The sequence below is a fragment of the Epinephelus lanceolatus genome, chromosome 17, assembly GCF_041903045.1.
Source record: "Epinephelus lanceolatus isolate andai-2023 chromosome 17, ASM4190304v1, whole genome shotgun sequence".
Taxonomy (NCBI): domain Eukaryota; kingdom Metazoa; phylum Chordata; class Actinopteri; order Perciformes; family Serranidae; genus Epinephelus; species Epinephelus lanceolatus.
In genome coordinates this window covers 32,554,051-32,812,875 of record NC_135750.1, presented here as the reverse complement: position 1 = coordinate 32,812,875, position 258,825 = coordinate 32,554,051, and the positions used below count along the sequence as shown (strand labels likewise).

Sequence of the window (258,825 nt, the reverse complement as noted above, 5' to 3'; positions counted from 1 at the left end):
TTACAGAACTCTGACAAAAAGAGCGTGTGGTATTAAACATAATGCAGTAATAGACCAGTTTGGTTGTGAAAGGTCAGTGCTACTACTATGAACGAAGAGTTCAGGTTGGTAATCTTGCATTCTGTTGCCACAACTCACTACAACGTGGTCAAATAGGGCAGTTACTCAGCTCTGAAAAGTGATTAAATCTCCTTTTAAAAAATGGAAACTTCACACAGTTGCCAGACATGTCTCATGCTTCTACACCCTGTCACAAACATGCATTTTTTAGGTTCTGTTGACTTTGTATCTCTTAGTTTCATCCTCACAGAAGCAGAGTAGGAATATAGATACCACTCTCCTATCTGTGCCTTAAATGTGATGCTACTGCCAGGAAATGGTTAGCTAAGCTCAGCATAAAGACTGGGAGCAGGGGGAGACAGCTGGCCTGGCTCTGTCCGAAGGTCACAAAATCTGCCAGCACCTTAAAAGAAGATATATCTTTAGTTACACACAGCTAAGTTAACCATGTCCCGGCTGGCAGTTCATAACTAACATAAAAGGTTTAGATGGTATAGATAAAGTGGAATAGATCTTTTCATTAACGACTCTGAAAAATGTCAAACTATTCCTTTAATTTAGTCAAAATCAGTTTGATAGATTGTTTTGTGGCACTTTTCCTCAGACTGTAAAAATACATGTCTGACTATACTAAATGACATGGTTTTTAAAGGCCTAACTGCTGCACTGGATGTGTCGCTAAAACTCACTGTGAGCAAATTTGAAGCTATCAGTGAAGTTATACTGTGGACAGTGACACAAAACGACATGCAGTCTGCTTTGAAAAATAGTGAATCTATGGTTTGAGTGAAGCTGATTCACAAAATAATTATAATACTGTATATCTGCAAAGGGTTGATGGGATTGTTGATGTTACCAAAGACTCCTGTTGTGAGTTTGTCCTGCTTTTCAGGCTGACAGTCAGTGAGACTACTTTCAAACATGTACAACAACCCTGAATTTATCTAGACATTACCCAGATGAGCTGTATGTGAGAATGCAAATATCCAAATCAGTTGGAGCCGACACTAAACTGACTTTACCTGCCAGCTCCCTAGTACAAAGTTCGTCTAATGTCTGATTGAGCCCATGTATAAATACAACAGGTAATCAAGGGAATTCACCGGGAGCGAGTGGGCATATTGATGACATGTCTATCTATAATTGGTGTGAAAATGAAAGAATACAAACATAGGGTTAGAAGGAAGGGTCATTCACACAAAGACGCCTGGAGAGATGATGAGATACAGGAACTTATATCGGTAAAGGCTGAAGCCGAAATCATCAGACAAACTCAAGAAACAGCAAGAGACTGGTGTTTCAGATCAAATTTCAACTGGCTTCGTAAACAAAATACTACACATACTTTATACATCATGTCCCGCCTCCTGCACGCTACACACCCAGGTGCCAACCCTTGCCTGAACCAAATGTAGTATTTCCAGTAGATGAGATTACGTCTGACACAGACGATCATCTGTTGTGTGCTATATGTGTGAAAGGGACAAAGTCTGGACCTGATTCTCTGGACATTGTCCAGAGTTCATACGAAAAACCGGCTTGAGAAACCCTTCAAAGGAGTTCTATAGTGCCCATTGCCCACTGAACGTCTGACTTCCAGTTAGAAGCTGTTGCACTGCTGGTCTGTTGTGCTTCCTGGATGTCAAAAGCACTCATTGTTTTACAAAAATTGATTAATTTAGCTACATAAAGGAAGGGGAGGGCTGTAATATTGAATTAGATGAGACCGGAAGAGTAGTTAAGTCCCAACTTGTTTGTGGCTTTAGAAAGCATTTAGATTATCAAATGCAACACTCACTGGCTGTGAAAGAACCTCCCTCATATCAGAGGTGACTGACTGTTACTCACATTTACACATTCACATGTGAACGTTCAGTGTCAGCCCGGTGGAAATGAAACCCTGATTTACAGTTTAGATAAACCCATCTGGTTCTGCCTGTGTGTTTATTACAGCTGTGTTGGTTTTTCTACTTTGTGTTAAGTCTGTTCTTCCCGCAGGCAAGCCCTTGCCATCTGAGTCCGTGTTTGGCTCAGTGGCTGTTGCTTAGTGTCAATCCACCACAATGTGCAGGTGAGGGTGGGGGGAGGAAGGCAGGCAGGCATGCTGTGTTCCTGAACCTTGCTGTGCCACACACAGATAAACACATACACTTATGCACAATATGTGTGAAACAAAGAAGCTGTGTTTGCTGGGAGACCTGCAGACAGGACAGCAGTGACCACTGTGGAGAGATCCATCATGCTGAGGGCAGTTTTTACTGAAGTGGAGCCAACATTGCCTTTCACTGTGGATCCTCTGGCTATGAAAGGGAAAATGTCTGCTTCCAATTTATTCGCAGTGGCATTTCTGCGTGCATGTTCCAGTATTAACTGTGATTCTGAGCTCAGATTACTTTTTTATTTATTAGTATTTGGATAATCTGATGAACAGCACGCATACACACACACACACTCCATTTTAACTTCAGTATGTGCTAGTGGCGTCAGTCCTGAGAGCTCAGATAGAAAACCTAATGCAAATAGACATAACAGAATCAAATGAAGAAAACATGAAGCAAACACAGACAACACAGCCAAATACAGAAACACTGGAAGTTGCACGGAAAATGTTTCCAGGGTACATTTAAAACTGATTTTGCCCAGGCATTAAGAAGAATGAATGAAGTATGATACAGGCTGTATTAGCCTGCACATTATGTACGCTTTCTGTTCGCTAGATGAAAAGTAGCTTTTCACAATAATATCTGACAAAATCAGAATGTTAAAACTGAAAACTTGTATATGACATTTGGGTCATTAATATAGCAGCTTACCACCATTTGCTATGTAAAGATCTAGTGGAGTAATGGCGTCTTGAGCAGAGAATGAAGTCATGCAACCTGTGTGTGTGTTGTAATCTGACCTTCTGGGTTCTTAGTTGTGGTAGACAGTACAGCTGTGTATGCATCTTAGTGCATGTAAGTCTCTTTAAGTGTTACCGCTGATAACGTCATTGGCGGCATCAAAGAAGTGTAGCACCCACTATCTGGTTCCCCCCAGGTTAACACTGTTACGACCGAAATACAAGGGGCATGAATGCAATGCATCATGTACCTGTAGCCTAACGTTAGCTCCTAGCTGCGTTGTTCATCATGTCGCCTTGTTTGCTGGGAGTTCATTAGCCTATTTTGTTCTAGTTTTGTACTTTGGTGATCGTACATCATTGTTAGCTGGGCTCTAGTTAAACTAACGTTAACTTCTGGAGCTTAGCTTCATTAACTTCTCTGTAATCGCAAAGATAACAAAGGTTGGCAAACGTTATGCTGAATGATTCAGTGTAAATACTGTAGCAGCAAACTAACGGAGAGACACTCTTGGTGAAGATGGTAAAAAGGCCATTATCCTTTTCTCATATTCTGAGCCAAAAACCTTAACTTCAGTGGTACTTTAACTTGTTGTCTTTGATGGTGACAGATATGCTATCTCACCTTTGCGTGCAGTGTCTGACTTTCACAGACATGAAATGTCGCGTCAGTCAGCATCCTGCCAGCACCTCCACGTTGCGTGCAAGGGCCCGTCCATCGCTGCTTGCAGCTTTTAATTTTTGTTTGTAACTGTTGTATAATCGTATGCTTCGCTTGAGGGGGAACTTTACCGTGACTATTGGCACAACAGGGTGCCAGGGCCTAGGTGCTTGCACACACTCTAAGGTAATGTTTAAGGTTAGGGTAATGTTTTTGTTTAAAGTAATGGGAAGTAAAGTGGTTGTAATGGTTTAACGTCTGCTTGTGACACTAGCAGCACAAATGCAAACTAGATCAAAGAAACTAACCTGCTGGTTATATAGATATAAATGGCCCATTCTGTAGGATTTAGGGTCATCTATTGGCAGAAATGGTATGAAATATTGATAACTACGTTTATATTATTGTATAATGACCTGAAAATAAGAAACACTGTGGTTTCGTAACTTTCGGATTAGTTTGCATGTGCAATGTGAACTGTGGTCTCCTTTGTATACTGAAATTGCTACATTGTGCTACAGTTCCTAAATGCAGCACTCAATCATATTCAGCAACCTTGAAGGCAGAAATCTGATGAGAAATGTACGACCATATCCACCACCTAGTGTAGCTCTACATTTCAACCGAACGTAGTTTTTCTACTTCAAAAAAAGTGATTTAACTGCAGTATTAATGCTGGCCTCTACTTGAAAATGATACGGTGCGTTAATGTCTCCATCATTCAAGTAACCCAAAAGTTCAGAAGAGATTCTGTCCACTTTTCAGCATTGCGGCAGATTGACGAGCCCACCTCATATTTAAACATGGCAATATGTGTGTGATTTAATACGGCCTAGTTCATGCAATGCCAAATAAAATTCTTAAAACATACATTACATAGTTTTGATTGTTTTTATTTTATTTTTTCCAAATTAACCGAATCTTATATTATGATCTGTGGGAGAAACCGGAGCACCTGGAGAAAACCACACATGGGAAAACATGAAGTCCTCACAGAACCAGAACCTCCCAGAGACATCAGTGCTCACCACTGAAAATTCTCTGGTTTTTGGTTTTGAGAGAGTAGCTCATGTTCACAAATACTGATAGGATTTTACAAGGCCATGGAAATAACAAATCAGAATTTGCTTGTTCCCCTTTAAGTCCAACTGAGCTGCAGTGGGTTGTGTTCTATGTAATGTCTGAGGGCCCTGGCCTTGGCATTGCCATATTTAGGCAACAATACATCTGTCTCCACAGGGAAACAACGTATTCCTGCAGGTTCCCTCTCTGTGGAAATCGGGGGGAGATGGATTAGCTGAGGATCAGCCTCACTGTCGTCTTTGTCACCTAGCTGCAGTGGGTTGCATTCTATGTGCCGTTTTAGGGCCCTAGCTTGAGCATTGCCATATTTAGGCAATGACACATCCGTCTCAACAGGGAAACAACATCGCCCTGCAGGTTGCCTCGTTGTGGAAATTGGGGGGACACTGATTAGCTGAGGATCAACCTCACTGTCGTCTTTGTCACCTAGCTGCAGTGGGTTGCATTCTATGTGTTGTTTAAGGGCCCTAGCTTGAGCATTGCCATATTTAGGCAATGATACATCCGTCTCAACAGGGAAACTACGTCGTCCTGCAGGTTGCCTCTTTGTGGAAATCGGGCGGACACAGATTAGCTGAGGATCAACCTCACTGTCGTCTTCGTCACTTACCTGCAGTGGGTGGCATTCAGTTCCCTCTTTGAGGGCCCCCGCTCGCACATTGCTACATTTGGGTAATGATCCCTCTGTATCTGTGGTCCCCACAGCCCCAGTGGGGAGTCGGAGTCGCCTTGCACGCGTCTGTCCTCTTGAAGTCCTCTTGAAGTCAAATGCGATGTCACAAAGACATTACATTCCGTGTCACATTCCACTTTGCTTTGATGTTTAGAATTCCAGGATTCCATTCATATTTCTTAAATTTCAGTGTTCTTTATTGACATGAACATTACCCTTCACTATTGACATGATAAACAAACAAATAAATAAATTCATTATTTATTATAAATGAACACATAAATAATTAAATATATGATGCTTTACCATTCAGGGCATGCACTGTTTTTTTTCCCTGCTACACTGTGATGATGTGATTGTGCTACTGACTCAAATTGTATTGACTCATGGAGGTGATGACCTGGGGTCCGTTTCACAAAGCAGGTTTCGTGAAAACTCAGAGTCTATTAGCCCTGAAATGAGGGAAACTCTTGAGTTTTCTGTTTCAAAAAGGGAGGTAACTCAAACCAGAGAAAGAGGGGTAAATCTAGCCTGTTTCAGAGACAAAGTTAACTTAAGCTCTCGGTCAGTTACCATAGTAACAGACTCTATGAACCTAACCTGGTCAGGACCAGGCTTTTCTCAATGAAAAGTCCATGAATATCACAAGCATAATTGGTGACAAGGGACAACCCTGGTGGAGGCCAACGCCCACCAAGAACATGTTTGACTTTATGCAGCTCTCACTTTGGTCATACAGGGATCGGATGGCTCCTAGCAGCAAACCCAGTACCCTGTGGTCCTGCAGTACCCCCCACAAGACCCTCCGAGGGACGCGGTCGTAAGCCCTCTCGAACTCCACAAAACACATGTCGAGTTTTTGTCAAAAGGTGTCACCGTGGCGGCGCAGCAAATTTCAATGTTTTGACATGACACCAAAAGTTGTTGTAACTCGATTCCACATGGTCATATCTTTTCAAAATTTCCCCACATATGACAGTCACAGCCTAAACATATCTACAGAGGAATTTTGAATCACTATCATAGCGCCACCTACTGGCAAAAGGAAATGACAATTTTTATATTTCACTGTCCTCCTTCTAGCAGGTTTATCAGAGCCACCTCAAATTTGTTCAGAGAAGTCCTAAGACCTTCATGATACTCAGAAATTAGGCTTTAGAGTTTTCATCAAATACCATTGATGTGGCATAGCATTATTCGCCATGAAACAGGAAGTTGTTTGAAAGGGGCAAGGGATGCTTGAAAACTAACAAAACTTGGCACACATATCACAATTCCTAAAACGTGTTATCTTATATATGTTTTCCCTTTGACGCGCCAAGGAGGCTCGGTAGAGCTCCCTAGAAAATTTCAATGAAGCAGCCCCTGCAGTACGTTTTGCCTAGAAGTATGATAATTGGTAGGCATATGTAACATCCCAAGATATACAAAAGAAAAGCCTCTTGGAGCCATGTCCCAAACTCAACAGGAAGTCAGCCATTTTTAATTTAATGTTTTAATGCATTTTTTTTGGCCATTTCCAGGGGTGGTATTTTAACAAACTCCTCCTACAAACTTGATCCGATTGACTTCAAATTTTGTCTGTACCATCTTAAGACATTTGACATCAAAAGTTGCTTGAGTTGTTGAGTTTTCGTCAAACCGTGTGACCGTGGCGTGATGTTAAAATTCCATGTTTTGCCACCAAACAGGACGGGGTTTGTAACTCTAGCATACATGGTCCAATCTGCCCCAAACTTCACATCTTTTATGAGGCTCCAGGCCCGAAGCCATCTACATGCACATTAGGTGTCATGGTGATTGCGCCATCTACTGGCAACAGGAAGTACGTTTTGTCAGACAATTATTTGATGATTTACATGACATTTATATGGTGGGGTCTACAATTGACCTATGGCTAAGTCCCGCCCTCAAACGCGATGAGCCAATCACAGTGCGTATAGCCATTCCCATACACTCGGACATTCTCTGTCTGGACGTTCATTGAAATGCATTACAGAAAGTCAGTTTTGTTCGATTTTATGAGCTTTTTCTGAGATTTGAAGTTTAAAAATGGTCAAACGGTGTGCATGGGGTACATCATGCAACTCCGACACAAGGTATCCTGAGAGGCTGGGCGACGGGGTGTATTTTTTACCCTTTCCTAAACCACATCTCAACCGAGAAAAGTGTCTCCTTTGGATAAAGTTGTGTGGTAACATTAGACCACAACATCAACTCAACCTGAATAAGATTAACAAGGATGTCTACATCTGTTCTAAGGTAAGTCAACATTGTGTTTGAGGCAACATATTCCCACTTTGCTGGAAAGAAATATAAAGTTATCTTTAACATCTCTAGCTAACGTTAGCTAAAGTTACAGTAGGCAGGGTAGATTTTTTTTTTTTACTTGCTACTCTATCTCTGTAGCGTGTGGTTGATGCCAGCTTTACTGTGTGCTCATTGAGTTTTCCAAAGTGTTAATGCAGTTGATTATGGAGAGTCTGGAAGAGTATTGGCTATATTTACTTGAATTGAATTAATTAACTGCATAGTTCAAACTACAGGATGCATTGATTTAATTGATTTAGGCTATTTTATGTGAAATATAAAAACACCCACAAGGCTGTTCTTCTGTGGCCCATTGCCACTGGCACAATAAGGTATTCATTTTAATCATAGTTAAACAGGTTGTAGATACTTTTTTCACAGTTCTATGTAGTTTTTAACTGTTGGAGTGTCACAGATCTGCACATAGAGGAAAAAAAAAATAGACCAGCCGCTTTAAAATAGTGTTCAGCAACGTGGTGCTTGTAGGGGCGAGCGCAGCTTCCGTGGTCAGTGTAGCAGCTGCAGTTTTGTTGTGCTCTGCTGTTGCCATGCTGCAGCAGATGTGCCGCTTCCTTGTCCCATGTATGTCAGCTATGTTGTTGTTGTTAGCTCTGTTAGCACTGTTAGCTGCTAGCCGTCAGCTCAGCCACCTCCATGTTGTGAGCTGTGTGCAGGCAATCATAGTTCAGACTGTGAACCAGATATTCCCTAAATGTTATTATGCTGCATATGAATGTAAACGTATTTCTCAATTCGCTTGTATTATTTCTTTGCATTGTATTTTTCAAAATGCTGCGCAAATGTTTCCTTCATGTTCTTCTGTTTTGTCTCTTTGCGTGTGATTTCTTAAATTAGTAGGGCCACCATAGAGTACCCTGTATAATACTGTAATACTAGACCCAGTAGATGTTATGTAAGAGCTCTGTCTCCATACAGGTGGAGTGTGGTGGCGTACTGCAGCAGCCTACTTTACAAGTGGATCCCTCCAAGTGGGCTTCAGCCATCTGCCATCTGCCCAGACTGTATAACAAACGAAAAAGTGCAGTTCATGGTTCAACGTGTACCAGACAGTTCCACAACTAAGCAGCAGGAGACAACTGCCTCACTGTTGATATGAAAACACATACACCTATAAACATGCATATGCTTACACAACAAACAGGTACTGCCTCTCTGTAATCCCTGTATTTCCTGAAGTTAATGTGGAGCAGCACCATTTATCCATATGTGCTGTTTTACCCAGCCCTCTTTAAAAACCCAGTCTCACATTGATAGATGTGAGCACATGCTCGCACACGGAGGACCTGGAGTTGCATCACTCCTTCCCCTCAATCCACCGCATTCCCCTTCGCAGCATGTGGGGGGGGGTGCACTGCTCCTTCATGGATCAGTGCAGCGTAAATCTGGGACAAAAAAAGGGAGGCACATGGCAGTGGGATGCTGTGTGCAATTACTGCTAATGATATGCCTTCATGCAAGCTGTGGCCGTAATTAACTTTGGAGGAAGCCTGGCCTGTCTGTGTGAGGGGATGCTCACAGGAACAGGCGCAGCACTGAGAGCCAAGGCTAAGAAAGCAAACCTGTCTTGACATTGTTCAGACGACATGTCTGCTATCCCAGATTAGACACTTTGGGTGGTCCCGTGTTAGGAGTAACATGATGCGGATGTTAATGGAATAGTCTTCCGGAACTTAGCTAAAACTTGGGTTGACTCAAGAAGGTGTGGTGAGGGAGACCGGTTGAGTTGGAGGTCAGCAAGTTACTGTATAACTGGATTTTGGCAAGTATGGAAGCCCAATTCTGCCAAAAAAATGACTGATGTCTATAAAACTTAGTCATAATAAAAATGTATTAAATACTCATGGTTGGACAACATCTCTACATACTTGGTCAAATTTCTAAGATAATAATGCTGCATTCATGTGCTCCTAAATGATCCCATTTCCCATTTTTCTGACTTTGTTGAGCTTTAGGTTGTAACGTGGAAGCAATATGGACGCTGCAAAGACAATGTGTTGTATTTTATAACTCAGAGCATTTAAACAACACCCTAATAACAGTTTTGAGCGTTATATTACAAAGAGATTTTTGTCTCAGACTTGCTGCTGCACCAATACACCCCCTAAAACTACTTAAATATTGCTTTACCTGACTCATGCTAATGTTTTATCATGTCTGACTAAAGAATTAGTGAGTCAAATTATTTAGTTAGCGTGACAATATCTTTATTAGCTTGACTAACTTCCACTAACATATTTGGGGTTTTTTTTTGGTGGAAATGGGCTTCCGTAGACAAGAGACCACAAACAATGATTATGCACAATATATTCTTCACATGGACTCATTAAACATGGAAAAACTCGTATTACACACAAACACGTCCTTATGAGGATGTGGTTTCCACTTCATTTACCACAGAGGATGCCTTTGCTCTTAGTGTGTGAAAATGTGCACCTCGAAGCTTTACAGTCACGAGGAAAATGAAAACCATCCAGCTTGACATGTTTTTGTTGATGTGGCGTGCTCCACCTGTCTCCGGAGTTGCTAGGCAAACGGCACGGTGGCTTCGAAAACAGGCCTTGGCGTGTGTCCAAAGCTGAGCATGGGAGAGCTGTCTCCCCCTTTGTCCTTGATGCCACAGAGTCATTTCTCACTCCTGTCATCTGTATTGACAGCCTAAGTTTGTTGGCCGGGCTTTTTTTTAAATTGGGTCGTTTTATTGATCCGAGTTAATCATTTGGGGTTTGATCACTTCAGCTTCTCATTTACATCTAGTGGCAGCTAGCATCCCCCTCTATCTTTGCCTTTACAATGTAATAAGGATGATAAACTGTTTATGAATGGGTCATTTTCTTGTATTCATTTATTTATTTTAACTTGAAGGTGAAGAGAAGTATTGGACCTTGTGCTGTCTGTGCCGGCCAACAAAGCGATCCTTCTTCTGATTACAAACATTTCAGCATTAAGATGCTCCTTGACAATAGCCACATTATGCAATTTTTGAATTTCTTTTCTCTTATGGTTGCCAAATATGCAGCCTTTCCCAAACTTGCCCCACGCAATTGCGGGAAGAGACTAGATACATTTCTCAAGGATCTGGGTGCAGTTCCTCTTGACAATTTACACGACAGCCTGTAGGTCAAGCCATGTGACCTGGGTAATCACAGTTTGGGCTGCAACAGGAAGCAGCCGTCACTTATGATGGACTTTAAACCTTTAAACAGTGTGTTTGTGTGTCATGCCTCTCTCCTGGCCTGTGCAGCCACACAGCGATTCCTCAAATATTAACACAAGTGGACAGATTGAGTAAACATTCTTTGTCAAGGCCATCTTTATTTCAGGTTGCTCCAGTTCGTGGTCGGTCGTGGCCGTGAGCATGCATGAGTTCCGCACTGAACCCTCCAGGATGTGGCTGTGGTTCTGCCCGGCAGTGAGCAGCAGCCCCAGGCCTCCCTGAGCAGCTGTCAGCAGGCTCTAGAGACTGAAAGAAAGCGAGTCGCCCTGCCCCCAACTTTACCAGCCTGCCTGCTCTCACTGCAGGGACTAAAGGGGGATGGGCACTCATGCAGAGACACATAACGTGGAGAAATCATGTGCAATTCCTCAGCATCTCCCCATGAAATTAGTTTTAAAGATGTGGACTTGTGTGAATCATCATCTTGACTTATTGTCTTTTACCAAATGGTTTTAACAGTAGATGGTCTATGAAAGTCTTTGTCTCAGTCCTATGTTTCTTCCCATCTGGCCTTCTCTTTCTCAACCTCCTGTTTACCATCTCCTCCATTGTCCTCTGGCTGTACTGGTGTTCTGTACCAAAGCCACTGCCAGGCGCAACATCCTCAAGGGTTTGAAGTCACCACGTGTGCCAGTGTCACCATAGGAAATACGACAGTCTGTGCGTGAAAAACAAAACGACAGGATAATGTAGACTCGGCTGACTAATGATTGCATAACAGCCCATTGTGACAGCTGCATCTATCAAGAAGGCTTATTTATTTTGTAGAGGAAATGCAGCATGAAAATGGAGAAGTTAAAAGGTCATGTTGGATTTAAAGATAGAGATAGCCACATCTTAAATGTTAAAATGTTGAGTGATGTTCCACCTCAGATGGAAACAAGCAGAAATAAGAATGTAAATGACTGTTGAATCTTTCGCTAAAATCTTATTGTTATGTAAAGTCTTTCTGTTTGCCACTCTAAATTTGTCCTTGGTAAATCTGTCTGGGTATGATTTGTTTCTTTAAGGCCACTTTACATAATTCCTGCTTTGTTAGATACGTAGAAACCATTCTGACAAGTTGAAGAGGTGGGAAAAGATGAGAGGTGAGATGCAGTGGTGATAATGATTCATATTCAAAGTGAAGACACAGTGACACCTACATCTTACAGTGCATATATTTAGTGCATATGAGGTATGGATAATATACTTACTGGGGACCAGGACAAATACTGTATGTAAGTACAGTTAAAGAAGCCAAGAGGTTTTTGAATATGGAGGTAATAATTGTGTTTTCAAGAGGGACTAAAAAAATACACTGTCAGTTATATAATCAGTAGGCATATTACTGAATATTTACAGCATACAGTAATATTGTTACTGTAACACAGACTAAATAAAAGGGTAAATGATGATAAAATCATAGGATGCAGTATTGCCGTTTTGAGGTCCAGTATAAGGTTTATCTTTCAGAGAAGAACCTGGCGCTATTCAGTTACTCCACATGAGTAAGAGTAGGCGCTTAATACCACGCTGTAAGACTACTCCATTATAAGTTAAGTTTACTTAGGTAAAAGTATGTACATAAAATCTGGAAAATGTACTTAAAGGGACAGTTCACCCCAAAACAAACATACATATTTTTCCTCTTACCTGTAGTGCAAAAGAAAAACAATTGAAAATCTCAACAGCAATGTCTCTTTCCAGAAATCATGACATAGTTACTTAAGATAATCCACAGACCTTGTTGTGTGCAGTTTAATGTAGGAACTATTTTTTTCCTACCACACTACACCCACCAACTGTATCACTGCTCAGAAGGAAGCGTGCATCTACTCATCTATGAGAGGCTCGTGCTTGTGATGGCACGAGAAGTAAACATTATTGGTGTCCTCTTTGGCTGAGCTGTAACATCAGCTAGCTCAGTGGTGCAAAGTGAGCTAGCAGTAGATTCACGCTTCCTTCTGCACAGTCAGTAAGTTAACATGCACAGTTACGTTGAGCAACAGCTGCAGTGGCGTAAGAAAGTTACTACGGGCCCCAGTGCATATTGTTAGGACGGGCCCTAGTGCAAGCTATCGTGCATGTATTGTCTTGACACAAATAGGGACTTGACATTGGACAGTATCAACATACATATTACCCAGCAATCATCATTGCTTGTCTGATGAAAATATCAAAGACAATTAATCATTAAATTGAATAGTTCTCATAGTTTAATTATAGATTTTATAGCTTAGGTAGAAAAAGCATATCATTTTGTTTTAGATAACTACTGACTATATAAAAAGATAAAAAAAGTAAACCATGATGTAGATGGGTTTGCCTTTTGGAGGATATATTAAGCAAATTATAAACATTCTTCTATCATTCCTCTTTGAACACAGGAACATAATCGAGGGTGGCAATATGAATCACCACTCCCTGTACGGGCCCCTCCACCCAACAGGCCCCAGTGCAACAGCACTGCCTGCACTGTCTATATTTACGCCCCTGAACAGCTGTAGCTCGACTAGGCCATTTAATTGGACTACTGTTCTTGTCCCAGTATATAAGCACAGGAGGGGAATGGATTTATTGACCGAAGTATGTCTGACTCTGCTACAATAGATGGCGATATGCCCCCTTTCATCTTGTCAGCACTGGACCTTTTTCTGGTTGACCTATTACGTCACAGACCAAACAATCAACAAAAAAGTTGAGAGGGGGGGGGGACTCCCAATCACATTTTCTGGGTGTGTTAGTCTGACTTTAAGAAATTCAATTTAGTACGATTTCAGCAGTGATGTCATGTAAATATACTGAGGACACCATTATTGTTTACATCTCACAGTGTCACGAGCACAAGCCTCTTGTCCATGAGTAGATGCACGCTTCCTTCTGCGCAGTGATATGGTTGATGGCTCCTAAATGAAACTGCTCACAACAAGGTCTGTTGATTATCTGAGTAACTGAGAGTAACTAAGAGACATTACTGTTGAGTTTTTCTTTTTTCTTTTTTTTTTGGCACTTCATAGTTCTGTTGTGTTCAAGAGAAGGCAGACATCTCTACGATATTTCCTCACACTTGGCACCTCACACCATGACAAACTAGATTCATAGATAGCACTACAGGTAAGAGGAAAAGTACCTCAAATATGTACATGAAGTAGAGTACTTGATGTACATTCATTCCACCACTGCATACAGTGTAACTCCTTTTTATGACATAGAAAAAACACTTATAGGCATAGCCTGTCTGTACCCTGTAATTATTGAATATGTACAGGGTAATTAAAACATGCTCACAGTCTAATTTATTGCTGAGGCCTCTCCTAGGATTCACACTGTAAAAACTGTGGGCCTTACCAAAGATACTGCATATACATAAAATACAGAGCCACCAGACTGCCTGTTTCATTATCCTAACTATGTATTAAATATTGCTAGTGTTCTGCCAGTGTGACCATTTCTTGCCATTTGCCCTCTCACAAATCAACATGCAAGCATGGTTATGCTATCAAATAGAACACACATTTGAACATTACATAAGTGTGTTCTTAAAACAGGAAATTCAAGGAAACGTTGCATTTACCACACCTCTGTGTTTGCTCAGCTCCCACATCACCAAGAGCCAGAACCGTCACACAGAGAGAGAGTAATAAAGAGAGTCATATCACTGGTGAATAACTTTTTTACTCAACACTGTTTCACATTTCACGCAGTAACAGTTGGGTGGGTCAGTTTGTGGCTTATTGCGAAAACAGTGCTATATGAGCCTGAACAAACGAGCTGTTAAGTTCCTCATAAAACATGAACAGTTTAGTATTTTAGCCACACTAGAAGCATAGCATAACGCGAGTTGGTCAGCCAGTCGGTCCACCACTTTGGTCCAGAATTATATAACCAACAACAATATGAACTGCTATGAAATGTTGTACAGACATTAATGGTCCTGTCATGGACTGTCATAAAGTTTAGCTCATTAATGTCTCCAGTGCATAAACAGTATTACCTTAGTCCCTGACTTTATCTCTGACACTATCAGCTCATAGTTTTGCCCAGTAGCTTCGGTTTATAATCAAATACCTGCCAAACTAATTCCCATAAGTCTCAGATGTAGTTTTTATGCTATTAAGCATGCTAAAATGCTAAACTAGAATAGTAGCTAAATATGGTAAACATTATACCTGCTAAACATCAGTATGTTAGCGCTGTCATTGCAAGTGTGTTAGCCTGCTGACATTAGCATTAGCTCAAAGTAGCACTGTGCCTAAAGGCCCTGACACAACAAGCTGACGGTCTGCCACCCTAGATTTTGTGGTGTGTCCCGTGCCATTGGTGCTAGTCAGCCCTTGCCAGCTGTTTTTTGGCTGATTCAGTATGTTGAATCAGACCCAGCAGAGTCCGGTGGTGAAAGATATCACAGCAGTTCAGAGCAATGCACAAGAAGAGAAACAGAAGTGAGGAAAGTAAACAAATGATTTAAGTCAAGAGGATGAGATAGAAACAAACTTGTTATATAAGGTAGGAATATTTTTATAGCCATTGAGCTCTGCAATAGAAACAGTAATTGTCTGTGTTATTAGGCCCGTTTCCACTTTAGAAGTTCCTGGTACTATTTGGGGGGCAGGAACTTTACAAGAGCATCTTCTCGCTCGTCCCTCTCAACCGCCGTGTCTCCACTGTGCGGCGGAGTAGGAGCAAGGTTCCTGTAAAGTTACCGGGCTCTGGATGTGACGTAATCATTGCGCGACCATTTTAACTGGGGCGACACGGCAAAGAAACAAAGAAGAACAACAACAAAGAAGAAGAAGCAGAAGTACGAAGCAGAAGTACGAAGAAGAAAGCAGACATAAGAAAGACAATAATCAACATGGAAGGAGCTGAGGTGGTTGCTGGGTTTCTGGCGTGTCTCTTTCTTTACATGGCGGTGGAAGGTATGAACGAGCTAACCCTCGTCTGCTGACTTTTAAAAATGCCGGCTATTTTGTCGCTTTCTGTTGACATCACATCCCGCCTTGAGTATATCCAATCAACACCAAGTAAACCCCAAGCCCCAGCCAGGAGTTTTTTGGGGCCGTTCTGAGTACCTACTCCGAGGCAGGGACTTGTTTAGCCCCCGTAAAAGTTCCAGAACTCTGTCCTTCGGGGTGGTTCCTGTGGTGGAGACACGCACCAACGGCCCCGGCCCCATAAAATTACCCCGAAGTTCCTGCGGTGGAAACGGGCCTATTGTTCTCTTGCACATAGTGAATACCCTTTGTTTTTTTAACATTGAGTTGTGTTGTTAATATGCTAACTGGCTAACGAGCATATTGAATCTGTTTTGACAGTTTTCCCGTTTCCCTTTTTGAACAACGAATGTGGACTATCACAGCCTGCTAGCATGAAAAATAATTTCTTCTCACACAGACACAGAACATAAATGCAGGTTGGCCTGTGGCTTAGTCTTTGCGCTGTGTTCAGGTGCAAATTTAGCTCTGTTTCCACCAAGCAGTCCAGTTAAGTTAAATTCTGTTTGCTACACATAAGAATGGTTCATTTTCTGTTCCTGTTTTGAAAAATTGTGGATGGTACTAATACAACTTTCACCATTTTTCATCACCCCTCTGTTGGGGTAGCTAGCCCCACTAATCCGGTACTAAAAGGTGGAGCTAGAAACACTGCAGATCGATGATTTGTCAATGTAGAATTGTTTCTCCCTCTCAGAGCTGAGTTGTGGCTGATTTTGAAGCTTATGTAACCACTGTTCATACTGTGGCAAGTTTTTCATACATTAGTAAACTACAACTAATAAATTAAAGGATGTTTTGCTGCCTCTAGCAACAGCTGTAGACCAAGAAGTTCTTGAAGTGAATCAGTCAACACACCCTAAATGTCAATATGACAACTCTGACCTTCCCATTTGTTTTTATTGTCTCTCCTGGATGACATACGCTTTAGTGATGATTGGATCTTTAAGCTTTTAAAAAATCATTTAAGAGTGAGAGACATGTTAGAGTACAATCTACTGTCTAGGTACAGGCTCTAAAGGTATTATATCAAAAGTTTTTGGTAAAAATGGGGCTCTTTTGACCGAGACACAGGTGACATGAGGCACCGCAGCAGTCGGCCTTCATCGCCACTACTTTGATGTCAGTTTGGTGTGTCTGGGCCTCAAGAGCCACTAGTATGGCTGTAGACTCTTATTGGGAATCCACTTTAAAAGAGAGACATAAGGGCTATTGAGGCATTCAGTAAATTGAATGCACACTGACTCATTCGGCCTCCACTGTCCTCAGAACCAGTGGCCAGACCAACTGTCTTCACCAGGCTGACTGACAACAGAAATCTACTGAACAAAATAGCTTTCATGTAGGCTCCATGGGAAGAAATCAGCATATTCATTTATTGATTTATTTTTATTTACCTGCTTACCTGGGTTGGGAGAATCGACCTATACTGAAGTGAACGGGCATGCTGGAAACCTTGATCAGTCATTACAGACACGTATAACCAGCTGAAGATTTGTGTGATTTAAACACCTGTCTGTTGAGGTTATGCTTCACTAAGCGCACCAGAAGAACAAAAAAAAATAACTTGGAACATAATGCGGGGGGCCTGGTGTGACTCATGTGGACTGATACATTTGCTAAAACTGAGGTGTCTGTTCCATGAGACATTCACTTTCACTTTTGATGTGGACTGGCCTTTAGTATTCTTCGTCAGTACTTTCAGTACTTTCTTTTAAATATCATGAGCTGTCAATCACAGAATTATGAGCAAAATTCCTCTTTTAAACTCTTCCATTTGTGGTGTTTTGGACTGAGCTAACTCCTAACCCACCCACTGTGGGCAGCACTTGTAAATACATTTTAACCCAGGTCTACATTTGATTTTTTAGTCACATTTTTACAGAGTGACATTTAATTTTCCCCCAAACCTTCTCGGAAGCGTGTGTCTGCCAATCAAATGATCCTCTGGGGAGTTATATCAGCCTTGTTACAGGTTGACACATATTAACCAGTAATGCGTGGGAAGGTGCTGTGTACATTAGGGGGGGATGACTCTTGGCACACACTCTGATCAAGGTGTGTTAATAACTTAATATGTAACCTTTCACGCCATCTGTCATCTCCCATCCCTCATCTTGCTGGTGTTCTATCTCTCCAATCACACACACACACACACACACACACACACACACATTCCTTACATGTGATGGTATTTACTGCATTGCTTATCTGCTGCGATCTCTTTCTGTTTGGCTCTTCAAAGTTATCCTCCAGTCCGTGTGTGCCCTCAGGCTGTTCTTGTCCTTCTTTATCTATCTATTATTTCAAACTACAGCATGTTGCCAACATCAAAAGCACTGGACACAATGGAAAAGGACATTCCAAGATCATCGACTCACTCACAGTGAGTCAAACACACGCACACACACGCACACACACACACACACACACACACACACACACACACACACACACACAAACACAGGTTGTGTTCTCCTCTGTGCACTGTACACTCAGATTAGAGATTGGAATCTGCTTTACGGATCTTAAATCGGTGCTGCCTCTGTCTGCGACTGTGCAACGTGATAATGTGATACGTGACAATGGAGATGATGTCTATAAAAAATGGATTAGGTCATTTACGTGAGTGTGTGTTCAGACTGGAGGCTGGAATGTGTTCATCTGTGACTCTGCGATGTGATAATGTGATCTGTAACGAGTACATGCGGCAAGCAGCAGTGTGTGTATGTCATGTGCACACGCGTGCTTTTGTAGATTTTCACACACTTGCGTTGACTCCCTTGCCCCATGTGTGTGTCTGTGCGGCCCGGCCCTGCAGCTATGCTGATCCCATCTGTGAACCCTGGCTCCTCACAGCTTGATCCCAGCACCTCCTCCATTGTCTCACTAATCCAGGACTATTAACATTGCAGCACCACAACAGGCGCTTACTGGAGCCTCAGATGGCTCCCAAAACTCTCTCCTCTGAGCAGACTGCAATCTAATTAACTCGGAAAAGAGTGGGGGGGTAAAGGGGTCTAATGCGTGCATGTGTGTGTGTGGTTAACAGGATCCAGTGGATTAGTGCCTTTTGATAATGGTGTGAGTCTACAGGTGCCGAAATGAAAATAGCCTCAACCAAGAGCACCATATTACATTAACACTCTAGATCAGAATGTCTGTGTACTGTTTTTGTTCACATTCAACATCAAATACAGTCACACACAAGAGATATATGTAAATGACCTGATGTTGACGCCAACAAGAAATGTATTTTGTGTGTCACAAAATAAGGAGACAACTTGTTGGTTTAAAACTTGGAAATGGGATTTATTTCTAGCCTGTTTCACAAATTCCACCGCCAGCCTGTGGTGATCCTGTTTGTTTTGTTTAACGCTAATGTATGAAAAATGCCTCTCTGCCTTGAGTTCACTCCACGACCTTTGCGGTGCAGAACTCAAACACAAAATATAAGATGTACACATCCAACAAAAATGAGAGTGACTGATAAAATAATCCAAGTCTCTTGAATCAAATGTTGCTTATGTTGATTTTGACCCTACTTCAGCTAAAATACCCCAGTTAATGTGTCTAGTCAGAGCGGATTTTTTAGGATACATGAAAGCACACACTGTATAAACAGAAAAAAACTTTTTTGTGGTGTTTCAATATGTCAAAGCTGCAGTAAAATGTAAATTTGGAGTTTTTCTCAAGAGACCACTGTCACATTTTAGGTTCCCAGAACAGGTTGGTTAACCCAGTTGTAGTGAAACAATGGGAAGAACGCTAAATACATTTCTTCCCAGGATTTGAAGGCTCAAGACAAAACCAAAGTGTGACTAAAACAGAAAGGAAACTGACAATGGTCTCTTTTTATTGTTAGTTCAGTCATACCAGAAAGCCAAATTTATTTGTGTATCTTTGGGAAATACTGACTACTTAAGCTGTTAACTTGACAGTAAAGGATAGGTTCCCATCTTTAAACAAAACCCACATGCCCACTGACACAGCTTTTGCCAGCTGCAATTGTTATTCTCTATACTGGCCATGCAGAGGTCTCTTCCTAGCAAAATATAAGTGATGGGGACACAATTCACAGTTCTGTGCAAAAATACGTGGCAAAGTCAGCGGTAGAATCTAACTAAGTGCTTTTATCCATGTTCTGTACCTAAGTACAATTTCGAGATATGTGTACTATTTGAGTATTTACATACATCTAATTTACTACCTTTCTGAGATAAATATTGTACTTCTACACTCAGCCACATTTATTTGACAGCTCTAATTCATTAGCCAGTAAGATTTCTAAAAAACATACAATCATCTTGTGAAAAAAAAAAAAAAAATACCACAGCATGTTTTATTATCTTATTATCTTAAAGCCTCAGTGTGTAAAAATGGTGAGTAACAGTGACATCGGCGGTCAAATTCTAGATTGCAGCGCTCACTCGCGCTCACTCACTCACCCCTTAGACTTAAGTGACGTTGGCCTCATAGGACAAAAAGCCTTGCGCAGACAGCAGAGTTTTGCGAGTTTTTCAGGAGTATCTAGCAACAAGGTGAATATTTATTTAGGAATCTAAACCATGTTACGATATGTTATAGCTTACCAGTGAGATATAGGTTATCTGTGAGATATATGTTAGGAGTGTTTTATATCTAATTGTTTTGGTAACATGAGCATTAGCACAGTAATGCTAAAATAACACTTTTTATGTGATAGTCACCTCCAAAAATGTGTCCAGACAGTCTGAGTTTCACATAGAGGTCCTTTAAGTAAAAGATCTTAATACTTCTTCCAACATTGTCAATAGATGAGGCACAGCTAGCATGAAGCTTTCGCTGTCTAATTTAGCCAAATCCAGCTGGTATTCCTCACTACAGTATTTCTGGTATAAAATTCCTCCTTTGTGGTACTATCCCTCCCAACAGCTCAGCAAATAAACAGTGCCTGGAAAAACACTGAGAGATAATTATACACTAAATCTATGGATGATAACCACCTAACTTGGTGAAGTGGGGCCTCTTGATGGCCAATGAGGACAGTAGGAATTATTACAACAACCAAAAAAGGCTTCAATATACATCTGGGCATGTGAGGGATTTATAACATGAACTTGAAAAAATGGGAACCTAACCTTTAATTCAAGGGAACATAGTTGTACAACAGTTTTCTCACAGTCACAACCCATGACGCATCACTTTATAGAGCAGATTATACTGCAGAGCAGAGCAGGGTCATCTAAAAATGGATGTATAGCTTCCCTCATTTTTGACTCTGAAGGGTCATGGTTTCCTCAAAGGTCAGCGCTGCCAAAGCAGTTTCCAGCTGGTCACACAATGGGCATGTCAAAGTGCAAACAAGCAAATGTATTTCCACTCTGTAAGTGATCCACGGATCAGTTCCTTTAAAATGAGCTGATTTCTGTCTCAAAGTTTGCTGTTATAAATGCTGGTGTGACCAAGCATCCAGTGTTCTCGTAAGCATCTCAGTCAGTTTATATTGGTATTGATATTGATATGAACGCCTTTCCCTGGAGGCCTGTGGTATGACTGCAGCCTCAGTGCAGACACAAATAGTTCATGTAGATAAAAATCACATCATAAGACATTGTACAAGCACCAGAGAATTTACCTCCAGTGCTTAGGGGACTGTGCAAACCGTCTTAGCTCAGCTCTGTGGAAGAAAAGAAAACAGATCTGTACTCAGGTTGTGGTTAAGCCAAGGAGCTTACTTGCTTACTGTAAGTCAGAGCAGCTGAGTTTGCATAGCTTCCACCTCCTGAGGCCTGGGAACTGTTGATTCTTCAATATTTCTGTCTGTATGTGCACATGTGGATGTCTGCATTTGCCCCTACGCGAGCTTACAACCGTGCATGTAAAGTAAATATGTGCGTCCTGAGATGTGAAAGCGAGCAAGCTTGCTTCATACACTCCCTGCCCTCCCTCATATTTGACATTCTTTGGCCTTGTAAGGCAGATCAGCATCAGCTGGTGCTCCAGAAGAGAATAATAACCACAGCTCGCTAAGTCCTCTGCACGCCGCCGCCCTCTCCACAGTGGGTAAAAGAAGCCGCTCAACTCATAACTCAACTCTCACTTTGTATTCAGTCCCACAGCTGGAAATGCACGCTGACATCTGCACCAAGGACCACGTTAAATCCTTTAAAATGTTCCACACACTCTCATTAAGGTAACATCTGACACAGGTGAAATGATAAATATGCTGAACAAATTACAAGTTCTGGCGCTCTGGTTCTCGTCTTTCTCTCTACATCATGTGTCCTGATGAGTCATTGTTTCAGGCCTTGATTGTGTGCTGTGTTTCCGGAGAGAGGAAATGCCAATGTGTGCGTTCATAGCCATAGCTGCACAGTCATTATCTCTGTCTCTCCATGTGAAACACGCAGGCATTTTAAAGAGAGTTCAGTATCCCTGCCTCATCAAGGGCTCTCTCACTTGTGTGAAACATCAACATGAATCCAGGCAAAGGAAAGGCCATGTGTACTTTTGTGATAACAAGCAATCATTTTTGTCTTTAATTGCTGCTTTGTGCCTCAGGGCGCCAGATCAAGTTCATTTGGGGTTTCACTTCCCTCCGGTGCATTCTAGGAATGTTTACAGTCACTTTGGATGAAGGTCAGATATGATATTACAGCGATGAATAAAAAACTATGTGAGGGGATTTTGTAAAGTGAAATACACTGGTGATGAATACTTTTGAGCATTTAATCACTTTTACAGTTCTTTTATCCACAGGTATTTATTCTTTTTAGGTATTACGGCCTCCAAACACATGTGAGAGCTCAGATAGATCCTAAGGTGAGTGATATGTGCTTGTTAATGCTAATTTCATGACTGAAACTGAAACAGCCAAAACCTGCACAGTGTCTTTAAATATGGCCCTTTTCTTTCTAAAACTGGAATGATTGCCTGCTCCTTTATGTGCTGAAATTTCCATTGCAAAACTGACACTGCAACATGTACAGCAGGTTTACATTTTCCTAAAACCATTTTAATAAATATTACACATAGGGCCAACGGTATGTTGTCTTTAATCCTGTGAAATGTCACATTAGCATCAAGTCACATTAATGGCTTTAAGTCAGTGTAACTATCAATGGGCAGTATACCTTCCTCATAAATATGCAGGCCTTTGAGATTATGTCTTGGCATTAAAATACAACAGCTCCAATTATGTATGTTGTGTGTATAAACCTACATAATGCCAATTAACATCAAAAGCCAACCTTAACTCTGAATCTTCATTAAATCCCAGTATACACTAAATTCTGTGACCTGATTAAAAGATTAAGTGTCTCTGTTTTACTATCACAGCTAGCAAAATTCACGACCCAATTAAATGCTATGGGGACACATCTTTGACAGCACCAATCAAAATAATGCATGTGACAGTATGACATAAACATTTGCAGTGTTAGTATAGTGACAGTTTCTGTTGAGACAAAATTTTACAGGCCTCAGTATTTGGTGTAACATTAGCTTATAGAGAGCTAACACACTTTTAAAGCTAGCACCTCTGTTCTGCTAGCTTTGGGCTGACGTTTCTGTGATGCAAAATTAATTTAACCTTGCAACTCTGTGTGTGTTATCATGGCGAAATGTGGTCTTGGTGACACCTACAGTATAGAATGCTCTGGGAGTGAGTCCAAAAAGTTTGCATTTTAGCACTCCAGGTTCACTCAGCTTGAAGTCAGTGGGCTCTTTGGAATGTTTTTTTGTTGTTGTGTTCCTGAAATAAGGTCAGTAGTTAACACAAGCTTAAGAGACTTTCAGGTTTTGTTCTTAGACAAAAAAATATGTCAGTAAATACCCCACTCATGAATACTGAAGCTTTAATGTGTCTTTAAAAAAGGTGGTTGCAAACAAGTGGTTAAATGAGACCACAGAATGTCATCAAGCTGAACATGGCTTTACAGCCTCGCTGTGGTAAGGATGTTTAGTCACGCAACCGTTGTGTATTTTGTTTATAGCCTAATGTTAGCTTTTTACCTCTGGCGATGGCAATGATGCTTCAAAAATCATGAAAGTGGTGTTCATTTATGAAGACTGTTTTGCTGAACAAAATGTGGAAGTATCATAAATGTATGTTCACCACAGAGCTTACTGTATTGCAATTATCCAAAACCCAAATGGAAAAATCCTTTAGGGCTTTTTGACAAGGGAAACAGGGTGATTCTAACTTCCTGATCGGCCTATAGAAAAACATCGTCCTTGGAGCACTCTATTATAACGGGAGCTACCACAGAAGCCAGTACTCTGGCAGGTGTCTGTCTGTCTGTAGATAGATTTTTGTCAATGCAATAACTTTGCAACTATGCAGTCATGAAACTTAAGAGATGTGTAGATAAGATGAAAATGAAGACTGAGTTCGAAAATGGGTGTGGTCCAAGCAAAGAGGCCAACAGAGATAACAATAAAGGTAGAGTTCAAAGATGGGTGTGGTCTGAGCAAGTAAGTGCTTGAAGTAGGGAGGTAGGAAGTAGGGAAGAGGCCATTGTCCCTCCACTTTGTGCCACTTGCCCACATTCACTTTAAGTTGCGGATTGCTGCAGGCTGGAGTGATCATCAGAGAATGGTCTCTAGTTTTGTAGCATTCAACAGCACCAGTGGGGGTTTTGATAGTGCCTAGAAGGCTGTAGTTGAATGCTAATAAAGTTAATGTAGGTTGATCTTGGTTGGCTAATATCCAGTAAAGAAGTAGATGCACATTCAACTTTAAATACTGACAGAAATAAACGCTATCATGTTTCAGCTTTCAGGAAAAAAAAACAACTCAATGATACATTAATGGAGGTAAGTGGATGAGAAGCTAGCCTGAATGTACTGTACATAAAGAGGGTCCTTTTACACCGTCTCCTTTTATCATGGTTAAAGGAGGATGGTGAAAACCAGCAGAGAGGCAACACATTTCTCACCCACAATTCCCCAGGGCCATGGTGGTATCTAACTGCCACCTCGCTCTCTGACAGGTTTTCCACTCATCTCATCGACAGCTCCCAGCTCCAGCTCGGAGATGAGTGACTCACAAACACACACACATACACCGCAGAGTTATCGGCAGGGAAGAAATCAATGGCTCTCTGACAGAAAAGAGCGCTGCACTGCATCTCTGCTGAAGCCATCCACTAAGACCTTTCAACTGTTATGCTTCACGTGTTTAAATGAATCAGCCCAGATGAATGTGGCTGTGTTTCACCCTTAATCAGAGCAGCAGTTAATTACCCCCTCATTAAATCTGGCACAATCTGTGTTTAATTTGATATCAGATCCAAAATAATTATCGTCCATGTTTTCCCTCCACAGCTGAGGTGAAATAGAATATCTTAATGTAATGCCCCCTGGTGCACGGGCTGCTGCTCCCACAGTACACAAAGAATGTGTAACTGAACACACATACATAAACACACACACACCATATGCATCAGAGATTATGAGCTTGGTTCAGGGTCTGAATCACAATGGTGTAACCTTTTGGACAGAATGAGTGCCAGACTACCTTGATGCCAGCTCGGTGAGTCATGCAGAGTGGAATTGTATGAGACAAAGCCAGGGTGAACCAAGGTGGGCAAAAAGAGAGAAACAACATTCAGTGAACCTGCACTTACAAACTCAAATGTATGATCTCTACCTAGCCTTTTGTCTGTTAATGTTTTCACTTGGATCTGCTTATAAACTAACTGACATAAAGTCTCTTCATCTAGCAGTGTGTGTCTTTGTATATATGTGTTCTCTTAAGTTTCCTCCTAACACCTTGTTTCCACATTGCTCTGTGTGCATGTGCCAGTCAACCAAAAGTCCATGCATTCCTACTAGAACCTGTGTGATCTCCGATGTGTTTGTGAAACTTCTTCTACCTTTTTTTTTTTCTTTTCACAAAATATTTCACAAAACTGGCTTTTATTGATTCCTCATCTGCTTTTAATTGTATTCAGCCACATGTTTCAGCTTAGAGACTTTTAGCTAATTTTAATTTGGACTTTAACATTGTGTGTTGGCTCGTTTACTTTTTAACAAACAAGTCTCAGGTGGACACAGTCCAGTACCCATTTTTCTTCTACTGGATCCCCTCAGGGAGGTGTTCTTTCTCCTCTTTTATTTTGTGTATACACAAATGAATGTCAGAGTAATCACGCATCAGGATTTGTCCTTAAGTACGAGGATGACTCTATTATTGCGTGCTTTCTTCATGTGCCAGAATGTGATCATGGCCCAGTACTTGATGATTTTGTTCAATGTTGTGACCAGTCTTTCCTCCACATTAATGTGTCTAAGACCATTAAGATGTTCAGTGATTTTCAGAGGAGGCTCTGCCTTCCTGCTCCTTGTGTAATCAAGGGGGAGCAGGTGGCAGCAGTGCAGCACTATAAGTATTTGGGCGCTGTTTTAGATGACAATTTGAATTTTAATGTGAACACTGACAGCATCTGGAAGAAGCTGAGGAGTTTCGATGTAAATAGGACAGTCATGAAACTGTTCTAGCCTGCTTTTATTGAGTCCGTTCTTTCTTTTAACATTGTCTGTTGGTTTGGTAATCCTCGCCTTAAAAACAAAAACAAGTTGGAAAAAGTGGTCAAGTTGTGCTGTAAGATCACTGGTGTTACTTTAAATAACCTACAGTATCTGTATGAAGAGAGGGTCACCTCTAAAGCTCGGTCTACTGTCTCAGACTCTCAGCATCCCCTCCATTTTGAGTTTCAGATGCTTCCATCAGGGTGGAGGTTTTGCCTCCCCATATGTAGCACTACGTGTTGTCAGATCATCCTTTGTTTCGTCTGCTATCGCTTATCTTAACCAGCAGGGACCACTAATCGTCCATGATTCACCCCCAACAGTGTGTGATACTGGATTCCGTGTGTTATGTATGTACTGTTTGGTTTTACTAATGACTACTGTCTGTATCCCAAATTGCCCCTTGGGGACATGAAAGTTTTGCCTTATTTTACCTTACACCAACATGTTCTCATCCCAAGAGTCGTCAAATATCACCACTTGATCATTAGACTTTCAGGTCTACATATGACACGTCTGTTGGTGGCGCTCCAGGACGCTGTGTCACTTCATGCTTGTTACATGCATTGTGTTTTTTTCTAAAATACGCTTCTGCATTTCTGCTCTTTAGATGCATGCAGCCTGTTTTTGAAATAAAGTTACTTCAGTAAAAAAAAAAACTCGTATTCACATTTATTTCCTTGTGAAACAAAAGCACATGGTTAGGTTTAAAATAAACAAAACATCATGGCTTGGAAAAAACATTCACACTGAAAGCGAACAGCAGCCTCCCAGTTAAACATTCAGGGTTTGTTTGACCCATCCACCTCCCTTCCTGCCCGTCCTATAGGGATTTTGTAGATCCTTATATTTTGTGTTATTGGCAGCGTTCCAAACTGATGCCATACAACGGCGTTATGAGCTAACACACCTTTCTCTGAGGTATGATATGCCACTCTGTAACACTGCCAGTGTTGGCGTCTGATGCCGAAACCACTGACAGAGCAGCAGTATTTGACAAGTTGGGAAAGAGAACGGGCTGGGACATACCTGACAGGCACACCTTGTCTCTACACTCCTCTATGCACATTTTCCACAAGATTGGACAGAAACAATAAAAACACTTATAATTGACCTTTCTGTCAATTCTGTATCTGCATTTTTATCCATCCATAAAGAGATGAATTTCCTTGTATTGAGCACTAGAGGTGCACAGATATATGGACACAAAACAAAGCAGTGTGGAAACGAGGCGTAAGATAATGCCCCTCACAAAAGACAAAAGATTAAGAAAGTGCTCCATAGTGACATTTTGCCATGTAATGTAAGATAATAGTGTGTACGCTATTAGCTTATTGGTGAGAAAGACAAACACAAAGTCCTTATGCAGTGTTTTTATTTTGCTGGGGAGAAATAAAATTGCTAGAGCCCTCTGAAGTGTAAGTTAAGCAGATCTCATATCCAGTTCCTCTAAAATCAAAATCTTAAATGTCATTGTAATTAGCTTTTCAGCTAGGTTAGCTTTACCTTGACTAAAATGCAATCTGGCAAAGGAGCTTGATAATTGGTCTTTTGGTTCATGTAACTAAGCCACATTTGTGTCTGATTCAATAGTACTGAAGTGTCGGTGCCAGGGACTTTGTGGAAAGCAGGCCATGAATCAACAGGATGGCGGTATGTACAGGAAGGACTGTGTCATTACCATCATTGGATTAACCTCTTCCCTAAATTAGCTGCTCAACCTGTGACTCATCCGGCAGACAGGCTGGTTTCTTCTGTACGATTCAGGATGGTGGATTCCTCAACAGCTATCAAAATCTTTAAATGCTCATTAGAGTTCTAATGCTCTTTACTAAATTCACTTTATATGAAGCAGTGGGATAAAGACAGGTTCTCCTGAAGCACATAGAACTGAAGTTAAAGTTGAGAGAGTTTGGTTACTGGAAGAAAGGCAGAACAATTCACAGATTTAATATCTGATTATATGGCCTTCTATGCTGAATCAGGAACTCCTGTTGTGATTCACAGTCTTTTCTGTCTTATATTAGGTTGTTCTGCTTTTTACAGGACATTAGAGTAGTAAAGAACAGTACAGTCTGTGAGGGCAATCAGAAAGTCATTGTACATTTACAGCAACCAAACCCACACAGCATTTACAACCCTGGGTGGTGGCGTTTATTCTCTTATAAAACCACCTCACTGCTGACTTCTTTAAAATCAAACATTAAACCATTCTCACAACAAAGTAGTAGATTACTGAAAGCCAATGACAATACTTATACTTTCAGAGTGACTCTACTGAAACAGGTATTTTGTGCTCCTCTTCAGCATGTCTCCTTTAGAATAATCTGGACATTAGAACCAGTATATTCAGATTAAGTGAACTAGTTCCGGTGTTCTAAAATCCAGCTGTGTCATAGTCATCACACTGGTGATGCATGACAGTAAAAGGAAGATATTCAATTTGTGATCAAAGCCAAGGCAAATATTGCCCAACCCTGAATAGCTATTTAATGAAATATAACCACACTATATGTATTCAGAAGAACTGACTCATCCAGTAATACAAAGCCACATCTGCTTTCTTTGAGATTGCCAGCTCAGCCCTTCCACAACATGGCCTCAGTGATCTTTGCAAATGTCTTTATTTCACATAACTCTACGTAGATGCAATTTAATACATGTACATCTTAAAGAGAAGGCTTCTGGGATGAACAAGCCTTCTTGTAGGTTTAGTATTTAGCTGTCTAAAGAGGACGTGACAAGACAGATAAAACCTACTGCAGTGGTTTCTACACTTTCTGGCTTGTGACCCCTAAAAATGAATCAATGTATACTCATGACATTGAGTATTTCACAAGAAAAAAAGATATAGATTTATGTAGGGAGCTATTTCCTCTTTTTTTATCTTCTTATCAGTCATGCTAGCTGCACTGGGCTCTAAGCATTGTCACTTGGCTAATTTATGAAAACAGATATCTGCATATGAATGCAGAATCTGTAGGTGACGGGACAAAGCTTTGGTATCGGAAGTGTTCTGGTTTCTGCTTACAGTCTGTTTTTAGTCTGAGCAGCATTGACCAATCACGTATGAGTGCCTTGTTAACAGTCTGACGCCCACTTAGCTTTATATTAGCTTTTTTTTCCTTTTTTTTTTTAATCTGCATTCATATGTTGACATTTGCTGAGAGACAATAGACGAAATTACCTGTGCACGGAAAAGGAAGTATTGGCTTGGATATCCGCTGGCTACACCAGATCAGCCTGAAATACTGGCCCTCTCCCCAGAGGCTCTATTATTGTCAGACCAAAAGCCAGTGGGTTGTGTGATGGTTGGTTGGCTGGTTGCCACCACTTTCATCCAGACTGAAATATCTAAAAACTATTTGATGGATTGCCACGAAAGTCTGTAGAGATATTCATGGTACCCAGAGGATGAATCCATATGACTTAGGTGATACCTGGACTTTCCATGTAATGACACAGGTCAAATAACATTACACCGTAGTATTGTCAGTATAATGCCTTGTCTACGTATATACAAATATTTATGAAAGCTGATACTTTCTCCCTCCATTTTAGAAAATAATCCTGTCCACACTAAAACGCACAACGTCACAAAGGCAGTAATGTGCACAGGATAATGTTACCTTTTTCAGAACACTGGGAGATCTCATTGGAGATCTCAACACAGTTGATTCCAATTCAAAGGATAAAGGAGCTCACTTAAAAATACGAGTAATGTTCCAGACATCAGAAAGTTTCCTTCCACTCCTCACTGAAAACAATCACACTCTGGAAAATGTCTCAACATCTGCTAGTGTGAGTAGGTCTGATCCAAAACTGTTATTTCTGACTGCCTTAAAACTGCAGACGCTGAGGTGAAGCAAAAGTACTGAATGTAGCAGACGGCTCTGTTCATCCGTGAAGTGGTGCAGCAATACTAAGTTAAAATGTAAAGTAGTGAATAGACCAAGCAGTGTGAACAAAATGTCAGCAAACTGGTATTCTGCCATTGTTGTTGTTTTCAGTGCATGCTTGTTACACAAAGCAACAATGGGCATGTGCAAATTGAGGAGATGACATCATCATTTTCCGAATGCTCCATTTTACACATCCACACAGACTAACAGTAATCACAGCTTTGCACTTTAGAAGGCATTTAAATATCGGTATTTGTATAGACAGGGCCTTATACTGTACACGCAGCTGATCTGCATCAAATCTGACTATTTAGGAAAAGAAGGTATCAAGGTTTAGTCTTTATAAGGGGTTGACTTTTCCATAGGGTCTAAAATGAAATACCTTTATTGAGTGAAACTCTGAAGGAAAGTTAACTTTCTTGCAAAGAAGAACATGACCACGTCATTTAATTGTTTTTGTGTTTTTTTCTTGTCACGTTTGCTGCAAAGTGCTCATTGCTGGGGCTGCTTTTTGCACTCCACTCCCCAAATGTCATCCGTCCATCAAACTAAAGTGTGTGCAGAGTGACATTTTGGGTTTTTGGATTTCCTGTTGAAAAAGGTTTGAACTTCTGTAGGTGTTGTTTTTATTCTTTGTCTCTCCGCCGCACACTGTGGTTCGTGCTGACCCCTTTTTTTTGTTTATCCCCAACAAAGCGCTTTAATTTGAAAGCTCCAATTTATTGCTCAGACTCATAAATTGTCTGACTTTAATCACTGCATCAAAATTCTTTTTTTTCACATGCAGAGATTTGTCCTCTTATTGACAGGTTTGAAGGGACAGCAGGTTATGGTGAGAGGTAATGATGTGGAAAGCTGTGCTGGAGGAAGGGATGAGGGCGAGAGGGGGCCATGACAGCTGTCACACAGTAACAAACGCCTCCCTCTGTGAATGGACACTCAGAGAAGAGGGGTGGGGTGTGGGGGACCTCCCTTCACCACACAGCTGCCACAGACCTGTCACTCAGGATGTTATCGTGCCCCCTCATCTGGATGGATAATGGGCTTCTGGTCAGTGTGGGCATTAGCCAGACATCTCCACAGTGACTCCTGGATACCACCCACAACTCTGAAGGGATGGCCTTCAAAAGCTGTTAAAGTTGGAACCAAAATTCACCAAAGACTTCATGTACCTTGGGAGTCATTTGTCTTTGATGGACAAGTGAATGATTTTTAATACTCAACCACATGATGGTGCATCTGTTTTAATCGTAGGATGACAGGGTCCGTTAATGCCAGACTGACTAATTTATCTAAACTATAAACTGGCACAGCAGCATTTGATTAAATGAGTGTCTTCACAATTACAACCTAAGCTCTTATATCATCCAATGAACAAAGGCAAAATAAATCCAACACTGCCACCAAGTGGTACTTTGGGGGTAACTGTCACAGAGACACACATCACTTTATTAAATTCTCATTAACATGATCAATCAACTTCATATGTGAAAGATACTCAAACAAAAGGCTAAGGAGGGCACAAGAGTGCTACTGTGAACAAGACTTAACATGCTTTTTAAATATGGTTTTTAAAGGGACAGTTCACCCCAAAATCAAAAACACAGTTTTCCTCTTACCTGCAGTGCAGTGTCATGTAGGAACTATTTTCTTTCTACTCATCTACAACCACCAACTGTTCTATTTGTTTTTTGGAGGGTTTTTTGGTAGCATTTTTAGCACCACAAGCTGAGTGCCATCTAGTTCAAATGGCACTCAGCTGATGTGGCAGAGATTGTAAGTCGTTACTGAGACTACAGTGGCATCTGTGAGTGAATGAATGACTTTATTTCGAACCAAAAAAATAAAAAATAAATAAAAATTTAAAACCAAACAAGACAAAGATAACAGTGCTGGAAAAGGGGTAGGTACAGTAAAAGTAAAACTTATGTCTCTACCCGTTTCTTACATTTCTTCTTTTAACACATATATTATTTCAATAAATTCCCAAATTTATTTACAACTAATATAGAACTATCTCCAGTCTTTTTACCACCCAATTAAATAAATAAGTAATAAACCCAGTTTATTTACAGTCCAAGTACCATCCAGTGTAACAGAATAGATATGCACTCCCCAAACACAACTTTTCCCTAAACTGCATATCTGCCAAAAATATCTTTTTTGTATAGTTTTTTAAATGGATTTATATTTGTGCTTTGTTTCAACTCATCACACAGTCCATTCCACAATCACCCCAGACTCTTCTTGGTTGTACGAACATTAATTAAATAAATTAAATTCTCCTCTTAAATTATAACCTCCCTCCCTCCCTGTCACAAACCACTTTTTGAATGTTGCCTGGAAGCTAATCATTTCTTGCTTTAAACATGATTATTGCAGTTTTAAATTTTACCAGATCTAAAAATTTCAGTGTGGGTGAATTTAAAAACAGTGTGTTCATGTGTTTCCTGTACCCCACATTGTTTACTGTCCTGATTGCTCTCTTTTAAAGGATGTATAATGGTTGTAAGTTGCTTTTGTAAGTGTTGGCCCAGTCTTCCACACAGTAAGTCAAATATGGTAGTACATGTACAGTGATTTATAGCCCAGTATGTTTTTTGTTTTCAGAACTGCAATGCTCTTTGCCAGCTTTGTTCTTACATAATTGATCTGAGGTTTCCAGCAGATTTTGTCATCTAAAAGCACACCCAGAGACTTAGTTTCATAGACTCTTTCCACATTAACATTATCAATCGTCATCTGTACCTCTGTGTCTGTACTGCGGTTTTCAAACAACATAAATTTAGGGTTGTTTTTTTTTTCAAATTTAAAAAGAGTTTATTTATGCTAAACCTTTGTTTTAATTTACTCATTTCTGCTGCAGATTTTCCCCAGAACAAAAAGTATTGGTGTCATCTGCGAATAAAACAAAGTTTAATTTTCTGGACACCATACATATATCATTTATGTACAAAATGAACAGTCTGGGACTTAATACTGATCCCTGTGGGACCCCAACAGTTATGTCTGAACATAATAATCTGTACCTGACCCATTTGCACAAACTGCTGCCTGTAGCTTTCTACCTTTGGCCTTTATAAACGCATTTTTGTATTTTTATCAGTTACATTCTTGCTGTATTTCCCTCTGTTGGCTCAATACAGTTCAGCTAGTATTACGACTATACTACCATAACACTACAATATCAGATATGACTTGGTAAAATACCTCTTACATATGAAACCTGAAGTCTGACATCTCTCAATATAAGTAAGGACATTGGGAATAAACCTTTTTTTCTGAGATTATTTTTTTGACTTTTGTCTTTATTTGATAGGACAGTTCAAGCATGAAAGGACAAGAGAGTGAGGGGATGACATGCAGCAAAGGACTATACAAGTAAAGTCAGTGAATTGTGTAGAGCAAATATTTTGACGCTTAAAGACAATTCTTCTTTAACAAACCAGGCTATAGTAAGTAAAAGAACAAATTATTATCCTATCTTAATTTGAGTTGGAGTGCACACTCAGCCTCTGTATTTTATAAGAATTTTAACAAATACTCTGCATTGTAAAAGATCAGGGAAAGATATGTTAATTAACTGGTGAAGAAGTGGCAAATGCTGGGTGGTCAGCTACAAATGCTGTGTGCTAATTTACACACTATAAAATTATACACAGATGTTATTATATAACACATTATGCCTAAAAAAATAACTAATTGGTGATAATTGGTATTGAAAGTACAGATAAAGCTGGTACTTTCTGTCATTGGGAATCTTCTTTTGGCAAAGGAGTGAATAGGTCTCTCCTTCCACTGGCTATATATCGAAACAAGGACTTGCAATGGTAACATTTATTGGCACAAGGATTGCTAACTCCATTGGAAGAGTCACTCAAAGCTGGATTTTGTTGAATGGTTAAACTTAATGAGGGACATTTTCCCCCCCTGACTGTAATAATAAGGGAGTGTCTATAAAGTTTGGCCTCATTTTTTTATGTATTTAAAGGACAAAGAAAGTAAATATTCCAACTAATATACTATGAAAATATGTAGCATCTTTTTGTGGTTTGTAGGTTGCATTTGATTCATATTTTCAATGTCTGTTGGTTTGCTTTTTGTTTCATTTGTATTAGCTACTTTTATGTGCCCAGCTTTGTTCTATTTGTTGTGTTATCTGTTAGTCAGTGATTTAGTGGAAGATGTACTGTGTTGCAGGTCTTTATGTATACAAAAAAAGGGACCTGACACTTTTGACACTTCAGGGAAATGGAGGTTTCATCGAGACTAATTATATTTTTACATATTAAACATAAAAGGGTTTTTAAATTAGTTGCTGTCATGGGTGGATAATGAGACAATGGGCCCCTGGACACATATATGTGAAAGGCCCCGGAATCTCTGCTACAAGTACATAGGAGCAAGAAACACAGACTTTGTGTAGGTAGAAGTAAAACTTATATGTCCCTACTGCCTATTGGTTTTGCATCTCTTTGTAGTTGTTTTGGGTCTATTAGATGTAATTTTATGTCTTTTTTGGTCATTTTGTGTCTCTTTGTGGTTGTTTTGCCCCTTTCTGTAGTTATTTTGTGTCTCTTTGCAGTTTATTCGCATCTCTTTGTGGTCTTTTTGTGTCTCTTTCTGGTCAGTACATGTTAATTTTGATGATATTTTGTAGATGAAGTCAGACACTTTGGGCCCCTGGGCCTGTACCCAGCAGGACGGTCCAGTAATCCCTCCATTATCGTTGTTTTAACAATGTGAAGTTGTCCATCCTGTAACAGAATGTCCTTTAACATCAGACTGCATCAAGAAATAAAGTAATAGCTCTCTGTCACAAGTAATGTGTAATGTGTCTAATGTACAGTTGCCGGCTATTGAAAGACTGACACATTTATTGTCCCACGTTCTTTTTCACAGTGCATTTATACATTTAGTCAAGACAACATTTAGATTTTGGAAAAAGGCTACAACATGATTGAAAAGAATCGATCTGTACTGCCATCTCCTGGAAGAAAACAAGAATGCAGATGTTACATTTTTATAGTATTTCTTGTACATCTTTCTTCTATTATCATCATGTTTGCATAATTCTGTATTTAGAATGAGGATTTAATCATTTTAGCTTGAAGTCTGGATGCTTGTGTAAGCATACAGTATTATGTCGTTGGGTTGTTTTACCAGTTTATGTGTCTGCATGTCTACTCAAAAAAAAAAAAAAAAATCATTTCTGGTAAATAGTTTACACTGTAATGTAACTCTACTGCCAAATCCTAACAGGTCAGACAAGGAAGCTCAGTTATGATCTTAAAAGCAAACATCTATTGGTCACAAGGTGGAACAATTTCATCATTTTCAGTCTGGCCGGGGCCACCAGTTGATGTCAATTAAGCCCTGCTCTGCCGGGACATTTACATAAGGCTCTGGAGAGCAGCACAGAGCGCGGTTTGTTTCCCATTTTGGCAGCGGCCGTTTCCTAGATACACACAGGCCTGTTTTCAGCACCTTCATGAGCTTTGTGTTTGACAAGCAGCAAAAAAAGGGCCCTAATCCCCTCGGGTTATATTTAGTACACTCCTCTCATTACAAGGAGTCTGAATCTCGGGGTCGTTGGCTTGACATATTGCCAGTTATGGTTTGAATGGATGGAGGAATTAGTGGGAGAGGTGATCTTGGCCCTGAGCAGGGCAGCCTCCTCTGTGTTTTGGATGGACTGCTGTTGCTGAAATAGCTGTTGTTTTTGGTTGGGTGAATGGCTTCAGGCCTGTGACACACGACTGTTTCTGAGAAGATGCTTTTTACTGAATAAAAAGCCTGCCTTTGATACAAAGCTGCTTTGTGATTGAAAATATCATCTCTAGTTTTACTAATGAGTAGTAAGACCAATGAAACTGATGAAACTTTATGTATGCTTAGTAACACCCCTCTAGGTGGCAGTAATACAGACACAATCGTAAAGTAATGGCAAATAATGGTTCCTAGATTTCCAGATTTAGTTCTAACATGTCAGATATCATTCGGGCAGATATTAGATTAGATTAGTTTATTTGACCTATTAGGAAAATTTTCTTCACACTTCCATACATTTTGAGTGCCAACCTGAAATATACACATACCCCACAGATACAACATACATTTACCACACACGGATTCTCAAACACATAACATACAGTATAACACAGACACATTTACACATTTACATGTCACTGCCGTTTTGCCGATATGGTGTCAATGGCAAATAGAGAAGAGAAGAGAAGAGAAGAGAAGAGAACATCAGATTCTTAGAAGGATCATGCAAAACTGAAAAATGTGAGAAAACCTATCAGGAAACAACAAAGGTTTTATTCACAGGTTGGTCATTCAGAGAACACCATCACTAAAAGATGCAATATATATGTGTGTGTGTGTGTGTGTGTGTGTGTGTGTGTTTCGTAATGTTTTTCATCTATTTAAGTTTTTTGCCCCTCAAAATTGCAGTGTTAAAGTTTTTTGCAAACCTTTTAGCTCTGTTTTGGTCTCCACCAACTTCTACAGAAAATCTTTGGCTCTTAAGGTCCTGGATGCTTCATTATGTTCACAAGCTAGTTGCTAACTTTGTTAAGTCCTTTCCCCACTGCACAAAAACCCACTATCACCTGCTAACATCTGGCTTTTTAATATAATCGCAAAGGTTACAATCAGTATTCACACCCAGGTCAAGTCACTCTGCAGTAGTCATGGGTATTATCAGCTTCAGCTCTGATAGGCATTGACGGAAACACAACACCCAAGCACACACGCTAATTTAGCTCCTTTACTGGCGAGATTCAATGACATGCTGTCACAAAATAAAGTTCATCTCCACCCAAGCAGCACTGACACATCTAAATTAGTCTGCACCGAGTTTGAGAGAGACTGAATAAGTAAGAGATAGATAAAAAGAATGAACCACAGTTAAGTTTTCACAGGCCTCTATGGTGTAACTCTTTACTGACCACACACACACACACACACACACACACACACACACTGTGGGACTGAATCAGAACACTAGTTGTGGGGAACTGTAGGGTCCAGTTGAAATATTCCTTATTCGTCCCTGTGATCAGCCTCTTTTACACTGCACATAATGATTGTATCTTTATTAATGGGAAAATATTGACTAGTGCAGCTTTAAAGCTTCTATCAGTGGCAGAGCAGGTGGTGCAAGTGGGGCTCCAGCCCCAAATGTATTCTTTAAATTACCTCAAACTTCGTGTCGTTTATCCTCAGTCTCTGTGACTGGACTGGCATATAAATGGGGCTAAAGTACAGTTGTATCTCTATGCCACATTCCCTACCTGTGTTATGTAACTTAGAAGTGAACGACACCCATTTTCAAAAATCATACATGTTATTCCTATGGTCTAAGAGAGTCAAAAAATATTAGTAACCATGAAGCAGTCTCTATCAAATCCATAATCTAAAGAGCTGAAACTCAAACATGTGATGTCATCAAGTATAAAGTCTGGAGCTGCTCCATAGACAATGAATGCTGCAAGAAGCTGCAGATGACACTGAGAGCACCCAGGGGAATGTACTGAGTACATTTTCTGTCTCAGTGCTGAGAACATTATGATGGAATAATGCTCATTTGAGCATAAAAAATAAAACAAATATTCTGTGGAGCCACAAAATCAGGCTCCCATTCATTACCTATGGAGCAGCTACAGCTTTATACTCCAGTGACATCACAAGTTTGAGACTTACTCCTCTGGGTTCTGGCTTTGAGAGAGAGCAGTGCGTCTTTTTAGGTGGAAGGAGTAAAAATGAGTCATCCTCAACATTTATTGTGTCAGGGTACACATGAGTCACACATGAGCGAGATAAACACAAATATACGCCTCCAGTTCACTTCTAATCAGTGCGAGCAGAAGGGCTAATAAAACAATCACTTTGGGTGAAGCAAATTTGCATTTCGCATCTCTTGAATTTCAACTTCAGTGAACTTTGACCAGCGATGCTGCAGCTTCAACCAAAAGCAAAGAAGCACCGTAAAACTTCAGTTAAAAGCCTAGTCCCAATTAAACGCCCAGTCTCAGTTACTAGCCTGGTGTGGCCACACATTTTGACAAATAAACGCCTTTCTCAATTAGACGCCTGGTCTGGGTGCCAAGCTGTTAATTTTTTTATGGAAAATTTGGCTACCTGAAATTATGTGTCCATTTCTCAGTTACCCTGTGAGTCACTCATATTCCTTTAGTCTGTAAGCGTCCTCAGATCAAAAGAATCAAAGGGTTATTCATAAAAATTAATCCAAGTTGTGAGTATTGTTTTAACAGGATAAAGTGGTGTTGTGTCTGTATGCTGGGTGATGTAACCCTCCGGTGCTGTGAAATGCATGTAATAACTCTCTCTCTCTCTCTCTCTCTCTCTCTCTCTCTCTCTCTCTCTCTCTAATATGCTGTCTCGCAGAGCTAGATCAAATGGATGATTCATAATTGATATGTTATCTAAATCTTAATTTTTATACAAGTAATATTCATACTAGTTTGAAAAGACAATTTTATTGTATTTCCATTCTTTGCTGAGCAACAGTTTTGCGTCAAAGGAATTAAAGGCCTGTGCCACATAGACTCCTGTCTCAAATATAGGCCCATTGATTTCAGTAATTTAAGCAAATTATAGCCCGGGCCACTTACTGAAGTTTTATGGGGTGTGTGTGGGAGAGACAGTGATTGTTGCCATGTTTAACCAGCAGATATTGTATATTGGCCATGAAATATATAAATTGTCCTACATAAAGGATGCTGCCTGGCTGGCCAACACATTCTCACTTGTCACATATTGATGTTTTGTTATGGGTTTTCCACGTCCACATACAACGTGCAAGGTACCCTGGGTGTGTTGATTGTTGACATTCCGGGACGCCGTGTCAAGTTCGGTCTGTTACATGCATTGTCTTCTTTTAAAAACACACTTCCGTTTTCACAGGAAATTTACCGTTTACATACAGTCTCTTTCAAAAATAAACGTTGGTACAGCACTGCGAGAGAAAGAAGAGGGTTTGGCTTTAGAATCTTACAGGACGCTCTCTCGGGTGAAAGTCGGTGTTTGTTTGACCCATCCACCATCCCTCCCACCTGGCCCAGTCGGACTTTCCATGCCTTGACTTTCATCCTTGTCCCGTTGTGTTTCCCCCTGACGCCGCCAGGCACTGTCAAACTATAACAACAAGCGGCCTGCAAGTCACTGCCCGAGCTCCAGATTTCGATGACTTCAGAGTGAGACTGGGCTCGGCTGGCAGTGAGGTGGGAGACAGGCATGAAATGGAAGGAAATGGAGAATGTACCAAAAACATATTTAGTGGTATTCATTAGCTAGAGAGCTCTGTGTCCGTCACATCAGGTACTGCCCACATTCAGCACTAATAGCACCTCAGCAGGTGATAGTCACTCACTTTGTATTTGCTCATGTGTCTTATGATTTCATAATGATGAGGACGGTTGAAAAGCAAGTACATACAAAATAGGCTGTAGGCTCTACAGAATGATATTTTTTTCTTGGCAACTCTCAAGTTTTTCCTGAATGATGTGCAGATTTTTAGGGATTCCATTATCTCAAAGTAGTGCATATAGCTGCCATAAATGGGAAAGAAAAATCTCCCCAAGTGAGCATGCACCTGGACTCCTCTAGGTTTGGGCTCAGCCCTGAATGTTTACAACATCTGGCTCCGCCCTTGGCTGCTATAATAAAATACTGTAGCTCTGATAAACCTACTGTTCACTACCTGTTACACATGTGAGATGTTTTCTTTTTAGGCTTTCTCCAATAAAGTTTTAACCCAAACCACAACTTTCTTCCAACCTTAACCAAGAGATCTGTTTCTGATAGAAAGCCCTCAAGGAGATTTCTCCCAGTTGCCTACCTGTTTAGCACCAAAAACCAGACAAAGGTAATGACTAGCTGGTGAACAATGCGGAGCATTTAGCATAGCATAGCAATGTTAGACCTGCATTCCTCAGGTGGACACAAACACTACTCAAGATGAATGCTGATATTTCTATTTGCTGAAAAGTTTGTCATATCAATCTAAAAGCTAATACGTCAGTTATTTTGCTTCCAGTCAAAAAATCCTTTTACAGAGGTTTAACTTTTTCAAGTTTTCTCTATTTTCTTAGTTTGAATGCTTCCACAGAGATTCAAAGTGACATGATTAGAAATGTTCTGAAAATAATATGAGCTTGAGTTGAAGCGGGGACAGTCTTACCAGTCAGTCCCCCTTGAACTAAAAATGATTTAGGCCATCAGCAGCCTCCTTCAGAAAATAGCTGAACTTTGTCCCAGTAGAATAACGTGCTCCAAATTAATTGGTAAGGGAGGATAAATTAGTATGGGGCGATATAATAAAGCACCCAGTGGGAGCTCCAAAATACGCTTCATCGCAGTGGGATCCACTCTGGCCAACAGAGAGAGGTGGAGAAATATGCCAGAGATTTAAGGCTACAGACCAGGCAGAAAAGATTAACTATGTGAGCTGACCCAACTGAAATACTGTGACAGGGTTAACTGAAGCCCCCCATCTTATTATGGCCCTGCATACCCACTTTTTGTGCTTAGGTTTTCTAGTTTCTAGTTTACAATACCTAAATGAACTGCATTTCCCTTTACTGCAGTGTATTTAGTTATACTATGATTTAATGAGTCAAGCACCATTAAACAGGCATTACTTATAAATTTGGGTATTTTTTTAAGGAATCACTTCAGTAAATAAATAAAATTAATGAACTTCTAGATATTCCTTCATCTATTATTGACTATTGTTTATCTTTAATTGTGATAATAGAAAGTGTTGTCCTGTAATTTTTGGATATACAGTACTGCAACAAACTTTCCCATACAGTATAACAATGGATACTGAATCCATTTGGCAAGAAATTGTCTTATGATATAGCTAGATTGAAGCAACAGAGTAGAGAACAAAATGGATGGAGGGAACATGTGTAACTTAAAGGTATACTATGCCGGAATAGTTGGAACTGTTTGTAGACCCAACATTCAAACTTGGCCCCTCCTCCTTAAACTGCTTGTGTGTAAACTTCGAGCTACTACTGTAGGAATGTCACATTTGTTGTAATTGAAAAGCTGACACTTTGGCAAGCTCACCACAAGCACCTACCTGCCCAACAGGAAAAAGGCCAACACCACATTGCCCCATTATCCTCTCCTTGCCAGTAAAAGTGAAAGCCAACCCTAGATTCACTGTCGTTTTGGGCAGAGCTTTGCCTGCTTGGCATTTCGCCTCACTATATTTGCATTTCTCTATGCTGTGTCCATGATTTTTGGACCCCTCCTCTTGGATGCGTGCTGCTACTACCTGGTTGTGACCTTTTTATAAAGTCCAGACCTCACCTACATGCTGTTATCAGCTGGGGGCTCCTCACCACTGCCCAAAGGTTGCTGCCCAGCAACATCCTGACAAAATGTGATGTAAAAATACTGGTGCAGTTTTAGAGGGGAACTACGGCCATTTTCTAAATTCATACATGTTGTTCCTATGGTCTAAGACAGTCTAAAAATATTAGTGTGTGCTGGAGTGCTAAAACTCAAATTTATGAATTTCATCCAGTATAATATGTGATACTGCTCCATAGACATGGTGAAATATGTTGCAGATGACTCTGAATGTTTAAGGGAGTGTTCAGAGTTTACGGTACATTTTCTGTTTCAGAAGAAAATGCTCATTTTGTTATGAAAAAGAAAACAAACATTCTGTGTGTCCACAAAAACCGCCTCCCATATGGTGCAGCTCCAGACTGTAAACCCTACAACACCACAAGTCTGTGACTTACTTCTCTGGTTTCTGGTTTTGAGAGAGCAGCTCATGTTCACAAATATTGACTGAACTTTCCTAAACCATGGGAATAACATATTGGAATTCTTAATTTAGGTGGCGTTCCCCTTCACAGCTATTGTATTCAATAACTTTACTGTTATACTTCGTTTTCATCACTTCTATGAATTTTGTTTTCACCTGCAGCTGACCGGTTATTTTCACTGAAAAACACTTACACCAGCTAAATACCACTAACTGCTCAGCGCTAAAGGGCACACAGACTTTGTAATATGTATTTCATTTCTTTTAGTCAATATTCATATTGAAACAATGGGACAATGTGAATGGTGTGGCTTATAGGGATAACCTACAGACAATTCTCACCTGAATCTGCAGCCCCTCTCAGCTCTACGGAGCTTTACACTATATGGCAAGTCTCAGTTAATTGTTTTGCTGTCAGGCCCACAACTTTACTGTTTTGATTTAATCTCTCCACACTCATGGGATTGTTTTCGGCCATAACGTGCAGCTGTTTTCAACAGAAACGCCCTAAAAACCCACTGTACACTGCCTGCTCAACACCAAACAGGGAGACTAAGTTAGTGACTAGCTGATGAGCATAGTTAGCAACTAAAGAGACAGATATTTCCCTCAGGAGTTGGTAGAGACCAAAAACGGAGCTAAAAGAGTGAATATTGGACTTACATTCATCAGGTGGGCAGAAAACATGATTCCAATTAATTCCTAATGATTGGGACTGGATGTGTAAATGAGCAACTGTTTGCTAACAGGTTCCCATATCAACTGAAAAGGTTATTATATGTCAAAGTTTTGTTTAGAGCTTGTTTCCACTGCCTCCATAGAGCCAAAACAACAGTTATTGCAGGTTTAAAGCTTCTTAGGGGGAACAAAAGGTGGTGAGTGTATGTTAGGTGTATTAAACATTTTGAAATATAAGTTAATTCAGTTTCCCTCGTAAAAATTATGTTGGTGGTTGTGGGTCAGACATCACAGAATCATTATAATAAATAAGGTCTCAGTATACATATATGCACTGGAGGTTTCAAGTCTCCACACATTTAGTTGAGTCTGCTCAGGTTGAATAAACATACATGACCTAAATCGTAAGGTAACACAAATTATGGTTCACTATAGAGCACATTATAATTTACAACAATCTGAATGTACTGCAGGCAAACATTTTATTAAAATGATATGGAAATATGCAGGAGGGACATAAATTGTCCCACCGACACAGAGATAACCCCACACACACATACACACACACGCACGCACACACACACACACAAGAGCACTCAGACCTCCCTTCCACTAACGAAACAGTTTTCTCATACTAAATTCCCATGCTAACAAAGCCGGCTCTCTTGGGATACATCAGGTCTATATGACTGATTCCTGAGTGAGGCTGGAGATAAAATGTGATGTCGAGCGAGTCTTAATACATCATTACATGGCTGAATCCCTGCTCCTTTGGAGACATGAGAAGGCCTGATTATTTCCAGGTTTGCCTATTTTTAGATTTTAAGCAGTTGAGAGATCGGGGTCAAAGTGCACATACTTGCTTGCAGTCTGGAATTCCAACATAATTTTTTCCATTACCCAGAGTGCAGGAGGAGGGGCTTGTGGCCAGCGTGTAGAACTTCTTTATCAGCAGCAGACACACACACAAATTTCATTACCCCCTCCTTACGTTCCCCCTGTGGGATATCCTGCCTAGAGCTAACGGTGTAGTATTTACTGACCCTCATGGAACACATTACCTGAGTCGTTATCTGTGTGCACACAGAGCTCCACACATATTTGTCTGGTTATTTTTAGGGCCATTTCCACTTGCTCTCCCTTCAAGCTGTTTGATTAGCAGGAGGAAAAGTGCCCGCATGCAAGCCTCAGCAGAAACAATCTCACAGTCCAAGATGACAGCTGGGATACAGTTGCCTGGGAGTTGAAGGTTTATCAGAAGTACAGATTTGAGGGAATAGCTTGACGTTTTGGGAAATCTGTTTATTTGCTTTCTTGCCGAGGGTTAGATTAGGAGATCAAATCTGCTCTTGTGTATAATATCTCTGAAGCTAGAGCCAGAGACACTGTTAGCTTAGCATAACATAAAGACAGGAAGCAGATATAAAAAAAAAAAACAGGAAAAAAGATCACTCCTAAATCACCAGCACCTCCACAGCTCAACAATTTACATGTCACAGCTTGTTTGCTTAATCCATACACAAACAGAAATGTATAAATGACAATTTTGGTTTAACAAGGGGTTACATGGTGTAACTATTTCCTGGCTGAGAGCAGTGACTTTCCTGGAGTCTCTGGCAGCCAGTAGCCTCACGTAGCCCCCTGTAACACTGGAACATATCAGTTTAACAATGTGACTGTTGTACAAATTAAACAAACAACATATAACATGGCAATTCATGAACTTAAGATAAACTCATTTTATTATCTTTGGACAGAGCAAGCCTGCCTGTTTCCCCCTGATTCCGATCTCTTTGCTAAGCTAAGCTAATCGGTGGCTGGCACCTGCTACAGCTTTAACATATCCTCATTAGACTTAAGCTTTTGTTTGGTATGCATTTTTAAGTTCTCCTAGCTTTTTGGGATCAGTAGGATCTAGTACAGTGTGAAAAACTAAACAATAGCCATGTTTCCATCAGCCTGTTTAGATGCGCATCTAGAAGTATCGCATCGGAAAATTATGATGGAAACGCCAGAATTCGAATTAAAATCCCCTGATTCGCACAAACTAAAGTTCGCTCACTTTAGCCGGGTTTTGGTTGATTTGAAAAAATGTTGATTTGCAAAACGGGGGATGGAAACAGTTATGTTCGAAATAAGTCTGATGTAGCGCACCTCTCTCCATGGTGATATCCACACTCCGGGTTGGGAAGGCGGTAATGCATTTACAAGCTGGTTGCCAACTGCCAGAAAACGTAGAAGAAGAAGAATGTGTGACTTGTTTTGTTTCTGGTTCTGTGGAAAACTTGTGTGCGTTCGTAGTTTTCACCAAAGTCCGTACATTTAATGGAAACACACAGGATTCTTATTTCTTTTAATGCGCATTGATTCGAATCACTTTTGGATGGAAACATAGCTACTGTCAATGATAATGATGTCCCAATGCCCTCAAATAAGTACTTTCTAATTAACAGCACCGTAGCTTGTTATTGTTGCTAAAACTGATCAAAGTTGTTGTCATATCAAACTACAAACATTATTAATCATATGTACACCAGTTTCTACCACAAAATGTGATCAGGTTTTGTACCTTGTCCACTTTTGTGTTGGGGTTGGCTGCAGACCGATTTAGCAGAGATGGCTGCCATCTTGTTTGTTCATGGATTAGTGTATTGTGGTCTTACTACCACTAGATGGCACCAAAAAGTGTCCACAAATGAGGACAACAGGTCTACAGGCCCTGACACACCAAGCCGATGGTTGGCCGTCGACCAAAGTCGGGCCATCGCCCTAGTTTTTGCAGTGTGTCCTGCACCGTCGGCATTTCAGCGTTGGTGGCTTTTCAGCCGATTGAGCATGTTGAATCGGCGGCGGAGCTTGTTGGTGAGAGAGAGATCACTCTGATTGGCTGTTCAGGTTTTATTTCCTCGCCCCTGTAGCAAGTGAATCTGCCTGTAGTGAAACTGGGGCTAACCGGTGCTTCCTCCTCAGGCTCCACTTCACTCAGCTGCCCAACAGACCTGTCGACCTGTCCCAGCTAGCCCTGGCTCTCTGTTAGAGTCCAAACAGAGATCCAGGGCTAGCTGTGAGGCAAGCGGAGCGTTACGGCCTATTTTCTCCAGATGCTGTTGGTTGCGTCTCTGCTCTGGCACGGCAGCGGAGCCGATAGGATTCAATTCTAGTCAATGTGTGTGTTTCCACCGGCTGCGGCTGTGCTGCGTTCCGTCTCCGTCACAGCTCCGGCACTCCGGAGCCCTCCGCAACAGATATGCAGGACTTCTATTTTTGCCGGATGCCGGAGCACAACGCAGCAATTCAGCACAGAGCAGGTCGTGCGGGGCAGGAAGTCGTGCACGAGAAACAAAATAAAACATCCGGTTAATTTTCAAAATAAAATACACAGTGTTCATGGCAGATCATATTTCCCTGCACTACACCTTGAAACTACATAATGGGCAGAGGCAGGCCTTAAGTCAACAGGTCAGAGGTTTTCAGACGTCATTTCACCCCGTTGACACCATGGACGAAGAGATTTTAATCATGGAGGTGCACCGAGATGTCTTCCGGCGGAGCTGCACCACACCGCACAGCAAACGCAGCTGGTGGGTATTGACGGACGGTGGAGCACACAGCGGATAACCAGCGTTGCCGTTCCGCAACGGACACGCATCCAGTGGAAATCCGGCATTAGCCGCAGCGTGACCGGAGGGAACCACAGCCAGTTAGCCTCCGCTAGTCTCTGAGCTAGCTCTGGCTCTCCGTTTGGATCCAACCTGAGCACCGAGCCCTGGTTTGTTATTCAGGTTAAAGTGGGAAGAAGCAGCAGGTTTATTGGGCAGCTGAGTGAAGCTGAGTGAAGTGGAGCCTGCTGAGGAAACACCGGGACCGTGCTGCGGTGCTCAGCTGCACAGATAGGAAACCCCTCGGCTGACAGGATGTACCACTCTCTCACTCCACTCTCTCTCACACAGGCGCAGAACGTATGTCCTGCTTGGCCGTCGGATGTAGTCCGTGTAGTGTGTTCAAGTTCTGACACAGGGCGACGTGAGGCGACGTAGACGACGCAACAGATGGTTTTGGTCGCCGCTAGTTCTTTGATGTCGGTTTGGTGTGTCCGCACCTTAAGTTAAGCAGAATAGAAGTATAAGGTGTAGGAAACCAAAAATGTAATGTCCTCATATGGGAACACAGGAGGATATAGATGTGAGAGTGGCAGGGCTGGCCAAATGGGGCCACTGAAAATCTTGGGGTGGCACACAAAAAATAAAAGCCATAACTGAATTTCAGGAATTCTATTATCTTGTAGTGGTACATAGACTAGTTAAAAACCATGTCAATATGAGAGTTAAGAATACACTACACTTTGGTTTCTTATTTTACAGTTAATGTTTCTAATTATGTGACATGTGATAGATAAATACTGGTACGGTTAATGGAGTTCCACAACAATCTTTTTCGAGGCCTACACAGTAAAACTTGAATTACAAACCAAGCACCAATTTAAGACTATTCACTAGCTGGGCATGGCTATACATTTTGACAAATAAAAGTGGATCTCAGTAAAACGCCAGGTCCCAAAGCCGTTCAATTTTATATAAGTTCTTTGGATATAAAACCTCTTCAAGCCAAAGCCATCTCTCCTCCAAACGTGGCGTGTCCTATTGTTGCCAAAAAGCTTGATTTTTGTCTCGTCTGGCCACACTACATTCTCCCAGTAACCTACAGGCTTCTCCAGATGTTGTGTAGCAAACTTCAGATAAGTCTTTTTGGCAACACTACAACAGGTCATGTTTTAAAGGCTCTGTACATGACCCTAAAAAAATACCATACCTACAGGGAAGTTTGGGGGTGAAAGCATCATGGTATGGGGCTGTTTTTCTTCTCTTGGCACCACTAGAATCATAATTATCAAAGGGAGGATGAATGGAGCTATGTACCAGGAAATTCTCGAGTAAAAACTCATCCATCATTCACCAGGACGATGAGGATAAGACGGGGTGAGGGACCTTCCAGCAGGACAACGATTCAAAATAAACACTGCAAAAGAGACTATCTATTGGTTCGAGAGGAAGAAAATAAAGAGGTTTGAGTGGCCCAGTCAATCACCACACTTAAACCTACTAGGACATTTGTGGAAGGAGCTAAAGATCAAGACTCACCAGTGGCCCCTCGCAAATTCAAGATTTAAAGACTGTCAGTGTCTGCGAGAGATTGATTTCTTTATACAGGAAGTGTAATGATGCTGGCATTGCAAACAAAGGCTTCCCCGCCAAGTATTAAAAAAACATTTCAATGAGCGTGTTCAATACTTTTTTTTCTGTGTCATTCCACTTAATTCAAGATAACTGTTTTATGGGATGAAATATTACAGTGTCTTTATTTGTGTAGTTTTTAGGGATGTAACGATTACCGATATTACGGTAAATTTCGGTTAATTTTTACGCGGTAAGAATTACCGTTTATGTTTAAATTAATTGCATTATCGTGGTGGATTATCAGGACATGTAATAACAGCCTCATTCAAGTCTCGCGATGCAGGCGCTGCGTGAATGCGTACCATGTGTAAACACAAAGAATGAAAACATGGCGGAACGTGGTGATAGCGGCATGCAGGACATTTCCCCCACAACTAAACGCACAAAGTCTGAGGTCTGGGCATACTTTGGGTTTCTGAAGAATGCCGAGGGACAGCTGGTGGAGGACAACTATCCTGTGTGCAGAACATGCAGAAAGAAAGTTGCTACGAAGGGTAGCAACACTACAAATCTGCTGGCTCATCTCCGTGACCATCATCCACAGCTTTACAGCCAATGCAAGTTATGCCATGCAAACATCAGTTATTGTGTGAGGGACTTCAGTTTTACTGAGATTGTCATAATGTGTAACTCGACGCATACGGGACATTTGAGCCGTATCTGTAGTCCTAAATGGAAACAAGGTTTTCCGTTTTCATTTAAGACACTTAGGAGCTAATACTAGCTGATTAGCTAATAGCCGTATTAGCAGCTATATTGCTAACGTTAAGTGTTTCGAAACGAAATGGAGCTGAAAACACTGAGCGGAGCTGACAGAATATAAACCGACGTAACGTAACGCTAATTGAGATCAACTATGATTGAATCACTATGATTATGGTTATTGTATGGCGAGCTAGAATCGATATAGACGGCCAGTTATGCTTTCTCGACATAAGCTCAAGGAAACAACATAAAACGCTGTCGTGTTAACCTTTGACCGAGAGCATGCACTCCTTTTCTCATACAGGTAATCCTCTGACTCACATGCACACTTCTAATGTGTGAATTATTCTGTGTAATGATGACCATTGCCTTTAGGGTTTTTTTGGTTTCTCCTGCACATTTGTGATATCTATTCTATATACTGTATGTCTTTTGTTCTACTCTTGCATTGTTTTGTTTTATATATATTTTTCCTCTCATGCTAATAAATAAATAATATATAAATTGCACCAGACAAATAAGCTTTGCTCCTGTAATGTGTTTACATATTTTGTTAATTTAAAATAAAATTTTCTGTTGCTGTGCCAATCCCTTGCCTCTTTAATGTGAAAGTTCCATTTTAATATAAGATTTTGGCTGTTAACATTTTGGTATGATAAGAAAGTTACAAGATTTAGTGAAGTTATTTCAATGTATCTATTTTTTGGGCATTTTACAGCACTTAAAACAATATTGCAATATTATCGTTTACCGTGATAATTTGGTCACTATAATCGAGATATAAAATTTTCCATATCATTACATCCCTAGTAGTTTTGTTGAGTTAATACCAATGTCTGTTCTAAATTTCATGTGACTAGCTACATTGGAAATATGTTAAATGAAAAAAATGTTCATGTGCTGGATGAACAGCACCACTGTGCATATATAAATGTTTATACTTTTGCCAATATGGACATGTTCCACATCATTAGCTCGCTTAGAGTCCCCACAATTCATCAGTTCAGTTCCTTTTGCTGAAACTACAAGCACCAAAGAATAATACATTCAGATTCAAACAAGTGAGATGAAAGACATGGTAAGTCTCTGAAGCAGTCATGAAGTCTGAATGTGTTCATTCCTCAATTATTTATATTCCTTTGGTCCATAACGATTCACCGATCAAAAGAATCAAAACAGTTTTAAATAAAAATGAATCCAAGTTGTGAATATTGTTTTAAAAGGATAGTGAGAGGTGTTGACAGGGGCGTAGCATACTGGGCCCTATGCATAAGCAGTTTCTGTTGTAACTCTCTGTCTCTTTATCAGGGTGGCCATTGCCCCCCTGGCCCCCACTTGGTGGCACCACTGGAAAGTGGTATCAATTTTTTCATCTAACTCTTGTCAAGAAAGCAAATAGGTATATTTATCAAAACGTCAAACTGTTCTTTTACAATCATTTGTTGGAACTGCTCTGCAAAAGACAAATGGTTCGCAGTTAGTGATTTAGTGATAAGACAGCAATGAGTGGTACAGAAACAGACAGTTAGTGAGTTTATTAGCTCAGAGAGATTTTTCCCTTCACAATAGAACTCTTTATTCAATACTATTAAGTACAATCCCTGGAACAAAATACCTGGGGCGAAAAGACAGCCCAGTGCTGAGAAAATAGAAGGATGTGCTGGGTATTATTGTGGCTGACTAATGCTGGCATGTCCCAGCTTGCTGGCATGTCTGCACCAGCTGGAGAAGTTTACTAGTCCTGTGAGTAGTCAGGATGTCAACGAGTTTCCAGAGGCAAATGTTTTGCAAGAGGCCAACGCATAAATTTAAGCATGCCACTTCCCAAAATGTTGCACTGTCCTGTACAGTGTAGGTTAATTTGTTATGACATGCTGGGCTTGTTAAGGCACCAGCTTCATCTTCCTGCCCTCACTCCTCTGTTTTCCTCATCCTCCATCTCTTTATGCTCCTTCTGCCTATTAAGGGCACCACTAATGGTTTTTCTTTTTTAGCTTTGTCTTCTTTTGGCCTCCTCCTGAGCAAAAGTATTAACTCTCAGTCATCCAAACGCAGCATGACTTACTGTCATCATATATGGTAACAAAATATTAACCTTATGATAAACATTAGTCAGTCAGAGCAAAGAATGTTCCAGTACGGTCCACACAGTTTACACAGCTCTAATGGTCCTGGGTTGACTGTGATAGTGGTGAGTATAACATTCTGTAAAAGAGATATTATCTTGGTTGAATTGTTTTCAAGAGCATTCTGATCCCTTTTTTTATTAAAGCTCTGTACACCAACACACACCAAAAAACACATACAAAGGCACTGATTTCTTCCCCTTGAATGTTATCATTATCCTCCTCTTGTGTCAGAATGACTGATTATAGATATTCTGTAGCATATCATGTTCACACACACAGAACGTGTAAATAAACATCATGCAAACACAATCACAACATGGTAATCGCATCGACACACTCTCTCTCTCCCAACACACACACACATACACACTCTGCCCATGCCAGACACAGCTGTGAGCACTCTCGTTTTGGCGGTAATCTCTCGGCTTTCTTGAAAGACTCTTAGTGAGCCATGACCACGGCCCCCCTCCCAAAACACACACACTCATAGACACTCACACTAGTCTGATGCTGTTAACATAAACGCGACATGAGCTATCCTTTTGCTATGTAAGGATTGCTGCCGAACCCTCCTGTCATCTCTGCACAGCTGGATGCTCACTGAATGTGGTGACATACAGCACAAGTCACACAAAATACAACATGAGAAGCCTAAACATTTATTTAACATACTCAATACAGTGAGGCTGCACTCTGACTGTGTTACTTCATCTGTCCGCTTAAGAGCACGAGCTAATTGTGGTGTTATCCAGCGTGTCATATGCCTGCCCTATGCTGCTGAACTCAAACTACCTTTGACTTAAGTGGGCTATTTATGGTCCTGGGCTCCGTCAAAACCATCAGGGGAGATCACATCATGCCGCAAGAAAAGCATGACTGTAATTAATACATGATGGTGTGTGAACAATGCAGAAGAGTCATGCTGTGTTTCTGCCAGATGTTGGCTTTCAAAAGCTAAAAGTTGACAGGAAGTAAAATCACTGATCATTATTCTTCAGACAGTTTTGCTAATGACCACAAGTGGGGAGCTTTCCGCATTCACACAAGTGCACATCACTTTTATATTGTACACATGATCAGGTGTATTCTTCAGCCTAAGCAGTTAGTTTTTACATGAAGTTACCTGTGTTTTCCCAGCTCAGTCCTGAGTCTTCTGCCAGTGAACAGGTAAGCTAATGCTGCATGAGAAATGTTTTGTCAACAAACAGGTTCTGTGAAGCCAGGAGAGAGCATATAATGATCCATTCTCATTCACAATAATCCATTACTCATGGCTTTGGCTGTGTCTCTGAGCACCCTTGGCAAAATCCAGTCATGCACACTGATTTGGTTTCCAGTCTTTTAATATGAATTTTTTCCCAAATCTTCCTGCCAAAAAACTAAGTAGGAAATCTTTAGATCAAAGAGTGCGTGTCCACATTTGGCAAATGGAGTCTAGGTCTGTGCAAGGATTGCATGTGCTTTGGAAAGGGCAATTCTAGTCTAAATGCTGGGGCACAACATGTTACGACATGTGTGTCAGGTCAGGGCCATTTTAACTGTCTGCTGATTGAGCACAGTTACACAGATTAGTGTGCTAGCTATGTGACCACGGGAGAGGACCCTAACTGACTTTACATTGGCATTGTTTTCGTGGTGGCAGCACGTAATTTCAACCCATTACGTGCTGCCACCACGGAATGCGGTGTTAATAGGTCGTGGTCATTTCACGTATTTCTGTGAGATCAGGTTGCTATGTGCTATAAAGCATCCACTAGTTTACAGAAGTTCTTGTCAAGATTTATCAGAGTTGTCACATAATGTTGACATATCCATGTTGTTTTAAACCCTTATTATGACTGCAGATTTTAATGCATTGAAGCAGAGTACATTAACACTCCATGTTATTCACTCTAGTGAGCTAATGGTTTTGTTTTCAGCTTGTGGACAAGCTGTTTTAAAGCCCAACCATTTACCAAGCAGATCCTTAAAGAGCATAATGACTGCTCCAAGGTCTGAGGCATGTATTACAGTGCATTTTTTATGTTAGCAATGAATCAAATTACTCTCTGTAAAGCCCCTTTCCCACTAGATATAAAACCGACTAACACCCACTAATATATGGCTTTTATTTTTAGTGTAAAAGGTTACAATAGGCATTCATTCTCAGGACCAATGACTCTGCAGAAGTCATGGGTATTTATTGGCTCCAGCTCCAATCGCCAGGGATGGAATTATGACATTCATGCACACGTGCCTGAGTAGACCCTTTTCCAGTGTGATGTGGTGAGACGCCACCACAAAATACTGTCAGTCTCCATCAAAACAGTGCTCAAACATTGTTCAACATTAGTTGATATTGAGTTTGAAAGAGACACTGATTAAGTAAGATATAAAAAAGTAAGTACTTTAATAACACAGAATGTGAAACACCAGCAAAAAAAAGAAAAAAGGATACCTGTCTACTACAGAGTCATGTACAGGGCTCTGTTCTACTGGCAATGGAAAAGGAGTCCATCAGCTATTCTTAGCTGGGTTTTCGATGTTTACAAAACCTGCACAAACACCCAAATTTGGAGAGAAAGGGGTTTAATTTATTATGTATTATATATAGTTTCTAGTACACACTAGTGAGCAACACTTCAGGCTAAAGCCTTGTGCAATTTGAAGCCGTTTTCACCTCATAGTGTTGGTATCTAGGTTCCACAAACAAAAGCAGTTATGGTTTATTTAAGTACGTGCAGCCATCCTCTCAGCCCTCAAGCTCATTCACATTACATTACCTGCCCAGTGTGAAATGGCAGATGGAGAAAGTGTAACATCTAGCAAGCTAATGAGATGCCAGTGAACATTTGACAAGGCACTGCAAAGACTGCAAAGACATATCCACATTTCTCTGTTTCTGTTGAATGTGCAGGTATTAAATAGTTTGTTTTGGAGTCCCCCAGTGGTCAAAAATCCCTTAGTGCAACTTTTCAGGGAAAATTTTGTAATTTTCTGTATGTTGTAGTTCACCATATGGAATGAAGTATCTAAAATGTTTTTTTGTGTTAGATGGTGAAGTTGTGGGTGTTTGCATGCCACTGTGCTGTTTATTTGGATCAGCCTGTGCAAAGTGTAATACTTTTGAGCTTACTGACCTTTTTCACAGCAGACATCTTGACTTGGTGTGGTTGGAAAAGTACAAGTCTTCCTAATAACAATAAAAGTGGTACCATTGAATTCAATTGTCTGGGTAAGCCACAACAGTGTGACAGTGAGTCAGCATGCACAATATTACAACTCTAACACTGAGGCAACTACATGGAATGCAGCCATCATTATTTTTATTATTTACACCTATGCTTTTCCTACAGTGACATGTCAAAATATTTAAAAAGAAGAACAACAAAAAAAGGTGGTGTGACTTGTTCATCCAATGCTAGGTTACAGATGTTCGAACAGACTTTATTAACACTGTTAACCAGGACAGGTGCAACTTGACAAGTTGATCTCAGCGTTATGAATGGGGTATGAAATATGTCTCCAATTACAGTAAATCTACCATTTTTCTTTACATTATTTTTGCCTTTAATTGATACAACAGTTAAGCGTGAAAGGCGGAGAGAGAGGAAACAGGCTGCAGGCTGGAATCGAACCTGGGCCACTGCAGCAAGGACAAAACCTTTGTACATCTGCTCTAGCCACTAATCCAATGACGCCCCAAATGTACCAGTTTTTAAAAATAATACTCCATGCCAGAGATGATGTTTCAGTTGAAAATAAAAGAAATAGAATGAGACATCTTTAAAGGACAGTTCCATCAGCTCCCAATCTCTCCCACAAACATACTCTTATTATCTCCACATTGAACTATCCAGTACAGGAAATAAAAAAAAATGCAAACACACACACACACACACACACACACACACACACACACACACACACACACAAATAAAAAATCCTGAACAATATATGTTGGCCTGTAAACTTCTCTTACCTCCATAGTCCCCCTGGTTTACAGTTTGTGACTAGACTGACATGCCTAAACTCATACAAATACCTCAGGACTATAGTTAAGGAAACCTCACCTCTAAAAAAGGAATCCATGAGTGGTAACTTCAGGTGGTTTATGTCAGCTAAATTTAGCCATTGGACTGCATATGTTCTGCTTGAAACATGAACAAGCAAACAGTATGTTTCAGGGCTCAACAAGTAGGATTGCTCCATAGCTGGGGCAAGAAAAATACTACTTTAGGCAAGTAAATCTAGTCATTTACTTGCCCAGTATGGCAAGAGGTAAAAAAGTAAGTATCATACTGTGTCCTTGTTCGGATTAATTTACCTAAATAAAAATGAATCATGACAATTAACTTAAGTCTTCATTGCTGTTTAATAGCTGCTATTATGTAAAACAATTTGTACAGTGACAAGTAAAAATCGACTAAAGGCAAGTAGATTTCTGACCCATTTGCCCGACTCAGCAAGTAAGACATAAAACATTCACCCTCAACAATGTGTATGGGTGCTTGATATGCCCATGGCATTCTCAAAGACATGGTATCAGTAGTGCTCATGGACATGAATGTGCTGACAAGGAAGTTGCAATGTTGTAGATGATATCTCAGAACCTTGAGGCTGTTCATTGAAAGTTTAAAAAAAAAGTTAAAGCTTGCAATAATTTCATGCAAAGCACTCCACTAACTCAAGATTCAAGGGTGTGGGTTTTGTTTCAACGGTGAATATATATATGAAACGGGGGTTGGGGGTCCTCTGCCTACAAATTTTGAGCATCAAATGCTTACTCTCCTGCATTCTGGTGAATTTTTATGAACCAGTTCATGCATTTTCTGCATTAATTTATGGTATAAACATCTTTTAAGGTGTCAAAATAAAAGTCCTCTGTTTGTATTTGGTGAGCAAATGCACATTGTCTAAATATTGAGGGGGACGTGCCCCCTGTGTCCCCCTCAAAATCTACACCTATGTGTTGATTTCACTTTCATAAATGTAATGACATGAGATGTGGAAATAGGTTACATAAACAAAAGCCAGTTGCTTAATCTCAAGACAAAATTGAAGTTATGGTTACAGACAACAAAGGTGGACAACATGTAAAAGTCAAACACTATGGGGCAGCCCAGTTGTGTCCGATAATGGACGCCTTGATGTCAGGGACAGAAGTGTTGTGTTTATGGTGCGCTGGCCCTTTAAGACAGCCCCGTGTTTCCATTGGCACAGTGACGTCAGAGCAGTGAAGGACTCCAGCCTATCCTCTCTAAACAGTGAAGGCAATGGTCCTGGCAGAGAGTCCTGCTTTCGGAGGGAGACTTTTACACTGCACAAAAGCTAGGGGAAACACTCGTCGCTGAAATGAACCAGAGCCCTCGGGCACTCGCCGTGGATTAAAACGGAAACTTTTACGATGGCTCTGAACGTGAAAAAGTAGCACGAGAAGCCCGCTCGCTAACCGCCGCCACCAACGGACCTTCTACTGCAAAGCAACTCCTAGTAGATGCACGGCCACTGCTGAAAAATATGCTCCAGCCGAGCCGCCTCAACCCCGGCTTCAGTAGCAAATTCCCAGTGTTATAACCAGTTTCGTGAGACATTCGCCGGCTCCTGTTTGTTTGTTTCCTCCTCTCCATACCTACAAAGTCCTCCGTACAAGTCCCACCTGCGAGAGAGAATTATGGCAGGGAAGCTGACAGCAGCGCAAGGCACAGGAATACTGCTGGTGACAGCCAACGTTGGATCCCTGTTCGAGGATGTGAGTTTCTCCATTGATAAACGTTGTCTGTCAGTGCTGTCTATTCACGCCAATGTTGTGTCTCTACTTGTTTTTCTCATATACTGTCAACTCCGTCTTCATATTACGCTCAATAACGTCTCAGCTGGTCACGACTCGTTTGTGTGTCAAGCCGCGTGCGGTAGCCCGAACACCTATACTCACGCATTAACACATGGGCCTCACATAACCATAAAGACACATGCTAGCTCTATGTGTTATGGGTTATGTATTCTACACATGCAGTGACCCACTTTTTCTCTCACGTCCTGTGCCTGCTCTGTATGAATGGCAGTGTAAAATGTGAGTACTGATCACAGTGTGTAGCCTGTTACTGCTGCGGTACTGCCATGATCATGATGCTCATTTTCAATTATCCAGTATATAACATGAGGTAATCAGGGGTACAGTAGCAGTTTACCTTTGCAGAGAACACCCACATTTCAGTCTGACATAAATCTGCCTGCATCACAAGAAGCAAAACCAAACTTATGCAAGTTAAATTAGTTTGCTGGGAGGCAGAAACCATGAATGAAAGTGCAATAGCAGTTAAGTGATATAAGTGGTGGCTTGCCTTGTAGGAGTACTTTTGTTGCCCACTGCATCACTTGAGATGCTGCTTGCTTACCAAGCGTAACATACAGTGCTGATGTTTTACACCTCCTACTTATTTTTCATTCATGTCAAGGCTGTCCTGCAGTAACCCCCTGAACAAGAGGTAGGGTATTTCCTAGAGCAGACACTATAATGTGTAACACCGATGCCACTTGAGATTCTATACTCACCAACATCCCATTTGCATCTTTATGAGAACAGGCAGCATTCAAATATCCACTCCAGATAAAGCCACTTTGCTTGGCTGGAGAAAGCAAAAGCATGCTCTATGTGAAAATATAGGTGTGTCAGGCCTCCTAAGGAGTGTCCGTGCAGGTTGTTGAATGATACATAATGGCTGTTATCACGTATTTGGGCTCCTAGCTGTTTCTGCGTCAGGCTGTACCGGATAGCTCAAAATGAAGGCAGTAAGTGTGACTGTTAGAATTAAACGCTTCAAGTTGAAACACTTTTGTGTCACTTTCAGTGTTGTGTCAATAGAGTCCCCCTCTTCCTCCCTCCTTTCACCCGTGTGAGGAGCTGATCCCAAACATGAGGGAAGAGCCGTCTCTGTCGCTGGAGTAAGCCTATTAATAGCCTGCCTCTCAAAAGTAGCATGCTTTTGGTGTCTTGTGGATATTTTTTTCCCTCCACCAGACTTCTAACAGACGGAGCCAAAATGCACATTAGAGCATGTTTCCTTCTATGAGTGGGTGTGCCGGTCATATATGAGGCTATCTGTAGTCTGCAGTGTGACGGCATCCCTTATGATGCATATGAGTTCAATGAAGTCTTTGTGGACTCCTTTTAATGCTTTTTGACCATATTCTGTGTCATGGTGGCATAGCCTGACCCTAAGCTTACAAGATGAAATGCATCAGGCCTCTAAAGTTGGAGGTATATTCCCGTATGATCACATAGAGTTTGATCTCTAGATGGAAAATACGCCATTTGAAACCTTCCTTTTTGCAGCTCATATTACATGTCTGCAGGCTCCTGTGTTTACATCCATTACAAAAGTAAGCACACTCTTAACAGCCTCAACATGCAGTTATGGTGTGTTTGAACAAGGAGTGCCACTCTGCACTATTGATTAAAGTATTCAATGTGAAATATACACAGATTTTGTTTCCTTGTTGATTGAAGGTGTAGGAGAAAGAGGCAATTTAAGATGATGAGAACATGATGGCTATGGACAAATGTCAAGGATCGATGAAGACGTGTAAGATCGGCTGATGCTGACTGTGCTATCATATGCTGGAAAGCCTTGAGGAGTCTGGATCATCAGGGTTGCAGGTTTCGGCAATAATGACGCAGATAGAAATTGTGAGCGTCACACATTTAGAGCGTGCAGAAAGCACACTGAACACAAGTCTTTCTGAAAGGCAGACTCTGTAAATTTTGAAATCAGAAATAGCATAAAAATATATTTCTGTGTACTTTAAAAACACATCAGTTTTATCAAAATATAACTTGAGTATGTGTTATTTAAAGATTCATTGCTATTAAAAGTTAGAATTTGTTTGTCAAGTGATTGACGAACTCCCACAGAGTAGAGCTCAGTGGCCAAAGTTGCCATAGAGCAGTTAAAACATGTTACCATAAAATACAGTGTCTTAGATGGTGGATTTTCTAAAGTGCATCACAGCTCCGTAGCTGTGTCCGCAAGTGGTAACAGGACCCCCAGCTCTGCCCGTCACTGGCTGCTTAAACTATTAAGTCACACAGTACTGTCCAAGTTTTTAATGCTTGTAAAACTATTCGTCTGAGTCTTTCCCTACAGCTGTTACTTACTTATATGAAAACAGTCTCTGATCCATTGTGCTGATTTCGAAATTCACTCATGTGGTCCGTGCATGGTGATCAAAACTCATGCTTTGATGTTAAAGGGACAGTTCAACCCAAAATCAAAAACATATTTTTCCTCATATATGTAGTGCCATTAATTGATCTAGATTGCTTTGGTGTGAGTTGCAGAGTGTTGGCGATATTGGCTGTAGAGATGTCTGCCTTCTCTTTAATCTAATGGAACTAGACGGCACTTGGCTTGTGTCGCTCAAAGCGCCAAACAAGTACATTTGAAAAACTCAGAAGCAATGTCTCTTTCCAGAAATCATGACCTGGTTACTCAAGATAATCCACAGACCTTGTTGTGAGCAGTTTCATGTAGGAACTATTTTTTTTCTACTTAACTGCAGCCATATCAGAGCACAGGAGGAAGTGTGCATCTACTCATGGATGAGAGTCTTGTGCAAAATGTAAACATTAATGGCGCCCTCCTCAGCTGAGCTGTGACATTAACTAGCTCAGTAGGGGATGCACATTTCCCTCTGTGCTGTGAGTGTGTAGTCGAGTGCTATCTAGTTCCATTATTTTGGAGAGAAGGCAGACATATCTACAGCTGATATCTCCAACACTCGACAGCTCACACCAAAACTATCTAGACTAAGGAATAGCACTACAAGTAAGAGGAAAAATATGTTTTTAATTTTGGAGTAAACTGTCCTTTTAAAGCCTCATTGTGTCATTTAGTCAATTAGAATTTTGTCTGACTGCAGTTATGAGTTATTGTTTGAACAACACCTAAACCAAAAGACAAACAATCATCCTCCAACTCAAGTCATCTTCCTTTGTTGGCCCTCTGAGCCATCCTCAGTGAATCTCATTATGACAGCAAACACTGGTTTCTCACCTAGGGCTGCCACGATTAGTTGACTAATCGATGACTAATCGAAAATTAAAATAATCGGTGACTATTTTAGTAGTCGACTAATTGGTTTGAGTCATTTTTCATAGAAAAGTACTATAAAAGTACCCCAAAATACTCTTACTGCAGCTTCTTACGTTCAGATATTGGCAGCTTTACACACTCTCCTGTGACAGTGAAACTAAAACCCTTCAGCGCGAGTATGAAACAAGACATTAGATGACGTAATTTTGGGGTTTGGGCGAGACAGACCGACATTGTTCAACATTTTGACACATTTTTCGATGAAATGATTAGTCGACTAATCAAAGAAATAATCGACAGATTAGTCGACAGTGAAAATAATCGTTAGTGGCAGCCCTATTCTCACCATTTTTAAAACGGCCACCAAGAGTAAACCATTATTTGCTTTTTCTGTCTCACATGCTCACTTTGTGTTTCTAAGTTAAAATACAGTTACGGTAGAACTAAACAACTGCATGTGACAATAAAGCTTAAACATATATTATCCTACGCTATACATTAAGTCCTCCCAAGCCTCAGGATATTTACTCCCCAGGCTTGGTCTTATTATGTGCTCTCATCTTGAAGACACAGTGGGAAGGTACTGTGGGATTCCCATGTCTCACCCTGCCGTACACAGTCCATCTAAAATGAAGCCAGTTCATGTTTTTGCTGAACCGTCAGCTATTGTCAGTTGTCATACCTGCTAATGGCCATCACAGGAAAATAGGCTAAAAGAGAGTGAACGTGTGCAAAAATTAGTGAATAAATGAGTAAGTAGCTTTTTTGATTCAGGACATCCAAAATGCCACTGTGGTGTCTTAAAAACAAGCTGCACTATAGCAGGCCTGTTGCACCAATCTGAAGAACGGATGTAGTTGATGATGGAGTAGAGCCACTACATTTCATAACTTCACAGCTGAGTTTAACGTAGGTTGGAGACTCATGCCATGCACGCGCTCATGTGGGCATATTCACGTCAAACTTACTTGGAATGCTCTGGAGTGTTTTCCTTTTGGCGTTGGCTTGTTTAAACAGGTGGACATTGTGCTGGCTGGACTTAAGTGTCACCAAATAACAGCACCATGACGCCTGAGGCACAGGTTTTGTTTTGAAAGAGATCTGAGGTGTAGTTCTTGACGTGTTCGGTAATCTACTGTATCAACAAACCAGCTACAGGAAACTAGTCTAAAATGGAAAGTTTGGATGTTGGAATTCATGCTCAGGGAAACCTTTAACAAAATGCTCTGGTGCTGAATGCCAGCTACCTCCTATAACTCATATACCTGACATGAACATGTGAGAAAAAACATTTCAGACAAGCCTCTACAGGTATGTCTGTCATGCTTTACTTAATTCCTATCATACACCAGAAGACCCAAGTCTGACGCCGTCTCATGTCAGACTGCAATATTTTGCAAAGACTGGGGATTTTGCAGGGTCACTATTTGCAAGACCCCAACTAGATTACTTTTGTGACAATTTCCCATCCTTTTCCTTGTGGAAAATACTACGCTAACTTCCCCTTCAGAAATATGAATTATGCTCATATAAATTAATTTTTTATGAAAAAACCACATCACTCCAGAAACACAAGATAAAAAGTGTCATATGTTGACTGTATTCTTGTCAATTTGGCATCAATATAATCTATAAAGATAAAATGTATTTGCGTACCATGTAACATTTTTGGATTTTGTTGCCTCAACTCGCCACAAGCCTCCATTTATTAGCTGTGCTATTTTATTGGTTATTATATCAATTCTCTGGACAACGATATGATATTTGCTGATATTACAAAGTCCACTACAATAAGATAAAGATTTAAATTGATTCAGGGGCCTACTATTGATATGAGACAATATTATATGCCCATTTACCACAGTCTGTTACAGAAGCTGCCACCTCTTTCTTTTCTACAACACGTGCAGTATAGTTTACTTACTTTAAATCCCTAAAACAGCACATGAGGTAAGTTAACCTTCAGGGCTTTCTTCCGGAGAGCTTTTTCTGAAAGAAATCTTTTCATTTTAACCCAAACCACGATCCTTTCCTAACTGGTTTAAAGCCCTGAAGGTAAACTTCTCCTAACAGCCATAAAACATGGAACAAACCAACAACAAGACAATTTAACAAAAGTACAAATTCAGCTCAGTAATAACTGTCAAGGTTCATAAACAAAACAGTTGTTTTTTTGCTAGCCATTCATCATTAGCTTAAGCATGTTTACAATGCATAAATAAGCCTTGCAGCTAGCAGACTGTTTTTCCTCTACTCAAAGCTTAACCAATTACCTCACTGAATCTCTTGACAAAACAGCACATTTGAATTTGAGCCTGCATGCACATTTTTTTCAGCCGAACGTTGTTGAAACAAACCAACTGATGTTGCTGTAGTAAGTTAACGTAATGAGATGCCCGACCAGGCAGGTATATCTGGTTTTATTTCGTAAAGATTCTATTTACATGCGGCATGTGGACTCTGTGTTGATCCATGTTTTCTCCGTAATCAAAAATATTTCCGCACTGCTGATTTATTCCCCAATAAATATCGTTATTCTCATTTTCGTTCTCATGAGTCCCTTTTCAGTAATATTAAATACATACACAGGGTATCCGCGGGGTCTTAAAAAGTCTAAAAAGTCTTAAATCCAATAATTTGAATTTAAGGCCTTAAAATGTCTAAAATTCTCATAAAATCTCATAAAAGGTCTTAAATACGATTTTGAAAGGTCTTAAAAATCTTTTATTTAAAACATGCATAAACTTCAGTCTCGCTTTTAAATGTTTCGATTTTTGAGGACGCTATAACGTAACTACAAAGCGGAACTGAAGTAGGCTACCTGTGCTGCCCGGTCAGAATTTATCGAACACCACCAGCTAATGTGCTGTGCGCGCGCAGCGGTGTGTTGTGACAGACAGCTTAGCATAGCAGCGGAGAAAACTTACTAACAAAAGCCCACAGCAAAGCCGAATTACTTGCATAGATGGGTAAGTGCAATTTCAACGATTTGTGGCTTCAGAACGAACAATTTAATACATGGTTGAAGCTGGTGGATGGAAAAATATATGAAGCACACTGCACTTTCTGCAAGAAAACTTTAAAACTTGGAACATTGGGCATCAAGGCATTGGCATCCCATTGCAAATCAGAAAAAAAAAAAGCGGTCATAAAATGCCAGCAGCAAACGCTGTCAATCAGCCAGTATTGTTCCACATCAGGAGCTGGAGCATCGAGGTCCAGCGCGACCCAGTCTGCTGCAACTCCAGTCGACCTCCGGACATTTTTTTTATTCTGAGTTCCAAACAAATATTAGTTCACAACAGAGAGGTTTCTGGTGTTTTTAGTTAGGTTAAGCATTTTGTATTCCAATGTGAAAGAGCTGTGAATAAATTCATATACTTTGCAAGTAATTCCGGGCCTCCAATTTTCCTTCAAGTCTTTTGTACTTTTTTGCCATTATCGATGTGAAATGGGTCTTAAATTGTATTCATTATGGTCTTAAAAAAGTCTTAAAAAGTCTTAAATTTGACTTGTTGAAACCTGCAGAGACCCTGATACAGACTTAAGACAGCTTGGACTGAGTTCTGTGGTCACCTTAAACTAGATCATCAAGATCACAGAGAGTTTATTACAGTTTTGGAAATTTGTCCAAGGCAGAGAAATTGCATGAAAAGTAGTTTGTTGTAAAGCCGGCATAAGTTGCAGGGACTAGAATCCAGTTGTTTAAACGTGCTCTACCACCCAAAATCTCTACCACTTAGAAGTTCTTGTTAGTTATGTTTACTGACCTTGGTTTGCTTGCATTTGTGCAGTCTGAACCTAAATAAACCCAACCCAAAAGTAACAAAGTAAACTTTTCCACCGTGGCTCGGTCCAGAGAAAACAAACTATAGGTGTGATTTGAGTGTCCTTGTCTACTGTGTGATCCGTGGTTGTAACTGAATCTGGCTTGTTGACAGAGATCATATCATGACTTTAGGAGACTTTCCAGTGGGAAGCTCAGTCGGATGAATTTACATGATTAAAATCTGACAGATGCCAACTCTCCAGACAGCTTTAATTGCTGAGGATGTGACTTGAGTTGTTGCTCTGCTCTCCGATTCTTTGTGTGTAGACTCCTCTCCGTTCATATTATCCTGATGATGGCTGTCTACATTCTCCTGTCCTCACATTGCAGTAAACAGTGGGCACTGGCTCTGGTTTGCATTTGATTACAACCACTCTGTTTTTGATTACATACACCCATTGTTAGCCAAGCCAAGATGACCATATGGTGATGCAATAGATAAGTATGAATAGCCCCCCTTGCGAGTTTGGTCTTCCAACTTATTTTTCATCATCTCTCCATGCGTCTCCCTCTCCTGCCCATTGACAGCTCATTAGCTCAGGCTATCACAGCCTGGAGCCCACTGAGCTGCCATATTTACACCACTAAAGATAGTACAGAGCAGAAAAAAATACCTGCCTGACTCAGTGTGTCCTCAAACCTGGAAGCTGTGCACACACTTCTTCCAGTGTTTTGTCTTCAATGAGTGTTATACAGTCTGTGTGTGGTTGGGAAGTATTTGAGCCAGCATAGAAACTATATTTAGCCTTTAGTCACATGGCCGATGGTAGTGAATTCCCTAAGCGAATAATGTAATTGAGCATTCAGGATATGTATTTATAGTGTTGGCAATAGTAGTGCAAATATGTGACACCAGACATGATGCTGCAGTGTTGAGGCTCAAACGGAGGAAGCAAATGGCTTTATTCTCAATATCAAGTCTTCACTTTGCGTCCAGCTTGCCATGTTTTCTCCCATTTTCTTGGCTCAAGTTTTATGAAGAGAAGCTCTGCAGCAGAGGCTGTGACTAAATACTTCATCTGACAGCTTGATTTTGCGTTTCTTCCTCTGCCAAAGTCTGTTCCAGTGTGTTGCTGCAGGAGTGGAAAAGTTTATGAAAGAAAGATCAGATGATGCTATTTTGGTTTTCTCCCTGCTCTGCCCTCCTCCGTCCTGTCATAACACGGAATTAGAGTTTCAAGGAAAAGATGTTGGAAAGAGCTGAAAATTGCCACCAGCAGGCAACAAAAGGTCGGAATAGTACAATAATAGTAATCGTACTAATAGTAATTATACAGCATATTCTTCACCAGTATGTAGCATCCGAAAATGGCAATTATGTATCTAATAAATTATGATGAATATTTGTTTAACAGTGTCTAATGGTATTTGACAGTTGAGTTTCTATATTCAAATGTCTATTTTTATTTGGATATCCTCACACATTTTTTATTAATTCTCAATGTAGAATTTTAGGAATACTGAATAAACAGCATTATCACTTAAGATGGTAAGAGAACGGTAGATGGTAGAAAAATAAATGGTACTACAAAATATTGGAGTTGACCGATTCCTTTGGCATTGTGACGTGAAACAACAGTTCCTTGGTTAAAATAAAAAATGACTATATGCGCCATGGGGGCACTTGATTAGCCAATCACCACCACTGGTGGGACTAATGCAGTTGTCAAGAATTGTCAGGAGGTGCAAGGGAACCAATAAGGAGTAACAAGAACAATGGTGAGCACTACAGACAAGATAGACGATGCTGCTGAGGCCTTTCTAAATCAACACGTCTTTTTAATATTGCCCAACATCGTAGTTTGTTTTACTTTGCTCTTCTCCACTTTTAAAACCCCTGCAAACAGGTATGTTAGTCTGGCTACATGTCACTGTTAAAATGACGTTAGACTCAGGTGGACACTTTGGTCTCTAGTGATGACTTAGGGAAAATAGAGTCCTCCTCACCCATGGATGGGTGGAGATGGAGTATAACGTGTTGATATTTCTCACTCATATCATGCAATGTCAGATTGACAAGCTGTAGCAAATGCTTTCATTTTAAAACAACTCCACTGTGGCAATAACAATGTAAGAGTGGTTTAATAAATGTGATGTGAATGTTGCAATCTGTTGTCGTCAAACGATACCACACCATGAACAGTGTATTGTAGATTTTGCATGTTGTGTGTGACTGTTGTGTATTATGTAGGGGATAATGTCCAGTGAGCGGGTCATTACCACAAAATAAACCCCATCACAATGAGGCAGGTGTTAAATCATATATATAGTATCCCACTTGTTACAAGGCTACTTACTAAAGAAATCAATCATTTGACAGAAAATATTGGTTTAAAAATTATTTCATTGATTTAAATATGACTTTTTGCTAAGTGCCTATGAGCAGAACTGCATCCAATGCTGCAGTGTGCTATTCAGAAATAAGACTGTAGAATGCTGTAATTAACCAATCAGAATTGAGCATTTAAAAAGCTATGTAATAAATATGTTTAATGTATATTGTATAATCACTTGCATTATAACCTAGTTTTAAAAGTGGAAAGGTGTTGCCACAGGAGGGTATGATGGTGTTCAAGTCTTCAAGGAAAGCCCTGCAGCTACTCTGTGGTTGTGGGAGTCAAGCCTCCCACAACCACTCCAGGCTGTCACTGGGGGTAAAAGTTGAGGGCCCTCTTATGAGAGGTAAGCCCCGCTTTCTGCGTCACTCAGTGCTCTGGGTTTTCTTCACACAGCCAGCCCCTCTCATGATGGAATGAATGCCAGACTCATTGACTTGTTACAGCTGGACATCATTCAACTAGATAGCTTCTGCAAAATGTCATACGAAATGATTAGGTAACATGAAGTGGTTATCGCTCACTGTCCTTTGATGTCAACACTTCCATTACCAGCTAATTTGCATTGGATGTTGTGGTTTTTTGAATAAAGGAGGGGTTCAAATGTTTCAGATTGAATTCAACTCTGGCAAATTTCTGCCACTGACAAATAGCTGTCTTGATAAGGTTGATTGTTGAGGGAACAGTCCTAAATGGAGGGTGCTATGTTGCACACTTTAGTTTTATTTAGCATTTTCTGTCAGGCTATAAACAGCTCCTCAAACGAAAAATGGTTTGCAGACTAGCTTGCATAGGTTTTCTCTCCTCTACAGTTACCCTTAATTGAATCAAATAATGTATAGTCCAGAGAACATAATGTCAAGTGGGTGTAAACGGCATAGAGAAAATAGAAGCTCAGAGAGCTGTTGTGATTGACTAGTGTGAACATGTTCCTGGCTGGCTAGTGTGTTAGTGGTTTGCTCGGTCTGAGTTCAGAGTCTTGTTTGGATATGTGACAGTGCTTCAAACACAAATCACAATACTGAGGTTTCTTAGTTTGCCATCAGTAGGTGGCTAGGCATGACTGTTATTTGCATTATCAAGTTTACGTGTGCTTTAGTCTCTGCCTTTTCTTTAGTCTGATTTTATACAGTTTGCTTCAGGGCTCTTTTGGATGTCAGAGGCTGTCTCACATCAGACACCTTGCTGTTTTTTGAGCTGTCGATTTGGTTTCTCACTTCTCCAAAATGGGACAGAAGTGAGGTCATACTGTAGATGATCCATGTGATTCATCTCAGATCCTTAGCCAAATTAGAAAGTTGCAGAGTGCTCCCAGTAAGAACAACCTTATGTTGTGTGTTTTATCAGTGCAGATGTTCACATTTCTCAAGTTTGTCTCCTAAAGCATCTGACACATGGCAGTATCATGCTCATCAAGTATCAAGCTGTTTTCCTGAGTTTTACCTCCCAGGTGCTGAGTCAGGTCACCATGCCCCAGATCAGAGCAGAGGAATCTGCTCAGGCCCAAACTAGCAGAGGTGTGGATATGATCATGTTGCTGATGTGGAGAACCATCTGTCCCCCCCGACTGGCCTGAGCTGTTGATCTTACCAGGCAAAATAAGCATTCACTCACTGAACCAGACAGCAGAGTTTACAGTGGGGGTCTCTGAGGGAAAGTTAGGCACTTACAGACATACATATGAAACTTGAGACAGTCTCTCAGTAATATATAGCATGAGACAGGGACTTTACAGTGGGTCGACTTTTTCCAACTTTTCCAGAGTTCATTGACCCCGCTCAGGAGGATTTGATAATGTGTGTGTGAGCAGAGTGGGACAATGAATAGCCAGGCCCCACTGGGCCCAGATAAGGAACTGGGATAAGGGTGGGAGTGTCGAGGCAGAGCAGGCAAAGCTTGGGTTCATTCCAAGAGCCATAATTATCCAGGATGGGAAAGCCAGAGAGGGATACCCCCCCCACCCATCCCTCTGATGAGGCCAAGGACTCATTCATAAGATTCCCTGAAGAGACAACAGTGGGGGTTCAGTCCACATGAAAATTCACACACAGTAGTACAATGGAATCGATGTAATGGAAGCATCAAGTCATTGTGTCCGCTTGTGTTCAGTCATGTTCTACTAGTCGTACTCCTGTCTGCTACAGAGGACAGATGTATTTGGTCAGTGTTTTTTGAGACAATTATTGTAGTCACCTTGGATCTTTCTGTTCAGTCACCTTCAGCCATTGTTTCATTTGCCGTAGTAATTAACAAGGTCTATTAAAGTCAGACACAAAAAACAGGAAACGTTTAAGAGCTTTAAAGTAATTATTAAGTGTGTTATTTGATTCTAACTGCTTGCTGCCACTTTATGTTACCATCAAATGTAGTGTGGTGCAAACCTGATTTTCATAGACACTGACAACTACACAGTGTCAGAGGTTTCCATGTGTTTTATTTGGAAGTAAATGTGTAAGCTATAACCGGGTTATTCTAACCTATTTACTGTATGACATTTACATGCATCAATACAAAACCAGGTTACTCGAGTAAAGCTCAGTGCTTGTAAATATATAGGGCTTATTAGGTGGTAAAATGTCAGACCCACAGTGCACTGATGTTACTATGGTGTTGCGACAGTGCATTAATTAGAGCCCTGCAGCCTGGTGTCCGTTAGGCTTCAGCAGCAGCCGTTTGCCATCTGTACTTGCTAAATATTAGTTGACACGCAGAGAGGAGTTACCTGAAGGATGTCTCCATGTCTCAGTTTGCAGCCAGAAAGCACACTGTGGATTTCCCAAGCTTTACCTCCATGTCCAGACATGCCTGTCTCCTTCATTGCCTTTGAGGGTGGGAGTCATGTGTTTTCTGCTATTTTCAGATCAAATGTTTGTTGCATTGTTGCTTGCATTAGACAAAGAACTTCAGTTTTTTCTAATAGCACAGCTCCTTGCCTCTTGTCACATTCAGAGCCTTCTTCTAAAAGCTGGGTCCTCTTATGCATCTCTTTTATGCTGCTGAGTGAGGGCCAGGACACATGCTGCGTCACTGCCTGGAAAACGTGAGGTCGGGTGCTTCTCCTGTGCCTACTCAGTGCCAGCTTTCAAGGGCACTGAGGTTGCGCCTGATATTGTGAAGCGACCACAACCAGCACCATATCGTCACTCACCAGAAATGCCGAGTTCGGAGCATCCTCTTCCATGTGTTGTTTTTTAAGAGTGTATTAGGACTTAAACATGGTCCTTGGGACAGATGTAAAGCTCATGGTAGTCCTGCACTAAAATGTTCAATTTCTTCTCTATATTTATCACAGATTGATGTTTGCAGAAGTGAGGGAACATATCTGAAGGCTGTGAGTGGTTGTTCCTTGTCACATGACATGCGGTGCACGTACTGCATTCCAAAAGCTGAATTTGTTTATCTCATGTCGCAGACAGGTGCTTGGGAACACATGCGTGCGGCAATGGCATCATCCACCCTTTTGAGAGCTCATTTTGCTCGTCTACATTGAAAATAATTGATTTGAGTGTGCGAAAAATGCGGCATGTGTACAGGCCCTGAGAATATTTTGATGTCTCTCTGCTGTTAATGTCACAGTTTCTGGTTTGAGCACTAAAGTTTAGAGACTGTTATCTTGCTGTAAAACATTCTGTCTTTAGCATGCATTAAATTTAAACTGAAACTGAACAAAAAATCTCACTTGACTGTAGTGGTATCTAGCCATATGGACAGCTTTGTTTTGATCTGCCAAGGTTTTGAGATAGCTGTCTAATATCTGCTGCTGCCCCAAAACATTGAAGATTAATTGGTTTTAATTCATTTCATTCATTCATCATTCATTGAGTTTTGATACCAGCACAATGAGCACATAGAGATAAGAGTGTTTTTTTTAATTTCTTTGTAAACTGTTTGATATAGTTGTGGTACGGGGAGGGTTCTTTCCATGCATGATGAGAATCATGACCTTTTTTTTTGTGTTCACATATTGATGGGGTCGGAAAGTTCACAGCTTCTTACGTACTTCTCACTTTGTTTTAATCAAATGCTCTGGTTGAGGTTGACCAATGTGGATTTTGTTACGGCTCAGGTGCTCTTTTCGTGGTAACAAAACCAGAGCTGATGATTTTCTCTAAGAACACATTTCATGGTTTCAATAATGTTCTGTAGGGTAGAGAATGTTGGATAATTTGCAAAGAGAGATTTATGTTTTATCTATTGTTTTTTTTAACCGTGTGTCATGAAAGTGTTGGTATTTATACCTGGAATTCTGTGTTCAGTTTATGTGCAGCACTTGAGCTTGCGTCAGCAGTGTTTATCAGAGGAATTTGGCTCACTTTCATCTTGTAAACCCAAAGTGTGTGTTTTAAAGGGTCCGCTTAGCAACAGCAGGCCTTCTGTCCACTTATGTTTTTATCTATGCTCCACATCCACTTCACTTACATACGATCTGTTGTGGTGATGTCGGATTTACACCTCTCGATGTGTTTGTTATAGTCACACATGCACATGCTTTTCTCTCTGTCCTTCTGTGTTTCCTCCCAGCAGCTCATGGGGAGAGACACAAACCGAATGATTGCAGAATTGCTCTTTTATCTCCCTAGAAGCCAAACTTCTTCAATAAAAGAGCTGTGGCTTGTAGCCTGCCTATTCTGTCGCAGAGACAGGACCTCAAAATTTGTGTCCCTCCTGCTTTGCTGCACGTTATACCAAAGAGCTATTATCATCAGCAGCTGCAGGGTTTATTCAGAAAAAGGGGATGCATAAAATTGTCAGTCACAGACATCACGTGTCTTTACAGATGGGATAAATGGAACGGATAGCTTTACAGACTGGATTTTCACAGATTTTTTTTTGGACATTATTCCAGGCTCAGCAATACTTAACTCTCAATTCAGTAATGTCAGGATTAACATTATTGTGTTGAACAGGCATTGTTTGAGGAATCTCAACCGTTTTTACTCTTTACAACTTAAACTGTGCTGTGTTAATAGCAGAGCAAACCCTAGCCATTGCTGAGATGATGAAGACCAGGTTCAGAATTAAGATCAACCAAATGATTTCAGGGGGCACACTTTTGGAGATAATATCATTTTGATGTGTTAGGTATTCATAGCTTGTGTTGTGTTTGCTCCCAGAGCTTCAGTCAATGTGCAAAAAACTCTCTGACTGCAATGAAATCAAGTCAAACAGGGCCTGTTATTCTAACACCAGTGATAACTAAACTGTGAAGTTGTGTTGTAGTTGCAGTTGGGGTGAAAGAAGATGCTATTGTTATTGTTTCAGTGTATTCAGGAGAAACTGTAGCCATTTTTAGACAATACTGTAGCACCAAAGGTTAAAATATGTTGTTTTTATAACACATTTTTAAAAAGAATTAAATACATAGATGTAACATGTTATTTAGTGAGCTTTAGAGATGCTTTGGATAGAGCCATGCTAGCTGTTTCCCCCTGTTTACAGTCTTTATGCTAAGCTAAGCTATCCAGCTGTTGGCTGTAGCTTCATATTTAGTGCAGTGGTTATTAGACTTGTATCGATCCTCTCATCTAACTATAGGCAAGAAGCAAAAAAGCATATTAATCCAAATGTCACACTATTTTGTTTGCTCCTACTGCACCACATCTACATTACCAGTTACACATGCACCAGCGTGTGTGTATGATGTTGACAGTAGGTGGACTAGAGCCACAATGTAGTCAGTGTGTAAACAAAAGAGAAAGCTTCTTGGTTTATGTTAAAAACCACAAGCATTAACTTTGTTGTTGAAGAAGCTACAGATGGACCACATCATATTAACTTATATTTAGATATGTCAGAGGCAAAATTTCTTCTGAAGGCTGCACTCACACCAAATCAGGTGTTGCAGTAATTAGCCACAGGGTTGTGCAGAAGTATTGCAGTGTCACGATAATGGCTTGTTTGTGGCAGAGTGGAAGGTGGAGACTGTCAAAAGCCAATCTCCCTATCTCAGCAACTGAATATTTGTCTTTGGTAAGTTTTGTTATGTTGGCTTAAAAGATCTATAGAACTCCTTTTGATTATCTAGGGATGTCCCGATCAAGTTTTTCCCCCCCTGATCTGAGTCATTGAGTAATATTAAGTATCTGCTTATACCAAGTCCCGATCGGATTTGTCTGTTTTCCTAAATCGCTGTCTCACGGGAATTTCTCTGTCCCTTGAGGAGAGTATTCTCCAGTGTTGCTTTGACTCAGCCTTACCTGAGATAGTCTACCTGAATGAACTGTATTCAGTTGAGAGTTTAGTCCTCTGTACATGCACATAAGGCTACATCAATAAATTACTCTTATTTGCATTTTGCTTGCGAGACTTTTGGTGTGCTTGCAACGGCTTGGTGAGTGTGGTTGTCGTAAGCTCAGCACCTCTGAGCATCTCCCCTCTGAGGGGGGTGAAACACCAGCACCAGTGCTCATAACGTGACAACAGCCATACATAACAGAAATAAACAGTCTCATACTGTATTTTTTCTGTCATTTATGGTGTGTGGTGTTTTGTGGTAGGCGGGGCCCAGCCCCTGCTTATACACACGTGAGCTTCATGGAGTAGAGGAGAGACTGACAGCTGAGAGTTGGAGAGCTGAGGACGGTTGCACTCATTGTGCTGCCGTGCATGAAAGCTTATAAACACCAGCTGAGGTCAAATAAAGGATCGGTATTGGGCTCTGTAAATGGTTTAATACAGCCGATCCTGATTAGTTAAAAATTGCCTTGATTGGCCCCTGTATTAATCTTTGAGATCAGATCGGGACATCCCTGTGATAATCATTACTGTGGTATTTTTACTGCTGCAAAAGACACATGTGCGCGCCCACACAAACAAACAAAGCGAGTGCTCTCCTTTGTAGTAGAGTACACACAAGCTGTTAATACACACTGTTATTTTTTTTACTCACTATAATATTTACTTCTTAACTTTACAGCATTTTCGCCGCAACGCCTGATTTGGTATGAATGCAGCCTCAATCCAACAGGTGCTTTGAACTGACTGACATTACCCTAGAGCCCTGCTCTCTTGCTGCCAGTGCTCAAAATGCTGCCTTCTTTCTGAATTACTATGAGCTGATTTTGACACTCTGATACTTTCTTTGCCTTTGTGATTTAAAATCCTCACTTAAATTGCTTGGCTGACCCTGTGTAGCCACATCTTACACAGAAGTGTTTACTCACATATCTGAAGGGTGTATGATGAGTGTCGCACGTCACATCAAACATGCTGTGATGAACTTGTTTTGCGGGTTAGACAAAAACACAAAATTGGACACTTGGAAGATCTTTATCAGCAGGCTTTTACAAGCTGTATCTACTGTGTTGTGGTTTTTTAGTCCAGTGAAAAGGCTTCTCCAGCTGAGTTGCACTTCTTTTCTCTGCTCACTCCCTTTATCCCCTACTGAGACCTCCACACTCACCAATTCCCTTTATCTTTTCCCCATACACACTCAGCCACACATTCCCCCCAGGACGGGTGTTTATTTAACCCTAAGCCTTTGATGGAGAGTGCTTATTGTCTCTGATCCATGTACAGTCGGTGGGCGAATATTTCCCAGTTAAGGCCATTGTTTTCTTTCCACCGTGGCCCCAGCCTGAAAAAGTACTAGCTGGTCTGGCCAAGTCATCAAGCGGAGCCTGGTACTGACTATGCTTGTGACCATACTTTTCCTCTGGCCTCTTGCTCTTCCGGGTTTCCTGCTCTGGAGTCATGCAGTTTGTCAGAGCACCTGGATCGTATTACCGTATGCTGTGCGTCTATAAATATCAGCTGTAATTTGGTCATAAATTTTTGGAGAATTTAAAAGCATGTTCATGCATCAGTCAGAGCGTCACGTTGCTCAAAAGGATATCTTCCATCACTCAGAACTACGTCTGGTTTCTCTCATCAACCTGCTAAGCCAAAATGGAAAACTCCCCCCCAATGAACATCAGTATTTGACTGTTTGACAAACTCTGGTTCCCATTTAAGGCAAGCCAAGATGTACGCTGTAAGAGCAATACATAATACACACACACGCACTAATACACACTCGCTACTGGTACTCCATCACTACTGAAATAGCTTGATAGCTCCTGTTATATGTCACATGGCACTCCAAAGAGTTTCAGCTTTGCATTAATAATACTTGAGAAAGCCTAGTGTGTAATACTGACTGTAGATGCGTACTGTATATACAGTACATGAATATGTTGTTTGTGGCTATTGCTGGTCAATTGTCATGCTGCATCCAAAAGGCACATGTTGCTTGCTTCTCTGAGATGCAAATAGAGGGCCAGCTGCACAGGGGGGTGGTATCAAGTGTTACTCCTCAGCAAGCTGCTGTGATTTTGGAGCTTGGCGCCTGCTTTAATTACTGCATCATTAGTCCTCCCACTCTCAGCCTCACTTCTAGAGAAAATGAAGGCCCGGGAACAGTTGGGGACCTCGAATGTTTTATCTTTTCAAAATACTGAATATCAGATTAGGCTGTATTCTGAAACAATAAAATCCACCTTTCGCCAAAAACTCTCAGACAACAATGAAACAGCTTAGCATTGAACTGTGACAGTCTGTCTCCCTCTGTCTTTGCACCATGTATGAAATTTGCTGCATGCTCCGTGCAAGGCACCAAACTGGTCTCACTAACAATTCATCAAATTCTGACGCTTGGTCAGTGGCCCTTGGCATCAGTTTCCAATGCACTGAGGCACCCTTTAGCGTCTGTATTCTGATGCTCTGAGCAACTTCCATAGAACAAGGAGCGAGAAACTTCGAGTAGGGTGGGCAGGACATTTTTAACCAGGAGACTGCTGTTTATTTAGTTAATTTATTCAATGGGACCATGTACAGTTTGAGACATAATTGTCACCATTTAATGCACCACACCAGATTGTAGCTTTAATCTAATTCACATCTGCAGTCTCTTGGAAGGTCAGAACAGAGACACAGCACACAACAGCAAACAGTACAGAGTGCAGACACAATACAAAGTTATACAATTAAAGGAAGACACAAGACACGCAACACAAAGCTTCACACAATAGCACATCACAAATGTATGCTTATCAAAAATAAAAGCAAACCATGAAGACCATAAGATAGATTTCAAGGTCAGTGAGTGCAGAGAAAAGCAGTTTAACAGACTTTTTAAGGTGGATTTTGCTGATAGAGCTGCAGCTCCTCACATCGTCAAGCAGGGTGTTCCATTGATTTGTGGCTTTTACAGAAAAAGCTGATTGCTCAAATGCAGTGCGGTGAAATGGTATGGAGCAGCCTCTTATAGAAGATATTTATTTGGATCAAATAATAATGTTCTTGTTCCTTAAGAATCCACAAATCAACAGCAAGTTATTTTAACAATGTTGTGTAGTATGTCATGTGGAGTCTGTCACAGATGTCACGTGACATAGTTAAGTTACATTATGTTAGTAAGATGTAAGCCTATTTTAACCCCAACCATGATCTCTTTTATGAACCTAATCATGCACTTTTGTTGCCTAAACCTGAAGAAGTAAAAACAGTGTAAACCTATGTTGGAAATTTATTTTGAAATGACACTGTCTGCATTTAATAAGCTGAAACTGATACACCAGAATCTAGGCCATCATAGTTTGATGTGTAGGGCTATTGACCAAACATTGGTATTTGATGAATTGCTGAGCTAACTCCTTTTGCTGATGTAGGCCATGAGATGTGTCAGAGAAATTTAAGAAATGGACCTTGTGTTAAATATTTTTGGCAAACTGCACTGCTCCAGTAAATTAAGGGAACACCTTATCATCACAGTAGAACACTACGTCAGTTAAACTTCAGGGATTTGAATCTGTCCATTTTAGAAGCACAAGTGATCATGAATCAGTTTCACCTGCTTTGGTGCAAATGAAAGTGACAATAGGTGCAATGGAGAGGCCAAAAAAAAGCAAGACAACCTCCCGAAAAGGAATGGTTTTACATGTGGTGGTCACAGACAGTCGCTCTCTCCTTATCCTTCCTGCCTGATTCTCCTCTAGTTTTGTGTTCTGCATGTGTCCTTGTCACTACTGGTAGCATGAGGAGGCACCTGCAGCCCAATCAGGTTGCACAGGTAGTCCAGCTCCTCCAGGATGGCACATCCATATATGCGATCGCAAGAAGGTTTGCTGAATCTCCCAGCACAGTCTCAAGAGCATGGAGGAGATACCAAGGGACTGGCCGTTACCCAAGGAGAGCTGGACAGGGCTGTAGAGGGGTATCAGCCCAGCAGCAGGATCACTATCTGCTCCTTTGTACAGGAGGAGCACTGCCAGAGCCTGACAAAATGACCTCCAGCATTTTGTGTCTGGTGTGCATTAGTGTTGCACGGTATACTGGTACCAGCGGTAGACCGTGGTACTAAAACACGACGTTACATATGATACCATAATGTTGGAGTACTGTAGTGCTACGGTATCTCACGGTACCACTACTGTGGGATAAGTTCAAAGTCCAATCGCAAGAGGGTGAATGTCCATGCGCCGTCCAATAACGGCACTCAATATACTGCTGCAGTGGTTTGTTTTCCAGTGACATTTCAGGTATTAGCTGAGCAGTTGAGGATCTTTAAGCAATGAAAGTTATAATTTATTTCTTTTTACTTGGAGGCTAGATTTGTTTATATATGCTACAGTGATTTGTGTTCCACAGAGCTCTATGGTGCGAGCATTTTACTCGCATTTGCGACTAAAAATAGTTTTGTGCCAGCAAAAGAAATCATTCAGGAGCACGCTGTGTGAGTACAGATTTCAACCAGCAGCAGAAACGAATGGCAAATCCTGCCGGTTGTGGGTTGAACGGGGGTCACAGACAGGAATGCAAATACGGCGACCATAGTGCTCCACGGCGCAAGATAATGGCTTACTGGCGACTGAGAAGCCCGGCTTCAGGTCTAGTAATTTCCTCTTCGTTGGTGTCATGACTGCCCAGAAATACCTGAACAGCCGAGCCGTGGCGGCACACAGGTATGTGATGTGTCAGAGGAGAAACGAGCCGTTCACATTTCTCTCTTTGTGGCAGGTAACGGTCCACAAACCTCACCACATTCAAGGGACTGTTCTTAACTTATCAGAGGAGGAGGGTGGCTGGTTGATTTTTATTTTATTTATTTATTTTATTTTGATCCCCCTGTTAATCACTTATTGATGCTGTTTTTGAAGTATGAATAAGTCAATGTCAAGGTAAGTCAAAGTAATTTATTCCATTGAAATATCATTGATGTATTATAGAAAAGTGATTCATCTTTTTATAAATGACAAAAGGCACATCTGCCTAATTTTTGCTGTGGTATCGTGATACTACTCAGAACCGTGGTACTGTCACTGGTATCGTACCGTGGGTCTCAATTTTGGTACCGTGATAACACTAGTGTGCATGTTTCTGACCAAACTGTCAGAAACAGACTCCATGAGGGTGGCATGAGGGCCTGACATCCTCTAGTGGGACCTGTGCTCTCAGCTCACCACCATGCAGCTTGACTGGCATTTGCCAGAGAACACCAGAATTGACAGGTCCGCCATTTGCTCCCTGTTCTCTTCAGAGATGAGAGCAAGTTCACACTGGCCACATGTGACAGGTGTGAAAGAGTCTGGAGATGCCATGGTGAACGTTATGCTATCTGTAACATCATCCAGCATGACTGGTTTGGTGGTGGGTCAGTGATGGTCTAGGGAGGCATATCCTTGGATGGTCGTAGCCAACGGTACCCTGACTGCTGCCTCCTGGTGCAATTATTCAGTCATCAAGATCTGATGTGTGATTTAAGAGTTCCCTTAATTTTTTTGAGCAGCACTACTGTGTCAGTGTCAAAACCTCCTCAAAAATAAGGACATCAGACAACAACAATTAAATTTTAAATTTTTTGAATTAAATTTTAAATATACAGTCACCCATGATTGAAACAGAACATAGTGTTTATTACAGTAATAGTGCTCACTTGTAATAGTGATGGCTACAAAGCAGGGTTAGTTGCAGCTCTATTGTTCACTGAGCTTTGCTGATGTGCCTGAGTGGTGAACAGCCGGGTGGGAGTGTGACCACTCCCCACTGATTTCCCCCTGTGTTTCTGAAATTGTCACTGGGGCTTTGCCAGTTTTCCAGCACATGTGTGTGTATTTGTACAGAATGCGTGTCGCATGTGTGGTCCCGCTCGCTCAGCAGCCTTATCATTCCTGGCCTTTGCAGGGGGTTATCACTTGGTCTTCCACTAGCAACAGTAAAGTTTCCACTGCGGACAGCTCGAACAATGCAGACCCTCCCTCGTCTCTCCACCACTTCTGCCTCTCCTCTGGCTGCTATATTTAAACCTCAACCACAAGTATATCTTTGTCTTAGACATCCTATTATTTCTTTATGCTGTTGCCGGAAAAAGGTCCCATGTTCCCGAGCCAGGGAAACTGTGTGACAGTTGAGTATTTAGCCTCACCCGAATTTCCTTTTCCAGCGACAAGAACAGTGAGAAAGTTTGCAATGGAGACAATAAATCAGGTAGATTGGGTATTTTTAGGATTAGGCTAACTTGTCTAAATAATACTCTTCCTGGTGCTTTTTGGGACACACTCTAAATTGCACTGTTTTGTTGCGATTTCTTTCAGTAGCAACACTTTCATCCACACCTCTGCTAAATCAGCGGTGTGTCAGTCAGTGTGGCTGTGCTTCAGCGGGTTTCATTGATGAAAGAGCTAAAGATATGTCACTGGAGCAGTAAACAGTTGTTTGTAATGTGGATTTAAACAGAAAGAAAGAAAGACTGTTAAGCAGTGATTTAAGTGGTCATTGAATTGACAGGCCGTAGATAAAAGGAGGACGACTTCACACTTGGCAGTCACACACACACTTGTCTGAAGGGCTGCTCTGGCCTTTTGCCTGCAGCCTGTCAGCACTCCTTCAGTCCGGTCGTCCCTCGGGCTCCACGGGACAGGCCAGCCGTGAGATGCCCGTCCACATACCAGCTGAACAGATGGTACCGTCTCCACCTTGCCTGCTTCACAGGTTTTTATTACCCAGTTTGGCCAACGAGAGGCTAGTTAGAAAGGGAGGACAAATGCCCTGTGAAAAAGGAGTACATTCATACACTTGTTAATGCTCATCATTTGGCTTTACAGGTATTTACTTTGTGTGAATAACAGATGGAAACCTTGTTAAATTGTGTAAGTAAAAATTGTAAATGTATGTTCCAGGACAAGCCCTGCTTAGCGTGTCAGGTGAGTTGTAGACACATTCCAGCTTTACTGTACAACTGAAGTAGTATGGCAGGAGTAATATTATGTACTTAGGCTGTTACAAGCTGTCCAATAGACATAAAACTGTCAGACACAAAATAGCACAAGGGTTTACAAGGTTTGGCATCTGGTTTGTGCTCCTGTCGTATACAGTGAGGTAAAAACTATAACCTGGCTGCTTCCTCATGTGGCACATCTTTATTATCTTTATATCCAGAGATACAGACATGGATTCTAGGAATATTCATCTGGCCTAGATATGTCTTCATCTGTTACACTCATCTTCACCTAGATATCTACCTGTAGAAATCACTAGACACTAAACTATAATATTTCAGTTTATATCAAGTCTTTTAAGAGGAATATCTGCAGTCACATGGTCAAGTTGTGTCCCAGCAATGCACCTATCTGTATAATGTAGCCCAGGCTGAATGTATGACTCAATAATAAAAGGCTTCCAAAACACAACTTGGGGCCCTCAGTGTTCAGGCTATAATGAGCAGGCCTGTCCGCCTTGCTGCTCTGAATAGCAGCATCTCTAGTTAGAGCTGCAGCTCAGCAGCAGACCTTTGTTTCTACACCTGGGCTTTTATTTCCTGAAAATAAGCAAAGGGTTGTTTTTCCATCACGCCACAAGTCTATCAGTCAGTTTTTGCCATCATTCATTTTGCTTAACTTCTGAGCCTTCACTCAGATGCAGAATTCATTTTAACATTTAAAAGTTTGAGTAGGGCATTAATGCCCAGAACATAGTCAATTTGGATCACCTAATTTTTAAAATCTACTTCCAAGTTGCCCTTGAGCACAGTCTTGATCCCTGGACTCCTCCAGTGAAGTGCTCAGCGTCTATATGCTTTACTTTCAGATTAAATGTGCGTACAAAGTGTGTGCTTATTTTACTGTCACTGGATAAAGTGATGGTTAAGTGGAGTGTAAGTGGAGTTAAAGCGACTGCATGTATGCATTGTCAGCAGTAAGTCTAGCACAGTAGGTGTCGTCTTGACTGATGCACTTCCTTTGTCTTCACATATACATGTTTGCACACATGGATCTAAAGGCAGTGACAGTGAGATGCGAGAGGCAGAGTGAGTATCTTATCTGATTGGCTGCTGGAAGAGGTAAAGTGGTGAGTGAAGAGGCACTTAACAAGATAGGTGGCCGGGGAATCTGGTCTGGGTCTAGCCTTTCCCGTTTGTTATATTTTTTACTTCCCACTTCTCAGCTAGAAATAGGAGTACAAGACTCTGTACATTTCATGATACTGTGACACTGTGCCCACATTTGACATGGTATGTTGACACTGTCTTTTTTCCTGGTGCTTGACATAGCTGCACTGATTCTTATCTTTTTTTTTTTTTTTTCATTTTTAAAATTCTTACTAGAGAAGCACTGATTGCAATTTTGTTGGCCGATTCTGATTTCCTACTTTTTAAAAATCTTACCTGCCAATTCCGATTTCATGTTGTACTTCATTCCTGCTAAAGTAAGTACATGTTCATTTAATTGGGGGAAGCCAAACTTGTGATCGTGATTAAAATTTAAATAATTGTGCAGCCCTAGACCCTGCTTGGTAAGAAAGCTAACTAGAGTAACTAGCAAGCTAGGTTGGACCATTCAGATCTAAGTTTTTAATTCAACAATACCTCCTAGAATATGGCACTATTTGTTTTAGCATTTTACATTCACTTACATTAAATGGTTAGCTTTAGCTTTTGTATTTGAGCCTATTATCAACTACCCCAGTAGCCTGCTAGTTATCGTCACTAATCAGCTAACTTGCAGACAAGGTTAGACCAACCATATTTGTGTATTTATTGAGTTATTCTTCCCTGACTAAGAAACTAAGTGTTTTAGCATCGCCCATCCACTTACATGAAACAGGTAACATCAGCTTTGCTATGCCAAACTTTTTAGCTACTCATCGACTCTGTAATTAATACAAGTTTGGGATGTATACCCTGATCTGCTTGTTAGCTTAACACTGTATCTCACAAACCGTGTGCAGCATGCATTGCAATCAATTACAACTTTTGAAAACAGTTTGTAGCAGCACTGACAATAGTCAGTTACTGTCTGTGCTGCTTTTAGTGAGATGAACCACCGTGCAGCCTATTTGAGTTAATTTAAACGGCACAAGAACGGCTTTATCTGAGACAGATCGGCTGGTCACCGGCCACAGCCAATCAAGCTAAAAATGGGCCACTTCCGCTCATTAGCGGATTGATTGGTGAATGTCTAATTCTTATTGATTTGATTGCAGATACCTGTGGAATACCACAAAAAAAACATGGAAATGGGGAGTATGTTGACTCCTAGATGACCTTTGGCTACTGCTCTTAGGTTCACTGGTCCTTCTCTTTTTCCTTAAGACTAACTGTCCCCCTACAAGATGAATCATGCTGTCCAAACATAATGTGATGTATGAGAGCTGAAATTAAATGAAGTAACCCAGATAACATAATCTTATTGGTGTCCTTGAATTAACTTTGATTACTATAATAAGTTTGATACACTATTTCACTGTGTGTGTAGGCACAGCGCAGTGTTAAGATGCATTGGGCACTCTAAAGTCAGCACAGTCCACACACTATAGCTCCGTTCCCACTGGACAAAAACCCACTAACACCCACAAACAATGGCTTTTTTATTTAACAGGAAAGCTTACAATTGACATTCATTAAATTTGGCGGAAAAAAAGGTGGAAGCATGAATTAAATGTCCAGAGTTCACCAAAGTTGACCTTGACGTTAAAGATTCTTGCATATAACCTCTGCCCCCATGAGCAGGTTAACTGGTTGCATGGTTTTTATTGAAATGAATGAATTTAGCAGGTGTGACAGGGCCATCAGGGGAAAGTAAATGGATTAAATCAAAATCACACTAAGCAAGAGATGCAGATGCAGCCATTTCTCTCCTTTTTTTCCTCCTGTAGCAGTGGTTATGTTTACCATGAACTCTGTCAGTCATTGTTGTTCATCACACTGAGGTGGGAGAGATGACAGTTTGCTGCAGAGAGTCAATGTGTGAAACAGCCTAAAAACTAAGAATAAAGGCCACATGGTCAACCCCCATATCAGCAGGCCCTGTGTGTGTTTGTGTGTACCTTAAACTCACGTCCTTTTCACCTTGGGGGAAAGTGAAGGTGAGTTGAGGCACACAATGTTTTGCATTTGTTTGTGTGACTCAGTGGAATTTCTCATCTCATCAGGGAGCCAGAGTTAGACAAAATGGTTGAGTTTTTGTTAGAGACAACAGTGTGTGTGTCTGGCCAAAAGTGTTTATGAGTGTGTATGAATTTTACATCTGGAACAGAGAGATTACATAGGACTTTGTCTCTCAATTCCTGTTTATGCGTCTCTCATGATGACTAGATTACACTCCTTATCCTGTGTGTGTGTGTGTGTGTGTGTGTGTGTGTGTGTGAGAGAGAGAGAGAGAGAGAGAGAGAGAGAGAGAGAGAGAGAGAGAGAGAGTCTGACTGTGTGCGGCTTCCCCATTTTGTCCCGTCTTATTGTGTGCCTTTATTCTGCTGGAAGGTCACCCGAGGGTGACAGGACTGCCCGGGAGACGTGATTAGATGTATCAGATGATGAATGGGATCAGACCGAAGTAAATAGGAGCTCGGGTGGTAGCATCTGTAAAACTGATGATTTGTTTTGTGAGAGCCGCTGCACTCTAAAGGGAGATGTAGCTCGACAGACAGTGGGGACTTTGTTGCAGAGAATGAATGCCTGAAAACAGTGAATCATTTTGAAGATGAGAATAAAACAGAGGCAGGTCAGGATTCAGCTTTCGCAGTTTGCCATTTTTCAGGTGATCATTGTTGTTTTTCAGTGTCTGCCCACATTACAGCTCCCACTCATCTATATGATCTAGCAGTATGTGAGAGGGTCTTTCCATTTCTGGTCTACACTCATTTCTGTATCTGGCTAGATGTCTGAATACTTAAATCACACTTTGGATGAGAATAAATTAGACTGATTGTTTTGCTGCTGCTGGTTTCAAACATAAGACATATGTTAAGTGGCCTACAAAACATACTACAGATTTTTTGTTCCTAGAGACTCACCAAATAGTAGAAAGGATATTGGATCATACACTGTTCTTCAAAATGTGAATGGCTTAAGATTTTTTTAGCCACATTAGCAGCATGGTGCCATGAATGGCTTAGTGGGTTTGTTGGTCTACCACTTGTGTATAGACAGAACTATCTCAATAACTATCAAAGGATTGCCATTAAAATGTGTGCCTACGGGATGAATTCAAATGACTGTAAATTTAGTGTCACCAGCAGGTCAATACATTTACCTATCTAGTAAAATATTTTGACATTTATAAGATGTATACAACATCCCATTCAGGCACAGGTATTTATGGTTCTCAGAAGATGAATTCTTCTGACTGTGGTGATCCCCTGACCTGCCATGACATTTATGTTCCCCACAGGATAACTTGTAACATATTTAATGATTACCCACACTTATTTTCTTTGTATCTAGACCAGGGGTAGGCAACCTGTGGCTCCAGAGCCGAATGCACCTCTTTAACCCCTCATTGGCTGTGAATGTTACATTCTCCAACTGCAAAAAAAAAAAAAAAAAAATTTACGCACTGAATTAAAAAAACCCAAACCATTTTCATATTTTGTGAACTAAAAGGAGCATCTTATGTCTGCGACCTGGTGCCTTTTTCTCTTTATTTTGCCAAACCTCAATAGCAATGGCCAGTCTTGAGTCTCCCTAGTTAGGCCAGCTATGGATTTCATATCCAAAAAAGGAAGTCTTGGAGTAAAATAGAGAATTCAGTTGTCTGTGGACAGATGTGTTTGCTGTTAATGCTAACACTACAGTGTTAAAGTACAAAAGAGTTGCCTCCTTATGGTAAAACATATTAATAAGAGCTTATTTAGACCTGTTAGTAATGTTGACTGGGTAATGTAGACTTAATAGGCTGTGTTACCTTCATTATGAGGCTCAAATATGTTTTGCAGCTCCAGACATTTTTTTGAAGTTTCACTTGAAGTTATCAGCTTACAAAAATAACTTTTTGGCCACCAGCTAAATGGCTAGTGAATGTCTACCAGCCACTTGCATTTTTTACCAGCATCTGTCAAGTAGATGGAGCTAATTTTGTACCCTGAAAGTAAGCATTTAGCTCATAGCACTACTGTGCTCAGTACAGCCTGAAACTGTTACTGGTTTCACCATGAATTATGGAATGTAATGAAATGTGAATTTCTTGATGGTTGCTACTACCTTCTCAAAATTTTATTATCTTTAAAGCCATGTTTGATAACTGTGCTTTGGAAAACTTACGGTAAATACTGTCCGCTATCAACCAAAGTTAGCAACAGTTTCCCAGACGCAGGCGCAGCATGCAGCATGGGTTTGTTTTGCTGTTCCCTTGTTTACAGAGTGGGTGTGCAGCAGGCAAACCCACTGATGCTATTGGTTCTTTGTCCTCATCTACAGTGACACAGACTCTTGAGCAAGCATTTCAAGGAGAGGTGATCTTTAATGTTAGTGCACACTTGATATGGTTTTTATATGTTTACATGTTTATGCAAACAAAAATAGCATGCTCATTTTATTTGTGGTTTTCAGTATAAAGCTTGGTGAATGAGTTCAGTGTAAAAGTACTTTTTCAGCACATTTGAACAGTACTATGATAACAGTAATAATAGTGATAATTTTGCTCACTATAATCATGATAGAAAATTTTCATACCATTTCATCTGTAGTGCAGCCTCAGAGCTGCTAGCATGGCTGTGGGCTCTTAGTCTTGTTTTTTTTTACAAAGACAAAGTTTGTTGTCACAGCACCAAAGATCAAACAACCAATGTGCACTTGTGACTTTAGTCTGCAGAGAAAAATATATGTCAGTATCTGAACTGAGTGACATGTTATAATCCTCTGCACAATGCCATCTCTTACAGGACACCTCTTACATACAGTTCCATGATCAGGCAAACATGCATCATATCTCACACTTTTCCCCTTCCTTTTATCTTTCAAATGGCCTACATGACCACTAGTTACTTACTCTAAAATAAGTTTTTAAGTCATCATGCTGCCAAATTTGTGACATACTTGAAATGTCCTCTGAAATGTAGGCTAGCCTCATCACTTTCCCAGCTGCTGCTCTCTGATGTCAGTTCACAAGAAAGTTGCAAAACTGGATTGTGAAATGATTCAAGTGTGTCATGAAGTTTGTGAACTCTAATTGCCAAATAAGGACAATAATAAAGATAATACTGTGTGCCTGCTTGCAGGGACCTTCCCAGGCCTGTGTGCTGATGTTTGTCAGAGAAAATGGAAATGTCTTAAAATATCCAGGGAGGAGCCACAGACGATATTTTACGCAGGGAGAGAGAAGAGGTGTAACTGAAAGAAGAGGAGGATTCAGAGAGTTCAGCAACAGGGCAAGGTCATGTTGTTCATCAGCAGTCTGTGACCCAAACCCCCTACATGCAGGTTCTAGATACAAGTGGGGCCTTCACTTGTACATTTCAGCTACTTCAGCAGATGGTCAGCCATCTTTAACAAGCTTGTCGTGTGTCCAGCGTCTTCTCCTGGCCCAGGTTTTAACCACTGAGAGCTGTTGTGGTGTTTCTGAGGCGTGACTCACCCACTCTGGGTCTGGTTGAGGTCGGGGCCTGGGCACTGTGTTGTGGAAACCCAGCGCTCTCTCCACTGTTTATTTTGGAAGTCTGGTTTTCTGGCACTCTGTGAAGGTCAATGCTGAGGGGAGCCATTAAATGAAAGGACTACTTGGGAGATATGTTCTTGATTTGGACATATTTTGGACATGCTTTCTGATGGAAGAGCGGGGGAGAGTCTGGTTTGTCCCATTTTTGGGCCTGCCTGATGTCCTATGATGGATTTAACCTATTTTTGTCCGATGCGGATCCCCATGTTGATCTTTCTGCTCTACATAGTACATGGTGACAGAAAGAATTGTTGTAGGGCTTCTCTGAGACATTTTAATGGGGTCCTGGTGGAAGGGCAAACTGACCCCTCTGTGCCCCCCTCGCTGTTCACTCGTTTTTTTTTCTCCCCCCTCTTTTTTTTCCATTCTCACTCTCTCAAGCACTCCCACAGCAGGAAGAACCCAATTATAGAGATATCGGGCCCATGCTGAAAACGTGATAGCCTGTGAAATGTCTTCGGCGTCACACAGAGACAATGTTTGTCCTGCCCCAGTGCAAACAGGATGCTGTGTGCAGGAGAGCGGCGCGAGATAAGAACAGACAACGGCAAGAGGGAAAGACTAGAAAAAATGGCAACCAAGGGGGCAGAGGACAACATGGACAGAGAGAGGAAAAAAACAGCTGGGAGACTGATGAGGCGATCCGATGACCCCGAGAGAGACAGAAGCAGAGCAGTAGCACAGTTACAGTATCACTTGAATAGTGCAAGTCTTGTACAGGAAGTAGAAGGGTATGCGCCGCCACCTGAAGGAAACACAACTTGTACTACAGACATTGTGTTGTCTCTCCTCCTCCTCCTACTCTTAACCATTTCCTGTTGCTTCCTTGCTACATAGTAGCCCACAATGACTTCATTTACCAAGGAAATTAAAGGTTGATTTGTATGACACTTCATCATTTGTAGCAGAATTTAATAAAGGCTCCGGTACACTGTGTTGGAAAATCACACACTCTGGCAACAGAGTTCTGTATGAAAGCTGTAATCACATGTTATTCTCACAAAGAAACAGATTACGGGGTGATTATATCTTCTTTTTTTTCCACTTAGCCAAAGACTATTCTTGTTCTCCAGATGTATCTACTGAGCTCTTTTCCGTAATGCTGTCGTAAAGATACTAATTCAAGATTAAAAAGTAGGTCATGTCAACTTTCGAGCTTAAGTTAAAAAATTAGACTTATTCATGCTCAACAGGAAGTCCCTTCCAGCAACATGACAAATAAACTGTAATTATCTTGTTTAATCAAGATCATAATTACAGTAAGTTGTTTAAACTTTTTCTGTATTGCATAACCACACTACGCCTGTCAGGGTAACACTGATTTATGGATGTCTAAATATTTGTAGCCACAACCTTGTTTACATGCAGTCACATCTCTAGGTTCACCTTAGATAACATACTGAAGATAAATAAACTAGTATGAGAGCCACATTCAGACATTGGCGCTTATTTAAAGAGAGGTAAAATTGATCTTGCTTACAAGGGACAACATGACTTATGACATATTCAGCCAATAGCAAGAGTAAATAGCAGGGCTTGTTGATAACTTAACCGTCAGTTATTCATATCACCACAGTAAAGGCTTTTATTAGGTTGTGTTTTGCTGTTGCTGTGACATTTATCTTTTTTGGTAGCTCTCAAGATTAACACCAAAAGTCTGTCTTTTGTTGGTTTTGTTGAATCAATACAAGTAAACAAACTCCAGGATCGATGTCAGAATCGATTTCAGACTTTTAGACCTTTCACACAAACACACAGACATGGAAACAGGACTCAAAACCCTGCTCTGTCCTCATCAGACATTTCCGTGCAGATGGCTCTAGAGATTGGAGGCATCTGAGTGACTTTTCAAAGCTTGAGAAAGTAGAGCAGGCGCTTAATGCAGAATCTGTGACAGCCTAATTCTCTATTCGTCTCTTTCTTCCGTTGCTAAATTATGCAAATGTTTCTAAGTATGTCCTTTTTACAGATTGATTCCTCTTTTTGGAAGTGTGAGCAGAGCTGGTTTGACCATGTCCTGGATGTCCATCCGAGGGACATGGGTTCGTCTGCGTTTTCATTTGACCAAATTATTAATGAGCAGCTCTGCAGTAATACTGTATTGTAATGTTTCATTAACTATCAGATGCATCATGGAATGTCTTGGCCTTGCATATTCATAGAGAAATTCTATGATTCTATGATTAATATGGCAATATACATTGTTTTTAAGGGTAAATTTTAAATTACATCTTCAAAAAATATTGCATTGCACCATCAGAGCACCCCCGTCAATTTGAGCATCATGCAGAAAAAAAATAATCTAGAGCTTCGACTTGAAAGGATCAAAACTTCAGTACCACTTGTAACAACTTTAGAAAAACTTCATGATAAGGCCAGTGACCTTCATCTGAGTCAGCTGTGCTGGTGACCCTGATAAGGAAGGGCTGAAATGTGTTTGTCTCATAGTAAAGTAATTGCTGGAGTTTTGATCTTTCAAGATTTAAAGTGATAGTTAAGATCTTTTGAAGTTGGGTCGTTTGAGGTACTTTCCCATAGTCAGTGCATTACATGCAGGAGATGTCAGCAGCAAAATGTATTTTAGTCATCTAAAAACATCAATATCAAGGCTACACCTTTTATTTAGAATATTGTCACTACTTTACCTTTGTCAGATGGCAGTTTATGACAGGTAACTTAAGTTGTTTTATTGCTCTTTTCAAAGCCAGACTCCATTGAGAAAAAACATAATCTAACATTGCTGAACACAGGAGCTGCTGGTCTACCGCTGCCTTTATCAGTTACTTTGTGTTATTGTGTGACTTTGCTATTTAAAAGTGTTCGTTCGAATTCACCCAAGTCACACAATAACACAAAATAAGTAGCTGAACGAGGCTGCGGTAACCCAGCAGCTCCCGTATTAAGCGAGCCAAAATTACTGTTTTTGTCAATGGAGTCTGGTGGCTTTGATGAGAGCATACATGGGCAGCTGAAGTCGTTAATGGCTTCCCCATTGGAACAGGCATTCTGACAGAAAGGTTAAGTGGTGAAAATACTCTTAATATAGTGTACACTTAAACTGATTCTTATTTTTATTTTTTTCTTAGGTGGCTAAAATACATTTGATTCCGACCCCTCCACAGCAGTACTTTGCTCAGCTCCCATGTGCCGCTTCTCTAAACTTTTATATATACACTGACTATGGATAGGCACCTCATACAACCTCACTAATAAAAATCTGAACTGTCCCTTTAAAGTCCTTCCAAATATGTGAAGTTGCACCACAACCCCAAAATTGAAGCTTTCACCACCAGCTGCTGAAATAACTCTGCGTTCTTCACTTATAAAAATATGGAGTAATGTCAGTGTTGTAGAACAATAAATGAGGCAAGCAGCCAAAGAAATAAATAAATATTTCTCATGTAACTTTTTAGGGAAGTCCCAAAGGTCCTTGGGAAAAGAACTGATAATGGGGACGTGGTTATTTTTGGAAAACCACTGGCAGGATTCTGTGCATCGTAAATATTGTGCAGATAGACTCTTTGTTGGGTTCCCTGACAATGTGACTTAGTCTGCAGCATAGCTACCGTCTCTGCTCCCTCTGTTGAATTACCCCAGCGGGAGCAAAGTAAACACGAGGATTAACCTTCAGCACTGCATCTGACACACATTTTAAATCTCAGATAGAATACATTTCAAAATGTTAAGAAATCCTCTCAGTTTTCTCAGTGGCTGTCCCACTGATCTGTGTAGAAAACTTCAGCTTAGTACATTTTTTCATTTTCCAATCATGCATAAAGCTCCTGTGCTTGAGCGAATAAGATATTCTACTTACAGTGACAGTAACCAGGCCTGTACAGCGTTTTATTAGATCTTTCAATCACTGATGCCATGTGGAACATTGTTTGATTCTTCAGGAAAGTGTCTGGAGCTTGTAAAAAGTCAAGGGTTTTTATGTCCGCTCTGTAGAAATTGCACTCGTTCACACATGGATGTTTTTTTTTTTTTTGTAAAACCTCAACTTGTCACTGCTAATGAGCTGTTTCACTGTAAGTGTGAAAGAGCTTTGCTATACTGTACTTCATGTGTTTAAGGAGAAGATGACACTTTTAGCTGCCCAGATGCAGCCAAAGTGGGTATTTGACCTCTTGTCTATGCAATTAGAATCACGTTTGTCCAAAGGCAAATGTATTTACTATTTTTTTTTTTTTATTGAAAATATAAAACTGATGTGATCAAGAGTATTTTATCCTTTTTGTGTGAATGATTTACTTAAAGGCTGTAAAATATTGGGAAAAAATTAAAGGTCTCATATTGTAAAAAGTCAGATTTTCATGTCTTTTGAAATTAAAAACCAGGTATTGGTGCTATATAAATACTATGAAAGTATCAAAAAGCTTAATCCACAGAGAAATGCACACAGTCTGTAATCAGAGTCTGTGACTTTAAATGAGCTGTCAGGACTTCTGTGAAGTTGTGATGTCACAACCATACCTTATAAAGATAGCAACTGCTGCTATAGTGCGGTTACAGTCATTTTCTGGCTGCAATGATGGTGCGAAGATGTGGAGAGCAGATGTGGAAGACCTGGAAAGGCTGGCCAATCAGAGCAGACTAGGCTTTTTTTGGGAGTGGGGCTTAAAGAGACAGGCATGAAAACGGAGCATTTTAGACTGACGGATAATACAGGTATTTTCAGGCAGACAGTATTAGAAAAATATAATGTTTTTTGAACACTAAAGCATGTAAACATGTTCCAGTAGAAACCAAAATACATGTATGAACCTGAAAAAGAGCATCATGCACGACCTTTAAATTTCCATGTCTTACAAATTCCAGCAGTGTCATCCTCTTCACTGTCACTTCCATTGCGTCTCATATTGTGAAAAACAGTTTTGTGGTAGCTAAAAAATGATGTAATCTACTTGAAGCTGCCACCAAAACCTTTGTTACCCAGCAGTTTAATCACAGCAATAAATGTACTCAACAGAATAGATTTCGGCCTTGTTTTATAGCATACTATTCCTTGTTTCTCAGGGTAAAACATCATTGCTTACCTTGCTCTTGAACAGGACCAGCTGAGTGGGTCCTCCTTGCACTGATTGAGAAAATTACAGATATGAAAAGCTTCTTATCTCCATGTGGAACAGCATTTTTTTTTTTACAAGGTCCATAAAAAAAAGCCACAGGACACCTCCCAAGATAAAGTCACTCTAGTAATGAACATTCAGAAAATGTATTGAGTTAGGAAGTTACTGTTCTTGATCATTCTCTGTGACAACCACAACAGATATTGTTATGTACCGTATTAGGACAAAGATCTGCCCTTTGTGTTTTTATTGTGTTCACTAAGCAGTATGTCCTGTAGCTCTATTGAACAGTAGAGATACAGTAAGCAGCACTTAGCTTTCGGATCACAGGCTGTTGATTGTGAACAAGCTTTAGTGTGGATCAAAAGGAGACACAGCAGGCCTTCACAGTATGGATAGCCTTTATCTTTGCTTGATTTGTGACTCTTAATTACAGTGTGGCAGGTCTGGGTGGCATCTGAAACACCAGACACGCCCTTCCTTTCTTCGTGGGGGTGTACAGTGTTTCTCTGTTATTCTGTGGCACATCTTTTATACACAAACACAGAGATGCAGGGCTTTTGCAGGACAGATTTAGTGATTCATAGATTCCCTTGTGTTATTAAAATAATTATGGAAAGAACTCCTACATTTAGCTGTGACTAGTCAGTATCCAGAGGGCTTATGTGTATCCAATAACAGTGTAATGATACATTGTACTAAGACATGGTTTTGAATTTTGTGAATTGCTGTGCCTCCTTCTCTGCCCAACAGGGTCTGAAACCTTCTAACCAAAACTAACTTTTTTTTTTCTTCCAGTGGCCAAATGGTTAGGTAATGCTCAAATTTAATCAGCTACTCGATAGATAGCAAATCGGTGTGATCTCAAAGAAATATCTAAAATAACCACGCCGACTTGACGCGGCATTATGTGGTGGTGGCACGTGATGTGTTAAATTACCTAATGGTGGCATGGTTGGGTTTAGGCACCAAAACTACTTAAGTTAGGTTAGGTTTAGAAAAAGATCGTGTTTAAAGAAAAAACAAACAATGTTTGTTACGTCTGGGATGTAAGTACATCATCAAGTGATGTAAATATGTCATGTAATGTGACATAATTACGTAAAAGATGTAAATCCATCTCCCCAACTTTCTCTGCTTGAGGACTGTCTTGCTCTTTATATGGGGTTGTAACACTAAGCTCCGCCCACGGCCTGACATCATTGAACTGGGACTTTGTGGTGTCCACAGTGAGAAATGATCCTAATGGACTTTCTGCTGGCATTGTTTCCATGATGCTGGCATATATTTAAACACATTACGTGCCACCACCTTGTAATGAGGTGTTAAAGGTTTAGTGTGTAGGATTTAGTGCCATCTAGCATTGAGGGCGCAATATAGCAACCAACTGAAACTTATCCATTGTACTGTAGAAACAACATGGCGATCTCTGTGGAAAACTACCTGCTTTGTATGTAGATATAAATGGCTCATACTAAGATAACACGGTAATTCTTAGTTTTAGATAATCATACACTAATAAAAAGATAGTTATGATTATTAAATTCCATTTCTTCCAATACATTCCCCTACACTGTGGACATTTAAGAGGTTGTGGTAATTTCACGTATTTCTGTGAGACCAGGTTGAGCAGCCACCTGCGTACTTAACCAGCGTTTGGCAAATGGCTGGAGCTAATTTTATACCCTGCTACTGAGCATATTTATTTAGGCATTGTAATGCTTTTATGTGTAATTTCCATTTATTCTATTGAAATTAACCATAACCACTATAAATCCAATCAGACCACAGCCTCTGTTCCCCATTCACATACAAACTTTACACAGCCACTATGGGTAACAAAGTGTTTGATATTTTAAAGACAGACTTTGGCGCTGTGGCTTCTTGACAATCCCCAGAGGCTTGACAAACCCTCAGCAGATTATTTTTAGGTGTCTTGTGGAGACACGTCCTGGTTTTTGTGGAGTGCTGCACGTGCCTGACCTTTAAACACATACACAGGCTAACGTGCACTTTGCTGTGAAAAAAATCAAATGTCATGTTTTGTTATTGCAAAATCAGCTCTGAGTATTTCTTTCAGTAGTTAAGGACATATTTACTATTTCTGTCAGACCAGAAGTATGCAGGTTTTTCTCTAGGTTGTGTCCCAGCAGCTGTCAGTGTAACATACTGCATGCAGGCTGTAGCGTTTGAGCTATAATGAAGCAGGTGCCCTGAAGCCAGCACCTTTAACCTTGAAGGCCATATGGTTTGGCATATGTTTGATTCTCTAGCCTAAAAGGATGAAAAGAAATTTGGTATATCACTATGCCATTGTCTGTAAGTTGTGCAGTTCCGTGTTGTATTGCCATCTTAACAGTAGTTGCTTTATTTCATTCAGCACCTAGGCGTATGTATTGTAACACAATACTGGTGAAATTGATGCAGCAGGAGGAAACATTACTGTGCAAGATGCATGTACTTCATTGCAATTTTAGTGCACTGCTTTATTAATGTGCAACAGAGTGTGCAACAGAATTTGCCTGATTTTGCCATGTCATTTTAAAGGTGCACAGTACAGTTTGTGTAATTACGTTTGTGCAGATTTGATACAGAATATCAGCGACAATAATGAAATTAAACTTAAATGTAAGTCCAGTAAATCCAAATCACATAGAATTAGGATGCTGCTTTATATTTGGGGTTCCTATTTATCACTAAAGAGGTATTTGACTGCAGTACAGTAGCTCTGAGCGTCATATTGTTGTAGGGAAAATGCTGTCCGTGTTGAGTAACACATGGCAGAGGTGTGAGTGGGAGAGCTCACACTATTCAGAGAGTAGCAAAGCTCTGTCAGTTGCCGGGGCTCGCTTTAGGCCTAGTGTGTATTGCACAACGCGGACACCTTTCAGTGCTGACTTTGAAGTTGAAAAGCAATTTCTAAGATGATTATAAATGTCCTTGATTTTTATCTGCTTTAGACTACAAACTGAAAAATGATGAAAGAATTTATCAGAGGGCATTTGTGACGGCTTGACTGACCAAGGCTTAAGTCTGCACTGCACTGCTGATGCACTGCAGAGTTACCTTTCTGTACAGCGTCACCCTCCACAGGTGCTCTCTCTAGATGGTGTGTGAGCTTTTGAATGGTACTGCAAGTGTGTGCTGCAGTCTCATGCACTGAGGAAAAGGCTGTGGTTGCTCTGAGTGCTGTAATTTCCTGTTTTCTGATGACACTTAATCAACACAAATCCCAGCTGATTGCAGTGTTGATTCACACTAAAAGGGGTGGGTGTACGATCATTTGCATGAATACTATTTGTCTGTTTATCCTTTGTTCATTATTCTACTACTGTATTTACCCTGTGGCTACCATTCTGTTTATGCTGAGTATATACTCTTAGTGTCTGCTCTCTATGTAAAGCATTTTGAGCTACATTTTTAGTGTGTCATGACTATATTAAAATAATGGTTGTTCACATGAATATTTATCTATAACAATTCCTGTAGCTGTGGTCACAAGTAAAACAACAGTACCCTCTCACAGAATTATACTCCGAACTCATCCTCTGATGCCTCTTCATATGATTTCGATTATGCTTTTATGGTTTCGCACCAAAGACAACCGTGGCAAACTTGGCACAAATGTTCACTTGGACTCAAGGATGAACTGATGTCATTGGTCAAAGGTCACTGTGACCTCACAAAACATTTTTTTGCATGACTTAAGAATTCATATTGTAACTATGACAAAATTTGACACAGATGTCTAATAGGATAAAACGTTGAAGTGATGTCATTTTATATCCAAAAGGTCAAAGGTCAACTTCGCTGTGACAGCATCATCTGCAAAAACAATTTTCTGTCCATTATTCAACACCAAAACTCAGAAACAGAAGGGGAGACATTCGGTTAGATGCGGAATTTTTGAATCTTGGATGTCCATCTTGAAACTTTGGTCATTGTGCTACCGGGTTGAAGTTGTGCAAAGCATTCCATGAGTCTGGACAGACATGGATGTTAACTGCAACTTGACTGGTTGACAGAGTCTTACAACGGTGAGGTGGTAATTCTAGTGAGAGACCATCATCCAGTCTCTATACCTGCTTTTTTCTGTTCAGGGTCAAAGTGGGAAGGAACCTGTCCCATATATTTATATGATAAAACTTGCAACAACACAGAGACAGTGGTCAGCCTCAAATTGATTTGCTGCTAAATGCTGAAAAGCAGCTGTAAAAGCTGCAGTTGGTAACTTGTTGATAACACAAAGTTATGTTCATAAAAGTTACAAACTGTAGCTTTAAGGCTGAAAAGTAAGATAAGTTGCTCATTAAGGGTTTCCTCTAGACAGGCAGCGTATTAGTCAAATGTATAAAATATCCAATATTTAAATAGGGGCAGAGAAAAACATCACATCTTTCAGGACCGATGAAGAGACTGTAATACATGAAACAAAAATAAGTGCCATATTTCTGTTTCGTTTTCCCACCCTTTTGTTTCCTTTGATGTTGAAGTGGCACCAGAGAGGGGCAAGACACTATAGCTGTTGAAATGGGCCACCGGGGACTTCAGGCTCTATTAGACAATCTGACAGGCATTTTGTGTGAAGCATACTAACGTCTTAACCCTCCTCCATACTGTACCTACATACTTTATTCTCTAGCAGGATGAAGACATCTCTCAGGAGCCAGCCTAGGTCTAATTTGGTGTTTCTCAGAGTGGGTCTGCTCTAATTAATCCCATAATGAGCCTCTTTGATGTGGAGTTACATAAAACACTGAGGGGACACACCTCCGCTTCCTCCTGCCTCCACTGAGAAACTGTGAAGGCGAGTTGTTAGGGAAAGTGACATTGGTGGCAACCTGTTGAAGGACACGGGGCCAGCCAATCAAGCGATCCCCCTGCTGATTCTCCAGCTGATTTTCCAGCTGCTCTCCTTCCTCAGATCCCCTCCCTTTATCAATGGCCTCCATCTAGGCAGGATATTTTTAGTCAGCTGCCCGCTCCCCTGAAAGCCAGTAACCTCCTTTCTAACACACACACACACACTCACACACACACACACACGCTGCCCATCCATTAGGAGCTGTGCCACTAAGGTAAAAAAAAATGAGGCCCGGGCGTAAAAGTAGGTATGCACCAAAATGAAAATTTGTGGCCGAAGCCGAATAATATTAAACGCTTGGCCGAATACCGAGTACCGAATACAGAATATCGTTGTTTAGTTTTTCATTAGTTTTTGCAGATGACCCCTCTCCAGATTAGTGTTGTCACGGTACCAAACTTAGATCCTACTGTACGATACCAATGAAAATATCACGGTTCTGAGTAGTATCACGATACCACAGCAAAAATGAGGCAGATGTGCCTTTTGTCATTTATAAAAAGATAAATCACTTTTCTATTATAGGCTACATCAATGATATTTCAATGGAATAAATTACTTATTGACATATTCATACTTCAAAAACAGCATCAATGAGTAGCATCAATGAGTGTTTAACATAGGGGGGGATCAAAATAAAATAAATAAATGAAGTAAAAATCAACCAGACACCCTCCTCCCCCTCATAAGTAAAGAACAGTCCCTAAAGTGCGGTGAGGTTTGTGGACCGTTAACGGCTCGTTTCTCCTCTGACATGTCACATACAGTCAGGTCCATAATTATTTGGACAATGATACAGTTGTCGTCATTTTGGCTCTGTACACCACCACAATGGGTTTTAAATGAAACAATGAATACCTGCTTAAAGTGCAGACTCTCAGCTTTCATTTAAGGCTTTTTTCAAAAATGTAGTATGAACCGTGTAGGAATTACAACCATTTCTTCACACAGTCCCCCGACTTTAAGGGCTCATAAGTATTTGGACAAACTAACATAATCATCAATTAAACAGTCAGTTTTAATACTTGGTTGCAAATCCTTTACAGTCAATGACTGCCTGAAGTGTTGGACACATAGACATCATCAGATGCTGGGTTTCTTCCCTGGTGATGCTCTGCCAGCCCTTTACTGTAGCCGTCTGCACTTCCTGCTTGTGTTTTGGGTGTTTTGCCCTCAGTTTTGGCTTCAGCAAGAGAAACGCATGCTCAATTGGATTCAGGTCAGATGATATGACTTGGCCATTGCAGAACATTCCACTTCTTTGCCTTAAAAATGTCTTTGGTTGCTTTTGCAGTATGCTTCAGGTCAATGTCCATCTGTACTGTGAAGCATCGTCCAATGAGTTTTGAAGCATTTGGTTGAATCTGAGCAGATAATGTAGCCCCAAACACTTTAGCTTTCATCCTGCTGCTCTTTTCAGCAGTCACATCATCAATAAATACAAGAGAACCAGTTCCACTGGCAGCCATACATGGCCATGACATAACAGTACCTCCACCATGCTTCACTGATGAGGTGGTGTGCTTTGGATCATGAGCAGTTCCTTCCCTTCTTCCTTCTCTTGTCTTCCCATCATTCTGGTAGTTGATCTTTGTTTTATCTGTCCATAGTATGCTGTTCCACAACTGTACAGGCTTTTTAGATGGTTTTTTGACAAACTTTAATCTGGCCTTCCATTTTTAAGGCTAACCAATGGTTTGCATCTTGTGATAAACCCTCTGTATTTATTCTAGTGAAGTCTTGTCTTGCTTACAAGAGCAGCAGGATGAAAGCTGAAGTGTTTGGGGCACCATTATCTGCTCAGATTCAACCAAATGCTTCAAAACTCATTGGACGATGCTTCACAGTACAGATGGACATTGACCTGAAGCATACTGCAAAAGCAACCAAAGACATTTTTAAGGCAAAGAAGTGGAATGTTCTGCAATGGCCAAGTCATATCATCTGACCTGAATCCAATTGAGCATGCGTTTCTCTTGCTGAAGCCAAAACTGAGGGCAAAACACCCAAAACACAAGCAGGAAGTGCAGACGGCTACAGTAAAGGGCTGGCAGAGCATCACCAGGGAAGAAACCCAGCATCTGATGATGTCTATGGGTCCAACACTTCAGGCAGTCATTGACTGTAAAGGATTTGCAACCAAGTATTAAAACTGACTGTTTAATTGATGATTATGTTAGTTTGTCCAAATACTTATGAGCCCTTAAAGTTGGGGGACTGTGTGAAGAAATAGTTGTAATTCCTACACGGTTCATACTACATTTTTGAAAAAAGCCTTAAATGAAAGCTGAGAGTCTGCACTTTAAGCAGGTATTCATTGTTTCATTTAAAACCCATTGTGGTGGTGTACAGAGCCAAAATGACGACAACTGTATCATTGTCCAAATAATTATGGACCTGACTGTACCTGTGTTCGGCTGGCTCGGCTGTTCAGGTACTTCTGGGCAGTCCACACGCCAAGAAGAGGATATTATTGGAGCCGTCTTCTCCTTGCCGGTAAGCCGATGGCCGCCGTATTTGACAGGAATACATTACTGTCTGTGTCTGTGACCCCCGTTCAATCCACAATCGGTGGGATTCACCTTTCGTTTCTGCTGCTGGTTGAAATCTGTAGGCTGCTCGCCCAGCGTGCTGAATGATTTAAGCCTATTTTGCTCGCTCAAAACTATTTTTAGTCGCAAATGCGAGTGCAGTGAGGGACGGATCGCCACACTGCCGACATTTTAATCTGCCTGTCATGGCACGCTGTTTGATTGCGTTATCAAAACATGCTGCTATTATTCGGTCTTGCTTTTAACTTAATCCACCGAATACCGAATGTGTGTTTTTTTGCAATATTTGGCCGAATATATTCGGTTACCGAATATTCGGTGCATCCTTACGTAAAAGGCTTCTATTGCATGCCTACTGCCACTACTGTACATTTTAACATCTTTATCTAGATTTTTTTCCTGGATCTAGAAGATTTTTGTTATCATTGATTATGTTGTTTGCAGTGGATACGAGGAAATAAAATCATATCAAGAATAATGAGCATATTCGTTGAGCTTGGAACAATATCAAAGCAATGAAAGGATTGTCTTTGAAAAGATGTTTTTGTGAGCTGTGGTTGTTTGGAAATCCGTTCCTAGCCTTCCTACCAGCAAAAGCCATCACTGATTTGTTATCTCATTTTGCATGGCAAATGAGGTGGTCATGATTTGGAAAAAGGATCTATTTCTTCCTATTGAGCTCACAGCTTGTTTACTCAAATTGGACATGACTCGTTGAATATGTGCTTGAAAGGGCAAATTTTATTTGGTTCCCTGAAAGGCCATTCTGATAAAGTCACAAGCCCTTTCGGATGATTTACACAAAGGGGGCAAGACAGACTGCTTCAAAACAAACAAGAGTAAGCCGAATGGGTAGAGCGTAATGGCATTGCCATAGGCCTGTCACAATAACTACTTTTGTTTGACAATATATTGTTCCAGAAATAATTGCAATTACCATTACTGTCATTTTATGCCACTGATTTAATGATAATACGATACTATACTAATGCAAATACACCCTTTTCATATAACAATGACATTGCAACACCTGTTAATATATACAAGAAAGTATATATCAAAATGTAGTACCTTTACAGGAGTCATCCAAAATTACAGACAGTACAAATTTGGCCAACAAAAGCAAAACCAAGTGATCATGCGTCTGACAGACAACCTTAGCGTAGCTCCAGTAATGCTGCAGTTACCTCTTTAATGCAGGTGTATTGCAGTCGGCTCCCGGGGATGAACGGCGTGGGAGCTGGGGCGGTTTTCTGGTGGTTTATGGAGTGGAGGATGAAATTGTTGGACGGCAAAACTACAAATGCTGACTTTTTGGCTTGTTGCCAGAGGTTGTCAAGCTTTAATTATGAGGACTGTGCATATTCTCACTCCAAAAGTGCAGCTGTAGGCTACCGGCAAGCTATGCTGTGTCGTCTGTGAAGTGTTTAGGCGAGGTAGAGAGAAAAAAAATGTTGGTGACATTCTTATGTAAGTATAACAAGCATATAAACTTGACAGGCAATATTGAGGTCAGCAAAATGATAGAGGTCATTTCCATATAGCATACAATAAAGTGATAAAGTAATATCACGACGGGCCTACTATCAATGTGTGTTTGGTGACTTCTGAGCGACCCATACTAAAACTTTAAAACTGATATTATCAGTGTTTTTTATATTAATATAAGATCACCCGTTTAATCTGATCTGAGATGTGCAATTTCCATTAGACTGAACTGAACACAAACATACTTTTTTTTTTTCCCTCGTTGCTGTGTTTTGTAGAGTATTGGCACAGAATTAGAAACCTTCAGCTGCTTCCATTCAGAAATGCTCTTCATCAGCCCACGTCATTCAAACTAGTGTGTCAGGCACTCCAGATAAACACATCCACCTCATGCCATTCCTGTATGTTACTGTACATGTTGAGAAACTTGGAACACATGCAGAAGGTTGTTCTATTTTTAGTCGTGTGTCTGATTTGCTTTAGATCGAGGTCTGCTTTTTTTTATGCCTGAGACAGAGATGAAAATAGACGGCCGCATTAAAATGGTACTGTACCTTGGTTTATAAGTTGTACCTCAAATGCGGCTATTTTTCTCGGTGGTAGACCTGTGTGTGTCTGGTATTAGTGCCAGGTGTAACCAAGCAACCGTTGCTTTTTTAAGACTCTTCATCTCCACTCACTTCTTTTCAATTATGGAGGTTGAATGCAGCAGAGCAAAGTTTTTTTTACTGTATTTCTCTTACCCCATGCCGGTCTTCTCTGAGAAAGTGAGAGTGGGCACGCTTTCTGGGAATGGAAGAATAGCACAGTTGTTGAGAAGGATGAAAATAACAGCAAGCAGAGAGGGGAGGATGGACAAACCTAGAGATCAGCACAACCTAATGAAAATAATAATATTGCAGTTGAAACTGAGGCCAAGAGGAAACAGCGTGGGGATTACTTGGAGTAGGTGGAGAAGGAGGAAACCCATGTGGTGGCCATGTGTTCCCAGCAGATCGCCACAGGGGTCTTTAACGGGATGGGCTTTGACGTAATTTCCCTACCAGCCTCAGTTTAACCGGCCTGCTGTAATACCAAGATGGGTTGAGGAATGCTACTGCGCTATTAGCCAAAGAATGCCTCACAGAGAAACAGCATGGGGAAGAACAGTGTGTGCACTTTAGGTCATGACCTCTGAGGCTCTGTGACGGCCTGAAGGTTGCAGCAGCAACAGATCTCCAAACAAACCACCATTTGAGCAAAATGATCCCTAACCCCAAGTAACTGATGTCAGTGTCATGTCCCCATGGTTCTGTCACACTTGATAGCATGCAGTCTATCTTTTTAAAAGAATAACCTCAAAATATAAATGACAGTTATCAGAGTATGAAACCTTTGAACCTATAAAACTATTCAATATTCTAACAATTCCATGAACTCCAGTGCTCAAAAATAAAGTTTTAAATAGAAAATGTGATCAAATCATGACCTTAAAATTGAACGTTTAAAAGACTCATGGACTTGGAGATTCATGACACCTCTGTAATGGTTATCTTGTGAGAACAATCAATAGGAGGTAACTTCACAAATAGGTTGCACACAAGTTTTAACTCATCACTTCCTGTTGATAGACAGGTCACCACACATTAGGGGCAACGTACAGAGTTCTTATTAGAGAAGATGGTATGTTTTTTTTTTTTTTTCCATACAGCCTCAGTTTGTGGTTTAGGTTTGAGTCAGCTCACTCAGATCACACAGAATTTCCCACATACGTTTAGTGGTGTTGCAGTGATATAGATACTTTTGCTTTTTTGTTGCCTCTGAAACTTCTGTCCTCCACCCCAGTAGAATGGAGCTGTTTACGATATCTAAATTATTTAGAATAATCCACACATGTCACTGCCAGTAGATTTCAAGGGGATAATTTACTGTAGAAAGTAGTTCCATTAAAATATTTTCACAGCAAGGTCAGTCACCTCCATTTCACTGGAGATAAAGCTTCATTTGTTGATATCACATAACTTCTCAGCACATAAAAGTGAAAGTACCTGCTCTGGTTGACACTGTTGGGGTAAGTGAGAAAATATTTTTTGTGATTTGGGTGTACACACCCACAAGACACACATGGGTGTATCTACTCAAAAATGTTTCCCTGTATAACCTTGATATTCTGAAATATCTGCAAAGATCATTCACACTGTAGAGTTTTACTTCTGCTCAGTGTGACATGACATTTTTGGCGAGCACGCCCAGCTACAGTGCTTTGCATTGTATTTGTTAGATTCAAAGATTGGGCATTTGCAATCAGCAAATATCTTGTCACAAGACACCTCTTACCTCCCAGTTGAAGGAAGAGCTGATGAAGTTATGATTTTTGTCAATTGTTCTGCCCAGTGTTAGCCAGGTGAGTTTGTGTTCAAAACAAATCCATTGGATCTCTTTTCTCATTAATTAGAAGCAATTCTTAATTCATAGGAGTGGACACCTGAAGGATGGTGGGCAGGTTTTTCATTATCTCTCTGTTTTGTCCATAATTGAAGCTTTGCTGATGTGTTTATATCAAGCATGTGAGGACACTTCAGATCTACCTTTTTTGAGGGCTGAGATCTTCAATAAATTTCCACTTAAAAGCCCAAGTAGAGTCTCGTAGTTCCCCACGCTGTCTCAAAAGTAGGCCATCCACTGAGAAACTGAGGCATGGGCAAAGATGAGAGAGGAGGTGGAGAGAACTAAGCGAGTGAAAGTGCCAGCGGAGGAAGAGGAGGTGTTCATGAAGGACGGGCTGGGGAGGGTTTGGGTTTATTTTTACCTTTCTGCCAGTATAGACCCACTTTCTAATTAGCTGCAAATTAACTTCCGATAAGCTGAGGGCGGGTGGCAAAGTGCCGCGGCTACAGATATAGACTTGCTTGGCCCTCTCTTCCCTTCCGCTATTAGACTTTCTCTCCGGGGCCCAGGCCTCCGAGGGCCCGCCGTTCCTCCTCTGGCAAGGCCAACATCTGTTCCACAGAACCATCACATCAGAGATGGGTCGGCCTAAATCTGAGCACTCTGGATGAATCTGTACACGGCCAAGCTGCTGTCGCTGTTCTTTTTCCGCTCTCTGCTTCACGTGGAGTTGATCTAGGACATGTATTCCCCAGAGGAGACACTTGAAGGTTTGTTTGTAAAACTGTCAACAGTATAGTTTCATTGCCTCATTTCCATGGTCACCCCTCCGTCAAGTTGGTGTCAGCTGCGTTGTTTCATGCAAAGCCTACTTGCGCACTTGGAGCGAGATTTTTTAGAGATTAAATTCATGGCCCTTGCATCCCGTGAGTGTCTGTCTGATATAAGAGTGATACACAGGAAACCTTTGATATCGAGAGTGTAGTTTACAGTGTTCCTGGGAGAAACACCCGATGGAAAGAGCTAAAAATACCTGTATGATTCGTCAAGGGCTATCATTTCACTGGATGGTACCATCACTGGGATCCCGCACTTCAGAGGATAAGGATCTTAACATGAGACACACACAAAAACATTTAAAATATGGTGTTGACGCACAACTTGCCAATAAACCAACAACTCAAACACGCATTGCATCACGTACTACAATTCCAAGGGTACACACCAAGCAGTAAAACAGCAACTTGCACCATCAGACTGACCTGTTAGTGTAAACTTATGACTGTATGTGACCATTTACATTAGTAGCAGGATATGTCAGGTGGCAAATCTGTGGTTTAAACTTTTCTGTTCCTCTGTCTGCCTGTCTCTGTCTCACTCTCTTTTTCTCTTCCTCCATCCATGTGACTAATGACAAGGTCCAGTGCTTATGTCCTTATATAGACCTATGCTCTGTCTGATCTGGCTGAGGCTGGGATGATTGTGTACACACACACACACTTTCACACACACACACACACACACACACACACTTGGTAAATCTTGAGACATTTAGTTGCCCCTAGAAATATCAGCATATATCAGGCATAAGACCTTGAGTGCATTCATTAATGTGTTAGTATATCTATGTTGGTGGTCTATTTTTAAATCCTATATTCTAGAAATCCTAAGAATAATTTTCACTCTGTGCTTACTTTCTAAAACACATTTCTGCAATGAATTCATACCTTGATGATAAGGGAATAGTTTACTTTGGGAAGTACACTTAAAGCCACAGTCGGTAACTTTTATACAGTTAGTTTTTGTCATATGTGCTGAAACTGTCACTAGATCCACACAGGAGTACATGAAACAGATAGTCCGTGAAGAAATCATATTCCTCCTCCGTGGCTAAAGGAAAGTTTGCTCAGGCTTGCTTCATTTTGGATCAACTGTTTTCAGCGTGGCAGCCAGGCCACAAACTTCCAGCCACAGCTAAACAGTACACTAAAATATGTTTCTATAAACATTTGAGGTGAGAAATAGGCAATGCAGTCGCACAGTCTTGATTCATACTTGATCAGTGCTGCCTAGTTTAACTGTTCAACTGCAGTTCATTAACTGTGATTGACATGATTGACAGCTGCTTTAGAGACTCCTCAGCTCTGATTGGTTGTTTTAGCAGGCTACAGTATACAGTGTCACATTGCTTAGGACTGGATATTGTTTAAAAAAATGATGATACCAGTACAAAAACCAGTACTCTTAAAGTGATATCGATGTCAATAGAGTACATCATTTATACCTTTTTTTCTACTTCATCTGACACCCATCCTGTGAATGGGAGCATTAAGTTGTTCAAAATGCAACCATACTGCTGATCTTCCAACTTCGTCGAACACACTGTGCTCAACTTCACACCACAGACTGTATGATTTGTAGTTGCTGCTAGAGTGGCCCAAACACATGTTGCATTAAATAAAAGACTACTTGTGGTGATTGGCTACGAGAAAAAAAACATACCAATAGTCATTTTTTTTTCTAGATCTGGGAACAAAAATGATCAAATGCAAGTATTGTTTGACTGGAGAAATTTTGATACTTCTTGGTTCCAGGTTATTTTGGTTGATACCTTAAATGTATAGAATACTGATGTCCAGCCCCAGTGTTGGTGGCCATGCCTTTCCACCCAGGATCTCAGCCAGACATCTTTTTTTCACTCCTTTTTTGGCCTTCTCAGCACAAATTAAACTGCATAGAAATAGTGCAAGTTTCCAGTTACCATCCATGTTTATTTTGGTACAAAAACAGGCAACAGTGGGCATTCTCGCTGGATTTGCAGGGGTCATCTACTGCTGGAGCCCCAGTCATTACTGAGCAGTGGTTCAGTGTCTTGTCTTGTGTGTTTACTGAAGTTATTGCTCCACTGTGACTAAGATGACCGGAATGACCTAGATGAGAATAGTCCTACTTTTTAGGTTGGTGATGTGTAACATTAATAAATCAAATGTTAACTGTTCATCAGGTTGATACTGATTTTATTTCCTGATTTAAACTACACTAACATTTCAGAGTGAAAGTTGGTGAGTGTAAATTTTAAGTTTTTTGTTTTTTTTTGTCAAAGTCAAATTTTTTATAGATACAGTTGTCATGGTGATGAGATATTTGGTGTATTTTGCGCCCTGTTGCCATCCAAGGCTACTGCACCTACTTCTGTAATATATTAGGGCTTTGTTACAGATACCCACAGAGCCTGCAGATCCCTGGTGTATTCTTATTATAGACCAGTTTTGTTAGGACAAACTCTGGAACACACACACACACACACACACACACACACACACAGAGCTGTTCATCAGACCTAGTTATCGACATAGGGAGATCTCTCCTTAAATGGTAGACTGCCCAGGGCCCTGTCTCTGTTTCCACTGCACAAACCAAATGGAGTCGAGGTCTGGGAATAGCCTTTTAAAGTGGAGGGGAGAGAGGGAGGGAATGACAGATACAGGCAGAGCAAAAGAAGGTGAGAGAAAGAGAGATGGTGAGAGGCTTCCCCATGCCCTGGAGAACGTAATTCGTGACCCTGAGAGAAAGTTACTGTAATTGGAGGAAGGCAACTTTCTGTCAACAACAGCATGTGGTTATAGATATATTAGATAAATGGATATACATACATCTCCTACTCAAGACCCAATGTGTTTGTGATCAAAAGAAATCTTACATGTTTGTCTGAAAATGTCAGTCGGGTCTAACAGGACGGTATCCAGGAGCCTGTTTACACTTGGTATTATCATGTGTTTTGTTGATCCAAACACAAGTGAACAGCTGAGGCCTATCGCTGTTCACACCTGTAGTTATCATGTCAAGGTCAAAGGGCACTGCACACAGTTATTATGTCCACACTCTCGCTAACTGCTTGCTAGTCATGTTAGCAGTTGTGTCTTTACAGCTGGAGATATTGCTGTTAGCAGATTTAAATACGTTTCCTTCCATTGTGCAAAATAATGGACAGTCACGCAATACTTTGTCCAGCTCCTCGTCCAATGGGCAAGCTAATGTTAGCGCTAGGTAAGTGTGCTGTCATCCAAACAACCACCACATCATGAACTGATGACGTAGTCATTGTCGAGGATGCATTAGTGTTTACACGACAAAAGATATGTGGTCCAGACCACCTCGGCAAGTGGTTAAGGTGATGGGATCGCAATGTGTCTTGGTAGTTATTTACACTTGTATTAAATGCACATCACCTAAGACTTGGGATGGGCAATATGGAGAAAATCAAATATCACAATGTCCCAAATACCTGATATTGCAACAATATGCTGGGGTTGACTATTTGTGCTTTGACAGCATATTTACACAATGACATTTTTGATAAATATTCATCAGTCATGTCATGTGGATATAATAACTCAGTGGGTGAAGTCAAATATTAGAACAGAACAGTCTGGTAAGTTCAGAAAATGACATCACTTTACTGTAATGCAGCTTTTATAACCAGGAAAAGACAACGCTTATGATATTGCAGTATCCAAAATCAATATCTATTCTCATATCACAGTATCAATATAATATTAATATATTGCCCGGCCCTACCCAAGTTGCATGCTAATGGAACAGGCGCCAGGCAAATTACATTATCCAACGCAACCAATCTGGCATTTGTAACAAGTTAAAAGGCACTTTGAAACACATCGGATCTGTGATGTTGTCAGAAAATACTGTTAATGATGTCAGTAACATCTCGTCTTTTCTCTCTTTCCAGCCTGAAAATCTACAGAAAACGTGGCTGAGGGAGTTTTATCAGGTAAGTGATACAGTATCCAGCCTCATACATACATACGACTGTTACTACAAGTAGCACATCACTGTTTGGGGTCTCAGCTGATTCACTGGCACCCCACCTGCTGGTCTCATGATCCTCCACATGGCCAGTTTGCTGCAGCTGAAATAAGAAACTCCTGCTTAACATAATGAAAGTGCTATCTTAGCCTCTGGCTGCAGACAGTAATACCTTGCTTGTTCGTTTTTCAGCAGAGGGTTGTCAAAGCTTAGATATCATAAATAAATTGAAAAGTTATCATTTAAATTGAACTTGACAGAATATTATTCATATGACATCAAATATTATTTAACAGAATTTTTTTCTGAAAACACATTGATAATACGGGCTATTGTAGAGACAACCCAGGCTTAAAATGCACTTTTTTTTATTATACTATAGCTTTTACTATTGCAACGTATGTTATCACAATTGTAACATTCTCATGTCCACATCACCCTTTCTCTAATTTGCTATAGTGGTAGTACAGTGGATGTACTGTTCATTGCAGGCCTGACACATTTTGCTATAGCTTCAAGTGTTGTCATGGGACTGTGACCACAAACCTTGAGCCTAGTCCACATGAATTTCTTGTTAAGTTGAAGCTCTGTATATTAGGTCAACGTAGGGCATGTGCTTCCTATAGCTTCAGCGTCTTTTTGTAAAGAGAAAAATTTTAACCTAGTTCTGCTGAAACCTGTGATGCACTTGCTTTTTAGTCCAAAGCTTCAATGTCTTTTTATAAGAAAAATCTTGCAGACTAATGTTGTGTAAAGCCGCCGTGATCTTATTCACCTCATTTTCACCCCTAAATGCATTGTTTTTTCAGAGAGCAAAAGCTTGAGCTCAGTCATGTTTCATATCGTACCTTTTCATCTACATAGGAACCCCTGACTAACCACAACTCTTTCCACTGGGGTAAGGGAAGTGAGGCAGCTAGAACTCTCAACTGCTGTCTAAAAGTGACAGACAGAGAGAAGAGAAGAGAGAGTGAGTGAGACGCAGAAAGTTTTGCTGCGATAACCGACATTTTTCTTCACTTCTCTGGTGTGGTTGTGAAAAGGTGAATTCAGTCTACAAATACATTCAGATATTTTTATGAAAGTGTCACTTCCCGAGGGCATATCAATGCAGATTGGTGCAGTGAAAGTAGAAATCAAATTTAAAATTCATTTTTGTTTGTTTCTGTATGTGCACTTATTTAGTGCAGAATTGAAGAAAGAAAAGAAAGGAAACTTTGATACCTTTTTTTCTGTTGTGATAGCACCTCCTGTAGTTTTTGGTTCTAGCACTGGTACAGTAGTAGTGCAGATTGAAATTTTTGGCTAAATCTGACATTCTGGTGCGAATTCTACAATGACAAGACTGTGTTGGTGGGGGCCAGGGTCAACTTTTTCTCCTGGGTGTACAGGGAACCCAGTACAGCACAGTTGCATGCTTCAATAAAGTCTTACAGTCCTTACAGTATCTTGCTTGTAAATGTCTGCAGTCTGTAGATGATAAATCAAATCCCTTATACCAGCTCATTGGGCACACACCAAGAACGGCTTTGGTCACCGACAAAGTATTCTAGAGCCAAACTGGCAACAATTTTTTCTGTTAAAGTCTATTATTTTCTATTTTCAAGGTAAGAAGACAGCTAACAGTTGAATTTTTGGATGTTCTACGCCTTTAAGTAGATAGAGTAATGTTCCAGTTTTCAAAGTAACTTCATTGTAAAACTAAAGATAAAAAAGTAACGTGTATTAAACTAGCTAGATAGCTAATTACTTACGTTAACATACAGCGTCTCCACTGACTTGTGGTATGCATGTGAGCATATACATCAATGAAGTAATTATGTGATCATGGGAGAGACTCATGCAGATGAGATGACGTCTGGGTTAAGAAATGGTATGGCCCATTTTAGGGGTGGCTGAAATTGTTTTGCAAGATTCTTTCTGGCATTAATATGGGAAATATCATACTTACAATACCAGGTGGGAAGGATAAGTATAAAAATTTGTCCCACTGGCTGGTGGGACTGGTTTCTACTTCTTTTGGGGGAGTTCAGTCATTATTAGAGTGATCAGAACCCTGCCTCAGTATTCCCGGTAATTCAAACCATGGCCATCACCACAACTGGACCCATTAAGGAGAGATAGCTGATGCCAGCTAGCAACCTGCCTGTGTAAAGTCAGATGAACACTGAGTGTGTTGAGCTGCCAATGATGCAGCAGGTGTGAAATGATAGGAGCAAAAAGTAGCATCTATTTGGAATCAGGGCTAACATTAGCATGCTAAGCCACATATTTTCAACTTTCTGAGTGGAAGCTAGTTAGCCTAACTTAGCTTAATAGTTTCCACTTTCTGAGTTAAACATAGCCTAAACAAAGCAGCAGGATGGGTCCTCCTACATTGTGAATGTGTGTTAAAGCTAATGCTGTGTGCTTTTGGAAGAGTTTTTAGGATACAGGCCTAAAACTTTCTTTAGCCAGCAGCACTGCAGTTAACAGTGCAACTCTAACAACGTCGGGAACTGCCCATTGGTTCGACAGCCCATTGGTTCGACATCCCATTGATCTGACCATATTAAACTCATTGTTCCGAAGTCCGTTCCGAAATCATCATGATGCCCTGTGGTTAAGGTCTGGTTAGGTTTAGGCACAAAAACCACTTGGTTAGGGTCAGGAAAAGATCATGGTGTGGGTTAAAATGAAAAAGAAAGTGGCAAACACATAAGCCGTGAGCCTGCTCCGCCTCAAGCCGGTCGCGGCGCACCATACGCCCGCCGTGAGCCGTTCAGCACCGCGGACAGTCGGACTAGTGGGATGTCGAACCAATGGGCTGTCGAACCAATGACATGGACCCACAACGTCAGCCTGCTGCTATGGGAAATGTTCATCCAGAGGCAGGCCTGAAGCTCTGTTTCCACAAATTTATGCTCTTAGAAAATGGAAAAATCTGCACAAAACCTGCAACATTATTACAGTTTATATAACCCCTACAGAAAGTGAGAAGAATTCAAATTTTAGTCCACCAATGTCACCTCACCAGTCAAAGTCAAATGTGGCAGCACTTGATAAATGAACAGACAGAATGACACAAAAGGGAAGTCAAAAAGAAACACTGAAAAAAGAAGACAGATAATGAAAAACATCCAAGGAGAAACACAGTGATGAAGAAACAGAGGAAGAGACACACAATGAGATTATCTGCAAATTCATCAGCGAGGACGGCTGGAATTGAGCAATTCTCACAGCGTTACTCAACACTGCTGTCAGGCTAAATAGCCCAGTATTGATTTGTGCGTCAGTGATAGTAGCGTGCCACTGCCAACTGAGGGGCATTAGAGCCATGAATGTCTGTAGCCTGATGATGTAGCGCCAGTGTTTCGGCTATAGAGCTAGACAGGCCAAACAGGAGGGGATCCTGCTTGGGTAGCATCAGGTGCACACGAAGTTAACTACACAAAGAAAAAGTGCTACAAGTGAGAGGAAGGTTCTCTTTTTTTTTTGAAAGTGAGTTGAAATCCAACACTCAGTGGCTGACAGCGTTTTTCCTGTAGCAGCTTTATTGTGAGGAAGTATCCTGGAATAACTGTATGTGACCCAGACGTTCATTTTCCAATCATGACATCACAACCCTAAACTATGAGCTTATTAGTGAACGAATAGATAACTGCACAGTGGTTAGGAGGGCATTGTAATGTTATACTGCACAGTGGCAGTGAGAAAAGGATACACATACAGGATATTAACTATTTAAAAACTTGGATTCAGAGAGGCACACACTGCTTCACTTTGACAGTAATTGTTTCTATTCTAAGATGTTGCATTATCATGTTTCTCTACGCTTCATTCATAATGTATTAGGGTTTTTTTTTTTGTTTTTTTTTTTTGAGGAAATGTATTTCTGCGGAAACACTTTCTTTCAAGTGTTCCTAATATAAATGCTGGAGCTCTTCAATGCAGAGAAGCTGAAGTGTAGACTCAATTTACATTACTTGCACTCGAGTCAAACTGGAGTCACGAATTTGATGATTTTAGACTCGACTTGACAAAATTAAACAACAAAAAAAAAGACTTGCAACTTGACTTGGACTCAAACACTAATAATAACTTCACTTGGACTTGAGACTTTTGACTCGAAAATACTTTATACCTTGACCAAAGATTAAAAAGGATATTGTTTTAAAAGTGTGCCACAGATAAATTAATTTCCCTTAATTTACTGAACCAGCTAACATTAATGCTGTTTATTTCCGGCAAGTCAAAAAAAGGGAAAAAAATGGTTCTAAGAGAATTTTGTACCATACAAAAACTACACAGTGGGGGAAAAAAAAAAAAAAAAATTGCAGTATGCAAAACACGCAGGTCGGAAATAGAGATGCATTGACTTCCAAAAAAATATGTTTTAACAAATGGCACATTTTAAAGGGCCAGTGTGTAAAATGGGTTGAAAACTGTTGTAAACTGTGACATCAGTGGTCAAATTCTAGATTGCAGGGCTCACTCGCTCACCCCTCCCGTCGGGTAAATGACGGTGGCCTCGTAGGGACAAAAAGCCTTGCGCACGAGTTTTTCAGGAGTAGGTCTATCTAGCGACGAGGTGAATGTTTATTTAGAAATCTAAACCATGTTACGATGTTGTAATGAATCCCTCACGAGCAGGAGACCAGAGGAGCGTTCGGGAAAAAGGCCCGTTTATTTGAGCAGTCCAGAAACTCTGGTAACACTCCACTCCGTCCCAAACTCTGACTCTTCTGGCATAACAGACACACTTCATAACTTTACACACATACTCGTTTACGATACTAAGTGGGGACCGACCCCCCTCCCCTCTCTGCTCCGCCAATCTCCAGCCCGCACACTGACTGACAGGGTAGCCGGTAAACAGTGCTCAGCTGTTTATTTAGCCTAGCAATATCTCCGGACTGTAGTAGCTGCAATGGACGACTTTGAACGCGATTTTGAAGAGTTTCTTGTAGCGGACACAGACCCAGAGCCATACCTGTTTGAGCCGGAGTACACAGATGAGGAACTCCATGTGTTGGATGCTGAGCGGGGTGAGAAGAGAGGCTGAATGCACAGAATGGGATTCGGTGCTACCATTGTGGGGGAGATATATCATCAGGAGGAAAAGCGCCGCAGAGAGTGCATCACAAGGAGTGAAGTTGCGTCTTCTTTTCCTCGCAGATGACGGTTCGGGTTCATTCTCTCCTGTTGTGGTAAGTGTGGTCCATTCGCAAACTTTATAACTAAAAAAACTTTTCACTACTCTCTATCGACGAACTACTAACATCTGCTGTTTCCTCCTCCTTCTTCCATCCTTCCGCTGTCTTCGTTGGTTCATTAATACACGCGAAACGCATTCTCTGGCTGGCTGGATTGTCCACTCGGTCTGCCGTACATACATGGCGGCGCAAGATGGTGACCTCTCTAAAGCAAGGCCCTTGATATATGTATATATATATATATATATATATATATATATATATATATATATATATATATATATATATATATATATATATATGAAAGCATAATTATAAGGCTACGAAAACCAAACGAATTTTATTTTATAGTGATCATACACTTGTATAAACATATTAATGGGTAGTATATTCAGATTCAGATTCAGATTGACAATAAACCATGCCAAATATTACACACTGGCCCTGTAAAGAGTATTAATGATTTCTTTGAATTTAATATATTATCATCTACTCAATCTATTGTTAAAATTACATTACATTTGGTGTAGCGCTCAGTATGACATGTTTAAGAATCAAAACCTAAAGTTTAGGACTTTGCTTGACTCAATACTTTCCTCTCTTGACTCGGATATCAGAGCAAAGACTTGAGACTTACTTGGGACTTGCAAAACAATGACTTGGTCCAACCTCTGCAAAGAAGTGAAAACATTTTTTTTAGTATGCTTATTGTGTGCAGGCAATGTTGGTACCCTTCCTCAGGTAGCATCAATTCTGCATAAGAAGTAGCTGCCTGTGCAAGCTTTTTTGTGTTCCTGTAGGCTCTTAGTGCCTGCATTTGTGCATATATTATGTATAAAAATATGTATTTTACCTTCTGTTTCATAAGGAGCAGATTCACCCGCTGTTTGTGTTTGAACAGTGCGACAGTGATAGGTGGAAAAAGTGGTTAGTTTAGACCAGTATGTAAACCAAGTAAATAAAGGACACTTTAAACACTGCTGAGAAAAACACACAATATTATTTACTATTCCCAGGAAGCACCGGTCCATTGGTTGTAACTGAAAATATTCCAGACTCACCCTGAATACACACACACACACACACACACACACACACACACAGCCTGGCTGTCATCATTCTGTTCTGCCTCAAGCATATACAAAAATTCTTTCCATCACATACTCAATTTTGTGAGAACATTAGGATTTATGCTCATAGCCCAAAGCGATAGAACTCAGATAATTTATCGGGATGTTTTTAAATTTGTTACAATACGTTACAGTCGAAGACCTCAGAACAACTTTGAGGCCACAAAGCATTTGAGATCCGTATTTAACTGCAGTGCGTCTGCAGTCAAATGCTCTGTTTGTAATAGATTGCCTCATGCGGGAGTCATGGATTTCCTCATATAAACTGAATCCACATCATACTGATTAAATGTGATGCCGGAGTAATATCTAAGACGCCAACTCTAAAAGCATGATTAGGTTTCCTGGTAATTGCCACACTAATAACTTCCATTAAGTCCTCTTAATGTCAACTCAAATCAACACGAGTGATGCTACTAAGAGCTGAAACATATTGTGGCTTGCCACATGACTCCAACTTTCTTTCACTCAGCAGAGTAAATTTAGCTGATAGTTTGTCTGCAGTAGGATTCACAAGCAATCAAGCAGAATCCCAATGATTTTCTTTCAGCATGATCCTGCTGATACTGAGTCACCATCTAGTGTTTCAGTTTCGCTAACTGTTACAGCTCCACATTGTATTTACATTAGGCCTATACCCAAAAGTCTAAATGTTAATTCTTTTCACTTTTTGTAATAATGATACTATATTTATTGTGCATAATTTCCCTTTTTAAGAGTATAAAACTCTCCGAGGACATATGTGAGGAAACCGTGTCTAAGCTTTGAGCTTCTTGATCTGATAAACAGTACAGCACTTCTGTGGGCTGGCATACCTAGGGGACATGCTGTCAACACTTATTTTTTGTCCTTTATTTATTTTTTTTTACAACAGAGACATTTTACATTTTCGAGGGCATTTACCTGCAAATCCACTTCAAGAGACTGGCCTTTGATTTCTGTCTCTAAGGACATCTGACAACAAGGAACAAATAATACAAAAAAAATCGAAAAAAAGAAGAAAATTGTCATTGTTTAAATAGCTTTTTCTTTGAGAGAATGTTGAATTGAATGTATTGTTTGAGGTCACTGCTAATACTAAAGTCACTGAAGCATAATTTCTTACCTGTGAATTTACATTTATGGATATGGAATTTGGCCATTATAGAAATAAGATTAATCATGTACACAAGTGTTTTTCTGTGTATTATTTTCTAGGTGACCAAACAACATATTTCTTCAAACCAAGGCAAAACACTCATTAACATTCTCGTGATAAAAGCACATAGGTTTAATCAGAAATTCTTCACAACTGGACAATGCCAAAATAAATGCACAACAGTTTCTTCTTGACATGCTGTCAACTTAATGTTTATGCTGCTAACTAGAGGTTGTTATAGCTATGTATAGTCTACAAATACTAGCATGAGTGTTGTGTTAGCGCTGGTTACAACCATCAGCAATTTAAAGGTACATTGCGTAGAATTTTGTGGCATCTAGTGGTGAGATTGCAGATTGCAACCAACTAAATATCCCATAACCTTTACTATGGTCACCTTCAAGGAACATAAAAACCACAAAAGGCCCTCTCCAGAGCCAGTGTTTGTTTTGTCCATTCTGGGCTACTGTGGAAACATGGCAGTACAGCATGGCAGGGCCAGTGGATGAGGATCCGGTCCCTATGTAGATATGAAGGGCTCATTCTAAGCTAACAAAAGCACAACAAGTCTAAGTTTCAGGTGATCATACACTAATGAAAAAAGTCATAAGTATTAGATTCCATTTTTGGCAATAGATCCCCATAAATCCTGCACACTGCACCTTTAACACGTCTGTCCCTTTAATACACTCAACATTTAGAAGGACCCATAAAGCTGTTAAAAATGTGTTCAACTTGAAAAATGAACACTACCAAGCTAAGCTAACTAACTTCCATCACAAAGTGGAAGATCGTTAGGCGGTTCACCAACGATATTACTGATTCCTATTCAACGTTGTTTTTAGGGCTGTAGTCAACCAAAGAAAATCTTGGTCGACTAAAGTCGCACATAATCTTCAACTAATCGATTAGTCGTGGGGGGAAAAAAATCTGCACGTTATTTTTACTTCTGCGGTGGTGTGTCTGTCAGTCTGCAGTTACACCTCCAAAACACTAGTCGGTGGTGGTGGAGGACTGTGTTAGGTGCTGTAAAGTTTAGTTCAGATCAAACTTTATTTATATAGTTGATTCAAAACTCACATTATGTGGCTTAATAGAGACAGTTTCAAACACAAGTATGCAAATTGGCTTCACTATAAATTGACCTGACATGAACTGACAGACAAACACTTGTCTTTATCTGGACACATTTCCCCCACCAATACAACATGCTAACGTTATTAGCACAAGTATATGGCATTTTACATTGTATAAATTAGCCTAGCATCTAGCGTTCTTTTCCTCTTCTCATATAAAACCAGGGACAACAGCAACATGTAACAAAGGTAACGACTCCATTACAATTCACAACATTCACCGACAAAACAACTGTCTTATACTAAACACGTTTTCCAAACAAATACAACATGCTAACGTTATTAGCGCCAGCCTCTGGCATTTTACATGGTATACATTAGCCTAGCGACGAGCGGAGATTTCCTCTGCTTATATGAAGCCAGGATAAATCCCAAAGTATAAATCCCTGAAGGATAAATCACACACACGACTTAAAATGCTATTTTAGTGGAGGCTTTATTGTCTTCACAATTTATTGTTTCTTATCTGTGAAATAAGAGTAAATACAAGCTTTGTTTCCACTGAGGGAAATGGTTTCAGTTTACAGACACAGACAGGGGTGTTTTGAAAACACCCCCATTTTCACAGGTAACTTAGCCTGTCCCCTCACCGCAGGAAAAATAATGGATTAATCCTGGAAAGCTGCTGATGTAGCACTTTTCTCCTTATGAAAGTAACACAACGATTATTCAACCAATGAGAATTTGGTCGGACGAGAGCATAGTGACCAAATAATCGACTAGTCGACCAAGAGACTACAGCCCTAGTTGTTTTGTTCTTGTTATTTCACCACCTGCTGAGTCATTTAAAGCTCCTGCACACTCAATGTTGTGTTTGTCCCGAGTTACAGAAAGGTTCTGGCTAGTGTTAGTTGTCTTTCTGTTATGGGTGCAGTAGTGGTGATGGTGAGTGACAAGATTGTGAAAGCTTTTAGTAACAGGTAGTTCTCTAACCTCAGCAATACTTACATTCCTATGTGATTTGAATCGTGACATGAAGTTACTTACCTTAGTAACGTATGGAATGCTGAAATTACAGAAGTACACCAGCTGGAACACAGACAAATGATATATATTGATTTCTGCGTAAGAATGAATATTAATTTCAGTTAATGTTTAAATTAGTTTTAATGAATAAGATTTATTAGAATTGAAATAAGATATATGTGACAGCTGAATATTTACATTAAGTAAATACAGGCTGCTTGAATGCGCACTGGTTTTCTCTGGTGTTCTGTACATTGTCCTATAGTGTCTTGCACAGTAGAGAGAGGATTGTCAGTCTGAAACAGTCCTTCTGAATAAAACTACTTATGTTCAAATGCAATTTTTTAACCAGTAGACCGAATAACTTTGACGTTGCGCTAACAAAAACAGTTATGTATGGATAGACAACTGGCGAGTGATTTAATTTGCTGACAAATGTGAAATCAAAGTAGTCATTTTCAGAGGTAACTGAAACGTTTTATATACATATACAGTTCAACATGGTGGTCTGTCTGACCAGACGTTTCAATTAAACCAAATCTACGGGCAGGGAAACTTAGCAATGTACTGCTGTGGATGGGGGCTGCAGCGGAATGTATTTTAGTCACCTAAAAATTACCCAACTAAAAAAATCATTTTCAGTTTAAGTGTTTGATATATTTGGAACATTTTCTCTGCTTTACATTACACTCTAACAGATTGAGGCAGCGGTAGGTCAGCAACGGAGATGTACTGTGGCGCCCCTGAGAAGTGTCACAGAACTAGGTGCAAAACAGCCATTGAAAAGAAAAAAAACATCCAGTAAACCAGCTCTGATACAGTTACATACCTGGAACCTGATTGGTAACAATAAACATGTCTGTGTTGCTTCAGGCTTAATCCTACTAGTATTATCCAATTAAAATAAGCCTCTGATGTCTCTGATAGTGATCTTTGAAACTGTTTTGGGACATTCCTATTTTCCAGTTTTAGTAGTTCTTGTTTTTTCTCTCAGACCAACTGATTTAAATGTAATGAAAAGGGCCTCATTATGCCAAAATAATTCACCTCATTTGAGATTGTACAGTTAATTACAGAAGTTAGAAAACACAGAGAAGCAAACATCTGCCCTCAGCTGCATGGCTTTCAAACTCTCTGTGTCAGCTTTGCTTTACTCTTCCTTGTCACTGGCATGCCAAAACATGTTGATTGCCAGGTGATTCCAACCTGTGTGTTTTCTTTCGCACTGAGCTTATTGGACACCACGAGCATAAAGCATATCTGTGTGTGTGTGTGTGAGAGAGCATGTCCTGGTCACGGCTGTTTAGGAATTCTGTTTGCATTGTGCAGCATGCTTGTGCACTTCAGAGGAAGGTGTCATATCTGCTAATGTGTGTGCAGTGAGAAAGAGGGAAAGTAAAGCATGCATGGAGAGAGGGAGGGAGAGAGAGGTGTGCCCCTGTGCGAACAGGGTAGGCCTGTAGCCTCATGCCAGCTCCGCGCTGCTGCCGGCTGACGTCATGGAAAGAAGCATCAGACTCTGAACTCGGCGCAGCTGGGAACAACCAGCAGTGACGGCTGGAGTTAACTACAATCAGCCATGCTGCGCTAGCTCATCGTGACCCCGCCACACACAATACACTCACTGTGTCTTCTGGGCCGTCAGTTATCCTGCTGTGTGGTCATGAACTCTTTGGACTATGAAACTATGATTTGCCTTTTGCTGGAAAACCTCAGAGAAAAGCACATTGTGTGTTTGATCAAGTTAAGTGTCACGACTTCTGCTTTGAGTTGACATGGCAAGCATCCAGAGGCTGTTTCACACAGGAAAACTTTGCTCTCACACCCACGAAACTGAACCAGCACTGTCGCTTTCATCATGAAGCAGCATTTTTTCATCAGTTAACATTTTGGAAAACTTGAAATTGGTGTCGCCATTGTAGATTGTGACACCACCCCTCCAACTGAAAAAAAAGAAGTGTGTATTGATGCTCTGACACAACTGTATGCATTCCACATTCAGTCAACTGTTGCTGACTCAGGCTCGTAAGGAAAGAGGTGTCTCATTTTTTTAATGCGTCAGAATGAATCTCTGTAGTTTCACTGCAGCATCCTGGAAAACAAACAGTAAAAGCTGTTAAACTGGCTTTCATTAAGGTGCGACTACAGCAAAGGGCATTGGACTAGTTTGCCTGTTGGTACCTGCAATTTAACAACATTGTTATATGTGTCTGTATGTCGGTGTGTACTCTGGCTGTTCTAGCCTTCAGCTCAGTGAACAACACAGCAGATTAAGTTTGTAGCTACTGGGAATTCCTTCAGGAAATACAATTATTTATTCTAGGACACACCTTGGTCATAGTTCATTGCCATGTTTGTGCCTACTGCTGCAAAACCTTCCACAGTACTCATTCCTTCTTTTCTTTTGATCTGACTCTACTCTTTGACTCATTTTGCACAGGCTGTGTTTTCTGGCCTCCTCATACCAAACATGTTTGGAGCAGGTTCGACAAACTGCAGTCTTAACTTGTGTTGTTCAGGTTTTTTGGGCAGGTGAGAACAAACTGAGCTGCAGCAAGACGTCTGCAAATGTTAGTTTCCTTTCTAACGGAACTGCGGGGCATTTCTGTAACAATGTAATCTGAATTATTTACAGGAATCTGCCTCTCAATGTAAGGCTTTAGAGGTGTACAGAAACAGATGTTGACATCTGGCCGTCAGCACTTACTCATTTATGTGAAACAAAGCTTGTGCTATTACTCATTCAGCTTTTCTTTTATGTGTTCTTAACGGGTATGAATATCAAAGATGGCAAATTACAGGAAAGCGCGCAGACACTGCCAGCAGGCTTGGTTACAGTTAAGGGTGGGTTATTTTTAACTTGCCTGCTGCAAAAAATAGCTTAATTGTTGGGATCACAAATTACTCTGTTCAGTGAGCAAGCTGTGGGCCCATGGTTAAGTTTTATTGAAGCATGTGGGTCTAAATGAAGAGAAAAAGCACAACTGTTGACTTCTCTTATTTGGGAGGCACATGATACATGCAGTAAATTAGGCTTTTTCAAAGTCTTTTCTTCTCATTTCCTTACTTCTCATTCTGGTAAGTCCAATCAAATCCTGTGTCAGGACTCTCACCTTATCTCAGGATATCCCAGTCATTTACACATAAGCAAAGCAGGGTCATTTGCCTCCACATGTGTGCACTAGACTGGGTTAAATGAATCTGGTGAAGCTGCTCCTGCAGTGTAAACAGTGCTTTGCATTGCACCACACTGAATTGAATAATCCCACAGCCTATTTGCATTGGAAACTTCTCTGGAGCATCACAGGCCATTGACAGTGTCCCCACATCCAGTCTTGTGATCTGTAAAATGCAGAGATGCACAGTGTTGAAGGTCATTAGATCACTGATTTGATGTATCATTTAAAGACCCTATCTGAAATAATATCATGGATCCTGAACCCCCCCCCAAAATTACTGATAAACTCCAGATTAAATCCCAAAGCCTCATATTTCCCATGTTATGTTATCAAAAGATCTGAATCAACAGTTGGACAGTGAACAAGAATCTTTGTTGTACGTCAGCTCACAAGCTCCTCTCATCCCTGTGATTATTTCCCACCTCCAAATAAAAACCATGAAATAGGACTCAGGCTCTCCTGATTAGTCTTCATCAAAGGCCCTCTCTGTCTGATAGATTATCTCTGGTGCACAGTGCCGCTTTTGACCTTTATTCTAGTTTTTGAAGATGACGCAAATTGTTAAAACACACATTAATATTCCTCAGCATAAACAAGAATTAGAATTTGTGGGAACTAAAAGTTTTGTATAATTTGACTACCCGCAGCCAGTCAGTAAACAGAGTCCTGTGACTCTTGTGACATGTTGACCTACGTGACAAATGATTTCTTCCTACGTAAAAACGCATGAACAGACATGCAGGTTAGGTTAATTGGTGACTCCAAACTGCCTGTAGGTGTGAATGTGAGCGTGAATGGTTGTCTGTCTATATGTTAGTCCTGTGATAGTCTGGCGACCTGTCAAGGGTGTACCCTGCCTCTCGCCCAATGAAAGCTGGGATAGGTTCCAGCCCCCCACAGCCCTCAACAGGATAAGCGGTTACCAAAAATGAATGAATGATTACAGTGTGACAGAGCTGATGATATGTATTATTTAGTTCCGAAAACATTCAAGAACTTAAAAAATGTAAAAGTCAACCAAATGCCCAGCTGATCATTCACTTAAGTCATCCAGTCAAGTTCTTTAGAAACATTGCTAGCTTGTTAGCATACTTACCAGCATTTGGGTCTGATTTCTCCAAAAAGCCCCCTACTACTATTTGAATTGAGTGCACACAGTTGAACTGTCTTCAGTGCTTCCACTTGAACTGATATGTCAACTACTCGTCCACAGACATTTGAACTGCATTTATCCTTCTCCAAAACTGACAATTCAAGTGACAGAATCTTGTGCTCTTCAAATGACATCATAACTGCTTTCATCTTTTACCTGGCAGCTGACATTTTAACTGCATTCGTCACTTTGCCTTTAACTGACATTTAAACTCCTTTTAATGGTTACACTTTGACTGACACATCAAATGCTTTCAAGTCCTCAGCTTTGAACATAAAAAAATTTGAACTCCTCAAACAATGTTCACTGTCAGCCGATGCTTCACTCATTGCTCAGGCTTAAACTGAAACTTCTTACATTTTAATTGCTTGTTCAACTCTTTAGTATTTGGATGCCGCTTCAGCTACAGCTTCAACTGCTTCAGTGTTTCAATTGTGTCAGATGTTTCAAGTGCACACTTTCAGCAACGAGCACATTTTCAGTTTCTTCAGATGATGAGCTATGACTGAGATTTGTCTTTTAATACAAGTGTCACATGTGTCACCAGTGGTGAAGTATTCAGATCTTCATTCACAGCCTTACTTAAGTAAAAGTAAGGAAGTATTATCAGTAGAGTGTACGTGGAGTATATAAAGTAAAAGTAGTCATTGTGCAGTACAATGTTACCTGTCAGTGTACTATTATAAATGATGTTTTTGGAGTAATATTACTGCTGCATTAATGTGTATGTCGCATTTTCCTGCTTGTACATGTTTAGGTTATGCCAATTTAAACTCCTTTATATACTCATGGGTACTTTAATCTACAGCAATGCATCATATTCTATAAGATCATCATATGTTTGTAGCATGAGTGTCCTGTAAGAACAACCTTTCCCCAAAAAAACAACAACAACTCTGCTTTCAGCTTTGTGATGATACATTTTCCAGCTGATCAAAGAGGATTTTTAAAGAGTTAATTTTGCTCAAGAACAGCAACACATTTGGAGATACATGTCTTTTATTGGACAGAAAGGGGATGAAAACTAATCTGCAAAATAACTAAAGCTGTAGTGTAAATAAAAATAAAAGTAAAAAGAATACTATTTACCTTTGAGATGTAGTGGAGTAAAGGCATAAGTTACAGTACTTGAGTAAGTATACTTAGTTTCATTGCATCATTTTGTGTCACGTGGCTTTCTCTTTGATCAATATTGAAACAACCAAAATCACAATAATGATAAGAACACATCATGATACACAACCAGGAGCATTGTGGATGTTGGCTGTTATCACTGAGTCAAGGATTGTGAATTTGGAAGACACTGACATTGAGCAGGGCAGTATTTACTTTAACAGGCCTCTTTGCCTCCAGCATACTCACATGCACAGTTTGACAAATATGTTATAAAGACAAACGGGAACCTCCTTGGAATTCAAATGAAGCCAAGAATCAGGTCACGGTAAGATGGAAAGAGAAAAAGAAGAGAGGACACACCTCCATATCAAACACATCAGTGTCTGACATCCTTGTGAGGTTGAGAAATGGTCCCATATGGCAGCACTCTGTTAGTCATGTCAGCACGGCCAGACAGGCTTTTCTCAGCACTGCCATGGCAGCTGTCACTGTCTGGAGGTTGTTTAGAGAGGCCACTACTGTTGTTGCCCATCATAAAATCAAGTTTTATGGATACGATATTTGACGTGTCAATATTTCTGCCACTGCTCGACCCAAATGTCAACAGAATTTCTTCTTAACAGTGGTAGATCTACATGGATATTGGTCACAGGTTTGCTGTTTGCTGAAGTAAAATAAGGTCACTGGTTGATGCTGTTTGATTTTGGGCTGATAGCACTGGTGATTCTGGTAATGAAATTACCACCTGGATGCTGTCTGTTTGCCAACGCAGACCTGAATTTACAGCCTGGAAAGATAAATAGAATGCACTAACACAAGCACTTGCATGCTAGTGTGTGCACACACACCTACACGTCCCTCACGTCACATTCGAGCCTGACATTAGTTGCAGGCTCCTTGAGAGTGTGACCTTTTCCATCGTGAGTTGATAGGTCCACTAATCTTTCCAAGTTTGAGCTGCTGTAGGTCCCCGCTCTTGGGTCATCGGGCTAAGTGACAAGCCATAGGTTGATGGAAAATCCATAGTGTTATTGCCATACATTACTTTTATTTGATTGGGCCTGTAGTGAGCATAATGCAACGCCGAGGTGGGGTGCTGGTGAAGTAGCAGGGCTCCGTTCGGGTCCAGGGACCATTTGTCGCTCCTCCAACCCCCCCAGTGCCCAGTGACATTGATGTATGTTCTCTGCCTACCATCCATAGGGCTGACCCTGTGAGTGCTTGTGAGTGCTGTAAATCACTATGTGCTATTGATTTTTCCATTAGAGGTCAGCCACCCTGAACGCCTCTGACAGGGTGCTCACAAACACCTCGCTGTGTGTGAGAGGGAATGTTAAAGGAAAGCAACATGAGGTCATGTGACTCTGGATGGGATAGCTTGCAGGCAGTGAATTTCACCACTTTGACTTTCTATACAATATATAACCACCAATTTGTATTAACATGCATGCAACTTCTTTTTTTCTATACCAGCCTGTATTTGCTGGAGTCTTGCCCACATTCTAATAAGCATTCATATTCCTACAGCACTAAAGTTGTTCTTGGTATAGTGAGTGATGTGCCAGCATGAGCGCTGACGTGTGAGCATCTGTAACACCCTGCTGTACATACATACTGTGTTGCAGGCACATCCCTGATGGGAGACGAAGAGGGGCCGACATTATGCTTGTGGAACAAGCTCACTAAGTGCCTTCTGCCTACATTAGCGAGGCACTTTGTCTTGTGTAAATATAGTAGCATGTCACAGAGTTGAATTAGGAAGAATTGTGGAAGCCCAGGCGCCTTGCTCATTTAGGTTTTGTGCTCGACTGAATAATTCAACCTAAAGTTTGTTTATTAGGAGTAAATGGGCTTACTGCGGTGTTGTTACAGCTGTTATGGGTGCACTTTACCTCTTTTTTCACCTGTGTTTTCTCTCTATCTTTACAGACAGTACAGTCACACAAGCCTCACTTCTTGGCAGTGCACTGTCAGGAGGTGGGCGGGAAGAATTATGAGGCATCCATGTCACACGTGGATTGTTTTGTGAAGTAAGTATTGGGCTCATAATGTGGTTATTTGCCTAATTGTTCTAATATAAAGGTAATAGCTGAGTAGTTTTCTATGATAAGGAAACACCCCCTTGATGTGGAACATGCAGGAGTTTTAAACTGGGCGGACTACTCCCCCCACTGGTCGCATCAAAGCTGTACTTCAGCACAGCAAAAAAAATTTAAAAAAAAAAAAAAGAAAAAAAAAAAAGATATGCTTTATAGGGAAAAACTTAGACCAGGGTAGTCTTTTTAAATATGGTTCAACTTGAAGAAAACCTGGGTGCTTCTCTTTTTGATTGACATTTCCATATATCTGTGTGTGTGTGTGTGTGTGTGTGTGTTCTGTCCATCAGAGAGCTGTTGTCCAGTGATGCCATGCGAGAGTACAACAGAGCCCGCGTCTACCTCGATGAGAACTACAAATCCCAGGAGCATTTCACAGTAAGTGCTGTTTGATATGGTGATGGTGCATTCACATTCTGTGGGAAAGTACAAACACATTCTTGGAATTTTAAGTGATTTTACTTGAAGCTTACATGTGTTACATGGATGTGTTGAATCACACGCTCAGCAATTTAGTTCCATTTTTCAGGTCTGCAGTTTCATTCAAGGTGGATTTTTAGTTTTCTTTCTTGATTCAATCTGTTTCAGAAACCTGGTTTTTATTCAGGAGTGATTAGCCCAAACTTTACACACACAAAATAACATTAGAACCCTTACTGTCATACAACCATAGCGCTCAACGTTTATTGACCAAGTATAAATTAATCACTACAGTTAGCTTACAGCACAAGCACTGATTACAGAATATAACTTCTGCGACACTTGTGAGGTGCCACTAGTTAGCATGCCACTAATAGCTTTCTACAAGTTGTTACATGTAAGCGATTAGTAAAGGTGAAAGTATGTAAATGGACCACAGATGTTTTTGATATTATGCATGCATTTCATGTCATGTTTGGGTTGCTGCTGCACAAAATGTTTCTGAGGGCTGCCATCGGACAGCACTTTGAGCTACAATGTCTTACAAGGTGGTAAACGGAAAGCAGAATGACATATGTATTCAGCACAAAAAGACTCTAAGTTATGTCATATCATTACATTACTACACTTTCAATCTAAATCGTCTTGACGGACCCCAATTTCTCTGAATTCTGATGAATCTAACAAGGAAGCACATCAGACAGTGACACTGCGTCATCACACAAGTCATTCTGTGATCACAGCCTCTTAAATTAGGACACTGTGGTGGAACTTTAACTTGTGGTTGAAATGTGACGTTCTTTCGCTGTAGATAAAAGATAAACTCAGAACTGTCACCCACGATGCGCATGTCAGGTGTGAAACGGCCGAGCTTAACTGTCAGTTGCAGCCAAAGTCTGCAGAAAACGTTGACCATGGTGTTTGGTTTTGAATTGCTCACAGTGACTTCATAATTTAGAAGGCCTCATTTACTGATCTGATCTGAAGACAGACCACAGACAAGACACAAGAATTGCAAACTGTTATAAGCTGCAGACCTGCAGCTGTTGGCTGATACAAAGAAAACGTATACAAATAGTTCGTGGGATCTACTCATTGTATTATGCACAGAGAGGTATTGTTTGGAGTAAATTCTCAATGTGTAGTAACAACAGATGGCCACAAGATGACAGTAGATAGTTGGAAATAATTTTGTTGCCAGTGCTCAGATTAAAACTTGTTTTATGTTTTGGGACTGTTTTTTTATTGATTATCAGGATTTGTAAGCAAATTTTGAATTCTTAAGCATCAGCTCGTACTTACTTTTAGATATCAAAATTAAGTCTTAATAAAGTTAATTAAAGTCAGATACACTGACCCAACACTCCTTGGCTTACGTGATAAAACTCAGTCAGTGCAAATATTTGAATCCGTCCAGTTTTTGTGAAAGTATTCAGTCCAATAGTGGGATAATGTGTTGTACACTGTCGTCTGAAAGATGCATATTAATTATTATCATCTTCATATATCACGTTTTTGTTTATCAGATGCATTAGTAAATAAAACTAACATCTCTGGATTTGATCGTGTTCTGAATTCTGCTTGTGATTTAACTTAAAACTTGGTGAATGACCCTTTTCATTCATTAATATGTTCCACAGTTGAATAGACATTTTGCATGTTGGCCTCTTGGTGGAGCCAGATACTCAAACCTAACCCCAGCAGCAGAGGACTTACCTCTGAAACCATCATAAAGCGCAGTTTTATGTCCGATACTTAATTGACAGACTACAGATGGATCAGATGATCATATCTGCATTCCCAGGAGATTATGTAGAGAAAAAGGACTATAGAGTAACACGAGGAGATTGGTCCAAATATGAACTGTGGTCCCATTTTGTGTGTGATCACTGAGTTGTGTGTGTCTTGCTTCTCCTCCATGATTTTGCCGTTATCACCACGCTACGCTGCACCTCCACAAAGGCTCATAAATCACAGCAACCACTGAGTCACATTTGCTCTTTTCAAAAAAATATTACAAACATCGGCCTTCGCAAAATATAATTATCTGTCATTTCATATAAGCGTCGGTAATATCCCGGCATTATGAGCTGTTTATTTAATGGTGTTTGTCTATAGATTAACCTTTTTGTTGTATTTTCATTTTCATCAAATAGAGATGGCAGTTTGTGCTTCTCTTTGTGAAGCAGTCAGTGGAAAGGGAAACATCTGATGCGCTTTCTATGATGTTGATATTGAAATCCTGGCAACAGTAAATATGAATAGACTCTCCAGTCTTTCTCACACAGGGCTTGCCATTTAGCTTTGATGACATCACCCATATTTGTTTTCTCAATCTTCGATTTCTTCTCCCCATCGTGCTCCGGGGATAATTGTTTGTTGTCTGCCCCGCCTGTCAATTTTCAGATAATGTAAGTGGGAACACTGTTCTGGGTCCAGAGCTTTCACTTTGTATGAGTGTGTGTTTTTGTTGTCTTTTTGTACGCGGTTATGTGAGTTTCTTTGGAAGTAGCCAAGTGAATGTTTTGGATGAGTGGGAGTGTAGTAATGTAGCGAGTGTATGTTAAAGGCCAGTGAGATTGTTTACATGCCTGCCCAGTGTGAGTGTGTGTTTGAACTGCGTTTCTGTGTCAGTGACAGAGAGGAATGTGATTGATAAATGAATGTGTGAAATTCTGTTACATAAGTTTTTTGTTTTGTTTTTTTACAACTTTGATCAGAGCTGAAAAAAAAAATTAAAATTATGAGATCGACACAAACTTAATCAGCAAAAAAATCCAAATAATTCCGTGGTTCCAGCTTCTAAGATGTGGATTTATGTTTGTTTGCTTAGACTTCTATTATAGTAAATTAAACCTATTCTGGTTTTGGACTATTGAAGGGACAAAACAAGCAATTTGAATATGTGACACTGGGCTCAATTTGGGAAATTCGGGCCTTTTATTTATTTATTTACTTATTATATTTAAATTTTTTCTGATATTTTATGGACAAAAAGATAAATCAAGAAAATATTCAGCATGTAATAAGCAATGAAAATGATCATTGTTACTGTGCTTAAATCTTAAAAAAAAAAGAAAAAAGAAAAGATATAGATATAAATATGTATAGGACATGTGGACTCTGGTATCTTTGAATAGCATTATTTCAAATACTGTTGACATGGATAAAGAATATCCCCTTTAAAGTCTTGAAAGTTTGGAATTCTAGAGCCAGTCAAAAAAAAACAAGTTATTTAGCAAGGAAAGGGACCCAAAATGTACTTTTGTGATATTTGTTGAGCAAAAGCAGTTGATTTTTTCATTAAAAGCGACATATTTCTCCCAAACAGGGCTGCAAACAATGAATATTTTCATTGTGGATAAATCTGTCTATATTTTCTTGATTATTAAATCAGTTTTTTTGGCCTATAAAATGTCAGAAAATGGTGAAAAATATTGACCAGTGTTTCCCAAAAGCAAAGATGATGTCCTCAAATATCTTGTTTTGTCTACAACCAAAAGATATTTAGTGCACTGTCATACAAGAAATAAAGAAACCAGAAAATATTCACATTTAAGAAGTTGAAATTGGAGAATTTTAATTTTTTTTCTCTACAAACATACTCAAATAGGTTAATTGATTATCAGATAATTGATCATTAATTTAATAGTAAACTTATCAGTTTATAGATAGATTCAACCTGCTGGCACATAATCTAAAATGCGCTGTAGAGGTTGAAGGGAGCATTGTCTGTTTACTGTATCCGAATTTCTCTTAATTAAACTGTAATAAAGTCTCGATGTTATTACTGCTACATGTAACACCTTGATGCTGAATCTGAACAATGAGAAGTGGAGGCGAGCTGGAGCTCCTCCTCTCCTCCCAGAGGAAAGCAGCAGTGATGGGGAAGAGCTTGACTGACACGTCCCCCCTAACGGCTGAGCCCGGGCCCGGTGTTTTACAGCCCTGTTAAGGTATACAGCAGGTAAAATGTCAATTAGGAAGGCCCGCCCTGATAACTCAACTCCCAATCCACTTGTTCTCGGCCATTAATATTTATCGTGGGCCCGGCCCTGGAGCTGCAGCCAGTGTCATCTGGAATGATGTGCGGTAATGTTACCGCTTCCTGACACACACTCGTACTCTGGTGTCTGTACGGCTTAACAGAAACGCCTGTGAGTACCCGCCATGCACAAACACACACCTACCACTGTCACACGGTCTAATCAAGCTATCCACATACAGACAGTGACACACAGTGGCACACACTGCCTCCTCAGCCCTCAGTTGTTCCAGGGCATTTTAATGGGAAATTAAAGGCATCCCTCATGTCTGTGGTCTACAGGACAGGAATGAGAGCAGCGACAGAGGATAAATCAGGCTCTGCGGCTTGACAGGACACCGCTGTCTCCTTTTACCCTGTGGTTGTGTGTGTGTGCATGCATGGGTGTGTTTGTATTTGCAACTGCATTCACCCTGAGGGACAGTGTTATAGTATGCAAGCACTTTGTCCTGAACAATTTGTGTCATGGATCTAAGACGCTTGTACTGGAAGTTCAAAGCGTGCTGTCTCCAGTCTTGGATTTCATTATCTTGAGGTCAGTGTCTTATGTTAGAGCATACACAAACTGCAAGTGGTTACAGACTTCTAATGAAAAGCAAGTGACAGTCTGGCCTAAATTAATACCTTTAAAGAAGATTTAACCGGATTTAAGTGTGGTTGCAGAGACCACATACAGTAATACTACATTATTTGGAACAAGAGAGATGTAACGATAAGGCCTCGTGAACTTGGTCAGTGGGTCGTTTGATTCATTTAATGTCAAATAAGTTGTACTTAACATAAAACCACCAAGGCCTTGTCATTTCTGAAGTACATTCGGATTTGAATGGACATTTACAGTTAATAAACTCCTCTGTGATCATCAGATAACTTGAGAACAAAAGGAGGGCATACAATGGAAGTCTAAGGTCAAATTCCTAATTTGTATGGAGTTGCCAACTTACATCTGATGTGCTTTTCAGGAGAAATGGAAAGCAAGACATACAGGAGCACAAACGAAGGAAAATAGAGAAGAGAAAAAGAACCAAAAACAGCAGAAATCCAAAGCTAATCCATACAAGGCACTACGCAGTGTTTATTAAGATGAAACCAGAGATGTATTTTAAAAATAGAGATAAAGGATAGCATATGGCTGTTCACATATGAAGAATTTAAATAACCCTCTTGGGGAAACCCTGAGAGGTGGGGGGAAAAAAAGTTTTTACCAGAGTAAAGTTAAGACTTGTAGCATATCTTTTCTTTTTTCTGCAATTTGAGTAGTTTTTTTTAAAGCTTTTCCGAATGCCTAATTTCCTTGAGGTTAAAATGGAAGTTTAAACTTAGACCAGTCCACTAGTCTAAATGTAAGGAAACATTTAGAAAACAGTCAGAATTGAGCACAATTTAATCCATAAGGTGAAAAAACACTGTCTGAAAATACATACTTTTGAGCCATTTGAAATCATTACTCATTTTTTTTAAATAAAAAAGTTTAAATTGGTACTTTGCTCTGTGCATTATTTACATTGCACATGATCTCACAAAACATGACAACAACTTACTAAATAAAAGTTAACAAATAACATTTATTGGGGGCCATATTCTTTTTGAAAATAAAACTTCAGGAAATTGGTCTGATTATTACAACAGCATTTTCATTGGATGAACACAATCACATAAAATGATAATTTCAATAATAAGTTTAACCAATTAGCATTTCTGGGCTGACTAGAAAGGGTAGTAATTGACTTATTATTTGAATTTATTGTTTAAACCCTTTGAACACATCCCTAGTTTAAAGTAAACAGATGCACATTTGATATTGAAACTCATGTTTTTTTTTCTGCTAATCCCATGTGGGTCATGCTGAATCACTTGCATGACATGGAAATAAAAAGATTAGCTAAGTGCACAAGAACAATTATTATGATATGAAGAAATTACTAAATGAGAATCCTCAACTGGAAAGAAATATCTTAAGATGCAAAAGGACCAGATTTAGAGTAAGCTTTCAGGCTCAGATATTTGACGGCACTAGAGGAAAAGTTAACTTGTCAGAAGCCTATCATAGATACACAGAGTATAGCGTAGAACAGACCCAGGCTGGTTAAGCAGATACCGCTGACTAAACCCAAGTCCTTATTGACGTGGACTCAAAGGCTGTCCCTCAAAAGAGAAGTCACTGGTTTGGCTGTGGCACAGAAACCACACTAACAGTCCCACAAAATGATTAACAGCATCAGTTAGATGGCTCTAATTTTTGCCTCTCCTGCCCACGCTGCCGTCTGATCCCTGGTCAGTAGAGCAGCCCTGTCAGTAGCTGCCAGCAGCCCTACCTCACTCTGCTCCAGAGGTGAGTCCTTAATTCTCCTCCAGGCAGCGTGCTGTAATGCAATCATCAGTACCGCTCTGCTCGGCCAGGAATTTATGAACACTTAGTGTCCCTCTGTGTTGACAGGGCCTCAGCGTGAGTGTGTTTACGGTATTACCCAGAAATGCGTGTCACTCGCATTTATCGCCTTTTTTTTTTTTTTTTAACTGCGTCCTATATCACCCTCCTGTTCCATCTTTTTTATGATGAAACAAAACCAGGTTGCATATAGAGATTATATACTTTCCAGAGAAAGTGGGGTCATAGAGGAGGGGTCTCTGTGTACAGTCTGTTGGTTTTACACAAGGAGGTTAACTAGCAGGAGCAGCCCTCCTCCTCCTCCCTCCCACCTCCACCTCTCAGCTCTGTGTTTAAAAAGACCGCAGCAGCCATATAAGCAGGTTAAAATATTGCTAACTAAATCTAAGAGAGCGCTTATTTCAATATGGTGAGAACTACGGCACCGACTGAGGCCACTTGAATGGAGTAGATGTCAGCACGGTAATATGGCCGGGCCATAACTCTCCACGGCCATCACTCATACTCTCAGGGCAGACATAAGTGCATACACACACACACACACACACACACATACATAGTGACAAAGATGAATAAACACTGACACAAGCACGCACATTGAAACACACACACTCAGGACATGAGGTTGAGCGACAATCAATGAATCTGCCATCAGACGTGAGTTATGAGACCCAAAGAGTGGGCATTCCCTGTGTGAAAATATTTTGACTGAAAATGTAGATATAATTAATAGATTGTGTAAAGAGGTGGAGAAATTGATGCATTTATTACAAGGAGTCAAATCTGAGGGAATTGAGCCTTTTGCCCTCTTGGATCATCGCTGCAGTGGGCATGGGCTGCTCTCATACACACTTAGACATCCACAAACACACACCAAGCCTCTCCTCATAAACAGCGCTCTGATAAAGTGTTTACCAGTGTGTGTGTGTGTCTGTGTGTCTGTGTGTCTGTGTGTATGTGTTTGGATGGGATCTAGCCGAGGGGAGCAAATCAGTTGTGTTGGAGGTGGATGTGTTGTTGTCCCGCGGTGGAGGGTGGATTGTTGTGGTGGTGTTGGTGTGTGTGTGTGTGTGTGTGTGTGGGGGGGGGGGGGGGGGGGGTCTCCAGCCACAGATAATGATGTGATTCCAGCATGAGGCGGGCCGGGTGTACCTCGCCACCGTCCATTATGATGTGCGGCCCCCAGCCACCGAGGGGGCAGAGTGAAGGTGAGCCTGTCATATCGATCTTTTTAGTGCTAAAATATGAGCCACTTTACTCTGCTCCCCGGCGCAGTGATGTGAAAAATAATAACTCGGACCCAAATTAAAAATATTGATCGCTTAGGAGGTGTTGAGAGCAAATAAACACCCTCTGAAGGATTTTTATCCCCCCCCACCCACCTCTTATCCCCCACCCTCCTCCGTCTTGTCCCTCCCCGCTCAGTGAAAGGGCCGGGTCAGGGATGGTGGCGAGCTGAACTGTAAAAATATCACACCATCTTGTTGCTCAGTAGTCTTCATAATAACCACCTACCAGGCTCTTGATGCTCTTTATTGTTCCCAGACACAAATCAACAAGCAACCATCTTTTCAGCTACTCCCTAACACTGATTGATCGGGTTTTGACTCCATAATCTGGCATTAGCTCGGCTCCATTCACGCACACACCCCCTCCACCCCCCCACCGGTCATAATTTTTTTGCACATCCGAGCTTGACTTTTTTATTCCTTCCCCCTGTAACGGATGAGCTGACACGGGGCCATCAAACGGGTGGGAAAACAATTGCCACAAGGTTAATTTTATTGCCTGCTCCATGCATTTGTGAGCAGGCGGGAGGTGTCCTCTGCCCGGGTCCTGATGAATGGCTGCGCCGAGCGGGCAGGAATGAAAATGAGAGGGGAGAGGCCAGGCACGGGGAGCCGGAGTCCCGCCGCTCCCACCTGAAATTGAAATTTTTCTGACACGCTCAAAATTGGTATTCTGATATATAAGAGAGACGATGTTCCATTTAGTTTGATGATGAAGGCCATCATGTGTCCCAGTCAATTGCATTTTACGACACCCACTTTACCTCATACATCCGAAGAAGGTTAATATCCACACATCCTAAATGGTGGATGTCAGATTGTCCAGAGTCTGTAGGAAAATAAACTACTTAGTGTATCTAAATGCTGTCGTAATACTTGGCTGTCCTGGTAGCAGCACTATTGATTGTCTACAAGGACGTTTGTTGTGTTTTGGGGCCAAGTCGGGATGAATAGATATTTGATGGAGCGTGGAGAGTGGGGCTCGACCAGCATCTGCATCTCAGTGCTGTGTCAGTGGGGATGAGAGCCAGGCGTCGGGGAGAATCACATGCTGCCTGTTGACATCAGTGAGAGGGGCCGGGGCCGGAGCTGGCGATATCTCCGCTTCCCCTCTTGAGCTGGGTCCTCTCGCTGAAAGCTCACTCCTGTCTGCTGGCTTCAGGCCCTTGCTCTCTTTTATATGTGCGCACACATGTATGTCTGTGTAGCATTACTGATATAAGGCTATCTCTGACCAGCACTTTGCCCATACATATCGATTCTTCCTCCGCCGCTGGCTATAGCTGCTTCATTTGCATGGCTCAGCTGACCCAGGCAGTCAGTGGCCATTATATTCCCATTAGCTAATCTCTCAGCTTTGATTTCCATAATCCTCTGTCTATTGAGAGCCCTCACAGCTCTCACAGTCCCACTCTCCAAGGGGAAAAAAGACCCCCAACCACCCCACCCAGGTTACTTTACTCTCCAAAAATCTGTACAGCAACATGCATCACAAACACGCAGGAACAGCGATTCTCCCAGTCTTTTTTTAAATTCATTCCTCCCCTGCCTACTTGCATGCTTCAGACTTAACAACAAAAAAACCAAACAACACTTGAAAAAGACAACATAGTGCACTGGTAGCCTCATTGAGCCACTATGGCCACTGCCTGAGTTGGAGATGAAGACTCAGTGTGAGTTATGTAAACAACGAATGTGTCGTAAACAGAAAAAGTACAGTTTATAGGCTATGCTACAAGCCAGTACCACACGCCACGACTGCTTGAGTTTCCTCACCTGCAAAAAGCCGTCAAGATAACTTACTGCAGGCGAGGAAACTCAAGTTGTTGCTATACACTGGCTTTTGTTTTTGTTCTTGTTGTGTAACAGTTTGTTCCCAATGGCTGGTGACACTGTTACTGTTATTACATTTTAAATTGTTTGAAAGTATTACATTAAATTAAATTAAATTTTGCCCTGTGGTAGTCTGGCACTCTGTCCGGGGTGTATCCTTCTTCTCACGCAGAGCATAAGCAGTTATGGAAAATTAATGTATGTTTAAATTTGGCCTTAAAGGAGAATTTGAATGTAAATGACAGTTATCAGGGCATAAAACCTTGATTGTCTGACAATGACATAGCTGTCAGTGCCGGGAAAAAAACTTAAATATGAATGTCAAATTGAATAGTGTGTTAGTTTGGAGTATTGTGACATCCCTAATACACATAATTGCATAGGTAGATGTAAACACTGCAGTTATGCTCTTTTATGATGATCATATGTTTTGTATGTAAAATTGTAATCTGCCATCTAACTTAAGATGGGTGGAGTAAAATATGTAAAGACTCAGGGTGGTGACACGAGTATTTATGGGTCAGGAAAAAACTGTTGCAGGCTTCAGACGGTCTGAAGTGCTCCTCTGTATTACAGTCTCTACACTGCAGCTCAGTGAGGAAACACTGGGAAAGACAAAGAGGGAAATTTGCAGCAAAAGAGACTGAAACTTTGGAAGATACCATTAATGATTTGATTTTGATTTGATTTAATTACTAGCTGTTTTAAGTCTTTAAAGAGCTGTGAGAGCTAAATGTTTAAAGGGACAGGGACCCCAAAATTAAAAAATAAAATAAATTCCTCTTACCTGTAGTGCTGAGTTGCTGAGATGTGTGAGATGTCTTCCTTATTTCCAATATAATAGCACTAGATTGTACTTGCTTACTTACCGCTCACACCAAAACAATCAAGATTGATAAAAAGCACTACAGGTAATAGAAAAAAAATATGCGTTTATGGTTTGGGGGGTGAACTGTCCCTTTAAGCAAGTGAAGACAACATTTGAACAGGCAGCAGTGAGCTGTTTCACTGAGCTGAAGTGTCTCTAACACTCAGTGTTTTTCTCTCTTATTTAGATAAGTGTGTTTAACCCACTTGGCTGAAAAGAAATCACTAGTGCGACCCACTAACATTTGCCAATAGGATACAGCGATGTGGATCAGCTACCTAAAGCTTAAACATTCACCTCCCACATCTCCATCCCAGGGGCATCCTCTCCTGGAAGAGACATCCAGCGTGCCAGGCCAAATTGACCTTAATCACCCTCAGCAGAGTTCTCTCGCAGCGATTGCTCACATTGATCAAAGAGGACCTACCACCTACTGCCCACTCTCCACCCTTGACACCCCCTCCTCTCCAAATGAGCTGATAATTAATAAGGGCTGGCTCTGCAAACACCAGCCAACAGACAGGGTGATGGATCGGACAGCTTGGATGCAAACCAATACAATGCCAAGCTTTTCTCCGGCCCCTAGGCATCCTTTACCCCGCATGATCAGGCATGCACAGGAGCACCCACCCTGCTAATTAAATACCCACAGGTTGCCCTTGTTTTTCAGTAGGGATGCTTTCTATCTGTTCACTATTGGCATGTATTTAATAATTCATGGGGCTGCAGCACTGAGGATGGTGCGTAGGGTTTGTGTTGCACTGTTGCAGACTTTGGGATAAAGTCAGCTAGATTTCAGAGGTTTAATAGTAGAGATGTTCCAGTGCCTTCTCTTTCTTCCCAGTACCGATTCCAATACCTGAACTTACATATCAGCCAATATTGCGTTACTGATCTAATACTGTTGTGTTAAAAAAATTAAACAGCTGTGCACTACTAACAATGTATGAATGTTAAATAATTACAGTCATTGCTGTATTGCATGGCTCAGCTTAAACTAAAACATGAACAAATACATACATATAATGAATGCTGTAGGAATGACCAAATTGTTGCTTATTATTTTCCTAACGTTACACTATTCATACATTCATTCATTTTCAGTAACCACTTATCCTGTTAGAGGTTGCAGGGGGCTGCATCCTATCCCAACTGTCATTGGCCGAGGTGGGGTACACTTTGGACAGGTCGCCAGACTATCACAGGGCTGACACATAGAGACAGACAACCATTCACACTCACATTCACACCTACGGCCAATTTAGAGTCACCAGTTAACCTGCATGTCTTTGGACTGTGGGAGGAAGTCGGAGTACCCAGAGAGAACCCATGTTAAGACAGAGAGAACATGTAAACTCCACACAGAAGGGCCGACCCCGGATTTGAACTAGGAACCCTCTTGCTATGACAGGAGTTGCCACTGGCTGCACAGCATAACTTGCTGTAAAGGCTACTGTTTTAGTCGTTTTATCTAGTTATGAAACTACTTCAAAGTTTATTAATAAATCGTTGTATCAGATAGGTGCATAGACTCTTGTACTGGCCGATACTTGATCCAGTATTTTCGGCAATATTAGAGGCCCTTCTGATATTGGTATCGGAACAACTTCATTAATACGCATGTTTTCTCTAGTGTATAATCACCTGAAAATAAAAATCATTGTGTTTTCGTTACCTTGGGATGAACCATTAATGTTCACATAGGGAGCTGGTCTCTTGTCCAGAATGGGCAACAAGCACTGGCTCTAGAAAGGGCAATATGGGTTTTCCACTGTAGTTAGCAGCCCCTCCATGATGAAAGCATGAGACAAACAGTAATTTTTAAAACATGAAACTGCTTCATTCTGTGTTACTACCGTTTGTTTTGGAGAGGAGGAAACCTCTGCACATAATTCAGTTTTCAGCTCGTTGCAATCTACAATCCTCATGGTTATAAGCCACTAAATCCCCCTAAATCTTACACACTGTTCCTTTAATGGCTCACAACATAATGCACACTTATAATTCACTTAATATAATTCACTTCTCATATCAGTTTTTTCTTCCTGTTGTTGATAAAATGTTTCTAAACCCACACCCACGTCCTAAATGCTGATCATGTTGGATAAAGACATTAGTGATAATTAGCGTCAAGACAATTGTTATCATTCATCTGAACAGGCAATCACACCACCTTGGGACATTTGCTGTAGAGCTGCCAAATAACTTCAGGCGATTTCCTCTGACTGTCACTGAGGTGGTCCGACATCAGTGACAATGGAGCTGTCTGCTTTGTCGCTGAATGAGCCAAGCAGTGACGGACACATCCATGACTGATCTGTACTGCCGTGCTAATGACTTCCTTTTAATCACTACTCGTCCTCTTGTTTTGTCACCACGTGACTTGTTGGCCGCTAATTGTCAGATATGGGCATTTTTCCTCAGAGGAAAATGCTGTTACCTGCTTCATTAGACTGACTGAGTCTGTGCGTTTCATTGTCATTTAAAGTAGGTGTGTATGTTTGAGAGCCTTGAAGAAAATGAAGAAATTGAAAGTGGATGCTTTAGTTTGGATTTTTAATGATGTTAGGGCCCGATGTTAGGCTACAACCACAGAAGAAAGTGCCGTTGTCTGGACCCTGTTGGCCCCTAACTGGTGTGATTGGGTGTAATTGGTGAATCTGGTCTAAGAAGAGTGGAGGGTCGCCAGCTATGGGTTGTGAGCCTGTCATAATAGCAACCAACAATGTGATCATTTCATTTCCTTTTCACTTACACTTCACCTCACTTCACATGAGACAGGACACACAAACACACACACACTCACAGACACGGGGACAAGGTTAACGTTGGGCCCCATTTATTTCACTCTAACAATGACTCTAAATAGCCTTTCAAAAGCGGAGTGAGGAGGGAGACAAAAATAATCGAATCACACAATTACTGCTGGGCTTCATTCTATAGTTAAGTGCATTTTTATTGTGTAACGTTTCTTTTTTCCCCCTACACCCTCTCCCACCCCCCTCTATTTTTCCTGCCTCCCTCGGCAAGCGTTCTCTCCCTGCCACTTCTCATCTAATATGGCCATAATTGGGTTTGGTCGTACAAATCAGATTTCAGCAATTGGGTTATCTTCCTCTGAAATTGGAGAGGTCCCTGGGCTGGCATGGGTGGAGAGTTAATCTGCTTTTGTTAAGCCCTCCTTTTGGTGGCTGCTGCGGCAACATCGGGCGGTGCCAGTTAAAGCGTTTTACCTGTCACTGTGGACATGGCTTGTAATTTACCCCCCTCTTCACAAAAAAAAAGAAAAAAGAAAACTCCCCCACACACACATTATACACATCCGGCCACCATCTGCTTCTCCTCGTGCAAATAATGACATTTGAATCGAGCATTAACAGGCTTAATTACTTTAAAATTGTCATTTTAATTTACACTGATATAGTATTGATCACACAAGCAGAGATTAAGGCCCTCAGTGGAGCGGTTGATGTGGAATTAAACAGGGCCGGGTCCTCCTGGGGCCCGCCTGGCCTGTCCTGCCGCAGCCAGAAGAGGAATGACATCCTCCCCCTAATGAACTGGCAGCATGCGCAGACATGAATTTCAGGCCCCGCTGGAGAAGGAGGGAAATAATGGGGTTTGGGGAGCCATGGCGGGTTATTCATTCACTGCCATGCACCAATTCTCCTGTGATTCATCCCCAGGCCCCCAGACCCCCACTGCCTGTTTGCCTGCCACATTCAGCCTGCCTGACCTTTCTCCTGCCTAAGTGTATATATATTCCCTCCCTCCTCCGAGAGCACCTTACCCCATACCAGGTATCATGTACAGCAGGAGGGAGTGGCATCGAGGGTGGAGAGGAGAGCGAGGGGGGGGGGGGGGGCACCTACAGCCAGCCACCACCCTCTAATCCAAACACCCCCCCCCCACACACACACACACCTACAGCTGTGGAAGTGCTGGTCCGTGATCCTCCCTCTCATCCTGGCTCACCGGCCTGTCTGTAGAGGACAACACTTTCCTGGGAATTGATCTCCTCACTCGAGCCTTGTGTCACGCACAGCTGGTTAATATCAGGGGAGAGATCGTTACATTAAATCCAAGCAATTTCTCCCCAGTTTGAAGAAAGCCTGTGGCTCCTGTTGTGAGCGCTGTGTTGTGGAGTAATTATAGCAGTAGAAACAACCTCTTGACACCTGTCTCCAGTGAACACACTCAAACAATCACACTCCACACAAGTGCTTTTAATGACTGGCTCTTAGAGTGAGGGGCCCGATAAGAAGAAAGCCAGGGTTGTGTGCAGACACAGGAAGGAAGAGTATTCCAATGTATGCGCTGTCCGACATGACACATTTCTGCCAAATTTGAAAATTTAACTTGAAAACCTGACGAAATTATTTTTGAGAATGGTTTCCAAAGAGCTGATAATGTAATGGCACATAGTGTTGGATAATGGGTTCAGGTGTAGTCTTGGTGGTAGAGCAGGTCAGCCATTAATAGCAAGGTTGGTGGTTTGATACCTGACTCCTGCCTATGTGTCGCAGTATTCTTAAGAAGGACACTGAACCCTAAATTGTGTTGGCGTATATGGGGAAACATTGTGAATAGGGGGGAAGGGAAATGATGCCACCCATTTGTTGGTCAAGAGTTTACACTAAGTTTGAACAAAAGTATTAAAAATATAATTTGGACTAACCCAAATTAAACCTTTTGGTATTTTTAGTGTTAGCGTTTAGCATTTTTTAGTATGTCATTTAGCTTTGATATGAACTTTATATGAGCACAGACAGTTTATTTTCTCCAAATTTAACTCTGGCCTGGCCATTGGCGGACCAGTCAGTTAACATTCTAGTCAGTTGTGTACCATTCAAAATGGAGGAATATAGTAGCAGTATTTATACCTTTAAAGTTAATTTAAATCATTGTTTAATAGTGATGTTGAGTATGTATATTGAGTGAATGCAGTTGCATGCTGTGCAAAGATAGAGCATTATAGTAGATAGTAAGATGAACAGAGGAAGACTCGTAAGAACGGAACAAGCAAACCACCAAAGTTTACCATCCATTACAGTGTTGTACAACTTAGAGGGTATTACTGTGGACACTCGCAAACAAGTTTTAAATTCATGAGGAATACTATATTCCTTCTCCTTATGCCTACCACAGACGCGTCACGTCAATAGAAACCAAGGGGGCACGTGCCCCCTCAGATTTGAGGGATGATTTTTTTTTTTTTTCAACCAATTTTATTGTACTTACTTTACCTTACTTATTATTTTACCATCTAACTATGATCAGTGGTCATATTGAGTGAAATGTATTCTAAGTAATCTCCTTCATCTCAGGCCCATTTAGTGGCCGTAACTTGCATAAAATGCATAAATGGTAATTTACGCATTATTTATTAGGATTTAGGGGAGATTTCCTGTTAGTAGTGATCACACATGGCAACAGAGCAACCATCTTGATAATAAACGATCTTTGGCCGATCATGTGACACTCACAGCTTTCCCATTGGATTTTAGCCACCCGGGTCTCCCATTTCCCATCTCAGCCGATCTTACCGGCTTGACATCTAGGCTTCCGGGTAAGCTATAAACACACCGATGGGATCGATGTAAAGGCTGAAGTGTCCTGCTTTCATTAAAAAAAGAATTACGTCGCTCTTATTTTCCGTTCCGGAAATAGACGCAAAAGAGTACGACTGCTTGTTACCTGAACTCACTACTGGCCTCTGTTGGTTAGCTGGTTTGTTGTAGGGGTAAGACCATGGGGCCCTGGAGTCCCCTTTATGTTTACTGTCTACCCACTTTTTCTGCTTCCTGTTTGCTGATGGAGGAGAGTGCACATATTGGCAATTGACAATGTCCATGTAATTGAACCCTAGTATTTGCATGAGCCAAGACTAAAAACATTACAATAATATTAAATGTTTGACTTTATCATAATGTCACAGTGAGAAAAAACCCCAGCTTGGACTGAGTTTTATGACCACCGTACACCAAACAACAGAGATCAGGGGAGTGCGCACAAACTAATGATCAATGGGTACCAGTAAGACCTAAGCATTGTCAGTGGCCTCAGCAATCATGGCAGTAACTCCATCAGCCTCCATCTGTTATGGCAGTAATATGTTGTTGCAGCTGTACTCACAGTGCATGTTGTATGCTCCTCTCCTCATCTCTTACTTCCTTGTTGTTCTCCACTCTGAGCTGTCAAAAGCTTTGGAAATGATTTATGGAAACAGCTTCACATCATGAAATCAGACAGTGACGGCTTGGTGGCAAAGTCAAATCAGAACTCAAGTCTATGCTTGTCCTTGAGCCAGTTGACTACCAGTGTTTCCTAAAACAGCCCAAAGGTCCTGGAGCAGATTGAAAGTGTTAGGGAGGGGGGGGGGGGGGGGGGCGTGGTTTGTGAGGTCCTCATTTGATTGCATTACCTACACCTGGATGCCGTGAGGTGGAAGCCATCTTGACAATGAAGGCTAAACAAAACAACAACCTCTTCTCTCTCTTGGCTGGCAAGTCCCCATGACGGATATCAAGATGTCTCCAATACACGTAATGGACTTGGCAAGGCCCGAGGTGGCTGGGCTCAGGCCTTCTACTCCACTCTGTCATCCAATCACCTTATTCTAATGCTATTGCATTGTTTAGTCAACCAGCCGTCCATTTACATCAACCCATAACCACACAGCCACACCACAGAGGCACTTAATAGAATTAGCAGGTATTGTGCAGCACATTTTAAACACATAGGCCATTTTAAACACACACTCTCAGTCACTCCACCTCCCTCCCCCTGGGCTGATGATCCTCCGCTTGCTGTCAGAGTAATGGCATCACAAACTCTCCATGCAGCGCCTGCCTTTCCTCTTTAACTGTCATAACTCTATCCTCTGCCCACCACGGACAGTTTATTCAGATCTTTAAATGCAAAGCCAATATTGTTGTCATATTTATGTTATGTACTACACTACTACATATTAATAGCTCATAAAGCACATTTGTTGCATTATTAAATCATTTTTCACTCGCTCCTCATTAGGAAATAGGAAACTGAATCTCTCGGCTGAAACAGCCGGTTAATTATAGGGCTCATAATTTCCTAATCTGATTTTGGGGAATGTTTGTGAGTCTGTTTGGCTCGCCAGCATATAAACAGACAAACAAAAATGAAACAGCCACATGGCTGGGAATTTGCAGTCATATGCCCTCTTTTGTCCTTGACTGAATGCATTATTTTCCTTTTCAATCCTCAACACTCCAATGCCATCTTTTCAAACAAATGAGTCTCATATGCTTCCCCCCTTGTGATTAACACGGAGCCATTTCACATCAAATAACCCCAGAATAGTCTCAAGGCCTCATTTTCTAATGATATTAAATCTTGCACGTGTAAGTTTATTTGGGATGACTCATCTGAGGGGTCAGGGGAAATGAGCAGTCCCTTTGTCCCCTAGCCGCCACCCCCTGTTAAACTATTACCAATAAAAACAGCCGCACACTCCCAGCCAGAGGGTGTGTCCTGCCTGGTGTAATAACGAGGGCCTTCCTCCTCGTCCCATTCCTCGGCCGATTGATTTTTGTTAGGAAAATTAATGCAGTCCCTGTAAGGTTCTGGAGGTCAGAGGTAGACGGGATTCAGCAGATGAGGGGCGGTGCTGGGCAAACGGGAAGGCAGCATGCCGATATGGGACCTCTGGAGTCTGCATGATGAAACTTACCGTGGGTTTGTTTGAGGGTGGAGCATGCAATAGCTTATGATGTATTGTCTCTTTGCTGTTTCATGCACGCACCAAAACGCATCTCCTATGATTGACCAAGCAAATATATAGGCCTATTTATTGACTACACTCAGTCCAATGTTGGATTGTTGCCCTTGTTTTATGTTGTATATCTCTTTGTTTGTTGTCTTGATGGCAGAGAAACACTAACAGTTAAGGTAAAAGGACAATTCATTTAAAACTTCACTTCAGAACATGTCCAAGTGGTGTCTTATACAGTTATGAAGCAATGCCTAACCGTATTTCAGTGAGTAATGCTTCCCAAGTGGGAGCCAATCTAACACAAAGGGTGACCCAGTCACCAGGGTCCCTGCACAAGGTCAAGCCACAATGGCACCCTGTGTGCACCATGCTGTAGCTAATTTCCAACTCATTAAATAGCCCTCTAATTAGATTGGATGTTATGCTCTTTCAGTTAAATTCAAGCTCTTAATTTTAACTGCCTAATTACATTTCTGAAAAGAAAAAAAAAATTCAAAGCAGTCTTTGGCCAACTGGAAATGTAGCCTTTCTCAGAGCGCTGAGCTGCAGAGAACTGATCTTCTCTTTTGAGTTTACTGAGTCTGTATCTTTGAGATGGTAAATCAGTGATAAGCTGATATGAATATTTGTTGATATACAGGATCTAGCAAAGTGTTTTCAGCTGATGTAGCATTTGTTCTGGTGGCCAAACCTTGGATTTCCAAAGCTTTTGGGTAAAAGGGTGATGGAACAGCTGGGTTCTAAGTAGCCTCAGTGTACCTTGGCTGGACACTGAATGTAATGAATGATTCATTTGTTGGACTACGTCCACTTTTCATTATGTCTGACGTGATTTGGAGTGTTCATAGTGCGGTCGTTTGGTTGAATGTTATTTTGTATTTTTGTGTTATTTTGTATGTGAAACAGTTGACTTCCTGCTATGACAAGTCAAAATGTTTGCTGTAACAAAAAATAAAAATAAAAAAACATCTGTGAATTTGATTTATTTTGGTACAAATGACCAAAAGACTGCCCTGATGCTAACAATTTAGCAAAATTTATTTTGAACATGTTTTTTTTAGCTTTCAAAGGTGGATGTGACAAATAACACAATTTTTGAAAAACTCATATTTATCATGTATTGCGTCGGCTTACAACAGCTAGCCATCTTTGACAGTCATCTTAGTTGCACTGCAGAAATAAAGTATGAGCTGGCGTCAGTAGTAGGTTGTAGTTGCGAGCAAATATTGACACCAGATGCATTATAGAACAGCCTGCTAGCTATCTGGTTAGCCTTAAACCAGCAGGGTAGACAGCTGACTTTACTTTGAGAGAGCTATACATTTTTGGAGTGTACAGTAGATGAGGGCCAGAGGTTGTTAGTTTATATTATTTTTATGGCAATGACAAATACATAGTTTAGGCCAGTATACTATTGCATTAATAGCCAAAGCTAGCTTGCAACGCATAACCTTATGAGACTTTATACAAGTACACACAACCTAACAGGAAAACATTTATTAAACAATACTGTATGTAAGAGCTGCAAAGATTGACCATTAATCGATTAGTTGATCAACAGAAAATTGATTGCAAACACATCTATTAAATCTATTAAATGTCATTTAAAGTTAAACTTTTTCTGGTTCTAGCTTCTTAAATGTGAGAATTTACTGTTTTTCTTTGACATTTATGGAAGAAAATGAGGGATCTTAAGGTTTTGGACTGCTGGTTGAACAGAAGATCAATCTGAAGACTTTAGGCTCTGGGAAATTGTGATCAACATTTTTTACAATTTTTTACATTTATAGGCTAAATGAGTAATTGTTTAATCATGTAAATAATTGGCAGAATGACATTCTGTTTAGAGGAAGTTGTATGAAATAGCACTTATGTTATTTACCTACACCTCACCTCAACAGTATTTACAGGTCAAAGGTGAAGAAAGCTGCCCACTGCAGCTTGGTTGCTAATGTTTATGCCCTTGTTTGTGTATAGCCGCTGCTCAGCTAAATCTTCTTGATGGCACCTGCGAAGCCAAAGTCATGTCAAACATTGAGTCTGATTTGTTCTCAGATGTAACAGATGCACTGTACATTGCGTATTCTTCTCCACCGACACATGACCAAATGATATACAATACAGTACCACCTGGTCATCTGTCGAGCATTCAAAGGGGCGACCCAGGAGCCTTGTTGCGGACCTGCATGGGCCCCTCCAAATCCTCTTTTCCTCCCACATTTCTGTGGGTGTGATATTTACAGGAGAGCAGACGTGGGTTTGCTGCCACTCTTGCCCCTGGCACCGGACCTCTGCTCACTCACATCTTAAAGCTGTCTTTTAAGAGGGGCCACGGGAGAGGCCGGATGCTGCGATTGTACGGATAAAAAGAAACATCTGCGAAAGAAAAGTCCTCCGTTGTTCGCTCTTTTTTTTATTTATTATTATAATAATACAATAAGAGGAAAAAAAAACCCATGACATAATTTCTTGTTATCTAAGAAGCTGAGGCTGCATTTACATTTGCTTTTCATGCAGCGTCCATGTGCTCTTAGGGGCGATGCACTGGAGTATAACTAAGCTAGCATGGAGGATATCCAACCATTTAAATCAAGCCTCTGGGAATTTTACATAACACATCATTGGCGAGCATTGGTTTTTACATAAAGACAAAGAAGGCCACAAAGAGCCACCGGACGGGCGCCTTAGGCTGAGACGAGCCGCTGCGTGTGTTTTTGCAGACTCCTCTAAAGCTTCACGGTCCTGTGGTCACTGTTGTGCTGCGAGAACGCCTCTGCTCATACCCAGACAGAACACAGACAGAAAGCTGCTTATTTTTTTCTTTTTTTACACATCCAGGGTGAAAAAATGATTTTTCCGAATGCGACCTCAAAACTGAACCCTCTCCTCTGATGGGACGACTTCTCAGCTCGATCTTCAGAGTAGCGCTCTTGAGCCTCATGGCCCAAGGAGATAGTGTAGACCCGCCATCGATTGTCCCTGTGAAGCTGAAGCTGTCGTATATTATGAATGTTTCACGAGATGGCTCATGATCTAGACGATGTTGCCTTCATTTAGGAAGAGTTGTGTTTGTACTAAGGGAGGAGGAAGGGCTCTTGATACAGAGGAATGAAGACCTTCCTGATAAATTCTTCTCACAAGTGACAAAGTAATGCCACTAAAATGCAGCCAACTAATATATTTCATTATGGGACTCTGCAATAGAGCTGTATCTCACTGGGCAGCCAAGGATGCCACTTTGTCATTACAAGGCCACATGAGCGAGCCACGGGCGGTATGGGACAGGGACAGAATCAAAGCTGCCTCTGGACAGAAAGCTGACTGATTACTTTTCCAGCTGACATCACAGCTCTGACAGCCAGCGTCCTTAGGGAGAGTTGAGTTTGCTCAATACTGATTATTTGACATCGAAAGTTGCTTATGTCACTGGTCCCTTTACCCTCAGATGTTGACAGGTGTGTGTGCACATGTGCTTCACCTCTACATGCATTAAAATGTTTAGAAACTGTCCATTAAAGGCAACAAGTTGTGTGTTCAGCCAATATGAAAAAAAAAAAAACTTTTCAAACTTCTTTACAGTCTTCATTAAACCACAGCGATCAGTTAAAATTATATTGCTTCCCTTCTCCATACAGCCTGTATGATCCTAATTCAATCAATTGTTTCACAAATGAGGCCACATGAATAGGCGCAATATTAAATCAGATAATAATATAGATTGATGAACAGTCCATGACAACATTAGCGGCCTTTCCAAAATGCAGAGATGAAAAAAAAAAAAAAAAAAAAAAAATCAATGAGCTCAAAGACCTGTCATTTGCATGGGCCTCTTCCCCTAATGGGAATACTTCTACAGACGGGGAATTACAAGTTGAAATATTCTTTCTGATTATTGGACATCCATAGCCAAATATGATTTACATTAATGAGCATAAGTATATTAAAGGCATTTTATCCCCCGACATCCGAAACAATTGAATAATGGCTCTGGCAACCAGGCAGAGGCCTGAGAAAATAGAGAGGAGGTAATGTCACTTTAATTACTAATGGATACCTCAATTGTTCAGACTTTGATTTTTCATCTTTGGGAACAATCTAATAAGGCAAATATTCATCATCTTCATATCCCCTTTTAAAATGATGATTTTGTCAAGCCCAGACAGCGCAGTTATTTAAAGAAAGTGGCCATTTACCATGCTGGCCTCTGAGATCAACGGTTTATTTGAAGATTGCTTTTAAAAGATTATATTCCTGTGAAGAAAGAAGAAAGGTCTTTTCAGGCCCAATTGTAACTGTCTGATACACTTAGATTGGAGAAGTTGACCTTGTTAGCGGGGACAGACATTTTAAAAATTTCCCTTTAGAACTATAATTGTCCCCCATATTGCTCTTCACTGTATGTCATTGAATGGATGTTACATCTTGTTTAAGTACTAGTAGTGCTTATGTCTGATTGAATTGTGCACTGCAGTGTTTTGACCTGAGATTTATTATAAAGTTAGAGAACAATCCCGACATAGCTGTGTGTAAATCATGACGTTGGGTGACCTTAAAGTGCTCTGCCTGTTTTGTTAAGCAGCTCTAGTCAACAGCAGTTCACAGCATAGTGGTGTCTGACATCTTTGTATGTAAGGTCCTAATGACCTCTTGATTGACTGAAATGTATTGTTAAGTATAAGTTGAGATGACACCAAGAACTGTAGAATGTTAAAAGATTTTCTTAACTGTTTTTGTATAAGCATACTGTACTGTAGACACTGTCCAGGGGTAATCCTAAAAATTTGGCTAGAACTCTACAGTAGACAAAGAATTGGCTTGGGGTTAAAGAAGTACCCTGGCGATATAAGATTGCTTTTCCATAAAGTTGGAGAACTCACAAGATTCAGATTTAAAACTGAATGGTCAAAATCAAAGCAGCACAGGCTGAGATATCCTGGCTTTTCGTCTCTCATAATGTTGTCACCAAACCAAAATTTTCAACTTCAGTTTTACTACAATACTAATGAAAAAATGATACTTGATACCTCATTCGATACTATGGCAAAAAGAAAAAAAAAGAAGGCACAAAAATAGGATATTTGTTTTTCTTTTTTTTTTTCTTCACAACCTGCACACAATGCTGGTACAGAAAAGGTCACTGAACACATACCAAAATCTCATCGAAGAGCTTTTTTTTTTTTTTTAATAGCTTCAATGCTAATGATACTATTGAATGTGTAATCAGCAGAGATCGTATTGTTTTAAACCCAAGGTATTGAAAAAAGTACCTTTGCCACTAGTATTTTCAAAACTCCAGAAACACTGGATCCATACTTCATCATATAACAACACTGGATCCACCTCCCATAATGCAACTCCAGAGTGTCCTTCATTAGATTGTCCCCTCATAAATGCCCCCTTCTTCCAAACTCCACACCTCCAGTTTATAATTCAGGTATTGTGTTATAGATTTTTAAATCTTACATCCAAGCAGAGATAACCCTGATGACATCATCATTAGCTGATTTCGGCCTTTGAGCTTGTTGTTCATATGTAAGTTGCACCTGTGTCAAGCTGCAAGTAAAACACCCACACCATGGTTTCATTTAATTCATTTTCACTATGAATTTACAGACATGCAAAGGACATTTTGCCCAGCCTCCTTAAGAGGTCAGCAGCAGCACTGGCCCCACAGGTGTAATCCCATTTACTTTGATCCTCTGTTTTTATGTCCTCGTTAAAAGCTGCTGAAGTAGCAACATGGTATTAGTAAATACGCAGCTGGAATATATATGAGCATTAATCATTCTCTGTAGTGGACAGGGTATTGCTACCTCGCTTAATATTGGGGACTGTGCAGAAATGATGCACTGAATTGAATTTAGATTGCTATCCTTTAATTATGACTGGACTTGCGTACTTTTCCTATAAGTATCCAGCATGTATTACATTAAAATATGCCCCACCAAATTTCTGTCTTATTGCTTTATCGGAAGACATTTATTCAAACCACCCTTTCTGAAAATAGAAACGAGGTGCTATTACTGTGCGTATCCAACATTTTTAACAAAGTTATCAAACTCTTCCATCTGGATTATGCTGAAGAAGCCAATGATGCGGTCTAAAGCAAAAAAAAAAAAAAAAGCGGGAGCATTATAAAGAAGCTCTTTTAAAGTCTGAGTCATATCATGTATACGCGTATTCACTTTTCTTTTTTTTGTTGAATGTCATTGCTGTGATGGTTTTATTGCTTTAGACCCCTCTGCTGGGCAGGTTAGAAGAGCGACTGCACGACTGATGAGCATGGCAGGAAATTGGCAGATGGAAGCATCCATTTCACCGCTAATTAGGGGGTCCAGAAGCCCGCCGACTGACAGGGTTCAACTGGGCAATGTAGTGCCTGCCAGCTCCCATCCCGTGCGCTTTATAAAACGCTCTTTAATTCCCCGGCACAATATCATTAACTTTGTAAGTGGATGAACACAATGGACAAGCAATTTAATTAACTTCTACCATTGAATGTTGGAGGGGAGACTAAATGAAATTAATGCACAATATTTCCCAGGGAGGCAGCCAACCTTGGGAGTGGGTCTGGATTGTTGGCAGGTCAGGCGCTGCCGTGGCTTTGGCCAATTATGCCTTGTTTAGACCCATCCATAATATTTTCCTCAAAAGAAAATAAAATCAGTGGTTTTGAGATCAATCATAAGCGCATGTCGCTCTGCATTCTGGGAGATTTTAGAATAATGAAGTGGAAGCCCGGAAACACAGTCTACAGAGCTGAAAAACAGGTATCATAACTGATCCATACAACACTGCGGGTTTACTTGAAATAGACAATCAATAAATGGATGGATGGAGTTTTGGTTTGGGAAATATAGTAAATACAGTGATTTCTGATTGTGGGTCTATGAATGGCGATGCTGGTTGGTTGCTTGCTCCATCCCTTTAGTCCAGATTGAATTAATCTCTATAAACAGATATTTGCATGTGAAAGCAGAACCCGTAGGCAGCGGTAGAATATTTAGGTATCGGAAGCATTCTGATTTCTGTTTGTATTCTAAAGAGTATCGAAGAGTCATGTTTGAGTGGCCTTTGGTTCCCCGCAGGTCCATGTAGAGAGCAAAAGAGGTGGATTGAATTGGCTGAAATGCAATATCAGAACCCATCAGTTATCACCTGTCGACGGTTTAGCTTTATAATAGCTTCTTTCTAATTAATCTGTATTCAAATGCATAAATGTGTTAATAGAGATCATCCGAAATGTCCCTGGACCCGTCACAACTCGCTTAATGAATTGGAAACAGTGAGTGTCATATGGAAGAGAAATTTTGGCCCCGATATCCTCTGGCTACACTCTACCTCCCCACTTACTGGCGGCTGTTGCCCCCAGAGGCTGTATCATCAGAAGATAGTTGATGGTTCTGAGATTGAGATGGAAATATCTTTGTTGGATGGATTGCCATGAAACTTGGTGCAAACTTTTGTGGCTCCCAGAGGTTAAATGCTAGTGACTTTGGGATTCCCCTAACTTTTTCTATAAAACCATGAGATACACATTTTTGTTCTTAAATAAAATATCTCAAAAACTACTGGATGGATTGCCATAAAATTCTTAGCAGGTATTCATGGTCCCCAGAAGATGAATCCTAAAGTTTTTGATGGCCACCTTGCTTTTCAACTACCAAGTCAGAATTGTCACTTATTGAGTAGAGATATCTCTGAACCCCTTAAATGGACTGGCAACAAGTTTGGTGATGAATCCTAATGATTCTGGTGATCCCCCGATTTTCCTCGAGCAACACCAATAGCTTGACATTTGTGCTTCAGAGTGAAATGTGACATTCATGGTCTTTGTGAACTTTTGGTGATCACCTGACTTTTTATCTTTTCCCATTTATCATCAGATCAAAGTTATAATTTGTCATTACTTTGGTTTATCTGTCTAACACTTTTTGGTATTATTTAGAATGGCACTTGCAGCCTTGCATAGCTGCTAGCGATGGCTTAGACTTGTTGGTTTACTGCCAACAACATTTTCTATATGTACAGGTAATATAATGTGCCTCATCCAACCATATTTTAATGCTACAGGGCAATATTATCCACTGTAGCCACAATACCAGTCAAAAAGAGGTTCAGGTGGTCTGGATCTGCTTTTTCTGTTTTAATCGTAAGGGATCAATACAGGTCCTTCTTTGCCATGTAAACCAATTTTCTTGCAAGATTTGCTCATGAGGTCCCTCATGGGGACAGAGGAAGAGCATTAAGAAGAGTAAGCTCAGCTTTAATCTTAATCACTGTGAAATAAGTAAATGTATGTTAACATGTTTCCTTTTAGTATATCTTTGAGAGAGTCTCATTCCTTCCCTCTGTCCCTTACCTATATCCCCCCCCAACACACACACACACACACAAAAACACACACCCCAGAGACAAGGGCTCCTTCAGGACGTGACGGATGGCTCCAACACTCTGGCCGCTTTCAAATCACAGGAAGTGACAGAGGAAGTTTTAATGAGAGTTTTGTCTGTGTATCCAGTCAGGCCTTCCAGGCAGCCGATGAATAATAGACACTGTGGCTCAATACTCTGAATACTCAATCAATGGCACTGGGAGAGGGCCTTGGCAAACACATATGGCAGCCCGGGGTGGGCGGTGGGCTCAGGAGGGGTAGAAAATACTAAGGCCTCTCCATCTGTATCTCTGGGCTGAAAAAGCAAGCCATCTCTATTGATGCTGCTCACTTTTGTGCCGTGGTGTTTTCCTTGCTGGGGATGACAAACAGGCTGTTTGTGCAGTATTGGAGATTTGTGCAGAGAGGCTCCTGTGAAGGTGCTCTTTTAGCCCCAGACCCTGCATATCAATGGGTCCCTTGCTGGGACATAGAGGGCTGATCTTGAAACAGATATGTGGATTCTTACATTCAGTAGCTGTCAGAGCACATAGCATGCTGCACTATTGTCTGCTATTCACCCTTTACACTTTGATTTGGAGTATATAGCCATGTATGAATGCCGGTGCTTAGTGACTAATGAGGATATTATGTAGCTATTAGTCAGAGCTTATGTCTCTGCCTCCTTCTCTAAGCTGTTTTGACATAGCATGTGTTTCTGATATATCGCAACACCATTTCTTCATGACAGCCTATCTGATTGACCTTTCCGATAAAACTGTGCTTGTGTGTGTGTGTACATTTGTGAGTTGTTTTTTTGCGTTGATGTTTCTGTGTGCAGGTTTATGTGGAAGTGTGGCATCACTCGGGATTTGACAGATGAGGGGACTCCGGGGATTTCTGAGCAATGAGATATAAACTGGAAACAGCCTATTTTGTCTCTGCTGTCTAGAGGGCGAAATGCCACAGAAAACCCTGAGGAGATATTTCTCTGAGGTGGCTGTAACGAGCCTGTAGCCTGAACACAGAGATCACCCTGATCACTGCGCAAGTACTGTATCACTTTAAAGGAAGTGCTATTAATGCTTAATTCTATTTCATTACAGCTTGTCTTATGTTCGTAGTTTTGGCCATCCTTTCAATCTATGATAACAAGACTGTATCAACAAGTTTTTTTCTGGGATCTCGAAATGATATGTCAACAGTTTTTTTGATGTAGGCAGTGAGACGATCAAACAGGTTGTAAACTAATACATTAATAAACCAATCAACTCTAACTCTGGTTTACTCTAACTGGTTTAGATAATCTGGGTTAATTAGTAGCTTGTCTGATCTTACTGCTCCTGTTAGAAGTTGCTGTCTCTGTGTACTGGTGTTCCTAGTACAATTTTATTAGTATGGATAGGAGTGATGTCCACAACTATAAAGACAAGACTCAAGCATGATTATGCTCAAAGGTTGAAAAAGCAGTACCAGTGCCACTGATGCTCAACTCAGAAATGAGACAAAATATAACGCAACATTGCCAAAACAGTGAAAAGCAGATAGCACTTAAAAGCAAAATGTGGATCTTTGAAAGTGAGGTTGTATGAAGTACTTACCTATACCCAGTGTATTACATACAGTAGATATCAGCATGCTCCCACTTTGGAGACACTGGCTGGAGTCTGACACAGAAGCTAGTCAATGTAGTGCTGTGGAGGAGTCAGCAGCAAAACATATTAGCCATCTAAAAAAAGTCACACCTAAAAATATTTGTAACAGTTAAGGTGTATGTTATATTGACAGTGGAACTTAAAGGCATTATATCACTCTTCAAAGCCAGACTCCATTGAGAAAAACAGCGATTTAACATTGCAGAACACAGGAGTTGCTGGTCTGCCGCTGCCTCCATCAGTTTGTAGGTTTGTATTAATGTGAGACTTTGGCATTTAAAAGGGTTAATTCGGATTCACCAAAGTCACACGGTAACACTAACTAAACAACTGATAGAGGTATTTTAAGACCAGCAGCTCCCTTGTTCAGCTTGCCAAAATTACTGTTTTTGTCAGTGGAGTCTGGTGGCTTTGATGAGAGCATAGATGGAGAACTGAAGCTGTTAATGGCCTCCTCATGTTAACGGGCCGTCTGATGATAAGGTAATACAGTGACAATATTGTCAATATAGCATACAAAAAAAACTGTTAGATGGGACTTTTTTTTAGCTTGCTCAAATGCATTCTGATATTCCTAGACTATTCTGACTGACACTATGGACAACTACCTCATACAGCCCCACTTCAAAAACCTGAACTATCCCTTTAAAAAAGATGTAAAGAATGCTGATGAACTGGAATAGCCACACTGCAAAAACACAGAAAAACTCACCACTATGGCCTCAGTGCACTATACGCTGATGCCTTTGTAGGGGAGGTAATAACCTCTGGTACCACTGTGAGCAGTAATGTAAAATATAAACACAATGCATATTTGAAACCACAACCTCTCATACAACAAATTTTATACATAAAGTTAAGATGTAAGCATACCAACTGAACACAGTAATAAAGGAAAGAACGTCCAAATGAAAACATTCATGTTCAGCAACAGTTAACATCTGTGGAGTAAACGTCCCTTTATGAGTATATCATCTATTTTCCTGTTAAAACCCTCATTGCACACACATGCTCATCACTGTGCTCCACAAACCCATAAGTCTGCACTTTGCTAGTGTCTGGGGGACAGCAGAACATTACCCTCGGAAGTTGTACAGTGACACTGTGATGACACTGGAGTGTGTATGTGTCAGCTCTCCTGGGACTGGCCACTCTCCCTTAGCACAGATTGGAGGTGAGACCTTGAAGAAAATTATTACTTTTATGTTTGCTTTATGGCTCATTTTTCACATTAAACGCAGAAAATCTATTCAGAGGTCACAGAATTCCTGCTTCTCTTCGTCGGCCAGAACTAATTTTTGCAGCCCTCGGTATCGATAAAGCATTCAGCGGAGCAAAGTATGCAGGCTATGTACTGCAGCTCTCAAGTCTCTATTTTCCACCAGCCAGTCTATTGGGACTTGTTCAGCCTGTATCTGCTGGGGTTTTGGAAATGTCAACTACACACTTGTGTGAACACACACACACACACACGTACACGGACAGCGAGCACAGTGTGTCAGCGTGCCCTTATCTGTGAGCGGCGTAGCCAATACGACTTGTGATAAGAGATAGCATTGCCAGAACGAGTCATAAAACCCCAGCTTTTATGGCGCGGTTATTGTCTTTCTGTCTACAATTATGGTGATTACTCATTTCCCCCTTACCTCCCCCCCAGCAGCCCTCACGGTGCACTTAATAGACTGCATTTTACTAATGGAAAATTAAGTAGCCGCCGTGGCAGTGGGGTTTATAAATATGTAAAATATACTTTTAATTATTTCAAGTGAATCTGGCAGCTAATCAATAAAGAGGGACGTGACAAACATACGTTTGACACAGGCCATTGTAAAGCTACTGGTAAAAGATAAGCATGGCCTGTCAGCGCAGTCCAGCCCTAATGAATATTTTGAGCCTGTCATGTAAGGAGACAAATGGATTAATTGCGCCCTGCTAATATAATAGCTTCTTCATGAAGAGTGCAGGAGGGAGGCAGAGGAGAGGAGAGAGAGCACAGCAGCTGCTGGGCTCTGAACCCTGATGTCAAATAAATATTTATTAGGGTTGAGGGTTAAGTAGATTTTTGCGATTACACGGATAGCCACTTAAGCATAGTTGTTTATCATTTATTTGAGAATTGATTCATGCCGATTTGTTTGATGTCATATGAATTTAGCTTTTCGTAGGCACTGAGGGCCTGTAGAGAGATCAGCCTCCACTGAGAGGGAAACAGTAGCTGTTTGGAATTAAGGTGAACGGTTTAATTATTTATTTCTAAAGTTATTTATTTCTATTTTTTGCAGTAAATAGTTGTAGAAGACTCCCTCCAGTCATTAATCAGGTTTTGGAGATAAGCACAGATTTTCTTTAAGTCAGTGAGTGTACTCTTCAGGGCTGCAATTGATGATTAATTTTCATAATGGGTTAGTATTTCTCCAGTTATTTTTATTGATCATTTTGATTTGATAAAGGTTGAAAATTAGAGCCCATCACAATTTAACCAGAGCTCAGGGTAAAGTCAGCTGTCTTCGTTTGTCAAAGACGGTAGTAAATCTTTCTATAGGCTACATAGGCAGCCCCAACACCACCAAAAGAAAAAAGAAAAAGAAATTCTTCTTGATAATAAACACAATAATCATAATAATAATAATAATAATAATAATAATAATAATAAAGATAATAAGTTTGCCCAGGGCTCTGAATGTGCTACATCTGGTACTGGTCAAAGATTTCTAATAATTTATTAGGTAAGATATATTTTTTTAAAACGAGTATTTCAGCACCTTTAGAGAATCATTGACATTTTTTCTTAATAAACCATTTGTCCATTACCATTCATTTTTTGTCAATCAACTAATTAATTTATCGACTAACTATTTCGCAGTAGTACTTTGACTTTCCCTAAGAAATTGCAGTCCTGCTGTTTAATTTCTAATTGAGTGAAATATGTCCCTCTTCCTCTATGATTTTCCATGTGTCATATTTCAAACTAGTCATTTTTGCTTGACTGCCCACTGAAATATTCACACAAACAGCAGCAGTTAGCATAGTGGCACCATTTTGACAAATGGCACAGTTTTCCCTCCCTCGGCCTGTTCTCCTATCCATCTCTGTCTCCAAGTCTGTTGTCGGCACTTTAAGGTGAAAGAGAACATAAAGACAAGCGAGCACAAATAAGTGTAGGGGGCCTTCCTGGAAGCTGTCCTCTCGCAATGGGAAGCTGTGACCTTGAGTCCTGCCTTCGTCCAACACCGTCCCCTCTCATACACGCACCCCCCCTGTCTCCCTCGTTCGTTTTTTCTCTGTTCTCCATCAGAGCAGGAGAAGGAATGAGGGAGAGGAGGGAGGGGAGCGCGGCGGGGGGTTCGGGTCACCAGCCGCTGTTCTCATCAATTAAATGTGCGACAGTGTTTTCCGTCGGCTGAACTTATATGTCAAGGAGATGGGCAGGACCTCATGTTTGTGCTTTTGACAAATCAGCAAATGTTTAATCTCAAGATGTGCCGGCACTCATAAATAATGCAGAGGCCGGGCCAGGCCCAAACTCTCTCCCAGTGTGCCGGAGAGAGGCGTCTGCACCCGGCGGCTTCAATGGGAAAACACAGGAAAACCCTCCAGACTAAATCCTTCTTCATGCCTTGAGCCTTTTCTTCTACATATGTCTCCTCCCTCTTTTGATCACACCCCTCTAAGCCCTCTTCATCACTCCTCTTTCTTTTACTGTACTGTAGTCTTACCTCCGGTTATCTCGTCTTTTACTTTGAAACTTCACTGTATTCTCTCTATCTTTGCCAATTTCTCTCTCGTGTTTTAATTTGGTCGCTCTGGTCTTTTTAGTAAAAGTTACTCACCACCCTCTGCCTCTCTCTTTGAGGGCAGGAAGGAGACTCCGAATTATCCCGAGCCAAAGGTCTGCTATCTCAAAGACACAGAGGATTGAGCTTGAGCTTTGCCTCCATTTGCCCTAAATGTAAAGAGGGTAACAGAAAAGCAGTGTAGTGGACTGTGAACCGCATCAAATCCCCCTCTGCACCACTCTCACTTCTTCCCACAGACTTTGATTGGCTCGTCCGCCGACTGGGAAAGTTTCCTGATTGTTCACAGGGAAAATTAAGATTTTAAGCCTATTGAAGTTGATCTTTGCTCATTCAAAAGTCCATCTGAATGTGTCCTTTGAAAGCTCAAATTGTTGACTCGCCACATTAGAAGAGTCTGAGCCCGAGAATGGGGTGTACAGAGACTGAGTGTACTGTACTGAGGGCACGTTGCACCTGTTGTTTTGTAGTCGATGGTGTGTAGTGTTTGTGGCTTCCCGTTGAGCGTGTGCTGTGGAGTGTGTTAAAGAGTGAGGCTCTATACTCGCAGCCCAGTTTATTAGTCAAGCATTCTCACATTAGGTCAATCCTTTGCACACTCAACATTGTGAAAAGGTTATGAGCAGGGTTCTTGGAAAACAGAGAAATAGTGTGATAAACTGTAGCACTTCAACAGGTTGGAGGTTTTGCAAAAACGGTGGGAACTGTAGGAGCTTTATTTCACCAATCAGGTGGAGAATCTTTGTCTATGAAGTGATAAATCTTGATAATCTCAATCTGGATTCTGGACCAGATTCAGAACCAGAAATAAATATCTTGAGAAGTATGGAATAGTCTATGGAAAATATGTCAAATCTCACCAATACTTTTCCTCTTGCAGGCTCTGGGAAGTTTCTACTTTATCCACGAGTCTTTGAAAACCATCCACCAGTTTGATTTCAAAGGTGAGTAGCCCCCTTCCAACACACTTCCACATATACATCATCCCCACTGTGTCGAAATGAAATCCTCACACCGTGCCCCCTCATCCCACCCCTGCGTATCACACACAACCATTTACAGGCTATTCCCGCTTCCATCAAAACCAGCAAGCTAAGATTGGCTTTGAGGATAATGTAAAGGGAGGGGGACAGAATGGTAATGCTTATTAATATTGGGATTTAATTCATAAGATTTCGGGCCTACAGTAATGGTGTGCGGCAGGTTATTGGACAGTTACGGCGGTCTCATCAGGCTGCGGTGTCAGAGGGCCCCAGGGTCCTGCGGCCGCGCTAATTAAAGAAGGGATATAGATGTGGAGGCGCCTCGTTTCATATTAGACCCAAGTCAGCATTAGCACCAGTTACCCCAGTGAAGGACAGGGCGAAGGCAGGGGAGGGGTCGAGAGGGGAGAGGGCCGCTCACCATGTACACATGTATATGTACACATGTTCTTAAAAGATTTGACTGAACATCAGAATTAGATAAACTACTACATTCTGTGATGGGTTGCCTTTTTCGCAGCAGACAGGAAAAGCATCTGTGTTACTACTAACATAGAACCATGGCTCTGTTCTAAACAAGTGTCCCAGTAAGCCATGACAGTGAGCCAGCACGCACAATACCAGGACCCTGAAACTGAAACAGTTAAATGGACCTCAGCCATCATCCATGTTATTATTTATGCATATGCTTTATATTAAGGATGCACTGATTTATTGGCCAAATATCGGTATCGGCTGATACGTGCCTTGTTGACCGGCATCAAACTATTGGTAAATCAGATGACATTTACCGATGGCATTGGCTGATATATTTTTTGTTGTGTCACATCAGTTTTGTGCGGTCCAGTTGTCCCGGGGACGTTAAAGAAAGCGTATTTAGGCCAAACAGAGATCTTCTGTGGGACGCATTCTACTGTTTCCCCGATAATGCTACACAACTAATCCTAGCTAGTTAACGTTAGCTGTTAACTGGTAGTAGCCAGTAGCTGTACAAACAGCTAAGAAAGGTTGCATGTAGTTACATTATGATGCATTCCTGCTCTCGTCAGTAAAAATGAGTAATCGGCAAATGTAAATTATTACATTATCATAATGTGTTCAAATGCGACCTTGTAAAATTTAGTTTTTGGCAAGAAACTTGAATAAATACAGTTTGAAGGAGAAATTCGTTGACATTTTTGCAGCATTATAAAATAGACGTTAGAGAGGGAATTTAAATATATAGTAAAAAGGCTTTTGAAGCAGTTTTTTATGTTTTCGTGTGAAAGAAGGTTGTTTCATGATGAAATTTGTGTTCAATCATAGGTAGTTTATTTAAGGCCTGAAAGACTTTAAAACAGTTCAATTATTTTTAAATCAATATTTCTTTGTTTCCCTGGCACAAAAAGGGGAATAAATAACAATACATATCAGTATTGGCCCATCGATGCATCCGTAACTGATATGATTTTATATCACAACAATATGTCATTACACCCCTATCTGACTTCAGTTCTCCCTCAAATCAAGACCCTCTTGGACTTTGTCACATTATTTATGTAGCCCAAAATCACAAATCAGCAACATTCATCAAAAGACCAACATATATGACACCCTGTATCCATAGACTCCTGAATCGGATAAATAAGTACCTCAACTTTTAAACACTTTAACATAAAGAATATAGAGCATATAGATCCATCTTCCAGGACAGACAGATGTGCAGTGTGCTCTCTATTCTGTACAAAGTATAAAGGAAGAGGAATTGGTTGGCCCAGTAATTTTATGTTCATGTAATAGTAAATGCAGAGGAATCAGGATATGTTGAGGCTCATTATTCACAAACTGCCTAAATCATCCCGTAAGATCAAAGACAGACATATATTTAATTTTCCCTGTGTTGTGACCCCTCACTAACTCAATACAGGTGTTCTTCAGTCCGACCAGCAGGTGGTGCAGTTGTCTGTGGAAGTTGCCCCGGCTTTTAGTGAGCTCTGATTGTAGCAGGAGATTCAGACTCACACATGGGGTCTCCAAAAATTAACCTGCCATGTTTGTAACAATAAACTGTCTTTCTCCCCTTTCCATGCTCTCCACCTCCTCCTTTTCTTGTTCTGTCTCCGTCCTTCCTCCTACCATTTCCACTTTAGCCAAGAAATTCAAGAAGGTTGTAGGGAAGGAGACCTACTCAGAGACACTAGAAAGCACACCCTCACTGGAGAAGGAGAAGTTTCCACAGGACTACTTTCCTGAGGTGGGTAATGTAATAAGCACACTTGACTGACTGATGGTGGTGTTGTTTGTGCTGGGACATGGACTGACAGATATCACAGTGAGAGGGGGGGAATGTGTCATGATAAATGAAGCTTTTTTACATCGCATATAGTGCACAGGTTTAATAAAGCTGCTGAGTGTAAAGTCATCAATCACCCATTTGAAGTACAGTACCCTTTTTCCAGACATTTAATGTTGTGTATAATAAAAACAAAAACTAATGAACTTTGATGTATTTTTCTCTTAACAAAATTGCTAAACGAATCTTATAAAACACCTCAGCCATTGAGTCTTGTTCTGTTATATAACCTCAGATAATAATTTATACAAGTACAAGAGATGTCACTTCCCTTTTTTAATACATTTTTTAAAAAAGCCATTTCATTTTCTTTTACATCTTTTTGTTTAAGAGTTCAATCTTTTTTTCTGCTTTGAAGAAATCCAGCTGACACATGGCTGATTTAAAGACAAATCAGTCAAAAAATTCAAATCGTGAAACAGAGACAAAGTCCTCGTTGCTGTGTCCCGTGGAGCAATTCTCTGCTCACTCCGCTGTGTTCAGTTTTCTGGTTTCGGTGACGGTGTGTTATCAGAGGGGAGCCGAGCGCTGAGCATAGCTGTGCTGATATAGTAATAAAGAGCACGACCGCCCGTGTGTCATCCCCGCACTCCCCACTCATCTGTCAACCATGCTCCGACGGCCGCCTCCGCAAATATATGCAAAACAGATGGATACGGCCCCCTTCACACACTTCCCCCCAATTTCCGTCTCTTTCACACACTGCAGGACTCCCCACCCCGAGCCACCCCAGACATACACACAAACATTCACGCATACACACACCCAAACATCTTCACGTCTCAGGTTTCCCACTTTCCCATTCTGGAGATGATCTAAAACCAATTAGACTGATTGAGGCGCAAAGCCATTTAAAATGATTACAGCAAAAGCATTGTTCTGCGTTTAACAGGACAAGCAAAGAAAACCACAAAACAAACGTGGCATGGCTCAGCGTGAGAGGGATGAGGGGAGTGATGTAGAGAGAAAGGAGGTTTGCTGAAGGGGGGGATAGATGAGAAAAGTTTTGCCCGGTGATTTATGCCTCTTTCCCGGCTGGGATATGAATCTGGGATGATGCTCCAGAGAGCAGCACTCCAGATAATGTTAGCCCATTTAAAAAGAGCAGATTTGTGTAGTCTATCAGGGTCGCCGAGTATTTTTTTTTCCTCCCGCCTCCCTCCCTCCTCCGGTCCCTCCGTAGTGAGAAATTGGTTGTTATCATAGATCACAGATACTGCTCAAACCTCTTATGAAAGATGAATTAATTTCACTAATGCTTTAATGCAAAGCTCTCATGAGGGAGGCAGACTGGTGATAACCCCTGCCTCGTCCCCGCTTCCTCCGCTAGTGATTTATGCCCTCTTTTAGTAGATGAAACCGCCTAGATTTGCCATCCATCTGCAGCTTTGAGGAATCCTATTACACGGGGATCTTGGACCGGACAGAACGCCACACAAGAGTCCCAAAGAAAGCGACTGGTTTGTCTCAGCTGAGCTCTCAGTTTTGGGTCATGCAGCCTCAGATGGGATGAGTAATTGTTGTAACAAGTGTGAAAAGAAACCAAATGATTTAAAGTTAACAACAAAGACGCAGAGGGCAGGTATCTTGTTTACATGATAATTGTAAATACAAAAAATGTGTGTGAAATTCATCCAGCTTGTCAGACAGAATCGTCTGAGGAAGGTTAGAGAGTGACAGCAGACAGCTCAGGTGGCCGGCAGGAGACAGATATGTGTGTTTCTTTGCTTGTGTCTTCCCTTTACAGTCCCCCATTAATAAAGTGTCAGCTCCTGATGACATCATGGTGGGAGGGCTCGGTGTATGCGTGTGTTGGTTTGTGTGTATAAAAGAGAAACTTGAGCGCTGTGTGATGGTTAGACTAGTGTCACCATACTGGAATTTCCAACTTTCCAATTCCTGAAAAAATCGCGACATTCAATACCACGAGGAAAAATTGACATTGAGAGCATAAATTTAAAATGATTAAAAGTTAAATATAACTAGGCTATAACGGGACAACAGCAACTTTATTTGGTGTGTAGCAGAGAAAAGCAGAATGACTTGTAACATTAACAATAAGTAACACTTTACATTAATGAAAATAGTATTCTTGTAGTAGTGCACAGAAAAACTTTGAGATTGTCACACTTATATATATAAAAAAAAAAAAAAACATGTTGCAGAAGCCTGTATGCAACCGGAGGGAATAATATGAGTGACAAAAAGACAGCTGTGTGTGTGATAACATTTCAAATATGTAGAATCGATACATGTCGATAAACTAATGTTTTTAGTTTAGACATCACATGTCCATATTTGGAAATTTTCACAAGGTTCTCAATTATTTTTGAGATTAATCATTTTGTTTGTAGAACTGTACAAAAAAAGAAGTATTAATACAATTTTCCAGAACCCAATGATGTCTTCAGATTGCTCATTTTGTCCACAACCCAAAAATGTTCTATTTATGCTGATATAAAACAGAGAAAAGTAGCTCATAATTAAAAAGAGAAAAAAAGATAGTTGAAAACTAAACATATACTTTATTATCACAGTAGTTGCAGATTAATTTTCTGTCATTGAACTCATTAATTAACTAATTTTTTCAGCTCTTGTGCAAAGTATCTTACTGAATAGAGCACAGAAATCAAACCAAAAAGTTTTTGTTTTCCTGAATAATATCACTCAACACTCTGAAAATATCCATTTTCATTCAACATCATCATGCTCATGATGGCTCTCTATTTCAGCTTTTAAAAGTGGCACAAACTCAATGTCATAAAATATAATATTGGGTAAAATCACTTACATTCACACTTCCCGCTCACGGCCCTTCTCTGCTCCTTGATTCTGATTTAAGTGACAACCCCTAAATATGCAAAAACGTCACTTCTTTCCGTAATCCCACCCTGAGTTATAGCTGTAAGTGAAGGAGAAAGAAGCGGGGACATTAATTGAAATGCTGAATAAGAAGGAAGTGGACAAAATAGTGGGCGCATTTCTTCTGAAAGGTCGCCGTGATGGATTTGGCGGCTTGTCGTTTCCCGTTGTTCCGTCAATCTCTCCGCCTCCCCTGTGGGCATTAATATATTTATTTGTTTGGCGCAGTAATACATGCCTCCAAAAACCATTGCATCATAAGGATTTGTCATTGCCTTATATAAATAAAGTATACGACCCAGACCTTAATGTGCCCTTGCTATTGATTGTTTTACACAGCTGTAGGAGAAAAAAAAAAAAGAGAGAAGGAGAAGGGAGTAGCGGACAGGCTGTAGATCAACATCCATATGAGTTTGTATTTGTTGTTTGGCACCATGAGCGTGTCCATAAAAGCATTGACTTTTCATACCCTTTTAGTGCCCTCTGTAGTAAGCTCTGATACGGGGCTGTGATTACTTTCAAGTTCTGCCCCCGATGAAAGTTAACTTCCTTCATGTTTTTCTCCTTTGATTTAAACCCCTGTGCGTGATTCACAGATGCGTACGTTAAGGAGATGAAGTCATTTAAACTGGCATTGCTTGTAAAATGCTCTCCGCATTTATCACCAGACAAGACACCTGTGACACAGATGCTGTTCTCCGTGACAGGCGTGATCCACGAGACTGCAAGGAGCTCATAAACGAGGGGATAATGTTGAAATGAAAGCTAAATGAAGGCTTTCTACGCTCATTTTTTTGTATACAGAAAGATCAGAAAATGTATATTGATTTTTACAACTGAACTCAACTGCAAAAATCCAATTTAGTCCGTTTAAATCCATCATTTTTCTTTCATCCTCTTGAATTTAACGTGAATTCTTGAAGCACTTGGCATTCCTACATCGTGTTTACTGCAACGTTTGAGTGGTGACAGTGACAGAGACTTGTCTCTGCACATGTGGTGCATCTTTATCCGAACACACACACGTGCTGTCCACTCATATAAACCCTATGTGAGGCCCTCTCTTATTTGATGGCCCCCCTGGATGATGGAATAAAGATAAATGTGACTGTCTACCGGGGCTCAAATCAATCAGCGTTTGTGTGTATTACTTATTACTCACAGTGCATTTCTGTCACAGGGCTTTTGTGTAACCCCCTCCTCGCACCCCCTCCCTGCCCTGCACTCTTCTATCACCCCAACTCCAAACATCACCCTGCCATAATATTATTTATGGGGGTTGGACTTTGAGCTGAAATATAAGAAAGGTCAAAGAATCAAACGGGATGGACCAGGAAACAGTGGCGGGAGGGTGTTTTGGACTGGGAGTGTGTGTGTGTGCGTGTGTGTGTGTGTACTGACTGTGTCACATCTGACATTTTATGGGAGCGTTATTTTCCATTGGGGAGTTTTATGTAGTGGTTTCCAGTTTCCAGTGAATCCAGTGGTCCTACTTCCCTCCATCACCCCATCTTGTCTTTTTTCCCCAATTTCCTCTGTCTGTCTGTTTCTTTCTCATCCCTTGTGTGTGTGTGTGTGTGTGTGTGTGTGTGTGTGTGTGTGTGTGTGTGTGTTGCGGTCAGCCCCTGTATATGTATTGCCCGACAGCCCTGGACGTGACCCACTGTGTAGCAGCCGTTCATCACTGTCATGGGCGGAGACGCCATCGCTGACCTGTAGAAGGTCAGCCAATGTCACCCCAAGCCTTGTGACCTTTTACCGTTGCCCTTTGACCCCCAACCCTTCGTCCCCTCTCACTGACTCTTTATAACCACCAAACCTGATATATGATATGATTACATATCACCTCTCTGTTTAATCCAAATATGGCTTTTATTCTAAATAAATGTGACATTACATCGCAAAGACTATATTGGCTAAATTTACCCATTTTCAAGATATATGTGTGTGTATGTGTGTGTGTGTGTGTGTGTGTGTGTGTGTGTGTGTAGGGGGGAGGAAGGGGTGATGATGATGTTTCAGCAGGAGATTAAATGGGGCTGGACAGCATCTGTGTCATCATCTCTGCTCCAATATCAGCTGCAGCAACCAAATCATGATGTCATCATGTCAACCAATAGAGAGGGACACTTCTCTTCCTCTGCACTTTGATTGATTGCGTGAGATAATCATGTTAACTGGACTCCCGTTACAAAATAAAAGCACTTAAATTATGTAAAATAGACAGCCAAGTGCATTTTTTTTTCTTACCTTCTGCTATGTATATACCCGTTCTGCCTGACCGGGACGATCATCCGTGTGTTTACTGTGTGTGTGTATGTGTGTGTGTGTGTCATGAGCGTGTTTATAAGCAAGCGATGAAGCAGGGGGTCAATCAGTCATACGTGCAGGAAATGGGGCAATCTGGGGCCGGGTGTCAAGGAAGTGATGGATTTTAATGCTGCGATTGTAGTTAATGGCTCTTTAAATTAAATCGAGATTAAACGTCTCTGGCTGCAGTCAGAGCTTGTATGGCCACTGAGCAAATCCCACCCCCCCTCCACCAACCCCTCACCCCCCAGACACTCACTTTTCATCTTATCCTTCCTCATCCTCCCCACTTTCTTTCCTTAACTTTACATCAACGAATGCATGCAGTACAGATTTTCACGCAACCTGTGTAATTGAATATACGTGTACAGTTTGTGTACATAAACACATGAATCTAATTACTCAATCCTTTTATTTTTCTTACAAATATATTCTGATTCAGTTTGTTAAAACATTTTTTTTTCAAGTGTAAGGTCAGTCCGTTATGCCGCAGTGTGACACTCACATCTAATTCCATTTGCTCCTTTCAAAGTCACAATATCGGGACAGCGAGTTATAATTGGGCCCATACATCCTGCTGAGGCAGTATGGATTAATTCAAGTATGCTAATGTAATTCAATTTGATACAGTTAATCTTGTACTAATGCAGATTGAAGGATGTGAGGTGCAATCAAATACCTCTTAGGCTTTTAATTTGCATCTGAGGTTTTTTTTCTTTTTTTTTTAAATAAAATTAGTCAATTTGAAATTATGTGACCTGGCCCATAATTAGTTTATTCATCACTGCAGTTAACTCCCCATTAGGAGTATCACAGAGAGATAGACAGGAAAAGAGAGAGGCTGAGGCAAAGAGACGTATTTATCTATTCAGAATGAGAACACTCGCAACATCAATTTGTCTCTCATTTAATAACCAGCTTCATGGTGAATCATGTGCTGTTTCAGAGAGGTCTGCGGACTTGTGATTGGATAATTAACTCGAGGCTGGTGGGATCTGATGAAACAGCTGCATACTGGATGTTTACACTGAGTTGAACACTCTGTATATTTTGTATAACTTTAACCTACAGACTGGATGTTGTGTGTTAAAGCCATTCATTCAACATTTATCAGACATGTAACAGAGCAACTGACTTTTAAACTAACTTTGAACTTTTGAACTAACTTTTGAAGTGTCTAAACAAATAAATTGTGCTCTTGATTCTCTTTTATCAGCTGGGTTTAAATTAATAAACAGGCTCCCTGCCTGTTTATACATAGGATTACTGTTGGAAAGTAACTAAAAAAAGCATAATAAAGTATATTACTCAAGTACCGCACTAAAGAACAATTCTGAAATACTTTACTGGAGTACCAATATTTCTATTTTATGTTACTTTTTACTCCTATGAACTACTTTTCAGAGAGAAATGCTGTAAGTTTTACTGCACTTCATTTATTCACTTGTACATTTAGATACAAGATACTTTTAGATTAATATTTTACACACAAAACAAATGACAAGCTTGTAAAAAAATTGCTTACTATGACTTGCACTATTACTCTAACTGAAGTGAAGGATGTGAATACTTCTGCAACTAATGATTATTTAATTATTAAATAATGTGATTTATTTACTCAATTAATCGGTTATACTTTTGGTCTATAAGCTGTCTGAAAATAGTGAAAAATCCTCATCATAAGTCTAATGATTTAATGTTATCGTATTGCCAGTTTTGTCCAACCAGCTGTCCAAAACCTCAGGATATTGAATTTACTAACACGTGAGACACAGGAAAGCTCATAAGTGAGCACCTGGAATTAGGCTTGTTTTGGCATTTGTAACTGAAAATTGACTTTAGCAATTAATATATTATGAAACTACTTGCCAAGCAATTATGTTGTCGACTGACACAGTCTACACTACACAGTACTCAGATTCTTTACTTAGGTAAAAGTAATAAGACAAGTAATAAGACAACAATGTAAAAGTCCTGCATTTAAAATTTCACTGAGCAGAATGTGTCAAAAGTGGAAGTACTCACTATGCAGAATGGCCCCTTTCTGAGCATTTTTATCATTGTAATAAAATGTTATTATCAGTTTATATGAATGTAATAACAGCATTTTAATGTTTTGGCAGTTGTCATTCTCAAGCTATTTTATATGCTGTAGCAAGTTTAATCTACAATGACGCATCGTATTATGTGCAGAAAAAGTCTTAATGTTTCAAGTAACTTATAATTGTCTGTCAGATACAAATGTAGCGGAGTAAAGAGTGTAATAATCCCCTCTGAGATGTAGTGAAGTAGAAGTGAGAAGCAGCATCAAGTAGACCTAACCATGTTAAGTAGAAGCTGACTCAAGTACAGTACTTAATTAAATGTTCTTTGTTACTTTTCATCACCACTAATGTATTACTTTTAATAGATTATTAATAATTAATGTTTTTTTGCATCTATCCATTTTCCCAAAGGTTTAATTTCATATCAACCCTTATGATTTAAAACAAAAGGATATTTGTTGATGGAAAGTCAACTTAATAGTTCCTGATAGTGTTGAAAAATATGAAATCACGATGACGGACATTGTTACATGACTGTGCAACATTTGACATTGTAGCTCTCATTTGCCTTGTGATGACTGAATTCTTCCTAATGTCAAATTCTACCATTGTGATGTTAAATTGAGTCTCTCTGTCCTGCAGTGCAAGTGGTCCAGAAAGGGATTCATCCGAACTCGATGGGCCCTGCCTGAATGGTGAGTCCCTTCAATGACACGCCCCACCTCGTCTCTGTTCAACCCTCAATCATTACAACCGTATCGTTGTGATTAGAGATGAAGATCCAACCATGTCAGTCAGCTTTACCCACAAGCCCCAGTGGGCTGTGCAAGGTGTGGTGGTCATAGACAGGACACACAGACAGCGAGTGTGCCATGGAAGAGAGCAGGGATTTGATTAGACGTAATCGCGTTAGTCAAGCAGTTGCAAATGACAGATGACAGAAAACATTACATGCAGTTGAACCACCTGTACAGCATGAATACAAACTCTGGCTTCCAGTGTGCAGAGCAGGGGTGAGGGGAGGAGGGTGGCTGTGGGGTGGGAGACGGGGATTGTAATCTAATAGAGGGATGACATGAGAACTAAAGAGCTGAAACGGTAAGCATTTAATAGGGGCATGACGTTTGACAAGAGCAGCAGAGAGAGGGGCTGCTGAAGAATAGGGAGATCAGATTGTAGATGGGATAGACAGAGATAGCCCGAGCCATGCATGTATTCATTTGTTCAGGATGTCACTGCAGAATAAACCCCTTGAGATAAGACCAATTCCTCTGGGTGGCCCTGCTGAACACCAGCTAACAAAACGCCCTAGACTAATAGAATCAGCAGGGTGGTGTTCATCGCTGTACATTGAGCTATCTTGCTTTTAGCCTGACAGGACAAACTGAAAGACAGCAGATTAGTGTTTTATGTAGTGATATCTGCACTCGTGTGTAGTGTTAGAGAGGTGGGGTTAGAAAGAATTTATCCCCTTTACAAGAAGGGTGTTTTTTTTTCACCATCAGGAACAAGATAATGTGTACTAAGTCTATAATTTTGTGTTCAAGAGTTTGACTCCAAATCCTCGTTAAAAATACGCACAGTGAGCTTTAATCAATGCTTAAAGGGGACCTATTATGTTATTCTGTATTTTCTTTCATACATATGATGTTACAATGTCAGAGGATCCCCAATTTCGATCATATTCTTGCTGGTACATGTCCAGTTGTGAAGATTTTGGATTAGAAGCAGTTGCCGCTCTACTCTGTCACAGTCATTCCGTTGCAATGAACAGGATAACCTGGAAAAACTGACCAATCAGAGCAGGCTGGGCTTAAAGAGACAGGTGCTAAAATGGAGCATCTCAGGCAAGGGGTGGAGACAGGTTTTCCAGCACATACAGTATGAGGAAAATAAAGTGTTTTTGAACATAAAAATATGTAAACATGTTCTAGTAAAAACCCAAAATACATTCATAAATCTAAAAATTAGCATGTTAGGTACCCTTTAAGTTGCCTGTGATTACTATGTTCAAAGTCTTAATGCAGTTGATGAAATAAAAAAGCAGCAATTCTCTTGTGTACTTTTTGCTTCAGTTTTCTCACTTGAAATGAAACATCACATGTTTGTGCGTGTATGATGTTGTGGTTGAAAAAGGTCACTCAGACTGTCTTCTTTCATCCCAGTGCCTTTGATCTGGTCAACATCCACCTTTTCCACGATGCTTCCAACTTGGTGGCCTGGGAGAAAAGCCCCTCTGTCTACTCTGGGACCAGGCAGAAGGCGCTGGGCTACGTTTTAGACAGGTACTGTATATGTCTTTGTTTAGCTTTTCATCCATACTGTATTCTTGAACATAGTTTTCTTTTCATTGTGACCATAAAGAGATAAATTCAAGTCATTCCCACTGTGGGGAGACTCTGTGCCTACTGTGACTAGATCACAGTTTACAGTGATGAAGTGATGATGATTGTTCACAACATATCTCAAATTAAATTAAGACTAAGGAGTTACAGGTGTGAGCACTGCTACATTACCTACATTTTTTATAGATCATTTGCATAATGCTGTTGATATTTTTTATAAAAAATAAATAAGTATAAAAAATACCATGTTTAAGAACCGGATATGTGGAAACATGTAGCACTATCCTCAGTCCCCAGTCCTGTCTGGCAAAACTTGTGTTGATATTGTAATAGAGGCTTAGAGTGAGACCGAGCAGGAGAGGTACAGCAGGGAAGATTTCAGCAGGATTCAGTCCTAGACCAGTGGGATTACATCTGTCTGTAAAAGTAGGGGGTCTTACTCACTACACGGTCTGTGAACTCCCAGCTCTCTTTTATCTGTTCTTTTTCCGTCCCTCTCTCTAACTCCTCCTTACTTTTCAGCATTTTCTTTTCTTTTTTTCTTTTTTTGTGGTGTAATCCTACATTTATCTTGGTTTTTGTTGCACTACCGGCAAGCAAATGGATGCAAGTATTCGTCGACTGCCCATTTGGGACATGCGTCTGCCCAACACTTCGGTCCACTATATATAGAAATCATAATATATTAAATATCAGGCAGATTGCCATGATATCCATAGGGATTATTTTTATTCAAGAAGTATCTTGAAATGGTTTTTATATCATTAAATTTATGATAGACAATATTGGTCCCTACAGGATGAGTCCTAATTTCATCACAGTAACATTTACCAAGCACATTCATGCTCCCCAGAGGAGGCACCTTTCCATGAGCTCAGCCCCCAGGTCTATTTGTAAATACTAGAAATAAAAAATGATCGCCCTTATTTCTATAAAGTCTGCTGTAGATATTCCATAGAAGATGAACCCTTAAGTTTTGATGGACTCCCGACTGCTCCTGGCCAAAATGTCCAGTTCTATATTAAGTGTATTATAATCCAACAGACAGATTGCCATGCCATTTGCACATTTGTGCTCCCATGTGGATCAGCCCTCAGAATAAATTTAGCGTTTTTAATTATGCTTGTGAGGCTCTAGGAATCTTAGTAGTTCTGGTAAAGATTTCGCCACTCCGCACTGAGTAAAGCCAGCCTTTATACAAACAGGCTATCCTTTCATAGGCTGCGCTAATATGATTTATGGGATATCCATTTGCATTGGAGGAGAATGAGAGAGTGTGCAGTGCGACCCTTGCTCCCTACCTGGCTGCACGAACACAGAATAAAAGCCCCGTAGCAGCCTCGCAGCAGGTGACCTCCCATTCAAATGGCATCAGAATGCACGACAGGGCTCCACTTTGAATAACTACATGCATATATGAGTGGCATATATTATCACTAAGCTCTCTGATGTATATGAATCATGAGGTCCTTTTGAAAGTATCCTCTATGAGGTCATGTTTTACCTGTACTTCATTCTTAATTTGATGTAAGAATGTTTGCTTGTAATGGACGGGGGAGCTGGACTGTTTAGAGAAAATATGGCAGCTTTTGCTATTTTATTATGCTGTAACTTACCTGGATTTACTGGCATAATGAAGTTTCAAAAGGACCTCTGTTGTTGCTTACATTTAAGTGTTTTCATTGTATTTCCTCTGCTTTCATCATGCTTTTTCAGTGATTTATTTCCCCTTTCGTTGTAAATACACCTAAATAGCGGCGTCTCTGAGGTTTAGCTGGGTGGCGGAGGGGATTGAATAGAAAGAGTGTTGGCTGAGTGGCAGTTTCCACGCTCCCTCTTTCTAAATCCCCTTGTGTTGTGAATAGTAACCTTGTTGTTACTTCTGGGCCATATCATTTAAAGGTTCTTTTTTGACAGGGGTGGGGATGAGGGGTAAGTGATGTGAGGCAAGGTGGTGGTGGGGAGGTCGTTATATGTTTTGGCTCCCCTGGTATTCCTTGCTAGGGGTGCAGGGGTGGGATAGTGGTGGCATCGCGCCTCACTCGCTCACTTTGGGGGAAACCGTCGGGCGCAGATCCGGAGCACCGGAGTGAGAAAAAGCTGGCGGTGCAGAGGGAAGGGAGGAGGAGCACAAAGGGTGCTTGGGCTCTGTAAAGGGCAGTGAATAATGGGTTGGTCCTTTCACGGAGGCTGCTAACCTTTTGGCAGCCACCAGCAAACTCCATTCTCCTCTGCCGATCTGGGAGGACAATGTGCCCGGGCCGGGCTTTGAATGAAGCGCTACCACCAACAGTGTTCCCATTCAGCGGCTGGTTGGGAACCATCTTTTTGGCCATTGTCCTAACTCTGACTCCTACCCCCAGAAAGCGGAGCAGGAAAAGGGACAGGGGGAATATCTAAAGCCAAACTCCCCCTCCTTCCCTCCTCTCTCTCCTCTCTCCCTCTCTGAGCTCTAATCTCTCATCACGGGATTGGGGGGGGGGGGGGCTGCTGAACACACCACCAGCTGAGTTTGGTGAGGCAGCCGGCACAGGAGCCTGATCACACAGCAGTGCTGGGGACACAGTTCTGCTGCCGGGTATCAAACTTGAGCCTCCACCTTATCTGAGGCCCAGGCCTAATAATGCAGCTTACGGCCCATTGAGAAGACATCTGATAAGCCTTTTCCTCTGTGGCCCTTTTAACTGCTAAATGGTGTTTATCTCCAAAGTGCTTCAAGGCCTCGGGGGAACAATGCTGAGAAGGAACAGCGTTTAGCCAGCCGGACCTCACTATTGAGTCACATCAAAAAAGCACTGCTCTATAGCCTGTGCTGATGTGTGGGCCACTTCCATGAGAGCAAAGCAAAGTTCTGCTTGAAATGCATCCCCTGCTTGTTTTCCTGTCCTTTGAAAGTGCACATATGTGCTTAGGGCTGCATCGAGCATTATTACCCTTGTTGACTCAGCTATGCCTTGGTGTTGAGAAGCATTGTTTTATAATTATGTTAAGGTTTCATAGTTTCTGTGTACACACTGTAAAAAATGTTTTTAAGAATGGTTTAGTAAGGAATTTAATTAAAAGGAACCTATCATACATTTCCATTTTTGGCATATAATATTGCAATATTGGATGTTCATATTAAACATGACCAAATTTCAAATAATTAGGTAAACATTTGTAACAGTAATCCCTGTGAGTAAAACCTTAAGGCTTCAGACTGTTGCCATTTTTTTTTCTACTTTTAAGACAAGCTGACATTAGCTCGTGACAGATTTCTTTTCATGGTCCTTTGCCCCAGGCATGTTACTACAAGTTTTGACATTAAGTAGCCTACACCGCTACATGTAGCTACATGCTAAGGTCAGGGAGACATAATATGGGTTGCCTATGTTTTCTAGCTGAATTCTGACAGTCACCTTCTAGCTGGAACATGTCCGTTTGTTTTTTGAAGCTTTTGTTGTTGACTTTTAACCAGAGAAAGTACCGTTATATACAGTAGTTTCCTGGCTGCAAGCACATTGCTACATGTAGCTACATGCTAAGGTCAGGGAGACATAATATGGGTTGCCTATGTTTTCTAGCTGAATTCTGACAGTCACCTTCTAGCTGGAACATGTCCGTTTGTTTTTTGAAGCTTTTGTTGTTGACTTTTAACCAGAGAAAGTACCGTTATATACAGTAGTTTCCCGGCTGCAAGCACATTGCTACATGTAGCTACATGCTAACGTCAGGGAAACATTTAATTTTGATGTTGTTAATTTTTCCCCCATTTCAGATCATATTCCTGCTGGAACATGTCCAGTTGTGGAGATTTTATATTAGAAGCATTTATTGGTGATTTTTCACAGTAGAAAGTGTCGCTTATTCTCTGTTATCATTATTCCCTTTGCTGCAGTGATGGTGCAGAGATGACGAGTTACAGAATCGCTGACCAATCAGACTGGGCCTTTCCGGGAGGGGGGCTTAAAGAGGCAGGCAATAAAAAAGAATGTTTCAGATGGAGTGTGAATGCAGGTGTTCCAGGTGTAAAGCATGTAAACATTTTTGAGTAGAAACCCAAAAATACAAGTATGAACATAAAAACGAGCAAAATAGGCACCCTTAAAATCTAAGAAATAATGTTTAAAGGGTTGTCAAGACCCAAGATGCCGGAAATGTGTTTGCAGTTAAAAGAAAAAACAGCTGATTTACTTATTTCTGCGTAGACAGCCGGTGTCACGAAAGTGATACTGAAATGTCTGGGATGGAAATCATGGCTGCTAAATGAGCCTGTGCAATGATAGCATGAGATAAAATCAACAGGGTTTTTTTCCTCTTCCTTAAAAAAAAAAAAAAAATCCCTTTTGTGTATTGGAGTTTGTTTCTTTTTTCCAGCCCCCATTCAGAGTGGCTGGTCCGGTTCAGGGGAGAACAGTTTTACATTACAACTGTGAAATCCTGGCATAAAGGCGTCCTTTGTGGCGCGCCATTATTTTCACACAAATATAGTCCATTGTCACAGTGCTGAAGTTAATTTGATCAACATTGGGGACATTTAACTGTTTTGTTCGCTGAAAAGACTTGTTTCATGCTCATTTTCGGGGCATTGAAAAGCAATGATTGGCAGAAAAATAATGTTGCCGTTAACAATTCAAAGCAATTAGTTTCCCATGGGGAGGCAGTGGGCCGCACTGGCCACCACACAGCGATGCTTTGTCATTTTATGGACGGTCATCAGTCAACTGTCAGAGCTTCTCAAAGAGCCCTCCAATCTAAATGTTTCCCTTTAGGCTTTTCCCAGAACAACAGGCTGAAAGAGCAGAGAAAGGCCGGCTCATTTCCAGCCAATAGACATGTTGAGCTGCAAGAGGGAGGACTGGATAATCACAGGGAGATCCTCCATAAAGCCAGAATGAATTTATTAACCAGAGCAGTTTGTGTGTGTGTCCATGCCGAATGTGTCCAGAAGCAGCAAATATTTTGTTTACTGATGCAGCAGCTATTTGTGATTTATATTGTATAACAAGGTTATGGTGTGCCTGTACATGTGGGTGTGCTTGTGGGTGTGTGTGGTGCCACTGTGTGACTCTGAGCTGCCTTCTCACCCTGGGAGGCCTGCAGGAGCAGAGGTTAATCTTTCCCAGTGTCTCTCTGGTCATAGTGGGCCTGTTTATTTCTCTCTCACACATACATGAACACACACAGACACACACAGACACACACACACACACACACACACACACACACACCTCTGTGCTCCAGCAGTCACTCTGGGAGGGTGGGGGATAGACAGACATGGAGAAATCAGATAGACATAGGCCATTCAGAGATTTGTTGAGTTAACTTTGCCACCAGAAACCATGAAGTCCTCCTGTTAGCCAGACAAGTAAAACTACCTGATGCTCTAATATTGAGTAGACATTACATATACTGTAGATAAGAACCCTCCCAGTTAGTTTATTTCAGTATATTTTCCTTGTTTATTCTACCCTCATGATTCTATTTATTAGTCTATTTATAGGTGTCGCCACAATGCCAGAATTTCTACTTTAAAGATAATGACAAATGTACTGTCGACAGTATATCTACAGTAAAACCAAACTGAGTAATACAGTACCATGGTACACGACTAAAGCAGTCAAGCAGGGGGTTTCCCAAGAGCATGCAGACAGATTTTCATATTTCTTGGCTTTGTCTTTACATATAGCCCTCATTGCCTCATGTATGTTATCAGCTAATGCAAGCATGGCCAAATGTAACTTGTTCGGAGGCCCAAGGCAAAACATCCTACCAGGCACTATTGCTATTATTATTTATGACAGTCTTAACCAATATGCACAGAGACCCACAAACAAGACAAGTTTTTTGTGAAAAATTTCTGCTGAATAGAGCTTGAACCTATCATAATGTAACTCAATGCAGCCTTGTTAGTTGTTAGTTCTGGCCACCAGCTGCTAACGGCTAAAGCTAACTAGCTCTCCTTCTGCCGACTTCAACATGGATTTGTTGTTCACACTGTAACATTATCAGGAAAACAACAGGGTGCGTCCTCTGAGGTGTTGATAGTGAGTTTACGGCGTCCTTTTGTACAGAAGGGAAGACCTTTGTTTGTACCAGACATGTTTTCTGTTGTCCTTGGGATGACGGGACGACGTTGGTCTCAAGTCTTGCCTTTTAGCCTGCACAAAATTGATGTGACACAGCAAAAAAACATCAGCCCCTGTCATCAGTGAATGTCATCTAATTTGCTGATTGGCTGATGGCAGTCAACAAGGTGAATATCAGCCAATACTGATGTTCGGCCGCTAAATAGGTGCATCCCTATTTTTAATATGCATTTCCCCTTTTTATGAAAAAGCAGCAGCACAATATACACTGGAATAATAAAAGTGTTACTGTACAGCTAGGTTTTGGCACAGGGTCCCTTGGAAATTTAGGGACACAAGATTATAGTTTATGATGTACCTTACCAAAAACCAATTGACACACAGGGAACTTTGGGCTTTTGGGGCCCCCCAGTGTCTGAGACAAATGGTCACTTGGCTCGGCTGGTAATCCAGTCTTGAGGTGGTCTGGCATTCAGTTCTAGAAATTATAGACCTCCAGTCCCATTCAGAAAAGATTCCATGAAGTAGAGGCTCAGCAGACACCTCCTGGTGAAAGTTCTCTTGTCTGCTCCTCACATTATATCATAATTTAGCTCCATCTTTACCCAAAGTTGTCTTCCTCATCTTGAGTTTGTGTTGACAGTGCTGTTGGCTCGAGTTGACTTATTCCTTAACCTCTGTGTGACCGCAGCAACATCCTTGCACCCCCTCAGTACCCTATCTTCCCTGCATGGTGTTCTTGGTGGGGTGGGCGTTACTGAGGAGCTAGGGTGCTAACAGGGGGACGAGGGTAAGGCTGTCCTGCAGTGTCAAAGGTCCTGTCAGGGGCCACCCCTGGCCTATTCAGAAAGACGTCACCCAGCACATTCTTCACAATGTTAACATTCTCCCAAATTCTCAACATTTACTTACAATGGATGACTGCGCTCAGCCCAGCTATTGTGTGCAAAGTCGAATCTGAACGGCCAACTTATGGTAAGTCATCTTGTCAATATAATCATGACACGGCCCCCCGTTGCACCCTCATAATCTCATATAGACTGTCTTTTATGGCTCAGTTTGGCTGTCAATCACAGTGTGTAATCTGGCGAGGAGTCAGGGAGCAATTGAGGCTGGTGTGAAGGATAAAGATTTATAAGCAAGCAGGTTTTGTATGTGTTATTTTGGTATGAGTGTCATCTGTGAGACTGAGTTGCTGTCAGTGTCTGTGGTGCATATTTGGAGTCACAGGTGGAATTTTTGTGGCATTTTGTTCACTTCTATGACAGCATGAGTGTGTGTGTGAGAGAAAAGTCAAATCGGAAAGAGAGAATGTGCTGTGGTTGCTTTGTGCTGGTGGTTTAAGGAGCCTGGGAGCAGAGTCGGGGGCCATGTTATAAATTAGCGTCTGACCCCTGTCTTTGTGTGGCCCCTACGAAGGCCTGACGAAGGCCCCAGCCCAAACCACAGTGAGAACGGCCCTTGTGAAGAGCCTCTTTCAGGGGTGTCACTGCGCGATGAATTGGCCTAGAGAAGCATGTTTATAGACTGTGTAAAGGAGTGCGTCTTTGTGGGAGAATGTCACTGACACTGTTACAGTTTGCCTGAATGAACTGTGATGACGAGGCTAATGGGGCCCCCGCCGAGGGTGAGGGTCAGCAAGGGGGGCCCCCCAAGCTCGGGACCCCCCACCCTCAGGCCCTTTTCACGCCCAGTAGCTGTAGCTAATGTTGCAATTCTTCGTTCCCTCAACAAAGGCCAAGAAAAAAGTCAACTTTCACACCAGCGGGTCACCATGAGTGCTTTAGGAAATGATCGTGTAAACAGAGTGTTACCTTCTGACCTGTGGCTGATACCTTGGAGCAGCAGACAAAACAGCCAGGCTGCGGGTATTAGACATGGCTGTTAGCGGGATAAAGCTACAGGACACAGAGGAGGAAGACCTCTAGGCTCTGGAGAAACACACATAGACTCTCTCACATCGTATTTCCTTGCCCCACTTTTTACCCACCCTCTTCTCTTACTCCCTATTCACTTTTTAACCCATTGAGTTTGTACAGATTACCGACTGAAATGTAGTAAAACCGAATTTGGGTTTTATTACATTTACTTTTGCTTAAATTCTTCACTCAAAGCAGCAGGTGACGTGGTAAAGTCTCTGTTAGCACAAGGACTACAGGAGTTCCCACGCCTGTAACAACTGCACTGACGCCCGTGTGCAGCCATTTTACTGCCCTCCATTCGAGCCAATGGGATAAACTGGCCACTAACCCTGTTTGAATAGAGCTGAGTCTCTTAGCACCAGGATGTAAGGTCATTAATGACATTAGTCCCAGTTTGAGTATATAAATGAGCTACGACACACACACACACACACACACACACACACACACACGCACAAACAGTACAAACAGTATTGTTTGTGTAACTGATAAAGCATTTAGCAGAATCATATCTATAGTGATATGTAGTGAGTCAAATTTTATGGGTTCATTGTTGTGCTCAGAAATCCATGTCTACTCCTAATATAGGCTAGACTCTATGTTCCTAAACCACTGATCGTTTAAGGATCCTTTTGGGATCAGTGCTGTTAATACAGCCATGTATCGGAGACAGGTTTTCCTTATTTTTAAGAAGATATTAGAGCAAGCATCTCTAGGCAAAATACTGTGATAAAGCATGACATACATTTCATCACCTCTTCATTTCTGCAAGTGTCTGTGCAAAAACTTGTGAGACAAAACTTATCTGACACTACTGTCATCAAACTAGAGGCTGTTTAGTATTAGTACAATAAGTTAATAAATCACTTAGTTGATCAGTAAAAAAGTTTTTGCAAAAAAAGTTTCACTGGCTCCAGATTCTCAAATGTGATGATTTGCTGAATCCTATGGACTTTGGGCCATTGGTCAGACAAAAAAGTAATTTGAAAATGTCAAATTGCGATTTGGGAAACTGCAATAGGCAATTTTTAATATTTTGTGATATGTAATAAAGCAAACCATTAATTGTTTACTTGAGAAAACAATCATTTCTTGCAACCCAAATTGCAACTACAATTAGGATCCATATTACTCAAATAATAGATACAAATGCTAGATCTCATTGTGAAGCCCTTATTCAGTCCTGTATAACTGCAGGAAAGTATGAAGCAGAAGTCCATCATAGATGGAAGAGTCTCGGAAATTAATAATCACATCAATCATAACCATGAAATTTTAGTTGGCATTTTGGAGATGAAATTCTAGATGTGGTTCCCATGTTCCTGTTGACCCCTGTTGGAAATCCTATGAGATAGAAAGACTGTGTCATTCCTATTAAATATGGGATGTTTAAACGGGATGTCAAAGTTACATACTCTCTATTTAATATGATGGCTGCGTTCCTGGCCCCCTTACTCCAGTCACCTTCTCCTCCCTGCCATTCCCTCTCTCTGCCTCATAGAGGAAGAAGTGGCCATGCTTTACGACAGCCGGCCAAAGCCGAGACCCACCGCTAAGAAGAGGCTTCTTCTCTCTTTACGGCCCCATAAATATATTGTTATCTGGGCCTGGGAAGTCCACGGCGAGATTTATCCGCGTGGTTAGTGGAGATAGCGAGCCAAGCATCCTGAATCATTAATTACACAAGAGGCTGTGCTATGTCCACCTTAATTCCCTATCTCTGCTCTGTAGAAGAGCCACTTTTAAGTAGGTGATGAGGCATGGGAGTTAATTATATGTCGCTTAGGTGCATTTTTTCCTTTTTTTTAAGCAGTGGGATGCTGGCGCTGTGGCGAGGTTCTGGAGATTTGGAAGTCGTCCATGAGAGAGATGATCTAAACTCTATGAATCCTCTGACACTATACTTAAAAAGGCATTGCATACAGTGCATTAAAAACATTTGCAATACAATAAATGTGCCAGATTAAAATACCCTTGGGAGGCTTCAACGCAATCAAGAGTCACGTTAGGTACACGCCAAGTGAAGCGGAGCCTGTGGCAGCATGAGTGGATGGGGTCCTTCTGACTCTCAGTCTAAACCCATAAGCCCAGCAACAAATCTACAGAATCAGTTGATCTGATCTCTGAGGCAGCTGCCATCAATGTCACTGCTGGGTACATGACCAACATAGAGAATATCTTCAGGATTCATGTCCTCAGGGTTGGGGCTGGTTAAGTCTAACTTTGATCAGTTAAGAAAAGTGAATTTTCTTGGACATCAAAGCAGATTATCAAAGGAAATTATCGGGCTTTATTGATTTAATTGTGGTGTCAGCTGAGAATTAATCATTTGAACTGAAAGCATGTTTACTTGAACCCCTGCAAAAGATCTGAGCTCTTTCTCTCATTCATTAGTTTTCACATAAATAGCCGCACGTAGGAAATAGCAAACATGTTAAGCTTACCTTGTAGAGCGAGCACCTGATATAGGCTGAGTCCTTCTCTGCACCATCAAAAAAGGGGGAAAATGCCTTAAAAAACTCAAATATATCACTAAATTTGCACAATATGTGGTTTTCTTGAGGGCAAATACAGTAACATTGGGATAACATAAATGAGACATCAATTTTCCAGGTTTTAATCTCAATCACAGCCATTTTTTTCGAGGCTTTTAAGGTTATAAGCAGTTTAGACAGCTGTGTCTCCTCGTAGGCCTCCTGTTGTTCCTGCAAATTTACATTTGAGATTGCATGTTTCTATTATTTTCTTTATCTGTCCACCCTGTGTGCTCTGTGGTAAATCATGAATGCCGTAAGACTCATGCACCAGACCGTTGTGTCAGACCACAAAGGTGAATATAGTGTAATCAAAGTGTTAAAACCACCAGGTGGTGCTATGGCCTTCATGAACTAAATACCCTGAGGTCAGGGGAATCATGACACACTTTGACCACTACTGGTTATGTTCATCAACATGCTGGTTGTCAGGATCTTTATTGTTCATTAGAATGTGCTTTTAGAATTTAGGATGTTTTGGAAAAATGATTTTAAGATGCCCTGCCAGCAGCCATCAAAGAGGTTATGATGGCACTTTAAAACACTGTCACTGACAAATGGTTGTAATGTTTTTCAGGATCACGGACCAGCGGCATGAGAGGTTGCCATATTTTGTCTTTGGGGACTTTAACTTCAGGTTGGACTCGAAGCAGGTTATTGAGGTGAGTGTTATGGAAGGCTAATTGTGAAGATGATGTGCGCCATAAGGGGACATTTGTGCACAACTGTTTGGCAATATACCGTATGTGGTCAAGCGCTATCAAACTCGGTGATATAAAGTGAATGTGTGTGCTTGTGTTTGTGTGTATTAGAGGGGGACTGCAATATAGTAAAAGTGGTTTTAGTAGCCCACTGTCTCTTTAGAGTTATGACTCATTAAACGCTTCACTGTTGCTGGCCCAGCTGTGTTTGCCAACTGAGCCTCCAAGTGCATTGTTATGTTATGGTGCCATTCACTGCTCTTTCTCTCTCCCTTCCTCTCCTGCTCCCCCCCCCCCCCCTCTTTCTTCCTCCTTCTCCTCCTCTTCTTGGTGCAAATGAGGCCAGTGAGAGCCAAGCATTTTCCATGAGATGGGGGGGTTAGTGGCATAACAAGTCATAAAGGCCCACCACAGACAGTGGTGTCCTATGATAACAGAGTGGGAGAGCCACTTGTTGGCCAATCCTCTCCCTCCTCACCAGCACAATGGCCCTCGAATCAGTGGGCCTGTTCAAGGTGTGGGCATTGTTCATTTCCACCAGAGTCCCATTGAGGAGAGAAGGGAAGAGGAGGGAAGGCTTTCTGAATGGAGGGGTTTTGCTCAAATGACTTAGGAAGGACTTCACTCTGTGTGGCACAGAAGCAGAAACCTTTAATAGTTCAGTCATCCGGCCACTAGGGGGGCAGTAAATCACCATCAGCTAAGCGGGATCAGCAATCTATCAGGGGCATTGATTGATTAGCCTCACAGTTTGTGCAGTAGATTTGATTTTGGATCAGTAATTGGGTCACATTAACGGACTGATCATGTGAACATGCATTGCTTTGGGACTAATACATCTCAGTACAGGATCCACAACAGCAGATGTGCAAACACTGAGGCTATTCAGAAACCAACTTTTGCAATTAAATGTCACCTGGCACACATTTAGGTCGCCACGGTGATTCGAAAGCAATGATAGACTGTTTTATATCTCATCAGCTTTGCTGTGATGAAAGACACTGTGCTCTACACATTGAAATGTATAAACATGTTTTATTAAGTCACTTTCACAGTGGACAAAACACTCACTAACACCCACAAACGTCTGGTTTTTGTATGTAATGGGAAAGATTATAATCTGCATTCATTCCCCAGATAAATGACATGAAGTAGTCGTGGGTATTTTTTGCCTCCAGCTCTGATCAGCTTTGATTAGCAGTGATGGAAATGCGACACCTGGGTGGATGTGCTAATTGTATCCCTTTTGCCAATGACCTGCTGCTAGAAAAATCTGTCTCTGTCCAAGCAGCGCTCAAACATCTTTCAAAACTCAGTCAGCACCAAGTTTTAGAGAGTGAATAAAGAAATAACAGATGTGAAAAAGAACCACTATAACATCTCACTGGCCCCCATGCTGCTTTCTACTGTTTACTAACCTATTTTTGGGCCTATCCGCAACATTGAATGTCACACACAAGAGAAAACGATTACACCTATTTTTATCCAGGTATCCTGCATTTACATACATATACACACTAATGGTGGTGAAAAAAGGGGATAAGAAATATGTGTTCTCAACGCCAAAGATGGCTGGCAACATGACTGCATTAAGCTGGAAGGAAATCATCCAATCAAACCGAGTCAGATGAGATGATTTGGAGCTTGTCCGCGTTTATCCCGTATAGCTAATCTAGATAACTCTCTCCTCATGTTTCCTGTCTTGTCCATGCTGTTCTGTGGTAGGTAAGCACTCACCCTTTCCATGTCTCGACCACTCTGAAATGCTGTTTGAGTGCAGGAGGGGTCATGACCCCTTTTCCAGGGATGTGTTAGGCTTGCATCGGTGTGTGTCCATCCTTGCCCCCTCTCCCCTCCACACAGCTCCTTTCTTATGCACCTTGGCCCCATTCACATACACATCCAGAGCGAATACACACACACACAAATACACACACACAAACCAATTTGTTAGACCAAATGAATCTGATTGATTCACCCCGTTTAAAGGGGTGTGACAGCAATGCAGGGGGGCCTTTTAGACTTCCCCTCAGGAAGTTAGAGCTCAGGGCTATGGCATAAACCACACACACGCGCACATACCTAGACATTTAAGCTTAATGAGGGTTCCTCAAACCTGCCAACCATTTAATGGGGACAACAGAAAAGGCTGATGATGTCATCTGTGCGAAATGTGTCGTTAGAGGGGCAGCACTGCTCCATATAAACCCATCCTGCGCAGTGGTCAACCTGTCTGATTTAACAGTGACCTTTGTGTGAGTGCCAGAGAGAGCTGTGATGTCACCAATAAACAAATGGGTTGCAACCTTTGCGCAGGATGTAACTCACAGCCGGGAGGCTGTTTTAAGCCCTTTAATGACAATTAATGTCAACAGGACAATTAGTGCACATCCAGTGAAGTGCTTAACTGTAGATGGGCTGGTGGTGGATCGATCGTCCATACTTATCCGAAGATTGATTCCGACACAGAGAGGCCGCGTCTCATCCTCGCTGTCTGAGTCTCATTTTTTTGCTTTTCTCACTATTCTCTCTCCACTTTGGATCGATAGGAAAGGACCCAAAAAAGCTATGCCGATGAATGGACACTTTTGCTGTGTTAAGTGGACTAAATAATTGCAAACTACTTGCCTTTTTAATTTGTTGAACACCACGGACAACCCTCAAGCACCCATAGAGATCACTAGGCCCCACTTTGAGAGTCACTGGATCAGAAAATACTCCAGTACATTTCTCTACAGCTGCACGCTACACCACTTCTCTTCTTCTCTGTCTCTGGTCCATTGTGGGTGACTAGACTGTGGACAACCACTAGCCACTCCCCTGTCACCCATCCTGCCTTGTGGGTGGGTGGATGGGACAGGGGGCATTCTGAGATGTATCCATGTGTGTACAGAAAAGGAGGTGGGTTTGGAAGGGGGTGGTTTTGTTATTGTCACAGGGCAAATTCCAGGTGGCAAATTCCTGGCATGCTTGCGCGGCAGGATCAGTAACCAAAGGCCTGCGGTCGCCCCCCTCCTGCCCGGTCTGGGCAACCCCATTAATTGTGTCCGACAGAGGGAATTGGTTTCAATTGACCCCCATTCAGCGGCCCTTTGACTGGCAGACAAAGGACACAGCCACGTGGAGACTAATGCTAGGGCTGAGCAGCCTGGAGGTGGTCCAGTCCCCTCCAACCTTCTCTCTCCTCTCCCATGGGTGTGATCAGGCTTTGGCTTGATCATGTTTTGCATCGGTGCTGATAAAACAGGAAAGCGCAAAGGAATGGTTTTGAAGATTTTGTCTGGTGAATCAGATACGTCACAGCCGGCAAATTCTTTTAATCCCACGCAGAGCACTCGTGTTCAAGGCAGCAGTGACTTACTGACTAAAGATGCAGGGCATGTTGTCCTAGACCTGTTGCAATTAAAGGGATCCTACTTGACTGTCAAGTTTTCAAGGAGGTTGATATTGTCTAGTTCATGTCTGATATTGTCTAGTTCATGTCTTAATTTGAACTTTAACCAGTGTGATGGGGCAGACAGGTCTACAGGAGACAATATTGCTACAGGAGGTAAAGGTTAAGCATGCTTCAACTGCCTCACAAGGAATAGCAGGCCTGTCCGGTGCTCTCAATATCAGGAGAAAATTCAGAAATGAAGTCCAAATTATACTGGAGCTCATGGATTAAACAAACATTACAAAAAAGACTTAAGTTTCGACGCCATTAGAGTCAGGTCGTTGTTGCAGGTGTAAGTGATCAGAATCACAGTGGGACCAAGCAGGAGTAGGATGGCAAACCTGTTGGTCCAGACAGGTGATTAAGAAAATAGTCCCATACCAACACTTATCACTGCCAATATGTATTATTTTTTACAGTAACAATAAGGTTACAATCATAATAAAGTAACCCCTAAAAAAAAATCAGATCATAGAGATCTGTGTTCTTTCAGCCTGTCAGACCGAAGCTGAGCAGCGCCAGGTATGAAGCCAGTTCACATAACCCTTGTTTACCTGTTCACACCTGCAGCACACACAGATTTTCCTTAGTCCCAAGCTTCAGTCAGGGGGTGGTGTGTGTGTGTGTGTGTGTGTGTGTGTGTGTGTGTGTGTGTGTCCCTTGAGGTGGCCGTGAATCAGCCGTGTCGATGACAGGCTCAGGGCTCCGTGCCTGGACTCCTAGTATATTTAAAATCCCTCCTAATTAAACTTAATAGAATGTAAATTTAATATCTGCAGAGATTGTGTGCTGCTGGCCGGCCTGCTCCAATTTAAGGATTGATAGAGGCCAGCGGGAAGGTTAATTGCTGACTTGATCTACTGTCCCTGTGACACGGTGTGGGGCTGTTTTAATTGGGGCTGATCTGCTGCTACATGGACAGATTTCATTAGGCTAGCTGGCCTCTCCCTGACTGGAGAGAGGTTTGGATCAGCGCCCCCTGTCTGCGTCTGCAGGAGGCGCAGAGGGCTGGACCAGGCATCAATCTTCCTTCCTTTGTCCTGTGTCCTTTCTCTCGCTTGAGCAGCATGAAATTAAAGGTGGGGCCCTAGACTAGCCCCACTCCTAATGAATGCTGTAAAATGCTCAGTAATGACAGGCCAGCATGATAGATCAGTCATTTTTCACACCATGGAGTTACTCAACGTACACGCCCATGTCAACAGAGATAGAATTATAAGAAAGCAATGTTTTTGGAAGACACGTGAAAGATAGATATTGCCGTGAATGCCATTTTTATTCATGTTTAAGGCTGCATGTATGTGCATGGTTTTATACAAGAAGGTCTGGGAGGTTTGCTTGTTATTTTTGTACATTTACGATCTATTTATAGATGTTAAATTTGCATTTTGGAAGAAGTATCATTGCATTGATCTTGTCTAAAAAGTGTTATAGAACTTAAGACAGACTAAAGGGACTGTTTGTTTATCAGAGAAGGGGGGTGGCTGGGGTGTGACTGAGGGTTGTTTTTTTTAATTTTATTATTATTTTTCTTTTTATCTTGACCTTCCCTAGAGCTACAGATATTTTTTTCTTAAGCCTCCCTGAGTGACAAGGGAAAAATGCATGACCCTCCATCCACCTTGAATAACTATATTATTTGTATTCACACCAAATATACAGCATGGAGTGTGAGTTATCACCAAAACAGACAGCTAATTTCTTCAGCTAAATGCAGAAATCCTCCTTACAAACTGCATCATCATCATCATCATCATCATCATCATCACACATGTGCACATGCACACACAAACACTAGGCAGTGTGTACATATTACGACCATTTTCCCAAATAAACTGTAACATACACAACAGTGGCAGCAGCGGTCAGAATAATTTTAGTAATTTGGCATGACTGGCCATAATTAGATTTTAAAAAGATCGAAAGTTAAAAGTTGAAAACAAAGTCCTGAAGTTAAGAAAAAACCTATGTCATGTATGCAGAAGCACAACATTTAATGTTTTTTTTTTTTTTTTTACAGGATTTGGTTAGTGCAAACAGTTTATTTCTGGCAGAATTTTAAATGTAACTTGCAAAATAAAGTGATTTTGACGAAAATATCATTATTCAAGCTTAGCTTTAATTAAATTACCAGACCGATGTTTTTTGTCACACATTCAAGGGCAGCCAGAAACTGTTTTCACTCTTTCTAGCAACAGTAAATGGTGTAATTTTGGCCATTTAAAAAAAAAAAAACATGCCTTACAAACCTGTAAATTAATACAAAATACAATCATTTAAAGTTGCATGTCCCTCCCCTAAGCCAAAATAAAAAACACAAGTCCCTCCCAGTGCTTAAAAATAATTTGACATGCCTCCCTTGTTTTGCATTCCCCCTCCCCCTTCATAAATAATGAACAGTCTCTAAGTGATTAGCTATCTCGTAGTGTAATAATCTGCTTCAGTTTTTATAAATAATCTGATACTGTTGATGTCGCTGTTTAAGTAGTGGAAGGAAAATCTAAATATGTAATCTGTGCACGTTACCTACAGTCTCTGTGCTGCTCCTCTAGTTGAAACCGACGTGAGTTCATTACATAGTTGATGGCCATTGTCCTGGCTGCTGAACCCAGTCTGGGTAAATAATTTTCACCAGTAAAGGGTAAACAATTTTCCCTTTTTAGCCCGACTTTGACTAGCATGTGTGTATCTGGCCAGCTATAAATCAAAAGGCGGCCAGTGTAATTAAGTGTACACTACATTAGTCAGGCTAATTAATTTTGGGGGCCATCCATCCATTAACCAGCGGGCCAGCACTGATTGGGCCTCTGTTCTATGGAACCCCTGACACTAGGGACTGCGACCCGCCTTGGCTGCCCTCAGTTTCCCCAGATACACTCGTGCATTTACACCCTGAGTCACAGATGTATACACACGCATACACACACGCCAGCCCTTGTGTACTTAACCTGGTATTTAAAGCTTATTACAATAAATTTGACAGTTTTTGTGTCATAACTCTTCAGAACAGTGTTCTCTTCTTCCTCTTTACTTAATTTATGGGTTAAATACGGAGTATTTTCAAGGCTCAACTTACTGAGAAGAGTCATTGAGTGTTGCATATGACCGTTTTATTGCTAGGCCAAATTGCAACGACAAATCCTTTACATGGTGTGTTGTATCTACTAAATCAATATACTTTTCTGTGGAAGACAACCCACCTGACACTGTCTTAACTGTCCTGATGCAGTAAACCCCACCCATTTACCACACACCTTGCAAGTTAAAACAAGTTTATTTACACCTACTATCTGACCCCCGCCTGTTTATGGCCACACAGGTGAAGCCTGTAATAGAGATGTTTCCACACAATACAATAAAGGCATATTATCTTGCTAGAAGAGTCCAATCTATCACAATGAGGGCCCATTATATCACAGATAACCCATCTGGATATAGAGGGAGACTATTCCCTCTAGACAACAGCGCCTGTTCTCTCTCTCTCTCTCCTCTCTGTTTGCTTTCGATGCTAATGAATACAGCGCCGAAGACACAGAGGAAAAAAAGAGTTCAGCTATGAGGGCGTAACTTGAGCGATGCAGCTTTGATGGGAGCGCTGTCCATATCATTAAAACGCTGGCAAATGAAGAACAAGCAGTGGCTTCTGTTGGTCGTGCTCATTAACAACAGGCCGTTTGAGCCCGGCGCCAGCCATGCTATTGCCATTGTGTACTCGGAGGGGGGTAGGGGGGTGGATGGCACTGTGACTGGCAGCTGGGAACACCATGCCAACGGTGGGATGGCGTGACAAACCAAGCCAAGGATGAGCGCAGAGCCTGGCACTATCAGGGCCTGGGAGGCCACATTGCCTTGTAGGCCCCTAGGGTTGGCCCCGGTCAGGGACGTAACCTGAGTTACCCCTCAATCATTTACCACTGCTGTCCTCTCCTGCTGGAGCCAGTACTTTTACTGCAGACCTTGCTGCAGAGCTGTTGCACTGTCACTTCTTCTCCCAGGATAGTTTTATAGTTTGACAGTAGAGGAAACGACATAAACAACTTGCAGTATGTTTGATACCTCCAAGTAAGATTTGTCAGTGATACTGTTAAAGCACATGAGATGCATAAAGTGAGATTTCCTCAGTGCTTACAGCTGTGTTGTGATGAGCCAAGTCTGTAATTTTTAAAATACTGTCATTTAAAATACAAAAGCACTTGTGCACAACTTGACAGATTGAAATGTGCCGAAATGTATGCATTTTCCTGTGGTTGTCCCTCACTCTCCAAAACATTCAATCACTTACACTTAAATTTATCTTCTCTTTTACTTTGTCGTGTCATCTTTCCAGTCTGTCTTTCCCCCATAATGCTGTCTCTCTCCCCTGTCAGAAAATGTATATGACAACTGACATCTCGAAGACAAAGAGAAAATTTTCCACACGCTGCCTCACCCATTGCTGATTTTTTTTAAAAAATGTATGTGTCTTTAAGATCGCAACTCCTCCGATGCACCTGTCATGCATTCAGCTGTGCAGAAATTAAAAACAAAACAAAACAGCATGTGTCATCAAAACAGGGCCAAAAGTAGGCAAATAATCACCTGTTGTTTTCCCAATTTATCAGTGAATTGTTTGGTCTGTGAAATGTCACAAAGTACAGAAAATGTCCTCTACGATTCACAAAGCCCAGTGTGGCATCGTTAGACCAAAACCCAATCTGTTTATTATCAAAGAAAATGAAGTAAACCAGTAAATATTCATATTTTAGAATCTCGACCCAGCAAATTTTTAGTAGTTTTGCTTCAAAATGAGTTGCACAATTATCAGTTATCAAAAATTGTTGCAGTGGAATTAGATGTTGATCAGCTCATAGATTTATTAGCCAATGGTTTCAGGTCTATATCAAATCATTCCTACAATGAAAAAACACAAGTTGTGAATCATCTTTCAGGGCGCTTCATTTGCACAAAAATATCCTGTACCGAATCAGTCAGGTAGAGCAGATTATGTACAGTGTATCAACATGTTGCAAACACATGGACATTAAACTGATAAAGGCATGTTGCAAGATAATACATCCTTAGATACCCCTGAGTACTGTATCAGTGTAAGGATACCAAACACTTCATGTAAGAAAGCTGTGCAATGTTTTATATCATGCAATGAAACTATTTACAGTTGTTTTTAAATTGACAGAGATAAGTCTCTTTGTGTTTTGCATTCATAAGCATCTATGATGCGGTTGTCAAGATTATGCAAACAATATAAATATTCCAAATCTAATTAGTGAATAATCTGATCAGTCTGTAAATTCAAGTGGACTCAATACTCAATCAATGTCTTTTTATTTAATCCACCACACAATGCAATCTCTCTATAAATCATGAATAATCAACTTTCAGTCAGTCTGTGTCTTTCTTTATCTCTTGCTTTATTGATGGTTTGTCTTGTCCTCTGTTGGTCACAATGGACCCCTGCCTTTGAAATCACAAGGAGGAACACCAACAGCTAACAGTGATGCTGTTATTTAGTCCAGATGAAATGTGGCATAAACTGTGAAGGATAGGGATCTCTTTGTGCCTGGTACATAGTGTCCGACTTGTATGATGTCAGTCTATTTTGACTAATGCAGTCCTCAGCCTTTGTAGAACAGAGCACAATAATTGTTTTTTTCCTCTCTGAAGGATGGAGTGGTTGCCAAAATAACACATGTTGTCTCTGGGGGCTGTGTGCAAACATGCACTCACATCGTGTCCTTTGCTATTTTCCAGCATTCTAATCATTTGTTCTAATGCATATGCAAAAAACATGCACATGACTGAATTCACAGCCTCCTCAACAAGTTGGTCATGTTTTTTCACACTATTAAAATCAGGCAATTCCTTAACTCACGGTATGTTTGTTGGCCATTGCAAAATGAAAAAGAAAAACAGATAAGTGATGATTAAACGCAGTGCTGTTGTTAAGGAAGCCGGTAGAAGTGCTTGTATTATTTAAACAACTTGGCCTACAGGTTTCCCAGTGTGAATCCTTACTGTCAGCAGCAGAGTGATGTTCCTACAGAATGGCTCATTGTAACACAGCTGTAAACCCAGTGTTGGCACCATGGGCTTTTAAACAACTCTGCCCTCTGACATTAAAAGTCGCTGGGCTCCATTCTTATCCACGCACAAATATCCCATCATATTTAAGAGGGCCCATTAAGGGCCACATTGAGAATTCATGGGCCTTTCTCTCACTCCCCCTTGTGTGATTTATCTGTGATGGCCATATTGCCGGCTCCTTTCAGAAGGAGTGGCTCCAGTTTTTGTCTTAGAGGAGGCCCAAAACAATACATTTCAGGCCCATTTCTCCGACAGGGCCTCCTCTTTCAGGGGGCAGAGAGAGCCGGGGCTGGCCTAACATCTGTTTGTGTCCAGAGCCAGGCGGGACCGGAGCACAGCGTGCCTCGGTGGCCCCCTTCTCCTCTCCCTGGGGGTCTTTGTTCCCGATTTCATGCTATCAGAGCGGCAGCATGTTTTCCTGCGCGGAGCTGTCAGGGGCATAAAAGGCCCTGAGTGGGGTCACATCAAGAGGGATGGGCATGAAAAATTGGTAAAATGTATCACAAAGCCCACCCACTAGATGGTTGCCTAGCGCCCTGTGGTGGGGTGTCAAGACCCCCTCCTCCTCCCCCCTCTGTACCTTCCTCTTTCCCCTTTCCTTGGCTGAATTACACCTCTCTCTCTCTCTCACCCTGGCGGACAAGCACATCATTTAGATGAAATGGTGCAAACAAATTAAAGGGTGGTGCTTCAAATGAATCAATGTTCTTTGTGTGTGAGGAGGGTTTTGTGCCTCTTCTCCTCCCAGTGCACCCTGGAAGCAAGATAGCTGGTCACCTGCCTGCCTGAAAAAGCCATCAACTGCTGTGGTAGCTCAGCTGTTGCTACAGAGACGAAAAAGAAATGTATTGTTATTTTTAAAAAACACTGGTGAAATCAGTGTTTTTTGTTTAATCTTAGTTTAACTAAGTTGCATATTTGTGGTATTTGCAGTAGAAAGGCAACGAGTTTGTTAACTGCTGAGAATATTCAAATGGTTGGTCTATGAGTTAATTTTTCTGCTCTTCAATTTACTGCACTGTGCACCAACCGGGTCCTTTGCGAGCTAGCTAGTAGTGCTGCTTATTCTGCAGTTACCCACTAGTATACTGTCCCGACCCAACAGCATTTTGCTCACTGTCCAGTGTCCCCCCAGGTTGCCCCTGTGAGTAAGCAGCTCAATTTTGAAATGCAAACATTGTTAGCTGTTTTGATTGTGTCAGCATGGTGAGTGGTGCTAACAAAGTTAACCATGCTAAAGGGGTTTTGTGGCTCGAAATGAAGCTCCTTACTTATTGGGGCTACCTGGGTGGAGACAGGAGGGTGGCCACCATGTTTCTGCAGAAATGCTGTCCTGCCACCAGGATGCAGTTACCAGCGGTAATCACCAAATGGGCAGCGGCGCTAGCTAGCTCCCACCCAGCTTGAATAGTGAACAGTGCAGAGTGGCCAAGGCTAACATTAGCTAACAACAGTGGGCAGTGGGCACCATGTTTCTGCATATTAATGCTGCTAGCTGTCTGTCAGCAAAGCCAACAGAAAAAGACATGTACAAAAATATTACACATTCACCACCTCTAAATGGAGAGCACTTTGAAATGCATCACCAGAGCTCACTGAGTCAGTGGAGCGCCTCACTAAAAGGAAAGGCCTCTTGTATTCATGTTATTTTGCTTTTTTTTTTTACTTAAAAATAATCAATTGGTTACCAATTGATGGTTGTCGGGCTATCGAAAGTAAAATTAACAAAATCTGACATTCCTAATTTGTAGTCTTGTTGATCGTGCTAATGAAGCACCAGCTTCACAGAATTAGACTTTCATTAATTGTTGGGCCCTGATCTCTATCGGATAGCAGACTAATGAACTCAACAGACTCTGCATTCCTATTGGACCCTCACTAATCACCAATCACTGATCGGGTCTTCAATATTCTGTAATTGACTCGGCAACAACAAATAACCTCACTGTATGTTTCCTTTAATTGATTCCCAGCTAAGAGCGACGGTGGAATAGGTAAATGAAATGAGTGCGGTGTTTTAAGGTGCTTAGTAAGTGTTTATACTCTATATCAATAGCTCTTCTGTTGGCCATGTTTAAATGTGCTACAGTGATTGCTTCACGGTTGGATGTGAATTTGTTTCCTCATTAACAGGATAAATGCTCTTTTTAAGTCAGAGGCGTTTAAAAGAAAACATGAATGGCCGCAGCGCTGCCGGCTACTCCTTCACATCACAAAGCCTCCTTTTGGAAACACAACAACTGCAGCTAACAACATTCAAATGAATGCCAGATAAGGATTGGCTATTGAGCAATTTAAGCATGCACGGCCTTATTGAGAGGTTAAGAGAAGCCGGTGCGTTAAACAGTCTTGCAGACATCTGCTGCGGTTGGTTTCAAAGTGCTGACTAAAAGTGGCAGGGGAGGTTTCTCCGATTAAATCTCTCATTAGGTTTTCTTTGTACAGGTGGCGGTAATGTGTCAAGAGCCCAGCCTGAGACAATGTCCTCCTCTTAGTAGGACTAATACGCCTCAGGAGAGCCCACCCTCCTTTTACTGCCACTACTTTACACAGAGACACAGTCACAATGAAGCATCTGGTGGCCTTTTCCTGTGTAGAAGGCTTTTCCTGGGCCATTGTGTCTGCTAGTGTGCATGTGTGAGAGAAAGAGACAGAGAGATCAGGAGGCTTAGTACATTTCTGTGGCTCAACTTGTGTTGTTTAACTTACTGTGTATTAGTATGAATCTTTTCTTAAAATGTTTGGAGATAATATCAGAACGTCTGTGAGTTTGAGTGGGTGGGCAAGGGCGTGCTTGTGCATCTGTGTGTGTGTCTGTGCAACCCCCCAGTAGTGGGAGGTCGCCGGGGTCAAAGTGATGAATTTTTATAGGCCTGTTCCCTGTGTTTCAGCCCTGTCCCTTTCTCTGCGCGCTGCACTGCCTCTCAAAGACAACCATGCAGGGCAATTTGTCCTGCGGGGCCCTGCAGAATGGGCCAGCAGAGAAGTTAAATACCAGGGGGGAACACACACACACACACACACACACACACAAAACATACACATACATTCAGTTTCTCTCTCACGCGCACACACCCCTCCGTCCTGTTGTCCTGAATGATTTGTGGCCTGTCCATTATCCATTCCAAGGGGACAAATGCTTTTGGCCACTTTCTGAAGGTAAAGCCAGAATGGCAGCCCTCAATGCGTGCCATTGTTTTTAGAGAAGTTTCCCAGATGTTATAATGCACAAGATAAATAGGGCACATTATCACTACCTTGCACGCCCTCTTACCTCTCCAAGCTCGCTTTTGGCGAGGGCGTGGCAGGTTAGTAGACCTCCTACAACGCGCACACACTGCCATCAAACCTCAGTGTCAGCTCTCACACAGCACAACGAGTTCATGGGAAGGGGTGAGGGTTCGTGTGTGAGTTACTTGCTGTTGGGGGTGACACAGGCCAGGTTTACTAGGGTCAACTGCTGACCAGCGGGTCACACACAGGCTAACTTTGCGGGTGATAATGCGTCCACTCTCACCTCTCCTCTATGTTGAATCCCTGTCCTGCCGTGTGTGTCAATGATGAATCCACAGTGTTTGGAAGCATTAAATTAGCCAGCCACAGGGAGAGAGGAGTGGATAACTCTGGCTTGTGTCCAGTCAGATGGGGTGGGGAGGGTCACAGCTGATTTACTGGCTTTCCTGTGTAATAGCTGGCAGGAAAGCAGGAGGCCGAATTTGTTGTTGCCTTCGTTGGATGCCCCCTTCTACCCGGCTCGGGGCAGATGTCGCAATCATGCATGCGGGACGGGCGTGATGAACAGTGGCGAACGGAAGAAAAGTGATCGGAGTGCTAAGCAATTCCCGCTGAACCTGCCAGCCCCGCTGGCACACCTTAACTCAGCTGGCAGCCCCGCTTTGCGTGGCAGCGAGAAAATAATGGCGTGTTCTGACAATGCCACTGCCCCTGCTGACACAAAGGGGAGCCCCTGTCCCCTGCCTCTGGTAATGAAGAATGAATAGTTAGCTCATTGTCCACTCATCCTCCTGTCTCTCTCTGCACACAGTCAAAGAGAATATGACTCTCTCTACCTAATTGAGGTTTAATCACTGAATTCTAAATGTGCTGAATGGATTATTATATTGGTGGAATGACAGTTTAGTGTGAATCATTGCAAGAGACTGGGGCGCAGGAGGGAGGAACATAAACCCCAGAGGAGTTAGGAGGAATTGTCTATTGGCTGGCACCCTCTTATGTCAAAAACATCTGCTACCTGTTCACACTTGTGATTCTTATTCTATTAAAAATACAAATTTTGCTGACATCTGCTAACCAGAGTATCAGAGTTTCAGCACAACTGTGTCTTCATCATATCGACAAAGTCATAAAGCAAATACATAAATTGTCAACCTAGAACACATCTTTAGATATTAAGTCAAACAGGACCTCAAATGTGGATCATAGTTCAAAGAGCTGGAGCTGAGGTAGCTAATGCTGACGTACCAAAAACCAGTGGTTCTGAACCTTTTTAATGCCAAGGACCACTAAACTGATACACATTAGGTCATGAACCCTCTTCTGATAAGATTTTGCTCTCAGATTCCCTTCATTTGAGAAGATGTTGGTTTTTAGATATGATTAAGACCAAATTCTGTAGCTAGTTGTAAACTACAGTTGAGCAGATAACTGTGGATGAGGTGATACTTATGATCAGAAGAGTCCCCCCTCTGACTGATACTCACATTGGGCCCACCTCTATACCTAATTAGATAATGAAAATAAAAAACTCCCCATTTTTCTGGCGACCCCCTGGAACTCCCTCATGGACCCCAGAGTGTCCCTGGATGCCTGTTTGAAAACCACTGCCAAAAACCAAACGTCGTAATTAAATATACTGTATAATGTACCGAAAAAGAGTTGCATGTGTACAAATAAATCTAGAAAGAGTATTGCTTTTGTATCTGAAGCCTGATATATCATATTCCATTTTGCCATAGAGCTCCATTGTTGTACAAAAACACATCAGTAAGCCACAGTGTTGCACTGAGTCACATGTTCCCTCATTACCATGAACACACATACTGTAGTTTATTTGGACTGATTCCCATATACACTGCCCTGCTGCCCTCAATACTCACTAAAGCACCAAATGTGATTTAATTTGCAGCTGGAAATGGTCCCCAACAAATGCACTATTTCCTCCTGTTTGAGTTGCATTTGCTCAAACCTAAAGTGCCCAGCTGTTTTATGAAATTAGTGAGCCTTTGTTTTTCAAATCAAACTATCTAAGATTTGCATCTGTAGTTTGTCTTTGAAATTGTTGCAGCATAATCTGTTATTGATTCTCTTCCCAGTAGTCTGTTTCTGAATGTTTACATGAAAAAAGACCTATGTGTGATTTACTCTATCAGGAATAGAAAGTGTTGTGTGTGGGTGTCTTACTGTTAAAGTTGGGCACATTGGATCATTTCCATCTGCTGGCAGGACCAGAGACAGAAGGCTTGAATGTGTGTGTGTCTTTGGTCTTTGAAGTGGGACAGATTGCTTTAACCTCTCTTCTAAGGAGAGCAGCTGGAATAGAGAGCTCCTTTAAACAGCCGCTTCCTCCTTCGACAGTCATGAGATTATCCTCCATTGGTGCACAAAGGCAGCGCCTTCCTCGGCAACCTCTCATCCCAGCCCCCCGGCCTCTGGCCCTCTACAAACACTCAGTGTTGACCTCTGACCCATAATGCAGAGATGTGATGCCAAGTCAGTTTGCAGGATTTAGTTAAAGAGCCCAGAGGAGTGAAGACATCCGTACTGTCCCCTGGACTACAGCTGCTTCTCCTGACAGCTGTCTGTTTTCCCATCGCTTGGTTTCCCCTCTCCCTCCCCCAGACTAATTGTCATGTATTTAATAAGGGGCCAATTGCAGCCAAATGAATTATGATAATATCATTTAGGGTGGTCAGTGAGAGTACGTCTCTGTGTAATGTGCTTAGGAGACAGGAGCTTTGAAGGGAAAGATCTGTTTCAGAGTTTCTGCATAAGCACCTGGACTCTGCTGGCAGTAGGAAGGAGACATCACCACATTGATATGGTCCTAAGTGACAGCATGGGATTCTCATTTTCCACATCTTGGTGTTTGGTGGGCAGATCTTATGACAGAGGCACTGGGGTGAGCGAAGACTGAGGCTTGGAGGATGTGTGTGCGTGGTTATGTGTGTCTGTGTGTGGTGTTGGATGAGGGGGATGTTTTTCACAAAGGATGACAGTAGGGAAGCTGTGATCAATCGGGTGCAATCAGCCACCACCAACTGCACTGACACACTGATTGGTTGGTCAGTGAGCTTATGAATGGATCAATCAGCCACATGTCAGCATCTAACCCTATGCAACAGTCCAGCTCAGTGTAGTATAATATACGGTTTAGCTTGTTTAGAATATAAATTGAAGAAAATATCTTTATCCTCTTCAGTTAGACGCTGATGGGCAAATTCACAATAGGATTGCACGGCTTCCGTGGCCTCTTAACCTGCACAAAAAAAACAAAAAGAAACCATGTCATTCTCAGAGCACTTGCAGAGGGTTAAATGAATTCCTAACTGCGCTGCCAAGCAAATAACATCTTGCTGCTCTTGTCTTTCTTCCAAATAAAACATGTTAATATCCCTACTTGTGATGAGGGAATATCCTCATTTGGATAGCTAAAAAGTTCTACTATTGTGATCAGGGATCTGAAGCTTAATTCTGAGGTTGCTCTGTAAATAGTTTTGTGATGAATAATGAATATATAACTTTTTATTAACCCATAATAATTTGTAGGTTTAAAAGAAGAACATCTGGTTAGTTCTGAGTACAGAAATGGATACAGATAATTTAGTTGATTGAATAGACACAGATAATGGTGTAGTTGCTCATCCCTAATATGCCTAGATTTGGTGCAAAATTGACACTTTTTTTATGCAAATGAGCCTCATTGCAAAAACAGTTCAAGTCACAAAGATCAGCACTAACAGCCACACAGTTGCAGGGACATTTTTAGCATCTTCAGAGAGTTGGTGGTAACTGAAGTGCATTGACATGACTTAGGTCCAGGATGCAGGTTCTCTCTGCCACATTTAAAGTTTTGAGGAATGCCTCTGCTTGTTGGTCAGGACCTGCAGCTCGCAGTCATGTCATGCATGTCTACAGTTTTCCTTTTCTTTCTGTCGTTGTTCTGCCAACTGTATTCTTGGTGCAAAGGCAACATTTATCCTTACACATATGTATAATTGCAACCAGACACAAAAAATGGCAAATTGTGCGAAGTTGCAAAACTTTATGGGCATGTTTGTGCCGTATTATCATTAGCAATATCTTTTGTGAATTGGACGTTGAGATGAAGAAGGTAGGTCGCAGGTGATGTGCAATTCATTGTGCTATCAGTGGCTGCAATCCATTCTTTGTATATTCTCCCCCTGAGTGTATCTAACACCCATCTTAAATTAATTATGTGTCTTCAGCTTTCTTGGCGCTCTTGCAGTAGGCCAAATATAAAACCTGCAGTGAGAATCATTAGTTTCCCCTGAAGCTAAAATAGTTGAATTCACCATGGAGTCTAGAGAGTAATTGTTCTGGGAAAAGACACTTTTCCCCACAAGAAACGGCAGCATTATCTAATTAGTCTTCTTTTTCTAATTGAGTCTTTCCTGCAGTGACACTCTTGGCACAAGTTCTAGGCTAACATGAATACAAAACCTGAGGTTCAATTATCTCCCTGAGAATGATGTCATCCCACTCTTCTCCAGGTAGATGTATGGTCTTCTGTCTGTTTGTATCCATGTGCATTTGCATGTACTTATGTAGCTGTACCAAATGTAGAGGACATATTCATGTGTAGTGATGACCATGTTTTGATCCAAGCCTCGTGTACCGGATTATCAAAATCATTTGAACATGAATGGAGGTGCTATTTCTGCCCTTTGGATATTGATGCTAATTGTGTAAGTAAGCAGTGTGAGCTCCTGGCCTCAGTGTTAGCTGCAGAGTGGCCAGGGATTTCTGCTTGACTGACTTTTGGATTTGCAAAGCGGACGGCAGAAGGGGGCTTGCTTGGAAGAATTACAAGAGCCCTGATGCTTGGAAAATCCAAAAACATAAAGGGTCTTTTAGGGAAAAAATCTTTTTAACATTTCAAACCTCAGCTTTTGCTACACTGTCTAGAAATATTGTAGTTTTTGTCACTTTGTATTTGATATTACAAGAACATTTTATCAAACGTGCATCACATGACCACATTTGCTGCAGTTGGCGCTAATCAAATTTGGCAAAAATGACTTTCTGTGGTTGTCTTTGCTAGTTGTGGCTACAATGACTTTTTGACAGGGAAAGTATCTCTTGCCCTTCTCACTAGCTCCTTCTTTGGCCTATTCATTGCACAAAGCTGCTTAAGCGCACTTAAGCGCATTAGCATTTGGCTGCCAGGGGACCATATTGACCCTGCATTTGGATGGCCTAAATGAGTGAAAGATGGAGCGATTTGTTAGGGCTTTAGAAAGTTGCTTTTGGGGAGGGAGGGCGGAGGAGTGAGCATGAAGGAATGGGGTTGAGGCAGTTGTTGGGGTGGGGGGACTGCGGAGAGTTGTTCCACTTTCTCTCAGGCCATGGTGTTTGTTCTAATCTGGTGTGCTGTTTCTTCGTGGCCGAAGCAGGACTGATTTGTGACATTTCAAACTAAAGGGCCTTTTTCTGCTCGCTATATTGGCTTGACCCGATTATCTAATCTGTGCTTTGAATTTCAATCAGGTCACCCAGTCTCTGCCGTGCAGTATGGGAACCACTGGCTGAGGGATTACCTCATTCAACTGTCTTCAAACACAGATGGTCGAATGTTTAACTAATTGTTAAAAGAGTCCACAAAGGGGAATTTAACCATGCACACAGTCCATGGGGTCAGTACATAGACCCAGATAAAGAGAAGGGACAGTGAGGTGGTAGTTTGTCGGACGGTTCTTTAAAAATCATTCAAATGCATCACAGTGTAGTGCATGGTGTTGGGTTGGAGGGCTGCAGTAATAGTTTGTTCTCTGAGCATCATAAACTACTGTGTGTGATGGTGTGAGGAAGGCTACACTTTGTATGAACATCTGGGCAACAAAGTCAAATAAATACAAATTCATAAATGGTTTCTATTTTCTTCTTGTTCCTTATGAACACACAACCAGTTTGTACTCTTAACAGGATGTTGTCTTTACATTGTTAAACATCTGTGTATCTTTGTGATCACTCACTCTCTTCCTCTTTCACTTCCAGAGTCTCTGTTCCACTGCCACCATGCAGACAGTCAGAGCCGCCGACACCAATGAAGTCGACAAGCTAATATTCCGAGAAAGTGATAATGACCGAAAGGTAAGCTATACCACATCAGTGCTGCCTGTCACGATACTGACTTGTCATAACCTCATTAAAACTACACAGACATCTATTACTGAATTTAAATCATGTTGTCATTCTGAGACATTTTTGTCAAATTTCAGTTAAAACTCAATTGCCATAAGGCTGAGTCACATCAAAAAATTCACCTGCAGGAAATAAGCAGTGCTAGAGAGCTGTGACGTGCATGCCAGGCTGGTTGGTGACGTACTGTAGCTGGTGAACACAGTAGCAAGCAGGGAACATGCTAGTGCTAATCAATCACAATATCTCTCAGAGCACTTCTATGTGTTCTCATTTCTTACTCTCTAACCTATAATGTGTAGGTAAGCTGTAGCCATGTTGGAAACAGTCGAGCAAACTTTCTCATTTTACAGCTAAACAGTACACTAAAATATGATTCTGAAGACTGAAGAAGATTCTTATGAGGCAAGAAATAGGCAATGCAGTAACAGAATCTTGATTCATATTTTATCAGCGCTGCCTAGTTTGACAGTCTTACCACAGGCTATGAGCAGAGATTTACATGATTGACAGCTGTGTTAGAGACTCCTTGGCTCTGATTGGTTGTTTTCCTTAAGCAGCAGTGGATTCTTGCAAATGCCATTAGAAACACTAGGAGGCAGAGGAACATGATTTTTTCCACAGATTATCGGTCTCATACTTCTCTATGGATGTAGTGATAATTCAGCAAATATGACAAAAAGTTATTTTCATTAAAGTTACCCTCATTAATAATGAACACAAAGTAAGCTACAATAGCTTCTGATTTAATGCTTGCTGGTCAGAGGTGACAATGTGCACTTGAAAGTTTAACTTGACGTGTAAGATTTGCATGATTTACTTTGCCCCGCATGTAAAAATCCACTGATTGTGACAATACCATTGAACTGAACTGCTTTAATTTGGCTGCAATATGATGATGCATCTACACTGCATGTTAAAAAGGAAAATTGTACTTCTGGACTTGTAATCAAATGTTTAAATACCATCTTTTTCTAGTTGTACATATGTCATAAACCTCAACCTGAGGTAGAACAAGTTGTGTTAACATGCAGTGTAATGTGGTGTGATGCATCAGTAAGACACGTGTAGAATTAACAGTGCTGTCTGCCACTGCAGCATACTGCTGTTCATTAGTGCTCTAATTACAAAGTGCAGTTCGCATTAGTATTGGTATTAATCAGAGCACCGTTACTCTCTTGCCACTGATCCAGGTTGTTCTTCAACTTGAAAAGAAGCTTTTTAATTATGTCAACCAGGACGTTTTCCGGGAAAACAATGGGACCTCAGTAAGTCACCCCTCTCCTTCCTAACCCTTTATATATCCATCTACTCTCTCATTTCTCCACTTCCAGATGTTTATTACAAATTTAATTTACTTTATCAACTCTATTTTTGACTGTATAGTAACAACAGCTGCCATTCAAACTGATCATCCGTGAAAGGGACAGAGCACACAAGAATGAAAAAGTTTAATTGCAGCTACATTTTTTTCACATATTTGGATAGTAAGATAGTTACAGAAAGGGCAGTGTAAAGGTAAATAAGCTCTTGTGCAAACAAGTCATTGCTGCAGCTGCTGACCTGAGTCAGGTGCTTTAGTTGATGCCCCCACATCACTTCAGCGCTCTGTCCCTACTGTGGGGCCAAATGTCTTTGGAATAACTTTTAAATGAGACTGAGTGTCGATGAGGTGAGTGTTAAATGTCCACAGGAGAAAAACACCTGGTGCACACTTCCACTTTTATATGGCTATATATTACATTAAGTAGTCAAAGTTGGACCTTGTTAAAAACCCCATGAAGGACGCACACACTCCCACGCACCTACACATCAACAGAATGGACTGTGGAGCTACCTGTCTGGTAGCACAGAGTTTATTTATGCTGTTGGCCACATACTGTAAACACATAATGAAAGTTCTGGGTGATAATTCCATATGATAATTTATTTATTTATATTAATATTATTTATTTATTAACTTAATTGTATTGTGATATCTTGTTATTGTTTTAAAAAATGCTGATATTAAGGAAATTGTGCATTAGAGGTTTTGTTAAATTGTAGTGGTTTATTTGTGATTTAACATGCGTTTCTTTATATAGCATGCATCTGCTGTGTATGAAAATGATATTTTTACCTTTGTCTGTACTTGTGTTTACATGCCCCTGAATTAGACTGAGTCACTGTGTGTTTTCATCTGTCAAGACTTAAATTTAAGTAACTAACGGATGGACCAAGATGCTCTTTTTCAGCATTGCTCTGCTTTATGCTTGTCTACTGAATGCAGCCACTGTTGTCATAAAAATCTTAAGAAGTAGGGGTTATTGATTTGGTTATTGGTTCAATTGGTTATGGAGGATATTGATTATACTTGATGTATCACAGGTTCATCCACATGGGATGTATAAAATAACTATATTACCAATATTCAGTATAAATTGTCTGCAACAGTTCAACTTTCCACTAACATCTAACTGTTGATGGTTGATGGTCCTTCAGAATTACAGTACCAGTGGTTCCACTTTGATTAACTTGATTATCACACTATTATTGCTATTTAATGTTATAAGAAAAGTAACTATTTAACTTAATTATAACAGTACTTTATTTAGCAGTACTCTATTTAACTTTATCATTAACAGTCATTTATGTAGCTTTATTATAAAAGTATTTGATTTAACTCTAAAAGTACTTTGTTTAACTTAATTGTAACAGAAATGTATTTAGTAGTTTAGTATTTCAATAGTAGTTTAGAGGAGATTCCAAAATATTGAGATATATATTGTGTATCGCGATATAGCCCTTCTTGAAAGGTAGTGGGATTTACTCCACAACTTCTTCCCGTTAGGTTTCTTTAAATTTAAGGAGGAAAACTATTTTTCTATACATTGCTTACCCAAAATACATCATGATTTAATGGATTTCTTAATGAGACACACAATTTCAGTTGTGTGACCACGACTGTCTGTTTGACCTACCAATTGGAATTTTTTTTTTTAGGTAGATATAATCTGTCCTAAATAAATGTTCCTCTATGATTATTGTTCCTGAAAAAACAGGGTCTAATGATGAAGGTAGTTCACCAGAACAGCAGGAAGGGGGATCTTTCAGCTGTTTAAGCAAAGATGGAAATTGAAAGACTGGGATGCCGGCAGATATTGACCTTACACATTGTACTGTCGGACATGGGAGAATCATTGAATCTGATCAGCAGAAATGTGTAGTAAGTGTGTAACAGTAGCTGGAGGAGGCTGAGGTGCCCCCCGCCCCCGCCTTCCTCCTCCCTCTCCTCCTCCTCACCAAGCCTGACAAGATGGATGACATAATGGGGGCATCAGAGATAATCTGATGGTCATGGTCTAGTTAAACATACCATGTTATGATCCTTATAAAACAAACTACCTTTCCAAAAGGATAAATGTCCCTCCTCACACTCCTCCACTGGGGAAGGGGAAAGAAAAAAAAAATCCATTGCATCCTTCATCAACTGCAAGACTTGTACCAGCTTGACAGAAATTTAATTCGAGGCAGCTCTTGAAAATAATTATTGTATTTTGAGAGGAGTAATCATTGGCCGGGACATGATTGAATGTGTCCATGCCTATTGACTTTTGCTATGATTAATAGGTTTGTTTAGTCGATATTCCCATCGAAATTGTATAATTAATTATCCCCGGCGCTGTCACGGCGGGACGATGGAGAGCCCTGATGAGTATTTGGGAAGATTAAATTTTCCGGGCGCTTGTGGCGTCAAGGGGCACCGCGGGGCCTTGCTCCGGTGGAGAGATGGGAGGAGCATGGTGTGTGTGTGTGTGTTTGTGTGTGTATAAATGCATGCGTATTGTGCACGTTTGTGCATCTGTAGATCGGCACAGTTTCTTCCTCTCCTGGAGCACACACCCACGGGGCTGTCCCCCTCCTCCGTCCCCATTGATTTTGTTTCAGTATCTCTTTATTGTAACTTTATCAGTGTGGTGTCGGCAGATGGGGGACCAGGAGAGGAGGGTGCGTTTGTGTACTAGCCGTAGTAAGTGATGAACCTTTCTGTCTGGCTTGCCTCTCCTTGTCATGCTGGCAGCGTAGTCCTCGGCATTACTCAAAAGCCCGGGGACATTTTCAACATGAGGGGACATAAAAGAATAAAGAACAAATGCCGCTCAAGTTTTTTCATTTTTTACCTGCCAAAGCTCTTAAGTGGCAATACAGAGGCCCTGCTAAATGAAATCTGACCTTATAGGATTTATATAAACTGATGTTGTCCCTGGTTGTCTCTTTGTTTAGCTCGCCGCTGTTTTGAATGGTTCAGGAAAGAATTGACTGCTTACATGGCCGTAGAATAGATAGCATAAATGTGCAGTTGGCTTTATTACATCTATGTGACTATTTTCAACCTATTTTCGGTCATTGTGTAGTTCTTCTAACGAAGCTTCTGAGTGGGGAAACAAAGCTAAAATTGTGTCCAAATGGTGGAAGTTGGTGTTTGTTTTTTCTCGTTGATATTTTGTCTTTATTTCTTTTCATGATGTAACATGAAAATGAGTGTGCAGAGGTGCAGTGCACTGTCGTGTTATGTTTTGTTTGGGTTGGTCCCTCTCAACACCAATCGGCTAACCCCCCCGCCAGTGACTGTTTATCGCTTTTCCACACAAAATAATGAAGATCCCATAAAAAGAAGGAAAAATATGGCCCCTGCAATGAAAGCCAAGTGCAAGGTGTAAAAATCAAATTAAATGACCTCTCACCCCAACATTTATTGATGGGTTTTAATGGCAGCAGGTGTTGTCACAGGGGATATTTGACAACGCGTAAATCAAAGCACAATTACAGGTGGTCAGCACAGTGAGAGGGACAGTTGGGGGCCAAAGACCTCGTATTCCCTTTTTTTTCACCCCCCCCCTCAACTTCCTGCCTCTTAACTATCACTGCCACTCTGATTTAAGAGTGTGCTGATCGTCCAAGCAAAGTCAGAAATTTGAGCTCATGACAGGGTAGTTTTTATCCAGACACTTCTTCATCTTTTTCCCTCAGTGATATTGCCGGAGCTGCATCATCTCACACCACATCCTACACAACTCCCAAGGTCATTTCTGGTTGACAAACTACTCCTGGCTCTATAATGTCATGAGGCCTTGAACCAATATAAGCAGTTTTTTTAACCACTGACCTGGCAGAGCAGCAGAGCATTATGCTTAATTGACCTGGAATGAAATGTAGTGTGAAATTTGTTGCTGCAGGGCTTTTCATTCACCTGAATGCATTACTCAACATTCACTTAAGACACACACTCCGTTGATACACACAGCCATATGTTGCTCATCCCCTGTTTAAACTGTCACACACATATAATCAGAAGTGCTTTAACTCAAACAAACAGACTCACACCTGTGAACATGATTAACGTGTACACATAGAAAGCCAACAATTATTGATTTCAGCATTTACGTTATACCAGTATGAGCATGCATTGCTCAATATACTCTTACACAAACTTAAACCTCAAAACATTTTTTCTCCATGCTATGTTTCACAGTAGAGCTACACTGATAAATCAGTTGCGCATATATATCAGTATCTGTGTTTTGGAAGGCCAACAATTAACAAGACATTTCAGTGCAGAAATGCCGAACCTATGCTTGAGGTAATTCAGAATCCATGCCATCATTATAATGTTGTCCACAAAAGATCATTGACAAGTTTATTTTCCATCTGCAAAATGTCCCCTCATTAAATGTTGTGGCAAATTTTAAAAGTTTGCGGTAAAAACTTACTATTGGCCAATGTATACATAATTCACTACTTGCTAAACCCTTGTGCTCAACAGCGGTAGTCCAGTCGTAGCTTAGCAACCGAAACTGGGTGTGATAGGCCTGTCAAGCTTTTGATTCTTCCACGCATGGTGCTAGTGAGAGTAATACTCCATATAAAGAGTTTGGATGGTGGTTGCTTTTTTGACCTTCCCCAAAACTAACAGTACAAGAGCAAATGTGAAAAGAATGTCCAGCTAACTAGCTCACTACCTCACATAAAAACCAAACCCAGTAGCATTTCACTGCAGGTGTACCAGTATGTAAACTAAGCAGCCAAACTGTGGATCTATAAATAGAAATGGACACAGCATTTTAGGTTGGGCCCCATTCATTCCTGTGAAAGCTGTTCAGGGACGCATGAAGCCAAAAAGGTTCAACTACCGCATATAAAATTACCCAATTGTTTTACGCTGCTTCTGCACTGTATCGTTGGACCAAATGGATCATAGTCTGATAGTGAAGTGGGTCATTGTGCAGAGATTGTGACACTCAAAAAAAAATGCATCCACCGATTTACAGATGTCTTTTCACCCTGTAAGTTTATGAAAAAAAAATCACCAAAAAAATCATCAATGCCACATGGCATCACGTGATAGATATAAACTCACTGTTTGGCCACAACGAAATTTGGCTTAAGCCTGGTGCATTTCCTGTGGGCCTGAGCCAAGCAGGGTTACGCTACAATTAAATATTCAGAAATAGTCTTAAATAGTCAGATCATATATTTTTTTCCTGATTATATCAACCACAAATCCACTAACTAATCCACGAACTAGCTCTACACTGCGATAAAAGAACAACGTTGTTTCTTTATTGCCATGTCTACTGCATGAATCATCACTAATAAGGATGCTGAATTTTGCCTTGCATATATAAATTTAGCCTTAATCTTTAACAATATCATGCACGTAGCCATGAAGTGAATATTTAAGAGTCTTGTATGTAGTTCTTCTTTAAAGACAAGTCAGTTTGAAACATTAAAAAGTCAACTGGAGACCTCATGTCAACAAACTCTGCTAGGCAGTCCACTAAGCTAACATTAGCTTCGTAGGCCAGCTTGCAGCAAATAAATTCTGCTAGTGACAGTTGTGTTTTCGAATCAGGAATTCATTGTTTAAAAAAAAAAAAAGTTGGATATTTTCAAGTGTTAAATCTGCCACTGTTATCGCAGAAAGCTTGACAGGCATAGCAACAGTAACAAAGAGGGGCTGGGACTTAGCAGATATTAGCATCTATCTAATTTTTTAGTTTAAATTTCACAGAGAATCATCAGATTTATTTTCACTCTCAATTATCAGCATTTGTTTTGGCGACATTAATCCAGTATCAGTCAGGCTGCAGCACACACACACGCACACGCACACACACACACTAGAGGAAGGTATCAATGGTTGGATGGTGAGACAGGCTGTACAGTGGAGCGTGGGGTTGCATCCCCTGCTCAGCCATCCCTCATTCACAGTGTGTGAGTCTCTCCTGTGACCCCGGCAGTGTGAGTTTGATGAATGCAGCACATCTGCCCTCCTGAACCACTGAGACTCCGTCTGGGAGGCCCCTCTGCCTGCAAGTAATGGCCACTGTTCTACACCACTGACACATAATCACACATACACACAAACACACAGGGCGTCATCGTGAAGGCACATCCTGGACTTTGGCTTTTTTATACATGTGCTCTCAACAGTGCCGTGAAGACAAACAATGCATTCACGGTCATACATGCACAACATAAATATGTCAGTGTAGATGGAAGACTGTAGTTACCTTCTGCTGATATAATAATATCCCTCCTCCCATGTCCCCACTTTGTGAGGACGTCCTTCCAAATATTACCCATGTGCACTGCGTCATCTCCGTTGCCATTTCATCATGTAGCCATCAACATACTGCTGCATGTAATACACCAATGTAATGTCATTAACGTCAAGCTGCCTATACAACCGCTGTCAGACTCATACCATCTAGGATGAGGTCTTCATCAGGCCATAATTGTAGCCCGCTGTTTGAAACATGTACAATAGCCCAATTTACCACTAAACAAACATGTCTCTGCTTCATCGCCATGTCTTCCTGTCTGAAAGGAAAGGGTGGGGCTAGCGCGAGGTCCTGCGGGGTTGCTGGGAAACGTCGCTGTCAGTCTCTCACGGAGGCAGTCATGCAGGTGCCCGAGCTACCTGTTCATCTCCCAGATAATTAATGTGTACAAGGAGCCGCTAATTGCACTTTTCACTAATGATTTATGGGTTTTGTGAAAGGGGGGAAATTGGGGGACGTGTGTGTGTACACTCTAGTGAGTGAGTACAGCTGGGTGAGGAGACATGATTGATGAAGAGTGTGTGGATGCAGTGTCGGTGTGGAGAGATAGACCCCAGTAGGACAGGGCTGGTAACACACACACACACACACACACACACACACACACACCACTGGTCAACTGCTGTCAATTTTAACCAGCTTCGGGAACATGGAGATAACTAAATGAATCCAAAGATGATATCTACTCTTGTAAATTCTTGTTTGTATTATTCTCATCCACCCCTCACTGAGGCCTGATGATGGAAGAGACTTCTAGGTTCAGATAATATCAGATATCAGATTGAACTGTCTGAATCAAAGGAGACTTCAAATTGTCCTTGAATTATCTTGGCATGTGTCTGTTTGTTTGGGAGACAAATTTAGAGTCTGGAGTCTAAATTCACACTGTTTGGACCATATTCATAACCACAAACCTGCTCAAAAGGACCTCTAACTGCTCAGTGGAAAGTGTTTGTACCAAATAACTTGCAAAGAAGGGCAGAGCTGGAAAAGAGCATTCAGGCTCAGTTAACTTTCCCTTGATCAAAATTGTAATAAATAATAATCATTTAAATGTCTCTCTCCCCTCATTAACATTTTTGTTTTCTTTCCCCAGCTTTTAGAGTACGACAAAGAGCTGTCTGTGTTCAAGGATCGGCTCCATGAACTGGAGATCTCTTTCCCACCCAGGTATGGAGCTGTTTTACACACATATGCATTCACACTACTAATGTCTGCAACACTATGCTACTCTCAGATTAAGTGCTACTTTCTGTCATTTCTGCCATGATATCAAGTGTTTTTAGCCACTAGGCAGTGTGGCTCCTGGTATGGCAATGTCAACCACTGTTTAATGGATCAGCATGATATTTAGACCTTTCATGGTCCCCAGAGGATGAATCCTGCTGACTTTAGTTATTCCCTGACTTTTCCTGTAGTGCCCCCATGAAGTTGTCATATTTTTTGGCATCTTCATGCAGTCTGATACAGACATGCATGATCTTTGTGAATGTTGGTGATCTCCTCATCTAGCAGTGTGGTTTTCTGCTCAGTGAGTATTACAACCTCATAGAGCTGCTAAAGTGGCTTTAGACTCTTAGGGCCCTATTAGCAGTAACATGCAAAGCAGCAAGGTTTGGTTAAGCACATTGTGTGGACATCTCCAAGCACACCTTCATGAATGTGCTGCAGCGCAAACTGCAAAAGGGCTAGGTGAAGCTGAATAAAGATCCATGGTTTATTACTCTGTTATTGCTCTACATGTGGGCCAAGTATTTAGATTGCTCTTGTTGACAAAATCATTTGATGAGCAGCAGAATGATGTCCTGTTAGAAACAGATCTCAGATGGTTCTGAGAGGTCTCTTCATGGTGCAGAAAAAGCGAATTACAAGGTCAGATCACCACTACAAAAATAGGCCCCTTAGTCTTTTTGTCTTGCAAGTTGACAGTCAGGCTGGAGTCGAACCTGGGCTGCTGCGGCAACAGCCTTGTACATGGGGGGCGCCTGCTCTACCACTAAGCCCCCACCGACGCCCCCATGGAAACATTTTCTAAAAGAATATGTATTCACCCAAATAAAATGTTCTGACATGCTGAATAAAGTAAAAAAACAGATAATTTAGAACATAATTAAATGGCAAACAAAAAGTAAGAAGATAGAGGAGAACATTTAATTCAGTTTAAGCCCCAGTGGCAGAAGAACCCTGTATGTAGATCTGTTTCTTCAAAATCATTAACTTTTCATGAGCTAAGAAATACACTCTTCAGCTTTTGTTACAACACATTTTTTGAAAGAATTTTTTAATGGTTTATTTTGTTTAAATCACTGTCATCAAATTATAAAGGAAGATAGATAATTTGAGAAATTCATAATTCAGAGATGGTTTTCACTCGACAGGGACACAATGACAGAATAAAGACAACAACATAAACAGAGTTTATGAGGCTTAGAGTTTTTAAGGCTCTAGTTTTCCCCCACAGGGTACATCACATGTTGGTAAATGCTGACCAGATCTTGGCCATCAGGACTCATTATTAATATGTAAAATCAGATGGAGTCAATCACCCGCTTATTGTCCAAAATGGTTTTATGAAAGCTGTTGGATCTGTGTTTGATGGGTATCAGTTGTTAAGTATGATTGGATATGGTCCCAAACTGCTCCCATGTGCATGTTTTTTCCTATGTGTGTGTGTGTGTGTGTGTGTGTGTATATGTATGTGCGAATGCTTTGGGCAGCATTGATATTCCGTCTCAGTGGGACTTGGGGGAGACTGGAGCGGGTGGTCTCCTCTCCTCTTCCTCAAACAAATGCATTTGCAATTAGCCCTTTCAGAGGAGAGGGAGGGCAAACACGCGGCCGGCGCGGAAATATGTTTCGGGAGCAGCGCGTTAATGGCGCTTGACCTTTGCCGTCGGTTGTGACTCAATCAGTGCAGATAATGAAACGCTGTAATCAAACAATAATTACTTGATAAACTGCTCTAGTGGCAGGCACAGGGCGGCGGGGGATTTTAGTGTGTGTGTGAGAGAGAGAGAGAGTGGGCTTGAGATACATAGCGCTATCAAAGCGTATGTGTGTGTGTGTGTGTGTGTGTGAGTGCTTTGAGTGTGAGATTGAAATTGTGTGTGTGTGTGTGTGTGTGTGTGTGTGTGTGTGTGTGAGAGAGTGCATGTGTCAAGGTTCTGCCAGTCCCTGTTTTTTAAATGACTCTGTGTCTTAATCAGGGACCCCATTTACATCACTTTGCATAAGTGACAGGTGGATTTATTGTCCTTTTACACTGGCTGACTTTTGCACCTATCCATATAATACTGAATCATCTCTCCACAGGGAGGAATGAATGTGCTGCTGTGGAAGAATACAAATGATTTCCACATACTTGAGGTGATGATGAATCAAATAGATGAAACCCGGGAGCAGCATATGAAATTTGATTTGATCTACTCCGTGCGCGCGACAAACCACATCATTGTCAGCCTTGTAATGGGTAGCAGTGGCCTAGTTAAACTTAAACAACCCCCTCCTCCCACTTCACACATACACACACCCCACACACATATACTGGTACCCCTCCCCCTGTCAGGTCTGCCTTGTGCTCCTTGAGCAATCAAGCCTCAACGATTGTTCTCCATCACATAGCCTGCTCTGGACCAGCCCCTCGCCATCTGTGAGGTTATTACTCTTTTTAATGCAGGCCATCAGAACACTCCCTCACTGACACACACACACACACACATGCACGCACAAGGCTCACTTTTGTTCAAATCTATAAATCAATACTAGTCACAAACATTTAATCTGCAAGTTAATTCTGTCTGTTGTCCGTTGGTGGATCGGAAGTTGTCACCAAATGAGACATGCTGTCAAGGTTGAACTAAGGATTGGATGACACATAGTGACTAATGTACATGTAAAAAAGTGGATCTCTAGCTTTCTAGATTTACCAGGTAACTACAGCTGAAGCATCCCTGGCCGGCAGCTCCCTTTCATTTTTTTGAATGGACATCCAGTTTTGGCAGACATACATCTCTGTTCCAACACATACGCACATGAATTCTTAACCCTGCAGCGCTGCAGAGGCTGCGAGCTGTAAAATGCATATCTCTTTACTCTCAAAAAGTCGTCTGTCAAAGTTGGCCATGACAAGTCTAAGTACTTTTGCACGGGGGTGAGGAATTTACCCGGGCCTTGTCACAGTTGGACCTGGAGCCAGTCGGCTGCTGCGGGACGACTCATCACACACCCTTACACAGGAGCCCATGTATGGGTACTAGTTTTCTCAACCAGTGTACTGAGCGAGAATAAATGAGTCTATTAATCGAAACCAAACATTTATTTAGACACAGTTTCTCCATTGTTTAATGCACGGCACTGCAGCAAGCCATTAGGTCGTTACTTTTGCGCAGGCTGCATTTGACTGAAAATAATGGTAAGTTTTATTATACATTATGGTACTTTTGATTTCATATTTGAAATGGCATAACTAAGGTAATATCCCCTAAAACATACTAAGGCACCAGTAACTTATTCATGTATTTTGATTGATTTAGGGGAAAGCTTTTAGTACTCTCCTCTGATCTGATTTCTCTGCCCTTTTTTTGCACAAGATCGATGCAAAAATTGAATCGGGACCCCAGCTTTAGGAGGAAATGCAGTGGACAATGAGGGAGCAGTGGAAGAATGTATTCTGCCTGTAACATGGTTACAGGGAATGGGCTTTGAGGGAGATTTTGAGTGACATCAGACCAGTGGTACAACTCCATCAATGGATAAATTATGAGTGATTTCAGAGCATGGCGATGGTATAGAAGTTTTGCAACACTGGTAGGAGGAAAGATGGAAAAAGTGCTGTGGTTGTCCCATGGGTCTGTTTGTAAAGTGGGAGAGGAGCTTAGGTAGAGATACATCCAGTACATAACATCTGGGTGCTTGTAGTGACACTAAAAACACTACAGCTTGCTATGAATGCATTTTCATGGATGTCTAAGGATGTATCTTTGGAGGGAGAGCATAGCATGGAAATTTAAGTGTCCTGGCCAGCTCTGAAGATGTAGGCACAGAATCTCCCTTTGTCAACTACTGCTGCAGTGTGTTTGAGCAAGGCACTTATCTCACGACTGCTACATTGAAGCAGTTAAGTGGTACAGTGTAATTGTTAAAGCCCTGATGTACAGTGTAATTGTTTACTGCTGATGGTGTTTATGTGCAGCCATCGTGCACACACCATGTATACAGTCCTTGTGGTCATGTTTGTTTTGTTTTTTTTCTTTTCCATTTGATTTATTTATGGATCTGTGCACACACCAATTCAACTGATGACATGTTAAAGTGAAAACACTTATTTCAAACATGGTTACAAAATGGTAAAAACAAGAATACTTCACCCCCCCAAATGACCATTTGTATATCAGTTACTCTATCCATGTTACGTTGAATTTGTAATCAATCTACTTGCATACCTCCACAGTGAATGAACTGAAGTAAAAGGGGTCCATGTTTAACAACAGTTTAACAATTGTATTGAAACATCCATTTATAAACTCTCACACAAGTCATGCAGTATAATCCAAGTCTCATTTATCCAGTCATATGTTCAGTACTCCCCAGTCAGACAGCTCAACTTATAAACTTATCTAGTACAACTTATTCCTGCCAATCCATCCAATAGTTGTCAAGATATTTCTGGCTGGATCAAAGTGGTGAACCGACCAACAGAATGCTGCTGGAACGACTAAAAATAAAAAGCTGTATCAATGCAACAAACATACTTATTTCTTTGGCCCTTTTTCTAAATTACATTAATTCCATTGCTTGGTCAAACCTCTCTTTAAGTACATATAGACAGAACGATGGATAGGTGTTGAAGGCTACAGCATGGCTCCAGTCCCATGTATCTGTGTTTGTCAAGTCTAGACATGGAAAGAAGCAGAGGAGCAGAGCATGGCCCGGAGGTCAGGAGGTGAGGCCAGTGAGGAGGCAGAAACTGATAAACAGTTGTGTCTTCACTGTTTGGGAAGCACCCAGGGACCAACCTTGGCACGTTAGCATACATTTCCCAAAGCTGCTGTGAGGACAAGCCAAAGAATGACTTGCCTGCTAAGGGAAAGCTACAACGTTCACAGGTTCATGAAATGAAGAAGGGGGAGGTTTGAGAGCTGGTGCCAGGCAGGATGACTTTGCCCCTCAGATGAGGGAGAAACTTTGGTCAAGTGACACAAATGGCTCCCTGCCAGGTCCTCAATAACTGCTAATAAGTACATATGAGAGAATTGTCAGACTAGTGGAGAATTCCTTGAGACTCGTTTTGAGCTCATAGGAAGTGCTCACACAGATGGCTCTCCTGTATACAGTAACTGTCTTTGTTCTGTGAATAACACTCTTCACACAACACCCCTGGCCTCTGAAGGCTTGAACGAATGATGTCACCCTCGCTGGATGTGTATCTGTGTGTTTGACTGTACATACATTAGTCCTATAGCCCCACTGTTTGCATCCTACATGAACAGGCGACTTGTTCTCGGTGCTGTGAACAGCCATGCTATACTGAGGTGAAGGCGTGTGACTCCATTTAAGGAGCACCACAGATGTACTTTTTACGACAATGTTTGGTTAAAGCACTGCGTCTGAGCCACTGTATGTGTGTTGTCTCAGTGCGACCACAGGACTCAGCGTTACAAGCTGATCTACTGAACAGGAACATTGTTTTACAACCATCAGCACATCCATCATTCTAACTACTAGAGAGCCTGTGAAAATGATGAGGGGCCATTGTGGCGATAATAGCCGAAGATTGTCCACTGTCATGTGTCATTGCCTCTCGTCTGAGATGATGCCACTGAGAGGGAGGCTTTGTTCAAACCAATCTTAATGCGGGGAGGATGAAATGGATGCCATCTGTGTCTTCTTGTCTTCATTCAGAGCAGCAAAAGGCAGAACATGTCATAGCTGAACCCCAGCAGGCTGACAGCCATGAGCTACTGATGGCATTTCACTCTGTTTGTACTGCACTATGCCAATGTTGTGCCTGCGAGCCTCCCAGCTCTACAAACTGAAGCAAACATTCAGCTTTATTGATAGCATTTGGCTGATCTTTTTGAATCTGTGTGTGTGTATGTGTGTGTTGTGTTTTGCCAAGCCTCCCCTGACAACGGCAAACAAACACAGAGGCAGTGAGTCATTGGAAACCCACAGTTTCTGACTTTTTAGCCAATCCCAGCCTGCCAGTGGCTACGCCAACATCCCACGATGCTCTTCACCACCCTTGACCTCATGTCACTATGACTCTTATCTTTGGCTTCCTGCCCTGCCTGTATTCCCAAGTTTATATTGCCCTCATGAAACACTAAGCACCCAAATAGCCCACTGTTTGGCTTGTCACTTATTTGTCATTATGTAGAACAAGGTAATAGCTTTTGATGCAAAGATAAGAGAATGTGGGAGAAGGAAATCTGGGTCCATGCCGGTCCCGTTCTAAGGATGCAGGTTCTGGCCTACCAACAAAATCTTAGGGTATATTTTACACACAGATTTTTGTTGTTAACGTCATCTCATTTTAACCATTATTCAAATAAATTGTGTGTCAATACGGTAGCTTGTGTAGTACAGTAATACATGTCACAACAGCCTCTCCCTCTGCTAGGTGAGGCAGAGTGACACACTGTAGGTAGGGCCTTTGCTCACCTCGGCAGTTTTACTGTTGCAAAACAAACAAGCTGAAACCAACCGGAACACATATGAGTAATGTGTCAGCAGCCAAGTCAAACATTAAACCCCAAACCAAGCATGAATGAATGAGCTCTCAATGGGTGCTAGAGGGTCTGGATGTGCCACCACACACACATGTATCATCTGGGATGTGGTCAGCAACACAAAAGAATGGAGGAAACAAGCAAGGAATGCCATATTCTTATGTCGACTTTACTCAAGAGGTAATCACTGTAAAAAAACAAAACAAAACAAAAAAACTGTATACACTGGCGACCAAGACAGATATTTCAGTGTCATTGTCATTATACAACACTGAGGACAGTCAGTTGTCTCAAACTTATTTACATTTTTTCACTTCGTAGCTTGGAAGGTTATTATTTACTGTAAAAAAAGTATTTATCTCTTGAGCGTGGCATCTTGAAAGGAGAATGTAGTTAAAGGCAGTGGCAGAATTATGCAGATCTTTTTAGCTCTGTTACTTTTGTACTTTCTCAAGCACTTGCAATCAATATACTTGGAAATGATAAAATACGTCAATCAAACTGCAACTTGAGCAACCTCCGCCAGTTAAAAGTTACGGGACAGCAAAACATTTTTTATACAAAAATGTAATGGCAATTTGTTGTTTTCTGTGGTGTTCCTGGCATTTTTCCAGTTTGGAGCAACATTTTCTGAGCTTTAAATGAGCTTTATTCTGTTGTAGTGACTGTCTTGGATCATAGGAATAACCTGTATGAAATGAAGATGACTAAAATGGGCATATTTTCATTTTAATGTGTTGTGGCATTGTAGTAGATGACCTTCAATCTAAGACAGATTGTCACAGTCTAAACCAAACTATGCACATGACATAGAGTATATGAATAAAAATCAAAACACCTGGTGCGCAGGTGCATTAATTAAGTGCAGGAAGTGAGATGTATATGTAATTCCTATATGCCCAAAGGATCTTAAACTGTAACAGAATACGTTTGTTTCAGTAGCATCTTAATCGGGACAAAGTGGCAATATGTCATCTAATTCATCTGAAATAGAGTGGTGCAGGAGTCCTAAAACCTGGAAATGAGTTAGTGTTTGTGCACTTCTGGTTCCCTCATCTTGAGATCAGTGGTTTTTTTTGTTTTTTGTTTTTTTTTTTTTGGTTTTTGGTAGGAAGTCTGAAATATGGTCTGTAGTGGACACAAGCTTAAGTGATTTTCATGTTGGCAGTTGCTAACAAGTGGCAAAATGAGACTACAGAATGTCATAATGAACATGGCTTTACAGCCTCGTTGTGGCGGTGACATTGAAGTCATGTGACCATAGTGTAGTTCATTTAAGGCCTATTGTTAGCTTTAACTTGTGGCAATTGCATTTATGCCTCAAATATCATAAAAGCGGTTTGTGAAGATTATCTTGCTGAAAAACAAAATGTGTAAGTATCATAAACATGTGTTGGCCACAGAGCTCATTTTCTGCAATAATCTAAAATCCAATGGAAAAATCCAGTTGGCTTTTTGTTGAGGGAACCAGGGTGATGCTAACTGCTGGGTTGGCACACAGAATAATGTGTCCCTGCAGCACCATATTGCATTGACTGTCACATAATTATTCTCTCTTTGAGACATTTTCTTTAATGAATCAACCCTTACTGTCTGTCATAGCTGCGTTTTATAGTTATATTTGTTCTTTTCCCTTTTTTACATCTCTCTGCATTCTAAAAATACAGTTATTATTTGGAGTGTAACATATCAGCCCTAGGACCAGAGTTGGTAATGCAGTGTACAATAAGTGACTGTTTGCATGTTCATTCTGTATGTATATATATGTGTGTGTGTGTGTGTGTGTGTGTGTGTGTGTGTGTGTGTGTGTATGTGTGGATACCTTGAAGTGCAGCTTCCCCTCCTATACAGGTACACAATTGTTGGAGTTATCAGCTTGGCCCATTAATTAGTGTAATTAGTCTTGCTGTGGGCAATAAGGGTCTGATATGAGCTGACGGCCTCCAGCCCACACGCCCTCTCGGACCGTTTACCTTCCCCGATAAGTTTGTGAGCTCGCTAATCGGACACATTAATCACTTTGGCCCCAGCGCGCCATTCCACTGTTTGCTGTTGCATTAAGACTTGTTATCTCTATTGGAGCCAGCGGAGGGTGCGGTAAAACAGAAAGGGGAACAACCTATACCTGCATGCACGGGGACGCAGAATGGCCCTTTAATGGCCATTGTTGAGTATTTTTAATCAGCGTTTACAATGGCTGGCTGTCATCAAAAATGACTGAACGATAGCAAAGTTTTGTTGTTGAAGTGCTCTGGGAAGTTTGCTATCAGGCGGGAGTTCATTGTTTGAAGGAGGTGAGGGGGAAAACTCGATTTTCTCTCAATCTCTTTAACACCAAAATGACCCCAGGCTTGTTAGTCAATAAAGCTATAACAGAGTCCCTGATAGGAGGATTGTTCACAGGCTGTTTGAGGCCATGGACCGTCCCTCAGGAAGCAGGAGCATTGAGGCCACCCTGAAGTGGAGCAGCTCCACAAGCCCTTTGAAGACTTTGCTCTTTTCCACCCTCACTTTGCCTCTTTCTGTCTGATCCGTCTTTATCCCCTCTCTTCTGCCTCCCTGTCTATCTCTGTTTCACTCATCCTATTCTTCATGCTCTCTTTTATCCCAGGATCACTTCTTTAGCTCTTTGATTAGCATACCAAAACCCCCATGCATTTCCCCCATGGTTTAAGTGCTATTCATGCTAATTGGAGGCAGGGAACTTCTCTAAGTAGCTTTCTGCAGGTCTGTTTGTACACCTGGTGGGGGGGCTGTGTGTGTGTGTGTGTGTGTGTGTGTGTGTGTGTGTGTGAGTGTGAGTGAGCGAGAGAGAGAGAGAGAGAGAGAGAGAGAGAGATGCAGGCACCTCATGCCCCAGCCTTAACCCCATACCCACAGACCACCTCACCGACACACATAGATGTTCACAGTTTTAAAAGTTGGTCATTGTACGGCAGTTTTTCAGTGAACCTTTTCAGTACTGTAACAGCTGCACTGTTTGAGAGAATTAACATTAGTTTTGCATTGCACCAGCTGATATGAGGGACAGGGCTCCTTGATCAACAAGGAGGAGGATCTAATTTTCAATTTTTCTGGTGTTGAAAAGGAATCCAAAAATAGAATAAAATGGCAAGTCTTATAAAATCCATGACTTAATATGCACAAAATGGCGCTGTACGTATACACCCTTAATACATAAAACCGCAGCAGAACACATTGGGGATAGCTACAATTCATGGTTAATAAGTAAAAATAATTTGCAAGTCAAGGAATGACAGAGCACTTATCAAGACAGATAAGACAAGGCAAGCAACAATATGGCAACAGAGGAGACAACTAGTATCCTCATGTTCACATTACAACTGGGCAGTGACACAGAATCAAAGTTGTATAGCGTGCACTTGTCGTAAATAAAAATGAATTGTTTTCGGTGCTGGTAAAGTAATATGCTGACTGACAGATAGTGCCTTCGTTTGAGCTCTCTATGAGTTTAATGTCATATTTTAGAGTATAGAAGTTTGTGACTTAACCTCTAGGCCACTGGGGTACCGGTGAACCCAAGTCTATCATTTATGTTCAGATGAAAAATAAAAATCTGGCAGCATTGTTGGATTTTTACCATTTGCATCAGAACAAATCTCACCAGTAGAGGTTGGTTAGTGTGAGGTAGCGGGGATCACATAGAGTAGTAGTAGTATTTTGCTAATACTAGCAGTACCAGTAGCTGTAGCACCAACCAAAGCAGCAATCTCTAGGACTGAAAAATGAAGCCAATGCAAAGTGCAAATTATTGCAGTTCCTCTCAAAGTTACTTGAGGCTGGCTCCAAGAGTGACTGTCTGCAGACAGTGTCCTCATGCTGTCAGTCAGATCCACCCCTCACTCCTCCATAGCTCTACCTTTTGTTCAAATATTGTCCAAGATGGCATTGGCCAAAGTGCCCAAAGGCTTCAAAATGGGTGCAGTCACAGTAGCTACATCCATTTTTTATACAGTCTATAAAGCCCCTTTACAGCTAGACAAAAAACCCCCACTGACTTCTGGCCTTTGTCTTAAATCGGAAAGGTTACAATCACCATTCATTCCATGGACAGAAGACCCTGCAGTAGTCACAGATATTTAACGGCTTCAGCTCTGATTAGCAGTGATGGAAACATGACACGCATGTGGGCATGCTAACTTCCGCCTCTCTTGGGTACAGTGCGCTGGTAACTACTGTGACTTTTTGTGATCTCAGCGACAGTTCCATTCGTCTCTGTCTAAGCAGCCCTCGAGCATCATTCAAAATTAGCCGTCACCGAGTTTGTAAGTGACTGGTATGAAAAAGAAGAGGTAACCACTGCAACATTTCTCTGCCCTCCATGCTGCTTTCTACTATTTTCTACTGATGTCGATTTTGACACACCAGAAAAAAACAGAAAGGCATCCTCGTCTCCTGGCAATGGGAAAGGAGTCAATTTACTATTTTAGCTGGTTTAGCTAATTTTGGTGGGAAAAGGGTATAACAGTACCAGTAGCAGCCACATTGGCTTGAATGCAAACATATACATAGAAAGCAACCACAACCAAATGCCTCTGAAATGCATTCTGCCTTAGCACAAAGTCCAATTAAGCTTTCAGAGCTTGGCAAGTGTGATGAATCGAAGGCCTGATGTGTGTGTTTATTTTATCATTAGGACACAACCATCCTCGGAGAGGAGGCACTTTGTGTTATGCTACGGTTAGCACGTGTGGCACTGAAGGAGCAAATTGGATTGGTATTACAGTATGTAAGCCCAGTCTTACATCCTGATGAGCGCCGACAAACAAATTGGATTGGTGGCGTGTAAATCTGAAGCAGTTTGATGAGCCGCAGGCGCAAATTGAATTCTCAACAATGTAAATCTGTATCAGCTCCGTGGCTCTCCGCCCGACTCCAGCCCTGCCGGCGCTTAAATCATGCGATTGTTCCCTGCTGTTCCAAGATACAATCTCTCACGGCCATTTGCTGCGGCACCTAATCTGTTTTTGATGACCCTGTAGGGATGTAGCTATACATATGGGCAACTGAATCTCCCTCTGGCTCACTCTGACTAAATCGCTCTCATTCTTTCTTTTTCTTTTTCCCTCCCTCTCTCTCACAAACACACACTCACAACCTATACAGTTGGCAGAGAGAGATTGCTTTGATTGAGCCATCCATGTGTGTTGATACAAGAGATTACTCAGATGATTGGTCATATTATGGTCCTCCTGTTTTCTCTGGGAAACATTTTGATCTCTGTCTCTGAGATAAGGCAGATGACGTGACGTCTCATATTTATTACTCCTGTGGTGCCTCGTTGATTCATACAAATCATATTTATTGCCTTCCTTATTGGCCTTCCTCTCTTGTCTTGTTCCTTGTGCAGCACTTGACTAGAAAATAAAGTTCATCATTATTTGGATACCAAATGTATAAAATACTATAAATGTTTGAGTCTGTATTTTCTATTTACCGATTGTGTTTGTGTCTCTTCAGTTATCCGTACAGTGAAGACAGCAGTCAGGGGAAGCAGTACATGAACACCAGATGTCCCGCCTGGTGTGACCGAATCCTCTTATCTCCCTCTGCCAGAGACCTGGTCTTAAAGGTGAGCTGAAACCTGCCTCCTTTTGATCCAATTCATAGGTTTTGATTGCTTCTAAAAGTCAGATTCCTTCATATTTTAACCAAAATGTCACCACTCTTCCCTCAGCTGAAATACAGGTGTCTTAATAAACATCTCATCCTTTATTTCTACAACTCTATCGTCCTTGATCCACATTACCCTCTGTCGCTTCACAGATGGAAGGATGCGGTGTCTGTGAATATTAATTCTGAGCGCTAAGCCATGGGTCCACCCAGTCAGTATATATATCCCGGCACTTATAGAGTTCCAGTGGGCCCCATCATCTTCATAAAGCCAGAGATCTGTCTCCGTCCTCAGAGAGTGAAACCCCGCAGGCTGCTGCTCAGCTTCAAATCCATCCCAGCATTGTAAACTCCAGCCAATCTGCCACCTCTGTTCGCTGCTCCTGTTCTGTTTGCTGGATTACTGAGAAATTCACCATCCAGCTCTGCAAAGTTTCCCAAGATTTGTTGTTACCCGTTTTTCCATTAGACAGCTTCTTTTGATTTGGAGACAAAAAGCTGCCATGACTGTCAGAGACAATACAGGAAGCAGTTAAGATTCCCAAACACTGGGAGTAAAATCAGCTGTCAAGATCTTAGGCTACATCCACACTAATACTTTTTAAAACACATAACTATTGCTGTCTTTATGCCTAGCATCCACACTACTCTGCATTTCGAAACCCCTTTAAACAGAGATGTTTGAAAAAGCTGCTGACCCTGTTTTGGTTTAAAAACTCCAGGGTTGTGTTTAAAGGCCCAGACACACCTAACCATCAAAGAACTAGTGGCAGTTGTGTTGCCTCACATTGCATGTGTCTTAGCCAAGAGGTTGCATCTGAACACACGGCAAAGCCTACAGCAAACAGCCAACTAGCACCTCGCTCTGTGCCTGCATGAGGAGAAGTAACTCTCCATACCAGCAGGCGGCGGCAGTCTGTATTTGTCATTAAAAAAGGGAAACCAGATGACCGACAGGATGGATTCAAACTCTGGTTCACCAGTTAGCAGATTTACAACAGAACCCGGTGTTGAAAGAGCAAAGAATATTTACTGTGTGGCAGTGAAGAATAACACAAATCATCATGAACCACTTCCATTTTAGCCATTTTTAAGCATTTTTCTGTTGTTATAGCACCACCCAGTTGCCAGTTAGAGTTAAATTTCTTTTTTAGGCCTAGATAAGAAATTAGCTCTCTAGCGCCCCCATTTTGTTTGATCGGATCAATAATGGAGGGGTCCCCTCAGATTATGTGTGGTCATATACCTACAAAGTTGCGTGGTGATCGGTGAAACCCTTGAGATGTTATACACCTTTATGTGATGAGCCACGCCCTCAACAATATTCATTGCCTTATAGAAGCTCAGTTTTAGTAAGTTTTCCAACTTTTGCCAAGAGAGAACTTCAGATATTGGTCCCTAGATTATGTTCACCGAGTTTCATGCAGATTGGTCAAACTTCCTAGGAAGAGATCGATTTTAAGTGTTTTTCAAAAAATTCAAAATGGTGGAAAATCTATATAACCAGAAGTTATGGACTCTTGAGGCAGATTTGTTCCTCATGAGGAGAGGCATCTCTGTGCAAAGTTTCATGTCTCTATGACATACGGGGCATGAGATATGCCCATTCAAAGTTTGCAATTTCAATCGGTTGCTATAGCGCCCCCCTTTAGCCAGTTGATGTAATATTGCTTCATTCACATCCTCCCATGACCCTCTACCACTGTGCCAAATTTCACGTGGACTGACCAAGTCAGTGAGGAGAAAGACGTGGAACAGAGACACAGAGTTTTCGTCATTATATAGTAAGATAACAAGTGACTTAGTTGTTTGTTTACTTTACTTATGATTTTGCTTCTTGTGCATTGAGCTGAACTGCCAATCAGAGATTTTATTCACCAATGGGCTTCTCCAAGAACATGTTGAATAGGCTGAAAAAAGCCAACATGGGCTGACTATGGCCAACGGTGAAGAACACTCCACAAAACTAACAATACGCGACATACCCTCACTGATGGCCCAACTGACCAATGGCCAACCATCAGCTTGGTGTGTCATAGCCTTTAGTCTGGATGGGTGGCAACTGAGACTTTTGGAAACAATGACGCAGACACACGTTTGTTCCCCGATAGAGTCTCATCAGCAACAGCTTGTCAAGTCAAAACATTATAGCTAGGCCTGCACACTTTATGTGGTTTTATCCCTCTTGTGTGGATACTCCTTTCTTGTTGCCATGACTTCCTCTGATGATGAATACTGCTTCCGGTTTTGCTCTGATATGTCACAATATTTGCTTTCTAACGACTCCCAATCGTTTTTCTGCCATCTTGACTGCTTTGTTCTCATGTTACTTTCAGTAACAGTTCCACCTTCTCGCAATGAAATCCCTCGTCCAACTTTTTGACATTTCCATATTTTCTGGTATTTAGCAACCAACCACAGAGCAAACAGTCTGCTTCCTTTTAACCCCTGTATGCTCATGCCCAGTGCATGTGAATGTCATGTTATTTGCATTTTTAAGCATATAAGTATGGATGGAGATCATTTCTGAAATGGTACAGAAATCGTTTTAGTTTGAAAATGCAGTTTGAAAATGAAAACACATTCGTGTGGACGTGGCCTCAGTCCTTTCAGTGCTGAAACATGCAGGCTTTCTTTTGCTGGTGTGTGTGAAAGACACGCAGCAGTGTATTGTACAGGTACAGGCCACAGCAGGGGGCTGCTCAGGAAGTTTGGATTTCTTTTGTGCACCACAAATGAGAAATTCCTTCCTGATCTTTCTTCTTTACAGACTGAAGCCGCACTGGAACAATAACTCTGACCACTGTATTACAGTTGTGAAAAACAAAGGCTGTAATAACACCCAGTTTATTTCACCCACTTAATGTGTCAGAATTATGTAAAAAGTGATTCACACTCACACACACACTCACACACACACACACACACACACAGCTGGGATGTTGTTTGCTTTTCTTCCCCTCAAGCACCGGCTAATTGCTTGTAATGCAGGGACAGAGTGGAACAGTTAGTGTGTTCGCAGATTGGCTGATGATTCACTGAGCACACACTCTCTGGCTCCGAGCATTACAGATTGTTGAGACATAGGCCCGTAAACAGCCCGGCGTGCGGCGTCATCTATCATGGCATGGTCGGTTAACTCGCCATCATGTTATTTTCTGCTTGCCGAGCCCTAACACGCCAAAGGTTGCCCGCTGGCTGTGCAGCGCGGCACCAGCTCCGGGAGCGCCGGTAATGAATGTTTAGCCGAGCGAGCGCTCCCTCTCTGCCGGAGGGCCCCGGGTAATTTGTTTATCTGTCTAAAGATTATGCAGCCCGAAAATCCACAATTTTATGCTGCCTTTGTAAATTATCAAGTGTGTGTTTGATGAATGTATCTTGGGCTTTGGGAGGCAGTGGCTCGGGGCCGGCTGCCAGACAAATAGAGAGGTGCCAATGCGTGGCCTGCTAGAAAAGGTAGAGTGAGGTGGAGGCACACCGTGAGCTGACCCCACTCCACCACAGGATTGGTCTGAAGTTAATTTGGATTTCGCTTTATGGTTCATTCTCGAGCTCTCTGTCTCTTTCTTCTGAGGCGCCAGTGCAGCTCACCGAGTCACAACTGGTGGCACCCACCAGCCTGTGTGTGTGTGTGTGTGTGTGTGTGTGTGTGTGTGTGTGGGGGTTGGGGTGGCTTTTTAAAAAGTCTTTAGTTCAACCAGACAAGTGTGATTTATACTCGAGTCTGCAGATTCATGTGTGAGTGGGTAACGGCTTCTTTGTGTGCAGAAAGTGATATTGAAACATGATTCCCTCAGATAGGCACTTAGATTACACTGAGAGAGTATTTGGTCCACAGGCAAATGTCCACTTTGTAAATTACTCCTGCTTTTCATTTCTCTTCACTGCACCGGGTGCAAGTTTCAAAGTGAAAACTGAGGTGCATTCAGTCCAAGGCATACTTGTGGTATTCATAAATCAGATGCTGTGCTACGGCTCTGTTAGAATCTGTAATAACACTTAAATTCAACAAAACACATTTATGGTATTTGTGACATTCAGTTTATATGGCTGGAACAATTAATCAGTAGTTGTCCACTGTGAAATTAATCACCAACTGATTAGATAATCAATTAGTTTGAATAATTTTTTACGGAAAGAAAGTCAAAATTTTCTGATTCCAGCTTCTTAAATGTGAATATTTTCTGGTTTCTTTGCTCCTCTGTGACAGTAGACTGAATATCTTTGGGCTGTGGATGAAACAAGATGTTTGTGGACATCATCTCAGGCTTTGGGAAACTCTAATCGACATTTTTTGCAATTTTCTGACATTTGATAAACCAAACAACTAATCAATTAAATGAGAAAAATATAGACAGATAATAAACAACGAAAGTAATCATTAGTCGCAGCCCTGTTAAAATCCAGCATTATAAATGTTTCCTCAAACAGTCATGTAACTTAAAATAGGCCAATACATTTTTTCACTTCCTGTAAACTGGCTTGATTGAACCAAGTGTCTAAGCACATAATAAACCCTTAATAGTTACAGCTGGTGCTCATTTTGAATTTGTCCCCAGTATTCCCCCAGCTATTTGTGCTAAGTTGCAAAGTGAATGGCTGAGTCAGAATGAATATAAATTAACCAGAAATATTACGCAAATGACACATGAACTGCACAGAGTGACATAATTTTATGTTTTTATTTTATTGGCTCCTAAATAAATTGTTATTGTCCTGGCAGATTTTTACAATTAATTTCAGTGTGACATTGTACACAACCACAACCACAGGAAAAAGGTCTCAGCAATAGGGATATATTTTAATCTCATCGTCGTATGCTCTAGGTTACTTTTATTTTGAAATCAACAACATAATCCTGCTAATTGTGCTTAATGAAGCCGGTACAATAATTTCTCACCCATGAATGTGTCATAAAACATGACACACGTAATATAATGATCAGACTGTGTAAACACAAACACGGTGCTGCTGACTCTGCAGCCTGTGTGTGTTCACTGTGTAGCAGGAGCCGTGCTGCAGCGCAGTGTGGAACCCTCATATCATGTAACGAATAAGACATATTCTTCATCAGGTTTTCATTCCCAAAATGTTTTATTTTGTGTCTCTGCAGCCTGAAAATGAAGAGAAGTCTGTAGTGTATGATAACATCGGGCCCAATGTCTGCATGGGGGACCACAAGGTAACAACGGGGGCTCTGCCCACATCCTCACTGTGCTGTGATTGAACTGTTCACTGTAAACTGATCCTGAATCTGATCCTAGAACGGAAAAGGACCGACCGCTCTCAACACGTGCGTTGTGTGGGGAGACTGCTGTTTGTATTACATACTGTGCATCGGGATATTAATATGTTGCAACTATATGAGGCTGATAATGTTATTAAAGGTTCTAAGATATGGTTTATGATGGTTATGCTACACTGGCTGCCACCTGTATTGATTTTACCGCAACATTTGCATTGAATTGAGCTTTGTCAAGTGCCTTTATTATTATTAGTTTAAGTTTAAAGTTTTAGTTTCCAATAGTGTCAATGCAGTTTCAGATGCTTTACCAGGTGGACAGGATAAATATTTTAAAGCATAATCTGTGTGATCAAGAATTAGGAAAAAATGAACTTGTATAACCAAAATACTCTGTCTGCCCTTAAAAAGTCACCCCTTAATAAGGCTGTTCATATTTAAGGGAGAACCTAAAGAAGTGTGAGAAAGGTCAGAGTAGCACTGAGAGGATTCTTTAAGCTGACTGTATAGAAAGTGTTTAACACTGTCGCTCCAGTCTCCGTGGTGTCAGACACAAGGTCCTGTGCTGAAAGAGAGGCGCCTTAAGTCAGGTCTTTCATCAATACTTAGTGTGCCTTAGACAGTAGTGTGTGTGTGCGAGGTGACCCGAGCACACTGACTGATGCTGCAGCAGCCTTCACCTCCCAGCCACACACTACTGCTAAAATCACAGTTGGCTATGTTTAAAAAATGTCCAATGTAGTTAGCACACGGGCCCAAAAATGCACAGCGCTGGTATGTGAGTTTAACCTGTGTGTCAGAGGTGCTCCGAGAGGCGAAGGGCTCGCACTCATCCCAGAGAGCATCAAGAAAAGTCTTGTTTTCTAACTGCGATTTGTCTCTGTCCCCCTGCCAGCCCGTCTTCCTGTCCTTCCGAATAACAACGGGGGCAGGTAAACCTAATGCAAATAAGCACAAGTGTTGTGTGGTGCAGTGATGTCGTGGTAAATATTAATTTTCTTTATTATAATTCTTCCCATTGTTGCTGATGTTTGCTTTGATTTGCTTGATTTCTCATTACTTTGCACAAATGGTTCTGAGGGCAGATATGCCTGTTTGAAGAGTTTTATGCCAAAATAAAACATCATCAATGGAGAAATGATTGCTTAAAATGCTTCAGTCATTTTAAGACATTTATTTACAAACTTACTGCATCTTGTGCTTTAACTTTGAAAACGGGGGGTCAAGTCATTATTTTGATTGAAATGGCTGCTCGGTATTTATGAATAAAAATCCTTTTTCTCTCCACAGGGAAGTGTTGCCAAAGGGGGGAGAAGATATTCCGTGAAGCGCCTCTGTGAGAACACCGGAGAAACAAACAGGACACCAACATGCACACATGCACACATGCACACAAACACACAACACACACAACACACACACATACACTTTGCACAAGCATACACTGAAGACAAAGTTTTTCAGCAGTGCTGACCAGTTGCAGTTGTCCTGACACCTCATCCATACAAAAATGCAGCCGTTTTCTCTCCATAAGACACTTGTTGAGACGTGGACGAGCACCCCAAGGGCCTGGCTCCAGACAAGACACACATCGCTGACCTCACTGTTGCCATGCAACCCCATTCCCCAGAGAAGAAAAAAACAAGGACGGACGGAAGGACGACTCTTTTCCATGCCACAGCCTCGTTGCCAAAACTCTAATTGAAATCAGTCCTACTACACTTTTAGACACCATACTTGCCATTTTTAGGTATGCCTCTATGTATAGAAGCTACTCTCCACACAGTATGTAAGGTGTTTTAAGAAAAGAAAAGTGCAATGCAAAAAAAGTTGTATATCTATATTGTTAGGTTTATTTGTACATTGGACAGTATAACATAGAGTTGTTGATGGTTTTAGTGCCGTTCTCTTTTCTGACCAAACTTTGTGGTCCCTTTGTTGGAATAGATAGAACTTCTCTGTTTATTTCAACAATTACTATATAAATATATATATATACTTTTTGTTTTGTTTTTGAGTTGTTGTTGTTGTTGTTGTTGTTGTGTGCACAACACACTGCCATGCCTGACACATCAGTTGAGTCTCATTTTATATACTGTACTTTTTAAAGAGATAATTTATAATTCTTACCAAAATGTTTATGCTGAAGTGTGTGCGCAGACAGAGTGACTGTTTGGGTGTTCCTGCAGCCACAGTGACCTTTGAACAGTCAGTGGGAGAGGAGAGACACAGAAAAACGCTGTTCAGTGATTTATTGCCTATCCAAGAATGTTTTAAGCAGTGCCATAGACCATGCAAGTATATAAGATAATGTTTCATATATAGCACTCTCACGTTATTTCATTATTCTTACTCTAACTTATTTCTATAATATTATGGTTCTGAATGTGATATTTTAGATAGGCTTGGGTATCCTTAAAATGTAAACTGTTTTTGTTTGTTTTTTTGTTTTCTCTGTCAGTTTTTGTTACTGCATTATGGTGCCAAGTATCACACAGAGATGAAGTGTGTAAGAGTTATAAAATACTTAAGTCAGATGGTAAAGGTATTGATTATGTAATGTAAAAAAAAAAATAGAAACTCTAAATGCGTGAAAGAGCAGGAAGACTTGCTTTTTATTTGTTCCGTGTGTAGCCTTCAGCAGCCTTCATTGCAGATAATTTGAGCATTAAAGAGGCGGTGGGACACGCCAGCGTTTCTTTTTATCGATTTCATTTACGACACTACAGATTTCAGACTGTGTGAAGCCGTCAGATTGATCCTGTGATTTTTTTTTTCTTCATCTAAATCACCGCAAGTGGAAATGATTTTGTGCCTGCCGCAGAATTTATGTTGTCTTGTGTGATTTGGTTTGTAGGCAAAACGTTTTTTTCTTCTTCTTCTTCTTCTTTTTTTTTTGTAAAAGGCCTGCTTGTTTTCGTTCCTGCTGGTCATTGTGAGCATACTGTAGGAGTATAAGCCGCAGTTCTTTCTTCACTCCATCTTATAAAAAGCAGATAGAGATTTTATTCTAGCCCCTCTCTGGACGGCCTGGCCTCTACTGTAGGTGATGCAGTTCTCAAGCAATAAAAACCATTAGAGCTCACTGGCTGTTTGTCCTCATTACCTCTCATTCTACCTCTTTACTACACAATAAGAGCTCTGTGTGAAAAAAGGTCTTCATCAATTAGCCTTCCTCCAGATCATCACTGTATTAGCAGTGTATTATTACAGCAGTGTTATAGAGTGATAGGGCTTACCAACAGGGAGGAGAATTACACATCGTTTTTTTTCAGGGAGTTGCACTGTGACACCAGCTTTAATTAGTTTAAGATGGACCTACTATCAGCCACCAACGAAATATGATATTCCTACAGGATTATAGTTCATGATATCGATTTAATTTAAGATATTTTTATTTTCTATCCCCTTTGGCACCACCATATTGGCTAATATTCCAGTACCACGTTTTGTATGCACGATAATTTTGCTTAGTTAAGAAATTAGAGCCACTTTTTGCAGTTAAATTTTCATTTTTAATCCCTTTAACGAACATTATTACCCGGGCTGAAGTGAATTATAAGAGTTAGCTGCGACAGGCTGAAGAGAGAGGCATCCCAATGGCAACAGATCATGGAAGTCCGTGTTAAGATGGTTGCAGCCTGCACAATTACAACACAAAAATAACTCTTGGGCGCCTTATTTGATACTAAACCTTCCCGAAAATTAAATTATTCCGAATTTAAGCAACAACTTTAAGGAGGGTTCTGTAGAAATACACTTATAAAACTACCTGTAATATAAAAGATAATTAATTCACAACAAAAGAAAGTTTTGAAAATAAAAATAATAGCCTAATTAAAGTCACTATAAAGCCAACATTAAGCCTGTGTTGTTGGTCATTAGGGTGACTGTAAGAAATTTGAAATGTATAGTTACAAATTCTCTATCAAAGTATTTTTTCTTTTCTTCATCCAGAGCCACATTGTGTGGCAGCAGGTGTTTGCTTCGTGCATTGTTTATCACAGATTCCTAAGTGGCATCTGATTTCATGACTGCTAAGTTCTGATTGGCTGAATCCAGAGCAGACTGTGCAGAAAGATCCCATTGACACTAACTATAGAGAGGAATAGAGAGGTGTAGTACCACCTGACAGACAGAGGGGGAGCACTTCTGTCAATGATCCCAACATTAAAGTGTATAAACTGTTAGGCCTAACACCAGAGATCAGACATTATAAATATTATAGTTTTCTTTAATTTATTAATAATGGCCTAAACTTGTGGTCATTTTCCTCACAGGAAACAGGAATGGCCCAACAGAGTTAATTAATTCGGAGCTGGGGAAAAATTTAGATGACTACAAAATAAAAGATCTATTATTAAAAGAGAACACTGACTGACTTTAACTTAAATAATCCGCTTTGATTTGTGAATAAAAAAATAGAGCTGCTCATACTAATGATAATAATAATAGTGATAATAATAATAATAATAATAATAATAATAGTGATAATGATAATAGTGTTCAACTGTTTTTTTGCTATAACAACAATAATTATAATAATGCTGTTAAGAATCTTTACTCCTTTATGTAACTTATTGAAAAATAAATAAAGTTTATCCCTGGAACCTGTAGGCATTTTTTTTTTTTAAATTTCACTTTGGTGAAAAATTATATATCATCTGGTTTATAATAAATTACACTAACTAAATCAAATATATTGTGACATTATTCTCAATAATTATTATAAAGACTTGCTTCTTTTCCCGCTTCAGAACTTTTTGAAATCATAAATCACTCTCAAGTTAAATCAGCACGAATCCTCTAAAAGCATCTGTGTTGCCAATAATGAAATTCAATTATTGATAGTCATGAATTTATCTTTAATTTATATTAAGCCCATACATTAAAACAAAACCCATAATAAAACAAAAATGCTTGTTAAATAATTTATTCATAATACAAAGTGTTTTTTTTTCTTCCTATAACCTTCCCGGAAGCGATAATACTCTCTTTAATTCCAACATAAACCATGGTCCAGTTTTCTATCCCGCTCTGTGATGGTGAGGTAAAACAGAAACTTTCTCAAATGCAGTCAAAAGAAAAGTGTGCAGTGTGATGTCGTTAAAACAAGCTGCTCTTTACAGTGATTATTTACAGCATTTTGCGTCTATACATTTGTGTGCCGGTGCTGAGCTGACAGTTGTAAAACGTGGGAGAAAAAGGGGCGACATTTACTCTGCAGGAATAAAAACCAAGCAGCAGGTTTTATCTGAGTGGGAATAAGCGCGTCCGGGCTGCGGGGGGAGAAAAGGCTGCCACGTTTCCACTGGTTGAAAACAACATAACTTATTCAGTAAAAAATATATACAATCTCAGGTACATTTTTCATCTTTAGGCTACAGCACAAATCATTCATTCATGTCAAACCTGCGCCCCGTCAAACATTTTATTCTCTCGCCTTTTAGGACAGTGGATACCCTGGTTAAACTGAGCTTTAGAAGCATCACAGGCCCCGTTTACACCTGCCATTTTAAACATGCGTCTGGGATCCGGATCAGAGTTGGCTGCTGAAAAATCACATCTATTAAAAGCTTACAGTCACCTCTTAAAACTATAGAGAACATTTTGTTTCAACCAAAATGGGATTTAATCTGAATTATCTAAAAAAAAAGTGTACATTTTCTTTACTTCAGAATAAAATAGGACTGGGATGTATTTTTCTTCAGATGGAAATATTATAAGTACTGATTATATTACCAATTAATAAAGACATTCTCAGTCAGCATGAGGAATGGCCTTCCTGGCTGGTGAAGGTGACAGAGGCCGCTAATCTTGGGCAGAGGTGTGGCGGGAAATAATGTAACAAGTGTCATGAATTACACTGCGCCAGTCAAGTGAAGCAGCGTTACTTGTGGAATTAAAGTAACGAGTCACACTAATAAGCCCAACACTGATCCGGATTGTGTGTTTATAATATTCTGTTTACATTTACACCTGTTGTTAAAACTCCAGTTGTATGCGTAAAAACTGATTTGCGTCGCCAAAACAATTTCCTGTCCCAATATTTCTGTCCTTTTTATCTGACATGAACGTGTCATTATCAGGCTTCTTGAAGTCCAGTTCTGACAGGAGTCATATCTCCGTATTTATAGTCTCTGTAAGTGGGTTTGGATGCAGCCAAATGCGTCTCTGGCCATGTTTTGGTGAGCGCGTCTTTCGTGCGTCTTGGCACACACTTCTACGCATTTTCTTGCTCTGTCTGAGCACAATGCGATCCCCTCAGGCGCATGTTCGTATAGTCAGGTGAAAAAGGGGGTCAGAAAGAGTGCGACAAGTCTCTGCTGGACCCTTTGGTCCCCCTCGTTTTGGCCCCCCAGCTGTGGGCATCACAAGGTGTCCGAGCTGTTACTGCAGGGGCTGATCAGCGCCAGGTTGGTGGCCTTGTGCTTTTTCAACAGTCTCGTGATTTTCTCGTCGTCTGAGTTTGGGTCCAGTGGTTTGTTGTACTCGTCGTCGTCCTCGTTATCCGAGCTTTCCTTCATCTTCTCCGTCTCTGAGTCGTGCTTCTTCTTGGCCGTGGCCATTTCTGCCGCGTGTCTCTTCCGCCATTTGGTTCTTCTGTTCTGGAACCAAACCTGTTGAGGAGGCAGAGACATGCGCACAGATGCTCAACAGGTCCACAAATTAACACGTAATCAAAGGCGAGGATCAGATATGGTCCATTAAACTAACCACAGCAGGTGTAAATAATATAGCAATTACTAATAACAGCAACAACATTATTAAAAATAGCAGTAATAATAATCATTTGAATAATATAGGCGGTGTGTCACTGATCACAAATTACTTTTTATCCTTGGCCTGCGCGGCCAAAAGTGGAATTTCACAGATTATATAAAGGTGAAAGGCGACCAAATATTATTTTCCACATTTCAAAATAAATAAATAAATAGATAAATAACTAGGCTGATTTTTACCTTGACTTGACTCTCGGTCATTCCTAAGGAGTAAGCCAGGCGGGCTCTCTCTGGGCCGGCCAGGTATTTCGTCTGCTCGAAAGTTTTTTCCAGTGCAAAAATCTGCTGTCCTGAAAAGGTCGGTCTAGAGTGTTTCTTCTTGCCATCCTTGTCCAACATTAAATTAGCCTGACCTGGAAAAAAAATAAACAAAAGGGGGGTTGGTTATAATATTGTCAATTGTTAATATTGATAAAGTTCACATGCAATTTGGAAAGTGATGCTCCTATAAGTTAACTCAATATGAGCCTCAAATATTCCTCAAACGCCTCTAAGTGTGTCTAAGCTACGTGGTGAGTATACTGACAAACTATTAATGGTACTATTCTATTATGTATTTATTTATTATTATTAGACTATTATCATTACATGGCTAAGTATCACACTGGAATTTTATTTTCTACTGGGAATTTCCAGAGTGTGATGCTCATAAGTAGCCTTATGGTGATCACGCAGTGCTTAATAACAATAATTTGGCACAGCTATAATATTCACTAGAACAGATTTAGATTTGCTGTGATGACTGTGTAAAATTAATGCATTTATTTTTGCTTGTGTGTGTTTGCTCTGTGTGGTGGCAGGCCTCTGACAGGCCGGAATAATGTCTAAAATCACACGACAAGCAACATTAAAATCATTCTGCAGCCCCACAGAGGTGTGTTGGCTTTTTCTGAATTTACACAGTTCATAAACTAGTCTATTAACCCCTCAATGTGTACAAGCAGACAGGTAGTCAGACATGCAGCACTTACTGGGACAAGGCACCCGCGGGTCCCTCCAGGGAGAACCCTGCATCACCCCGGGCCAGAAGATAGGCGCCCTCCCCGGCAGCTCAGCCAGGGGCTTCGGGTACCGCGACATCGCCGGGCTGAAGTACATCCCCGCGGCTGCGGCGGCCGCGGTGGTGGCCAGGCCGTTTATCCTGGGGAACCCGGAGAGCAGCTGTCCGGCCGTGGTGATGGGTCTCCCCAGGATGTCGCTTATTCCGTGCGGGGTCCCTCCGGTCATCTGGGAGTTGAGGCTGGAGAGATGGGGCGCCTTGAAGCCCGCCGGGCTCTGCTGCAGCGCATACGGGAACAGGGACGTCTTCATCTCGGTCATATTGTGCAACGCCGCCAGCGGGGTGCTGCCCAGGACGAAAGCACTCTGCCGGTTAGCCTCCATTTGCCCGACCGCTAACATTTGTGAGCATGAACCACCAGACTCGCTTGGACAAAAACGGGAAATAAAAATAAACTAAAGTAAATAAAGGCGCAGAGCGGACTGTTCACAAGCCACTTCTGCCGCCTGCTGCAAAAGTATCCTGGCCGAGGAAGAAGCACACTCTGGAAATGTTGGAAAACTTGAGCAAAAGCGAACTTCTCTTCTCTTCTCTCTGGGGAAGTGAACAGCCTGGTCAAACTCCCCAAAATGTCTCTCCGCGTGTTTGTTTTGGTCGGAGTGTGTCAGCTGGGAGAAGGCTGCATGCGTCCGCCACAGGAATCCTCGCGGTAGTCGGCCGCTCTGATGATGTTTTTAGTGGTTTTGATGGGAACCATTAAAGGGTCGACTTGTCTTTCCATAAATTGACTCGCTCTAGGCTGGGAGTGAAGCGGGACCCGCTGATAATAGCGCAGCCACCTGCACGCGCGCTATTCCCATTGGACGGGGCTGAGTGAGACAGCGCCCTGATTGGAGGAGACAGAAACTCCGCTGCTTCACACGTGCGTCTTCGCTGGACGGGTGCTGCCTTGACGTGCTGTCGGAAATAACAACTTCCAGTTAAAACTGCATGTGAACGAGCCTGCTCGGTGGTTATAAGGGCTGACTGGATTTATTTATGATGGATGATGATCCATGTTGCGGACAAGAGCGGGCACACAGCCGGAAAAAGTAGAGGAATACCTGTAGCATATAACAGCGTAGGCCTTTACGTTTTTTGGCCTATTTAAAGGTGCTTTTAATGACATTTTTTGTATTTGTACTGACACATTAAATGTGTTTAAAAAGCCACGTCTGATGTATATTTTTTAATTTATGTGGGCTGAAGCAAATACCTCACTTATTGCGATTAAACTGTCTTTTTTTATCCTTGACTGAAACCACTTGCTTGTTGCTCAAAGCCGCGAAATCGTAGAATTCAGGGTGTCGGAGGAGACCGTGAATGCATCAGCAGCCACACTCTATTAAGATCTTTAGCGGTGCTGTTAATGAAGCGTCTCCCGCCGTGGAAATCATTGTTTCCACATATGACAAAGAATATACATTTACATTATAAGCTGTTACCGCAGACAGTGGGGGTATATTAAAGTAGAAACGGGATCCGGCGGGATGAGGAGGAATGGATAATGTTTGGAGACTGAAGATTCAATTTTAAAGACCAATCCACGGAAAAATAAACCAGCTAAAAAAAAAAACTATTTTAAAATTAGCTTTTGTTGATATCTTTGATATGCATTTGATATGATGGGACTTTTCAACCAGTCTGTGTGTTTTATTTCCTCTGCACACTATTTTGTGATTGATCCCGGTACTTTGGAGAATGAGGTCGGAATAAACTGAGTTATTCCAGTGCGTCCTATAATCTGCCTATCCTAAAAGATCATGGTTTCACTCACTTTGCCTCATCTTGAACATTCCCATTATTACATGCCATTTGTTTCATCAGATATTTGAGAGCAGCGGATAAAAACATCAGTCAGTGGCCTTTTACATAAACCACATCATTACAGAGTCTAAACTCTTTAAAGGATAGAGCTGCGTTTTATAAGAGTGAGATAATCAGTGTGTGTTTTTGAGACAAACTGTGTTATTACGGAGAAAGTGTGTGAGAAAAAGCGCCAGGCTCCAGTCATCACTCTGAGTGCTGTAATATTTTATGGAGATGTGAGGAAGGTTGTAAGAGTGAAATATGGCCACGTTAGCATTTGAAAGGCTTCAGCAAATGCACCTTGCTACCCATTTGCTCACCGGGGAAAGATTGTGGATTTTAAAAGGTTTTCAACGCGAGGTGATTCACAATTTTGACTGTATTTCTTCACGTTGAAAGGATGCAGTACACACGGCTTCTAATTCTGCAAATGGCCCTCTATTTCTAATTCATATCCGTATATTTCCCCCCTGATCATATACATTGGGTTTATTACCTTGTTTTAAAGTCTTTCTGAAATAATCACTATAGGAGAAGCTATTGAAAAAATAAATATGGTCTTATAATTTTTATAAAGAGAAGCTGACTCAATCTGTGCTTTTAGTAAAATGTGAGTGAGTTAAATAAAGCAGCTACTGTCTGACCCAGGCTGAGATCAATGACAGAAAGATTGGCACTTTCTCCAGCTCATCTGCAGCCAAAGACGAGAGCTGCCAACCAGCCCGTCACCGTAAAACCATAATCGCAATTTAACATAATGAATGATTTGAATTTTTATCTCCTAAATTCACAAGTAATTTAAAGTTTAAAGTCTTAAACTCAGATCTGTTACAGAAATGGACGGGGCGCTCACTAAACGGATGGAGTGCAAAAAAATCTTGATAGATAATTACTGGAAAAATATAGCAGCCTAAAATTAATTTCGATTAAACACTTATATGCTGACTGAAACCTATATTATTATCATTATTATTTTAAAGACAATAAAAAAGCTATTTCATCCGTGAAAAAATACCAACAATAATAACAGCATCACTTGGCTATTTACAACAACAATAATTGTAATAATAATAATAATGATAATAAAAGTCTAACGACAATGATAATTAAGAATAATAAAAGCAGGACATATTGAATGTATTATTATTAATTCAAATCTGTAGTAAATTGTGAACCTGTTGCTCACAGCACTAACTCATGATACTGCAGTCCAGATGAATAGCTCTGATTTATGCGCTAAATTCTATTGTGGTTTTTAATAATGGCTTGTTGGCCTGCTGATGGCGCGCACCGCAGGCCTTTGTCCCGCCATTGAAGGGAAATAGGTTAATAAACAGCGTAAAGATAATCTTATCTGAGCGTAACCTCGACACGAATGGGAATTGACAGAGCAGTGACAGGGAAGATAAGCAGATGTTTGGACAAAAAGACGCTTGTTGCAGTCTGTAGTATCTGCTCAGAGCCACCGAGGCGTTCAGCTGCTTCATCATCATCATCACTCAGTGCCTCTCTGTCCTCTAAACAATGAACACAAACATCATATATATTAAAATCATGCACATACATCTAATCTTAATTACAGAAAGTGAAAAAATAAAAAAAACATTTGAAAATATTATTTTTAAAGCAATCACAGAATTTTAAGTTATTCAGCCATAATGTCAAACATTTGTTTATTGTGTTCAGTAAATCTAAAGTCTTACACTTATAACACCCAGTGGGAAGTGGAATGGATGAAAAAGGACTTGGACCCCCTTTTCCAACATGTGATTACATGTAAATTAGTCAGTGAACGGGACGCGAAAATGAGAGCCTGTATAATTTGGCCATGAGCGCCCTCTTGTGGCGCACACTGAAACCAACTTACTTGGCTGCTTAGCCCACCATTAATGACCAGAAATTCTCAACAACAAACATGCTGACGCTTGAGTAATGACTCTTTTTGATCCTTAATCCACTCTTCCTTAAAATGTGCATATAATGAATTAAGTTTGGAATTTAAAATGAATAAAAATGTCTGCAAGAGGAACCAAAATTAAGTCAGGAACCATATTAGGGTGAATCTTGCGGACAAGGTTTTGAATATCAAAGCTGTTCCTCATCAGGAATGATACACACAGGCACTTAAAAACTTTTCAACTGAACCAAAGACAGAAAAAAAGAAGTGCATGAGATGTAAAAACGACAGTTAAGTTTCAAAAAAGAAAACAAAAGAAACAAACAGAAAGTCAAAATCAGAATTCTTTTCATTGCTGAACACAATGGGGAAACAAACATTTCAATCACATTTTCTTTGTTTATGTCCACCCTTGTATTTTGGAACCATAAATGTGTTTTTGTCAGTTATTTGAAGCATCATGCCAAAGTCACATGAAGCCCATATGCACTTGCTTTCTTCACAGTGTATTGATTATTTCAATAAACGTCACTGAATTTCAGCCTTTTACCTGTTTAATTACAAGAACAGCATTTTTACAGTGTTATTTTATCCTTTTCCTTTTAAGACATCTTGAGCTGGTTTCTCTATTTAATTAATCAAAGAACTCAATCTCAATATGATCCATTCCAACACTTTTTTGGGTTAATACACTGCATATATGACCCATAAAACACATGCTGTATTGGGGACTGTCACTGGTAATAATGAACAGTTATATGTGTGTGTTCACCACTGGAGGCACTGTAACACTCCACCAAGAATGCCTTTGTCAGAAGTATCACTCACTGTTGTTTTAAACTATAAACTTTGGGGCCTCAGTCTGTCATGTTAGCTCTTTAGGTTGTAGTTAATTATATGGCATTATATATCAATAAATTAAGTCAGTGTTGCTTTACCCTCAATGTGTCCAGAAGGTCTTTTTTTAAAAAACAAGATGCATGGTATCACACGATTGCCTAGTTCTAGACCTCATAAATATTGACCAACCATCAAAATATGATAGTGGATTCAGTGAGCATATTCTCAGTCTATAACATTTGACCAGTGGGTCCCAGTTTTTCTCTGTCACAGGTCCTCTGGGTGCGGCCCACATAATATGATGACAATTCTACCGACAAGTAAAAACGCTGCCTGGGAAAAGTAGTAACACTCAAGTTGAAATGGCTTTTATCTTATCTTAAACAGCATGTTTCTTTCACGAAACACACAAGCACACTGAGTGTACCGGGAACTCATGTGACAGTCATCACATGGTTTTAACAAGCCAGTCACATTATTGAAACAGTAGAAGTCAAATGTTACATCTGCCCACACGTGCAGGGGTGACTGTAACAACACACTTAATACTTTCATATAAATTCAAAAGACAACAATAAATTTCCAAGAGTGTAGATTTAGTTAAAACAATTTAATATACATTACCATTAATATCCATACTCTTTAACTGTGTGCCTCTCAATTATATGCTGGCTCCTTAAAATGGCACTCAGCCATCTAAACTCTGAAAACTCCTGATCTCAGACTTTTGTTTCAGATTGCTGTAAAACTGTGATTTACAGTGGTCTCCCCAATGTTAAATAGGTGATTACAGCCCTGCGTCTTAAGTTTCATTCGCAACAAACCGCAGTTGACACTGAAATTTGCTTCCACTCATCCATCTCAGACACCAGATAAAACTGTGCATCATCCTTCTGATGCCCACCCTTTAGGATTCCTCTCTGGGTCAGACTCTGGACCAGAGTCAGGTGGTGGCTCGGCTGGTACAGCTTCTCCTCTGTAGCGACGTCAGCCGTGTTGGTGGGCCACGATAAAGTGGCGGAGGTCTCCATCAAAAGTGAAGCCTCCACCCTCCTCCAGGCCCCGACCCGCTTCTCCCCAGAGAGAGAACAACAGACCAGGCACCAGGATCATCTTCTTGCAGTGGTGGCAGCAAAAGGCTCACACACTGACGGTGACAGCGTCACTAGTGCGTAAAAGCGCAGTGCGCCTTTAAAAGCGCTGAAAGAGGGAGAGAGCGCCCAGCGAAACCCAAAACTAATCACATTATTTCTATATAATGATTTTTGCAACATTGCTGTTTTCACTCAGTTGGATTTATCCATTTTTACCATGTTTTCAGAGAGAGTCTATACACCACATAACCAGTGTGATATGAGCTTCAGACGATGATAGCCTCGAGTACATAAATTCTCAGTAAGGCTGCTGATTGAGAGAAATTGTCCACGTGAATACAAAGAAGAGCGGAGAACAAAACCACCTGCAGATTTAATCAGACAGCTTGGCCATACCTCCAACTAGAGTCTCTTTCAGCAGTCTGCAGTCGCCACCTCTGCAGGTTCTGGCAGAGAGCTCATCTCCTCCATCTACAGTCTCTGTAAGCAACCTGCAGCCATTGCCTGCAGGTTCTGACAGGTTCTACAGGTTCTGACAGACAGCTTGGCCAAACCTCCATCTACAGCATCAGTCAGCAACCTGCAGCTGCCACCTCCACCTGCAGATTCTGGCAGACAGCTTGGAAAAAACTCCATCTACAGCCTTTGTCAGCAACGTGCAGCCACCGCCTCCACCTGCAGGTTCTGGCAGACAGCTCAGCTCCTCCATCTATAGCCTCTGTCGGCAACTTGTAGTTGCAGCCTCCACTTTTACGTTCGGGCAGACAGCCCCAGCCAGACCTTCAACTAGAGATTCTGCCTGCAGCCTGCAGCCACCGCCTCTGCCTGCAGATTCTGACAGACAGCTCAGCTCCTCCATCTCTAGCCTCTTTCAGCAACCTGCAGTTGCCACCTCCACCTGTAAGTTCTGGCAGACAGCTCAGCTCCTCCATCTACAGCCTCTGTCAGTAACCTGCAGCCGCAGCCTCCACCTGCAGGTTCCGGCAGACAGCTGTGGCCAAACTTCCATCTATATCATGATCCAGCAACGTGCACCCTGACTCCTGTCCTTTTGCCATTCACCTTAGCTGACCAGAGACCAGAAGATGCACCAGGGACCAGAGACCAGAGATGCACTTAATATAACCTTTCAGGTAAGATAGACAATCATAACTGTGTAATAACAGCATACCTGGGCTGATAAATTAAAGTCAACGCTCTGTTACATTCCGTTTACATCGTCTTATTCTTGGCCAAACCTCCATCTACCTATTTCCACACGTTGTGTGAGAGAGGAGCACACACCCATCAACATAAATCTGACTAACCGAGATTTCAAACTTCATCCATCAGAGGGAGCTTTTCTTCTGTCAACTTGTTTGAACTTCCGGTAGTATGGATCAGACTTCCAGATCAACCAGGAGCTGATTAAGGGCTGAGAGGACACTTCCATCGACAAGACGTGCCTACCAGAGATGCTTATTTCACTTCCCCATGCAGAGACGTTCCCCCTGCTCTGTATGAGTGTCCTGAGATTACTTTTTTATTATGATTTGGCTCTAAACAAGTAAATTTGTCTTGAACTGGTTTAAAATGCTTGTGTGTCTCTCACTTTCTTACAAGTAATCAGTGTGTACTGTCTACAGTTAAGAATATGAGTATGTCAGTATAAAGAGTGAGTTTCAATTTCTAGTAAACCATCAGCAAAAGCTCATCAGTCATCTGCGATTATAAAACATGTTAATAAAGTATTAAAAACGAATACTTATTATAATCCATTGCATTTCTAAATGTTATGAAGTTACTCATAAATTAATTTTGTTCCCGATGCCCTGAAGCCCCTTTCCAAAAGGTCAAACATTTGTCTTCCTGATGAATGAAAGAACTAGCTGATGATGGTGAGGATGATGATGAAAGAGGCATCCAAAAAGTTATTATAGATGTCTTATAAATTATCCTTAATAGAAAAATATATGACTATTAAGTTTTAATAAAGTCATTAATGAATATTTATAAACCCTTTATAAAGGCTGACTCAGAGGTGGTACCCAAAAACTTCTGCCAAACTAAGTACACTTTTGAAAGTGCTGCACTTGGTAAAAATGAGAGGTAATTATAGTTTCCTTGCAACTTGTACTTAATAGATTTAGATAAACAATAACAAATAGATGGTCCCAAGATCAACAAACAGGGCCTGCAGAAAACCACATACATATATGTATGTGTGTATATACAGTACAGGCCAAAAGTTTGGACACACCTTCTCATTCAATGCGTTTTCTTTATTTTCATGACTATTTACATTGTAGATTCTCACTGAAGGCATCAAAACTATGAATGAACACATGTGGAGTTATGTACTTAACAAAAAAAGGTGAAATAACTGAAAACATGTTTTATATTCTAGTTTCTTCAAAATAGCCACCCTTTGCTCTGATTACTGCTTTGCACACTCTTGGCATTCTCTCCATGAGCTTCAAGAGGTAGTCACCTGAAATGGTTTTCCAACAGTCTTGAAGGAGTTCCCAGAGGTGTTTAGCACTTGTTGGCCCCTTTGCCTTCACTCTGCGGTCCAGCTCACCCCAAACCATCTCGATTGGGTTCAGGTCCGGTGACTGTGGAGGCCAGGTCATCTGCCGCAGCACTCCATCACTCTCCTTCTTGGTCAAATAGCCCTTACACAGCCTGGAGGTGTGTTTGGGGTCATTGTCCTGTTGAAAAATAAATGATGGTCCAACTAAACGCAAACCGGATGGGATGGCATGTCGCTGCAGGATGCTGTGGTAGCCATGCTGGTTCAGTGTGCCTTCAATTTTGAATAAATCCCCAACAGTGTCACCAGCAAAACACCCCCACACCATCACACCTCCTCCTCCATGCTTCACAGTGGGAACCAGGCATGTGGAATCCATCCGTTCACCTTTTCTGCGTCTCACAAAGACACGGCGGTTGGAACCAAAGATCTCAAATTTGGACTCATCAGACCAAAGCACAGATTTCCACTGGTCTAATGTCCATTCCTTGTGTTTCTTGGCCCAAACAAATCTCTTCTGCTTGTTGCCTCTCCTTAGCAGTGGTTTCCTAGCAGCTATTTGACCATGAAGGCCTGATTGGCGCAGTCTCCTCTTAACAGTTGTTCTAGAGATGGGTCTGCTGCTAGAACTCTGTGTGGCATTCATCTGGTCTCTGATCTGAGCTGCTGTTAACTTGCGATTTCTGAGGCTGGTGACTCGGATGAACTTATCCTCAGAAGCAGAGGTGACTCTTGGTCTTCCTTTCCTGGGTCGGTCCTCATGTGTGCCAGTTTCGTTGTAGCGCTTGATGGTTTTTGCGACTCCACTTGGGGACACATTTAAAGTTTTTGCAATTTTCCGGACTGACTGACCTTCATTTCTTAAAGTAATGATGGCCACTCGTTTTTCTTTAGTTAGCTGATTGGTTCTTGCCATAATATGAATTTTAACAGTTGTCCAATAGGGCTGTCGGCTGTGTATTAACCTGACTTCTGCACAACACAACTGATGGTCCCAACCCCATTGATAAAGCAAGAAATTCCACTAATTAACCCTGATAAGGCACACCTGTGAAGTGGAAACCATTTCAGGTGACTACCTCTTGAAGCTCATGGAGAGAATGCCAAGAGTGTGCAAAGCAGTAATCAGAGCAAAGGGTGGCTATTTTGAAGAAACTAGAATATAAAACATGTTTTCAGTTATTTCACCTTTTTTTGTTAAGTACATAACTCCACATGTGTTCATTCATAGTTTTGATGCCTTCAGTGAGAATCTACAATGTAAATAGTCATGAAAATAAAGAAAACGCATTGAATGAGAAGGTGTGTCCAAACTTTTGGCCTGTACTGTATACATATATGTATATATGACCGTGCCAAGTGGCAGGAATAGTGTACAGCAACATCTGTACAAAGTATGGTCTAGAACTCACCAAGTCCTGATGGGACACACCACTGAAAGTGATTGAGAACAACAGGGCTAAGATGCTCTTGGACTTGGACTGAAGTGCCAGGGGCTGAAGGAACAACTGGATCACATGTGGAAGGTGAGGTCCAACATGGTCCCAGTGGTAACAGAAGCATTTGAGGCTGTGACCCCCAAAATGGGAAAGTGGCTCCAACAAATTCCAGGTACAACATCTGAGGTATCTGTCCAGAAGGGTGCTGTCCTAAGAACAGCTAAAATACTGCGCAGACCCCTCAAACACCTAGGCCTCTCATAGATTCATAGATGACCATAGCTTGACACACACCATGAGAAGGGGATTTTTTATATATTGGCTATAAGTTAAAATGAGGTCATTTACTAGCTGTAAAAGTAAAACAATGAACATTTGTGTGTGTGTGTGTGTGTGTGTATATATATATATATATATATATATATATATATATATATATATATATATATATATATATATGTATGTATGTATGTATGTAAGTGTATGTGTATGTGTATATATATGCACATGTTGATTGCTTTAATTTTAGAGGCATCCAAAAGTATATTGTTGATGGACCTGAGCTAAGGATTTTCAGGTTTGTGTGCAGTGATGATGAAACATTTAAATATTATGAGTAATTATACATACTTTTTCCACACAGTTCATTTACTGCATTAACCAAATAAAAAGTTTTACTAAAGAAATTCAAGATAATCTAATACATTTTACAATTCCACAAAGTTGTTTTTTTTTCTCCAGTGTATCTAAAAACATTACTGGTAGAACCTTGTTGCTAAAGCACTGCCAAAACTTTGGGTTTGTAAAAAGAAAATGTTGAAGTATTGTTATTTTCGATTATTATGCAATGGTTCTACTGGTCTGGCCCACTAGAGATTAAAGTGGGCTGGGTGTGGCCCATGAACTGAAATGAGTCAGATGCCCCTCTAAATGAATAGCAGTAGATGTGGGGAGGGGTTCATAGAGAATGCTAGCAGGTGCAGAGTCCAGAATTTTGTGCTACACCCCTGCTCAGATTTGACTGAATCTTGATTGTCTTGTAAGCATCACAACACAGCTGCATTATCCCCATTTTGAGTTGTTTTGGAAGAAAAGCACAGGTGGAATTAATGAATCATTAGTGACAGCTGTGTGTGACAGGTCAAAATGTATCTATTATGACCTCTGTACAGTGAGTTGGTCATTATCTAAAGAGGAACTATATTGTTTAAACTCACAGAAATATATTTGCTTATTTAATTCAAAAGCACAAATCTGTGTCATGCTTAGTTTATCTGAGAAGAGGCATTGAACAGACTGGAGGAGGGTGTGGACTCAGTAATACCACTAGATGGCAACCCGCATCAAGAGAGAGGACAAGAAACTGCAATTGCCTCCTCGCTGTGTGTCTGAACTGTGAGTGGCTGGCACCCTGAGGTCATACATCAGTCAGACACCTATGGTCAGACATACATCAGTGGTGAAGTGAGGTTGTAAATGAAAAGCACATCATTTATACAGGAGTCACTGGTTTACAACTTGACTCCAGAGGCTGAAAACTACCACTTTATTGCACTTATGCTTACATGATCTGTTCTGTTACACTTAATTTACATACTCCAGTGTTAACTTACAATAATGTGGCAGAAAAAAAATCTGCTGAGTTCATGATGATGTAATACAGTAAACTGAAACACAATCCACAGACATTCAGTGTGTTGTTTAATCTTAAGCTCTGGGTCATTGATCAGAAATATAATATAGAACAATAAAAGAAGTCTTCATAGTCTGCAGAGGCAAAATAAAGAAAGAGGTTGTGGATTCAGAATTATAATTATTTTTCAAATTAAAGCAACTATGCATGGGGTTTGAAAATGTGACTTTAGTGCCCCTCAGTGGTTGTATGGGCTGAGAAAACACAATCCCAGTGTCCACCTTTAAGGCCCTCAGCCCTGAACCCTCAGGGACTTAACAGACGTCACCTGGTAAATGTTTGAGTGTGAGAGGCTACAAGAGGAAACAGTACTGGAACAGGACAGTGCTCTTTGGGGACATGTCACGTCATGATCAATCCTTGTCTTCCAGGCCCTTACCTTACAGAGTGGACAAGGTGTTGAATGAATTAACTTGTTTTTGTCATAACAGCATTATTAATGAAACTCAAAAGAAATGGCTGATGAATAAACCATGAATGTAATCTATCTTATACTTGTGCTTCTGTGTAAATTTAATATGCCAGGTTGAACACCCATGTGCCAGTCCCTCTTGTTTACTTTTTTTTTTCTTGTTTTGGGCTTCCCCTGGTAACCCCGTGTCTCAACTCTGTGACATCTGGGTTTTTTCCTTCAGGCAAAGTCTGGAGAAATGCAGGCTTATAAAAAGTGTGCATAAAGGGCTCAAAACGTCTGTGAGAAAGCCCTCATGCACATGACAATGTGACAGCGGGACAGCCTTAACTCCTCACGCACATTGATGCAAAGTCCGTGAGTGGAGATTGAAATGTGGCTGTACTGCACCCATTTTCACTGGGAACACCTTATTTTTGACAAACAAAATAGTTTAAATGATCAGTCACCTGAGAAGTCTGCCTACAGTGGCTTTCAGATTAGATTTATACACATCTATGACCCCTGAATTCGGATTGTTTGTGACTGGCTATGGACACTTATGGACACTATATATATTATACCAAAATATATGATTCTTGGTGTCAGAATCTAAATTCAGATGCTCATAACTCCAAATCATGAGATGACTCCTTTTAACATTTAATTTCTGAACAAGCAGGTAGATTCAAAGTCCCGCTTGGGCTCTTTCCAGTTTCATCAGTGTCAGCCCAGTCACCAGAAGAAATTTACATTTGTGCATTTCATATGTATCATATCAACATTTCAAAAGTGACAGTAGGGGACAGTAGATGGTGTGACACCTGGGCAAGATACCTGCCAAGCTGCAGACCACTGTCTCAGACAAACAACCAGCAAAATTGGTTCTTTTTAGTGAGTCATCGCCATGTTACCAGCATTTTTTTTTTTACTTCATTTCAATGCATGCGTTGCATGATAGCGTACAAATGTAATATACCTGTGCTTTGCAGAAACGTACAATGCCAACAATTTTTCTACCACTTGGGTTGCCTGTGCCGGGTGCTCTAGTTTTCTCCCAAAGTTCAGACAGCCAAATGAGCTGAGTGGCCCATTAGTGTTGATACAACCTTCACACAGTATTTTCATACCTTCTGCTCCAGTGTGTGTTTGACATCAGCTTGTAAAACAAGTCTTGACTTTGCAGTATGATGAGTGACATTCATTCATTTCTGTCCAGACAGAGGTTTGTTTGCTTCCATGTTATGTGGCCATTTGGAAATCAGAGAGTGAAAGCTGCATTACAGCGCAGATCAGGGAGCAATAACGTGGGGGACTTGAGGGAAATGAGAGTACTGAGTGGTGCATCTCTGCTCTGATTGACCGTAGATTAGAAAAACATTGTTTTTGGCCAAACTCTCAGGCAGCCTATTTGTTGAGCCCAGGCAGTGCTGGACAGCAGAGAGCCATACCTTCATGGATACTTAAGGATTTTGGAATATAATCCCCTTAAATTTCCCATGAATACCTCATGAACACTGGTTTGACTACGTGGCCAGTTTATTGCTTTGTTTTCATAACACGCACAACAAGGAGGAAATGACGATGCATGATGTAGTCACAACGCAAATGTGGCTCAGGCTGACAAACAGACTTAATTTCTTTCCTTTCCGTCAAATTCCTGAATGTGCTGCATGTGTAATTGATCATACTCAATTGGCTGCATTGCTTTTGTTGCTGTGGGATGTCACATTTTTGTAGACTGCCTGTCACTTGTCAGTGGTGTAATATCTGATGGGAAAGAGCATCAGATTCATGATATCTTAATAAGGCTGCATTTGCAGGCGGCATTTCACATAACTAATGGTGATGTTGTGGCTGACCTTACAGATCTGTGTTTGATTCCATTCGCCTGTGAGATGAAGGGAAAGCCAGCCACCTTGAGGTAGTGAGGTAATGCTGATAAGCTGCCTGCAGCATCCCAGCTGCCCAGAGTCATCTGTGCAAATATCTAACTGGCTAGGAATTCATGGATACAGCAAACCATGTAATCATAAAATGGTTGCAATGAAATATCCATTGTATATACTGTACATGATATTGATAACCGATGATGTGGCTGTTCTGCGAAATAATGACAACATGTCATGTGTGTTGAATGTGTCGAGTGATAGCTGCTTACTTAGTGTTTAATCTCCTGATACTGTACATGTGCGAGATTGCAGCCTGAAGGGTTCTAGAGCACTGAAGTTACATGACAATTAGATATACAGTTTGGTATGTACACTTTATTAAAACTAGTCAAGCATCCCAATAATTCTCTCTCTGGAGGATGTCTGCCACCAAGCAATGTCTGATAGCAAAACTGAAGAGGTCTGAATTGCCTGTTGCACATTAAGGGCATCATCATTTTCTGTCAGTTTGTGTGCACTCCTGTGGTGTACTGACTAACAACCTATGGCCTATATATTGAAAACTGATGATACATTTCCAGGAAAATATTTAGACATGGGCTGTGAAAGATGGCTGAGACCGAAGGAAACAGTTGTTGGCAGCCTACTCTATTCTGTTAAAGCTGCAGTTGCAGTCATATTTGCCGTCATTATCCTTACAGTAGTACATGAGACAAATAGTCTGTAATAGTCTGTTCCTCTGAGTGTTTCTAGTGACATTTGCAAGAATCCACCAATGCTGAAGGAAAAACAACCAATCAGAGCTGAGGAATCTCTAACACAGCTGTCACTCATGTTGGTCACTGCTGGTGAACACATGAAGCAAGGCTCTGTGTCTGCATCGCCTTGCTCTTGCCTTATATGTTTTCAGAAACATATTTCAGTGTTCTGTCAAGCTGGAAAATGAAAAAGTTTGCCCTGGCTGGTGGGTGGTACTTGGATGTTTCTCGACTAGTGGTCCACACCATTAGTGAATGCCCACACTGTGCCGAGTAGGTAAAGCCTACATAACATTTGATGGGTATCGTAGCTGGCAGATGCTAAATTTGAGTGGTGAGAGCGGCGTACACATCACTACAACCACATGACTCACACGTGCACAAACCAAGAGAGATAAATAAGACAGTGAACTGATGAATGTAATTCAGCCTTACATAAAATCATATTGTGAACATTACTGTCTATGGTGGCAATTATTTGTCAGCGAGTAAAGCTACAATGGCTTTTGCCCCATAGACCGACATTGTTATTTGTTTTGTCAGCTGACAGTTTTGTGATTGCTGCCACTGGCTGACGCATTACACTCCATTAAAAAAGCTTTACCAGGCCTCACCATTATGTGTTATGCAGTGCACCGGTGCACTGAAATTTACCAAACCCATTTTTGACATGGTAGCTCGCTCACAAACTTTTTCATTTTACAACTAAACAGTACACTGATATAAGTTTCTGAAAACATCTGAGGTGAGAAATAGGCAATGCATTAACAGAATGTGGATTCATATTTGTTCGGCGCGGCCTAGTTTGACAGTCTGACAACAGCTCGTGTGCGGTGACTGACATGACTGACAGCTGCGTTAGAGACTTCCCAGCCCTGATTGGTTGTTTTCCTTCAGCTGCTGTAGATTCTAGCAAATGCCATTAGAAGCACTATGAGGAGGATTTTTTTCACAGATATTCTGCCTCATGTACTTTTGTGTGGATGTATTTCAGCAAATATGATAAAAAGTTTTTCTTTATAAAAGTTACCAGCTACAGCTTTAACTCCATGTGCATACAGTTCTGGAAAGCCTAAAGTCCTGATTAAGGCTATTATGGTTGATTATTTGAGTGGGTGTTGATTGGTAAATTGTTTGCAGGTGTCTCTCCATTGTTAGGATCTGGGTCACAAACTAACTTATTTGATTTGTGAAAAGGGGTTCTTTGCACACTTCTAGCAATGTGCGGCTGAATCAGGGGTGAAAAAGACTTTAACACACAGAGTCATCTGTAGCTTTTAGTGGAGAAAACAGACAACGTTTAGATACTCTGTCTTCTTCAGAGTCCTAAATAATATTTGCTTTACTCCCATTCATTTGAAAACCATGCAAACTACAAGACTGTCTTTGGTTAACTCTGGCCTGGAAAACTCACGCTCAGCCAGTAAAAAAACATCATAGTAGGAGCTAAAAGCCCACACCGGTGTTTTTATTTATGTAGCCTGATTAGCTCTTTTCTCTGACTCTGGCGTGTACAGACTGTGAATGACTGACAAGTTCCTCACTCTCCTGTTTGCTGTGTTTAACCTGAGGCCTGTACAACGAAGCAGGTAACTTCAGGATTAACTCTGGGTTTTCAGTACTACAAAGCTGGTTCTCTTTTTACCAGGATAAACCGTAAGTTATGCTGAACATAGCTGTTCAGAGTATTGTATCACAACCTGTCAACACCCCGACCACTGACCAATCAGATCACTGATATTTATTGTTATAGGTCAGTAAAATCATTTGATTGTTCCATTTTACCTTATGCAAAGTCTATTTTAGTCCACAGTGATAGTGTTGCTGTTTTTACACGCTTGTTCCATCGCTGCAGCTCATAATAACATGAGACACCTGTGTGATGAGAAGTAGAAAGAAAGATTTTTTGATAGTATTTTCAGTGTTTCTGCATTTTCTGCTGTAAGTCATTTACATCCCACACCATTGACATTTTACTGTTACGCTGTAACAGTAAAAAAACACTTTGAGTACTGTTTCATCTATCATATGAAGTAGCCTTCTTCATTCATGGTTTTGATGATGTCGCTTGTAATTAACAGCCCTGCCTCTTTCATATGAGCCTGCTCGTGGCTGGATGGAAAAACCCAGAGCTGACTGAAGTAGTTGACAACCAGCTTTGTTGTAGCTGTTATCCAGATGGCCAGTGTTAGGGCTGGTCAAGCCAGACAATGAAAAGATATTCTGGGTAAGTTGAGCTGTACATATATGAACTGTACATACATGCTTCATAGTACAGGCCTCTGTTAAGGAAGCACAAGGTACACCATTATCATTATTATCATATAGTAGAGTTTGGTGACATCATGTAATTCTCATCATGGCCCCACCCAACTTCAACCTGACTAAAGGTCTAATTAGCCGGTGTTACTGAAAACACATGTATGGGTGTGCAGTGCTGAAGAAAAAGAAAAGAAAAAGAAAATTTTTAATGGGCTTACTTATAGAGAGACCCCTCACCTGCGGGTTTCAGTCAGAAGACTAAAAAGCAGAGTAACATGGACACTGACCATGAATTACAGCATATGAGACCAAGTGGCACCTCCAGGGCTGAAAAATGAAGCTATAACACTGAAGTGCCAAAATCTGCAGCTCATTTAATGGCCACTTGAGACTGGCCCCAGAAGCCAGTCAATCCCCACAGACCCCACTGTTACAATGCTCAATTTTACAGCAGAAATAAACATGTTTTCAGCCTGGTACAAAAAACACAGTTTTAGTCTCTTGCTCTTTACCTAATTTTCCCCAGCATGACAACTGTAGGGGGGTGAATTTTTATATAACTCAACTGTTTCAATCTTCTGAAGGCTTAAAGTTACACATAATTAAGGGCATGGCCGCTTGAACGACGGGCTGTCTGAGTATCCTCAGGCTCTTGGTCAGATCCACCCCCTGCTCCTCCCCAGCTCCACCCACTTGTCCAAATATGGTGACTTTTTACAAAAACACAAAGATGGTGACGGCCTATGTGCTGAACTGGGGGCTTCAAAACAGGAGTTCACAAACCACTGGGTGACGTCACAGTGGTCCATTATTTTACACAGTCTATGTGTGTGACATTTAATCTGGTGAATTGGGAGGAGTTTGACTAGTGCCAGAGTCTGATTCATCTGCAGGGGGAGCCACTGCAACAAAGATCCCATATCCCCACCTGTGTCTCTCTCAAACACACACACACACACACACACACACACAGAAACAATTGCACAATGCTCACACACTATCAGCCATATGCACATTCATACAAGGAGCAGACACAGCACTAATATAATCTGATGGTAACAGAAAATGACCATAAAGGTAAAGCTAGTAGGACACAGTCTTCCACCACGGTCCCACCAGCACCCTTCTGTCTGTGGTAGGTGAGGAGAACTGTTTCACCTGCCCTATTACTAAATGTTGCTCATGATGGTCATTACAGAAAATAGACAGATTTTTAGTTTTATGTAATCTCTGAAACACTTATATTTTGCAGTGAAGACTAATGCGGTCAGTATACTTTATATATGTCACAAAATCTAAGATTAAAATGAAAAATGATGATCGGCCAGGCACCAATCTCTAAGTTAAGTTTGGACTGTTCCGATATCCACACAGTGCATTTTATCAAACAGATGGGAAATAAGCCAAGAAAGTTCTGGACAAAAAAGTACAGCCTGTTTTCTTCAGTGGTTCAGGAGTACGTTGTGATCAGCTGTATTGAGAGTGGCAGTAAGATAAAAATAGCACCTGAACTGGGGGAGTACTTAAAGGAAAAAGGCTGTTCTTAATCACTTTAGAGATGGCAGTTTTACAAAGGTGGTGAGACCAGCTGTGGAGAGACCTGAGGCCAGATTAAAGTGATTCAACAAATCTAGACAAATAATGAGTCCAATGGGCAGCAATGCAGTGTCAGATTTAGAGAACACAGTACACAGATGATTTCATCCCATAATAGGTATGAATATTGGTCTTAAAGCTGCATTCAAGGACTTGTTTAACCATTTGCATTGCCTCAAAAAGTTGCACTTGAACACACTGCAGAGTCTATAGCTAATGGCCAATTAGCATGTACACCTCTTACACCTGGCGCGAAGCAGCACACAACACAGCACAACTGTCATTGCTAGTGTCAGAACGATGCAGCTGTCATTTTCATGTCCATGTTGTGGAAGACACAAATGTACTTGCGCCCATCTCTGACCCAAGGTTGCATGGGTCTTAAAGTGAGGTGTAGTCAGCCGCATTGTTGGAGTATTGCTGTTTTGAGGCAGCAGAAAGTGATTAATGAGGAAAATATTAATTACCCACCTAGTCTCACTCCGAATTTGTCGAAATCCGGCACTTGGTCAGTGACTTCCGTCATCAGACAGTGATGAAAAAAGCTATCTTTTCATGTCAGCATGATATGCAGCCATCAGGGGGAAACGGCAGGACAACAATGAAAGCTATTCTTTTCCTAAGCTCAGATATGTGCTTTTGTTGCCTAAACCTAACCATGTACGTGTGCTGGCAAATGTGGCCACGTGCATTTGTTGTTGAAGGGAAAAAACTGTATGCATGAGACTGTATGCAAACTATACATTTCCTGTGAAAACAAAGGTGTATTTTGAAAACAGACTATGGATGCAACAGGCAGAAATTATTACAGTGGGGCGTTGGTAGCGTAGTGGATAGCGCCGGCGCCCCATGTACAGAGGCGATGCCTCGCTGCAGCGGTCGCAGGCTCGACTCCAGCTTTCAACCCTTTGCTGCATGTCAACCCCCACTCTTTCTCACCCCATTTCAATCTGTCCTATCCATTAAAGACAAAAAGCCACAAAAAATAATAAAAAAAAAGAAATTAATACAGCATCTCAAAATGTCAACAACTTTACAAGTTGTATCTCAATGTGGTAAGTCTACGATCAAATGTCGATATGTGACGAGGTTGGAGAGAGAATGTGAGCGATGAGGCCAAAGTCCAGACACCAAACACTATGTTCTGCTGTTGAAATAAACATTTAAAATGTGAATGACTGTACTGCTCTTAATGTATTACTCTCAGCAGAAAACCGCTCACTTCTCCAATTTGACAAATCAGCCATGTAAATAGCAGTGTGCCTGGTGCAGGCTCACCTGGCTTTTAAGGGGAATGAGAGATGACACTGGTTGAATTCATGTTATGGTCAGGGCAGACCTGTGATTAGGGGACTAATACAACCCCTTTGTCACTTGCATATTATTTTGTGTCCAGATTATGTGCTGTAAAAGCAAAAGCAGAGCTGAACATGCACTAAAGGTACTTGTGCCAGGCAGTTTAGACCATGTGCTATGGATCATTTACTGTAAATGTTTAGTTTTTTGTTTTTTTTTACTTACGTGCCACCAGAGGGCAGTGTTAGGAATGACACTGTGGTTGACAGAATTAAGGTAGTGCTATAAGGACATACAGCTTTTACACTGATTTTAAAGAATGATAGATAGATAGATAGATAGATAGATAGATTACGAATGTCTGTTGGGGAAATGTAAAGAAAGAGGGAGTTTCCCTTTGTGTCATAAAGGTAAAGAGAGATTTATAGTAACAGCATGTTACACTTTGTGTGACATGATACCAAGAGGTGTGTTTGTTTGAGAATATCGTATTGAAACCATAGTATGGTAGACATGAGCAGGAAGATATCATAAGTAGAAACATGGATCAGGTGGGGTAAACATTGACATTAAAGTTGTCTGCAACATCCTGTTTGGATGACAGCCAACATCAGCAACTGTGATTAACACCAGCCCTTAGTATTTGTACAGCGACGAGGCAGCAACGATTCAGTCAGAACAGTGGCGTGATCACAACACAGCTTCTCTTGAGATGTCTGGATTCAGGGTGTTTTGATTTAGCTTTTATTGGGCATTGAGCATTGAAATGAATTATCTGTCAATCATGAAACATTAACCTTTTCCTGAAATGTTAATGTCTTGAAAAAAAAACATGGTTTTGAGTATTCTGAAAGTTCATTTGTCAATGATTTTCAACAAATGATGTCTGTGTTCTTTTGGTGAGTCACAGTGTTTCAACAGACCCAGGTGGAAAGAAAACATTTCTTCACTGTGAAGATTTTATTGATCTAAAAGAAGTTATACAAACAACTTCATGTGCATTGCAATCCAAGAAACACGCTCTATAGTTACAGCAGCAAAGATAGAAATTATGTGGCCTTGTGAAGCTAAAGAAGTTCTTTGGTGATGAAGATGATGAGCAGAGGGGTGATTTGAGGTAAGAACTTTGAAGGTGGAGCTGAAGAAGCCAGGATGTTCAACACAGTGTCTGGTGCTCTTGTAACCAGTGTCAGCAGGGAGAACTGGAGCACCTACAGGGTCAGGCTGATTGATTGCTCTGACACACAAAGGTCAGTACTGCTAGGGTTCTTCTGCCTCCGATGCAGGCTGAAGGCCTCTGCAGTCTCTGTTGTTTGAATTCTCTCAACTACCCTGAAAACATTTAGCGTTCCTTGTTCTTGAGGACATTTTTTAGCGATGAGGGGTTAATGTCTGCTCTCCTTGGCAGGTGGTTTTGGTTGTTACCAGTATTGATGACAGAGCGAATGAGAAGTGAGAGAATTACAGGCAGATAGAGGATAAGGAGTTTATTTGGATCAAGACAAATGAGTTGCTGGGCCTGGCTGCATTGTTTCTTCGCTAAGCTTTTGTTTCTGGGTCAGAACTTACAATTACCCAGACAACAGGAATATTTCATGAGTGATGCCCACTGCGATTACCAAAATCATCCCTAACGAGCAAGTTTGTAACTAAATTTTTAATCAGTGTTTTTAGGTGTCTTTTAAAGGCTTACCTTTTCTTTTAATGAAGCAATTAGTGTCTGGGTTATTGATCGATTAGTACCCTCGGCATGCAGACTGGAAGGTAGATGCCCAAACTGGGTTGACAGGAGCCCCTCCAGAGGATGGAGTCCCATTCTTCGTTTGTCTGAGCACTTCTGCGAGCAGCTCGACAGCTCATTTGCTCCCTAATAGAGATGCACTGGTAGGGATAGTCCGAGGAGTGGGAAATGCTGCTTTCTCGAGGCAGGAGGGGGAACAGAGGAGAGGGAAGGGGATATGGCTGCATGTTCCCTACCATCACCATTGTAATTGATTACATTCATCACAGCATGTTACAGCACCTTACTGTACTTTATAAAACTGCTGCCTGGGTAGTGTACACATGTCAGCCTTCAGATGAAGACATATTAGCTGGCAAGAATAAAAAATCCATCTCAGTCCGTGTCCAATATGTGTGTGGTTAAAGGTCGTGGCACTGTGTAAACATGTACTGGGCAGCTGTGCATAAAACATACAATTCAATATCACATAGAAGCACCATTAGGGCCAATTGTTCTCCTTTGTAATGTGATGAGCTTCCACACACTCATGTCATGGCTGATTATAGAAGCGGTCTGAAAGAGGTCTGTGTGGTCCAGGATAAAGGCTTGTAGATGAGGGGGACCTGTCACATGGGGGCTCTTTTTCCATACTCTCATTACCATTGAGCTCAGATGGATGCATCATTGAATAATCCGACCGCAGAGGAGCAGAATTGTAGGAGATTGGCTTCACTGAGTAAACGGAGACTGTAATTAGACCACGGCAGCAACCATATCAAACAGGTAAACATAAAGCCACACAGAGGCTCGGACAAATGAAGGTATCATTGGCAGACATTAACTGCAACGGTCATTCAGACCAATTAATAGCCTCAGGTTACAGATTCAGACCTGACTTCAAGAGATTAGATTGTAACCGCACAGTGACCCGGCCTCCTTTCAGCCTCTGCTTCAGCAGTGAAACTATATTTTTTCATTGAGTTTTGCTGCGAATGACTTGCATTGTGCATGCATGAAAACCAGCCATACTTCAAATTTACACTGACTGAAATAATCCTTTCAGCTGCAATATTCTAATGAGATCCTGCTTGACGTTAGTGTTGTTGCTCATATCATGTATTCAGAATTCACAGAGGCTAATATGATGATGAAATTAAGTTTCTAGGTGACAGCAAAGAAGGGTGATGAGTTTTCTTCACAGATCCAGAACTTACAGTATCATCCCCTTTCAAAGCTGTGATTGTCATTTCGCTGTGGTAAACCTCAAAATCAGAAAAGAGATTCACCTAATAATTCATGCCAGTGAGAACATAAATTCAAAAGACATCAGAGAGGAGAGAACTGCCATTAATGTGCAAATGATATTGAAGTATGGCTTGGCTTTGATGCATTGTTTTGGTGAGGTGGCAATTACAGATTTTGTACATTCACAGAGGAAGACAATACCCTCGTCTTACTTTCTACAGTATGAGCAGATTTTAGTTGTAATTATATACATTCTGGGATATCCAGAGTTCACTCTCTCTTTAAAGGGTCAATTTAACAAAACCGCTGGAAAAAAGGTAAAAGAAATCTGAAAAAATAATCATGAAGTTGCTATAATCAGTATTCTTATATTAACAATGGATCACATGACTACTTGTATTTAAAAGGGGTTGCTCGTTGGTTCTACGGCCTGCACAAGACAAGGTTAGCAACTAGCTGCTGAACATAGTGGGACATTTAGCAGCTAAAGAGCCAGTTACTTCCCTTGAGAGTTGATGGAGACCAAAACAGAGGTAAAAGGAGAGTGAATATTCAACACATTCTAACTTTGACATTGTCACATATCAACTTTTGGTTGTGGACTTTGTTAAGTCATCACTGCGATGACCATGGGAGGTGTGTGACACCAGTGACAACTGATCCATAATACTGCCTTTTCTCCCTGCTACACTGTCAGCTTCATACCCTGCAAGGTCAATTTCTTTAATGAACACTGAGACCTTAGGCCGATGAGTTGGACCCTTATAGAGTCAGAGTCGCTGGAGAAAAACAATCACTGTCAACCTCAAAAAAAAAACATCCTCCAGCTTAGAGTTAATAAAGCCAGTTAATCAAATAGTGCAACTTTATAGTACTAGTTAGTTTTTTTTTTTTCACCATGTGTTCCCATTTCTCTGAACATTAGTTTGATACCACACCCATCTTTGAACTCAACCTTCGTTTTGATCTCAGCTTCACACCTGTAAAGTTTCTTGCACAGTTGCAACATTACTGCTTTGACAAAAATCTGCAGACAGACAGACACTGGGCAAAATACTCAAATCACTTCTGTGGTAATTCCTGCTTCAATAGATGTCTCCAGGAATAATTTTTTTCTCATAATGCAACACATTTTCACCTCCAACTTGTCACATATCATGGACTTTCACGTCTACATAAGACGTGCTAGGTATCCTCTGTGCATATTTGTTGATGCTCTGGGACGTCATGTCGATTGTGATTACACTTGTAATACACTTCTGTTTTGACAGGAAATGTACAGTTTCTGCTGGGTGAATGCATACAGTCTTTTTCAAAATAAACCTAAAACACTGGTGAGACACCTCGTAATTATGTTTATTTAATTGTGCAACAAAAGCATGTGGTTAGGTTTGGAAAAAAACATAATGGTTTGGCTCAACATTCATACAGGAAGTGAGCAGCAGCCTCCTAGGTAAAAATCCAGTGTTGCTGGACCCATCCACCACCATAACATACCACTGCAAGAAGAAGCCTATTTTTCAGTGTCCAGCGTCGAAATCAATGACCCCGTGGTGGTATTGGATGACTTCAGAGTAAGAACCGGTTGCATGATGACACACGCACACACAGACTCTCACAAGCTGAAAACAATACAAGCTGTTGCAATGCCGCAATGTCGCAGCTGTTAAAAACAGTGTGCGTGTATATATTTTGAAGCAGACCAGTATTTTTCAGATCAGTCCATGCATAGCCATCTGCATTTTTGTCTATAAGAATTATAGCATAGCTTTGATGTGCTATGAAGATAAATAATTTCCTATCACAATTTATTTAATGACCAGCTGACTCTAAAACTACATGTGTAAAACCACATTTACACCTTGCTTTGAAATATACATTCAGTATAGCTACAGCACATGTAATATATAATACACACTACTTACTCTCTTTTTGAAAGTTACTAAATTAGCCTAGGCATTATGTGTGACGTAAACAAATCCAGGCAGAGAAATGTTTAAGCCCTTATAAGCAATATCACAATATGCCCTTTTCAACTAAAAATGAACACAGTGCTTCAAGGAAGTTCTGAAAAAAGCAGCACGGAAAAATATCAAGAACTCATTTTGTTTCAGATTATCAGTGTAATAAAGTGGAATTTACAATAAGCTTGTGAGTCAAGCAGTGCAGGCACAGGGCAATCATAGTAAACCACGAGTGCGGTACTGCAATATGACTCAGTGTCGTGAGTAATCTTTGCTTATCCACAGTTCAAATGTTATAAATCAGAGCAACAATCAGAGAGTAATGTGCAGTGACTGGGACAACTTTAACTTACTGTTACTGTTTAGTGACTGAGTGTACTCTGTGCACATTATGTCTCACAAAATTCTCCAAGTGCATGAGTGAATATAGGAGATGCACTGGCAACAATGGTTACTGGTACAGAGTGCAAGGACCTACAGTGACAGAACAGCAACCACAGGTATGATATATGATGGCATTACCTGATGAATTGATGGGTAGTATGCAGCATGTCTGCTGCTGTTTTATTATATTTTCAGAAAATGTGGGCTACACATTGACACTATAGTCAGCCACACTTTGTCCACCTCCATGTTTTCAGCACACTTGAGACCACAGACTCTCACTGAGTTCAAACACTGATTCTATCAAAACCTACTTTTTAAAAA

The 258,825-nt window shown here is 41.0% G+C and overlaps 2 protein-coding genes across 3 annotated transcripts; one reads left to right on the top strand and one right to left on the bottom strand.

The window, feature by feature from the left end:
* The first annotated feature begins 56,073 nt into the window (after nt 1–56,073).
* Nucleotides 56,074–228,970, top strand: inpp5a (inositol polyphosphate-5-phosphatase A). 2 transcript variants are annotated; one of them, XM_033612776.2, is made up of 16 exons: nt 56,074–56,552; nt 107,052–107,093; nt 124,071–124,171; nt 124,528–124,615; nt 157,538–157,601; nt 159,770–159,873; nt 167,832–167,884; nt 169,355–169,474; nt 180,636–180,720; nt 199,532–199,627; nt 200,869–200,943; nt 208,376–208,449; nt 220,491–220,602; nt 225,757–225,825; nt 226,781–226,817; nt 227,176–228,970. In XM_033612776.2, the coding sequence occupies exons 1-16, from the start codon at nt 56,475–56,477 to the stop codon at nt 227,223–227,225; spliced, it is 1,248 nt and encodes a 415-aa protein (XP_033468667.1). In that variant the 5' UTR covers nt 56,074–56,474; the 3' UTR covers nt 227,226–228,970. The 2 variants fall into 2 exon arrangements, with proteins under 2 accessions (XP_033468667.1, XP_033468668.1); XM_033612777.2 differs by having other exon boundaries at nt 56,088–56,552; nt 226,781–226,868.
* Nucleotides 228,971–230,726: 1,756 nt separating this feature from the next.
* On the bottom strand, nt 230,727–234,463 carry nkx6.2 (NK6 homeobox 2). Its single transcript, XM_033612629.2, has 3 exons — nt 233,639–234,463; nt 232,848–233,020; nt 230,727–232,505 (listed from the first exon to the last, which is right to left on the bottom strand). The coding sequence occupies exons 1-3, from the start codon at nt 234,066–234,068 to the stop codon at nt 232,257–232,259; spliced, it is 852 nt and encodes a 283-aa protein (XP_033468520.1). The 5' UTR covers nt 234,069–234,463; the 3' UTR covers nt 230,727–232,256.
* Nucleotides 234,464–258,825: the final 24,362 nt, after the last annotated feature.

Coding starts and splice junctions, on each gene's coding strand:
- inpp5a (XM_033612776.2), top strand. CDS start 56,475: ATGGCAGGGAAGCTGACAGCAGCGCAAGGCACAGGAATACTGCTGGTG. Junction 124,172..124,527: donor CACGTGGATTGTTTTGTGAA/GTAAGTATTGGG, acceptor TCTGTCCATCAG/AGAGCTGTTGTCCAGTGATG. Junction 220,603..225,756: donor CCAGAGACCTGGTCTTAAAG/GTGAGCTGAAAC, acceptor GTGTCTCTGCAG/CCTGAAAATGAAGAGAAGTC.
- nkx6.2 (XM_033612629.2), bottom strand. CDS start 234,068: ATGTTAGCGGTCGGGCAAATGGAGGCTAACCGGCAGAGTGCTTTCGTC. Junction 233,021..233,638: donor CCCGCGGGTGCCTTGTCCCA/GTAAGTGCTGCA, acceptor TTTTTTTTCCAG/GTCAGGCTAATTTAATGTTG. Junction 232,506..232,847: donor TGACCGAGAGTCAAGTCAAG/GTAAAAATCAGC, acceptor CCTCCTCAACAG/GTTTGGTTCCAGAACAGAAG.